Source organism: Ahaetulla prasina, chromosome 3 (assembly GCF_028640845.1).
Source record: "Ahaetulla prasina isolate Xishuangbanna chromosome 3, ASM2864084v1, whole genome shotgun sequence".
Taxonomy (NCBI): domain Eukaryota; kingdom Metazoa; phylum Chordata; class Lepidosauria; order Squamata; family Colubridae; genus Ahaetulla; species Ahaetulla prasina.
In genome coordinates, this window is record NC_080541.1 from 110,637,439 (window position 1) to 110,925,796 (window position 288,358).

Sequence of the window (288,358 nt, forward strand, 5' to 3'; positions counted from 1 at the left end):
CAAATTTTCTCCATCATTCTCATTTCTCTTTCCTTTTTTAGTTTATATGGCAACATCTTCCTGTTTCTATTTTGTTTCTATTTCTTGTACTGTTAACATGGATAGTTGTTGCCATAGCAGTTTAATTTGATGTAAAGTTTTAGCATCTGTAGGTGTCTTTTGCAGCTCAATTTCTCTCTGTCTGATTTCATTCAGTATTTCATCCCTCATCTAGAGCTTGGCATGCAGGGATTATAGAGACATGTCCATATGTAGTTTCCTTGACAACAATATAGAAGTATATTGCAACTTCTGGGATTTTTTTTTAACTACAGCCCTACAATTTCCTCATGATTTCCAACTGGAGTTCTAATCAGATCCACCCATGTTTAGCCTTTCTCAATCCATCCAAAATTGTCTACATCTTAATAAATTAGACTTTAACTGAGAAGAAAATAAACATACAGTTTTCTCTGCTTTATTAATGAAAACTTTTTTTCATGACAGCCAGTTTGGTGTAGTGGTTTTAAAGCATCATGCTAGAAACAGAGACACATTGAGTTCTAGTTCTTAGGCATGTAGCCTACTGTATAACCTTGGGTCTGTTATAGTATCTCAGCCCTAGAAGAAGCAATGACAAACCACTTCTGAAATTTTGTCAAGAAAATTACAGTTGCCATGAGTCAACACCAACTCAGAGGCATTTCCCCATAAAAGAGATATTTTGCACAACTACCTCATCCTCGCTATGTATTACTTCTCTTCTTTTGAAAGAAGTTACATATTTCAATTGTCATATTCCAATCATGAGAACAATCCAACTAATTATATTTGGTTTCCAAAAACTAAGTATCAAGATGATTTTACTGACTTTTATTTGAATGATATTTAAGCCACTTATTTGTATCACTTCACTTCACCTTGGATTTTACATAAATGGGAAAAATAAATTATATGATTCCAGATTCGCTTTGTAAGGGGAAATACAGAATACCAACTCTCAAAGGAAGGCTTATCTATTTGATAAATATAGCAATAACAATAGCACTTATTTATTTATTTATTTATTTATTTGTTTGTATTTGTATACCGCCCTATCTCCCGAAGGACTCAGGGCGGTTAGACTTATATACTGCTTTACAGTGCTTTACAGTCCTCTCTAAAAGGTTTAGAAGTCAGCATATTGTCCTCAACAATCTGGGTCCTCATTTTACTGACCTCGGAAGGAGGAAAGGCTGAGTCAACCTTGAGCCGGTGAGATTTGAACTGCCAAACTTCTGGCAGCTGGCAATCAACAGAAGTAGCCTGCAGTACTGCATTCTAACCATTGCGCCACCATGCAATATGCTATCCAGGCCTGTTCTCTGATACCATCAAGCCTCTATTTATTAAAAATAAAAACTGAATCCAAATACCTGCAATTCTGCGATTCCTTTAACATGTATTATGAAGAATAGTTGTGCAATATAAATTTCAATTACAGGTAGTCTCTGACTTACAGTTCATTTAGTGACTGTTCAAAGTTACAATGGCACTGAACAAAGTGACTTATGACCGTTTTTCACACTTAAGGCAGTTGCAGAATCCCCCGAGTCACATAATCAAAATTCAGACACTTGGCAACTGACTCATATTTATGACATAGCAGTGTCCAGGATCATGTGATCAACTTTTGCAACCTTCTAACAAGCAAAGCAAATGGGGAAGCTAGATTCACCTAACAACCTGTTACTAACTTAACAACTGCAGTGATTCACTTAACAACTGTGACAAGAAAGGTCATAAAATGGGGTAAAATTCACTTAACAATTGTCTCCCTTAGCAACAGAAATTTTGAGCTCAGTTGCTATCTGTACCACAAAACTGCTTAAATAAAACTAATGATATCTATAAAAGTAAAGTGAGTACCAACCCTAGCTGAGTACATCCATTCCTTCCTATCCAATTTGAAAAAAAATCTTGCTGCAACCCACATTTACTAAAAGATTTCCACCAGGGTGAAATGCTCCTGGTTTGGATCGGATCTCTCAATCTGGTAGCGATGGAGGTGGGTGGTTCGGAGAACTGGTAGCAAAAATCCCTGTCCCCCCCACCCGCCCAGCTGAGCCACGTGATCATCAGAAATTTTTTTTTTAACTTTTAAAAGCATTTTTTTCTACAACCTCTTTGGCCGAAGAGGTTGTAAAAAATGCTTTTAAAGGGTTCTGGTGATCAGGCAATACAGCTGGGATTGTCAGAACCCTTTAAAAGCATTTTTTCTACAACCTCTTCGGCCGAAGAGGTTATAGAAAAAATGCTTTCAAAAGGCTCCTCTCGCGATCCCAGCTGAGTTGCCTAATCATCAGAGGCATTTAAAAGCATTTTTTGGCTGAAGAGGTTGTAGAAAAAATGCTTTTAAAAATAAATTTTAAAAAAAGTTGGCCATGCCCACCCAGTCACATTATTCCCCCACCAAGCCACGCCCACAGAACCGGTAGTAACAAATTTTACATTTCACCCCTGATTTCCACCATCAATTTATGATGGATGAATTACTTGGAACCTGACAACTCTTTTCAATATGAAAGAAAGCTTCGGTTTTGTATTAGAATTTTCCAGTCATCCCTGTCCTCTAGTTTCCTCTCCCAGAGAGTGATTTCCAGTCAAGATAAACAATACTATCCCTTTTTTAATTATAGAGGATTTGTAAGTGAAGGATCATATTGTATCACAAATGCAGCACAAGGTGGTGCTATTGCATAACAGACAACAATATCCAAAAGCCATCTGCTCTTCTGGTGGCCTGCAAAAATAAGATATTATTATGCACACGGACCTCAGAGACAAAGGCAACAGATTTTATAAAAAGCAGACTTAAGAAATCTGGGGAAAAAACACGTGCAGTTCAAGATACAGAAATAGGACAAAATAAAGATTTCTTGGGAAGAATAACTATGGACAGTGATTCCTGTGTTTTCATTCTGCATTCAAGTGAACCTGAATCAATGGAAAGAAGTTGCATTAGAAGGCAAGTTCTGACTTTTTTTCTCTGTCTAAATGTTCTCTGTCTAGAAATGTGTGAGTCTTTGCGCTATTCAGTGCCTGAAGAAAAGAAAACTGGGTTTCTAGTAGCTAATGTGCTGAAAGATTTAAAAACAGATGTAAAGGAATTATCTGCTAGGAAAGCCAAGCTAGTTCCAAAGGGCTCTAAAGAGTATTTCCTGCTGGATCTTCATTCTGGGAACTTAATATTAAAGGATACAATCGACAGAGAGGTTCTGTGTGGTCAAAATGAGCCCTGTATTCTTTTTTCTGAAATTGTGCTAGAAAATCCATTACTGCTACATGGAATTGAAGTTGAAGTAGAAGATGTGAATGATAACGTTCCCAAATTCTCTAAAACTGAGTTCCTTTTTGAAATATCTGAGCACATTCCAACAAAGACCAGATTCCCTTTGGAAAGGGCTGAAGATTTAGACAAAGGAGAAAATGATGTTCAGAATTATACACTTATTCCTAATGAACACTTTAAACTAGAAGTGCAAACTTACACTGATGGTAGCAAATATGCAGAACTGGTTTTAGAGAAAGCATTAGACCGTGAGACGATTCCTTAGATTACCCTAATTCTACAAGCAGTGGATGAAGAGTTCCCAAGGAGAACTGGTATAGTGCAAATAATAATTGATATTTTAGATGCAAATGATAATGTTCCTCATTTTGAACAATCTGTGTACAAGGTGTAGATTGTGGAAAACAGCCCACCAGGTTTATTGGTCACTAAAGTTGCAGCCAATGATGGTGATCAAGATGTCTATGTTCACATTACTTACACTTTTAGCCAAGTACCAGGAAATGTGCTTAGATCATTCAATTTAAACAATCATACTGGAGAAATTACTCTTGTAGGGAAAATTGATTATGAAGAAAATAGCAAATATGAACTGAATATCAAAGCCACAGATGGAGGGGGACTGTCTGCTTACTGCAAAGTCCAGGTGGACATTGAGGATGAGAACGACAATGCCCCAGAAATAACCCTATCGTCTTTCACTAATCCCATACCAGAAGATTCTCCTCCAGGAATAGTGGTGGCCCTCTTTGGTGTCAGAGATCAAGATTCTGCGGACAACAGCAGAACTATTTGCAACATTGATCCAAACCTGCCCTTTATCCTAAAATCTACAAAGAACAATTATTACCAAATTGTGACTCAACAGCCATTGGACAGAGAACAAATGTCACAATATAATATTACCATCATAACCACTGACCAAGGCTTTCCCAATCTTACTTCAATGAGAATTATTACTATTTATATTTCAGATGTCAATGATAACCCTCCAGTATTTGAAAGATCTTTCTATGATTTCCACTTGAGAGAAAACATTCCAAGTTTGCTCATTGGATTAATCCATGCAATTGATTTGGATTCAGAACAGAATGCCAAAGTAACCTACTCTCTTTTGCTTGGAAAGATCAGGGAAGAGTCTGCATCATCTTTCATCTCCATCAACTCTGAAACTGGGAACTTGTATGCCATTCGATCTATAGATTATGAGGATATACAGGATTTCCAGGTGATGGTGAGGGCTGTAGACAAGGGCTCACCTCCCCTGAGCTCAGAAACAATGGTCCGAGTTCTTATCACGGATGAAAATGACAATGCCCCCTTCATCCTCTGCCCCCTTCAGAACAGCACTTCTCCATCAAATGATCTGGTTCCCAGGGGAGCAGAGACAGGCTACCTCGTCACCAAAGTAGTGGCAGTGGACAGAGATTCAGGGCAGAATTCTTGGCTTTCCTATCAGTTGCTGAAGGCCACAGATCCGAGTCTCTTCACTGTTGGGACTCATAATGGGGAGGTGAAAACCATGAGGCCAGTGAACATCCGAGACAGTTTCAAACACACTCTTATTGTGGTAGTGAGGGATAATGGGCATCCTCCTCAGTCTGCCTCAGCGACCCTAAGAATTCTTCTAGTGGACGGCTTCTCTGATCCTTACATGAAAATTATGGATAATCCTAAAGGTGAAGTCCCGCAGGAGGGAGATCATACTCTAACACTGTATTTGATTATCTGTTTGGTTGCCATCTCATCCATTTTTCTGCTTTCTGTTGCGGTGTTTATTGCAACCAAGTTTCAGAAGTGAAGGAAGTTCATAGGAAGTTCTCATTCTGCATTGAATTTCCCTGTGGAACAAAATGTGCAAGAAAACTGTGGAGATCGTATTTCTAACACATATTGTCAGGCCTACAATTATGAAGTATGTTTAGCTGGTGGGTTTTTAAATAGTGAGTTCAGATTTCTCAGGCCAATATTTCCTATTTTTTCAATGGATCCAAGGAATTCAACAGACTCTCAGGATACCAAAACTCATGTCAAGGAAAATGAATTGATGTCTCAGGTAAGCATATTTCCAACAGTTTTTTATCTTAAATTTCTAATATTTGATTATTTAAATATGCCATAGGGAGCAGCTCTTCTATCGTTAATTCTAAAAAGGTTGCGTCCATGGATAGACTGTATTATTCTGCATTTATTTCTGAGTGAATCCTTTTGTTTTGCTTTGCTTTTTTAAACTTTCCTTTGGGTTTTTTCTCACTGTTTTTTTGTATTCGTCTTTTGTAATGTTCATTTCTGCCCATCATTTGAAGAAGTCAAAATCATCTTTCCTATTTAAGGTAGAGAATTTTCATATGATTCTTTGAGTCTCAGAAAGACTGGAAAGAACTGCAGCTGAAAGGAAAGTTAAAGGCTTTGAATAAAAAAAAAACTTTCACTTTAGAAAGAATCTCTCCTATGTTCTCTTCCTTACTTATGCATTGATGGTCAGGATGTATATTCCATTTCACATTATTTTCTGGTTAAAATAGAAAAAAGACATCTAAATGTCAGTATGATGTGGGATACGAAATTGGGAACACAGGTGTTCCAATTAAACTGGATTTCCTGCAAATGCTATTATCATATTAACAATTTTTGTTATGTTGTTATAATATTTTATTTGAAAAAACAGAGGTATTTTTAGACAGGTGGGCAATATGGGTATACTGATCATGATTTGCGTGCTTTTAGATGCTGATCACATGAACACCATCGTGCAGATTGGACTCATTCAGCCATTTGTATAAGTCCAATCTGCACGTTGGCCCAAAAAACTCACAAAAATTTTTGCCTAGCAAAATGAAAGTCTAGTGAGTAAACTGGTGTCCCCCATCACTTAAGAGAAGGACTTTGAAGGAGCAGTTTGCAATAATATCCAGCTTTAAACAAAATCTTCCATTTGCTTTTAGAAAATACCACCACCACCAGGCCTGAAATTTTAGGTCTAGAAAGGCTTGAACTATGTCGTCTACGTTTCGACCTATGCTTAGTTCATAAGATTATTTACCAAAACGTTCTACCTGTAAATGAATTTCAGTTTCAACCATAATAATACAAGGGCCATCAATAGATTTAAACTCAATGTAATTTGCTCTAATCTTAATTGTAGGAAATATGACTTCTGCAATAGAGTAGAAAATGTCTGGAACACTCTACCTGTTCCTGTTGCTAGTCTCTCTAATCCCCATACCTTTTACCGTAAACTGTCTACTGTGGACCTTTCATGTTTCTTAAGAGGTCCCTAAGAGGGAGCACATAAGTGCACCAGCATGCCTACCGTCCCTGTCCTACTGTTCCTATATGTAATCATTCTATGTGTTTATGGCTATGTTTTGCCAATTTGTATCCTTTTTTTTTGTGCCAAAATTTTTTCATGTGTCCATGTCTGTGTCTACTCTGTTACTTCTTTTCTTGTATTTGTTGACAATAAAATAAATAAATAAATAAAACAAATTTACATAAACTCACTAATTCTTGTTAGTGCTATCATTCAAATGGTGTCATACAATTGAAGACTTCGCATATTCAGGGATACCAATGCATAGGTATAGAATAGTGATACCTGGCTCAATATATATATATATATATATATATATATATATATATATATATATATATATATATATATATATATATATATATATATATATATATATATATATATATATATAAAGCTTATTGTCATTGTACGTATATACACTGTATACCCATACAACGAAATTCACATAACACCCAGAGACCAGCCCAACATACATGATAATCCCCCCCAAACACCTTCCCAAAATTTCCCCCATCCCTAAACCACCCAAGCATCCACACAACAGACCAAGTAATGCTGTCCAATAGCTCACTGATGGTGGCCCTTTAGTTCATTGTTGAGTGCAATTCCAACAATCAATCAAGTACCCATCACCCTACCATCCATCCAACCAACCACCCAACCAGCCATTCAAACAGCCATTCAGCCAGCCATCCAATCAGCCATCCAAACAGCCATCCAAACAACCATCCATCCAGCCATCCAAACAGCCATCCAAACAGCCACCCAACAATTCACCCAAACAGCCATCCAACCAACCAGCCAAACTACCATCCAACCAACCACCCAACCAACCACTCAACCAAACATCTCAATAAACAATCAAGTACCCAACATCCAAACACTCACCTCCCAAAACATCCATCCACCCATCCAACCATCTATACAACCACCTGTTGTACACAACCCCCAACCTACCAACATCCAAAACTAGGTATGCACGCCCCTTACCTCTTCAACACCAACTACTACAGATCTCAAATGCAAATTGATAAATGCGAGAAGCATTGTTAACAAATTACCTGAATTTATCCTCTTGTTAAACAGTGGTACATTCGATATCATTTTTGTTTGTGAAATATGGCTGAACTCATCCCTTCCTGACTCTATTATCTCAAACAAAGAATATCAAATTCATCGATCAGATCGTGAAATCCGAAGAGGTGGTGGAGTGGCTATCTTTTACAAAAAGTCACTGAATCTAAAAAATATTCAAGTCTCACACAAACTTTCTCTCCCTGAAACTATTGTATGCGACCTATCCCTTAACACCACTCTTCGATTCTTACTATGCTACAGAGCCCCTGAATATGACATTACCCATGCAAATATGCTAACCTCACTGCTAACATGGGCTACCTCTTGCCCATACCCTCTCATCTTCCTGGGCGACCTAAATCTACCTCTCATTAACTGGATAACTAATGAATGTACAACTGATCCAATCCATACTACACTATACAACGCTGTTACAAACCTAGGTCTTGAACAACTTGTAACTAACAATACAAGACTCAACAACTGCCTTGATCTCATCTTCTGCAACAACCCAAACTCAATTTACGGACTACAAATTAAAGAACCCTTTTCCAACAGTGACCACTGCACGATTGATTTTCGTCTCAATATACGTCCATACTCAAATCATCATAACAATAGTATCCCCATCTACAACTTCAAAAAAGCCAACTACGACCTTATAAACAACGATCTTTCATTTCTGGACTGGCAAAATCTGTTTGCTAACTGCATAACTGCTGAAGACCACTATAGAGTTTTCCTACTTGAAATCAATAGAGTCATTAAACTATATGTACCACAAATGACTACTATGACCAAAAAAAACAAACTACCCATATCAATAAAAAAGCTTCAATCAAAAAAAAAATCCTTCTGGAAAAGAAACAAAAAAGGCTATGTTACAAATTTCAAAAACTGCTACAGAAACATATGCAACCAAATAAAAACTGAATGCACAAATTACCACACCAAGCAAGAAGAGAACCTTCTACGCACAAATTCCAATCGTGCCTTTTATAATTTTGTCAACAATAAACTTAAAGATTCAAGATCCATCCCATCACTAAAAGAGTCTAACAACAAAGAATGCAATGACGAAACAGTCAAAGCAAACCTCTTCAACATTTTCTTTGGCTCAGTTTTTGTTAACTCCGATAACACATATCCGATATTCCACAAACGAACCAGCAATGACTATGATGATTTAACTCATATAGATTTCACAGAAGACAACGTTGGAAAAGCTCTTCACAACTTAAAACCATCGCTTTCTATTGGACCCGATGGACTATGTGCATACTTCTTAAAAAAACTTTCCATTAATATAGCAGAACCCCTAAGTGTTATCTTTGATAAAGCTTTCACTACCAGTTCTCTTCCCAAACTTTGGTCACTAGCCACAGTCAACCCTATCTTCAAAAAAGGAGACCCCAGCTTAGTTGAAAACTACAGACCGATCTCCCTTTGCTGCGTCACCTGCAAAGTCATGGAATCTATCATCAACCAATCCATTACCTCACACTTAGAAACTAACAACCTACTCTCCAACAAACAATTTGGTTTCAGGAAAAAATTATCATGTAACTTATAACTTCTCCACTGCAAAAACATATGGACTTCAAATCTCGATCAAGGCAAATCAATAGATGCAATCTACATAGACTTCTGCAAAGCTTTTGACTCAGTAATACATGATAAACTTCTCCTAAAACTAACATCCTATGGCATCTCAGGACCCCTCCACAAATGGATATCTGCTTTTCTGTCTAACAGACAACAAGTGGTCAAAATTGGCAATGCTTTATCAAATCCTGTTCCTGTCAAGAGTGGTGTTCCTCAAGGCAGCGTCCTTGGACCAACACTCTTTATACTATACATTAATGATCTCTGTGACCACATCTCAAGTAATTGTGTTCTCTTTGCTGATGATGTCAAGCTATTTAGCACCACAGACAATACTTCTATCATTCAAAACGACCTTGATCATCTATCCACCTGGTCTAAACTTTGGCAGCTCCAAATTTCAACCAGCAAATGCTCAGTCTTACATATAGGAAAAAAGAACCCAAAAACTAAATACATACTAGATGGACATTACCTTACAGATGACCCCCATCCTGTTAAAGACCTTGGAGTTTTCATGTCAAATGATCTAAGTGCCAAAGCCCACTGCAACTACATAGCAAAAAAAGCTCTAAGAGTTGTTAACCTAATTTTGTGTAGCTTCTTTTCCAAAAACACCACACTACTAACCAGAGCATATAAAACATTTGCTAGACCAATTCTAGAATACAGTTCGCCTGTTTGGAACCCTCACCACATCTCTGACATCAATACAATTGAACGTGTCCAGAAATACTTTACAAGAAGAGTTCTCCATTCCTCTGAAAACAATAAAATACCTTATCCCACCAGACTTGAAATCCTCGGCTTAGAAAACTTGGAACTCCGTTGCCTTCAACAAGACCTAAGTTTAACTCACAGAATCATCTATTGTAATGTCCTTCCTGTCAAAGACTACTTCAGCTTTAATTGCAATAGTACTAGAGCAACTAATAGATTTAAACTTAATGTCAACCGCTTTAATCTAGATTGCAGAAAATATGACTTCTGTAACAGAATCATCAGTGCTTGGAATACTTTACCTGACTCTGTGGTCTCTTCTCATAATCCTAAAAGCTTTAACCAAAAACTTTCTACTATTGACCTCACCCCATTCCTAAGAGGACCATAAGTGGCGTGCATAAGCACACAAACGTGCCTACCGTTCCTGTCCTATTGTTTTTCTTTTCTTTTTCCTATATATATATATATGCTTATACCTTTGTATACTATATAACCTTTCTGTATGATAGTTACATATATTGTTGTGACAAAGTAAATAAATAAATAAATAAATAAATAAATAAATAAATAAAAATAAATTATAGCTCTGGGATAAAAACTATTTAGAAGATGTGTAATAGTAGTAGTAGTAATAATAGTAACTGCAAGAGGACTTTTGGACTCCTAGTGGACAATCACTTAAATATTAGCTAGGAGTGTGCTGCAGCCATCAAAAAAGCTAATGCAATTCTAAGGCTGCATTATTAGAGCAATAGGATAGGATAGGGTAGGATGGGATGGGATGGGATGGGATGGGATGGGATGGGATGGGATGGGATGGGATGGGATGGGATAGGATAGGATAGGATAAGCTGGAATCAAGATCAAGTGAAGTGTTAATACCACTTTATAATGCTTTGGTAAGAGCACACTTGAAATATTGCATTCAGTTTTGGTCGCCACAATATAAAAAAAGGGTTGAGACTCTAGAAGAAGTGCAAAGAAGAACAACAGAAGATGATTAGGATACTGGAGACTAAAACATACAAAGAATGGTTGTGGGAATTGAATATATCTAGTTTAATATATTAAACTATATTATAGGGAGTAGGGGTGTCGGGAATAAGAGTAGGGGTGATATGATAGAAGTGTTCCAATTTCTAATGGCTGCCACAAAGAAAAGAGAGTCAACCTATTCTCCAAAGCACCAGAAAGCAGGACAAGAAGCAATGAATGGAAACTTTTCTTTTATGTAACACTGAGAGCATATGCACCAAGACAAATTCCTTGTGTGTTCAATCACACTTGGCCAATGAAAATTCTATTCTATTCTATTCTATTCTAAACTAATCAAGAAGAGAAGCCAACCTAGAAACTAAGGAGAAATTTCTGACAGAAAAATTAATCAGTAGAACAACTTACCTCCAGAAATTGTGGGTGCTCTAACATTGAAGGTTTTTATGAAGAAATTGGACATCCATTTTTGTGAAATGATACTTCCTGCTTCAGCAGGGGATGGACTAGAGGACCTCCAAGGTCCCTTCCAACTGTGTTATTCTGTTATGTAGTTAAAGAAATGTCAGTACATCATAATATATACATTTCCTAAAAAATTGCATTATTATTAGAGTGACATCCGACTTTGGTTTTATCAACAGCCTTCCTCCACATTCTAGTGGATGGCAAAATCTTAGATCTTCTTTGCTTTTCAGTATAAATATTTCCATATACCAAGTTGAAACTATCAACCTCAGTTAACTCCTAATATATTTATGGTCATGTAAAGGAAAATAAATTATTTAGCCAGGTCCAATACTATTTTTAACATTAAAAATCTAATAATAAAATTTAATAAAATTAAATGTCTAATAATTTCAAAATAAGGATTCCTCACAGTTACATACACAGTGGACTTTATTCATTTTTTTCTGTGACTGAAATTAGTTAAATCTAATTGGAGATGATTAACATAGATCCTTTCTTTTTATTGTTCTGTTCTGATATAATTTAAACAATTTATTTCTGGGCACCCTCAGGGAAAATTATGTTGTAATGCTAGAGTTGTGGATGAGGTAACTGGAATCTCACCAACCTTAAGAGCCATCATTTCCTGTGCAATCTTCATATTTTGAATAGTAGAGACCCTTCAAAACTATGGTTTATTGCCTTGAACAGTAAAGGCCTTTACTGCCTTCAGAAGAGATTCATGAAAGCAGTCCTAGAGGCAGATTCCTCAGGCAGCCACATGGTGGCAGAATAGGCCAACATATTACTGGGAACTTGGAATTTTGGTGTGATCCGAAAAGAACAAAACGTTATGACTAGGGTTCTGCAAGAAGACAAGAAGATTTTAATTAATGAAAGATGAAAGCTGTGAGGTAAAGCAGCAGGAAATTAGTTCTTTGTGAGAGACAAAAACTGGATGAAAGTAAGGAGATGTATATTCTCTTAAAGAATTAAGGGAGAGTCCTGAATCATGGAACAATGCATTAGGAGGAAACAAGGTATGTATCTTTTTTTGTTACTTTGTCTTCCTGGAGCATTATGTATTTCAATCTACTATTCTATACCAGAAGAAACCAAAAGTGGTTCTAAAGTAGCTAATGTGTTGAAGGATTTGAAACTGGAAGAACGGGAATTCGTTGATCGCAGAGCCCATCTCATTTCTGAAAGCACAAAGCAGTATTTCTCCCTTGATATTCATACTGGGGATATATTGATAAATGATAAAGTAGACCGGGACATTCTGTGTAGCCAGACAGATACTTGCATACTTTTATCTCAAATTGTGCTTGACAACCCTTTGGAATCATACAATATTGAAATAATAATAGACGACATAAATGACAATGCTCCCAAATTCTCTAAAAATGAATTTGAGATAGAAATTCCTGAGAATGTTCCTACAAATATGGCACTTCCCTTAGAATCTGCAGAGGATGAGGACCTAGGAGAAAACAGCATCCAAAACTATACGCTCAGCACCAATGAATATTTTTGGCTTCATGTGCAAAGGAACAAAGGTGGAATTAACAACGTGGATCTTGTTCTAAAGAGATCACTAGATAGAGAAAAGGTGCCACATCTCAATATCACCCTAATGGCTGTTGATGGTGGGGTACCACAGAAAACAGGCACTGTTCAAATTAACATTGATATTCTGGACATAAATGATAACCCTCCTCAATTTTCCCAATCTGAATATAAGGTAAAAATAAAGGAAAACCTTCCTATAGGCACTGCAGTGGCTAAAGTGGAAGCTACAGATCTTGATTTGGGTTTAAATGCACAAGTCACCTACTCATTCCATAGAACGCCTGAAAGAATAAACAGTTTATTCTTTTTAAATGAAAGATCTGGAGAAATCACTCTTAGGGGACAGATTGATTATGAAAAAGAAAGGAGCTATAGCATAAATATCAGAGGAACAGATGGAGGAGGACTTTCAGGGCACTGCAAGATACTTATAGAGATTGAAGATGTCAATGATAATGCCCCAGAAGTGTCCATCATATCTCTGAGCAGCAGCTTAAAGGAGGATTCGGCTTTGGAGAAGGTGGTGGCCCTCTTCAGTCTTAGAGACCAAGACTCTGGAGACAACAGCAAAATGGTCTGCTCCATTGAGATGAATCTCCCTTTTGTGCTGAAAGCCACCACAAACAACCTTTATCAGCTTGTGCTCCAAAGTCCCCTAGACAGAGAGAGAGTCTCTGAGTACAACATCACCATCACTGCCATTGACTGGGGATCTCCTAGGCTCACTTCAACAAGACTGATTAATGTTCAGATCTCCGATGTCAATGATAACCCTCCCCTTTTTGAAAAGTCTTCATATGACATGAAGATCAGGGAGAATAATATTCCAGGCTTGCTCATCGGCTCAGTCCATGCTCTGGATCTAGACACAAAACTGAATGCTAAAGTGACTCTCTCACTTTTGTCTGGGAAGAGTGATGGCCTTGTGCCCTCTTACATCTCAATCAATTCTGAAACTGGAAACATGTATGCCCTCCGATCCCTGGACTATGAGCAGATAAGAGGCTTCAGTGTTACTGTGAGGGCATCTGATGGTGGTTCTCCTTCCCTGAGCTCAGAAGTGATTGTCCGAATCCACATCATAGATGAGAACGACAACGCTCCCTTCTTCCTGTATCCCCTCCAGAACAACACATCTCCATGCAATGAGCTGCTTCCCAAATCAGCCGAGGCTGGCTATCTGGTCACCAAGGTGGTTGCAGTGGATGCAGATTCTGGCCAAAACTCTTGGCTTTCCTATGAATTGCTGAAGGCCACGGACCCAGCCCTTTTCAGCATAGGAACACAGAATGGGGAAGTGAAAACCAGGAGAGCCCTGAATGAGCGAGACGCAAACAAGCAGAGGCTGGTGATACTGGTCAGAGACAATGGTCTTCCTCCACAGACCAGCACAGCATTGCTTAATGTTCTTCTTGTGGATGGCTTTTCGGATCCCTTCCTGAGAAGTGTGGATGTCAGTGTGCAAGAACCGGAAGAAGATAAAACCTTGACCAAGTATTTGGTGATCTGCTTGGCTGCAGTCTCCTTTGTGTTCTTGATCTGTATTGTTGTGTTTATTATGGTCAAAATGTTCAAGAAGGATCCCCAAAGCCAATATCCTGCTACTCATCCTCACTTCCCACCTGTCAATTCTGATATCCCAGAGAACTGTGCTGATCCACAGACTGGATCGCTTTCAAAGACTTACCATTATGATGTTTGTTTGACTGGTGGATCTTTAAGTAGCGAGTTCCATTTTTTCAGGCCTCTCTTTCCGGTCTTTTCGGTGGGAGATGTAAATATTCCCGAGTACCACAAGAATTCTGGTTGTGAAGATATCTCTGAGCAGGATGCAGATAACCAATTACATGAACAGGTGAGTTTCCTTTAAGTATTTATATTTTTTTTTTCATATTATTTCATGAAGATTCTTTTCTCTCTTTTTGAAAACTAATTTGGAGGCTGGGTTTTGACAAAGTGCTGAATCTTTTACTGATGTTACTTTTGCTTCAAAGTTCATATATGAAAAAGATATGGCTTGCCCAATAATAATCTGCAGTCTTAGTCCTATTATGAACATTACTTGCAAATCCCTGGCACTGACATTGTCTGCATGAAGCCCAACTCAATTTCTGTTGTCCATGATTAGACTAGTGTCAACTCGTGAAGCTTCACTAGCCTGCTCCCAAGTTGCCATAGGCAGTTGGATAGGGAATCGAGCCTCACAGCTACATCAAGAAATTTGCATCGCAGTCAAAAAAATGTGCATCCTAGCCGGCCAAAGTCAAGGCCATCTCCACAGAAACCAGTAACAGCCAGAGGGAGTGACTTCTACGACCCGTGAAATTGCTTCGTTGGGAAATGTGACTGATGACACACCTGGGGGGGGGGGAGAGAGGAAACAGGGTCAGAGGCAAGGTGTGAACTGAGTGGGGTCGGAGCTGGCTTCACTTGGTCCATGCTGACATGACAGTCCTGATAAACAACTGGATTTTTCTTGAAACTTTGCTTGAGGCTTCTGCTTTTATTAGGGCATCGGTTAGAACCCTGACAACTAGTTCAGATGAACTAATCCATTTCAAAGATCAACTGAACTATTTCAAAGCATTTCTTTCTGCAGATTTCCTGTCAGTACTGTAAAGTTTGGTTTGCACAACTTGCTAAATTAAGGTAACATGCAATAAAATAATTTGAATTCAACATAAAATAGGAATCAATCATCATTACTGTTTTGTATGAATCAGGTCATCGTATTAAGCCACCTTTGAGTATAGACATTTGGGTGAACACAGCACTTATTTGTAATTTAGTTGGTTAAGAATTTAGTATATTATATGAACTTAGCCATCATGTGTGTAGAAAAATATTCCTTATATACAAATTAAATATTTGCACTACCGCTACCATCTTTTTCAATGTTCCCATTATCTTTTTCACTAATTGTTTTTTCATTAGGGATGAAGTAAAGGAGTTGAGTTATTCAGGATACGTTTTTAAAAAGGAAGTGCATAGTAGAGCTAATCTGAAATAAGTATCCTTTTAATTTTTCAAGGTTCAATGATTAAGGGCATGAAGTGAAATGAAGATAGAGGAGATCAGCTGCAATACAATAATAATTGCATGTTGTTATACAGCAAAGTCTGGATGCTTTTTTTTCTAGTTAAAAATAAATTTTACTTAAAAGAAAATAAAAATAATGGAGGGAATGGAGGGAGGGAATAGACCATCTGCATTTAAATCAGGCTGGCAATGATACCAGGAGTATTATGTGTGGATGTGGTGGATGTATCAGGGATATCAGCCTGACTAGGTGGCTCAGTGGCTAAGACACTGAGCTTGTTGATCAGAAAGGTCGGCAGTTCGGCGGTTTGAATCCCTAGTACAGGTCTCCTGCATGAGCAGGGGGTTGACCTAGATTACCTCCAAGGTCCCTTCCAACTCTATTACTGTTACTATATATGTATATATTGAAGTCAAGCGATACCATACATACATACATAGCAATAGTGAATCTTGGCCCAGTAGCTATTTTGATGATTTCACCATTATCACCAAAGTAATTATATTTTAAACAATATGTATATTTTTATAATAGAATAAATATTTTTTGTCTTTTCCTATGGTGACTAAGTATACCTTAGTCATATTTTATAGACATATTTTATTTGTCTATAATTTTAAATAATAGACAAATAAAATATTAATCAGATTTTTATTTTAAAAAACTCCAAACATTTAATGACTTTAGAATACCATATTCTAAGCCTTCTTTTTTAATATCAGGTCCAGATAGCTAACACTTCTGGGTTCTTCTGGTCAAAGAAGGAGACAATTTTTAGCAAGACAAGAATTTTCTTCAAGGCCATAACTTACTTTTTTATTATATATATATTAATTCACCTCTACCATTCTTCAATAGGTGATGGCCCTAATTTCTTTGCACAATTTCTTTGTCCTTTGAAATGAATGTAAGGAAACAAGAAAAGTTGCTGAGATTATTTTCTTGTGTCCTCCAACATTGCAGTTGAAATCAAGACAGCCTTTATCTGCAAAGAACAATGCAAACAGCTCTCAGCCAGCTGCAGCAGTTCTGTCATCCTCCTCCAAAGGTCTTGGTGATCTATCACAATTGGAAAAGTGTACTGTGTAGACACAATGAAAACAGTAAAACAAACAAAAAGTTTTAGAACAGAGGTCCCCAACTCAGCCTGGTATCAATCCATGGCTTGTTAGAAACTAGGCCATGCAGCTAGGTGAGCAAAACTGTGAATGTGCGGGATCTAGGTTTCATGCTCCTTCCTCTTCTGGTCCATGGAAAAATTGTCTTCCATGAAACCAGAAATGTTGGGGATTGCTGTTTCAGAAAGATGAGTTGGGTGAAAAGACAATTACAAGGACATAAAGATGTCTCCTGTATTATACTCAAAACATGTTAAGCAGGCTTAAGATATTTATTACTTACCATTTCAAAATGCACTAGTTTTAGATGTGTCTTGAACTATTTTTGTTGACAGTTTATGCTAATAAAATGAGAAGTTAGCTATTCCATTGATGCATTTATTGGTAGTAGTGTTTAGAGGCAACCACCTGTTTGTGATGTGAAAGATCATAGAATCATAGGGCTGGAAGGGAGCTTGATATTTTATTAATTTATGAATGGAGATAATTTATTTCCATTCATGCCCAGAAAATTAAACAATTCCTTTACATTTTTTGTTCTTTGTATAGGTCCTGGGAAAACATTTATGCTTGTGTAACTAGGTGTTTCAGAAAGTTTATCTGTAGCATTTTTGATTCATAATGCACAATATATACACACTTATCATTTTAAATAATCTTGATGTTATCCCTCTGTTATTGCAGTCCAGAACTAAATTGGTTTTCTTGGCAGCTGCAGCACACTGCTGGGTCATACTTAAGTGGTTGTTCACTAGGATTCCTAGATCTTTCTCACAGAAAGATCTAGGTACCACCTAGAGCCAGGTACCACCTATCTGTGCATTTGGTTTTTCTTGCCTATTTATAGGACCTTATTTTTCTTATCACAAAATTGTAGGAAACAACTGAAGAGGAAATCCTCATCCTTCCTGGGTCTGTCTAAATACAAAAAAGGAAACCAAACAACAACAAAATTGGTGTCAGCAGCCCGACCAAGCTGAGGCAGGTGCTAGTAGGCCATTAGTTAACTCCAGGATTTTTTTTAAAAAAAATACTTTCCTAAAGGTGCCAAAAGAATATAAGATTCACCTGTAGCACATAGTTGTTTTTTTTAAAATCCCTAACACTATTCTAAATACAACCACTTCTGAATTTCCAGCCTTGTCTGAGGTAATTTCCTTACCCAGGACTCCAGCCAACTCTCTCCTCAAAAGCAAGATTGCCAGAGTAATTTCTTTAAAAAAAAAACCAAGGTAACAAGAAATATAATACATCAATTTTATACTAAATTATTTTTACCTACTTATTGACAGGTACAACATAAAGCTATAAGTAATCCCAACTTTCTACCAAAATTGGGACCAGAATTTTGTTAGCTAAGTGATACAGTCATAAAGCAAGACATCACATACACATAGAATGTAATGTAATATAATATATAAAAAAACATTAGATTTTAATAAATTTTGAAATAAAAGAAAGCTAGAAACGCAGACTGGGATTGAAAAAAAATCCAGATCTAGGTTTAAAACCATCTCATTGGCAACCCTGCTCAAAGGACACCAAAATTCTTCCCACCATAACTATTAGAATTCTCTTCTTTTCTTTTATTGGCTTTCAGGAATCAGGTGATTCCCTCTAGGCATGTCAGACTGACTTGTTCTTTAAAGGCCCAGCTCCTTCCTGCCTGTTTAATTACTTACGGTATATCCCACATTTTCTTTGTGGCCTTCCATAGGGGCTAGCTAAGATTACTCCTCAGGTTATCCGCACAACATGATCTTGAGTTAGATTTGGCAAAGGGACAGGCTCCATATTTGAATGGAAAATTGAACCTGGATGTCCCCAGGCCTGGTCCAATACTGCACCACATAAGCTGATTTTACAATCAAATTAATCTCATATATATAATAACCAAAGAAGACTTTATACACAACTCAATAACCCATTATGTTCTGGTTGATTGGCTGATGATTGGTGGAGACATGCCAAGATGGCCTTCCTGTAACAGACACCTTGTAATTTTTAGTCCCTGCAGAATGGCATAGGCCCAAATATATTTCTTATTTCTCTAGAAATAAAGCATTTTTTTTCTAGAAGAAAGAGAGGAACATCCCTGAAGATGCTTTTTCTCTCCTAAATCACTAAGCCCATGCTACAACTTGATGTGTTCTTTCTGGGAGACAGAGGATGCACTTTCTCACTTCTCACCTTCTCTGATTGATGCACCTTCAATTGATGCACCTTCAGTTCCCACTCTGCTGCAAAGTGCAAGTATAGTTTAAGTAAAACTTTACAAAGTTCCATTTCACCTCAACAAGGGAACCACAACAGAAGACAGTAAGGCCAGCCATGCACAAAACCAAGGATGCTAATGAAGGAGCATAATGATCAAACCAATGTTAGAATAGAATTCTTTATTGGTGAAGTGTGATTGGACACCAAGGAATTTGTCTTTGGTGCATATGCTCTCAGTGTACATAAAAGAAAAAAATACATTCATCAAGAATCATAAGATACAACACTTAGTAATAGTTATAGATTACTAATAAGCTTAGGTTACTAATATTTACTGTTTGCTTCTGATATGATATATTGCTAGAAATCATTTGTTATGAATTGAGTTTTGTTATTGGCTCCTACTTATATTATTGTATACTGTCAGAAATTAGTTATTAGGAACTAATTCTAGCTTAGTAAATTGTAACCTTGATACTGGTTGGCATTAGTGCAAAGCTTGTTATCTTGCTTCTGTGTCTCACTTCAGTTCTTTGCTTCAAAGCTAGGTACATTCTTGAAAATATAAAATAAATTGTTACCCAGAAATATCAGGCCCCATAGATAAAGGAACCAGGGTAGGGAGTTTCCTGCCTCATAGATAGTTCTACAGCAAGGAGTTACCTGAAAGCATTCTGCTGAATAAACAACTTGGCCAGGGAGGGGAACACACTTACCCCCAACCCCAACACAGGGCTATAGGGATGCACCATAAAAAAAGTAGGCAGAGACAGGGGCCTGAACAAAGAAACTTTTGAAGATAAAGACCCACTTTGGTAACAAACCTTTGTCTCTGATTGGGTAAACTTTGTCTCTAATGGAGTAAAATGTATATAATACTCTCAGCCATTCTCGCAGGGATGTGGCTATTCCTTACATGTTTTTGCCTACATTTTTCCAAAATTGAGAAGTGAATTGCACCCCCTGGTCTGAGATTATCCGTTCCGGAACTCCATGGAGTCTGTAGATGTGTTGCACAAACAGCTTTGCCAAAGTTTTTGAAGAAGGTATTTTGGAAGTGCACTTGTTGGGAGAACCGGTCTGTAACTACCCAGATCACTGTATTGCCTCCACTTTCGGGTAACTCCACTATGAAATCCATGGATATTTCTTTCCATGGGGCTTCTGGCCGGGCTACTGTTTGAAGCAACCCAGGAGGCTTCCCTGGTGGTCTTTTAGCTGCTGCACAAACAGGGCAACTCGCTATATAGGATTCAATGTCCTTTTTAAGCCCTGGCCACCAAAATTGTCTTTTCAGGAGGTGTAAGGTTTTCACGAACCCAAAATGTCCAGCCATTTTAGCATCATGGCAACGTAGAAGTATGACCTCCCTCAGAGATGCAGGGACATACAACTTTGCCCCCACCCAAGCTAGTCCATCGTGAAGAGTGCACTCGTGCGAATGGGCTAAGAACCAGTTGTCCTTGTTTAAGGCTTCCATGAGCAAGTTGGTGAGATCTTCTGGTAGCGCCGCATCGGTATGTATTTGGCTTTGTGTTTGGCTATGGGTAATTACTGGGGCAGATAGTTGTTGAACTGGGAGTATAGGGCGTGCTGCTTCCTTGCGAGTACTGTTGTACTGAGATAAACGGGAAAGGGCATCCGCCAGAAAGTTCTTTCCCCCAGGAATGTATCGCAAGGAAAAATTAAAACGGTTAAAGTATTGGGCCCATCGAGCTTGTTTTGATGATAGTTTTCTGGGAGTTTTTAGGTCTTCTAAGTTTTTATGATCAGTCCATACCTCGAAAGGGTGTTTGGCCCCCTCCAAGAATTGTCTCCATGTTCGGAGAGCCCAGTGCACTGCAAAAGCTTCTTTCTCCCAGATGGCCCATCTCTGCTCTGTTTCAGTGAGCTTACGAGATGTGTATGTGCATGGTTGAATCTCACCTTTAGCATTGTTTTGGAGTAAAACCGCTCCGACTGCTACATCGCTAGCATCTTCTTGAACTACAAATGGGGATTCCATGTCAGGGTGCTTGAGGACCGGTTCGGCGGCAAACAATCGCTTCAACTTTTCAAAAGTGGCCTGACACTCCATTGACCACTCCAGTGGTAAGAAAGGTTAGGGTTTAATATTCCCTTTTGTTTTGAGGAGATTGGTGATTGGCAGGGCAATGTTAACAAATGAGGGAATGAATTGGTGATAGAAGTTAGCAAAACCCAGGAAGCTTTGTAACTGTTTGTGGGTGCGAGGGGGTGCCCACTCTAGTACTGCCTTGACTTTGGCAGGGTCCATCTCCAAACCATCAGGGGAAATACGGTATCCCAGATAATCAATTTTCGTTTGATGAAATTCACATTTAGACAATTTTGCATAAAGCTCAGCAGCCAGTAATTTTTTGAGTACTGCCCTTACTAGCTTTACATGCTCCTCCATGGTCTCTGTGTAGATAAGTATGTCTTTAAGATAAACAAGAACCCGTTTAAACAAATGTTCATGGAGCACTTCATTTATTAGCTGCATGAAAACTGCTGAGGCCCCTTGCAACCCAAATGGTAGGACTCGGAATTGAAAGCAACCAAGGGGACAATTGAACACCATTTTCCATTCATCCCCTTCTTTTATGCGCACTCTTTAATACGCTTCATGTAAGTCCAGTTTGGTGAAGAACTTTCCTTTGGCAAAGTGGACGAGCATGTCTTTCATAAGAGGCATGGGGTATACATTTTCCACGCACACGCAGTTCAGGTTCCTATAATCCACTATTAAATGAAAAATGCTATCTGTCTTTTCCTGGAACATGACTGGGGCTACAACCCGGGGCCTAGCCGGTTGAATGAATCCTCGCTCCAAATTTTTATCTATAAAGTTTCGTAATTCTCCCAATTCCTTTTGGGTCATGGGTTAAGATTTTGGTTTCGGGAGTTTCACCCCTGGTAGGATGTCTATTGCACAGTCTGTGGGCCTATGGGGAGGTAGCACATCCAAGGTCTTTTCACTAAAAACCTCTCGTAGGTCCCAGTACTCTTTAGGAATTTTTTTCCTCCCCCTCCAGCCGTTCAAACATCGACCCCAGTATCTCAGGGGGATTGGGGTCAGGGGGTTTTAAAGTTATCTTCTCCTTCTTTTGCGCCTTTGTGTGGAGTTGCAACACCCCTGTTCTCCAGTTTATTTTTGGGTTCCATTTTTGGAGTCTCGAGAGACCCAGTACGAGTGGCTGGTCCATCCCTGGGGCCACAATGAAGTTTATGATTTCCCGGTGGTCTTCTATGGTCATCTCTAAGGGTTCTGTCACAAAATGGGCTGGGCCTCCCCCCGCCACCAACCTATCTAGCTAGCAAAAAGCTATGGTTTTTTCTTTCTGCAAGGCAACATTTTTCCAGCAGGGGTCCCCCGGCCTTTATCAAAAACTGCAGCCCCTGGAGAACGCAGTTCAGGCTCTCATTCCTCCAGAAATCCTCCGCTGTCTGCCGCTGCCTCGGTGGCACTTAATAATTTTCTTTCCTCTTCTTCCCTCTCCCTCCAGGGAATTTGGGTATGGGTCTCATACCTTTCATTATCTGCTTGTTGCTCCATCACTTCTCGATACAGTCTGACTGCCTGAGCGATCTGCAATTCATCCTCAATTTGCTGTTCGCGGTGCCATTCAGAGAACCTTTTCTTCCCCTGTTTATGTGTTGTAACGTGTTGGGTGTTTAGTGATGGCCACACCCCCAGTCCTGGGAGGCTTTCAGTCTGCTGGGCCAAATTTTCCTTCAGCCGCCTTAGATCTACTTCCAACTTCTTCTTCCACTCTGCAGAATTTTTCTCTTCTTGCTGAGGAGGCTGCGATTCGGCAGCCAAACCTCCTCCCCCATCCTCCAGTTCCCTTTCTGGGGTTGGCTTTTTTCCCTGAAAAGATTTTTTATCAACTCCTTTGGGAAATTCCTGGGATGAGATGTCTTCCAGCTGTGAGGTGATTGATGTCTCTGGTCGCTCCTCATTATCAGCTCTGCATTCATGCTCCAATATCGTTTATATAAAAAAAGTTTTTAGTCTCCTAGGTTGTGATCCTGGATGATTGATTTTTGTGAGTTCTGGCTTAATGTCAGCTTGCCTTAGATCAGTGTTTAAGAAAATGAAGACCCAACTCCATCATTTTGAAGAAATTGGTAATTTTTACTAAATATGTCAGAATGCAATCAAAGGTAAGCCAGAACTGAAAGTATACTAAAACCACAGATGTCATATCCTCTCCTGAGCCCTCCTCCTACTAGAGTTCAAACAGTTATAATCCAATGTTGTCGTCCTCCTAGGCCATATGTAGTTTCATTTCCGATATTCTCCCTCCGTCAATCTTCTGGTTGGAATGTGAAACAGACAACTCCCATTACATTTACGTGCCAAATTAGTTCAAAGGTCTGTTTGAAAAACTATCTTCCTCCCCCACACATGAAATGTCAGCGAACGCTAGCAACAGTACAGACCTCCCCATCCTCCAGTTCCCTTTCTGGGGTTGGCTTTTTTCCCTGAAAAGATTTTTTATCAACTCCTTTGGGAAATTCCTGGGATGAGATGTCTTCCAGCTGTGAGGTGATTGATGTCTCTGGTCGCTCCTCATTATCAGCTCTGCATTCATGCTCCAATATCGTTTATATAAAAAAAGTTTTTAGTCTCCTAGGTTGTGATCCTGGATGATTGATTTTTGTGAGTTCTGGCTTAATGTCAGCTTGCCTTAGATCAGTGTTTAAGAAAATGAAGACCCAACTCCATCATTTTGAAGAAATTGGTAATTTTTACTAAATATGTCAGAATGCAATCAAAGGTAAGCCAGAACTGAAAGTATACTAAAACCACAGATGTCATATCCTCTCCTGAGCCCTCCTCCTACTAGAGTTCAAACAGTTATAATCCAATGTTGTCGTCCTCCTAGGCCATATGTAGTTTCATTTCCGATATTCTCCCTCCGTCAATCTTCTGGTTGGAATGTGAAACAGACAACTCCCATTACATTTACGTGCCAAATTAGTTCAAAGGTCTGTTTGAAAAACTATCTTCCTCCCCCACACATGAAATGTCAGCCGAACGCTAGCAACAGTACAGACCTCCCCCATCCTCCAGTTCCCTTTCTGGGGTTGGCTTTTTTCCCTGAAAAGATTTTTTATCAACTCCTTTGGGAAATTCCTGGGATGAGATGTCTTCCAGCTGTGAGGTGATTGATGTCTCTGGTCGCTCCTCATTATCAGCTCTGCATTCATGCTCCAATATCGTTTATATAAAAAAAGTTTTTAGTCTCCTAGGTTGTGATCCTGGATGATTGATTTTTGTGAGTTCTGGCTTAATGTCAGCTTGCCTTAGATCAGTGTTTAAGAAAATGAAGACCCAACTCCATCATTTTGAAGAAATTGGTAATTTTTACTAAATATGTCAGAATGCAATCAAAGGTAAGCCAGAACTGAAAGTATACTAAAACCACAGATGTCATATCCTCTCCTGAGCCCTCCTCCTACTAGAGTTCAAACAGTTATAATCCAATGTTGTCGTCCTCCTAGGCCATATGTAGTTTCATTTCCGATATTCTCCCTCCGTCAATCTTCTGGTTGGAATGTGAAACAGACAACTCCCATTACATTTACGTGCCAAATTAGTTCAAAGGTCTGTTTGAAAAACTATCTTCCTCCCCCACACATGAAATGTCAGCCGAACGCTAGCAACAGTACAGACCTCCCCCATCCTCCATAAATCATGTAAGACATTCAGTAAGAAGCAAACCTTTAACGAAGTAATAAAACAGTAAAACAGTCTAGGAGAAATACACTTAATTAAAGCAGAGGCTGACAGCTTATGGATCAACATAAAAGGAAAAAGAATGACATTGCCGTATGTGTATACTGTAGGCCATGCAACCAAGCAGAAGAAATAGATGAACTTTTTTGCTAATCAATTAACAAATGTATGTAAGAAACAGCGTAGTAATGGGGGACTTTAACTACCCTGACATTAACAGAGACACAAACTTAGCAACAAGTGGGACATTGAACAGATTCCTGACTGGACTTCCGGTGGCGCCACTTTCCTCGCTGGGCACCTAATCAAGGCGCTCCATGCTAAAATCTCATAAAAGCTGGTGAAACAGCGAAAATCAGCTGTTCGCTGGCTTCAACTTCTCTCCTGGGAGAAAGGGAGAGGATAGAGCAGTGGGAGACTGGTAGATCTCCTCAGGGCTTGGCTTTGTTTTTTTTGTTTTTTATTGAAAAGTTTTACACAGTTTCCTCCCCTTTCCCCCTCCCCCCCCCGACTTCCCGGAACAAACACAAGGTATAGTTAAAAATAAAACAAACATATGCTAAAAAAATTTCCCTCCTAACTCAAATATACTCCTACAATTCTCATCAAATCCTAACCTCCCCCAAAACAATCAGAAATAATACACTAATCATTCAAAGGCAGTCTGATAACTCTTAGTCTGATATCTGGTTTGAATATAGTCAATTCATTTTTTCCATTCATTTAAATATCTTTCTTGTGTATTGTCTTTCAAAAAGACTGAGATTTTTGCCATCTCAGCCAAATTGGCAACTTTCAATATCCATTCTTCTGTTGTGGGTACTTCTTTTTTCTAGGGCTTGGCTTTGTTAAGCAGAGCCCAGAGGGTTGAATCTCACTGAAACACAGCAGGAGATTTGTGAGGAGGCTCCTGCAGAAGCCGGAAAAGAAGAAAGTGTCCATCTCTGCCCAATTGATTTTTGCTGTGGATTTCTACATGCAGACAGAATAAACGCGAGTGAACAATTATTGGATCGCAAGTATTTTTGACTTCCTGACTTCTACCCTTTAAAAAGTGAAAAATATTTTTTTTTTGCCTTAACTAACTGTTTAAAATGGTGTCTGAGAGGAAGTGAAAGTGAAGTGAAGTGGAAGTGGAACCTGGATAACTAAGAAACGTTATTTGTGGATTGCAACGAATTGAGCTCTCCTATACTTAAAGGGGAAAAGAAAAGTTTTAAAGTTAAATTTTGTGACATTTAAAAACTGAAATGTCTACTAAACCACCTAAGACTGCTGGCAGAAGGGGATCTGAAGTAGCTTTGGAAGATATGCTTAAAGAGCAAGGGAAAATGTTTGAAGAGAGGTTTAAGGAGTGGATGGAAAATAATGAGAAGATAAGAGAAGAAATAAAAGAGAATAAGAAAAAAATAAGAAAAGATATTTTGATGGCTTTTCAAGGTTTGGCAAAAAGACTGGAGGGGTTGGAGGAGGAGGTGCAAGAAATTGCCCAGTCAAACCAGCAATTAGAAAATAAAATGGGAGGAATGCAAATAAAATTGGACAAAAATGAAGATCAAGTGGTGGTGATGCAGTATAGGATGATGGAAGGAGCACTGAGAATTAAGGGTTTACAGAAGGAAAAAGGTGAAGATTAAAAAAAAAATTATCAGAAGCCTTGGCTGAATTTATTGAATTTGATCCACAAGATGTTGCTTATCAAATTGATAAAATATACAGAGTTAATTCCTGGATTGCTAGGCAGAAGAAACTCCCTAGAGACATTGTGGTTTACTTTGTGAAAAGAACAATGAAAAACCAGATCTTGCAAGTTGCATATCAGAAAAATTTGAAAATAGGAGATCAGGAGTTGAAGGTTTTGAAAGAGATTCCTCCCAAGATGCTAAGGGACAGGAAAGACTTTATATTTTTTACACAAGAACTTAAAAAGTACCAGATTCAATTTAGATGGGAAGTTCCAGTTGGTTTGACAGTGTATTATCAAGGAAGAAGATATCGTATTGATACAGTGCTTAAGGCCAAAGATTTTCTTTCTACTGTGTTGAAAATTGAAATAGAAGTAATAGAAAAAAGAATTCAAGAGAGTCAAATGAGTGTGGAAGTTGAGGTGACCCCAGTGATGTTATCATCTGAGGAACAACCACAAGAACAAACAGTGACCAGGGGAGCCCTTAAGCATAAAGAAAAGGAGCAACAAATTCAAAACAAAGGTCAGGATTCTGCTACAGAAGCAGTGGGAGGAGCAAGGCCGAAGATATGGGAGGATGATCTTCAGCTGATTGCTCAAAAGCTTCAGGAGGCCAGTAATGGCAAATAAAATTCTGACCTGGAATGTCAATGGTTTGAATTCAGCTCAGAAAAGAAGAAAAATATTTCATTATCTGAAACAATTTAAAAATGATGTGATTTGTTTACAAGAGACACATATTAAATTATCAGGTCAAAAATACTTAATAAATTCAAAATTAGGTAAACATTTTGTTGCTTCAGCTTTAGAAGAGAATTTCTTCTAAAAAGATACCTGCACATGCAAAGCTCCCTAAATCCTTTTTTGAGATGATAGAAGATTTTGAGTTGAGAGATGTATGGAGATTGCGGAACTTAGAGGAAAGAGACTATACTTTTTTCTCTGATAGGCATCAATCTTTTTCACGTATTGATTTTATATTAACCTCTAATGATTTGCTTTCTAGGGTAAAGAAAATTAAGATATTTTCAAGATGTTTATCTGATCATAGCCTAGTTTGGATGGAATTGCAGTATGAAAAAGAAGGCAGAAGAACATGGAGATTAAATGAAAATTTGTTTAGATATCAGGATAATGTAAATCAATGTAAAAAGCAGATGAAAGAATTTTTTGATTATAATTTGAATAAGGAAACATCGATCGAAATGGTTTGGGATGCCAGTAAAGCTTTTATGAGAGGTGTATTAATATATATTAACAATAGACAGAGAAATAAGCAACAGAGACAGAGTAGGTATCTAGAAGAGGAAATTTATAAGAACAACAATTATTAATACATAATCCGCATGATCAAAAACTTAAAGATGCAATAAAGTTATTACAGAGTCAATTTAATATGATAATGGCTGACCAGGCAACAAATATACAATATGCCAAACATAATACTTTTTGTAATGCAAATAGACTGGGTAGGTGGTTAGCATACATTTTAAGGGAAAAAAACAAACAACGTACTATAGAAAAAATAGAATATAAAGGTAAAGAGAGATATCAACAGGATAAAATTAAAAAAGCTTTCTTAGAATACTATACAAATTTATACACTAAAGATAATATATTGAATATGGATATCGATAATTATTTGAAAGATTATAAGGTTAAAAGCTTAACTTTAGAACAAAGGGAAGAATTAAATCGGCCTATAACTTCTGAAGAAATTATTTTGGTAATTAAACAATTAAAAATGGGGAAAACTCCTGGTATGGATGGGCTTACAGCAAGTTATTATAGGAATTTACAGGATGAAATGTTAGGTCCACTTAAGGAATTATTTAATCAGATACAATTAGGAGGGGGAATTCCCCCTTCATGGAGAACTTCTTTTATTTCATTGATACCAAAAGAGGAACAGGATTGTTCTAAACCTGGGAATTATAGGCCAATTTCACTTTTAAATAATGATTATAAGATTTTTGTTAAAATAATAGCAAATAGATTAACGTTAGTTTTACAACGAAGAATTCATATTGATCAATCTGGATTTATAAAAGGGAGACAGATGAGGAATAATGTTAGGCAGATTGTAAATTTATTGGAATATTTAGAAAAGAAAAATTTTATTCCAGCAGCATTTATTTTTTTGGATGCAGAGAAAGCTTTTGATCGATTGCATTGGGATTTTTTATTTAAATTAATAGATAAAATGCAATTTGGAGATGGTTTTGTAAGAATAATTAGAGCAATTTATGGAGAGCAAACAGCCCAGATAATAATTAATGGTAATTTAACAGAAGCTTTTAAGATTGTGAAAGGAACAAGACAGGGATGTCCTTTATCACCATTATTATTTATTTTAACTCTGGAGCCATTATTGGATAAAATACGAGAATCAAAGGAGGCAGAGGGAATTAAAGTTAGACAACATGAATATAAACTGAGAGCTTTTGCAGATGATTTGGTGATTACTTTAACAAATCCCATAAAACAAGTTTATCTCTTTTGGAAATAATTGATCGATATGGAAAGATTTCAGGGTTTAAGGTAAACCAGAATAAAACAAAAGTGATAATAAAAAATATGACAAGACAACAGAAAGAAAAAATAGAGGAAATAACAGGATTTGAAATTGTAAAAAAGGTTAAATATTTAGGGGTTTATATTACACCATCAAACGTGAAATTGTACAAGAATAATTATGAGGTGTTATGGCAAAAAGTTCAGAAAGAGTTGATTGTTTGGAAAAAATTGCAATTATCGTTGCTGGGGAGAATAGCTGCTATCAAAATGAATGTTTTACCTAGATTTTTATTCCTCTTTCAGATGATACCAATAATTAAGAAAGATAAAAATTTGGAGGAATGGCAGACTGGAATTAACAAATTTACATGGGAAGGTAAAAAAGTGAGGGTTAAAATGAAAATAATTCAAGATTCTCGGAAAGGGAGGTTTAAAATGCCCAATTTTAAATTATACTATGAAACAGCTGCTCTCTGCAATAAGTGATTGGTTTAATCTAACGGAGGAAAGAATCTTGAATATAGAAGGTTATGCTATATGGATGGCATGCATATAGAAGGTTATTGCTATATTGATGGCATGCATATTTAATTTATGACAAAAATGTGGATAAGGCTTTTAAAAATCATGTGTTAAGAATTGCTCTCTTGCGTGTTTGGAAAAAATACTCTTATAAACTAAATTATAAGGTTCCTATGTGGATGAGTCCCAGGCATACAATAGAGAATATAAATATAGAACAGAATCAGGAAATGATTACATATGAAGATCTTTTGTATACTGAAAGAGGTAATTTGCAATTAAAATCTCTGCACATATTCAAAGAAGAAGGGGGAAATTATACTTGGTTTCAATATGGGCAACTACATGCTAGATGGAAGGAAGATCAGAAAATTGGTATAATGCAGAACGAGGGAAATTTGGTAAAGCAAATTCGAAATCAGTCTCAGGAGCATATAAAGAGATTGTATAATGTGTTACTTAAAATAGATTCTGAAAGGGATTTGGTGAAGGACTGTATGATAAAGTGGGCACAAAATTTTCAGGAGCCAATATTATTGGAAACTTGAGAAAAAAATTGGGTTAGAAATGTTAAATTTACGCAGGCACAGAATTTAAGGGAAAAAATTATACTTGGTTTCAATATGGGCAACTATGTGCTAGATGGAAGGAAGATCAGAAAATTGGTATAGTGCAGAATGAGGAAAATTTGGTAAAGCAAATTAGAAATCAGTCTCAGGAGCATATAAAGAGATTGTATAATGTGTTACTTGAAATAGATTCTGAAAGGGATTTGGTAAAGGACTGTATGATAAAGTGGGCACAAAATTTTCAGGAGCCAATATTATTGGAAACTTGGGAAAAAATTTGGGTTAGAAATGTTAAATTTATGCAGGCACAGAATTTAAGGGAAAAATTTTATAAAATGTTTTATAGATGGCATTTAGATCCTAAGAAATTGTTGTGTATATATCCAGATATGCAAGCAAAATGTTGGAGATGTAACTGTGATGACGCTACATATTTTCATATTTGGTGGACTTGCAAGAATATTAAGGCTTTTTGGATAAGAATTTGGTGGATTTTACAAAATGTTTTGAAAAAGAAGAGAAAGTTCCTGCCACAAATTTTTTTACTGGGAATTATCACGGACTGTACAGTAATTGAGACTAAATTGATTTTAAATCTAATAACAGCAGCAAGATTACTGATAGGACAGTACTGGAAGAAAAAAGAATTACCTACAATAGAAGAGTGGATATTGAAAGTTGCCAATTTGGCTGAGATGGCAAAAATCTCAGCCTTTTTGAAAGACAATATGCAAGAAAGATACTTAAATGAATGGAAAAAATGGATTGACTATGTTCAAAACAGGTATCAGATGAAGAGATATCAGACTGCCTTTGAATGATTAGGATGTATTATTTCTGATTGCATTGGGGGAGGTTAGGATTTGATGAGAAATGCAGGAGTATAATTGAGTTAGGAGGGAAAATTTTTAGCATATGTTTGTTTTATTTTTAACTACACCTTGTGTTTGTTCTGGGAAGTTGAGGGGGGGAGGGGAGGTAAGGGGAGGGGAAAGGGGAAGTTTTTTTGTAAAAACTTTTTCAATTAAAAAAACAACACCAAAACAGGTTCCTGACTGACAACCTAGCTGACACAAAGAACAACCTAGCTCCACAAAGAACAATTATTACCAGCTTGTGATTCAACAGCTATTGGATAGAGAACAAATGTTCCACAGATTCCTCTCCAGATGCTAGTTCAAAGAAGGATGAGCTGATCTCAGGCACATCAGGAGGGGAGGCAGATGAGGGTTACAAGCCAAGATGGAGTGACCAAGCCCAGGGGAGTGACCAGACAAGCAGCTGCCTGAGCTAGATACAGCTGCAGTTGAGAAGCCCAGAAGCTTCAGGTGGAGATGGCACACAGCTGCAAGCCAAGATTGGTCTTGGGGCGTTGCCAATTCAGAAGAAGGCCCGGGGGAAACAGGCCTTGTCAGCCCCTCCTCCTCCTCATGGGTCAGTGCCAGGGAGGAAGAGGGCCCAGGGGAAGCAGGCCTTGCCAGCTCCTCCCCCTCACTCTCTGAATCATCCTTCTCCAGGAGTCTGAGTCTGGGGGCCTGGGTCACAACATTATCCCTCACCGCAGGGCCCTTCCCCCGGTGCTGATGGTCAGGATGCGGTTGGGCTGGGTTCTGCTCATGGAAGGCCTGCACCAGGTCAGGGGCATGAACATCGTAGGCATTTACCCAGGAGAAATCAGTCCTGTATCCCTTCCACATGATCAAATATTGGAAATGCCCCTTCAGCCAGCGGGAGTCTCGTATGCTGTGGACTTCGTATTCCTCCGACCCGTCCTCAGCGACAATGACGGGCACCGCTGGGCACCGAAGGGGACTCGGTGTGGCCTCAGAGACCAGAAGGGACCGGTGAAAGATAGGGTGGAGCCGCATGGATCATGGCAGGGTCAGCTGGTAGGCTACCGGGTTGATGACCACCTCGACGGGGAACGGGCCGATGAATCGGTGGTCCAACTTCTTTACCGGGCAGTCAGATGGGAGGTGTTTGGTGGAGAGCCACACCAGGTCTCCGACCGCCAATGGAGGCGTCGCCCGTCGGGAGCGGTCGGTGGACCATTTGTAGTCCTTCTTCGCCTGACCCACCTGCCGACGTACCAACTGTTGGACCGCATGCAATTCTGTCAGGAAGGTCTTCATTTCGGGAACAGGAGAGTCCGGTGGTGCCAGAGGGAAGAGCCACAGATGGTACCCCCTGTTGGCAAAGAATGGCATCCTGGGTGTGCTGGGAGTTGTTAAAGGCAACCTCTGCCAGGGACAGGTAATCGGCCCAGTTGTCCTGCTGCTGGTTGATGAAGCAATGAAGATACTGCTCCAGGATGCCAATGACCTTCTCTGTACCCCCGTTGGTCTCCGGATGGTGCGATGATGACAGACATACCTGCAGGATCATGGGTCTGAAGCCAGGCCAACCCAAGGACCAGGGGAAAAATGAAGGTCTGTCATGACATAAAACTGGATCGCCTCCTCATGGTCCCCAATGGCCAGGCGCAAAGGCTGGGTGGCGAATTTACTGGGGCTGGCCACCAGTTCTCACCCATCAATTGTCTCTACCCGCATCGGAGAGTCCACCGGAACCACGGGGACCGCAAATTGGGTCACAAAGGCCTGGTCCATAAAGTTTGTTATGGCCCCCGAGTCCACCAGCGCATGCACCTGGAGCCCGTCCAGCCGGTTCCCCAACCACACCCGTGTGTCCAGAATCAGATGTCGAGGGGGCCAGAGTCTACTTCCGCAACGTCCAGTGGGGGCTTGGTATGTGCCCGACCTGGGGTTTCCCCGAGGTTGGGCCTGCTCCGTTTCCCGATTGGTCATGCCGTGATTCGGGGACCGGCGTGCATGCCCCACTTTGCTTTCTTGGGCAAGAAGCAGCAAAGTGACCAGGCTCCCCGCAGTATAGGCACAATCCCCCTTGGTGCCTCCGGTTCCGCTCCTGGGCCATCAGGAGAGGTCTGGCTGCTCCCAACTCCATGGGCTCCTCCGTAGCAGTTACAAAACACGGGGCGACCCAGGGCACTGGTGGCGCAGGAAGCGGGGGTGCAGACATCGATGGCAGATCCCAGGGGGTGCAAAGGGATGGTCGCCATTGCAGACGGGCATCGAGGCAGAGACAAAGGGGCACCAAGTCGTTGAGGGTCCGCGGCATCTCCATCTGGGCCAGCTCGTCCTGCAGCTCCTCTGAGAAGCCCTCCTGGAATGCGTCCACCAGCGCTGCATCATTCCAGTCAGAGTCCTGGCGCAAAAGATGAAATTCGGTGATGTACTCCTGCAGGGGGCACTTCCCTTGATGGAGTTCTCTAAGGCGCCTGGTTGCCGTCAGAGTCCGAACGGGGTCCTCATAGATGATGCACAGGTGGTCGCTGCACCAAAAATGCTGGTGGTCTGCCAGCAGGGGGCTGTCCTGGAGCAAGAGGGGTGTGGCCCATTGGGCAGCCGAGCCGGAAAGAAGGTTAATCACAAAGGCCACCTTAGCCCGGTCGTCTGGGAAATCCTCCGGCCACATAGCTATGTAGAGCTGGCACTATCCCAAGAAGGTCGGGAACATCTCAGGCTGCCCAGAAAACTTATCCGGCATGATTATTGGGTATTTGCGACGAGGAGGAGGAGTGGGAGGACCGGGGGGCGGGGGGAGCTGCAGGCACATTCCCAGCAGCAAGTTGGCCTGCCAAGTGAGCCACTTGCTGCTGTAATTGTTGATTAGCCGCTTGTAGCTGCTGTAACTGCTGCTGTACCTGCTGCTGGTCCATCTTTGGTGGAAGATGGTTTAGTCGTGTTTTTGGACAAAATGTTCTGTTCCCCCCCCCCAACACTCCCAAGAAAAAGTCAGTCAAAGTCCTTCTGCCAACACTTTATTTACACTTGGCTGGATTCCTTTTGGCACAGAAATGTCTCTCCACGCGCCTGCCAAAATCTCTGAAACGGTCTGTTACCAAGGTAACTAGGGAATGGTCTGTTACCGAGGTAACTAGATAAAGCAAAAGACATTCACAAAGAGATTCTTTCATCCATGAAACAGATTTCCCGCGCAATTCACAGCTTTGTCCAACACAAAGAGCCAAGAAGCTCCTCCTCCTGCTTTTATTCCCTGTGGGTGTTGCTCTGTGACTCATCATTCCCTGGGCCTGCCCCACTGTTTCCTCTGCTGGGCGCGCCGGTCACATCTTTGCAGTCTCGCATCGAGCCAAGATTGGTCTTGGGGCGTTGCCAAATCAGAAGACGGCCCGGGGGAATCAGGCCTTGCCAGCCCCTCCTCCTCCTCATGGGTCGGTGCCAGGGAGGAAGAGGGCCCAGGGGAAGCAGGCCTTGCCAGCTCCTCCTCCTCACTCTCTGAATCATCCTCCTCCAGGAGTCGGAGTCCGGGGCCCTGGGTCACAACAGTCACCTTTATGACTGGGCTGTTGCAACTGACCTGTGTGGCATTGACTGCTCCTGTGCAGCAACTCTCTCTTGCTTTATATCTGAGTCATCATCTTCTCCTGACTCTTTTCCTTGTCCTTTTTCAGCTTCTCCTTCCTGAATGCTGACACCATCACTAAGTGAGTCACCATTACCAAGTGGATCATCCCTAAAATTGGCATCAATTCTGCCCTAGTTTTGCTCTGCAAAGCTAGCTGACCTGGAAATCACTATTCTTTTGCTCCCATCACTAAAGAGATAGCTCTTTGAGCCAAGCTCATAGCCCATAAACCTGAGCTATCTAGCTTTTGGTTGTCCTTTTCTTCTTATTGCCTTTGGAATATGCACCCACACAATGCTTCAAAACACCCTTAAATGTGCCAGAGATGGCTTTCTCCCAGCATTGGCATCCTTCAGTCTCAAAAGACTATGGTGTTGTGCTCTGGAAAGAGATCCTAAAACAGCATCTAGTGTGACTAAAAAGGCCAACTGGAGAGTGGCAATCCCTTCCACACTGAGGGCAGATACATTCTGTCCCCTGCCCAGCCCCCAGATTTTGCTGGTTCTGGTTTTACTGCCTCTTTGCCTCAGCCTGCCGAACAAATGTCTCTTCAAATTGGAGGAGCATGTATACAGTACTAAAACTGTGATGTCTATGCTGGCTTGGGCATGTCGTGAGAATGGCTGATGGTCGGATTCCAAAAGTTCTCCTGTTTGAGAATTAGTGCAAGGAAAGCGCCTCAGAGGGAGACCACAGCTGCGATATAAGGATATCTGCAAGAGGGATCTAAAGGCCCTGGGAATGGACATTAACAACTGGGAAACCTTGATCATTCAGCTTGGAAACTAAAGATGCAGCATGGTCTTCTCCAATTTGAAGAGACATTTGTTCGGCAGGCTGAGGCAAAGAGGCAGTAAAACCAGAACCAGCAAAATCTGGGGGCTGGGCAGGGGACAGAATGTATCTGCCCTCAGTGTGGAAGGGATTGCCACTCTCCAGTTGGCCTTTTTAGTCACACTAGATGCTGTTTTAGGATCTCTTTCCAGAGCACAACACCATAGTCTTTTGAGACTGAAGGATGCCAATGCTGGGAGATGTTATTGTTAATGTCCATTCCCAGGGCCTTTAGATCCCTCTTGCAGATATCCTTATATCGCAGCTGTGGTCTCCCTCTTAGTGCTTTCCTTGCACTAATTCTCAAACAGGAGAACTTTTGGAATCCGACCATCAGCCATTCTCACGACATGCCCAAGCCAGCATAGACATCACAGTTTTAGTACTGTATACATGCTAGAAATTCCAGCACGTTCCAAGACTGCACTATTTGGAACTTCGTCCTGCCAGGTGATACCAAAAATACATCGGAGACAGCGCATATGAAAGGTGTTCAACTTTCTCTCCTGCCATGCATAAAGGGTCAAAGACTCACTGCAGTACAAGAGTGTGCTGAGGATGCAGGCTCTATAGACCTGGATCTTTGTATGTTCCATCAGCTTCTTATTAAGCCATACTCTCTTTGTAAGTCTGGAAAATGTGGTGGGTGCTTTACCAATATGTTTATTCAGCTCAGTATCTAATGAGAGAGTGTCAGAGATAGTTGAGCCGAGGTACACAAAGTCATGGACGACCTCCTGTTCTTGTGCAGAGATTGTAATATAGGGAGGTGAATCCATGTCTGAACCAATGACTTGTGTTTTTTTCAGGCTGATTGTTAGTCCAAAGTCTTGGCAGGCCTTGCTAAAACTGTCCCTAAGTTGTTGAAGGTCTTCAGCAGAGTGAGCAGTGATGGCAGCATCGTCATCAAAGAGGAAATCCCGTAAGCATTTCAGCTGGACTTTAGACTTTGCTCTCAATCTAGAGAGATTAAAGAGCTTTCCGCCTGATCTGGTCCGGAGGTAAATACCTTCTATTGCAGTTCCAAAAGCATGTTTCAGCATGACAGCAAAAAAGATCCTGAATAAAGTTGGCATGAGGACACAGCCCTGCTTCACTCCACTTCAAATATCAAAGAATCTGATGTTAAGCTGTCAAAAACTACAGTGCCCTTCATTTCCTCATGAAAGGACCTGATGATGTTGAGGGGCTGAGGTGGACTTCCAATCTTGAGGAGAATTTTATAAAGGCCGTCCCTGCTAACCAAGTCAAAAGCCTTCGTAAGATCTATGAAGGCTACAAAAAGTGGGTGTCTTTGTTCCCTGCATTTCTCCTGCAACTGTCTAAGGGAAAATACCATGTCAGTAGTGGACCTATTGGCTCGAAATCCACACTGTGGTTCTGGGTAGACTCTCTCTGCAAGCACCTGGAGCCACTTCAGTACAACATGGGCAAGCAGCTTCCCTATAATACTAAGAAGAGAGCTGCCATGGTAGTTGTTACAGTCATCCCTGTCACCTTTGTTCTTGTACAGTGTGACAATATTTGCATCCTTCATGTCCTGTGGTACTCCACCTTCCCTCCAACAAAAACAAAAGATTTCATGCAGTTCAGTGGGTATGTTCTCTTTGCAGCACTTCAGAATTTCAGCAGGGATGTTATCTTTCCCAGGTGCCTTGCCAGAGGCAAGGGAATCCAGGGCCGCATTTAATTCTTCTAAAGTTGTTTCACTGTCAAGCTCCTCCAAGACAGGCAGGCACTCATTAGGCACACATTAATGTTATTTATTGCTTCTTCAGTTACCACATTTTCTCTGGAATATAACTCAGAGTAGTGCTGCACCCAGCGTGCCATCTGTTGTGCTCGGTCCTGAATAACCTCACCTGTAGCAGACTTCAGAGGGGCAGATTTCTTCGACCTAAGGCCTGCTTGATGTCATCATACATCCCCTTGATGTTGCCTGTGTCAGCTGCTATCTGGATCTGAGAGCAAAGCTGCAGCCAATAATCATTAGCACATCTCCTGGCGATCTGTTGGAGTTTGCTACAAGCAGCTTGCAGAACCTGTAGGTTGCGCTGACTGGAACAGGCTTTATATGCAATTAGAGCTCTCCTTTTTTCCTCGATGGCTGGCATCAACTCCTCCGAATGGGCTTCAAACCAATCTGCTGTCTTTCTGATCTCCTTACCAAATAGTGACAAGGTGGTGTTATAAACAGCATTCTTGAAATATTCCCATCGTTCAGATACATTTACTTCAGCTGGGCCTTGGAGAGTTTCCTTGAGTGCTTATGCAAATTTCTCCACTTTGCCCTGATTGACATCTTGACAAAATTGACATCTTGCTGATGTCAATTTGTGGTCTTCCTTCCTTCTCTGAGTGATGCAATTTCTTTGTTTGCAGTTTTATTCTGCTGCACACCAAGGACTGGTCTGTATTGCAATCATCACCCTGATAGCTGCGTGTGATTGTAATATTGGGGAGGTTGGAGCGCCTGGTATGAATCAAGTTGAGCTGGTACCAATGCTTCGATCTTGGACGTCTCCAAGAGACTCTGTGTTGAGGCTTTGTTTTAAAGTAGGTATTGTTAACGCAAGAACCATAGTAGCAGCAAAACTAAAGCTGGCATAGGCCATTTTTGTTCATCTTCCCGATGCTGAACTGACCTAAACAAGTGGGCCAAGAACTATAATCAGCTCCAACTCTGGCATTAAAATTGCCAAGGATAAACACTGGTTCTTCCTCAGGGATTTTCTTTATAGTAGCAGCCAGATTGTCATAGAATTTGTCTTTGGATTCTACTGAAGATGATAATGTCGGTGCATATGCGCTAATAAGAGTAACCAGCCCTGCTGATGAGTGGAGCTGCAAGGACAGAATTCTTTCACTTCCTGCAGTAGGTGGAGTAATGGATCCTAGTAGGGTATTTCTGACCGCAAAGCCAACCCCATATTCCCTAGACTGATCGTTTTCCCTGCCAGAAGAAAAAGAAGTTTCTCTCCTTAACAGATCCCAAGTCTAACAGTCTTGTCTCTTGAAGGGCAATGATGTCCATCTGCAGTCTGCTCAACTCCATGTCAGTGGCAGCTGTCTTATGTACGTCATCTATCTGTTGTAAATTGTCAGAAAGGCAAGGGGTCATTGTCCGAACATTCCAGGTGCCCAACTTTAGGGCTAAAGTTTTCTTGTGTTTGTTGCATTGTGCAAAGTTATCAAACTGCTTGTCGGCTTTGAATCTAAACCCCACCTGTGAGGTTAACAGACTGTGGCAGGGCAGCACTTTACTGGCTGGGGGCTGGTCAGCTTAAGGTGGGTGGTAGCTGCCCAATGAAGTACAATGACCTCTCCCACTGATGAAAGTGGCCCCTGGCATCACAGTCTACACCAATCAAGCAAAGACTTATAACCAGTAACTGCCACTTTACATGTTGTTTCTTTTTTCTTTTTAAAAAAAAGTTTTTATTTGTTTTATTACGACGACACAACACAAACATACATAACATAAACACATAGTCTGTGTTTTCGTTTTACATAATGATTTCATTCCTTCAGCTTTCTGCTTTATACATTCTCTTTTTCCCTTCTTTTTTACTATCTTTGACTTTATCATCCCTTTACATCTTGTTTCATTTATTTACAATATTTTACACATTTGTTATCTTCTCTTCCCCATCTTTTTTTTTCTATTCAGTTTTCCTATTCTCCAAGCACTCTACCATGTGGTCCATATTTGATAATATTCTGTCTCTTCCTTTTCTTTTATTTCTTTTGTTAATTTATCTATCTCCATACAGTCCAGAATTTTCTTGATTGTTTCTTCTTCTGTTGGTATCTTTTCATTTTTCCAGAGCTGTGCATAGGCAATCCTTGCCGCCGTAATTATGTGTAATATCAAATACTGAATATCTTTACTATAAGTTCTGGTTAGTATCCCAAGTAAAAACATCTGTGGTTTCAAGTCCACCTTATGTCCACTTATATCTTCTGTCCAGTTTCTGATTCTGGACCAAAAATTTTTCGCCTTAGGACATGTCCATCATAGGTATGTTCCAGGATAGTACAGCTCGACACATAGTTTCCCTTCTCCTAGAAGATGGTTCTGTCATTTTATCTGCCGTTTGGGCATAAAGCCCTCTTTCACCTTCAAAACATCTTCTCCTGTAACCCTTATGGAGTGCTGCCAGCCGGGCCAGCTGAACCAAGGTTTTTTAGAGAGGTATTACTCTCTAGCACTCCTCCTCACTCCAGAACTCCTGCTCCAGGTTTTGCCTCGAGGTTGACTCCTGAAGACTTTCCCATAGATGGGTATAGCCACAAGGCAGTGGAGGTTTGATACCGGAGTTTTCCTTCTCCTTGCCTTCCAAGGCTGACAGACACCATCTAACCAGTTTTTCCCCCACACACAGCTAACAAGACTTCCCACTTACACTCCCACTTACACTCAATCAAACATCCATTTTTCAGAAAAAAGCATGTTTGCAGGATCCTGCTCTGGATGGGCGCCTTGTTCCCCCAAGAGTCCCTGTTTAGTAACCGCCTTAGTAACTCAACAAGGCCTTAAAAAGATGAGGCCTGAACAGCCCTTTAAACATGGGCTGCTCCAGTAAAAAACCTTCCTCTTCAGACAATTCCTCTACATGGAGCTGCCCTTGAGGTGCACCCGGAGGCTGCAGTTAGTCCAGAATGCAGCTGCGCGAGTGGTAACGGGAGCCGCTCGTGGCTCCCATGTAACACCACTGCTCCATAGTCTGCACTGGCTTCCTGTAGTCTTTCGGGTGCGCTTCAAGATCCTGGTTACCACCTTTAAAGCGCTCCATGGCTTAGGACCCGGGTACTTACGAGACCGCCTGCTGCTACCTTATGCCTCCCATCGACCCGTACGCTCTCACAGAGAGGGCCTTCTCAGGGTGCCGTCCGCCAAACAATGTCGGCTGGCGGCCCCCAGGAGTAGGGCCTTCTCTGTGGGAGCACCAACACTCTGGAACAAACTCCCCCCTGGCTTACGTCAACTGCCGGATCTTCGGACCTTTCGTCGTGAGCTTAAAACATATTTATTCATTCAAGCAGGACTGGCATAAATAGTTAATTTTAAATTGGGGTTTTAATAATATTTTAAATTTTTAAATATTTTAATTATCGGCCGTATAGTAATAGTTCATTTTAAATTCTTTTAATTGTATATATTCTGTGTTTTTATTCTGGCTGTACACCGCCCTGAGTCCTTCGGGAGAAGGGCGGTATAGAAATTTAATAAAATAAAATAAATAAATAAAAAATAAAATTCCTGGTCCCATTGTTCATCTTCCATGGATCGGGAACTCTCCACCTCTGATAGCGAATCAGAGCTGTCAGAACGTGACCCCATGTGTCCGTCTGCTGGTTCTGCTTCTACCTGATCCCTATCCTATGACTGGGCTTCCGCCCAAGAACAGATTGCCTGTTATGGCTTTTGCCTGCCTCAAGTACCCGGTGAACCGCCTCCGCGATCCATTTCCGCACTAACTCAGGCATTTCTGTCACTGGGTCTATGGTCTGCCTATCCCCTTGTGTTGCTACCAAGTTGATAGGTATAGAACTGGCCCTCCCTGTATTGGAGCTGCTCCCTGATGGCTCAGGCAACAGGGCCCTGGCCAGAAAACTGGAAGAAGGTTCCGGTTCCACCACTGGATCTTTCTCCATAGGCTGCACCTGATCCCTAATAGATCTGGGATTAGCGGCCTTGTTGATGTTCCTCTGTACCTGTTTTTCCAGCGCCCTCTGGTGGCGTTTTTCTGCCTTCTCCTGCGTTTTAGAAGGCCTTTTAAGCGCTAAGGCTTTTGCTCTAAGTTTTGCAGCTGCTTCCAAACTGCCACTCCTTGTCTTATGATAACGGCTTTTCAAACCTTTAGTGGCAGCTCTCTGAGGTTGAGAAGCATCAGTGAGCTCCATCTGGTCGCTAAGTGAGGCATCCGACACCATATTTCTAGAACACATATAGAAATAAAATTACATATAAGTAAGCACCTTTTATAATTCCATGAAATTTCTTTCCCTTTTTTTGAATATTATTATTATTATTATTATTATTATTATTATTATTATTATTATTATTATTATTATTATTATTACGTCTTGGCGACGTTTCGACGAAGTCTCATTCGTCATCTTCAGGCTTCAGCTTCGTGCTTCTGGGAGCAAATATATATATATATATATATATATATATATATATATATATATATATATATATATATGTAGGTCTTTGGGTGTTCGGGTTTTCTCCCGTGTAAAATTGGAAATGTCTTGGCAACGTTTCGACGAACATCCACCCAGAAAGCAGACCCAAACCCACACTGATCAAGAAGCACGACCTAGGACCAGAAGCCAGACCGCAGCTGCAACATTAGCCATTTCAAACCCCTCCAATCCATACATGCAGCAGACTGACACCCACTATGAAGAGGTAGCACCACCACAAAGCCAAACAACAGCTATGCAGCTCACCAGCTCAAATCCCCCTGCAACACAGACTAAATTGAGCACAACCAAGCCCCCACCCAAACAGGACACACCCCCACGCAATCAGAGCACAAAAAAACCACCATCCAAACAGCGCCCAGCCAAGCTCCCACCCAATCAGTTCAAACCCCACTAGCAGTTAAAGGAAGAAACAGCTGCGATCACACATTGCTCCCAGAAGCACGAAGCTGAAGCCTGAAGATGACGAATGAGACTTCGTCGAAACGTTGCCAAGACATTTCCAATTTTACACGGGAGAAAACCCAAACAACCAAAGACCTACATACAAACACCCGTGAAAACCTCAGAAAACAAATATATATATATATATATATATATATATATATATATATATATATATATATATATATATATATATATATATATATATATATATATATATATATAGGTCTTTGGTTGTTCGGGTTTTCTCCCGTGTAAAATTGGAAATGTCTTGGCAACGTTTCGACGAACATCCACCCAGAAAGCAGACCCAAACCCACACTGATCAAGAAGCACGACCAAGGACCAGAAGCCAGACCGCAGCTGCAACATTAGCCATTTCAAACCCCTCCAATCCATACATGCAGCAGACTGACACCCACTATGAAGATGTAGCACCACCACAAAGCCAAACAACAGCTATGCAGCTCACCAGCTCAAATCCCCCTGCAACACAGACTAAATTGAGCACAACCAAGCCCCCACCCAAACAGGACACACCCCCAGCCAATCAGAGCACAAAAAAACCTCCATCCAATCAGAGCACAGCCAAGCTCCCACCCAATCAGTTCAAACCCCCACTAGCAGTTAAAAGGAAGAAACAGCTGCGATCACACATTGCTCCCAGAAGCACGAAGCTGAAGCCTGAAGATGACGAATGAGACTTCGTCGAAACGTTGCCAAGACATTTCCAATTTTACACGGGAGAAAACCCGAACAACCAAAGACCTACATACACACACCCGTGAAAACCTCAGAAAACAAATATATATATATATATATATATATATATATATATATATATATATATATATATATATATATATATATATATATATATATATATATATATATATGTAGGTCTTTGGTTGTTCGGGTTTTCTCCCGTGTAAAATTGGAAGTGTCTTGGCGACGTTTCAACGAAGTCTCATTCGTCATCTTCAGGCTTCAGCTTCGTGCTTCTGGGAGCAATGTGTGATTGCAGCTGTTTCTTCCTTTTAACTGCTAGTGGGGTTTTGAACTGATTGGGTGGGAGCTTGGCTGTGCTCTGATTGGATGGGGGTTTTTTTGTGCTCTGATTGGACGGGGGTGTGTCCTGTTTGGGTGGGAGCTTGGTTGTGCTCAGTTTAGTCTGTGTTGCAGGGGGATTTGAGCTGGTGAGCTGCATAGCTGTTGTTTGGCTTTGTGGTCGTGCTACATCTGGCCACACGGGAAAGAAAAACTTGACAACTTCCTCACACACCTCAATAGCCTACACCCCAAAATACAGTTCACCATGGAAACAGAAGTTAACAACCAACTTCCCTTCCTGGATGTCTTAGTCTACAGGAAACCCAATGGCTCCCTAGGACACACTATCTACCAGAAGAAAACACACACAAACCACTATCTGCACGCACTCTCACACCACCACCCAGCACAGATCAACTCCGTAGCCAAGACACTCATCTCCAGAACAAAATGCTTAGCTGACGAACAACACCTAAAAACCGAACTAGACACTCTCACTAACGTACTAACATCCAATGGATTCCAAAGAAATAAGATTACCAAGCTAATCCAAAAAGAACCCCCCACTAAAATCCAAGACAGAGAACAAGAAAACGGCACAGCCCTCCTCCCATATATAAAAGGCACCACAGACAGAATCAGCAGGATCCTCCACAAACACATCATCAAGACAGCATTCTGCACAAACCAAAAAATATCCACCATCCTAAGAAACCCCAAAGACAAAATTGCGTTAGAAAATCAAGGAGTATATGAAATCCCATGCACCGCCTGCCCCACCACATACATTGGATAAACCAACAGAAGAATAAGTGCACGCATTGAAGAACACAAGAACTCAGTCAAAAAAGAGGAACCAACTTCTTCCCTGGTCCAACACTTTAAAGTCACAGGACATGATATTGACTTTAAAAAGACCAGAACTATCGCCAAAACTGAACACTTTAACAACAGAATAATCAGAGAAGCCATTGAGATAGAAAAACGCCCACACAGCATGAACAAACGAGATGATACCTCCCACCTACCAGCCATTTGGAAACCCGCCCTTACTGATAAACAAGTCGCTAACACGAGGAATGACACCAGACCCACACTCACGAGGTCCACACAGGATGTCACCACCGCACATCCACCCAGAAAGCAGACCCAAACCCACACTGATCATGAAGCACGACCAAGGACCAGAAGCCAGACCGCAGCTGCAACATTAGCCATTTCAAACCCCTCCAATCCATTCATGCAGCAGACTGACACCCACTATGAAGATGTAGCACGACCACAAAGCCAAACAAAAGCTATGCAGCTCACCAGCTCAAATCCCCCTGCAACACAGACTAAACTGAGCACAACCAAGCCCCCACCCAAACAGGACACGCCCCCGTCCAATCAGAGCACAAAAAAACCCCATCCAATCAGAGCACAGCCAAGCTCCCACCCAATCAGTTCAAACCCCCACTAGCAGTTAAAAGGAAGAAACAGCTGCGATCACACATTGCTCCCAGAAGCACGAAGCTGAAGCCTGAAGATGACGAATGAGACTTCGTCGAAATGTCGCCAAGACACTTCCAATTTTACACGGGAGAAAACCCGAACAACCAAAGACCTACATACAAACACCCGTGAAAACCTCAGAATATATATATATATATATATATATATATATATATATATATATATATATATATATATATATATATATATATATATATATATATATATATATATATATATATATATATATATATATATAAAATTATATTTTTTTTATTTATTTACATTTATTTATTTATTTATTTATTTTCCATATATACATATATATATATTTCATTCATGTATTTATTTTCATCATCTTCCCTATACATACAAGGTCAGCCAGCTCTCAAAATGGCCATCGCCCTGGCTAGCCCCATGTGGCTTCCAACATGGTACTCAAGACCTTGTTCCTTCCTCTGTGCCTTCCCCACATATGGTGGGTATTCCGGCAAAAGCACCTAAAATCCGAACGGAAGCCTAAAAGAGTAGCACAAATAAATTGAGGCAATTGTGCTCTCAAACTTCCCCCGCTGCTCTGATTCTCCCCACAAAGGAGTAACCACGTGGAATCAGCAGCTTGATTTAAATCTCCCGGCACTCACCACCATGTGCTCCAGATACAAACAAGTTAAAATGGAGACAAACAAAGGAAACTTTCCTTCCAGCTCCAAATAATTGCAGTGTTACTGTTTGTAGTTTCCCCAACTGTTCTCCACATACACACACACCTTAATGATCCTCAGCCTTGTAATTAAAGTCATCAAACACTTAAACAAGGCTAGGTCAATCCACTCAGCTTCTACATTTTCATAGAGGATCCAAGAAAAACCATATGATCCCATATAAGTAAAAAACCTCAAACGCCTAAACAAAGATAGCTCATTTACTTACTCAGTTGATGCCATTTCAAAGAGAACAGCACAAATTTCCAAACTCCAACTCCTGCTAAATCCAAACACACAGGAGTAAACCCAGAAACGTCCTCACGAGCTCAGGACAGAGTTGAAAGAAGACAGAGTGAATGACACGAGTGAATGACTATAAGGGGCGTGCATAAGAGCACAAAAGTGCCTACCGTTCCTGTCTATTGTTCCCTTCATTATATCAAACTAACATAGTTGTTGCATACTTTTGCTTATATATATATATTTCTTTTATGATGTGTTGTTGTTTTATGTCGATGTTTATGTATACTGTTGTGACAAAATGAAATTTTAAAAAAAACAGCCACTCTCCCCTCCCCCCTAGAAGCAAGCAGATTCATTCATGAGATGAACTGAAGTACCTTCCTCCCTGCAGTCACATGATTCACTCACTCAAACAAACACTCCCCTTCCCTCTAAAAACAAGCAGGTTTACCCATGAGGAGAAATGGAGCACCTTCCTTCCTGTAGTCACATGATTCACTCCCATATAGCACAGCCTATGGAGTATTATTAATTGAGGAACTCCACAGCCTATTAACTAAATAATTAGCAGTCAAAATGGCTTCACCCCAATATGACCTGCTCAGATCAGAATTCTCCAGCAGTGTTTGTAACACACCATTCTGTCTCACAGCCATGCCATTCCCAGCTGCTGTATACAGAGTTGTGTGTCTGTGTTTTATTCCTAACTGTCCCAATCACTGCTGAAAACTTGCTGAATTCTGAACCTCTATCAATTTGCAGCTGACATACCTGTTTTTTTATACCTTCTTTCTAAGAAGCTTACCCACTGCTTACATTTCTATAGCACCTCTATCTTTAGTAAATAGCAGAACCCAAATCTGCTGTAGTCATCTCCAATGACCAATGCATACTTTGCTCCTCCCAAACTGGTTTGCATTGGGCCAACCAAATCTGCATGTACCAGTTCTAGAGCTCTTGTTGTCTGCCTTGTGCTACTCTTGCCTACAGGAAATACCTTGGACTTTGATGATTTACATACTGCACAGTCCAAATATGCCTTATACCCATTTAAGTTTAACCCTTCTCCAAACTATTGCACCTTTTGCAAAACTCTGAAGCTGGCACGGTCAAGCTTTCTATGCAAGAGATGAACACATGAATCATGTTGTGCCACATTTCCAAATGTTTGGGCACATTGAACTTTTTTTTCCTGTAACACATAAAGATTATCCGGTTTTATGTCCTGTGCAAATACATTCCCATTTCTCTTTATGAGACACTTCCCATTTACAAATGTGGTCTCAAAACCTTGTTTGTCTAGACTAGAGACACTCGGTAAATTATGCTCCATTTCAGGCACACACAATATACTAATTTTTTCCTGCAGACATGGAATCAGCACATTGCCTTTTCCAATGACTTTAGCCTTCTGGCCATTTGCCAAGGCTACTGCATCTCCTCCAGCTGAATCCATTCCGAAAAACAATTTAGAATTATAACAATTGTTTGACTGGCCCCACTGTCTATTAACCATTTGTCTCTGCTATTACAATAGGTAATTTTTGCAACAGCAGCTTGTCCATTTGTTGTCTTTCTTCCTTGCAAACAGTCTTTTTTTAAATGAGTCTTATCACCACGGATAAAACACCTCTGGCCTTGCCTTTTAGAAAAACTTTGTTGGGCTGTAATCCAATCTCTGCAGACATCCTGTCTGTTGCTGTTCTCTCTCTGCTCCTTGAGGCCCCATCTCAGGAATTTCTCCTCATGGCTTTTTCTAAAATGGTGTTTGTTTTCTTCAGAAAGCAAACAGGCTTTAAGGGTTTCCATTTGGAAGTCCTGTTCCGATTTGCACTCAAAAACAACTGAAACAATGTCCCACATTTCATCAAGACTATTTAACACCAACAGTACCTTCTGAGATTCAGGAATATGCATTCCATGCTGTTCTAGTTCAATAAATGAAGTTTGCATATGCAGCAAATGCCTTTCCACACACTCTTGTGGTTGCAACCAGGCTCTGTATAATTCTTTTCTTGTTTTCCTCCCCAAAAACTAATGTGCATCTTATACTCCGGAACATCTTATATTGTGAAAAATACGGTAAATGATGGTGGATATGATATTGTTGCCATTACAGAAATTTAGTTGGCTAAAACCCACAAATGGAACATACAGCTAGAGGGATTTAAATTATTTAAAAGAAACAGACCAAACAAAAGAGAAGGTGGAGTTGTGCTATATATAAGAAATGACTACATCTCTACAGAAATAGAGTGCAATAATGATGAAAACTGCCTTGAACGCATTTGGGTCAATATAAAAGTAGGAGAATGATATTGTCATAAGTGTATACTATAGGCCACCCAACCAAACAGAGAAAATAGATTAACTTTTTGCTAGTCAGTTAACTAAAATATGCAGGAAGCACTTCACAATAGTAATGGGGGACTTTAATGACCCTGACAACAACAGGGAGACAAACTCCACAACAAGTGGAAGATCAAACAGATTCCTGACAAACCTAGCAGATAACTTTGTCTCCTAAAAAGAGAGAAGGGAACTAGGGGATCAGCCATATTGGACTTAATTCTCACTAACAGAGATGAAATGATAGGTGTTGAAGCTACAGGAACCTTGGGAGGCAGTGATCATGCAATATTGGAATTCAACATTATGCAAGCACAAGCAACAGAACAAAGTCAAACTAGAGTCTTGGACTTTAAGAGAGCTAATTTCAATAAACTTAGAGAGAGCTTGGGAAGGATTCCATGGATGAGAATCCTCAAGGGAAAAACAACTCAAGAAACTTGGGAAATTTTGAAAACTGAAATTATAAAAGCCCAATTTAGCACAAAATCAGTGAAGAAGAAAAATAACATATCTCAAAAGAAACTAGCATGGATGCATAAAGAACTCTCTGATAAATTGAAAGACAAAAAGGAAAAGTATAAAAAGTGGAAAGAGGGGCACATAATTAGGCAGAATATCAACAAATAGCCCAAGCCTGCAAAGATGAAGCGAGGAAAGCTCAAAATGAATTAAGACTTGCGACAAAAGTAAAAACAAAAACAAAAAAGAGCTTCTTTCAACATGTAAAAAAACTAAAAAAAAAGTCAAGGAAATGATTGGTCCACTAGTGGGAGAAAGTGGCAAGAAGGTGACAAGCAACAGAGAAAGCAGAACTTTTAAACCCTTTTCTTGCATCCAGTTTTACACAAAGGGAAAAAACAGTCCAAGCTATCAAAACAGTACCATAAAAAACAAAACAAACAAGTTAAAATAGATAAGAAAATGGTAAGTGAGCACCTGTCCACCCTAGATGAGTTTAAATCACCGGAACCAGATGGATTACACCCCAAGGTTCTGAAGGAACTGGCAGATGTGACCTCAGAACCACTGAACTATATCTTCCAAAGATCTTGGAGCACCAGAGAACTACCAAAGGACTGGAAAAGAGCTGATGTACTTCCCATCTTCAAAAAAGGCAAAAAACAAAAGGTGGGGGGACATCGTGGTGATATGATGCATCTCCATGGGGCTCTTGGGATTGTGCCAAAATTTGAACTGCATGAAGGTTCTGATGGACTAAACCACCTCGGAGGGGTGATGAAATAAGAGAGCACACTCCACCAATCTCAGGGAGCCTGCAATCTTCCTGATTGATCCGGAGAAGGCTCTCAATCTGGCAAAAAGAAAAGGATGGCCATTGTGTGCCTGACTGAATCTGTGACAGTCACTGATGAAGAAAGCATGGAAGACTGAGGAACAGTGAATGATCTGGGTGAGAGATTTCTAATTTCCAACTTCTATTGAGAAACAAGCCCCTGGAAATTAGCCTGGGTGGAACTGGGACCCTAAAGGAGGAGGTGGAAATGTTTTCCTTCCACCTCTCAAGAAAAGTGGCGAGCAAGCCTGAGAACCATTTTTAATGGCTTTCTTTCTTTGGAAGAAAGAAAGTTAAGTGAACTTTTTAAAAGAGTGAAAGAACTTGGAAACTAGGAAACCAGATTGGTGACCTCAAATATAATATTGACTAACCTGGAAGATTTTGGGGACTATAAAATTTGGATTTAGAGAACCTTTTTTTGGAAAATTTGGATAGGAAAATATAATATAAAATAAAAGGAAGAAAAGGTAGAAAAGGGAGAGAAGTAGAGCAACAGTGACACCTACAGGCAGAAGGAAATAAGGACTATGACCTTGAAAGGCTGAAGAAGATAAAGACTGGCTGTTAAAGCAAAGAATATTTGTAACAACAAGCTGTTTAGAGAGTGAAACACTGAGACTTTTTAAAATAGTGTAGTTCTTGGAACTCAAGTGGAAACTAAACAGATAAAGTGAACAGAAGCTGAGAACAGCAAAGTATTTTCCTTCTCTTTTATTTTCAGCTCTGTGAACTCTCCTTCAGAAGATATAAAACAATTGGTAGTTGAATTTTGAATTTTGGGATATGGTGTGCCTATCTGGATTATAAATTTAACAAGAGAAGAAGAGAATACCTTTTGAAGAAGTCAACAGTTTAACAGTTGAGAGTTTAACAACTTTTGGATTACAATTTATATTTTTGCTCTCTTCTTGGATTACAATTAATAGTTTTACTTTCCCTTTTTTGTTGTTGATTACAATTACACTTAAATTTGTTAACATATTTCAAAATGAAGAAAATTACATCTGCACTATCTTCATCATCAGCATTAGCATCTAGCCCAGCAGATCAAAGGTCATTGGATGCTATGTTGTAGCAAGAGAAAATGAACATGATCTAAGCCATGATTCAGACCATGCATGAAGATATTAAGGAAAGAATAGGAAAAGTAAAGGATAAAATAGAGAATTTTCAATAAGCAATGGCTAAAAATGAACAATGCATTTAGAAAGTAGAAGAGAAAGATGAACAGACAGAGAAAAGACTGAAAGAGGTTGATTACAGACTTACCTTAGCAGATAAAATATCATTTGAGATGGATAAGACTGATTATTACCTGTGATTTCAGAATATTGAGGAAGAAAATTTGGCAGAGATAATGGCAGATCAGCTTAAGATGAGTGGTAGCTGCCCAATGAAATACATTTAGCATTTAGCTTTAGAGGTGACCAAAGAAAAGGTGCTTGCTGAGATGAATGAAATATTTAGAGTTCCCACTAGATATACAACAAAAAATAGACACCCTAGAGAGGTACACATGGGATTTACTAAAAAAGCAATAAAAGCAGATATACTACAAAGAGTGAGAGATGATCCCTTAAAATAGAAAGGGAAAGAAATAGTAGTTTTAAAACAAATCCCCAGAAGAGTGAGAGAAATAAGAAAGGAACATCAATTTTTAACAAGACAACTCATTAAGAATGGAGTACATTTCAGATGGCTGATACCAGAGAGAATATTGGTGACCTGGATGAAACAAAGACATAGGTTGGATTCCATAGAAAAAGCAGAACAATTTTATGAGCACTATTTTGCAAGTGGAAAGGAGAATAAAAGAGGAAAAAGAGGATAGACAACAAGAGGAAGCTATAGGTGAGAGAAATGCAACAAAAAGAAGTTGAAAGAGAGTTGGAGGAAATAACAAAGAGAGAAATAGCAAAGCCAAAAGATCAGAGAGAGGCAAGAACAACCAGAACAACAACAACAAAACCCATTTATAAGTAAAACCATGGAAAAAGAAACAAAATTACTGACAATAATTAATATAAATGAAATAAATTTGGCTATAAAGAGGAAAAGGACTTTTAGTAAATCAGAAAAATTAAAGTTGGACATAATTTGCCTACAAAAGATTCATATTAAAAAACAAAAAACTGTTGGAATATTCTAAAATTGGGAAATTATATACCTCTGTATCACAACATAAGAAGAGAGGAGTAGCTCTTTACTTAAAAGAAACAATAAATGTTAAGCAAATTCTCACAGATGAAGAAGGAAGGATTTTGATGGTAGAGGTAACAATGAATTACAAACAGATACTTTTGGTAACAATTTATGCACCAAATAGCAATCAAGAGGACTTTTATGGTAAACTTCATAAGAAAATAATAGCATTGGAGTATGAAAATATATGTGTAGTAGGAGATTTATGCAATTGTGGATGCAGAATTCGACTATAAAACTAGGAAAGTAAATAAAAAAGCTAGGAAGACACCACCAAAAGCTTTTTTTTTAAAATGGTGGAAGAATTAGGTATTCAAGGTGTATGGCACAAGGTACATCCCAAGGAAATGCAATATTCATTTTATTCAAATCAGCATGTGTCTTGGTCAAGAATAGATACGATGTGGATGACAGCTGGATTAAGATCTAATGTACAAGAAATAGACATAGAAACAAGTAATTGGGCACACCATAATAAAAGTTAAATGGAAAGGACAAAAAAGGAAATCAAGATAGATGCTGAATCAATCAATATTAAAAGACAAGGAATGTATTCAATTCATGGAAAAAGAATTAGATTTTTTCTTTAAAGAGAACAGAAAAGAGACCTCATTACAAAATGTATGGGACACAGCAAAGGCATATATTAGAGGTTTAGTTATAACTTACATGAGAAAAAAATAATAATAAGAGAAAACAAAACCAAAAGATATTCAAAGAAGACTATAAGAGGTTAGAGATTAAATTATAAAAAGAACCACAAAAAAAGAGTCTAAAAAATCAAATGGAATTAAAACATAATTTGAACTTAATAGATAAAGAAGAATTAGCACAAAAAATTAAAAGTGTTAAACAATTTTTTTGAAAATGCAAATAAACCAGGAAGATGGCTGGCATATAAATTGAAAAAGGAGAAGGAAAAAACCTGATATACCAATTAATTGACGAGGAAGGAAACCTTCATCAAAATGACAATAAAAAGAAAGTGATCCAAAACTATTATAAAAAAATTATATGATCAAGAGACAGTTTCAGAATATAAAATAAAACAATATTTAGAAAAAGCAGAATTACCTAAAATACCTGAAACAGTGAAAGCTATGTTAGATGAATGTATAACAATAATGGAATTAATAGAAGCAATTAAGAGACAAAAGAATTGTAAAACACCCAGCCCAGATGATCTATCAGCAGAACTGTATAAAGACTTACAAAATATTGTAAGTATACCAATGTTGGAAGTGTTCAATGCAGTACTGCTAAAAGCAATAGTACCAAATTCATGGATGGAAGCATATATTACTCTCATACCGAAAGAAGATTCAGACTGACAATGGATAAAAAATTACAGACAGATATCCTTACTGAATGCTGACTATAAAATATATGCTTCAATAATTGCAGAAAGACTAAAAAGATTCTTAAACCAATTTATACATTCAGATCAAAATAGATTTTTACCTAAGAAACAAATTAAAGACAATATGAGAATAATTTTAAATACACTGGATTACTATGAAGCACATCCAGGGAAGCAAATGGTGTTGATTTTTCTAGATGCAGAGAAAGCATTTGATAATGTGAACTGGCAGTTTATGCTAGCACAATTAAAAGATACAGTTTGGGGGAAGAGATTTATTAATACGATTAAAGCGATATATTGTAAACAAACAGCAAAGATTATGGTAAATGGAGATATGACCAGACTGAATATTACATGACATGGGACTTATTTTATCAATGGTTAGACAATAAAAACATAAGTTAGAAACAGGAAACAAAAGACCATTTTAACCAAGATTAGTGAAATAAAGAAAATACGTTAAGAGAAAGAAACCAATATTATGATTATTATGTTTAATATTATCATTTTAATATTATAGAATTAATATTAAAGTAATGTATTGCTGTGAATTTTGATTTTTAATTTATAAAGATATCTGTACCCAGACAACACACTATTTAATTGAAGATGGAATTATTATATTGAAAAATAAAAAAAATGTATTTAAAAAAAAAAGAAAAAGGAAAAAAATAGATCCAGAAAACTACAGACCTATTAACCTGACCTCAATATCTGGGAAGATTCTGGAAAAAATTATCAAGCAATGAATCAGTGAACACCTAGAGGCAAACAAAGTCATAAAAAAAAGCCAACATTGGTTTGTCAAAAACAGATCATGCCAGACAGATCTTATTGCATTCTTTGACAAGGTGACAAAATTAGTGGACCAGAGGAATGCTGTGGATATAACTTACTTGGATTTCAGCAAGGCATTTGACAATCTATAACTTGATAAGATAGAAAAATATGGGTTAGACAATAGCACCACAAGATGGATTTGTAACTGGCTGACCAACCGCACTTAATGAGTAGTCCTCAATGGAACTGCATCCACGTGGAGGGAAGTATGCAGTGGGGTACCCCAAGGCTCTGTTTTAGGCCCAGTATTCTTTAACATCTTCATCAATGATTAGGAAGAGGGGATAGATGGGGAACTCATTAAATTTGCAGATGACACCAAACTGTCAGGAATAGCCAACAGTCCAAAAGATAGGTTTAAGATTCAGAAGGATCTTGACAGACTTGAACATTGGGCGCTATCTAACAAAATGAAATTCAATGGTGAAAAAATGTAGGCAAGAAAAATCAAATGCACAGGTACAGTATAGGTGGTACCTCGCTCATTAGTAGTAACTGTGAGAGAGATCTTGTAGTCTTAGTGGACAATCACTTAAATATGAGCCAACGTTATGCTACAACTGCCAAAAAAGTCAACACAGTTCTAGATTACATTAACAAAGGGTAGAATCAAGATCACAAGTATGTTCTGACCCAGCTCTCCGACAAACCCTCTGAAGTTAACTCAAAAATTCCTTTATTAGGAGCGCCAGCAGCCCCAGCAAAAAGTTCATCTCTCAACTCAGGCTAACAAGTCTGGCCAGCTGGAAAATGAATAGTTGTCTGCCACATCTATTCATCTCCACACCCTGCATTTTATCCTCAAAGCTAGAGTAGGGCCTCGTTAGTAGTGGTGGCTCTTCTTTCCCCAGGATCGGCCAACGGCTTTCCACTGCTCTCCTCTTCTCTGCCTTCTGCGCAACCGTGCATCAGACACTGGACCAAGCTGTTTCTCCTCTTCTTCATCAACTAACTCCAGACCTGGGGGTTGTTGACTCTTCATCTGAGGAGTGACAAACGGCCCAGGCTCTGCCTCTGTCTCTCTCTCTCTCTGCCAGCTCCATTCCCTCTTCCCCCTCTCAGTTTGCCTTGATGCTGACCCTGACTCGCATGCCTCCTCATCCTCTGATTCAGCTGCTGGAGGGGCCAGTGGCTGACAGGCCACAACAAAGTATTAATAGCACTTTATAATGCCTTGGTAAGGTGACACTCGGAATACTGCATCCAGTTTTGATCACCATGATGTAAAGAAGATGTTGAGACTCTAGAAAGAGTGCAGAGTAGAGCAATAAAGATGATTAGGGGACTGGCGGCTAAAACATGTAAAGAATGATTGCTGGAATTGGGTATGTCTAATTTAATGAAAACAAGGACTAGGGGTAACATGAGGGCAGTGGTCTGATATCTCAGGGGCTGCCACAAAGAATAGGTAGACAAGCTATTTCTAAAGCACCTGAGGGCAGGAAAAAAAGCAATGAATGGATGAATGAATCAAGGATAAAAACAACCTACAACTAAGGAGAAATTTCCTGACAGTTAACAATTAACCTGCGGAACAACTGGCATCCAGAAGCTGTGAATTCTCCAACACTGGAAGTTTTTAAGATGAGATTGGACAACCATTTGTCTGAAATGGTATAGGGTTTCCTGCCTGAGCAAGGGGTTGGACTAGGTCCCTTCCAACTCTTTTCTTCTGTCTCAACCCTCTCCTACCCTCTCCTACCCTCTCTACCCCACCCCACCCCACCCCACCCCACCCTCTCCTCCCCTATTCTATTCTATTCCATTCCATTCCATTCCATTCCATTCCATTCCATTCCATTCCCTGGATATATATTTGGCCGAATTCAGTCCAGAGTTCAAGGAACCAGAGTATCTGGGTTGTAAATATAGACTGAGGAGGCCATAGCAGTTACATATCAGAGTTCATTTGCCCTATGGTTAGCTGAGATAGGCATTTATGAAAGGTTTGTAGATCAATTTTGGATTTGTTTATTTTCTGCTCATAACTATAATAGTGGCTGGATTGGTGATGCAGGAATGGGAGAATGACAAAGTGAAAAAATGCATTAGCCATATATTATTCTATAAGATCTCTATGCAGTGATTGAAAAAGTTTTATATATTTAATATCTGCTTCACTATTTGATATCTGCTAGAATATTCACTATCCCTGGACAAACTGAAGAACCTTGAATGAGAAGTGAAATGTTTTCAAAGAAAAAAATCAAGAAAGTCCACTTGCCTTTGGGGGGGGCGGGTGGAAAAACACCTTTGGGACATCTATGACCTGGATGACTGAGAATCTCCATAGACATTCCAGGACAAAGTTGATCTGAAAGATGAAAGCAGATTTAATTATGCAAATCCCGACATATTGGTCCTGGCAGAAAGGTGGGAGCGATGTAATAACTGATGAGGTTTCTTGGCTGAGAAGCAAAATGTCTTCTCCTTCTTCCTCATGGAAAAAACAGCCCAGATGCCTTTTGAAAAAGCATCTTTGAAACAACCATGACCGGGATGACGCAGAGTCTCCACAGATGTTTCTATATATACTTTTACAGCACAATCATAATAAAAGTTGTAGCTCATACCAGGGAGAGTCCTTTTTCTCTAGATTGAAAGGTATTAATATATTATTTTGATATGACAAAAGAAACCAAGATTGTATAACATTTTGTTCTTTTGAAAACATGCACACATTATTCTATACTCTAGAATAAATGCCATATTCAAAGTTTCAAAAATTCAGTGCTACATTTTACTTTACACACAAGGTGGTGCTATTGCACCAAACAGTAAAAAGAGAGATTCATTTACTTCAGAATTAGACAAAGGAATCTCAGAACAAAAGACAACAGCTTTCAGTTAAATCTTGAGAAATTTCCGAAGAAAATACTCCAGTATTAATACCAAAAATTAACTCCCATTGGATTCTGATCACAACTATAAAGGAAATTAGAGGAGTTGCTTTACAAAGACTCTTATTGAATGTATAACCTTCCCTGAAAAAGGCTGGGAAAATGGAAGTCTCTCGTCCTAGCAGGCAAGTGGTCTTGTTCTTTATTTCTCTATGTAGCTCTGGTATGTTGTGTGAACCATTCCGTTATTCAGTGCCTGAGGAGAAGAAAGCTGGATCAATAGTAGCAAATGTGCTAAAAGATTTGAAAGTGGATGTGAAAGAGCTCTCTGCTCGCAGAGCACAGTTGATTTCTAAGAGTTCCAGGCAGGATTTCCAGCTGGATCCTCATTCTGGGAATATAATATTGAGGGATAAAATTGACCGAGAAGCTTTGTGTAGTCTGAGTGATCCTTGCACGCTTTTCTCTGAAATTTTGCTGGAAAATCCTCTTCAATTCTTCAAAATTGAAGTTCAGGTAGAAGATGTCAATGATAATTCCCCTATATTCTCTCAGAACCAATTCCTTTTTGAAATACCTGAGCAGACTCCCATAAATGCACGTTTCCCCTTGGAGACAGCCCACGATTTAGACAAAGGAAAAAACGCTGTCCAGAACTACATACTTAGCCCAAATGAATATTTTAAGCTGGAAGTACAAAGTCAAAACAATGGCAGGAAATATTCAGAACTGCTTTTGGCAAAACCATTAGACCGCGAGGTGATCCCTCAGTTTATCCTCACTCTGGAAGCTGTGGATGGAGGGATCCCTAGGAGAACTGGCACAGCACAGATAATTATTGATATTCTGGATAACAATGATAACGTGCCCCAATTTGAACAAACAGTGTATAAAGTGCAGTTAATGGAAAATAGTCATCCAGGTTCATTGGTTGCTAAAGTTGAAGCCACTGACAAAGACATTGGATCCAACGCTCACATCAGTTACACTTTTAGCCAAGCACCAGCAGATGTACTCCGATCATTCAGGTTAAACAATCATACTGGGGAAATTACGCTTGTAGGGAAAATTGATTATGAAGAAAATCATAATTATGAACTCAGCATCAAAGCCACAGATGGAGGGGGATTGTCCGCCTACTGTAAAGTTCTTGTTGACATTGAAGATGAGAATGACAATGCTCCAGAAATAATTGTATCATCCATCAGTAATCCTTTACCAGAAAATTCTCCCCCGGAAACACTGGTGGCACTTTTTGGCATCAGAGATCAAGACTCCGGAGACAATGGCAGAACTACCTGCAACACTGAGAAAAACCTGCCTTTTATACTAAAACTGACTGAGAACAATTATTACCAGCTTGTGACTCAACAGCCATTGGACAGAGAACAAATGTCACATTATAACATCACCATCATAGCCACCGACCAAGGTTCTCCCAGTCTCACTTCAAAGACAGTTATTAGCATTCAACTTTCAGACGTCAATGATAACCCTCCAATTTTTGAAAGAGGTTTCTACGATTTGCACTTACGAGAAAACAACATTCCAGGACTGCTCATTGGATCAGTCCATGCTGCGGATGTGGACACAGAACAGAACGCAAAAGTAACCTACTCTCTTTTGTTTGGAAAGATCAGGGAAGAGTCTGCATCATCTTTCATCTCCATCAACTCTGAAACTGGGAACTTGTATGCCATTCGATCTATAGATTATGAGGATATACAGGATTTCCAGGTGATGGTGAGGGCTGTAGACAAGGGCTCACCTCCCCTGAGCTCAGAAACAATGGTCCGAGTTCTTATCACGGATGAAAATGACAATGCCCCCTTCATCCTCTGCCCCCTTCAGAACAGCACTTCTCCATCAAATGATCTGGTTCCCAGGGGAGCAGAGACAGGCTACCTCGTCACCAAAGTGGTGGCAGTGGACAGAGATTCAGGGCAGAATTCTTGGCTTTCCTATCAGTTGCTGAAGGCCACAGATCCGAGTCTCTTCACTGTTGGGACTCAGAATGGGGAGGTGAAAACCATGAGGCCAGTGAACATCCGAGACAGTTTCAAACACACTCTTATTGTGGCAGTGAGGGATAATGGGCATCCTCCTCAGTCTGCCTCAGCGACCCTAAGAATTCTTCTAGTGGACGGCTTCTCTGATCCTTACATGAAAATTATGGATAATCCTAAAGGTGAAGTCCCGCAGGAGGGAGATCATACTCTAACACTGTATTTGATTATCTGTTTGGTTGCCATCTCATCCATTTTTCTGCTTTCTGTTATGGTGTTTATTGCAGCCAAGTTTCAGAAGCGAAGAAAGTTCTTAACAAGTTCTCATTCTGCATCAAATTTCCCTGTGAGACCAAATTTGCAAGACAAGTGTGTGGATCCTAATACTGGGACATCTTCCCAGGCCTATAGCTATGAAGTGTGTTTAGCTGATGGGTCTCTGAGCAGTGAGTTCAAGTTCCTTAAGCCTTTCTTTCCTCTTTTTACTACGGAGCATCCAAAAAGTATGCTGAATCCACAGATCAGAAGTGATTGCCATGATCTTCCAAATCAGTTGGAGGAAAGAGAGCATATATCCCAGGTGAGTATAATCTGTGAACGAAAAAGTTTATGTTTAGAACATTGAATAATAGAATTGAAAGGGACCTTGGAGGTCGTCTAGTCCAACTCCCTGGTTGAGCAGGAGATGCTATACCATGTCAAACAAATGTCTCTTTTTGAAAGCCACCATGGAACATCCACAACAAGGGCCTCTGGTGGCTCAGACTGCTAAGACAGTCTGTTATTAACACAGCTGCTTGCAATTACTGCAGGTTCAAGTCCCACCAGGCCCAAGGTTGACTCAGCCTTCCATCCTTTATAAGGTAGGTAAAATGAGGACCCAGATTGTTGGGGGCAATAAGTTGACTTTGTATATAATATACAAATGGATGACGACTATTGCTTAACATAGTGTAAGCCGCCTTGAGTCTTCAGAGAAGGGCGGGATATAAATGCAAATAATAAAAAAAAACTTCTGAAGGCAAGTATTTGATTGGATGTTTGCTCTCACCGGTAATGGTTAATTTCCATCCATTGTTTCTTGTCTTGCCTTTTTTTTATTTTAGAAAATCATCTTTGTAGTAGCCCCTCTAACATTGGAATGCTGCTACCATGTCTGTCACTTCTTTTCATTAGACTAGACATACCCAATTCCTGTAACCGTTCTTCATAAGTTTTAGCCTCCAGCCACCCATTTTTGTTGCTCTTCTCTGCACTCTTTCCAGAGTCTGGACATCTTATTTTTTATTGCGCTGACCAGAACTGGATGCTTTTCCCCAAGAGTTTTCCTACTAAGTTTTTGTAAAACGATGCTAGTGCTGCCTATCCCACATTTTACTGGCTTGGCAAGAACTAGTGGTCTACTTTATTAAATGCTTTACTGAAATCTAAGTATATTATGTCCATAGCATTTTACTGATCTGCCTATTTGGTTACTTTGTCAAAGAATGAAATAAGAGTTGTTTGGCATGATCCGGTTTTGATGAAAAAATGTTGGCTTCTGGTTGTAACCTTGTTTGCATCTAGGTGTTCACAGATTTGTTGCTTGATTATTTTCTGAATTTTCCAAAATTTTCTCAGGTATTGATGTCAGGCTGATTGGTCTGTAATTTCCTGGATCTGTCCCCCACCCCCACCCTTTTTTTTTTTTTTTTGGAAGATGGAGACTACATCAGCTCTTTTCCAATCCTCGGTAGTTCCCCAGTGCTCCAAGAACTTTGAAAAATATGGTTCAATAGTTCTGAGATTACATCTGCCAGTTCCCTCTGGGATTTTGTCCATCAGCACCCAGTGACCTGGATCTGCCTAGAGCTGACAGGAATGTGGACTGAATGAAAAAAGGTTTTCTGACCAAATAATGAATTATTTTCCTTCCTTTCCCAAATTGACCAAGTATCTTCTACCATCCACAGGTAAAGGGCAGCAGCAGGGAGATCAACTCCAATATTTGATTATCTGCTTGGTTGCCATCTCATCCACTTTTTCATCCATTGCACCCAACATTTTATAGCCCTTGCATCTGGGAGGGATTCAAAGGAAGCATCTTTCAATTTTCTTAAATAGAAAAGAAAATGTTTTGCTAGAATCTAGATATTTGGAATTTTGCAGGGGGTTGAATGGGTGTTTGAGAGAAGGAATGTGGACTGAGTGAAAAACTATTTTAATGAGATTTGAGTACATTGATCAGAAACAGAAGATTTTATAATGCAACTCATGATCAAGGCTCAAATCTGACTGTTGGATAGTGGTACAAGTGATTAAATGCTTAAACAGGTCAGGATTTGGGGAACTATGTGGAGAAGATTTCCAAAAACATGAAAAATTGACAGAAAACAACACCCCCTAAAATAGCTACAGAAGGATATGAAATAGCTGAAGGTTTGAATAATGCAGAGTGGTCAATGAAAAATTGAACTTTCTACAACATGGAAAGATGTGGGGACAGGATACCAACATACTGAGATATTTACTGGATATTATCAGTTTTCAAGGATGACCAGTACATTTGGTATAAGCAGCTCATTTCAAAGAAATGGCCGTAAATTTGACTTCCAGGGTCATTTTCCTAGTATAGAAGACCACTTGGTCTTTCTCCTACTGTGAGTAATTTTGACCATTTTGGCTAGAATATTTTATGTCAGTGTATAAAGAATTATGAACCGGAATAGCCATGGCAAATGTTTTTTGACTGAGCCACAGGATTTGCTGTGAGAGCCATGTGAGCTGGCTTTAGACTGGGTGTGGTTTAGCTATTCTGTGTTCAGAGTTCATTCTTCTCTCTACCATGTTGTAAGAGATGCATGGGTATTGTTTGTATCATGTTTTTGTATTTTGTAGATAAAGAAGTTTTTTCTATATTATGAATCCTGCTCAATTCTTTGAATATATGCTGGGTGATTCTCAAATAAACTAACAGGTTATGGGCCCACATCCCAGCCAACCAGCCCATGCACACAGTCAAATTGAATAAAAAGGATTGAGGTGCAACATGGAACTGTATTCAAGCTGAGAAACTGTCTGTGTTATAAACACAAGGAATCAAGACAGAGAAGGCTTACAGGATGGCTGTTGATTTCAAGGAGAGATTGAGGCAGAAGAATTATCTTATTTGGGCTGCAAAAATGGAATTCTTCCTGAAGGCTAAGGAGCTCTGGGATATCATCATTAATCAACCCCAAGGGCCATTAGCAGCTGCAGATCAATGGCGGCATGATAAGGCACTGGCTTATATAATTTTAAGTTTGAAAGATAAACAATTCTTAAATGTAGCTGATTTAAAAACTGCAAAGAAGTTTTATTTTTATTTTTATTTTGGCTGAAATTGAAAAGTGTGCATGTGAGTTTGTGCAATTACTGAGACAATTGTACAGAGCCTGACTACTGCCACAAGAGAGCATAGAAAAGCATCTGCTGCAGACACTGTTTGTTGAATTAGAACAGTGTGGAATTCAAATTCCTGAATCTCAGAAAGTGCTGTTGGTATTAAATAGTCATGATGAAACGTGGGACATTGTTTCAGCCATTTTTGAATGTAACCCAGAACAGGAATTATGTATGGAAGCCCTTAAAGCCTGTTTGATTTCTGAAGAACAAAAATGCCATTTTAGAAGAAACCATGAGGAGAAATGTCTGAGGTGGAGGTGCAAGGAGCAGAGAGAGCAAAGGAACAGACTCGATGTCTGCAGAGATCAGAGCAACAGAAGAGATTGGATTACATCCCAGCAAATAATTCCCAAGAAGAAAGAAGAGGGAAAACAGAGATGTTTTATCTGTGGGGATAACGTTCATTTAAAGAAAGATTGTTTACAAGGAAGAAAACAAACAAATGGACAAGCAGCTGTTGCAAAATTTAGCTATTATAATAGCAGAGACAAATGATTTATAGATAGTGAGGCTAGTCAAACAATTGTTAATAATTCTAAGTTGTTTTTCAGATTGGATCCAGCTGGAGGAGATGCTGTAGCCTTAGTAAATGGCCAGAAGGTTAAAGTCACAGAAAAAGGCAGTGTACTGATTCCATGTCTGGAGAAAAAGTTTAATAACATATTATGTGTCCCTGAAATGGAGCATAATTTACTGAGTGTCTCCAATCTAGACAAACAAGGGTTTGAGATCACATTTGTAGATGGGAGATGTCTCATAAAAAGAAATGGGAGTGTATGTGCACAGGGTATAGAACAACATAATTTTTATGTGTTGCAGGGACAAAAGGTTCGATGTGCCCAAACATGATTCATGCATTCATCTCTTGCATAGAAAGCTTGGCCATGCCAGCTTCAGAGTGTTGTGTAAGATGCAACAGTTTGGAGAAGGGTTAACCTTAAGACATCCTTAGACTGTCCAGTATGTAAATCATAGAAGTCTAAGGCATTCCCAGTAAGCAAGAATAGCACAAAGCAGACAACAAGAGAACTAGAGCTGGTACATGCAGATTTGGTTGGGCCAATGCAAGCCAGTTTGGGAGGAACAAGGTATGCACTGGTCACTGCAGATGACTACAGCAGGTTTGGGTTCTGCTATTTGCTAAAGAGTAAAATAGAGGTGCTACAAAAATGTAAGCAATGGGTAAGCTTCGTAGAAAGAAGATATAGACAACAGGCATTCCAGTTGCAAACTAAAAGAGGTTCAGAATTCATGTTAGCAAGTTTTCAACAGTGGTTGGGCCAGTTAGGAATAAGACATAGATGCACTAATCCATACACAGCAGCTGAGAATGGCGTAGTTGAAAGACAGAATGGAGTCTTACAAACAATGAAAGATTCATTGCTAAAGGTTTCTGGTCTGAGCAGGTCATATTGGCCTGAAGCCATGTTGACTGCTAATTATTTGATCAACAGGCTGTGGAGTTCCTCTATTAATGATACTCCATATGCTGTGCTATATGGGAGAAAGCCATCTCTGGTACATATAAGGGTGTTTAGAAGCAATGCATGGGTGCATATTCCAAAGGCAATAAGGAGAAAAGAATAACCAAAAGCAAGAAAGCTCAGGTTTATGGGCTATGAGCCTGGCTCAAAAAGCTAGTGCTTTAGCGATGGGAGCAGAAGGATAGTAATTTCCAGATCTGCTACCTTTGAAGAGCAAAATTGGGGCAGAATTGATGCCAATTTTAGGGATGATCCACTTAGTAATGGTGATTCACTTAGTGATGGTGTCAGCGTTCAGGGAGGAGAAGCTGAAAAAGGACAAGAAAAAGAATCAGGAGAAGATGATGACTCTGATATGAAACAAGAAAGGTTTGACACACAAAAGCAGTCAATGCCACGCAGGTCAGAGCAATGGAGCAAAACGATTCCACCTGACAGGTATTCTGCTAGTAAAGTAAAGGTGTATGAGCCAAGAAACTATCAGGAAGTATCGGCACTACCCAAAGTCAAGCAAGTGAAGTGGAAAGAAGCCATGGACAAAGAGATGAAATCCATGAATGAATATGGATTCATGAAAGTATTCGCATCTATGACATTGCCACAAGGTTATAAAGCTGTAGGATGTAAATGGGTATACAAAAAGGAAGTATTATCCACAATATAAGATAAGATTAGTGGCACAAGTTTTTTTTGCAAAAGAAAAACATGCACTAGGATGAGGTGTTTGCACCAACGGTAAACTATAAGGTTTATTTATTTATTTGTCAAACAAGAACAAGTAATAGTATAGACATAGACATGGACACATGAAAAAAATTGGCACACAAAAAAGGATATAAATAGGCAAAACATAGCCATAAACACATTGAATGATTACATATATTTGGGAACAATAGGACAAGGGATGGTAGGCACACTGGTGCATTTATCATGCCCCCTTAGGAACTTCTTAAGAAACATGAAAGGTCCACGGTAAACAGTTTAAAGTAAAAGGTGTGGGAATTAGAGAGACTAACAACAGGATCAGGTAGAGTGTTCCAGACATTTACTACTGTATTGCAGAAGTCATATTTCCTACTATTAAGATTAGAGTGAATTAAATTGAGTTTAGCCCTTGTGTTATTATGGTTGAAATTAAAGTACTCATTTACAGGTAGAACATTTTGGTAAATAATCTTATGAACTAAGCATAGATTGGAATGTAGATGACGTAGTTTGAGGCTATCTAGACCTAAAATTTCAAGCCTGGTAGTATAGAAAATTTTATTCTGAGCAGAAGATTTGAGTACTTTTCTAGTAAAATATGTAGGTTGGCACTAGAGTTGGCAGCAGCATGTGGCCATAAAATCTGGCACTTTGATATAACCACAGCATTCCTTAATATAGAATCAGAGGAAGAAATTTACATGGATCAAGCACCAGGATATGAAAGTAAAAAGGCTAACACTGTGTATAAACTGAACAAGGCCATTTATGGGTTGAAGCAGTCAGCCAGAAACTGGAACATCTGTTTAGATATGGCATTAAAGGGTCTTGGGTTCAAGAGTTGCAAGGCTGATGGTTGCATATATACTGCAAGGTTACATGGTGTGGATTGTCAATTATTAGCATTTGTGGATGGTCTTTGCTTCATTGCAAAAGATCTGATACAGGTGAAGGAATTTCCTAATCAGTTGGAGAAAAAGTTTGAATTGAAAAATTTAGGTGAAATAGAAAACTATTTTGGTGTAGTGATACAAAAAACTGAGAAAGGTGGTTATGTTCTCAGTCAAAGAAGGAAAATTGAACAGCTGTTGGAGAGATACAACATGAGGATTGTAATTCTGTTCCAACACCTATGAGCACAGATTTTCACAACAATTTGGGTGTGATCAAGAGATATATCAGGTCTCTGAAGATTTAAAATTAAATGTTATGTTGACAGTGATTATGCCAATGATGTGCAAACCAGAAAATCCTATTCTGGGATTGTGGCATTATTTGAAGTGGCTTTAATTGCATGGAAGTCCAGAAAACAAACTTCTGTAGCCATTTCTACTCGGGAGGCAGAATTTATTGCTCTAAATGAACTTTGTTCAGAAGTAATTTGGTGCGTAAAAGGAGTTAAACATAGAGGTTAATGAAGCACTAACAGTGTTTGAACATAATGCTACTTGCATTAAAATGACAACAGGTGACAGAGTGAAAAATAGAAGCAAGCATATGGAGATTAAGTATTTTAATGTCAGAGAAGCTATCAAAAGTAAACTAATTCGCTTGCTTCACTGTTCTTCAGAAGACAATCTAGCAGATGTAATGACCAAGCCATTGGTTGGAGTGCACCATGGGAAGAATATTAAATTATTTGGTTTTATGTCTATTCCAGTCATAAAGGGAGGAGTGTCAGTGTATAAAAAAATTATGAACTGGGATAGCCATGGCAAAGATCCAGACAATGGGAACTGTTTTTTGATTGAAACACAGGTTCACATGATCAAGGCTCAACTCTGATTGATGGAGAGTGATACAAGTGATTAAATGCTTAAGTCGGTCAAGATTTGGGAAACTATATGATGAAACATGAAAAATAAATTGATGCAAAGAGGAAAACAATAGTACCCACTAAAATAACCCACCCACTAAATTGCAAAAGAAGGGGTATATAACAGCTGAAGGTTTGAATAATGCAGAGGTTGTCAGTAAAAAATTGCACTTTCTGCGACATGGAAAGATGTGGGGATAGGATGCCAAAGTACAGGGATATTTATTGCCTATTATAGGTATAAAAAATGGAGAGACAAGAAACTAAGACAGAATACCAGCATATATCTTGAATCTACAAAGCTGAGGTCAGGAAAGCTAACTCTGACAGTGACTTGAAACAAATGTCAAATATAATTTAAAAAAAGTTTCTTTCAACATGTGAAAAACAAGAAAAATGTCAAGGAAACAATCTGTCCACTAATGGAAGAAGATGGCAAGGAAGCGATGGGCTGCAGAGAAAAAGTAGAGCTGCTTAATTCTTTTTCTGCATCTGTCTTCACGCAAAAGGAAAAAATAGCCCAGCCTACCTGTCGTGTCCCACTCCTCCTCTGATGGCCGGGTTGGGGAAGTCCGTATCAAGCGTGCCTCTGCAGCTCTGCCAAAGTCCTATCAGAGTCCTCAGGGCAGGCAGAAATCCAAGGTGTGACTTCAGCAATCCAGATTAGACTTTGCCTGACTCAGAGAATGCCAGAAAGCAGATCCTTTATATAGGCCATGGGGTGTGGCTCCATGACTCAGCACTTATCCAGGCTGCCCCTCCCTTCCTTTTGCTGACGTCGCCTCTCCATTCTCCGGAAGCGTGGATCTCTCCAGCCTCCAGCTGTTGGTAATTCCAGCCCAGCTGTTGGTAATTCCAGCTCGTGACTGGCTTCATATTCCTCAGGCTCACATGCTGTGAGGGAGGGGTTTAGTTGCTCCGTGTGTCCGGGCATGGTGCCAGGACTGGGGGCTGGAGGCATGTCAGGCCATTCGTCTCGCTCCGTGTGTCCGGGCATGGTGCCAGGACTGGGGGCTGGAGGCATTTCAGGCCATTCGTCTTGCTCAGTCTGTCCGGACATGGTGCCAGGACTGGGGGCTGGAGGCATGCCAGGACATTCTTCCGCACTATCAGCATCCGGCAGGAGACGAGAGGGGCCCGGCTGGGGGGGAGGGGGCGAGCGAGGCACAACACTACCAAAAATAGAACCATAAAGGACAGACAAGTAATACAAATTAAAATAGGCAAGAAGATGGTAAGAGAACATCTGATCATGCTAGAAAATTCAATTCACCAGGACAAGATGGATTACATTATCAGTGTTAGTATTACTTTATAATTCCTTGGTAAGGTCACAGTTGGAATTCTGCATCCAGTTTTTGTTGCCACAATATAAAAAAGATGTTGAGATTCTAGAAAGAGTGCAGAGAATATCAGCAAAGATGATTAAGGGCCTGGAGTCCAAACCATATGAAGAATGGTTGCAGCAATTGGGTATGTCTAGTCCAGTGAAAAAAAGGACTAGGGGGGACACGATAGCAGTATTCCAGTATTTCAGTGTTGCCAAAAAGAAGAGGGGGGTAAACCCATTTTCCAAAGTACTAGAAGGCAAGACAAGAAACAATGAATGGAAACTAATCAAGAAGAGAAGCAACCTAAAACTTAGGAGAAACTTCCTAACTCTGAGAACAATTAATCATTGGAACAGGTTGCCTTCAGAAGCTGTGGGTGCTCCATCACTGGAGGTTTTTAGGAAGAGATTAGACAACCATCTGTCTGAAATGTTATAGGGCCACCTGCTTGAGTGGTGGGTTGGGCTAGAAGACCTCCAAGGTCCCTTCCAACTCTGCTTTTCAGTTAATTTTCAAGTATGACCACTATATTTAGTATCAGCAATTAATTTCAAAGAGATGGTCATAAACATGACTACCAGGCACATTTTCCTAGTGTAGTTTGAAAGTAATTGTCAGAATTGGCCCAGCTTCATCCCTTGAGAAAGAAACACTTTCGATTCAATTGATAGCAAAAAGGTTACTTTTATTAAAAGCCAAGTGGTTATAGTAAGCAAAGCCAGAAGTAAGAGTTTGCATGTGAAGATTCCCTAGTTAACTTTCCCTTCTCTGGTCCACCCCCCTCTTACCTCCCCATTGTCCAGTCATATTCAGAGAAGATGCTTTGGTAACTGCCCTTACAATGGTTGGGTAGATAGCTAGGTGTTTCATTCCATTCCCTAGTCTGCAGCCTTGTGATGTCTCAGGATGGCATGAAGACTGCTTTCAGTTTCCCCCATCTCCCCACAGCTCCATCTCTCCATGGCTAGTGACAGATTGACATCTAGCGAAGCATAGGTGTCAGCGAAGGATGGCAGCTCTGACAGTAATCTTCCTCCTACTGCGGAATCTTGACCATTGTGGCCACAGTATTTTACTTCCTTACAGGCTAACCTCAGTAGTCAAGGGGCTACTTCTGAACCCTGCTTCCTAGAGAAATGAAGAAAGAGTAGAACCTCTCCCCCCCCTACTCTTTCGCCGTCCAGCCTCCCACATTTCCATAGGTACAAACCTGTATCATACAAGCCAAATTTCTAAGGCATATTAACCATGATGGAAAAGGAACATGTATAAGTTTTTATACTGCAAAAGGACTAGCAAAAATGGATTTTTTGTTTTAAATCTTATTTATTTATTTATTTATTATTTAAATTTTTATACCGCCCTTCTCCCGAAGGACTCAGGGCGGTTCACAGCCAGGTAAAAATACACAATGATACAGTATAAATACAATTAAAATACAATTAAAAAACTTATTAAATTGGCCAAGATTAAAAAATTTAGGATAAAAACCCATTAAAAACCCATAAATTTAAAACTAACCCAGTCCAGCGCAGATGAATAAGTGAGTTTTAAGCTCGCGACGAAAGGTTCGGAGGTCCGGAAGTTGACGGAGTCCTGGGGGGAGTTCGTTCCAGAGGGCGGGAGCCCCCACAGAGAAGGCCCTTCCCCTGGGCGTCGCCAGACGACACTGTCGCGCCGACGGCACCCTGAGGAGTCCCTCTCTGTGAGAGCGCACGGGTCGGTGAGAGGTATTCGGTAACAGCAGGCGGTCCCGTAAATAGCCCGGCCCAATGCCATGGAGCGCTTTGAAGACGTTCACCAACACCTTGAAGCGCACCCGGAAGGCCACAGGTAGCCAGTGCAGCCTGCGCAGGATAGGTGTCACACGGGAGCCACGAGGGGCTCCCTCTATCACCCGCGCAGCTGCATTCTGGACTAACTGTAGCCTCCGGATGCCCCTCAAGGGGAGCCCCATGTAGAGAGCATTGCAGTAATCCAGACGAGACAAATCTGTTTGCAAGAAACATTTTTTCCTCTGAGACAGTAACATGGAAAGGTGATCTTGGGCCAATCTCTCTCTCTCTCTCTGATGCCTAGGAAGGAGGCAAAGGCAAACCTATTCCAAAAAAGTTTTCAAGAAAACTGTAAGGACTAGTCTGGGCAGTTGACAGGAGCAAAAGAACTGATTCAAAGCCCACCTCCCTCCAAATGGGACAAGATGCAGCAGCAAAAAAAATTGTGGAAGGATGTTGTTGTCTGTTATCCAAACTGAATGCCTTGAAAGATGTTGCCAAAGTGCCTCAAAGCAGAAATGATTTCCTTACACAGGTTTAAACTTGATATCCATGGGCACACAACAGAAGCTGGATATGCCCACAGTCATTCAGAACTCAACTGTGAAAGGACTGGATTACAGCCTGTATCAATAGCTTTGAAATTTTTTGTGCAGATTGTCTTCTTCTGTTTCTTTTTCTATATAATTAAACAGTTAATGAGATAATCTGCTTAGTAGGTTAGCTAGTGGATAGATAAAAATGGATTCAATGTGATTACTGAATCTAAACCATGCAAATAGAATTTTTGCCACATGGTGGCGATATTAACAAAGAATTTAGTTCTGTTCTGTTTGCTCAGAATCAGGGCAGACAGTAATACAAAATTGAACAAAAGGAATTTGACTCTTTGGAAGAGAAACGTTTGCAGATTGTAAGATGGCGAAAGATTGAACAATTAAATATGATTTGAGCAATTAAATCATAAAGGAGAGAAAGAAAGATTGGATTTTGGGGCAGAATTTGAGCTTACAAGGAAGAGACTGGAATCATGGAGAATTGCTTTTGGAAAAGGCAAGGTCTGTATGTCCTTCTCTCTTTCTCTTTCCTTAGAGTAATGTGTGCTTCAATTCGCTTTTCTGTCCCTGAAGAAAAGAAAAAGGGGTTTCTGGTGGCTAATGTGCTCAAGGAATTGAAACTGAAAACAGGGGAGCTCTCCACACGCAAAGCGCATTTAGTTGCTGAGGACACTCAGGAATACTTCCACCTTGATATTCATACTGGGAATCTGTTGATTAATGATAAAATAGATAGAGAAGCTTTATGTGGCCAGAATGATCCTTGTCTACTTCTTTCTCAGCTTGTCTTGGAAAACCCCTTAGATATCTTTAATATTGAAATCAAGATAGAAGACGTGAATGACAATGCACCCAAATTTTGGAAAAATGAAGTTAGGGTAGACATTCCTGAAAATATTCCTATAAATATGATATTTCCCTTAGAATTAGCTCAGGATGATGACTTGGGAAATAATAGCATCCAAAATTACATTCTCAGTTCCAATGAGCATTTTCAGCTTGAAGTACAAAAGAATGAAGACGGAAATGACAATATGTACCTTGTTTTGAAGAAAACATTAGATAGGGAGAGGATGCCACACCTTGAATTGATTCTAATGGCTATTGATGGAGGAGTTCCAAAGAAAACCGGCACAGTTCAAATTAATATTAATGTTCTGGATAATAATGATAATTTTCCTCTGTTTAATAAGTCTGAATATAAGGCAAGAATAAAAGAGAATCTGCCTAAGGGCACTCTTGTGATTAAGGTGGAAGCTACAGATCTGGATTTGGGTTCAAATGCACAGATACTCTACTCATTCCATCAAGTGCCTGAAAGAATAAACCATATGTTTTATTTAAATGAAATTACTGGTGAAATAACTGTTTGGGGACAGATTGATTATGAAAAAGAAAAGACTTATAGCATGAGCATCAGAGCAACAGATGGAGGGGGTCTTCCAGGTCAGTGCAAGATATTGATAGAGGTTGAAGATGAGAATGACAACCCCCCAGAAGTGTCCATCATATCTCTGATCAGCACTTTAAAGGAAGACTCTCCCCCAGACACAATGGTGGCCCTCTTCAGTGTGAGAGACCAAGACTCTGGAGACAACAGCAAAACGGTCTGCTCCGTGCAGATGAATCTCCCTTTTGTGCTGAAAGCCACCACAAACAACTTTTATCAGCTTATGCTCCAAAGTCCCCTAGACAGAGAGACGGTCACTGAATACAACATCACCATCACTGCCATTGACTGCGGATCTCCTAGGCTCACTTCAACAAGACTGATTAATGTTCAGATCTCCGATGTCAATGATAACCCTCCCCTTTTTGAAAAGTCTTCATATGACATGCAGATCAGGGAGAATAATATTCCAGGCTTGCTCATCGGCTCAGTCCATGCTCTGGATCTAGACACAATGCTGAATGCTAAAGTTAATTACTTAATTCTGCCTGGGAAGAGTGATGGCCTGGTGACCTCTTACATCTCAATCAACTCTGAAACTGGAAACATGTATGCCCTCCGATCCCTGGACTATGAGCAGATAAGAGGCTTCAGAGTTACTGTGAGGGCATCTGATGGAGGTTCTCCCTCCTTGAACTCAGAAGTGATTGTCCAAATCCACATCATAGATGAGAATGACAACGCTCCCTTCTTCCTGTATCCCCTCCAGAACAACACATCCCCATGCAATGAGCTGCTTCCCAAATCAGCCGAGGCTGGCTATCTGGTCACCAAGGTGGTTGCAGTGGATGCAGATTCTGGCCAAAACTCTTGGCTTTCCTATGAATTGCTGAAGGCCACGGACCCATCCCTTTTCAGCATAGGAGCACAGAATGGGGAAGTGAAAACCAGGAGAGCCCTGAATGAGCGAGACACAAACAAGCAGAGGCTGGTGATACTGGTCAGAGACAATGGTCTTCCTCCACAGACCAGCACGGCATTGCTTAATGTTCTTCTTGTGGATGGCTTTTCAGATCCCTTCCTAAGGAGGGTGGATGTCAGTGTGCAAGAACCGGAAGAAGATAAAACCTTGACCAAGTATTTGGTGATCTGCTTGGCTGCAGTCTCCTTTGTGTTCCTGGTCTGTATTGTTGTGTTTATTGTGGTCAAAGTGTTCAAGAAGGATTCCCAAAGCCAATTTCCTGCTACTCATCCTCACTTCCCACCTGTCAGTGCTGATACTCCAGAGAACTGTTCTGATTCACAGAATGGGTCGCTTTCCAGGACTTACCGTTATGATGTTTGTTTGACTGGTGGATCCTTAAGTAGCGAGTTCCGATTTCTCAGGCCCCTCTTTCCGGTCTTTTCAGTGGGAGATGTTAATGTCCCAGGGAACAATAGTATTTCTGCTGGCATCCAAGATACTTCTGAGCAGGTTGCAGTTAATGGCGCAAAGAAAGAGGTGAGGAAAACATGCAATTAATTTAGCCTCTTCCTATTCATTCTCCCTCTATTATTTTTGCTCTATCAGTTATTCTTGAACTACATGCTGGTTATTTATTAAAGAAACATGTAATTTTACTTTAATTTTAGTTGTGAACATAGATCACAATTCTTTTATAGGTAATCCTTGGCTAACAGCTACTGCTTTAGCAAACATTTGATATTATAATGTGCTGAGTGGTAGTTACAACCAATCCTAGAAGTTCCACCTGTCCCAGGACCTCCATGGTCACTTGATTGTGATCTGGGCACTTGGCAGCCAGCTCACACATAGGATGGCCCTGTGTCCCATGATCATGTGGCCACAATTTGCAACCTTCAGTACGGTTTCCCACAAGCAGTTTCAATGGGGAACCTGGCAGGCAGGGTTGCAAACTGATCAGGTATATCTTACCCAGTCGCATGCATTCCTCCAGCCTCTCTGTAGTCACGTTGCACATCGCCAATCATTCACACACTCTTGCACCCTCTCCCCTTGCCTCACTCTGCTCACGCTCTGCATCCTGGCCATTTGTACTCTTGTGCATCCTGCTCTACCCAGCAACATCCACTCCAAGCCCTGTTGTGCTCACACTGGGCCTTCCTTGCCAATTATATAGCCCCTTTGAACCTCGCTGCAATCGTACCAAGTTTCTCCAGCTAGAGGTGCACCCTCCCTCACATAGCAGTAGGAACCTTAAGCCCTGGCATGCCTTTCTAGCCACCTGTGCACTTCTTCACTCCCTCTCCCACCCAGCAGTAGCTGTTTACCTGCCTGCTGGCCAGCTTCTTAACGGCTGAGACATCTCTCAGTCTCCCCACTGATTTTGGTTGTTGGAAGCTGGCAGGAAGTTGCAAGAGGTGACCTGTGATTTTCACTTGCTATTGCTAAGCAATATAATCACATGGTTTATGAATGCAGTGTTGAGGGAATTATTTTTTTAGCAGAGTGATGGCCTTCGGGAAAAACCTGTTCTTATGTCTAGTTGTTCTGGTGTGCAGTGCTCTATAGCGCTGTTTTGAGGTAGGAGTTGAAACAGTTTATGTCCAGGATGTGAGGGGTCTGTAAATATTTTCACAGCCCTCTTTTTGACTCGTGCGGTATACAGGTCCTCAATGGAAGACAGGTTGGTAGCAATTATTTTTTCTGCAGTTCTAATTATCCTGTGAAGTCTGTCTTGTTGGGTTGCAGAACCAAACCAAACATAAACATACAAAATAGCTTACGATACTTTTTAACAGATTTTGCTTTATTCCCTTTTGCTGTCCCTTGGCCCATTCTTTTGGTTTCAAAAGGAGTCCTTAAGAGTCCACTCCTCAGTCTCCGGGTCCTTCTTGGGTCACAGGGGTGGCACCTTTGGTGTTGTCATAGGTTCTGAGTTATGGTCCAGTACTGCCAGCTTTACATGAGTCCCGTGTATCCAGGAGCTCTTTTCTGCTACTTTTGATTGCTGTCTGCATGGTCAGGAGAATCTGTAAAAGCCCCTTCCTCGCCAGTTACAGGCTTGCTCAGCAGAATGGCAATAAATTTTGGCTTTTGGTCATGAGGGAGTGGGGTCAGTGCTGACTTGTGGTTTTCCTAGAACTGGCTCTTTTGATCTGAAGAGTTCAACCCAGCAACACTAATAGGGTATCTGGGTCAGCTTTTATTTGGATTTAAGTGCTTTTAGTGTTTGATATTCAAAAGTACTGCTTTTGGCCAAATTTGTCTTTTGGAGTTGTCCTTAAGCAAAGCCCATTTCTTACATATCTCCCTTGCTTGTTTTCTCTTCATAAGATGGGCATTCACCTCTCATCTCACGCCATGAGCAAGTCTCCTAGAGGGGACCTGGGCATGATCCTCGAACTATAGCTTCCCATGTTCCCCTTCAGATGTAGGGTTCAATTGGCTTAGCGGGGCCTTCCCCTGCACCTTACCTGCCACCCACCTGTCATTTTTCAGACCAAAAAGGGGTCTGGGAGAACTCTGGTTTCCTGGCAGAATAAAGACACCTCCTTTCCTGGCAATTTCTGCTATGGTTTTCAGACCCCGCAAAAAAAAAAAAGGATTTGTGAGGACCTGCTGCTCCCCTTGCAGTGAGTACATGCACCTCCTTCCCTGGCCTTTCCTGTCCCATGTTTTTTAGACCCAGGAGAGTCTGGGAGGACCTGCAGCTCTTCTTAGCAGTGATTTTGGACATCTCCTAGGATTGGGCTTTACCAGGACTTCCTTTTTGTTCCAACATCTTCTCAACTGTTACCCACTTGGCTTTCTCATTCTCCATGTAGAAGGTCCTACGCTCTGGAAAAACCTCTTTGCTTTCTTGATTCTGCTTATCGTGGCTCGGCAGAGCGAGCAGCAGGTCGGGGGTGGCTAGAAATCACACAGAGAGAGTGGTATCCAGCTGCAGCCAAAGGATGAGGCCCCTTGCACTGTCTCACATACACATCCTTCCACTCTCCAAAATTCCAAGAATCAAAATTTAGAGGTATTTAGCCTCTTTCCAGGCAGCTTTTGAGCACAAAACTCCCTTTACTACCCTATGCCACCCAGGCAGTTTCTTACCTACAGACAAAAGAGGTCTGTTACTGACACAGTATTGGCCCTGTAACTCCTATGGGTTGGCTGGGAGTCCCTTTGTGGTCGCCAAATTGTTGGAAGAAAATCTTCCCAAGATTCATCCCTCCAACTGAGATGAAGCTGTCAGCGCTCAAGAGCAAATAGACATGGAAGCAAGCTGCTGGAAAGAAGTTTATTTTAGGAAGCCAGTGACATAAGCAGTGGGTTCTAAACTAGCCAGCTGACCAGTGTAGAAATTATTGGAGTTTTTATACTCTTTCTAGCTTTTGAGATTCATTGGCAGCCAGCTCATACATAGAATGGCCCTGTGTCCCATGATCATGTGGCCACAATTTGCAACCTTTGGTACAGGTTTCCCACAAGCAGTTTCAATCGGGAACCTGGCAGGCAGGGTTGCAAACTGGTCAGATAAATCTTACCCAGTTGCATCCATTCCTCCAGCCTCTCTGTAGTCACATTGCACCTCGCCAATCACTCACAAACTCTTGCACCCTCTCCCCAGGCCTCACTGTGCTCATGGTCTTTCTAGCTTTTGAGTTTCAGATATTTCAATGGGGTCTGATAGTGTGACTTTTCATGGGATAATTTCTTTGGGCATGGTCATTCAGGGAGGAAGAGATTAATCCTAGCCACTGGAAGGGAATGGAAACATAAAGCCAGTGAGTTCAGATTTGGCTATTGTCTTAATCCTATCAATACTGATTGCTTAGATGAAAGCAAAGAGGCTGTCTCTGGCTGCAGTCCTGTGGTTTTCCTTATCGCAATAATGTATCCTCTTGCTAAGTGGTTCTTGGCAGTCTGCCTGGGACTTTCTGTAGGCTGAGAGGTGAGAAGAAGTTTTTCTTGGTGAGCTTTTATTCTGCGGCTTCTGCCTTTACTCACTGCTTAGTTTAAAGGAAAAATGGCTGTATTTTCTACTAGTCTTTTGGTTAATTCTAGCAGCCCAGAGCAAATGTTGATAGTACTATCATTTTGTCAAGACAAGGTTGCCCTCTACATTCCTTTAAATTTCCCTGAGTTGCAATCCAGTTTGAGAAACTATGAAGCCCTAGGGTGAAACCCGTTATAGGTGAACCTTAGTCCTTTGGAACAGTGCATGCCATCTTGGAAGGTACAACTTTTCATCACTCTTGTGTGTCTACACTCTACTCCCAAGGACATTTAATCCAGCTTCCACACTGCCAGCCTGGATTTGGGGAAAATAGCAGGCAGTTTGTAAGTGTACATGGTTTGCATCAATGTTGAGAAGGACCAGAGCAGTTCAGTGTCAGAGAGGATTTATTTGTTTTTTTTAAATAAATAAGGGACCCAGATTCAATTCCTGCCCATAATTGAGGATAAATTTTCGATTTGTTTAATATTTGCTGACACAAACAGAATAGTAGCTGTATTTGGAAGTAGGGATGGGCAAACAATGAATTGCAAAGTTGCATTAGCCATACATTTTTCAGAAACATCTCTATCTTTTGGGGGGGAAGGTTCCATTTATTTAGTACCTGCTTGATATCACAGCTCTAGGTTTATCTGAAAGTCCAAGGCAGAATTGCCTATGTAAAACTATAATGGTGTAATAGACTGAATAAAGTTTTTATAGTTCCTAGATACCAGAAACATCAGTAAAACTGGAACCACCTGATAATATTGCCTAAAATTGAAGGATCATATAAATATTGATTGGTTGCACAATCAGCCAGATATTTAGATTGAGTTTGGCATTTATATCCACCTATCAAATCCTTCCGAAAGATCTGGTAGATGATGAAGTTTAATGATGTTAAAAATATCATCGCGGGATGTAAAGCTGCCTTTTGCAATTGACTGATGGTGATTTTTTTCAATGCCCATGGTTTTCAAGTGATGCTTCAACTATTTTGGGATTGCAACCAAAGCGCATTGGTACTACCTTTGCTTTCTTTTGCCACAGTTCTATTTCTATTTGCAGGCCTTTGTATTTTGTTATTTTCTTCAGTTCTTTCTTTTGTATTCTGCTGTCTTCGGGTATTGCCACATCCGCTGTCCAGGTGTTGTTGTTGTTTTTGGTCTTTCTTAACAACAATTATTAAGTCTCGGATGTTATGTGGCAGGTACTGTTTGAATTCTAAAGCCTCTGGGCATTTTAGCTTCTTCATTTTCTATTATTTTCTCCATTTTATGATCCCACCAATTCTTGCTTGCAGGCAAACGGTATTCCTGCAGCTCTTCCAATGCACTGTTGTTGCTACTTTGTCATGCCGTTATTTGTAATCAATCTGTGTGATATTCTTGCAGCAGCTAACTAGGTGGTCCACTGTTTCTTCAGCTTCTTTGCAGAAATGGTATTGGCTGTCTGTTGCTGTCTTCTTAATTCTGGCTTAATTCATTGTCATTATTTTTCTGGTCTTCCTAGCCAAGGTTAGGAAGTTCTGCTTGAGTCAAATCCACTATTCCAAGTGTTGTGAATCTAATGATTGGAATTGGCCAGGTGTTAATTGCCTTGATGGTATTTCCTCCACTGAATTTGGACTTTAAAATCTTCTTCACTTTCTTGATGTATTCATTTCTGATCTTCTTAACTTCGGTGTGCTTGAAAGATGCTCAGCTTGAAGGATGCCCGGGTATTTGTACTGATCGTCTTCCTCCAGACCCTTGATTCAGTTTCCATAGGGCATCTTATTTCCCTATGGAATTAAATGGTTTTCACCATTTTTCCTCTGTTGGTCCTGAGGGTGGAACATTGGCTGAGCCCAAATTCCATTGCAATGTCTTGACAAAATTGAACACTGATTCTATTTCAAATAGTGCTCTTCCATACAGCTTCATATCATCCATTTAAAGGAGATGGGATAGTCTGGCAGATATTTTGGATGTTTGATAACTATGGCCTGACTTTTTCACTATAGTTGACAGGAGAATCAGTGCAATAACAAACATGGTAGTGCATCTCCTTGAAAGATTTCTTTCTTGATACTATTATCATGATTGGTTGCACAATCAGCTAGACGATCAGACTGGATTTGGCATTTTTATTCACCTATTGTGTCCCTCCCAAGGAGCTGGGATTGGCACATGTTGTTCAATGGTGTTAACAATTTCATTGCACAATGTAAGCTATTCCAAGGAAAATTGCCCCTTGCATTTGTTATTATTATGGTTCATCACACAGTCAGTTTATTATTATATTAAAAAAACTGACCTCCATGCAGCTGATTAAGTCAGCTCTAAGCCATGAAAGGTATACAACATTACATATTAAGGTGGTAGCCCTTAAACCTTTGCTAGACAATTTATTAAAGCTATACCTCTGGAAATGTGATACAGGTTGTTGTCTGTCTATACCTTAGCTTCAAAGATACTTTGAAAATTTCTGAATTTTTAGATATGAAATATAAGAATACAGTCTCGATCCCTCTTACAAGATGGTCTAACATGACAGTCAATTGTTCATTCCTGTTCTTCTCTTCCATTTACATCATATTTGTTACAAAAATATTTTAAAAATCCAAAACAAAACATCAGACAGACAAGAGAGGTAAAAACTTCTAGAAAGTAATAAGAAGAAAGAAAGAAAGAAATGCAGTGGCAACCTCTGCAAATGGAGAGGTTTTAATTTAGATTCCTGGCTGCCTAATTTCCTTCTGAAAGGAAATATGGGAAGCGAAAATCATGATGGTTTCCAAGTATATCTTACATGGTCATTATAATGTATGACATGAAAAGGTGCAAGTAAAAATAAAACACACGTGATATTCCTCTGGATGTTTGTACTTACGATACTTTATACACATTCTTATACACACATTCATATCACAACCATACCAAAATTTATAGCTATTACATTTTGGGAGGAATCCTTTTTCTCTGGATTGAAAGCTATTAATATATTATTTTGATATGACAAAAAACACCAAGATTGTATAACATTTTGTTCTTTTGAAAAGATACACACACTTTAAATAAATGGCCTTTTCAGAGGAGTTTCATAAATTCAATGCTACATTTTACTTTACGCACAAGGTGGTGCTATTGCACCAAACAGTAAAAAGAGAGATTCATTTACTTCAGAAAGATCTAGTCATTAGACAAAGAAATCTCAGAACAAAAGGCAACAGCTTTCAATTAAATCTTGAGAAATTTCCGAAGAAAATACTCCAGTATTAACACCAAAAAATAACTCCCATTGGATTCTGATCACAACTATAAAGGAAATTATAGGAGTTGCTTTACAAAGATTCTTATTGAATGTATGACCTTCCCTGAAAAAGGCTGGGAAAATGGAAGTCTCTCGTCCTAGCAGGCAAGTGGTCTTGTTCTTTATTTCTCTATGTAGCTCTGGTATGTTGTGTGAACCATTCCTCTATTCAGTGCCTGAGGAGAAGAAAGCTGGATCAATAGTAGCAAATGTGCTAAAAGATTTGAAAGTGGGTGTTACGGAGCTCTCTGCTCGCAGAGCACAGTTGATTTCTAAGAGTTCCAGGCAGGATTTCCAGCTGGATCCTCATTCTGGGAATATAATATTGAGGGATAAAATTGACCGAGAAGCTTTGTGTGGTTTGAGTGATCCTTGCACTCTATTCTCTGAAATTTTATTGGAAAATCCTCTTCAATTCTTCAAAATTGAAGTTCAGGTAGAAGATATCAATGATAATTCCCCTATGTTCTCTCAGAACCAATTCCTTTTTGAAATACCTGAGCAGACTCCCATAAATGCACGTTTCCCCTTGGAGACAGCCCATGATTTAGACAAAGGAAAAAACGCTATCCAGAACTACATACTTAGCCCAAATGAATATTTTAAGCTGGAAGTACAAAGTCAAAACAATGGCAGGAAATATTCAGAACTGCTTTTGGCAAAACCATTAGACCGCGAGGTGATCCCTCAGTTTATCCTCACTCTGGAAGCTGTGGATGGAGGGATCCCAAGGAGAACTGGCACAGCACAGATAATTATTGATATTCTGGATATCAATGATAACGTGCCCCAATTTGAACAAACAGTGTATGAAGTGAAGCTAATGGAAAATAGTCATCCAGGTTCATTGGTTGCTAAAGTTGAAGCCACTGACAAAGATATTGGATCCAACGCTCACATCAGTTACACTTTTAGCCAAGCACCAGCAGATGTACTCCGATCATTCAGGTTAAACAATCATACTGGGGAAATTACGCTTGTAGGGAAAATTGATTATGAAGAAAATCATAATTATGAACTCAGCATCAAAGCCACAGATGGAGGGGGATTGTCCGCTTACTGTAAAGTTCTTGTTGACATTGAAGATGAGAATGACAATGCTCCAGAAATAATTGTATCATCCATCACTAATCCTTTACCAGAAAATTCTTCCCCGGAAACACTGGTGGCACTTTTTGGCATCAGAGATCAAGACTCCGGAGACAATGGCAGAACTACTTGCAACACTGAGAAAAACCTGCCTTTTATACTAAAACTGACTGAGAACAATTATTACCAGCTTGTGACTCAACAGCCATTGGACAGAGAACAAATGTCACATTATAACATCACCATCATAGCCACCGACCAAGGTTCTCCCAGTCTCACTTCAAAGACAGTTATTAGCATTCAACTTTCAGACGTCAATGATAACCCTCCAATGTTTGAAAGAGGTTTCTACGATTTGCACTTACGAGAAAACAACATTCCAGGACTGCTCATTGGATCAGTCCATGCTGCGGATGTGGACACAGAACAGAACGCAAAAGTAACCTACTCTCTTTTGTTTGGAAAGATCAGGGAAGAGTCTGCATCATCTTTCATCTCCATCAATTCTGAAACTGGGAACTTGTATGCCATTCGATCTATAGATTATGAGGATATACAGGATTTCCAGGTGATGGTGAGGGCTGTAGACAAGGGCTCACCTCCCCTGAGCTCAGAAACAATGGTCCGAGTTTTTATCATGGATGAAAATGACAATGCCCCTTTCATCCTCTGCCCCCTTCAGAACAGCACTTCTCCATCAAATGATCTGGTTCCCAGGGGAGCAGAGACAGGCTACCTCGTCACCAAAGTGGTGGCAGTGGACAGAGATTCAGGGCAGAATTCTTGGCTTTCCTATCAGTTGCTGAAGGCCACAGATCCGAGTCTCTTCACTGTTGGAACTCAGAATGGGGAGGTGAAAACCATGAGGCCAGTGAACATCCGAGACAGTTTCAAACACACTCTTATTGTGGCAGTGAGGGATAATGGGCATCCTCCTCAGTCTGCCTCAGCGACCCTAAGAATTCTTCTAGTGGACGGCTTCTCTGATCCTTACATGAAAATTATGGATAATCCTAAAGGTGAAGTCCCGCAGGAGGGAGATCATACTCTAACACTGTATTTGATTATCTGTTTGGCTGCCATCTCATCCATTTTTCTGCTTTCTGTTATGGTGTTTATTGCAACCAAGTTTCAGAAGCGAAGGAAGTTCTTAGGAAGTTCTCATTCTGCATCGAATTTCCCTGTGGGACCCAATTTGCAAGACAAGTGTGTGGATCCTAATACTGGGACATCTTCCCAGGCCTACAGCTATGAAGTGTGCTTAGCTGATGGGTCTCTGAGCAGTGAGTTTAAATTCCTTAGGCCTTTCTTTCCTGTTTTTACTATGGAGCATCAAAAAACTCTGCTGAATCCACAGATTCGTAATGATTGCCATGATCTTCCTAATCAATTGGAAGAAAGAGAGCATATATCCCAGGTAAGAATAATTATTGTAATTACGTTATAGATCTACATGGTTTGAGTAACCCAGAAATTATTAATTTCTAAAAATAAAACATTGTCTATTAATGTACGTTGCTGTGAATTTGTAGAAAACTAGTTCATTTAGGGTAATGTACTGAGAAATTTGTATTAGTTTTACATGTATTTTAGTTTCCATATGGGTATTTATCCTGTGTTGTAATTGTACCAAATGTAATTTGGTAGGTGAGAAGCTATAAAATTCACACTGCCTTAAAGGAAAATCATAGAATTCTCCCAGAAGGAAACAATTTACAAGGTTTTTAAAATTTGGAAGTTGCAGCTGGTGCAGCGAGCGGTGGTATGGGCAATTCTTGGGGCCTGACGGATGGCCCATGTCATACCACTGCTCTGCAATCTGCATTGGCTGCCTGTCTGCTTCCAGGTTCAATTCTAGGTATTGGTAATCACCTTTAAAGCCCTTCATGGCATGGGTCCAGGCTATTTGAGGGACCGTCTCACCCAACTGGGATTGGTCCATCCCACCCGTGCCAGTAGAGGTGGCCCTGTCATGCTGCAGGCCCTGTCGGCCCGATTGTTCTAGCTAGTGGGGTCCAGGAGAAGGGCCTTTTCTGCTCCTCCATCTGTCCTCCGGAACATCTTGCCCCCTGGTGTGAACTCACTCCAACCCTCCTATCCTTTCTCAAGGGCCTGAAGAACTGACTCTGCCAGTTAGCTTGGGGGCCCAATGGGGGAGTATCACAGTGGAGGTGGTTGATCGATTAACAATAGATTCCATCTCCCCCACATCTTGCCCCCACCCTCCCCATCTGTAATTAGATCATAGTGGGTTTGTGGGTATTAATTTATTTATTTTTTTAATATTTTTACTTTAATTATTTTATTTTAATATTTTCTATTTTTTATTTTCTCTGATTGTAACCCACAAGTATTACCTTGTGGTAAAACGGGTGGCTAATAATGTTTTTCTTTCTTTTAATCCTTGATTCCGGGTGGAGTTGGGGGTGGAGTTGGGGTGACTGAATGAGTGTTTGCTGGCTAGATGCCCTTCTTGATGCCTGCATGGAGTTTGCAGCAGATATTTTCTCTTTGCGACCTGATAAAGAAACATTTGTCACTGACTAGGACTGAAATTTCAACCTTCCCAATTGGAGGCAAACATCTTCACCTCTAGGCCACCACACTGCTCCAATAAATTTTATAAATAATAAATAAAATTTTGCAGGGGGTTGAATGGGCATTTGAGAGAAAGAATGTGAACTGAGTGAAAACCTATTTAAATGAAATTTGCATATACTGATTAGAAACTGAAGGGTTTAAACCCAGATACCTTACTATACTGGTCAATTGTCTCCATCAAATATACAGCTGAATGTATTGGTTGAGATAAAGAAACAACCAAATCATCTGCAAACGCTCTTAATTTATAATCTTGATTTTTAATTCTAATTCCTTTTATTCGATCAAAACCACGTATCTTACTCAATAATATTTCCAAAGTTAGAATGAATAATAATGGTGACAAGGGACATCCTTGTCTAGTCCCTTTCTCAATCTTGAAAGATTCTGTTCATCCACCATTTACTATTATTTGAGCTGTTTGCTTTTGATATATAGCCTTAATTGCTTGAATAAAATAATCCCCAAATTGCATTTTTTCTATTACTTTAAACAAAAACTGCCAATCCAATCTATCAAAAGCTTTTTCGGCATCCAAAAAGAGGAATGCTGCTGAAACCTGGCTGTTTCTTTCCAAATATTCAAATAAATTTACAATTTGTCTCATATTATATCTCATCTGTCTCCCCTTAATAAATCCTGATTGGTCATTATGAGTTAATCAGTGGCATCAATCTATTCGCTAGTATCTTAGCAAATATCTTATAATCAGTATTTAAAAGCGATATTGGCCTATAATTCTCTGGTTTAACACCATCTCGATCTTCTTTAGGTATTAATGAGATAAAAGCTGTCCTCCATGAAGGAGGAGCTTCTCCTCCCCTTTGTATTCTGTTAAATAACTCCTTAAGTGGTACAATCATCTCATTTTGTAAATTTTTATAATAAGTAGTTGTCAAGCCATCTGTACCTGGTGCTTTATTCGCTTTAAGCTGCTTAATTGCAAACACTATTTCCTCTGAAGAAATTAATTGATTCAACTCTTCCCTTTGATCTACTGTAATTTCTAAGATACCGTGGTCCTGTAAATATCTATCTATATCTTTATCATTAATCACATCTCTAGAATATAACTTAGTATAATAATCTAAAAAAGCTTTTTTAATCAAATTTTGCTGATATACTTCCTTACCTCTATATTCTATTTTATCAATTATATGTCGTTTCTGTTTCTTTCTTAATAAATATGCTAACCACCTTCCAGGTTTATTAGAATTATTAAACAAATTATGTTTTGCATATTGTAAATTAGTTGCCACCTGATCTGCCATTAACATATTAAATTGACCTCTTAATATATTTATTGACTCTTTTATTTTACTATCTCCTGGATTACATACCAATAACTGCTCCTTCCTTTTAATTTCCTCTTCTAGTTCTTTTCGCCTTTTGTGCAGTCTATTTCTATATTTATTATTCATCTCTAATAAAATTCCCCTCATATAAGCTTTGCTGGTGTCCCAAACTATCTCTATAGGTGTCCCTTTATCCATGTTCAAAGAAAAAAATTCCTTCATTAGAGTTTTACATTCATTTACATTTTGTTCATATTTAAACAAGTTCTCATTCATCCTCCACGACCTCCTGGCCTGTTTTTCCCGATCTAACTCAATCCATACCGGGCTATGATCAGACAAAGTTCTAGAACAAATTTTTGTCTTCTTCACTCTGAAAAACAAATCATTAGTAATTAAAATGAAATCGATTCTAGAAAAAGATTGATGTCTGTCAGAAAAAAATGTAAAATCTCTCTCTTTTTCATTGCGTTCTCGCCATACATCTCTCAATTCTAAATCTTCCATCAAATCAAAGAATGCCTTTGGCAGTTTTACACGATTGGAAATATTTCTAAGACTTCTTTTATCTTTCTGGGTATCCATCACTCCATTCCAATCACCCATTAATATATAAGTTTTATAATCCCAAGATATTATTCTTTTATGTAAAAACTTATAAAATTTTTCTTGTTGTTGATTTGGTGCATAAACTCCTATTAAAAGTATTTTTCTCCCCTCCAGTAAAAGTTCAAAAGTTCAATAGACTATAAATTGATTGGTTGCCATTGTACAGGAATAATGGTAGAATTAAACAAGTTGGAATGGTGTAATGTCGGGACTGCTTGGCAAACACTCCCGAAGGGAAAGGGTAAGGAAAGAGGAGTAAAGAAGGAAGAAAGTAGGTAGGCAGGTGGGTAGGGAGGAAAGAAGGGAGGGAGAAGAAAGGATAGGAGGAGGAGAAGAAGGAGAAGATAGAGGGTTAGAAAGGATGGTAGTGAGAAGTGGGAAAGAGGAGGGGAAGTAGGAAAGCGAGGAGAAGGTGGTGGGGAAAGTTTAAGAAGGATGAGAAGGGAAGAAAGGATTAAAGGGGGGAGTGGCAGTCGAGCAGCCCTGATTGAGTATAATTTGAGTATAGGACTGATTGTTGGATAAGTGATTGTATTGTACACTGGTCAAATTGTGGGAATTATTATGGAAAATAAAAAAATTTTGCTCTAAAAAAAAAAAGAAAGAAACTGAAGGGTTTATAATGCAGCTCAAGATCAAGGCTTGATCTGATTGGTGGAGAGTGATACAAGGGCCGCAGTATGGCTCAGGCTGTAAGACACAGCTGCTTGCAATTACTGCAGGCTCGAGTCCCACCAGGCCCAAGGTTGACTCAGCCTTCCATCCTTTATAAGGTAGGTAAAATGAGGACCCAGATTGTTGGGGGGGCAATAAGTTGACTTTGTATATAAATATACAAATAGGATGAGACTATTGCCTTACACAATGTAAGCCGCCCTGAGTCTTCGGAGAAGGGCGGGATATAAATGTAAATTTAAAAAAAAGTGATTAATTGCTTAAGCGTGTCAGGATTTGGGGAACTATATATTAAAGACTTTCAGAAACATGAGAAACGAATTGAAGGAAAGAAGGAAACAAATATCTGAAAGGAACACCACTAAAATTGCTAAAGAAGGGGTATGAAATAGCTACAGGTTTGCATAATGCAGAGGTGGTCAGCGAAAATCAACCAATTTATCTAAAAAGTTAAATCATGGCAACTGGACCAAAGTTTATTAAAACTGAGACATTTTGTTTCTCATCCAAGTAACTTCTTCAGTCAAAATGAAAATTTTGGGTAGGCAGAGAGTCAGAACTGAACAAACTCTTGACATACAGACTGCAGGAGGTTTCTCCCCAAAATGAATCAATCAGAATAGAGCTGGAAGGTACCTTGGAAGTCTTCCAGTCCAACCCTCTCCTCAAGCAGGAGACCATACACCATTTCAGACAAGTGACTATCCAGTTTCTTCTTAAAAACTTCCAGTGATGATGCACTCACAATTTCTTTATTTCTTTATGTTTTTAATATTTTTACTTTAATTATTTTATTTTAATATTTTTCTATTTTTATTTTCTCTGATTGTAACCCATCAAGTATTACCTTGTGGTAAAACAGGTGGCTAATAATGTTGTTACAATGATGTTCTTGTAATCCCTTGATTCCGGGTGGAGTTGCGGGTGGAGTTGGGGGAGTGAATGAGTGTTTGCTGGCTAGATGCCCTTCTTGATGTCTACACGGAGTTTGCAGCAGATATTTTCTCTTTGCGCCCTGACAGAAACATCTGTCACTGACTAGGACTGAAGTGCAGTAGGAAAAATAGTCTTTCTCCTCCTCCTTCTACCCATAGACTACTTGGAAAGATGGAAAGGAATAGAAGATGTGGTCATACACCCGGAAAGGAATGTAGCAAACCATTGCTTTTCTGAGACAATAAGGTAGAAAGGTGATCTTGGGCCAGTCTCTCTCTCTCTCTCTGATACCTAGGAAGGAGGCAATGGCAAGTTACTTATGAAAACAGTCATAAGAAAAGTGCAGAGATTTGCCTAGGCAGTTGACAGAAGCCAAAAACTGATCCAAGTCTCTTTCTCTCCTTCCCTCCCTCCCCCCTCTCTCGCTCTCTCTTTCTCCCTTACACACACATGCAGACCCAAAGTAGGAAGGTATAATAGCAAACAAAAGAACAGAACAGAACAGAACAGAACAGAACTAGAATTCTTTATTGGCCAAATGTGAATTAGTCTCCAGGACATAAGCTCCCAAGAGTACATGCAAACAACAAAATGATCACTCATAGATCATCAATCATAAGATACAATCATAAATAATAAGACATGAACAACAATTGATAAATCATAATATACCAATAGCATCTGAAACATCCATACAAAAATATATCTGATCAATGATAATAACAGAATAACTGAGTTGGAAGGGACCTTGTAGGTGGGTCATTTAGCCCAACCCCCTGCCCAAGCAGAGAGATCCAACCTGGAACTAGAGAAATTTCATGACAGTGAAAACAATCAAATGGAGCAGCTTGCCTCCCAAAGTTGTAAGTGCCCTATCACTGCAGGTTTCAAGAAAAAAATTAGACATCTTTTGTAACAGAATAACAGAGATGCAAGGGACCTTGTCCAGAGGTGTCAAACTGGTGGTCCATGGGCTGAATGCATCACAGGCAGGCCACGCCCAACCCAGCTCCGTGAAGGGGAAAAACATTACAAAATGTCACACGATGGCAATGTGACCCTGCGAGTTTGATGCCCGTGTTCTAGTCTAACCCTCTGCACAAGCAGGAGACTGTATATTATTTCAGACAAAATTCCAACCAATCTCTTTTTAAAAGCCTCCATGATGAGGCACCCACAATTTTCTGAAGCTCCACTGGTTTATTCTCACTGTCAGGAAATTTCTACTTAGTTCTGCTAGTAGGCTTCTCTCCTTGATTAGTTTCCAACCATTTCTTCTTGTCTTGCCTTCTGATGCTTTGGAAAATGGGTTGACCCCCTCTTCTTTGTGGCAGCCCCTTAAATATTGGGACACTGCTACCTTGTCTCCCCTTGTCCTTTTCACTAGATTAGATATACTCAATTCGGGCAACCGTTCTTTACCTGTTTTAGCCTCCAGCCGCCAAATCATCTTTGTTGCTCTTTTCTACACTTTGTCCAGAGTCTCAATATATATATTTATATTGTGGTGGTGACCAAAATTAGATGCAGTATTCCAAGTGTGGTCAGAACAGAACAGAATAACAGAGTTGGAAGGCACCTTGTAGTTCATCTAGTCCAACCCACTGCCCAAGCAACAGACCCCAACCCATTTCTGACAGATGGTAGTCCAGTCTTCTTGAAAGTTTCCAGTGATGAAGCTCCCACAACTTCTGAAGGCAAGGTTTTCCATTGGTTGATTGTTCTCACTGTCAGAAAATTTCTCCTTATTTCTAGGTTGAATCTCTCCTTGATCAGTTTCCATCCATTATTCCTTGTCTGGCCTTCAGGTGCTTTGGAAAACAGGTTGACTCCCTCCTCTCTGTCCCTCCCTTCCCAAACTTTGGTCACTAGCCACAGTCATCCCTGTCTTCAAAAAAGGAGACCCCAGCCTAGCTGAAAATTACAGACCAATCTCTTTATGCTGTATCACCTGCAAAGTAATGGAATCAATCATCAACCAATCCATTACCCACCACCTAGAAACAAACAACCTACTCTCTAATAAACCATTTGGTTTAAGAAAAAAATTATCCTGTAATTTACAACTTCTGCACTGCAAAAACTTATATAACTGCTTATATATCGTATAGTTATTTCATGCTTATGCTTGTATATACTGTCGTGACAAATAAATAAATAAATAAATAAAAAATAAATAACAGCCCTCAAATATTGGAACACTGCTATCATGTCTCTCCTTATCCTTCTCTTCACTAGGCTAGCCATGCCCAGTTCTTGTAACTGTTTTTCATATGTTTTAGTCTTCAGTCCTCTAACGCTCTGCACTCTTTCTAGAGTCTCAACATCTTTTTATAGTGTAGTGACCAATATTGGATGCAATATTCTAGGTGTGCTCTTACTAAGACTTTATAGAGTGGTATTAGTACCTCATGTGATCTTGATTGAATCTCTCTGTTAATGCAGCCTAGGATTGCATTGGCTTTTTTGGCTGCCGCCACACACTTTTGGTTCATATTTCATTGGTTGTCCACTAAGACTCCAAGATCCCTCTCACAGTTACTGCTATTAAGCCTGGTTTCACCCAATCTATATATGTACATTTTGTTTTTCTTGTCTAAGTGTTATACTTTATTTTTCTCTACACTGAATTTCATTTTGTTAGATAAGAGGCATAATAAAGCAGTACTAAACTTCACATGATCTTAGTTCTATCCCTCTCTTAATGTAGCCTAGGATTGCATTAGCTGTTTTGGTGGCTGCACCATATTGCTAGCTCATATTTAAATCATTGTCCATGAGGATTCCAAGATCTTTCTTACAGTTACTGCTATTGAGCCAGATTTCACCTATTATGTACCTGTACATTTGTTTTTTCTATCTCACATTGTTCTAGCTTCCCCAAAAATAGGTTGTGGTCTATTTTATTAAATGTTTTACTAAAATCCAAATATACTGTGTCTACATTCACCAGTCCACTAATTTAATGAGTTTGTCAAAGAATGAAATAAGATTTCTTTGGCATGATCAGTTTTTGATGAATCCATGTTGGCTTCTGATTATAATTTTGCTTTCTAATATGTGTTTGCAGATCTATTGCTTGATTATCTTTTCCAGGATCTTCTCAGGTATTGATATCAAACTGATTGGTTTGTAGTTTGCTAAATGTCCCCCCCACTTTTTTTTTTTTTTTTTTTTTTGAAGACGGGAACCGTGTTGGCTCTTTTCCAGTGGACTGGTGTTCTCTTACCATATTCTTGCTTATTTTGCTTTGAATTCCTAGTCTGTCTTTTATGGTTCTGTTTTTGGTAGGTTTGGTTCCACGAACCAAATTCACAAAACAAGTGTGTGGATCCTAATACTGGAACTGTCAAGTCCCCATAGATCCCTATGGGGACACTGCCATTCTGGTGGAAGGAGAGGACACTGGTATTTTTATGACCTGTCACCTCCTTAGGTCTTTCTTCACTGGTGTATCTTCCTGGCCTAGGGAGGAAGGAGGGATGGGCTTGGGGAGACATCTGTTTTGTCTCAGTTCCAAAGAAGGGAAGAGTGCAGCACCGGAGAACAACTTATCACCTTCCCAGTCTAAAGTGCTCACAGCAACTCAACACCTGGTGATTGGCTTGCATGAAACTGAGCAGTGGGGAGGCATTTGAATGAGTAACTTTTAACCTAATGTTTTAGCATGGAAACTTCAGATCCTGCCTATTACTGTATCTTTGCTATCACTTTCTCCCAATAAAAGTTCCTTTTGAAATGCTGCCTATTTCAAGAGTTCTGCTTTCTTCAGGTGACTGCTGAGGCAAGACCTTACATTAGACATGATCTGCAAAGTGGTCAACCCAGAGAGGCACCTGCCCTACCATGGGGACCATGCACAAGATATCAAACCAGGGCAGTGAGCATGAAGAAGTTGAGTGCTGGGGAGAGACCTCCACCAAAGCTCAATCTGACACAGCCTCCAGCGAATGGACAGAAGAAGCAGCTATCCTGGAGGACCCCATGAAGCCAAGAGGGTCTGTCAGAATGGGAAAGAAGGAGGACTAGGGAGGAAGGACCAAAGGACCCTCACTGAGTCAGTCAGCAGCATGGTTGGAGATGGAAATCCTGTATGGTGATGATGACCTGGAGGAAGAATCAAACTGCGCTGATCAGCTCATGAAGCAAATCATGATGGAAACTTTCCAGAATCTGAAAACCCAAGAGGCCATGGCCCGAATGGACAGAGGTGAAGGAGAGCAAGGAGAAACTGCAGATGGGAGGGGGAGTCCCCTGCAATGGGGACCTCTGCTGACACTGCCAGAACAACAGACGGGGTAGCCACCACACCCTCTAATCCCCCTCAGAGAGACCCTGGCAGAGCAAACATCCAGAGAGCAGAAGGCTATTGCTACTAGAAGGGCATGATTTACAATTAGATTGGCATGCTTTCCCCTGGTATGGCAGAAGCATGGCACATAAATATTTCCAGAGGCATTATGTGAAGAACGCGTTGCTCAATACATGGGAAAAAATCAATTTACAACATTATAGGGAAATACCAGTCTGGCTCTCCATAATGGAGGCATTAATATATTCAAACCTTATTAATTTGGAAAATTCATATTCTACAAAGATATCTTAAATGAAACAGGTGAATTTAAATTCAGACAACAATTACAGAGTCAAGGGGTGGATTTATCTTGGTGGCTGTATTTTGAGATTAAGTCAAGATTCGAGAAAGCCATTTTGGGATTTTCAGGTCTTTTCCCGTGTAAGGTTGAGAGTATCTTGGCGATGTTTCAACAAGGTCTCACTCATCAGGCTGGTGTCTTCGGCTTCATGCTTCTCGAGCAAAGAGTGGTCGGAGCTGCCGTCTCTCTATAAATACTGGTGGGGAGGTGGGGAGTGTTGCTGTGAGCGGGTTGCTTGGCTGTGTGGTTGCATCTTGATTGGTAGATGGAGTGGGTGTTTGCAGATTGGTCAGCTATTTCGTAGCATCCTGTGTGAGTGTGGTCCTGGTCTTTTGTTCCTGAGTTTTAGTGTTGTGGCCTCTGAAGTTCTGTGATGTGATGTCTTGAGCAGATGGATGTGATACAGCATCCCGGGCCCTGGTTTGGCTCCGAGTCCGAGGTCCTGTCATGTGTTCCTGGTGTGTGTCAGCCTGCTTTGTGTGGGGACTGCAGCTGCAACATTAGCCATTTCAAACCCCTCCAATCCATACATGCAGCAGACTGACACCCACTACGAAGATGTAGCATGACCACGACCACGAAGCCAAACAGCAGCAGTGCAGCTCACCAGCTCAAATCCCCCTGCAACTCAGACTAATCTGAACACAACCAAACAGGACACACCCCCAGCCAATCAGAGCACAAAAAAACCCCATCCAATCAGAGCACAGCCAAGCTCCCACCCAATCAGTTCAAACCCCCACTAGCAGTTAAAAAGGAAGAAACAGCTGCAATCACACATTGCTCCCAGAAGCACGAAGCTGAAGCCTGAAGATGACGAATGAGACTTCGTCGAAACGTCGCCAAGACACTTCCAATTTTACGTGGGAGAAAACTCGAATAACCAAAGACCTACACACACACACACACACACACACACACACACACACACACACACACATATATATATATATATATATTTGTTTTCTGAGGTTTTCGCGGGTGTTTGTATGTAGGTCTTTGGTTATTCAGGTTTTCTCCCAGAAATTGAAGTGTCTGGCGACGTTCAAGTCTCATTCGTCATCTTCAGGCTTCAGCTCAGGTTTGGGAGCAATGTGTGATTGCAGCTGTTTCTTCCTTTTTAACTGCTAGTGGGGGTTCTCACACATTGCTCCCAGAAGCACAAAGCTGAAGCCTGAAGATGACGAATGAGACTTCGTCGAAACGTCGCCAAGACACTTCCAATTTTACGCAGGAGAAAACCTGAATAACCAAAGACCTACATACAAACACACGTGAAAACCTCAGAAAACATATATATATATATTTATTTTTTATTTTATTTAAAATTTTATACCGCCCTTCTCCCGAAAGACTCAGGGCGGTGTACAGCCATAAATAAAAACAGTAAAATATACAAAGTTAAAATATCAATTTAAAATACATATTCAATAATGGCCGAATTAAAACTGTCAACTGACCCAACCTAAAAATACCCCATATAAAATTACAAAATTAAAATTTAAAAAATTAAAAAATTTAAGAATTTAAAAATCAGGCCAGTCCCGCTTGGATAAATAAGTAAGTTTTTAATTCCCGGCGAAAGGTCCGAAGGTCAGATATTTGGCGCAAACCGGGGGGAAGTTCGTTCCAGAGAGTAGGTGCTCCAACAGAGAAGGCCCTTCCCCTGGGGGCCGCCAGCCGACATTGCTTGGCGGACGGCACCCTGAGAAGACCCTCTCTGTGAGAGTGTACGGGTCGATGGGAGGCATAAGGTAACAGCAGGCGGTCCCGTAAGTACCCGGGCCCTAAGCCATGGAGCCCTTTGAAAGTGGTAACCAAAACCTTGAAGCGCACCCGAAAGACCACAGGTAGCCAGTGCAGACTGCGCAGGAGCGGTGTTACCCGGGAGCACCGTGGAGCTCCCTCAATCACCCGCACAGCCGCATTCTGGACTAACTGGAGTCTCCGAGTGCATTTCAGGGGTAGCCCCATGTAGAGAGCATTGCAATAATCGAGACGAGAAGTGACGAGAGCATGAGTGACTGTGCATAAGGCATCCCGGTCCAGAAAGGGACGCAACTGGTGAACCAGGCGAACCTGGTAAAAGGCTCTCCTGGAGACGGCCGCCAAATGATCTTCAAACGACAGCCGTCCATCCAGGAGAACACCCAAGTTGCGTACCCTCTCTGTTGGGGCCAGTGACTCGCCCCCAACAGACAGCCACGGCTGCAGCTGACTGTACTGGGGTGCCGGCATCCACAGCCACTCCGTCTTGGATGGATTGAGTCTGAGTCTGTTTCTCCCCATCCAGACCCGTATGGCCTCCAGGCAACAGGATAGCACTTCGACAGCTTCGTTGGGGTGGCCCAGGGTGGAAAAGTACAGCTGAGTGTCATCAGCGTACAGCTGATAACCCACCCCGAAGCCACTGATGACCTTGCATAACGGCTTCATGTAGATGTTGAACAGGAGAGGTGAGAGAATCAACCCCTGAGGCACCCCACAAGTGAGGCGCCTCGCGGTCGATCTCTGCCCCCCTGTCAACACGGTCTGCGACCGGTCAGAGAGATAGGAGGAGAACCACCGATAAACGGTGCCTCCCACTCCCAATCCCTCCAACCGGCGCAGCAGGATACCATGGTCGATGGTATCGAAAGCTGCTGAAAGATCTAACAGGACCAGGGCAGAGGAACAACCCCTATCCCTGGCCCTCCAAAGGTCATCCACCAACGCGACCAAAGCTGTCTCCATGCTATACCCGGACCGGAAGCCGGACTGGAACGGGTCTAGATAGACAGCTTCATCCAGGTACTGGGGAAGCTGCCATGCCACCACACTCTCTACAACCTTCGCCACAAAGCGAAGGTTGGAGACCGGACGATAATTACCCAAAATAGCTGGGTCCAGGGAAGGCTTCTTAAGGAGGGGTCTCACCACCGCCTCTTTCAAGGCGGCGGGAAAGACCCCCTCCAACAAAGAAGCATTTATAATTCCCCGGAGGCAGCCTCGCGTCACCTCCCGAGTGGCCAGCACCAGCCAGGAGGGACACGGGTCCAGTAAACATGTAGTGGCATGTAACCTCCCCAGCAACCTGTCCATGTCCTCGGGAGCCACAGAATCAAACTCATCCCAAACAACATCAACAAGACGTGTCTCAGTCATCTCATCCGGATCATCACAATCTTGGTCCAAACTATCCCGAAGCTGAGTGATTTTATCGTATAGATAACCACTAAACTCCTCAGCACGTCCCTGCAAGGGGTCATCCCGTCCCCCTTGGTGTAGAAGGGAACGGGTCACCCGAAACAGGGCAGCCGGGCGGTTATCTGCCGACGCAATGAGGGTGGAAACATAGGAATGTTTCGCAACCCTCAGTGCCACTAGGTAGGCTTTCGAAAAATACCTAACTAGTGTCCGATCAGTCTCGGAACGGCTGGACCTCCAGGTACTCTCTAGGCGTCTTCTCCGGCGTTTCATCTTCTTCTCCAGCGTTTCATATATATGACTATAAAATGGAGGAAGAAGAGGTTAAAGAAACTATGATTGTTTGGGCAAAGAATTTTGGATACAATATAGAATTAGAGAAATGGTTAAAACTTTGGGACAGAAATTACAAATTGACTATGGCTTCAGCATAAAAAGAAAACCTCTATAAAATGTTCTACAGGTGGCATCTACTACCTGCAAGATTGGCAAAAATGTTTAGCAATTTGTCTGCTAAATGCTGGAAATGCAACCAGACTCCAGGCATCTATTATCACATGAGGTGGATGTGCAGTAAAGCAAGAAAAAACTGGGAGAAAATATATAACTGGTTGGAAATGATAACTGAGCAAAATATTGAATTTAAACCAGAAACATGTTTTTTTAGATATACTATCGGAAAGTTATGATAAAACAACTATATATTTAATAATACATATACTGGCGGCAGCAAGAATTATATATGCTAAATATTGGAAAAACATGAACACCCCATCTGATGAGGATATAATTTGGGATTGTGCTGAAATGGATAGACTAATTTTAAAAATTAAAGATAAAGAAGACTCAGAATATTATCGGACATGGAATAAATTTTATAAATGGATAGAGACAAGAAATAGAAATGAGACAAAGTAAGAATATGAATGTTAATAATTGTTAGTATAGGAAATAAAGATATATAAAACTATAACTATAGTAAGAGATAAAAATGTAAATAAGCTAATGTAGGAAGAAATTTAGTTCAAGTTTTTTGGTTATACTATTATAATTACTGGTATTATATTATTATTATCATTATTAGATTGTGTGTTTTGCCCTTTTTGTAAATGTTATCCTGTTTTTTTCTTTGGTTTGCCCTATTTGTAAATGTTATCCTGACAAGGCACTGTTTTTCAAAAATGCTTATGAATAAAAATTATATATATATATATATATATATATATATATATATATATATATATATATATATATATATATATATATATATATATATATATATATATATATATATATATATATTAAAAGAAAAGCACCCCCTCTAGGCATCAAGTTTGATGGACAGCCCCAGCAACTGGGATTTTTCCTCACCCATGTCCTCACCTACATAGAGCAATATGGATGAGGCTTTCTCACTGAAGGAGCTAGAGTCAGAGTTGTCACCGTGGTTCTGGAAGGAGCTGCTACCCGGTAGATGGTGACCCTCCATAATGCCAATGCCCCAGAGCTCTGCAACTTCAATTGTTTCACAATGGTGCTGAGATGGAGATTAAAGGACCCCCTGGCTGGTTGCAAGGCTAGGGACTGGATCAAAACCATAAGGCAGGACCGCTGTCCGCTAGCCGAGTACACCAAAGAACTCTGGGGCCTAGCCTGCCACCTAGACTGGCTGGAAGACATCCGCAGGTGGACTGGAAAGAGGGGCTTCTGAAATTCCCAAATGGACAGTGAGCCCCATACAGCAGCAGCCCAAGGCAAGAGGCAAGCCCCGCAGAGAATTGGTGGCCACATCAAAAAGAGAGCAACTGCAGGGCATATGCCAAGAATACCAGGATTTAACTGAGATGTTCACCAAATAAAGCTCTGATGAGCTCCCACCCCACTGACCCAAAAACTGTGCCATCAAGATCATCCCTGGGGCTGGCTACCAAAACCAAAGCTGTATTCCATGACTCCAAGGGAGCTGGGCAAGCTATGAAATTTTATAAATAAAAATCTGGTGCAGGGCTTCATTCAAACTGCTAGACGCAAGGTGGCTACCCCAGTACTGTTTTGGGAGAAGAATCTCTTCATTTCTGCATGGAATATAGGGGTCTGAATGCAGTTTGCATGGAAAACTATATCCCCTTCCCCTCATGAAAGACATGCTGGCCCGCCTCTCCAAGAGTAGGAGATTCTAAAAGCTGGATTTACAGGAGGCCTACTACCGGGTCAGATTTAAAGAAGGGGATGAATGGGAGACTGCTTTTAACTTCTCCCTAGGATGTTTCCAGTTTAAAGGGCTTCCGTTTGGACTACAGGAAGCCCCCGCTGTGTTTATACAGCTGATAAATGAGGTTCTCCATGAACACCTATCTAAGGGTTTTTTTGTATATCTTAATATTAATTTACACTGAGACAAAAGCAGAGCACGTGAAGTTGGTCAGAGCAGACTTGAACAAAGTCCAAGTAGCCAAACTGTACGCTAAATTGTCCAAATGCGAGTTCCACAAGGACAAGATAGATTACTTAGGGTACCAAATCTCCCATGAGGGAGTGGAGATGGACCCAGATAAAGTGAGGTGGTACTAGATTGGGCACCTCCCGACGCGAGGAAATAATTGCAGAGTTTCCTTGCTGAAAACAAAGACAAGCCGAAACCCAGCCAACCCCTAAAATGGACAATTGAGTGTCAAGCAGCATTTGAAAAGTTAAAAAGACTTTTTTCTGCTGAACCGGTGCTAAGGCAACTGGATCCAGAAAAGCCTTTTGTCAATCAGGTTGATGCCAGCAATGTGGCCATTGGGGCTGTCCTACTGCAGGAGAACGCACAGGTCCAACCATGGCCATGCACTTACACCTCCCAAAAATCAACTGAAACTGAACAACATTGGGCAGTGTGAGAGAAGGAGGCCTATGCTGTTCGATGGGGTCTTCTCATTTGCTGCCACTTTCTGGAGGAGAACAAGATTCCATTCCAGGTGTGGACCGATCACAAAAATCTGGAGGCTCTAAAGACCCCAAGAAAACTGTCCCTAAACAGGCAGGGTGGCCCAACACTTTCAAAGTTTCAACTTCACCCTTCACTACTTACTGGGGGAAGAATTTCCTGGTGGATGTCCTATCAAGGCTCCCACAGTGCAACAGTGTGAAGCCAGAAATAGTCAAGCATCATAATTAGTCACTTGAGTAACCACTAGAGCACAAAGGAAGGGGGGGCATTTTCCAGATAACGCCACTACCTTGGCCTTTAAGCAGGCCTTAACTGAAGATGAGTGATTCCTCAGCCACAAAGACTCCTGCTCCATACAGACTTGCCCTGGGTGGGAGGGAAACTGTATGTTCCAGCCAGCCAGAGACTTAAAATCATGCAAACCTGCCACGAGTCAAGGCTAGTGGGGCACTTTGGGTTTGTAAAAACCTTACACCTTCTGAAAAGACAATTTTGGTGACCGTCCCTCAAAAAAGACATTGAGAGCTATGTAGCCAGCTGTCCCATCTGTGCAGCTGTCAAATGAAGGCAAGGGAAAATGCCAGGCCTTCTACAGCAAGTAGTGGAATCTTCAGCACCCTGCAGAGAGATTTCTATGGACTTTATAGTAGAATTGCCAGAAAGTGTGGGAACCCCATCATCTGGGTGGTCACCAACCTGTTCTCAAAACAGGCCCACTTCATCCCATGACAAAAGATTCCCATTGCCAAAACACTGGCAAAACTGTTCCTCCACCACATCTACCACCCATGTTATATAATCTCTGACGGGGGGTCCAGTTCACCTCCAAATTTTGGAGGATGATCAGGGTCTAAGTTCGAGTCATCACCCCCAAACAAATGATGGATGGAACGTAAGAATTCAGTTCTGAAACTGTATCTTAGATGCTCTCCCTTCCAGGTAGCCACCGCCCAGGAATTCAACCCAATGCGAGAGCTGCCAGCCAGTGAACCCACAATACAATCCTTAAAGAAGTGGATAAATCAACTATAAAATGCCTGGCCGATGGTTCAAAAAGTGCTAGATGAACAACTTCCTGAGAACAACTTCTTATCACCTTCCCAGTCTAAAGTTCTCACACCAACTCAACACCTGGTGATAGGCTTGTGTCGGACTGAGCAGTAGGGAGACATTTGAATGAGTAATTTTTAATCTAATGTTTTAGCACGGAAACTTCAGATCCTGCCTATTTTCTTTGCTATCACTGTCTCCCAATAAAAGTTCCTTTTGAAATGCTGCCTGTTTCAAGAGTTCTGCTGCCTTGAGGGGGACTGCTGAGGCAAGACCTTACAGGGACACCTTTCCAGACCGACAGCAATGAAGTGTACTTAGGTGATGGATATAAGCAATGAGTTTAAGTTACTAAGGCCTTTGTTTCCTGTTTTAACTATGGAGCATCCAAAAACTCTCCTAAATCTATAGGTTTGAAATGATTGCCATGATCTTCCTAATCAGTTGGAGCAAAGAGGGCATATATCCCAAGTCAGAATAGTTATTAACATAATTATAGACCTATACAGCTTGAATGAGTCAGAAATATTTTTGTAAAAGTAACCTGGAACTAAGGAGAAACTTCCTAACTCTGAGATCAATTAATCTTTAGAACAGGTTGCCTTCAGAAGCTGTAGGTGCTCAATTTCTTGAGGTTTTTAAGAAGAGATTAGACAACCATCTGTCTGAAATGTTATAGGGCCACCTGCTTGAGTGGTGGGTTGGGCTAGAAGACCTCCAAGGTCCCTTCCAACTCTGCTTTTCAGTTAATTTTCAAGTATGACCACTATATTTAGTATAAGCAATTAATTTCAAAGAGATGGTCATAAACATGACTACCAGGCACATTTTCCTACTGTAGTTTGAAAGTAATTGTCAGACTTGGCCCAGCTTCATCCCTTGGGAAAGATACACTTTCGATTCAATTGATACCAAAAAGGTTACTTTTACTAAAAGCCAAGTGGTTATAGTAAGCAAAGCCAGAAGTAAGAGTTTGCATGTGAAGATTCCCTAGTTAACTTTCCCTTCTCTGGTCGACCCCCCTCTTACCTCCCCATTGTCCAGTCATATTCAGAGAAGATGCTTTGGTAACTGTCCTTGCAACAGTTGGGTAGATAGCTGGGTGTTTCATTCCATTCCCTAGTCCGCAGCCTTGTGATGTCTCAGGATGGCATGAAGACTGCTTTCAGTTTCCCTCATCTCCCTACAGCTCCATCTCTCCATGGCTAGTGACAGATTGGCATCTAGCGAAGCATAGGTGTCAGCGAAGGATGGCAGCTCTGACAGTAATCTTCCTCCTACTGCGGAATCTTGACCATTGTGGCCACAGTATTTTACTTCCTTACAGGCTAACCTCAGTAGTCAAGGGGCTACTTCTGAACCCTGCTTCCTAGAGAAATGATGAAAGAGTAGAACCTCTCCCCCCCCTACTCTTTCGCCGTCCAGCCTCCCACATTTCCATAGGTACAAACCTGTATCATACAAGCCAAATTTCTAAGGCATATTAACCATGATGGAAAAGGAACATGTATAAGTTTTTATACTGCAAAAGGACTAGCAAAAATGGATTTTTGTTTTAAATCTGTTTGCAAGAAACATTTTTTCCTCTGAGACAGTAACATGGAAAGGTGATCTTGGGCCAATCTCTCTCTCTCTCTCTGATGCCTAGGAAGGAGGCAAAGGCAAACCTATTCCAAAAAAGTTTTCAAGAAAACTGTAAGGACTAGTCTGGGCAGTTGACAGGAGCAAAAAACTGATTCAAAGCCCACCTCCCTCCAAATGGGACAAGATGCAGCAGCCAAAAAAATTGTGGAAGGATGTTGTCGTCTGTAATCCAAACTGAATGCCTTGAAAGATGTTGCCAAAGTGCCTCAAAGCAGAAATGATTTCCTTACACAGGTTTAAACTTGATATCCATGGGCACACAACAGAAGCCACCTAATGGGTCACTGGATATGCCCACAGTCATTCAGAACTCAACTGTGAAAGGACTGGATTACAGCCTGTATCAATAGCTTTGAATTTTTTTGTGCAGATTGTCACTCTGTTTCTTTTTCTATATAATTAAACAGTTAATGAGATAAACTGCTTGATAGGCTAGCTAGTGGATAGATAAAAATGGATTCAATTGATTACTGAATCTAAACCATGCAAATAGAATTTTTGCCACATGGTGGCGATATTAACAAAGAAATTTAGTTCTGTTCTGTTTGCTCAGAATCAGGGCAGACAGTAATACAAAATTGAACAAAAGGAATTTGACTCTTTGGAAGAGAAACGTTTGCAGATTGTAAGATGGCGAAAGATTGAACAATTAAATATGATTTGAGCAATTAAATCATAAAGGAAAGAAAGAAAGACTGGATTTTGGGGCAGAAATTGAGCTTACAAGGAAGAGACTGGAATCATGGAGAATTGCTTTTGGAAAAGGCAAGGTCTGTATGTCCTTCTCTCTTTCTCTTTCCTTAGAGTAATGTGTGCTTCAATTCGCTTTTCTGTCCCTGAAGAAAAGAAAAAGGGGTTTCTGGTGGCTAATGTGCTCAAGGAATTGAAACTGAAAACAGGGGAGCTCTCCACACGCAAAGCACATTTAGTTGCTGACGACACTCAGGAATACTTCCACCTTGATATTCATACTGGGGATCTGTTGATTAATGATAAAATAGACAGAGAAGCTTTATGTGGCCAGAATGATCCTTGTCTACTTCTTTCTCAGCTTGTCTTGGAAAACCCCTTAGATATCTTTAATATTGAAATCAAGATAGAAGACGTGAATGACAATGCACCCAAATTTTGGAAAAATGAAGTTAAGATGGACATTCCTGAAAATATTCCTATAAATATGATATTTCCCTTGGAACCTGCCCAAGATGATGACTTGGGAGAAAATGGCATTCAAAATTATACTCTTAGTCCCAATGAGCATTTTCAGCTTGAAGTACAAAAGAATGAAGACGGAAAAGACAATATATACCTTGTTTTGAAGAAAACATTAGATAGGGAGAGGATGCCACACCTTGAATTGATTCTAATGGCTATTGATGGAGGAGTTCCAAAGAAAACCGGCACAGTTCAAATTAATATTAATGTTCTGGATAATAATGATAATTTTCCTCTGTTTAATAAGTCTGAATATAAGGCAAGAATAAAAGAGAATCTGCCTAAGGGCACTCTTGTGATTAAGGTGGAAGCTACAGATCTGGATTTGGGTTCAAATGCACAGATACTCTACTCATTCCATCAAGTGCCTGAAAGAATAAACCATATGTTTTATTTAAATGAAATTACTGGTGAAATAACTGTTTGGGGACAGATTGATTATGAAAAAGAAAAGACTTATAGCATGAGCATCAGAGCAACAGATGGAGGGGGTCTTCCAGGTCATTGCAAGATATTGATAGAGGTTGAAGATGAGAATGACAACCCCCCAGAAGTGTCCATCATATCTCTGACCAACGCTTTAAAGGAAGACTCTCCCCCAGACACAATGGTGGCCCTCTTCAGTGTGAGAGACCAAGACTCTGGAGACAACAGCAAAACGGTCTGCTCCGTGCAGATGAATCTCCCTTTTGTGCTGAAAGCCACCACAAACAACTTTTATCAGCTTCTGCTCCAAAGTCCGCTAGACAGAGAGACGGTCACTGAATACAACATCACCATCACTGCCATTGACTGGGGATCTCCTAGGCTCACTTCAACAAGACTGATTAATGTTCAGATCTCCGATGTCAATGATAACCCTCCCCTTTTTGAAAAGTCTTCATATGACATGCAAATCAGGGAGAATAATATTCCAGGCTTGCTCATCGGCTCAGTCCATGCTCTGGATCTAGACACAATGCTGAATGCTAAAGTTAATTACTTAGTTCTGCCTGGGAAGGGTGATGGCCTGGTGACCTCTTACATCTCAATCAACTCTGAAACTGGAAACATGTATGCCCTCCGATCCCTGGACTATGAGCAGATAAGAGGCTTCAGAGTTGCTGTGAGGGCATCTGATGGAGGTTCTCCCTCCTTGAGCTCAGAAGTGATTGTCCGAATCCACATCATAGATGAGAACGACAACGCTCCCTTCTTCCTGTATCCCCTCCAGAACAACACATCCCCATGCAATGAGCTGCTTCCCAAATCAGCCGAGGCTGGCTATCTGGTCACCAAGGTGGTTGCAGTGGATGCAGATTCTGGCCAAAACTCCTGGCTTTCCTATGAATTGCTGAAGGCCACGGACCCAGCCCTTTTCAGCATAGGAGCACAGAATGGGGAAGTGAAAACCAGGAGAGCCCTGAATGAGCGAGACACAAACAAGCAGAGGCTGGTGATACTGGTCAGAGACAATGGTCTTCCTCCACAGACCAGCACGGCATTGCTTCATGTTCTTCTTGTGGATGGCTTTTCGGATCCCTTCCTGAGGAGGGTGGATGTCAGTGTGCAAGAACCGGAAGAAGATAAAACCTTGACCAAGTATTTGGTGATCTGCTTGGCTGCAGTCTCCTTTGTGTTCCTGGTCTGTATTGTTGTGTTTATTGTGGTCAAAGTGTTCAAGAAGGATCCCCAAAGCCAATTTCCTGCTACTCATCCTCACTTCCCACCTGCCAGTGCTGATACTCCAGAGAACTGTTCTGATTCACAGAATGGGTCGCTTTCCAGGACTTACCGTTATGATGTTTGTTTGACTGGTGGATCCTTAAGTAGCGAGTTCCGATTTCTCAGGCCCCTCTTTCCGGTCTTTTCAGTGGGAGATGTTAACGTCCCAGGGAACAATAGTATTTCTGCTGGCATCCAAGATACTTCTGAGCAGGTTGCAGTTAATGGCGCAAAGAAAGAGGTGAGGAAAACATGCAATTAATTTAGCCTCTTCCTATTCCTTCTCCCTCTATGGGGTCTTATGGTGTGTACTTTTCATGGGATAATTTCTTTGGGCATGGTCATTCAGGGAGGAAGAGATTAATCCTAGCCACTGGAAGGGAATGGAAACATAAAGCCAGTGAGTTCAGATGTGGCTATTGTCTTAATCCTATCAATACTGATTGCTTAGATGAAAGCAAAGAGGCTGTCTCCCGCTGCAGTCCTGTGGTTTTCCTTATCGCAACAATGTATCCTCTTGCTAAGTGGTTCTTGGCAGTCTGCCTGGGACTTTCTGTAGGCTGAGAGGTGAGAAGAAGTTTTTCTTGGTGAGCTTTTATTCTGCGGCTTCTGCTGTTACTCACTGCTTAGTTTAAAGGAAAAATGGCTGTATTTTCTACCAGTCTTTTGGTTAATTCTAACAGCCCAGAGCAAATGTTGATAGTACTATCATTTTGTCAAGACAAGGTTCCCCCCAAACATTCCTTTAAATTTCTCTGAGTTGCAATCCAGTTTGGAAATTATGAAGCCCTAGGGTGAAACCCGTTATAGGTGAACCTTAGTCCTTTCCCTGGATTTGGGGAAAATAGCAGGCAGTTTGTAAGTGTACATGGTTAGTATCAATTTTGAGAAGGACCAGAGCAGTTCAGTGTCAGAGAGCATTTATTTGTTTTTTAAAAATAAATAAGGGACCCAGATTCAATTCCTGCCCATAATTGAGGATAAATTTTCGATTTGTTTAATATTTGCTGACACAAACACAATAGTAGCTGTATTTGGAAGTAGGGATGGGCAAACAATGAATTGCAAAGTTGCATTAGCCATACATTTTTCAGAAACATCTCTATCTTTTGGGAGGGAAGGTTCCATTTATTTAGTACCTGCTTGATATCACAGCTCTAGGTTTATCTGAAAGTCCAAGGCAGAATTGCCTATGTAAAACTATAATGGTGTAATAGACTGAATAAAGTTTTTATAGTTCCTAGATATCAGAAGCATCAGTAAAAACTGGAACCACCTGATAATACTGCCTAAAATTGAAGGATCATATAAATATTGATTGGTTGCACAATCAGCCAGATATTTAGATTGAGTTTGGCATTTATATCCACCTATCAAATCCTTTCAAAAGATCTGGTAGATGTTGATGTTTAATGATGTTAAAAGTATCATCACGGGACATAAAGCTGCCTTTTGCAATTGACTGATGGTGATTTTTTCAATGCCCATGGTTTTCAACTGATGCTTCAACTATTTTGGGATTGCAACCAAGGCGCATTAGTACTACCTTTGCTTTCTTTTGCCACAGTTCTATTTCTATTTGCAGGCCTTTGTATTTTGTTATCTTCTTCAGTTCTTTCTTTTGTATTCTGTCTTCGGGTATTGCCACATCCACTATCAAAGTGTTGTTGTTGTTTTTGGTCTTTCTTAACAACAATTATTAAGTCTCGGATGTTATGTGGCAGGTACTGTTTGAATTCTAAAGCCTCTGGGCATTTTAGCTTCTTCATTTTCTATTATTTTCTCCATTTTATGATCCCACCAATTCTTGCTTGCAGGCAAACGGTATTCCTGCAGCTCTTCCAATGCACCGTTGTTGCTACTTTGTCATGCCGTTATTTGTAATCAATCTGTGTGATATTCTTGCAGCAGCTAACTAGGTGGTCCACTGTTTCTTCAGCTTCTTTGCAGAAATGGTATTGGCTGTCTGTTGCTGTCTTCTTAATTCTGGCTTAATTCATTGTCATTATTTTTCTGGTCTTCCTAGCCAAGGTTAGGAAGTTCTGCTTGAGTCAAATCCACTATTCCAAGTGTTGTGAATCTAATGATTGGAATTGGCCAGGTGTTAATTGCCTTGATGGTATTTCCTCCACTGAATTTGGACTTTAAAATCTTCTTCACTTTCTTGATGTATTCATTTCTGATCTTCTTAACTTCGGTGTGCTTGAAAGATGCTCAGCTTGAAGGATGCCCGGGTATTTGTACTGATCGTCTTCCTCCAGACCCTTGATTCAGTTTCCATAGGGCATCTTATTTCCCTATGGAATTAAATGGTTTTCACCATTTTTCCTCTGTTGGTCCTGAGGGTGGAACATTGGCTGAGCCCAAATTCCATTGCAATGTCTTGACAAAATTGAACACTGATTCTATTTCAAATAGAAATAGAATAGAAATTTTCCATACAGCTTCATATCATCCATTTAAAGGAGATGGGATAGTCTGGCAGATATTTTGGATGTTTGATAACTATGGCCTGACTTTTTCACTATAGTTGACAGGAGAATCAGTGCAATAACAAACATGGTAGTGCATCTCCTTGAAAGATTTCTTTCTTGATACTATTATCATGATTGGTTGCACAATCAGCTAGACGATCAGACTGGATTTGGCATTTTTATTCACCTATTGTGTCCCTCCCAAGGAGCTGGGATTGGCACATGTTGTTCAATGGTGTTAACAATTTCATTGCACAATGTAAGCTGTTCCAAGGAAAATTGCCCCTTGCAATTGTTATTATTATGGTTCATCACACAGTCAGCTTATTATTATATTAAAAAAAAAAAAACCGACCTCCATAGAGCTGATTAAGTCAGCTCTAAGCCATGAAAGGTATACAACATTACATATTAAGGTGGTAGCCCTTAAACCTTTGCTAGACAATTTATTAAAGCTATACCTCTGGAAATGTGAATGTGATACAGGTTGTTGTCTGTCTACACCTTAGCTTCAAAGATACTTTGAAAATTTCTGAATTTTTAGATATGAAATATAAGAATACAGTCTCGATCCCTCTTCCAAGATGGTCTAACATGACAGTCAATTGTTCATTCCTGTTCTTCTCTTCCATTTACATCATATTTGTTACAAAAATATTTTAAAAATCCAAAACAAAACATCAGACAGACAAGAGAGGTAAAAACTTCTAGAAAGTAATAAGAAGAAAGAAAGAAAGAAATGCAGTGGCAACCTCTGCAAATGGAGAGGTTTTAATTTAGATTCCTGGCTGCTTAATTTCCTTCTGAAAGGAAATATGAAATGTCTACATACGAGTGGAAGCGAAAAATATGATTGTTTCCAAATATATCTTACATGGTCATTATAATGTATGACATGAAAAGGTGCAAGTAAAAATAAAACACACAAGTGATATTCCTCTGGATCTTTGTACTTACGGTACTTTATACACATTCTTATACACACATTCATATCACAAAAATACCAAAAATTATAGCTCTTACATTTTGGGAGGAATCCTTTTTCTCTGGATTGAAAGTTATTAATATATTATTTTGATATGACAAAAAACACCAAGATTGTATAACATTTTGTTCTTTTGAAAAGATGCACACACTTTAAATAAATGGCCTTTTCAGAGGAGTTTCATAAATTCAATGCTACATTTTACTTTACGCACAAGGTGGTGCTATTGCACCAAACAGTAAAAAGAGAGATTCATTTACTTCAGAAAGATCTAGTCATTAGACAAAGGAATCTCAGAACAAAAGGCAACAGCTTTCAATTAAATCTTGAGAAATTTCCGAAGAAAATACTCCAGTATTAATATTAAAAAATAACTCCCATTGGATTCTGATCACAACTATAAAGGAAATTATAGGAGTTGCTTTACAAAGATTCTTATTGAATGTATGACCTTCCCTGAAAAAGGCTGGAAAAATGGAAGTCTCTCGTCCTAGCAGGCAAGTGGTCTTGTTCTTTATTTCTCTATGTAGCTCTGGTATGTTGTGTGAACCATTCCTCTATTCAATGCCTGAGGAGAAGAAAGCTGGATCAATAGTAGCAAATGTGCTAAAAGATTTGAAAGTGGGTGTTAAGGAGCTCTCTGCTCGCAGAGCACAGTTGATTTCTAAGAGTTCCAGGCAGGATTTCCAGCTGGATCCTCATTCTGGGAATATAATATTGAGGGATAAAATTGACCGAGAAGCTTTGTGTGATTTGAGTGATCCTTGCACTCTTTTCTCTGAAATTTTGCTGGAAAATCCTCTTCAATTCTTCAAAATTGAAGTTCAGGTAGAAGATGTCAATGATAATTCCCCTATATTCTCTCAGAATCAATTCCTTTTTGAAATACCTGAGCAGACTCCCATAAATGCACGTTTCCCCTTGGAGGCAGCCCACGATTTAGACAAAGGAAAAAACGCTATTTGGAACTACATACTTAGCACAAGTGAATATTTTAAGCTGGACGTACAAAGTCAAAATGATGGCAGCAAATATGCAGAACTGCTTTTGGCAAAACCATTAGACCGCGAGGTGATCCCTCAGTTTATCCTCACTCTGGAAGCTGTGGATGGAGGGATCCCAAGGAGAACTGGCACAGCACAGATAATTATTGATATTCTGGATAACAATGATAACGTGCCCCAATTTGAACAAACAGTGTATAAAGTGCAGCTAATGGAAAATAGTCATCCAGGTTCATTGGTTGCTAAAGTTGAAGCCACTGACAAAGACATTGGATCCAACGCTCACATCAGTTACACTTTTAGCCAAGCACCAGCAGATGTACTCCGATCATTCAGGTTAAACAATCATACTGGGGAAATTACGCTTGTAGGGAAAATTGATTATGAAATAAACAGTAAATATCAACTCAGCATCAAAGCCACAGATGGAGGGGGATTGTCCGCTTACTGTAAAGTTCTTGTTGACATTGAAGATGAGAATGACAATGCTCCAGAAATAATTGTATCATCCATCACTAATCCTTTACCAGAAAATTCTTCCCCGGAAACACTGGTGGCACTTTTTGGCATCAGAGATCAAGACTCCGGAGACAATGGCAGAACTACCTGCAACACTGAGAAAAACCTGCCTTTTATACTAAAACTGACTGAGAACAATTATTACCAGCTTGTGACTCAACAGCCATTGGACAGAGAACAAATGTCACATTATAACATCACCATCATAGCCACCGACCAAGGTTCTCCCAGTCTCACTTCAAAGACAGTTATTAGCATTCAACTTTCAGACGTCAATGATAACCCTCCAATTTTTGAAAGAGGTTTCTACGATTTGCACTTACGAGAAAACAACATTCCAGGACTGCTCATTGGATCAGTCCATGCTGCGGATGTGGACACAGAACAGAACGCAAAAGTAACCTACTCTCTTTTGTTTGGAAAGATCAGGGAAGAGTCTGCATCATCTTACATCTCCATCAACTCTGAAACTGGGAACTTGTATGCCATTCGATCTATAGATTATGAGGATATACAGGATTTCCAGGTGATGGTGAGGGCTGTAGACAAGGGCTCACCTCCCCAGAGCTCAGAAACAATGGTCCGAGTTCTTATCACGGATGAAAATGACAATGCCCCCTTCATCCTCTGCCCCCTTCAGAACAGCACTTCTCCATCAAATGATCTGGTTCCCAGGGGAGCAGAGACAGGCTATCTCGTCACCAAAGTGGTGGCAGTGGACAGAGATTCAGGGCAGAATTCTTGGCTTTCCTATCAGTTGCTGAAGGCCACAGATCCGAGTCTCTTCACTGTTGGGACTCAGAATGGGGAGGTGAAAACCATGAGGCTAGTGAACATCCGAGACAGTTTCAAACACACTCTTATTGTGGCAGTGAGGGATAATGGGCATCCTCCTCAGTCTGCCTCAGCGACCCTAAGAATTCTTCTAGTGGATGGCTTCTCTGATCCTTACATGAAAATTATGGATAATCCTAAAGGTGAAGTCCCGCAGGAGGGAGATCATACTCTAACACTGTATTTGATTATCTGTTTGGCTGCCATCTCATCCATTTTTCTGCTTTCTGTTATGGTGTTTATTGCAACCAAGTTTCAGAAGCGAAGGAAGTTCTTAGGAAGTTCTCATTCTGCATCGAATTTCCCTGTGGGACCCAATTTGCAAGACAAGTGTGTGGATCCTAATACTGGGACATCTTCCCAGGCCTACAGCTATGAAGTGTGCTTAGCTGATGGGTCTCTGAGCAGTGAGTTTAAATTCCTTAGGCCTTTCTTTCCTGTTTTTACTATGGAGCATCAAAAAACTCTGCTGAATCCACAGATTCGTAATGATTGCCATGATCTTCCTAATCAATTGGAGGAAAGAGAGCATATATCCCAGGTAAGAATAATCATTGTAATTACGTTATAGATCTACATGGTTTGAGTAACCAGAAATTATTAATTTCTAAAAATAAAATATTGTCTATTAATGTACGTTGCTGTGAATTTGTAGAAAACTAGTTCATTTAGGGTAATGTACTGAGAAATTTGTATTAGTTTTACATGTATTTTAGTTTCCATATGGGTATTTATCCTGTGTTGTAATTGTACCAAATGTAATTTGGTAGGTGAGAAGCTATAAAATTCACACTGCCTTAAAGGAAAATCATAGAATTCTCCCAGAAGGAAACAATTTACAAGGTTTTTAAAATTTGGAAGTTGCAGCTGGTGCAGCGAGCGGTAGCATGGGCAATTCTTGGGGCCTGACGGATGGCCCACGTCATACCACTGCTCTGCAATCTGCATTGGCTGCCTGTCTGCTTCCAGGTTCAATTCTAGGTATTGGTAATCACCTTTAAAGCCCTTCATGGCATGGGTCCAGGCTATTTGAGGGACCGTCTCACCCAACTGGGATTGGTTCATCCCACCCGTGCCAGTAGAGGTGGCCCTGTCATGCTGCAGGCCCTGTCGGCCCGATTGTTCTAGCTAGTGGGGTCCAGGAGAAGGGCCTTTTCTGCTCCTCCATCTGTCCTCCGGAACATCTTGCCCCCTGGTGTGAACTCACCCCAACCCTCCTATCCTTTCTCAAGGGCCTGAAGAACTGACTCTGCCAGTTAGCTTGGGGGCCCAATGGGGGAGTATCACAGTGGAGGTGGTTGATCGATTAACAATAGATTCCATCTCCCCCACATCTTGCCCCCACCCTCCCCATCTGTAATTAGATCATGGTGGGTTGTGGGTATTAATTTATTTATGTTTTTAATATTTTTACTTTAATTATTTTATTTTAATATTTTCTGTTTTTTATTTTCTCTGATTGTAACCCACAAGTATTACCTTGTGGTAAAACGGGTGGCTAATAATGTTTTTCTTTCTTGTAATCCTTTGATTCCGGGTGGAGTTGGGGGTGGAGTTGGGGTGACTGAATGAGTGTTTGCTGGCTAGATGCCCTTCTTGATGCCTGCATGGAGTTTGCAGCAGATATTTTCTCTTTGTGACCTGATAAAGAAGCATTTGTCACTGACTAGAACTGAAATCTCAACCTTCCCAATTGGAGGCAAACATCTTCACCTCTAGGCCACCACACTGCTCCAATAAATTTTATAAATAATAAATAAAATTTTGCAGGGGGTTGAATGGGCATTTGAGAGAAAGAATGTGGACTGAGTGAAACCTATTTAAATGAAATTTGCATATACTGATTAGAAACTGAAGGGTTTATAATGCAGTTCAAGATCAAGGCTTGATCTGATTGGTGGAGAGTGATACAAGGGCCGCAGTATGGCTCAGGCTGTAAGACAGCCTGTTATTAAACACAGCTGCTTGCAATTACTGCAGGCTCGAGTCCCACCAGGCCCAAGGTTGACTCAGCCTTCCATCCTTATAGGTAGGTAAAATGAGGACCCAGATTGTTGGGGGGGCAATAAGTTGACTTTGTATATAAATATACAAATAGGATGAGACTATTGCCTTACACAATGTAAGCCGCCCTGAGTCTTCGGAGAAGGGCGGGATATAAATGTAAATTTAAAAAAAGTGATTAATTGCTTAAGCGTGTCAGGATTTGGGGAACTATATATTAAAGACTTCCAGAAACATGAGAAACGAATTGAAGGAAAGAAGGAAATAAATATCTGAAAGGAACACCACTAAAATTGCTAAAGAAGGGGTATGAAATAGCTACAGGTTTGCATAATGCAGAGGTGGTCAGCGAAAATCAACCAATTTATCTAAAAAGTTAAATCATGGCAACTGGACCAAAGTTTATTAAAACTGAGACATTTTGTTTCTCATCCAAGTAACTTCTTCAGTCAAAATGAAAATTTTGGGTAGGCAGAGAGTCAGAACTGAACAAACTCTTGACATACAGACTGCAGGAGGTTTCTCCCCAAAATGAATCAATCAGAATAGAGCTGGAAGGTACCTTGGAAGTCTTCCAGTCCAACCCTCTCCTCAAGCAGGAGACCATACACCATTTAGACAAGTGACTATCCAGTTTCTTCTTAAAAACTTTCAGTGATGATGCACCACAATTTCTTTATTTCTTTATGTTTTTAATATTTTTACTTTAATTATTTTATTTTAATATTTTTCTATTTTTATTTTCTCTGATTGTAACCCATCAAGTATTACCTTGTGGTAAAACAGGTGGCTAATAATGTTGTTACAATGATGTTCTTGTAATCCCTTGATTCCGGGTGGAGTTGCGGGTGGAGTTGGGGGAGTGAATGAGTGTTTGCTGGCTAGATGCCCTTCTTGATGTCTACACGGAGTTTGCAGCAGATATTTTCTCTTTGCGCCCTGACAGAAACATCTGTCACTGACTAGGACTGAAGTGCAGTAGGAAAAATAGTCTTTCTCCTCCTCCTTCTACCCATAGACTACTTGGAAAGATGGAAAGGAATAGAAGATGTGGTCATACACCCGGAAAGGAATGTAGCAAACCATTGCTTTTCTGAGACAATAAGGTAGAAAGGTGATCTTGGGCCAGTCTCTCTCTCTCTCTCTGATACCTAGGAAGGAGGCAATGGCAAGTTACTTATGAAAACAGTCATAAGAAAAGTGCAGAGATTTGCCTAGGCAGTTGACAGAAGCCAAAAACTGATCCAAGTCTCTTTCTCTCCTTCCCTCCCTCCCCCCTCTCTCGCTCTCTCTTTCTCCCTTACACACACATGCAGACCCAAAGTAGGAAGGTATAATAGCAAACAAAAGAACAGAACAGAACAGAACAGAACAGAACTAGAATTCTTTATTGGCCAAATGTGAATTTGTCTCCAGGACATAAGCTCCCAAGAGTACATGCAAACAACAAAGTGATCACTCATAGATCATCAATCATAAAATACAATCATAAATAATAAGACATGAACAACAATTGATAAATCATAATATACCAATAGCATCTGAAACATCCATACAAAAATATATCTGATCAATGATAGTAACAGAATAACTGAGTTGGAAGGGACCTTGTAGGTGGGTCATCTAGCCCAACCCCCTGCCCAAACAGAGAGATCCAGCCTGGAACTAGAGAAATTTCATGACAGTGAAAACAATCAAATGGAGCAGCTTGCCTCCCAAAGTTGTAAGTGCCCCATCACTGCAGGTTTCAAGAAAAAAATTAGACATCTTTTGTAACAGAATAACAGAGATGCAAGGGACCTTGTCCAGAGGTGTCAAACTGGTGGTCCATGGGCTGAATGCATCACAGGCAGGCCACGCCCAACCCAGCTCCGTGAAGGGGAAAAACATTACAAAATGTCACATGATGGCAATGTGACCCTGCGAGTTTGATGCCCGTGTTCTAGTCTAACCCTCTGCACAAGCAGGAGACTGTATATTATTTCAGACGAAATTCCAACCAATCTCTTTTTAAAAGCCTCCATGATGAGGCACCCACAATTTTCTGAAGCTCCACTGGTTTATTCTCACTGCAGGAAATTTCTCCTTAGTTCTGCTAGTAGGCTTCTCTCCTTGATTAGTTTCCAACCATTTCTTCTTGTCTTGCCTTCTGATGCTTTGGAAAATGGGTTGACCCCCTCTTCTTTGTGGCAGCCCCTTAAATATTGGGACACTGCTACCTTGTCTCCCCTTGTCCTTTTCACTAGATTAGATATACTCAATTCGGGCAACCGTTCTTCACCTGTTTTAGCCTCCAGCCGCCAAATCATCTTTGTTGCTCTTTTCTACACTTTGTCCAGAGTCTCAATATATATATTTATATTGTGGTGGTGACCAAAATTAGATGCAGTATTCCAAGTGTGGTCAGAACAGAACAGAATAACAGAGTTGGAAGGCACCTTGTAGTTCATCTAGTCCAACCCACTGCCCAAGCAACAGACCCCAACCCATTTCTGACAGATGGTAGTCCAGTCTTCTTGAAAGTTTCCAGTGATGAAGCTCCCACAACTTCTGAAGGCAAGGTTTTCCATTGGTTGATTGTTCTCACTGTCAGAAAATTTCTCCTTATTTCTAGGTTGAATCTCTCCTTGATCAGTTTCCATCCATTATTCCTTGTCTGGCCTTCAGGTGCTTTGGAAAACAGGTTGACTCCCTCCTCTCTGTCCCTCCCTTCCCAAACTTTGGTCACTAGCCACAGTCATCCCTGTCTTCAAAAAAGGAGACCCCAGCCTAGTTGAAAATTACAGACCAATCTCTTTATGCTGCATCACCTGCAAAGTAATGGAATCAATCATCAACCAATCCATTACCCACCACCTAGAAACAAACAACCTACTCTCTAATAAACCATTTGGTTTAAGAAAAAAATTATCCTGTAATTTACAACTTCTGCACTGCAAAAACTTATATAACTGCTTATATATCGTATAGTTATTTCATGCTTATGCTTGTATATACTGTCGTGACAAATAAATAAATAAATAAATAAAAAATAAATAACAGCCCTCAAATATTGGAACACTGCTATCATGTCTCTCCTTATCCTTCTCTTCACTAGGCTAGCCATGCCCAGTTCTTGTAACTGTTTTTCATATGTTTTAGTCTCCAGTCCTCTAACGCTCTGCACTCTTTCTAGAGTCTCAACATCTTTTTATAGTGTAGTGACCAATATTGGATGCAATATTCTAGGTGTGCTCTTACTAAGACTTTATAGAGTGGTATTAGTACCTCATGTGATCTTGATTGAATCCCTCTGTTAATGCAGCCTAGGATTGCATTGGCTTTTTTGGCTGCCGCCACACACTTTTGGTTCATATTTCATTGGTTGTCCACTAAGACTCCAAGATCCCTCTCACAGTTACTGCTGGTTTCACCCAATCTATATATGTACATTTTGTTTTTCTTGTTAAGTGTTATACTTTATTTTTCTCTACACTGAATTTCATTTTGTTAGATAAGAGGCATAATAAAGCAGTACTAAACTTCACATGATCTTAGTTCTATCCCTCTCTTAATGTAGCCTAGGATTGCATTAGCTGTTTTGGTGGCTGCACCATATTGCTAGCTCATATTTAAATCATTGTCCATGAGGATTCCAAGATCTTTCTTACAGTTACTGCTATTGAGCCAGATTTCACCTATTATGTACCTGTACATTTGTTTTTTCTATCTCACATTGTTCTAGCTTCCCCAAAAATAGGTTGTGGTCTATTTTATTAAATGTTTTACTAAAATCCAAATATACTGTGTCTACATTCACCAGTCCACTAATTTAATGAGTTTGTCAAAGAATGAAATAAGATTTCTTTGGCATGATCAGTTTTTGATGAATCCATGTTGGCTTCTGATTATAATTTTGCTTTCTAATATGTGTTTGCAGATCTATTGCTTGATTATCTTTTCCAGGATCTTCTCAGGTATTGATATCAAACTGATTGGTTTGTAGTTTGCTAAATGTCCCCCCCACACTTTTTTTTTTTTTTTTTTTTCTGAAGACGGGAACCGTGTTGGCTCTTTTCCAGTGGACTGGTGTTCTCTTACCATATTCTTGCTTATTTTGCTTTGAATTCCTAGTCTGTCTTTTATGGTTCTGTTTTTGGTAGGTTTGGTTCCACGAACCAAATTCACAAAACAAGTGTGTGGATCCTAATACTGGAACTGTCAAGTCCCCATAGATCCCTATGGGGACACTGCCATTCTGGTGGAAGGAGAGGACACTGGTATTTTTATGACCTGTCACCTCCTTAGGTCTTTCTTCACTGGTGTATCTTCCTGGCCTAGGGAGGAAGGAGGGATGGGCTTGGGGAGACATCTGTTTTGTCTCAGTTCCAAAGAAGGGAAGAGTGCAGCACCGGAGAACAACTTATCACCTTCCCAGTCTAAAGTGCTCACAGCAACTCAACACCTGGTGATTGGCTTGCATGAAACTGAGCAGTGGGGAGGCATTTGAATGAGTAACTTTTAACCTAATGTTTTAGCATGGAAACTTCAGATCCTGCCTATTACTGTATCTTTGCTATCACTTTCTCCCAATAAAAGTTCCTTTTGAAATGCTGCCTATTTCAAGAGTTCTGCTTTCTTCAGGTGACTGCTGAGGCAAGACCTTACATTAGACAGGATCTGCAAAGTGGTCAACCCAGAGAGGCACCTGCCCTACCATGGGGACCATGCACAAGATATCAAACCAGGGCAGTGAGCATGAAGAAGTTGAGTGCTGGGGAGAGACCTCCACCAAAGCTCAATCTGACACAGCCTCCAGCGAATGGACAGAAGAAGCAGCTATCCTGGAGGACCCCATGAAGCTGAGAGGGTCTGTCAGAATGGGAAAGAAGGAGGACTAGGGAGGAAGGACCAAAGGACCCTCACTGAGTCAGTCAGCAGCATGGTTGGAGATGGAAATCCTGTATGGTGATGATGACCTGGAGGAAGAATCAAACTGCGCTGATCAGCTCATGAAGCAAATCATGATGGAAACTTTCCAGAATCTGAAAACCCAAGACGCCATGGCCCGAATGGACAGAGGTGAAGGAGAGCAAGGAGAAACTGCAGATGGGAGGGGGAGTCCCCTGCAATGGGGACCTCTGCTGACACTGCCAGAACAACGGACGGGGTAGCCACCACACCCTCTAATCCCCCTCAGAGAGACCCTGGCAGAGCAAACATCCAGAGAGCAGAAGGCTATTGCTACTAGAAGGGCATGATTTACAATTAGATTGGCATGCTTTCCCCTGGTATGGCAGAAGCATGGCACATAAATATTTCCAGAGGCATTATGTGAAGAACGCGTTGCTCAATACATGGGAAAAAATCAATTTACAACATTATAGGGAAATACCAGTCTGGCTCTCCACAATGGAGGCATTAATATATCCAAACCTTATTAATTTGGAAAATTCATATTCTACAAAGATATCTTAAATGAAACAGGTGAATTTAAATCCAGACAACAATTACAGAGTCAAGGGGTGGACTTATCTTGGTGGCTGTATTTTCAGATTAAGTCAAGATTCGAGAAAGCCGTTTTGGCATTTTCGGGTCTTTTCCCGTGTAAGGTTGCGACGTTTCGACAAGGTCTCACTCATCATCTTCAGGCTGGTGTCTTTGGCTTCATGCTTCTCAAGCAAAGAGTGGTCAGAGCTGCCGTCTCTCTATAAATACTGGTGGGGAGGTGAGGAGTGTTGCTGTGAGCGGGTTGGTTGGCTGTGTGGTTGCATCTTGATTGGTAGATGGAGTGGGTGTTTGCAGATTGGTCAGCTATTTCGTAGCATCCTGTGTGGTGTGGTCCTGGTCTTTTGTTCCTGAGTTTTAGTGTTGTGGCCTCTGAAGTTCTGTGATGTGATGTCTTGAGCAGATGGATGTGATGCAGCATCCCGGGCCCTGGTTTGGCTCAAAGTCCGAGGTCCTGTCATGTGTTCCTGGTGTGTGTCAGCCTGCTTTGTGTGGGGATCGGAGGGGGGCACAGCAACTTAAACGCACAGTCACATCACTACTCTGCACAGATCAACTCCATAGCCAAGACTCTCATCTCCATTAGCCGACAAAGACTAAGGAGCTGCTGATCCAATTCTACAGAGGAATTATTGAGTCTGTCATTTGCACCTCTATAACTGTCTGGTTCGGTTCTGCAACCCAACAAGAAAAACACAGACTTCAGAGGATAATTAAAACTGCAGAAAAAATAATTGCTACCAACTTGCCTTCCATTGAGGACCTGTATACTGCACGAATCAAGAAGAGGGCCGTGAAAATATTTGCAGATCCCTCGCATCCTGGACATAAACTGTTTCAACTCCTACCCTCAAAACGACGCTATAGAGCACTGCACACCAGAACAACTAGACACAAGAACAGTTTTTTCCCAAAGGCCATCACTCTGCTAAACAAATAATTCCCTCAACACTGTCAGACTATTTACTGAATCTGCACTACTATTAATCGTTTCATAGTTCCCATCACCAATCTCTTTCCACTTATGACTGTATGACTATAACTTGTTGCTGGCAATCCTTATGATTTATATTGATATATTGATCATCAATTGTGTTGTAAATGTTGTACCTTGATGAACGTATCTTTTCTTTTATGTACACTGAGAGCATATGCACCAATACAAATTCCTTGTGTGTCCAATCACACTTGGTCAATAAAATTCTATTCTATTCTATTCTATTCTAAAGACCACCTGAAAACTGAATTACACACTCTCACAAACGTATTAATCTCCAACGGATTCCAAAGAAACACAATTACCAACCTAATCCAAAGGGAGACACCGCCCAAAAACCAAGACACAGAACAAGACAACAGCATCGCCCTCCTCCCGTACATCAAAGGCACCACAGATAAAATCAGCAAAATTCTTCACAAACATAACATCAAGACAGTCTTCTGCACAGATCAAAAAATAGCCAACATCTTAAGAAACCCCAAAGACAAGATCCATCTAGAAAACCAAGGAGTCTATGAAATATCATGCAAAATCTGCCTAGCCACATACATTGGACAAACTAATAGGAGAATAAATACACACATCGCAGAACACAAAAACGCAGTCAGAAAAGAAGAAAAAACCTCCTTTCTTTTCCAGCACCTTAAAACCACAGGACACAAAATTGATTTTGAAGGAACCAAATTAATCTCCAAAACGGAACACTATAACAAGAGGATAATTATGGAAGCCATTGAAAAAGAGAAACACCCCCACAATATGAACAAATGGGATGACACCTCCCGCCTACCAGACATCTGGAAACCAGCCTTGGTCAACAAAAAAGTCCCAGCCATGAAAATTGACCCCGGACCCAGGACAACACACAACACCACCCTCAATCATCCTCACCAGATTCAAACCCAAACCCATCCCACAGATGAAACACAACCACCATCCAGAAGCCAGACCATGCTGACATGACTGGCTGCTGTGCCCCCCTCCAATCCCCACACAAAGCAGGCTGACACACACCAGGAACACATGACAGGACCTCGGACTTGGAGCCAAACTAGGGCCCGGGATGCTGCATCACATCCATCTGCTCAAGACATCACATCACAGAATTTCAGAGGCCGCAACACCAAAGCTCAGGAACAAAAGACCAGGGCCACACCCACACAGGATGCTACGTAACAGACGAACAATCTGCAAATATATATATATAAATATATATATATATATATATATATATATATATATATATATATATATATATATATATATATATATATATTTTCTGAGGTTTTCGCGGGTGTTTGTATGTAGGTCTTTGGTCATTCGGGTTTTCTCCCACGTAAAATTGGAAGTGTCTTGGCGACGTTTCGACGAAGTCTCATTCGTCATCTTCAGGCTTCAGCTTCGTGCTTCTGGGAGCAATGTGTGATTGCAGCTGTTTCTTCCTTTTTAACTGCTAGTGGGGGTTTGAACTGATTGGGTGGTAGCTTGGCAGTGCTCTGATTGGATGGGGTTTTTTTTGTGCTCTGATTGGACGGGTGTGTGTCCTGTTTGGGTGGGGACTTGGTTGTGCTCAGTTTAGTCTGTGTTGCAGGGGGATTTGAGCTGGTGAGCTGCATAGCTTTTGTTTGGCTTTGTGGTCGTGCTACATCTTCATAGTGGGTGTCAGTCTGCTGCATGTATGGATTGGAGGGGTTTGAAATGGCTAATGTTGCAGCTGCAGTCTGGCTTCTGGTCATTGGTTGTGCTTCATGATCAGACTCCTGCTCCATACAGGCTTGCCCTGGGTGGGAGGGAAACTGTATGTTCCAGCCAGCCGGAGACTTAAAATCATGCAAACCTGGCATGAGTCAAGGCTAGCGGGGCACTTTGGGTTACGAATCCATTCTTCTGAAAGAACCTTCATAACAAAGTTCTTGCTGAAAATCCCCTTATGAAATACTTAAACAACGTAATATGATCCAACAAACCAGAATCCAACACAATAAGATGATGTCTCCATTCAGTTTCGATTTCACAGCAAGCTATTTGCAGTTAGTCTAAAACGCCATTTTAAGAGAAGGAAAAAAAAGAATAATTTTTCTCTCTTTAAAAAGAGGAGGAAGTCAGGAAATCAACAATACTTGCAAACCAATAATTATTCACTTATGCTTCTTCTGCCTGCTTATAAATCCACAAAAAGAAATCAATTGTTAGCAGAACTTGGACACCTTCCTCTTTTCCTGCTGTTGCAAGAGACGCGGTGGATAATGGAGATAGGAGGGATTCGAAGGGACTCACCTTCCAGGACTTTGCATAACAAAAACAAAGCCCCTAAGGGAATCTACCTCTCTCCCCCCTGCTCGTTCCCCTGCTCTCTCAACCAGAGAGGGAAAATTAAGTTGGGAACAGCTGTTCGAAAGCTATTTACACCGGCTTTTACAATATCCAGCGCGGAGTGCCATAAATTAGCACCCAGCGAGAAAGGTGGAGCCAAGCGGAAGTCATGGAGTTTAAATATTGTATCCAGCCAATGGGAACAGGCTCACATGATCAAGGCTCAACTCTGATTGATGGAGGGTGGTACAAGTGATTAAATGCTTAAGTCGGTCAAGATTTGGGGAACTATGTGATGAAACAAGAAAAATAAATTGATGCAAAGAGGAAAACAAGAGTAGCCACTAAAATAAAACCCAGTAAATTGCTAAAGAAGGCATATGTAACAGCTGAAGGTTTGAATAATGCAGAGGTTGTCAGTGAAAAATTGCACTTTCTGCAAAATGGAAAGATGTAGGGATAGGTTGCCAATGTACAGGGATATTTATTGCCTATTATCAGTATAAAACTGGAAAGAGAGACAAGAAACTAAGACAGAAGAGCAGCATATACCTCGAATCTACAAAGCTGAAGTCTGAGAATGAAGTAAGACTTGGAACAAATGTCAAATATAATTTAAAAAAGTTTCTTTCAACATGTGAAAAGCAAGAAAAATGTCAAGGAAACAATCTGTCCACTAATGGAAGAAGATGGCAAGGAAATGATGGGCTGCAGAGAAAAAGTAGAGCTGCTTAATTCTTTCTCTGCATCTGTCTTCACGCAAAAGGAAAAAATAGCCCAGCCTACCAAAAACAGAACCATAAAGGACAGACAAGTAATACAAATTAAAGTAGGCAAGAAAATGGTAAGAGAACATGTGATCGTGCTAGAAAGTTCAATTCACCAGGACCTGATGGATTATATCATCAATGTTAGTATCAATTTATAACAGGGGTCTTCAACCTTGGCAACTTTAAGACTTTTGGACTTCAACTCCCAGAATTCCTCAGCCAGCAAAGAATTCTGGAAGTTGAAGTCCACAAGTTTTAAAGCTGCCAAGGTTGGAGACCCCTGCTTTATAATGCCTTGGTAAGGCCACAGTTTTGCATCCAGTTTTTGTTGCCACAATATAAAAAAGATTTTGAGATGCTAGAAAGAGTGCAGAGAATATCAACTAAGATGATTAAGGGCCTGGAGTCTAAACCATATGAAGAATGGTTGCAGGAGTGGGTATGTCTAGTCTAGTGAGAAAAAGGACTAGTGGGGACACGATAGCAGTATTCCAGTATTTCAGTGTTGCCAAAAAGAAGAGGGGGGTCAACCCATTTTCCAAAGCACTAGAAGGCAAGACAAGAAACAATGAATGGAAACTAATCGAGAAGAGAAGCAACCTAGAACTTAGGAGAAACTTTCTAACTCTGAGAACAATTAATCATTGGAACAGGTTTCCTTCAGAAGCTGTGGGTGCTCCATCACAGGAGGATTTTAGGAAGAGGTTAGACAACCATCTGTCTGAAATGTTATAGGGCCACCTGCTTGAGTGGTATGTTGGACTAGAAGACCTCCAAGGTCCCTTCCAACTCTGCTTTCAGTTAGTTTTCAAGTATGACCGGTATATTCAGTATCAGCAATTAATTTCAAAGAGATAATCATAAACATGACTACCAGACACATTTTCCTAGTGTAGTTTGAAAGTAATTGTCAGACTTGGCCCAGCTTCATCCCTTGGGAAAGAAACACTCTTGACTCAATTGATAGCGAAAAGGTTACTTTTACTAAAAGCCAAGTGGTTATAGTAAGCAAAGCCAGAACTAAGAGTTTGCACATCAAGATTCCCTAGTTAACTTTCCCTTCTCTGGTCCACCCCCCTCTTACTTCCCCATTGTCCAGTCATATTCAGAGAAGATGCTTTACAACTGCCCTTACAATGGTTGGGTAGATAGCTAGGTGTTGCTTTCCATTCCCTAGTCCGCAGCCTTGTGATGTCTCAGGATGGCATGAAGACTGCTTTCAGTTTCCCCCATCTCCCTACAGCTCCATCCCTCCATGGCTAATGACAGATTAGCATCTGGTGAAGCATAGGTGTCAGCGAAGGATGGCAGTAATCTGATAGTAATCTTCCTCCTACTGCGGAATCTTGACCATTGTGGCCACAGTATTTTACTTCCTTATAGGCTAACCTCAGTAGCAGGGGTGAAATGCTCCTGGTTCGCACAGGCTCGCCCGATTAGGTAGCGATGGCAGCTGCTGGTTTGGAGGACCGGTAGCAAAAATCCCTGGCCCCACCCCCCCTGCCTCTGCTGAGCCGCACCATCAGCAGAGGGTTATTTTTTTTACTTTTAAAAGTTTTTCTTCAGCCGAAACATGCCTTTAAAAGTAAAAAAAACACCCCTCTGATGATCGCGGGGCTGAGCAAAAATCAAAACCCTTTAAAAGTCTTTTTTTTCCATCATTAATCATTAATTTTTATTTATTACTGATTCAGGCGTGCCCGACTGCCACTTCTCTTCTTCACAACCTCCCTCTACCCTCTACTACTTTCCCATCCTTCATCTCCTTCACTTTACTACTTCCTCTCCTCCTTCTCCACTCCTCCCTTCTTCCACCCTATCTAACCTTCTTATTCCCCTCCTCCTTCTCAACTCTTTCCTACCTACTTTCTTCCTCCTTCTCCTCTCTCCTTTCTTTCTGAAATGGCAGTCGGGCAGCCCCAATATCATTTTAAATTTTAATTTCATATCTTCAAACATTACTGTACATTAATAACCAATCCATGTATCATTTCCCCCCCCCTTCCCCCCCTTCCCCCCCTGCCCCTCCCCCCCGGACTTCCCAGAGCAAATGCCGGGTATTATGACCTACAATCACAAGCTAAAGTATACAAAATATACATAAATTCCCACCCTCAAAACTTTAAAACTTTAAATCCCCTCACAATAAAAATAAAGAGATAAGAAAGAATAAGAAAAAAGAAAAAAGAAAAAAGAAAAAAGAAAAGAAACAGTACCAACTTCACATATTACTTCTTCTTCCAATCCATTTTTAAAATTAATCCTCAAATTCAATTTTTTTCCCCCACTTGTATATTTCTTCAAATTTCGTAAGTCCATTTCTTAAATTACAATCCAGCTTCTCGAACTCAAATTCTCATCACTTATATATTTCTTCAATTGTCATAACATTTAATGTTCGATCTTCCAATACTACTCCATCAATCAAATATCATTACGAATAAAGTCTCTCAAATACAATATTTCCAACTTAACTTCATAACTTTTACTGTCTATAAACGTGTCAATTAAAACAAATAATCATTTAAGTTACATCCACAATATAACAGTAAACAGTTAAAATCATTACATCCACAACATTATCTAAATTCATAAATTTTACTTTCCATCCTTCACAATTAAATAATATAATCCCATAGGTTTATACCATACAAATAGCAAATAACAAAATCCTATAATTTATATCGTAAACAAATCAATTCCAGAAATTAACCATAATCATCATATTCACATCTTAAACATTCCTCCCCTCTCCTATTCTATTTTCCATCATTTCCAAACCAGTTAACTTAGCATCTAACAACAAAGGATTCCCACTCTTTAAAACATTAATATAGAAGTGTCTTGCTTTCATAACTGAACTAAGAAAATACTTTCTGCCTCTAAAATTCACTGACAAACCTATTGGAACTTCCCATCTAAAATATATATGATGTTTCCTAAACTCATCCATTAAAAAAGCAAATTCTCTTCTCTTTCTTAACATTTTAGGAGGAATTTTTTTAAAAAACCCTCTTCAGCCGAAGGGAAAAAAAAACAAGAAAAAAACCCCAGGATTTAAAAGCCTCCTCTGGCGATCCCAGAGGAGTTTCTGATCCTCACAGGCTTTTAAACTCACTTTTTAACAGCCCCCACCTACAAGAGCCCCCACCCATGCCCAGCCAATTCCCCCTCCTCACTTATCTATAATTACTGCTCCTTTCTGGCTGCAACTGCATACTTTCTTCAGCTACTGAAGAAAAAAAAAAGCTTGCTTTGACTTCCTGCTTTGCTGGCTGAGGAACTCTGGGATTTGAAGTCCACAATAAAATAAAATAATATAAAATAAAATAAAATAAAATAATAAAATTAAATATTTATGCAGCTTTCTGAGATTTGGTGTGTAGTGTTTCACTCTAACTACACAAACACACAAAATCTCAGAAAGCTGTATGTTGCATTTTGTGTGTGTGTGTGTGTGTGTGTGTGTGTGTGTGTGTGTAAAGTGTGAAAGTTGGTTTTTGAGCTTTTTGTGGCTGTGTGAAGTGTGAAGTACAGCTGCTTTTACATTGTGTGTGAGTCAGTTGTGTTGTGTGTGTGTAAAGTGTGAACGTTGGTTTTTGATACCTCTTATTGTTTTTGATACTTTGTTTATTATTTTTATTATTTATTGTTATTGGCCATGCCCACCCAGTCATCTGACCACCAAGCCACACCCACCAATTAAGCCATGCCCACAGAACCGGTAGGGAAAATTTTTAGATTTCACCCCTGCTCAGTAGTCAAGGGGCTATTTCTGAACCCTGCTTCCTAGAGAAATGAAGAAAGAGTAGAACCTCTCCCCCCCCTCCTCTTTCGCCATCCAGCCTCCCACATTTCCATAGGTACAAACCTGTATCATACGAGGCAAATTTCTAAGGCATATTAACCATGATGGTAAAGTAAAATGTATAAGTTTTTATACTGCAAAAGGACTAGCAAAAATGGATTTTTTGTTTTAAATCTGTTTGCAAGAAACATTTTTCCTCTGAGACAGTAACATGGAAAGGTGATCTTGGGCCAATCTCTCTCTCTCTCTCTGATGCCTAGGAAGGAGGCAAAGGCAAACCTATTCCAAAAAAGTTTTCAAGAAAACTGTAAGGACTAGTCTGGGCAGTTGACAGGAGCAAAAAACTGATTCAAAGCCCACCTCCCTCCAAATGGGACAAGATGCAGCAGCAAAAAAATTGTGGAAGGATGTTGTTGTCTGTTATCCAAACTGAATGCCTTGAAAGATGTTGCCAAAGTGCCTCAAAGCAGAAATGATTTCCTTACACAGGTTTAAACTTGATATCCATGGGCACACAACAGAAGCCACCTAATGGGTCACTGGATATGCCCACAGTCATTCAGAACTCAACTGTGAAAGGACTGGATTACAGCCTGTATCAATAGCTTTGAAATTTTTTGTGCAGATTGTCACTCTGTTTCTTTTTCTATATAATTAAACAGTTAATGAGATAATCTGCTTGGTAGGCTAGCTAGTGGATAGATAAAAATGGATTCAATGTGATTACTGAATCTAAACCATGCAAATAGAATTTTTGCCACATGGTGGCGATATTAACAAAGAATTTAGTTCTGTTCTGTTTGCTCAGAATCAGGGCAGACAGTAATACAAAATTGAACAAAAGGAATTTGACTCTTTGGAAGAGAAACGTTTGCAGATTGTAAGATGGCGAAAGATTGAACAATTAAATATGATTTGAGCAATTAAATCATAAAGGAAAGAAAGAAAGACTGGATTTTGGGGCAGAATTTGAGCTTACAAGGAAGAGACTGGAATCATGGAGAATTGCTTTTGGAAAAGGCAAGGTCTGTATGTCCTTCTCTCTTTCTCTTTCCTTAGAGTAATATGTGCTTCAATTCGCTTTTCTGTCCCTGAAGAAAAGAAAAAGGGGTTTCTGGTGGCTAATGTGCTCAAGGAATTGAAACTGAAAACAGGGGAGCTCTCCACACGCAAAGCACATTTAGTTGCTGAGGACACTCAGGAATACTTCCTCCTTGATATTCATACTGGGGATCTGTTGATTAATGATAAAATAGATAGAGAAGCTTTATGTGGCCAGAATGATCCTTGTCTACTTCTTTCTCAGCTTGTCTTGGAAAACCCCTTAGATATCTTTAATATTGAAATCAAGATAGAAGACGTGAATGACAATGCACCCAAATTTTGGAAAAATGAAGTTAAGGTGGACATTACTGAAAATATTCCTATAAATATGATATTTCCCTTAGAATTAGCTCAGGATGATGACTTGGGAGAAAATGGCGTTCAAAATTATACTCTTAGTCCCAATGAGCATTTTCAACTTGAAGTACAAAAGAATGAAGATAGAAAAGACAATATATACCTTGTTTTGAAGAAAACATTAGATAGGGAGAGGATGCCACACCTTGAATTGTTTCTAATGGCTATTGATGGAGGAGTTCCCAAGAAAACTGGCACAGTTCAAATTAATATTAATGTTCTGGATAGTAATGATAATTTTCCTCTGTTTAGTAAGTCTGAATATAAGGCAAGAATAAAAGAGAATCTTCCTAAGGGCACTCTTGTGATTAAGGTGGAAGCTACAGATCTGGATTTGGGTTCAAATGCACAGATACTCTACTCATTCCATCAAGTGCCTGAAAGAATAAACCGTATGTTTTATTTAAATGAAATTACTGGTGTAATAACTGTTTGGGGACAGATTGATTATGAAAAAGAGAAAAGCTATAGCATGAGCATCAGAGCAACAGATGGAGGGGGTCTTTCAGGGCACTGCAGCGTACTGATAGAGGTTGAAGATGAGAATGACAACCCCCCAGAAGTGTCCATCATATCTCTGACCAACGCTTTAAAGGAAGACTCTCCCCCAGACACAATGGTGGCCCTCTTCAGTGTGAGAGACCAAGACTCTGGAGACAACAGCAAAACGGTCTGCTCCATGCAGATGAATCTCCCTTTTGTGTTGAAAGCCACCACAAACAACTTTTATCAGCTTCTGCTCCAAAGTCCCCTAGACAGAGAGACGGTCACTGAATACAACATCACCATCACTGCCATTGACTGCGGATCTCCTAGGCTCACTTCAACAAGACTGATTAATGTTCAGATCTCCGATGTCAATGATAACCCTCCCCTTTTTGAAAAGTCTTCATATGACATGCAGATCAGGGAGAATAATATTCCAGGCTTGCTCATCGGCTCAGTCCATGCTCTGGATCTAGACACAATGCTGAATGCTAAAGTGAATTACTTAGTTCTGCCTGGGAAGGGTGATGGCCTGGTGACCTCTTACATCTCAATCAACTCTGAAACTGGAAATATGTATGCCCTCCGATCCCTGGACTATGAGCAGATAAGAGGCTTCAGAGTTACTGTGAGGGCATCTGATGGAGGTTCTCCCTCCTTGAGCTCAGAAGTGATTGTCCGAATCCACATCATAGATGAGAACGACAACGCTCCCTTCTTCCTGTATCCCCTCCAGAACAACACATCCCCATGCAATGAGCTGCTTCCCAAGTCAGCCGAGGCTGGCTATCTGGTCACCAAGGTGGTTGCAGTGGATGCAGATTCTGGCCAAAACTCCTGGCTTTCCTATGAATTGCTGAAGGCCACGGACCCAGCCCTTTTCAGCATAGGAGCACAGAATGGGGAAGTGAAAACCAGGAGAGCCCTGAATGAGCGAGACACAAACAAGCAGAGGCTGGTGATACTGGTCAGAGACAATGGTCTTCCTCCACAGACCAGCACGGCATTGCTTAATGTTCTTCTTGTGGATGGCTTTTCGGATCCCTTCCTGAGGAGGGTGGATGTCAGTGTGCAAGAACCGGAAGAAGATAAAACCTTGACCAAGTATTTGGTGATCTGCTTGGCTGCAGTCTCCTTTGTGTTCCTGGTCTGTATTGTTGTGTTTATTGTGGTCAAAGTGTTCAAGAAGGATCCCCAAAGCCAATTTCCTGCTACTCATCCTCACTTCCCACCTGCCAGTGCTGATACTCCAGAGAACTGTTCTGATTCACAGAATGGGTCGCTTTCCAGGACTTACCGTTATGATGTTTGTTTGACTGGTGGATCCTTAAGTAGCGAGTTCCGATTTCTCAGGCCCCTCTTTCCGGTCTTTTCAGTGGGAGATGTTAACGTCCCAGGGAACAATAGTATTTCTGCTGGCATCCAAGATACTTCTGAGCAGGTTGCAGTTAATGGCGCAAAGAAAGAGGTGAGGAAAACATGCAGTTAATTTAGCCTCTTCCTATTCATTCTCCCTCTATTACTTTTGCTCTATCTATTATTCTTGAACTACATGCTGGTTATTTATTAAAGAAACATGTAATTTTACTTTAATTTTAGTTGTGAACATAGATCACAATTCTTTTATAGGTAATCCTTGGCTAACAGCTACTGCTTTAGCAAACATTTGATATTATAATGTGCTGAGTGGTAGTTACAACCAATCCTAGAAGTTCCACCTGTCCCAGGACCTCCATGGTCACTTGATTGTGATCTGGGCACTTGGCAGCCAGCTCACACATAGGATGGCCCTGCATCCCATGATCATGTGGCCACAATTTGCAACCTTCAGTACGGTTTCCCACAAGTAGTTTCAATGGGGAACCTGGCAGGAAGGGTTGCAAACTGATCAGATATATCTTACCCAGTCGCATGCATTCCTCCAGCCTCTCTGTAGTCACGTTGCACCTTGCCAATCATTCACACACTCTTGCACCCTCTCCCCTTGCCTCACTGTGCTCACGCATCCTGGCCATTTGTACTCTTGTGCATCCTGCTCTACCCAGCAACATCCACTCCAAGCCCTGTTGTGCTCACACTGGGCCTTCCTTGCCAATTATATAGCCCCTTTGAACCTCGCTGCAATTGTACCGAGTTTCTCCAGCTAGAGGTGCACCCTCCCTCACATAGCAGTAGGAACCCCAAGCCCTGGCATGCCTTTCTAGCCACCTGTGCACTTCTTCACTCCGTCTCCCACCCAGCAGTAGCTGTTTACCTGCCTGCTGGCCAGCTTCTTAACGGCTGAGACATCTCTCAGTCTCCCCACTGATTTTGGTTGTTGGAAGCTGGCAGGAAGTTGCAAGAGGTGACCTGTCATTTTCACTTGCTATTGCTAAGTGATATAATCACATGATTTATGAATGCATTGTTTAGTGGCAGAAATTCCAGTCCCAACTGCCGTCATATCTTGAGGATTCTCTATACATTGATTTATACTTTATGCATTAGCCAGACATAATTGTACCTAAGTTAATTTCTGATTCATGTATTTCAGGAAACAAATCATTGTCCTAGTATGGCCTAGTAAAGCAGACCATCACCTAATCCATAATAGTTGTTTCCAAATGGTAAATTATGTGAATCTTAAAGATTTGTACCAAGCCTGACTGGCAGTCAGACAAAATATTTCAGCTTCTTATGCCAATCTAGGGGTATTTTACTTGCAAAGTAACCAATATAAATTTAATCTGAGTCACAGGAATGTTATAAATTATAGCATAGAGCAAAGTGTTCCAAAAATCCTCCTAAAAGGGGCAACATTGAAAATCTGGAGTTAAGGTTTCTATTACAGTTCCCTACAAGAGCATTTTTCTCCTACTATAATAATTTTTTATTCCTGATTACTATTATTTTGTCAAGACAAGGTTGCCCTCTACATTCCTTTAAATTTCCCTGAGTTGCAATCCAGTTTGAGAAACTATGAAGCCCTAGGGTGAAACCCGTTATAGGTGAACCTAGTCCTTTGGAACAGTGCATGCCATCTTGGAAGGTACAACTTTTCATCACTCTTATGTGTCTACACTCTACTCCCAAGGACATTTAATCCAGCTTCCACACTGCCAGCCTGGATTTGGGGAAAATAGCAGGCAGTTTGTAAGTGTACATGGTTAGTATCAATTTTGAGAAGGACCAGAGCAGTTCAGTGTCAGAGAGCAGTTCAGTGTCAGAGAGCATTTATCTGTTTTTTAAAAATAAATAAAGGACCCAGATTCAATTCCTGCCCATAATTGAGGATAAATTTTCGATTTGTTTAATATTTGCTGACACAAACAGAATAGTAGCTGTATTTGGAAGTAGGGATGGGCAAACAATGAATTGCAAAGTTGCATTAGCCATACATTTTTCAGAAACATCTCTATCTTTTGGGGGGGAAGGTTCCATTTATTTAGTACCTGCTTGATATCACAGCTCTAGGTTTATCTGAAAGTCCAAGGCAGAATTGCCTATGTAAAACTATAATGGTGTAATAGACTGAATAAAGTTTTTATAGTTCCTAGATACCATAGATCCTAGATATTTTGGGATTGCAACCAAGGCGCATTGGTACTACCTTTGCTTTCTTTTGCCACAGTTCTATTTCTATTTGCAGGCTTTTGTATTTTGTTATCTTCTTCAGTTCTTTCTTTTGTATTCTACTGTCTTCGGGTATTGCCACATACACTATCAAGGTGTTTTTATTGTTTTTGGTCTTTCTTAACAACAATTATTAAGTCTCGGATGTTATGTGGCAGGCACAGTTTGAATTCTAAAGTCTCTGGGCATTTTCGCTTCTTCATTTTCTATTATTTTCTCCATTTTATGATCCCACCAGTTCTTGCTTGCAGGCAAACGGTATTCCTGCAGCTCTTCCAATGCACCGTTGTTGCTACTTTGTCATGCCGTTATGTGTAATCAATCTGTGTGACATTCTTACAGCAGCTAACTAGGTGGTCCACTGTTTCTTCAGCTTCTTTGCAGAAATGGTATTGGCTGTCTGTTGCTGTCTTCTTAATTCTGGCTTAATTCATTGTCATTATTTTTCTGGTCTTCCTAGCCAAGGTTAGGAAGTTCTGCTTGAGTCAAATCCACTATTCCAAGTGTTGTGAATCTAATTATTGGAATTGGCCAGGTGTTAATTGCCTTGATGGTATTTCCTCCACTGAATTTGGACTTTAAAATCTTTTTCACTTTCTTGATGTATTCATTTCTGATCTTCTTAACTTTGGTGTGCTTGAAAGATGCTCAGCTTGAAGGATGCCCGGGTATTTGTACTGATCGTCTTCCTCCAGACTTTTGATTCAGTTTCCATAGGGCATCTTATTTCCCTATGGAATTAAATGGTTTTCACCATTTTTCCTCTGTTGGTCCTGAGGGTGGAACATTGGCTGAGCCCAAATTCCATTGCAACGTCTTGACAAAATTGAACACTGATTCTATTTCAAATAGTGCTTTTCCATACAGCTTCATATCATCCATTTAAAGGAGATGGGATAGTCTGGCAGATATTTTGGATGTTTGATAACTATGGCCTGACTTTTTCATTATAGTTGACAGGAGAATCAGTGCAATAACAAACATGGTAGTGCATCTCCTTGAAAGATTTCTTTCTTGATACTATTATCATGATTGGTTGCACAATCAGCTAGACGATCAGACTGGATTTGGCATTTTTATTCACCTATTGTGTCCCTCCCAAGGAGCTGGGATTGGCACATGTTGTTCAATGGTGTTAACAATTTCATTGCACAATGTAAGCTGTTCCAAGGAAAATTGCCCCTTGCAATTGTTATTATTATGGTTCATCACACAGTCAGCTTATTATTATATTAAAAAAACCGACCTCCATACAGCTGATTAAGTCAGCTCTAAGCCATGAAAGGTATACAACATTACATATTAAGGTGATAGCCCGTAAACCTTTGCTAGATTTATTAAATTAAACCTCTGCTTTAATTTATTAAAGCTATACCTCTGGATATTTGAATGTGATATAGGTTGTTGTCTTAGCTTCAAAGATACTTTGAAAATTTCTGAATTTTTAGATATGAAATATAAGAATACAGTCTCCATCCCTCTTCCAAGATGGTCTAACATAACAGTCAATTGTTCATTCCTGTTCTTCTTTTCCATTTACATCATATTTGTTACAAAAATATTTTAAAAATCCAAAACAAAACATCAGACAGACAAGAGAGGTAAAAACCTCTAGAAAGTAATAAAAAGAAAGAAAGAAAGAAAGAAAGAAAGAAAGAAAGAAAGAAAGAAAGAAAGAAAGAAAGAAAGAAAGAAATGCAGTGGCAACCTCTGCAAATGGAGACGTTTTAATTTAGATTCCTGGCTGCTTAATTTCCTTCTGAAACAAAATATGAAATGTCTAGATATGAGTGGAAGCGAAAAACATAATTGTTTCCAAATATATCTTACATGGTCATTATAATGTATGACATGAAAAGGTGCAAGTAAAAATAAAACACACAAGTGATATTCCTCTGGAACTTTGTACTTACGGTACTTTATACACATTCTTATACACACATTCATATCACAACTATACCGAAAATTATAGCTCTTACATTTTGGGAGGAATCCTTTTTCTCTGGATTGAAAGCTATTAATATATTATTTTGATATGACAATAAACGCCAAGATTGTATAACATTTTGTTCTTTTGAAAAGATGCACACACTTTAAATAAATGGCCTTTTCAGAGGAGTTTCATAAATTCAATGCTACATTTTACTTTACACACAAGGTGGTGCTATTGCACCAAACAGTAAAAAGAGAGATTCATTTACTTCAGAAAGATCTAGTCATTAGACAAAGGAATCTCAGAACAAAAAGCAACAGCTTTCAGTTAAATCTTGAGAAATTTCCGAAGAAAATACTCCAGTATTAATACCAAAAAATAAGTCCCATTAGATTCTGATCACAACTATAAAGGAAATTATAGGAGTTGCTTTACAAAGATTCTTATTGACCTTCCCTGAAAAAGGCTGGAAAAATGGAAGTCTCTCGTCCTAGCAGGCAAGTGGTCTTGTTCTTTATTTCTCTATGTAGCTCTGGTATGTTGTGTGAACCATTCCTCTATTCAATGCCTGAGGAGAAGAAAGCTGGATCAATAGTAGTAAATGTGCTAAAAGATTTGAAAGTGGATGTGAAGGAGCTCTCTGCTCGCAGAGCACAGTTGATTTCTAAGAGTTCCAGGCAGGATTTCCAGCTGGATCCTCATTCTGGGAATATAATATTGAGGGATAAAATTGACCGAGAAGCTTTGTGTGATTTGAGTGATCCTTGCACTCTTTTCTCTGAAATTTTGCTGGAAAATCCTCTTCAATTCTTCAAAATTGAAGTTCAGGTAGAAGATGTCAATGATAATTCCCCTATATTTTCTCAGAATCAATTCCTTTTTGAAATACCTGAGCAGACTCCCATAAATGCACGTTTCCCCTTGGAGACAGCCCATGATTTAGACAAAGGAAAAAATGCTATTTGGAACTACATACTTAGCACAAGTGAATATTTTAAGCTGGACGTACAAAGTCAAAATGATGGCAGCAAATATGCAGAACTGCTTTTGGCAAAACCATTAGACCGCGAGGTGATCCCTCAGTTTATCCTCACTCTGGAAGCTGTGGATGGAGGGATCCCAAGGAGAACTGGCACAGCACAGATAATTATTGATATTCTGGATACCAATGATAACGTGCCCCAATTTGAACAAACAGTGTATAAAGTGAAGCTAATGGAAAATAGTCATCCAGGTTCATTGGTTGCTAAAGTTGAAGCCACTGACAAAGACATTGGATCCAACGCTCACATCAGTTACACTTTTAGCCAAGCACCAGCAGATGTACTCCGATCATTCAGGTTAAACAATCATACTGGGGAAATTACGCTTGTAGGGAAAATTGATTATGAAATAAACAGTAAATATCAACTCAGCATCAAAGCCACAGATGGAGGGGGATTGTCCGCTTACTGTAAAGTTCTTGTTGACATTGAAGATGAGAATGACAATGCTCCAGAAATAATTGTATCATCCATCACTAATCCTTTACCAGAAAATTCTTCCCCGGAAACACTGGTGGCACTTTTTGGCATCAGAGATCAAGACTCCGGAGACAATGGCAGAACTACCTGCAACACTGAGAAAAACCTGCCTTTTATACTAAAACTGACTGAGAACAATTATTACCAGCTTGTGACTCAACAGCCATTGGACAGAGAACAAATGTCACATTATAACATCACCATCACAGCCACCGACCAAGGTTCTCCCAATCTCATTTCAAAGACAGTTATTAGCATTCAACTTTCAGACGTCAATGATAACCCTCCAATGTTTGAAAGAGGTTTCTACGATTTGCACTTACGAGAAAACAACATTCCAGGACTGCTCATTGGATCAGTCCATGCTGCGGATGTGGACACAGAACAGAACGCAAAAGTAACCTACTCTCTTTTGTTTGGAAAGATCAGGGAAGAGTCTGCATCATCTTTCATCTCCATCAACTCTGAAACTGGGAACTTGTATGCCATTCGATCTATAGATTATGAGGATATACAGGATTTCCAGGTGATGGTGAGGGCTGTAGACAAGGGCTCACCTCCCCAGAGCTCAGAAACAATGGTCCGAGTTCTTATCACGGATGAAAATGACAATGCCCCCTTCATCCTCTGCCCCCTTCAGAACAGCACTTCTCCATCAAATGATCTGGTTCCCAGGGGAGCAGAGACAGGCTACCTCGTCACCAAAGTGGTGGCAGTGGACAGAGATTCAGGGCAGAATTCTTGGCTTTCCTATCAGTTGCTGAAGGCCACAGATCCGAGTCTCTTCACTGTTGGGACTCAGAATGGGGAGGTGAAAACCATGAGGCCAGTGAACATCCGAGACAGTTTCAAACACACTCTTATTGTGGCAGTGAGGGATAATGGGCATCCTCCTCAGTCTGCCTCAGCGACCCTAAGAATTCTTCTAGTGGATGGCTTCTCTGATCCTTACATGAAAATTATGGATAATCCTAAAGGTGAAGTCCCGCAGGAGGGAGATCATACTCTAACACTGTATTTGATTATCTGTTTGGTTGCCATCTCATCCATTTTTTTGCTTTCTGTTATGGTGTTTATTGCAACCAAGTTTCAGAAGCGAAGGAAGTTCTTAGGAAGTTCTCATTCTGCACCGAATTTCCCTGTGGGACCCAATTTGCAAGACAAGTGTGTGGATCCTAATACTGGGACATCTTCCCAGGCCTACAGCTATGAAGTGTGCTTAGCTGATGGGTCTCTGAGCAGTGAGTTTAAATTCCTTAGGCCTTTCTTTCCTGTTTTTACTATGGAGCATCAAAAAACTCTGCTGAATCCACAGATTCGTAATGATTGCCATGATCTTCCTAATCAATTGGAGGAAAGAGAGCATATATCCCAGGTAAGAATAATCATTGTAATTACGTTATAGATCTACATGATTTGAGTAACCCAGAAATTATTAATTTCTAAAAAATAAAATATTGTCTATTAATGTACGTTGCTGTGAATTTGTAGAAAACTAGTTCATTTAGGGTAATGTACTGAGAAATTTGTATTAGTTTTACATGTATTTTAGTTTCTATATGGGTATTTATCCTGTGTGGTAATTGTACCAAATGTAATTGTACAAATGTACCCGGAGACTGCAGTTAGTCCAGAATGCAGCTGCGCGGGTGATTGAGGGAGCACCGCGTTGCTCCCGGGTAACACCACTCCTGCACAGTCTGCACTGGCTACCTGTGGTCTTCCGGGTGCGCTTCAAGGTTTTGGTTACCACCTTCAAAGCGCTCCATGGCTTAGGGCCCTGGTACTTACGGGACCGCCTGCTGTTTCCACATGCCTCCCACCGACCCGTACGCTCTCACAGAGAGGGTCTTCTCAGGGTGCCGTCCGCCAAGCAGTGTCGGCTGGCGGCCCCCAGGGGAAGGTCCTTCTCTGTGGGAGCACCTACTCTCTGGAACGAACTTCCCCCCGGTTTACCCCAATTGCCTGACCTTCGGACCTTCCGCCGGGAACTGAAAACTTATTTATTTATACAAGCGGGACTGGCCTGACTTTTTAAATTCTAAATTTAAATTTTAAACTTTTAATGGTAATTTTATTGGGTATTTTTATGGTCAATCGACGGTTTTAATTTGGCCTTTTATTGAATAAGCTTTTTAATGGTTATTTTAATATGTATATTAATTGTTTTAAATGAAGGCTGTACACCGCCCTGAGTCCTTCGGGAGAAGGGCGGTATAGAAGTTTGATAAATAAATAAATAAATAAATAAATAAATAAATAAATAAATAAATAAATAAATAAATAAATAAATAAATAAATAAATAAATAAATAAATAATTTGGTAGGTGAGAAGCTATAAAATTCACACTGCCTTAAATGAAAATCATAGAATTCTCCCAGAAGGAAACAATTTACAAGGTTTTTAAAATTTGGAAGTTGCAGCTGGTGCAGCGAGCGGTAGCATGGGCAATTCTTGGGGCCTGACGGATGGCCCATGTCATACCACTGCTCTGCAATCTGCATTGGCTGCCTGTCTGCTTCCAGGTTCAATTCTAGGTATTGGTAATCACCTTTAAAGCCCTTCATGGCATGGGTCCAGGCTATTTGAGGGACCGTCTCACCCAACTGGGATTGGTTCATCCCACCCGTGCCAGTAGAGGTGGCCCTGTCATGCTGCAGGCCCTGTCGGCCCGATTGTTCTAGCTAGTGGGGTCCAGGAGAAGGGCCTTTTCTGCTCCTCCATCTGTCCTCCGGAACATCTTGCCCCCTGGTGTGAACTCACCCCAACCCTCCTATCCTTTCTCAAGGGCCTGAAGAACTGACTCTGCCAGTTAGCTTGGGGGCCCAATGGGGGAGTATCACAGTGGAGGTGGTTGATCGATTAACAATAGATTCCATCTCCCCCACATCTTGCCCCCACCCTCCCCATCTGTAATTAGATCATGGTGGGTTGTGGGTATTAATTTATTTATGTTTTTAATATTTTTACTTTAATATTTTATTTTAATATTTTCTGTTTTTTATTTTCTCTGATTGTAACCCATCAAGTATTACCTTGTGGTAAAACAGGTGGCTAATAATGTTTTTCTTTCTTGTAATTCTTTGATTCCGGGTGGAGTTGGGGGTGGAGTTGGGGTGACTGAATGAGTGTTTGCTGGCTAGATGCCCTTCTTGATGCCTGCATGGAGTTTGCAGCAGATATTTTCTCTTTGCGACCTGATAAAGAAACATTTGTCAATGACTAGGACTGAAATCTCAACCTTCCCAATTGGAGGCAAACATCTTCACCTCTAGGCCACCACACTGCTCCAATAAATTTTATAAATAAAAAATAAAATTTTGCAGGGGTTTGAATGGGCCTTTGAGGGAAAGAATGTGGACTGAGTGAAAACCTATTTAAATGAAATTTGCATATACTGATTAGAAACTGAAGGGTTTATAATGCAGCTCAAGATCAAGGCTTGATCTGATTGATGGAGAGTGATACAAGTGATTAAATGCTTAAGCGGGTCAGGATTTGGGGAACTATACATTAAAGACTTCCAGAAACATGAGAAACGAATTGAAGGAAAGAAGGAAACAAATATCTGAAAGGAACACCACTAAAGTTGCTAAAGAAGGGGTATGAAATAGCTACAGGTTTGCATAATGCAGAGGTGGTCAGCGAAAATCAACCAATTTATCTAAAAAGTTAAATCATGGCAACTGGACCAAAGTTTATTAAAACTGAGACATTTTGTTTCTCATCCAAGTAACTTCTTCAGTCAAAATGAAAATTTTGGGTAGGCAGAGAGTCAGAACTGAACAAACTCTTGACATACAGACTGCAGGAGGTTTCTCCCCAAAATGAATCAATCAGAATAGAGCTGGAAGGTACCTTGAAAGTCCTCCAGTCCAACCTTCTGCTCAAGCAGGAGACCATACACCATTTCAGACAAGTGACTATCCAGTTTCTTCTTAAAAACTTCCAGTGATGATGCACCCACAATTTCTGATGGCAATCTCACATTTTCTAGTTTACCAAGAAGTTGTGATCTACTTTGCCAAATACCTAACTAAAATCTAAGTATACTATGTCCAGAGCATTTTGCTGGTCTACTAACTTAGTCACTTTGTCCAAGAATGAAATATGATTGGTTTGACATGGTCTGTTTTTAACAAACCCATGCTGGCTTCTAGTTTAACTATTTATTTTTAGATGTTCACAGATCTGTTTTTTTATTATCTTTTCCAGTATCACTTTTTGCAACATGGAAAGATGTGGGGACAGGATGCCAACATACTGGGATATTTACTGGATATTATCAGTTTCCAAGGATGACCAGTATACTTAGTATAAGCAACTCACTCCAAAGGGATGATTGTAGTGGCTTGATTTACACTGCCTAGTTGCCTTGTGACCTGAAAGGGGTTTCAACCACTTATAGAGAGCAGAAACAGAAAATGTCAGCCTTTATTTATCTCCCTCCAACTGCAAATATGACTTCCAGGCACATTTTCCTAGTGCAGTAGGAAAAAATAGTCTTTCTCCTCCTCTTCCTCCTTCTACCCATCCCAATTGTCAATTGTCCAATTAGCGAACCCAAAACAAGGAAACACTCTCGGGAAAATTGAATTGAAAATTAAAGCTTTATTGGATACACCATGTTGATACTGAAGAAATGAAACCAGGTCTAGTTTCCCCTGCAAATGCTTGTCCTGTCAAACAATACTTTCTCCTTCTCCCCACCCTTGATTGAACACATTGTCCAATTATGAGATGGTCTTTTGTTATAAGAATGGTCCATCTCTTTCTCAAGCACCTGCAGTGAAATTTCATGACAGTGAAAATAATCAAATGGAGCAGCTTGCCCCCCAAAGTTGTAAATGCCCCATCACTGCAGGTTTCAAGAAAAAAATTAGACATCTATTTGTAACAGAATAACAGAAATGCAAGGGACCTTGTCCAGAGGTGTCAAACTGGTGGCCCATGGGCCGAATGCGTCACACGCAGGCCACGCCCAACCCAGCTCTGTGAAGGGAAAAACATTGCAAAATGTCACATGATGGCAACGTGATGCTGCAAGTTTGATGCCCGTGTTCTAGTTTAACCCTCTGCACAAGTATACAGAGACTGTATACTATTTCAGACAAAATCTCTTTTTAAAAGCCTCCATGATAAGGCACCCACAATTTTCTGAAGTTCCACTGGTTTATTGTTCTCACTGTCAGGAAATTTCTACTTAGTTCTAGTAGAACTAAGTAAGCTTTTCTCCTTGATTAGTTTCCAATCATTTCTTCTTGTCTTGCCTTCTGATGCTTTGGAAATTGGGTTGACCCCTTCTTCTTTGTGGCAGACCCTTAAATATTGGGACACTGCTATCTTGTCTCCCCTTGTCCTTTTCACTAGATTAGATATACTCAATTCCTGCAACCATTCGTCACATATTTTAGCCTCCAGCCGCCAAATCATCTTTGTTGCTCTTTTCTGCACTTTGTCCAGAGTCCCAATATACATTTTTATATTGTTGTGGTGACCAAAATTAGATGTAGTATTCCAAGTGTGGTCAGAACAGAACAGGATTAACAGAGTTGGAAGGGACAGACCCCAAGCAACAGACCCCAATATATATATATATTCTGACAGATATAGTCCAGTCTTTTCTTGAAAGCTTCCATTGATGAAGCTCCCACAAGCTTTTCCATTGGTTGATTGTTCTCTATCAGAAAATTTCTCCTTATTTCTAGGTTGAATCTTTCCTTGATCAGTTTCCCTCCATTATTTCTTGTCTGGCCTTCAGGTGCTTTGGAAAAGAAGCTCTAGTTTCCTCCACAAATGCTTGCCCTGTTAAACAATACTTTTTCCTTCTCCCCACCCCGGTTGATCACATTGTCCAATTGAGACAGTCTTGCTGGTTCCATGCTCTCACAATCTCTGCATACATTCTCCACATTGCATTTCCCTCCCCTCAATTCACTGGCAAACTGAAAAGCATTAGTTTTGCTTTTCAAAAGTGGAAGCAAAGTGGTTCAATCTTGACACTGAGACCCCTTGAAGGAAAATGGCACCTGAAAATATTAAACACAGATTAATTATTGTTGCTTAGGTGCTCTTAGCTTTCACTAATCTCTTTGGTCACTTGAGGTATTTTACATGGAACTGTTCTACTAACTTATCTGCACTAACCTTTTGGGCAGTTACCCACTCTGCATCAACTGGGCGATATCCTTTCCACTGCACTAAACATTGTAATTTCCCCTTAAAGCGTTGAGTCCAGTAATTTCTTTATCTCATAGTGTTCCCCTCCCCCCCTTTACAGGAGTCCTCGACTAGCCTTAACTTGGAGCCTTGGAAGGGCTTCAATAAACTACCGTGGAACTCTTCCTTGGGGTTCTTAAGGCTTCCAGGTTCTTATGGTCAGTACACACTTTAAACGGAAGCTTACCGCCTTCTAGGAATTGCCTCCAAGTCAGCAGCACCAATCAATCAGCATACACTTCCTTCTCCCACACCACCCAACGCCTTTCCTAGAAGTGTAGGCACAGGATTGAAGCATCCCCTTTGCATTTTTTGGAGCAAAACAGCCTCCACTGCCACATCCCTGGCATCAGACTGTATTATCTATATCTATATCTATATCTATCTATATCTATATTTATATCTACATCTACCTATACCTATTCCTATCCCTATATCCATATCTACATCATCTACATCTACATCTACATCTACACCTATACTTATACCTGTCATCTATATCTATATCTAGATAGATATAATTAGATAGATAGATAGATAGATAGATAGATAGATAGATAGATAGATAGATAGATAGATAGATAGATAATACAAGCTGATGCCAGGGATATGGCAGTGAGGGTCATTTTGCTCCAAAAAATACAAAGGGGATGCTGTGCCGGAGGGACTGCATTGCAGTGGAGCTGCTCAGAAGGCAGCTAGACTGTGGTGTCCCTTTAAGGTACTTTGATGCAGGGAGGAGGGGGGACCATAAAGGGGCAGGCCGCAAGAGCTGCCTTTTCTGCCGGTTCTGTGGGTGTGGCTTGGTGGGTGACATCGAGTGGGCCATTCCCACTTGACCTTGGCATGAGTGATGTCGAGTTGGCCACACCCACTCAGTCACATGACCCCACCAAGCCATGCCCACCAAGCCATGCCCACAAAACCAGTAGTAAAAAAAACTGAATCCCACCACTGACATATGTATGTATGTATGTATGTATCTTGTACATTTGCTCTTAATTCCAGCAACATCAATATCATATCTGTTCTTGACCATGATTGCTGTCTATTTGAATAAAAATGTATATTTATTTTTCTTTGGGTTTGTTTCTCTCCATATATCTTGGATACATACTTCTGCAAGTCCTTGGGAGAGTTTTTATTGCCTTTTTGCTTGCTTTACTACTTCTATAATCAAGTTTTGTGTCTACAATTGCATTAAAATCTCCTACCACACAAATATTTTCATAATCCATTTCAATAATTTTCTTATGGAGTTTTTCATAAAATTCTTCTTGTTCATTCTTTGGTGCATATATTGCTATTAAGAATATCTGTTTTTTGAGACTTCTGGTTGATGTAGTGGCACCTTCAGACCCGGTGAACAGGACTCCGTGTTCACTCTGCTGACTTCTCCCTGTTTTTGGACTTGGAGAGGAGCCAAAGCCACCCTGTAGGGATGGTGAAGCAAAGAGGAGCACCCTGTGATGTCGAGGAGAGTCGCAGCTCTCCTGTCTGACCCGGGTTTCTTTTCCCACTCAGCCACAGCAAGAAGAAGAGGCAGCTAAAAATGGCTGCTACAAAGCTGGGACAACCGATGAACATCTAAGACTGGTGCTGGAGCAAAGTAGGTGAACAGTGACTGGAACTGGGGAAGAGGATTTTGTTTTGCTTTAAATTCAACCCCAAGGAATAATTTAGGACTTTTTGCTCAGAATTATCTGTTACACTGGCATCTGAACATTCTGAGAAACTACCAGACTGGAAGTGAGGGGAATAGGAGAGATAATAACAAAGTTTGAAATGTACAGAAAATTGGACTTTAAAATTGGGAAGACGTGGTACTGGGAAGGCATTTTAAAATGCTGGAATCATTTACTAACAAAACTTATTCTGCTTTTCTAATTGTTCTATAACTAAAAGAACACTTGATTAATGGCAATACTGAAATTTAAGCTGAGAGTGCCACCTGCTGACAAAAGAAAAAAGTACAAGCCTGGGAATATCTACATGAAGGACTGTTAAAATACCTATTGGATTACTTTTAACTACCCTATGACTACTGGAGACCCAAATATGAAAATAAGAAAGTTTTCTTAACTAAAGTGATCCCTGAATGTTATGCTGGAAGACTGAACTTGTAAAGGGGATGTAAAGATGTAAACTTTTGGGATTACCTAAATGGAACTGACTGTTTATCTAAGGGATATAAAGAACTGGGACTAGTGCACTCCCTGAAGGGCAACTTAAGGACTGAATTAATAGTTCTTGGATTGTTAGACAAAAGTTGATTTTTAAAAATAAAATAAAAGAAGATGCTTTATGAGGCAGAAATGGGTGGAATTTCAAAGGAGATGGCGTTACTCTTCCAAAACACAAAAGACACCACGGAGAAAGGATTTATGGCAATTATGGAAAAAATGGAAAATATCATACGAGGGATGATGAGTAAAGAACAAGATGCCCAGGAAAGGGAGGAGTCAGCAGAAGAAATGAAGGAAGAAGACAAAGAGGAGACAACAATGGAAATGACAGTGATTGATGAATTAAACCAGGGGGAAAATGTATTAAGAGAGTTGGAAGAGATGTTAGAAAGGGAGATGGGACCTGGGCAGAAATTTGGGGAACTAGGCAGCGGAAGTGGGTAGAATAGAATAGAATAGAATTTTTTATTGGCCAAGTGTGATTGGACACACAAGGAATTTGTCTTGGTGCACATGCTCTCAGCGTACATAAAAGAAAAGATACGTTCATCAAGGTACAACATTTACCACACAATTGATGATCAATATATCAATATATTGTCCTTTTTTAATGATGTTTTTGATGTTAGCTGTCCATTTGAGATCTTGCGATATGATAGAACCTAGAAATTTGAAGGTTTCTACTGTTGATACTGTGTTGTCTAGTATTGTGAGAGGTGGAAGTATGGAAAGGTTTCTCCTAAAGTCTACCACCATTTCTAGAATAGAATAGAATAGAATAGAATTTTTTATTGGCCAAGTGTGATTGGACACACAAGGAATTTGTCTTGGTGCATATGCTCTCAGTATACATAAAAGAAAAGATACGTTCATCAAGGTACAACATTTACAACACAATTGATGATCAATATATCAATGTAAATCATAAGGATTGCCAGCAACAAGTTATAGTCATACAGTCATAAGTGGAAAGAGATTGGTGATGGGAACTATGAAACGATTAATAGTAGTGCAGATTCAGTAAATAGTCTGACAGTGTTGAGGGAATTATTTGTTTAGCAGAGTGATGGCCTTTGGGAAAAAACTGTTCTTGTGTCTAGTTGTTCTGGTGTGCAGTGCTCTATAGCGTCGTTTTGAGGGTAGGAGTTGAAACAGTTTATGTCCAGGATGCGAGGGATCTGCAAATATTTTCACGGCCCTCTTCTTGATTCATGCAGTATACAGGTCCTCAATGGAAGGCAAGTTGGTAGCAATTATTTTTTCTGCAGTTCTAATTATCCTCTGAAGTCTGTGTTTTTCTTGTTGGGTTGCAGAACCGAACCAGACAGTTATAGAGGTGCAAATGACAGACTCAATAATTCCTCTGTAGAATTGGATCAGCAGCTCCTTGGGCAGTTTGAGCTTACTGAGTTGGCGCAGAAAGAACATTCTTTGTTGTCCTTTTTTAATGATGTTTTGATGTTAGCTGTCCATTTGAGATCTTGCGATATGATAGAACCCAGAAATTTGAAGGTTTCTACTGTTGATACTGTGTTGTCAAGTATTGTGAGAGGTGGAAGTATGGAAGGGTTTTTCCTAAAGACTACCACCATTTCTACGGTTTTGAGTGTGTTCAGTTCCAGATTGTTTTGGTTGCACCACAAGGCTAATCGTTCGACCTCTCGTCTGTATGCGGATTCGTCATTGTCTCGAATGAGACCAATCACTGTTGTGTCATCTGCGAACTTCAGTAGCGTAACAGATGGATCATTGGAGATGCAGTCATTGGTATACAGAGAGAAGAGAAGTGGGGAGAGCACACAGCCTTGGGGGGGCCCTGTGCTAATTGTACAGGTATTTGATGTGATCTTGCTTGGCTTCACCTGCTGCTTCCTGTTTGTTAGGAAGCTTGTGATCCACTTACAAGTCTGTTCCGGTACCTGTAGCTGGTTTAGCTTAGTTAGAAGAATGTCTGGAATGATGGTATTGAATGCTGAACTAAAGTCTACAAAAAGGACCCTTGCATAGGTCTTTGGAGACTCAAGATGCTGTAGGATGTAGTGCAGAGCCATATTAACAGCATCATCTGTTGATCTATTTGCTCGGTATGCAAATTGCAAGGGGTCTAACAGCGGATCCGTGATGGTTTTCAAGTAGGAAAGCACTAGCCTTTCAAAGGTTTTCATGACTACAGATGTTAGAGCAACTGGTCTGTAGTCATTCAGTTCCTTGATGGTGGGCTTCTTCGGCATTGGGATGATGGTAGAGCGTTTGAAGCAACAAGGAACATAACACATCTCTAGTGATTTATTGAAAATATGGGTGAAGATGGGGGCCAATTGGTCAGCACAGACTTTTAAGCAAGAAGGAGTTATCTTGTCTGGGCCTGGAGCTTTTCCTGGCTTTTGTCTGTGAAATAGGTCCTGCACTTCTTTTTCTGTGATCACTAGGGGTTGTGAACCCAATGAAATGGGGTCAGTTGTAGGAGGCTTGGCTGTTGTTGGTGTGTCTGAGATGGGGGTTGTGGAGATAGGTGGCTGTAGTTTCCTTTCAAACCTGCAGTAAAACTCATTCAGGTCATCTGCCAGTTGTTGATTACCTTCAGCCTGGGAAGGAGGTTTTCCATAGCCGGTGATATTTTTAAGAGTTTTCCACATGTTTGCTGGTTCATTTGCTGAAAACTGATTCTTTAGCTTTTCAGAGTAGCTTCTTTTTGCTGCTCTGATCTCCCTTGTTAGTACATTTCTGGCCTGATTGTACAGCATTTTATCATCTTTTCTGTAGGCCTCCTCTTTGGAATGTCGTAGCTGCTTAAGTTTAGGTGTGAACCAAGGTTTGTTGTTACTGTATATTCGCAAGTTCCTTGTAGGTACACATAGGTCTTCACAGAAGCTGACATATGATGTTACAGTATCTGTGAGTTCATCCAGGTCTGCAGAGGTATCTTTAAAAATATTCCAATAGAGGTGGGAGAAATATCTGGATTGAACAGCCAAGAAGCAGATTCTGACAGAGAGAGAGATCCAGGAGAGGAACTTGGGAGGAAAGTTAAAAAAAAAAAAAAGCATAGCAATTAAAATATTGAAACAGGCAAAAGACGATGGATAGATGATTTTTCTTCTCTTCTTTTGATTTGCTTTCCCTTTTCTTTCTTCATTTTCCTTTTTTTTTTTAGGTAGGTGACATGATTAGAAGTTAGGTAGGATAGATAGAAAATGTTTTTGTTTTTAGTAAAAGGTGATATGATTAAAAGTTAGAATATGATAGAAATAAGAGAAAGGGGAATGTTAATGTATACTCTTTTATATAATAAAACAAAAGTAACAATAAGAAAACATGGAATAATTGAACAATGACAGATTGCAACTTATTATAATTGTGTATCATTATTAGAAATATATAAGTTGATTGAATCTAATAATTATGATTAATTTTACTAGTTTTATTTGTATTAGAATGTTGGACACCCAGGTGCCACACTGTTCACGCATTGATTTGATAAGTTTGTAAAAAATAAAAAAAAATAAAAATTTTAAAGAAGAATATCTGTTTTTGATTTATTGTTACCTCCACTGTTACCTCAGTATTCTCCCTTCTTCATCTATATAAATTTGTCTGGCATTTATTGTTTCCTTAATATATAGAACCACTCCTCTTTTCTTTTGTTGTGCTAATGAATAATATAATTACCCAATTTTGGGGTATTCCAGTAATTTACTATGTTGTTTTTTAATGTGAGCTTCTTGTAGACAGATTAAATTTAATTTTAATTGTAGTTTTGTAAAAGTTTTTTCCTTTTCATGGGTGAATTCAGTCCATTTATGAAAATTGACAGTAACTTTAGTGCTTCATCCATCATTTCATTTATAAATGGGTCTTGTTGTCCTAGCTGATCTTATTTCTCTCTTGCTCCTTTGCTCTTGCTCCTTCTCATTCTGCTTGTTCTATTATTTTGAGTTCACTTTCTTCTTGTTGTGTATTTTTCCCTCTTGTTAATTCCTTTTGTCTTTTACCTTCTACTTCCTCACTTCTTTCTTGTTCCTCATTTGTACTGAACTGGTGGTCATAGAATTCATATGCTTTGACTAGGGAGTCCAAACCAGGGGTGAAATGTAAAATTTGTTACTACCGGTTCTGTGGGCTTGGTGGCAGGGTGGGTGAGTAATGTGACTGGGTGGGTGTGGCCAACTTTTTTTTTTACTTTTAAAAGCATTTTTTTTACAACTTCTTTGGCCAAAGAGGTTGTCAAAAAATGCTTTTAAAAGCCTCTGGTGATCAGGCAACTCAGCTGGGATCGCCAGAGGAGACTTTTAAAAGCATTTTTACAGCTTCTTCGGCCAAAGAGGTTGTAGAAAAAATGCTTTGAAAAGGTTCTGACAATCCCAGCTGAGCTGCACAATCATCAGAGGCTTTTTTTTTTACTTTTTTTACTCAGCTGAAGAAAAAATGCTTTTAAAATATTCCAATAGAGGTGGGAGAAATATCTGGATTGAACAGCCAAGAAGCAGATTCTGACAGAGAGAGAGATCCAGGAGAGGAACTTGGGAGGAAAGTTAAAAAAAAAAAAAAGCATAGCAATTAAAATATTGAAACAGGCAAAAGACGATGGATAGATGATTTTTCTTCTCTTCTTTTGATTTGCTTTCCCTTTTCTTTCTTCATTTTCCTTTTTTTTTTTTAGGTAGGTGACATGATTAGAAGTTAGGTAGGATAGATAGAAAATGTTTTTGTTTTTAGTAAAAGGTGATATGATTAAAAGTTAGAATATGATAGAAATAAGAGAAAGGGGAATGTTAATGTATACTCTTTTATATAATAAAACAAAAGTAACAATAAGAAAACATGGAATAATTGAACAATGACAGATTGCAACTTATTATAATTGTGTATCATTATTAGAAATATATAAGTTGATTGAATCTAATAATTATGATTAATTTTACTAGTTTTATTTGTATTAGAATGTTGGACACCCAGGTGCCACACTGTTCACGCATTGATTTGATAAGTTTGTAAAAAATAAAAAAAAATAAAAATTTTAAAGAAGAATATCTGTTTTTGATTTATTGTTACCTCCACTGTTACCTCAGTATTCTCCCTTCTTCATCTATATAAATTTGTCTGGCATTTATTGTTTCCTTAATATATAGAACCACTCCTCTTTTCTTTTGTTGTGCTAATGAATAATATAATTACCCAATTTTGGGGTATTCCAGTAATTTACTATGTTGTTTTTTAATGTGAGCTTCTTGTAGACAGATTAAATTTAATTTTAATTGTAGTTTTGTAAAAGTTTTTTCCTTTTCATGGGTGAATTCAGTCCATTTATGAAAATTGACAGTAACTTTAGTGCTTCATCCATCATTTCATTTATAAATGGGTCTTGTTGTCCTAGCTGATCTTATTTCTCTCTTGCTCCTTTGCTCTTGCTCCTTCTCATTCTGCTTGTTCTATTATTTTGAGTTCACTTTCTTCTTGTTGTGTATTTTTCCCTCTTGTTAATTCCTTTTGTCTTTTACCTTCTACTTCCTCACTTCTTTTCTTGTTCCTCATTTGTACTGAACTGGTGGTCATAGAATTCATATGCTTTGACTAGGGAGTCCAAACCAGGGGTGAAATGTAAAATTTGTTACTACCGGTTCTGTGGGCTTGGTGGCAGGGTGGGTGAGTAATGTGACTGGGTGGGTGTGGCCAACTTTTTTTTTTACTTTTAAAAGCATTTTTTTTACAACTTCTTTGGCCAAAGAGGTTGTCAAAAAATGCTTTTAAAAGCCTCTGGTGATCAGGCAACTCAGCTGGGATCGCCAGAGGAGACTTTTAAAAGCATTTTTACAGCTTCTTCGGCCAAAGAGGTTGTAGAAAAAATGCTTTGAAAAGGTTCTGACAATCCCAGCTGAGCTGCACAATCATCAGAGGCTTTTTTTTTTACTTTTTTTACTCAGCTGAAGAAAAAATGCTTTTAAAAATAAAAAAAAACCTCTGATGATCATGTGGCTCAGCTGGGCATGCGGGGGGGGGGAGGGGAGGGAGGGATTTTTGCTACTTGTTCTCCAAACCACCCATCACCATCGCTACCAGATTGGGCAATCCAGTCTGAACTGGGAGCATTTCACCCCTGGTCTAATCTATATCTTTTATCATTTCAAGTGACTAATATTCCCTCAGATGTCAACCATCTGAAGTTTACATTGTATTTAATCAACTGTCCTGTCAAGATTTGATATTGTTTCTGTAGGTCTCTTACTCTTCTCGACACCTGTTTCAGGACCACAATTTCTTTCCCCTTGTGTTTCAATGGTTCATCTCTTGCTTGTATAAGTATTTCAGCTCTTATTGTCTTTTTAACAAACCTCACATGTATTTCTCTTGGGAGTTTATACCTTCTCGCGTAGCTCATATGTATTCTGAATACTTCATCCATCTCTGCCTGCATCTCCTGCTTGTTTATCTGTAAAGCATCTGCCAAACACTTCTATCATGTCGGGAAGGTCTTCTTCTTTTTCTTCTTCAATGTCCTGGAATCTCAGGAAGTAATTCTAAATTTAAATTTTAAACTTTTAACGGTAATTTTATTGGGTATTTTTATGGTCAATCGACGGTTTTAATTTGGCCTTTTATTGAATAAGTTTTTTAATGGTTATTTTAATATGTATATTAATTGTTTTAAATGAAGGCTGTACACCGCCCTGAGTCCTTCGGGAGAAGGGCGGTATAGAAGTTTGATAAATAAATAAATAAATAAATAAATAAATAAATAAATAAATAAATAAATAATCAGCCTTCTCCATGTCCAACATTATCATGGTTCCCTCTAAATTGTTTGCCTGTGTCAATCTTTGGTTCATCTCATCCACTTTTTTCTCTGCTTGTTCTGATTTCTCTTCTATTGTCTTTGTTAGTTTTTGACTATCATTTCCTGAAAGTTCCCTATTTTTTTTTAATTGAAAAAGTTTTAAAAAACAAAAATATTTCCCCCCCTTTTTCCCCCATCCCTCCCAGAAAACCCCCTTCCCCTCCTTCCCCCGGCTTCCCAGGTCAATCACAAGGTATTGTTATACATAAACCAAACATAGAGTAAAATTTTCCCTTCTAATCCAATTAACCTCATCCAAATCTTTTCATCTCCCAACCCCCTCCCCATTACATAAAATAATACTTCCTAATTATTCAAAGGCAATCTGATATTTCTTAATCTGATATCTGTTTTGTAGATAATCAATCCATTTTTTCCATTCAATTAAATATCTTTCCTGCGTATTGTCTTTTAAAAAAGCTGAGATTTTAGCCATCTCAGCCAAATTAATGACTTTCAATATCCATTCTTCTATTGTAGGTACCTCTTCTTTCTTCCAGTATTGTCCAATCAACAGTCTTGCTGCTGTTATTAAATTCAGAATCAATTTAGTCTCAATCCCTGTACAATCCGTTATAATTCCCAAAAGGAAAAATTGTGGCAGGAACTTTATCTTCTTCTTCAGTACATTTTGAATAATCCACCAAATTCTTATCCAAAAGGCCTTAATTTTCTTGCAAGTCCACCAAATATGAAAATATGTAGCGTCATCACAACCACACCTCCAACATTTTGCTTGGATATCAGGATACATACATGATAATTTTTTGGGATCTAAGTGCCATCTATAAAACATCTTATAAAAATTTTCCCTTAAATTCTGTGCTTGTGTAAACTTAACATTTCTAACCCAGATTTTCTCCCATGTTTCCAACATTATTGGTTCCTGAATATTCTGTGCCCATTTTATCATACAGTCCTTTACCAAATCCTTTTCCGAATCTATTTCAAGCAACACATTATACAATCTCTTTATATGCTCCTGGGTCTGATTTCTAATTTGCTTTATTAAATTTTCCTCCCTTTGCATTATACCAATTTTTGATCTTCTTTCCATCTAGCACTTATTTGCCCATATTGAAACCAAGTATAATTCCTCCTTCTTCATTTTAATACCTGTAATGATTTTAATTGCAATCTACCTCCTTCAGCATACAAAAGTTCTTTATAAGTAATCATTTCCTGTTTCTGTTCTATATTTATATTCTCTATTGCATGTCTGGGGCTCGCCCATATAGGAATCTTGTAATCTAATTTATAAGAATATTTTTCCAGACCATAAAGAGCACTTCTCAACACATGATTCTTAAAAGCCCTATCCACTTTTTTCATAAAATAAATACGCATGCCATCCATATAACAAGTCATAACCTTCTATGTTCAAAATTCTTTCCTCCGTTAAATTAAACCAGTCACTTATTACTGAAAGGGCTACTGCTTCATAATATAGTTTAAAATTAGGCATTTTTAAGCCACCTCTTTCCCGTGAGTCCTGTATTATTTTCATTTTAACCCTCGCCTTTTTACCCTGCCATATAAATTTATTAATCCCAGTCTGCCAATCCTCCAAATTTTTATCTTTCTTAATTATTGGTATCATCTGGAACAGAAACAAAAATCTAGGTAACACATTCATTTTAATAGCCGCAATCCTCCCCAATAGCGACAACCGCAATTTTTTCCAGACACTCATATCATTCTGAACTTTTTGCCATAGCAAGTCATAATTATTCTTATAAAGTTTCTTGTTCGATGAGCTAATATAAACCCCTAAGTATTTAACCTTTTTTACCACCTCAAATCCTGTCATTTCCTCTAGTTTTTGTTTCTGTTGTATAGACATATTTTTGATTATCACTTTTGTTTTATTCTGATTTATTTTAAATCCTGATACTTTTCCATATTTATCAATTGCTTCCAACAAAAATCTACTTGAATTTATAGGATTTGTTAAAGTAACCACTACATCGTCATTGTACTCATATTGTCTAATTTTAATTTCCTCTATTTTTGTTAATTCTCGTATTTTATCTAATAATGGTTCCAGAGTCAAAACAAACAATAGTGGTGATAAGGGACATCCCTGTCTCGTTCCTTTCGCAATCTTAATAACTTCTGTCAAACTACCATTTATTATAATCTGAGCTGTTTGCTCTCTATAAATCGCTTTAATTATTCTAACAAAACAATCTCCAAATTGCATTTTCTCTATTAATTTAAATAAAAAATCCCAATGCAATCGATCAAAGGTCTTCTCCGCATCCAAAAAAATAAGTGCTGCTGAAGTATTCTTCTTTTCCAAATATTCCAATATATTAATAATCTTCTAACATTATTCCTCATCTGCCTCCCTTTTATAAAACCAGATTGATCAGTATGAATTCTTTGTTGTAAAACTAACATTAATCTGTTTGCTATTATTTTAACAAAAATCTTATAATCATTATTTAAAAGTGAAATCGGCCTGTAGTTACCGGGTTTAGAGCAATCTTGCTCCTCTTTTGGTATCAGTGAAATAAAAGATGTTTTCCATGACGGGGGTATTCCCACTCCTAGTTGTATCTGATTAAATAATTCTTTAAGTGGGCCTAATATTTCATCCTGTAATTTTTTTTAATAACTTGCTGTAAGACCATCTGTACCAGGGGTTTTCCCCATTTTTAATTGTTTAATTGCCTCCACTATTTCTCCAGTAGCTATCGGCCTATTCAGCTCCTCCCTCTGTTCTAATGTTAGAGTATTAACCTTATAATCTTTCAAATAATCATAAATATCCCTATTCGATATTTTGTCTTTTGCATATAGAGCAGTGTAAAATTCTGAGAAGGCCTTTTTAATTTTATCCTGTCTCTTTACCTTTATATTCTATTTTTTGTATGACACATGCTTTCTGTTTTTTCCTTAAATTATATGCCAGCCATCTCCCAGGTTTATTTGCATTACAGAAGGTATTATGTTTAGCATATTGTATATTCGTTGCCACCTGGTCTGCCATTAACATATTAAATTGACTCTGTAATATTCTTATAGCCTCTTTAAGTTTCCTATTTTTTCATCCGTATTTTCATCTCTCCCATCTCATTTTTCTTCCCATTATGGTTTTTTGCCATAGCCTCTTGTATCGATTGAAACATTGTCTGCATTTCTTTTTGAAATGTATTCATTTTTTCTTCCTGCAACAAACTTTCTATTGATCTTTGGCTTGATTGACTAGATGTTGATGCTGATGCTGTGGATGAAGGTTTTCCCCCCTATTTTAGTTAGATTTGAAATACTTGTCATTTTAAGCTGATTAATTTTAAAAAGATAAACAACAATAATCTGAAATCCCCAGCTAACTCCTGTCCCTGCTTTTTAAAAAATTTTACCAACATAAATTTAACCAAAAAAATCCCCCCTTTTTTTCAATCACCAGCCAACTTCACAGTCCTTTAGTATTGTAATCCACAAGGTCAGTCCATAAGTTAGTCCATTAGTAACATAGAAAGTTTCTTTGAAAACAGCTGTTGTTTCTTCTTCCTTTATCAAAAAATATTTGTAATCCCACCAAATCCCCAATATTTTGTAAACCACAATGCCTGGCAGATCAAAAAACCATCCACTGATCTCAAAAGAAATCCACTCTGTTTCCTAGTTTTACACTGCCAAGCATATTTATAATCCACCAAGGTTCAGAGAGTTTCAGTGTTTTCACTGTCTGTTTCCAAATGTCAAGTATAAACAGTTTGCAGGTGTTACTTTGTATCAGACACAGGCTTATCTATAGCAGTCGAAACATCAAATTCCTTTCACTTTCATGATCTCATTCCCCACCAATAGATGTCGCCCTTGCTCTATTTCTCCATTTTTGCTTCACAATATCTGAAATGTCCAAGTTTCTCTCTTAAAAATTCCACAAATCAAAGTATCATTTAAAATATATTCTAATATTTTTAGATCAATTGAAATAACTGAAAATAACCAATCCCATCTTTCCTGTAGCTTTGAAATTTACTTCTCTCTAAGAGTTCTTTCCTCTCTTTTTTGGATTTGTCAGTACCTCAAAGTTTTAATCACTGCTATTCTTTGAGGAATGGGGAAAAACCCTACCTCCTCCTCTTTTGAGTTCCACTTTCAACAAAATGTTATTTCTGAGGAAAGTTCCTCAACAGAAGTTGGAAAAATCTCACCCAGATCAGCCACACTGTTATCAAATCATTTCTTCATTCCTCCTATGATCTGGCTGTCACAGCCTCGGTCTGGCCATAATGGCCATCTTTTTCTTTCATCAGTTTGAGGGGTTTCCCTGGATCAAGCAAAAAGATTTCTATCTCCTTGCAATCCACAGAGTGTCCCCTTTGTCTTCATCACCCCTCTGGGGTGACTTTGGCTCTGGAGGACTTCCTGGAAAACAGAATTCAGCAGAATTTCATGGAGCCCCATGAATCCACATTTTCTCGCTGTGACATCAACCGGAAATTCTGCTGTCAGCTTGTATTATCAACAGCTTCTCCAGTTGGAGGTGCTTAGTTGGCTCACCCCAAAAAGGCTTTTAAGCTTTGGGCAGGAGGTTGGACTAGATGACTTACAAGGTCCCTTCAAACACTGTTAATCTGTAATCTTTTTGAAAGCCACTTGGCATTCCATAATCAAAGAGAGTGGCTGGCTTGGTTTAGGATATTGTTCGTGTACACCAACTGTTCTGCCCCCCCCCCCCCTCACCTAAGAAAACACACGTGCCGAAGGATGTCTGCCAGCAATTTATTTACAAGTTGGCCTGGTTTCCTTTGGCAGAGGAAAGTTCTGGCAGCTGCTCTCCAAGTGCCAGCCAAGTTTCTTATCAAGAGTCAGCATGTTTACAGTCCGTTGCCAGAGCAATCAGGAGTCTAAAGAATGGTCAAGAGTTACTCACAAAAATCCAAGCCTTAAATCCAAAAACTGAAGCTCACACGATGCAGTTCACACTTAGTAGCTTTTGTCTGTCACAAGGGCCCGATGGCAACCCCACCCACTTTTATCCCCTGTGGGGTGTGGCTCAGTGACTCAGCACTCTCTGGTCCTGCCACACCTCTTCCTCTGCTGCGCACGCCTCTCTTTCTGATGCTGTCTAGGGTCAATCCAGGATTGATCCTCCTCATCCTCTATCTGTGGGGGCTCTGACACGCCTTCTTCCTGGCCTTCCATCGGCACTTGAGGCATTGCCAGGAAGGAGGGATCTGGAGAGGGAGGCCTTGTCAGCTCCTCTCCCTCACTATCCGAGTCATCCTCCTCCATGAGGACAGGCTCGGGGGCCGGAGTCACAACACCAATACTCCCTTGTACAGATGCTCATGCAGTACTTTGTTGATTAGCTCATGAACATCATGGGTCACTCAGAATTGGAAACACCCTAAGGGACAATTGAAAGCAGTTTTTCACTCATTGCCTTCTTTAATTCTTACTCAGTAATACGCTTCTCTCAAGTCCATTTTGGTGAATACCTTCCCCTTGGCCAGGTATCCCAGCATGTCCTTCATAAGGGGGAGGGGGTACATGTTTTCCACACAAACACCATTGATCTCCCCAAAAATCCATGCATAATCTCAATGATCCATTTTACCTCTCTTTGAAGAGCACTGGGACTGCCATCCTAGTTTTTGCCTGTTGGATGAAGCCAGGGGTAAAATCTAAAAATTTTCCCTACCGGTTCTGTGGGCATGGCTTAATTGGTGGATGTGGCTTGGTGGTCAGATGACTAGGTGGGTGTGGCCAATAACAATAAATAATAAAAATAATTAACAAAGTATAAAAAACAATAAGAGGTACCAAAAACCACACTTTACACACACAACACAACACAACACAACTGACTCACACACAATGTAAAAGCAGCTGCACTTCACACTTCACACAGCCACAAAAAGCTCAAAAACCAACTTTCACACTTTACACACACACACACACACACACACACACACACACAATGCCACATACAGCTTTCTGAGATTTTGTGTGTTTGTGTAGTTAGAGTGAAACACTACAGAAACACACCAAATCTCAGAAAGCTGCACAAATATTTTATTATTATATTATATTATATTATATTATATTATTTTATTTTATTTTATTTTATTATTTATTTTATTTTATTTTATTTTATTTATTTTATTTTATTTTATTTTATTTTATTATTTTATTTTATTTTATTTTATTTATTTATTTATTTTATTTTATTTTATTTTATTTTATTTTATTTTATTTTTATTTTATTTTATTTTATTTTATTTTATTTTATTTTATTTTATTTTATTTTATTTTATTTTATTTTATTTATTTTATTTTATTATTTTATTTTATTTTGAACTTCAAATCCCAGAGTTCCTCAGCCAGCAAAGCCAGCCAGTTGATCACCGAGAAAATAGATTAACTAAGCGATTGATTCTGTCTGGCTGAAAGTGAAACTGCTTTCGGGCTGGAAAAAGAGCCATGCGTTCATCAGTAATCAGGTAAGTGCCTTAGAATCTCTACTCTTACCTGTAGAAAACATGTTTTCTACAAGTAAGAATACAAGTAAGGTTCTGCTGATGAGGAACTCAGGTGAGATCGCCAGAGGAGACTTTTTTTTTTAAGTTTAAAGTCTCTGCCGATCTCAGCTGAGGGGCGGGATCCTCAAAGACTTTTTTTTACTTTTAAAGGCATGTTTCGGGTGAAGCAAAACCAGCTTTTAAAAGTTAAAAAAAAAAACAACCTCTGCAGATGGTGTGGCTCAGCAGAGGCAGGCGGGGCGGGGCCAGGGATTTTTGCTACCAGTCCTCTGAACCAGCAGCCACCATCGCTACTGGATCGCGCGAGCCAGTCCGATCCGGGAGCATTTCACCCCTGAATGAAGCCCCTGGCTAGGTTTTTATCCATGAAATTCCTGAGCTCCTCCATCTCTCTGGGGATCATTGAGTACATCTTTGGCTTAAGTAATTTTGCCCCCCATAGTATCTCAATGGCATAGTCAGTGGGGTGATGTTGACGGACAATGCCTAATTCCCGCTCGCTGAATGCTTCTGCTAGGTCTTGGTATTCCTTAGGGATGGTTCCCCCACCACCACTTGGCCGCTCTCAGTTAATGAGTTTATGGGCTCTATCTTTCCCCACCCCACCAGTGAGCTTTCACTGCCTCTGTATATTACCCCTTCATGTTGCAGTCCACCTGCTCTATTCCTCCAGCACCAGTTGTCTTTCCAGTCAACCTCTGGGTTCCATTTTTTTAATCATGCCAACCCCAATATCATTGTATCTGCCATTTTTGGGGCTACTATGAAACATATAGTTTCATTGTGGCTTCCTGATCTCAGGATTACTGGTTCAGTTAGGCATGTGGCTGGTAATCCCCCAGTAAGGGAACCACCAACTTATTCAAACTTCATAGGTTGTCTCAACTTTTTAAGTCTTAGTCCCATTTTTTCCACAGTTCTCAGGCTGACCAAGCAGTGGTGCAACCTGAGTCTACCAGACCCATAAAGACCCCTCTTGCCCCTGAGTGAGGCACTAGCACCTCCACCCAGGCAATCAAAGGGGTGACCATCGGATTGTCCTCCCCCTCACTGTCACTTTCGTAGAAGACCAGGTTGGGGTTTCTGGGGTTGGAGTTTCCTCCCCCTCGCTAGAGAGGAAAGAGGCCTCCATGACCCACTACGCCACCCACTTTCCCTTCCTTGGTTTCTTCTTGGTCTTCGGCTGGCCAGACCTCTTGCTGCCAACATAGGTTGCAGAGCTAGGCAGTTGGTTGCTTAATGGCTCTCTTTTCTACATTGGAAACAGGCTTCAGGCAGACACCATGGGTTCTCCCTAGGGGTGGCAGGGAGGGCTGTTGATCCCTTGCACATTGGTGGATGTATCTCCTGGCCTTGTCAGGGGTTACCTCATGTGTTCACTAGCTGGGACCATGTCCCGAGGTTACCTGGAATTCCTCAGGGCAGGCAGTTTTGGTATAGCTCCTTATTTAATCCGTCTTGGAAATGGTAGATAAGTAAGCAATCCGGCCACACTCTTAGCTTCTCAGCCAGGCTGTGGAACTCCCAAATGTATTTGGCAACTGGCCGTCTCCCCTGCTTTATGGCATGGATCCCAGATTCTGCTTGGCGGACCTGGGCAGAGTCTCCAAACCTGGCTTGAAGTTCATCCAGGAGGACATCGACATTCCCCAGCTCAGGTGCTCCTTCATTGTGGAGGTACATCACCCACTCTGCTGACTCATTTTCTAGGTTCTAAGTGATGGTGTTCATGCGGGCAGCTTTGTCTGGGTACATTGCCTCATACTGCTCCAGATGATTCCACACCTGGTTCAGGAAGTAGGCTAGTTTCTCTGGCTGCCCATCAAACATGGCTTTTGGAGGTGGGGGCTCCTGATCATCCCAAACTAGCATGTAGCCTGGTGGCAGCCCTCCTCCTTATGGGGCTGCTTCAGCCTGAGTTCCTGCCACTGCAGGGATTCCCTGGGCTTGTCCCGCAACTGCAGAGGGAATGCTGGGGGGCTCCCAGGTCCTTGAACAATACTCCCCAGTCTCACTCTTTGGGGTGGAGAAGAGGAGGGGGTTGCCAAGCCCTACTCCCAGGACTGACAGATTCACTGGTGCTGCTCCTTGCATCTCCATTCTGACAAATCTCTTTTGTAGTTGCTCCACAGATGGATCAGGCATGCTGTCAAGAATTTCTACTCCCCTGGTTCCCCTCCAGACTTTCCATTTGCTCCCTCGAGTCACAGCAACTCCAGACAGAACCAAGGGTTAGTCATCTGCTTGGATGACTGCTGGTGCCTCCCAAAGAGGGAGGAATCCAGGCTTCACTGTTGCATTAGCGTTTTGCTCTGTTCTAGACATTCTTAGATCACAGTTTTCTTGGGGTTATCCAATCAGACTGAGTTGAGTTAAAAGAGCTGATTTAATGTCAACTGTCAAATTAGCGAACCCAAAAAAAGGAATGCAACCTAGGATAGCATTGGCTTTTTTGTTAGCTGCAGCATATTGCTGACTCCTATTTAAATAATGGTCCATGAGGATTCCAAGATCCTTCTTGCAGTTACTGCTACTGAGCCAGTTTTCACCTGTTGCGTATCTGTAAATTTGTTTTTTCTTGCTTCAGTGTAAACCTTACTTTTCTCCCCATTGAATTTCATTTTGTTACATAGGGCCCAGTGTTCACATCTTTTGAGCGCCTTCTGGATCTTGATCATATCTTTTGGGGTATTGGCTATTCCCGTTCTCTTGGTGTCATCTGCAAACTTGATGAGTTCCCCTACTATTCCGTCATCAAAATTGTTCATGAAGATATTAAAGAATATTCGGCTAAAACAGAACTTGGGGTACCCCATTGCTTACTTCCCTCCATGTATATGTAGTTCCATTAAGTACTACTAATTGAGTATGGTTTGTCAGCCAGTTAAAAATCCAGCTACTGGTGATGCTGTCTATCCCATATTTTTCTAGCTTCCCCAAAAGTAGGTTGTGGTCTACTTTATTAAATGTCTAACTAAAATCCAAATATACTGTGTCCAGAGCATTTCACTTGATTTAGTCAGTTTGTCAAAGAATGAAATAAGATTTATTTGGCATGATCGGTTTTTGATGGATCCATGTTGGCTTCTGATTATAATTTTGCTTTTTTCCATGTGTTTGCAGATCTGTTGCTTGATTATCTTTTCCAGAATCTTCTCAGTATTGATGTCAGGCTGATAGGTTTGTAGTTTCCTGGATCTGCATTCTCCCCCCACCCCCTGTTTTTTTAAGATGTGAACCACATTGGCTCTTTTCCAGAGGACAGGTGTTCTCTTATCATATTCTTGCCTATTTTAATTTGAATTCCTAATCTGTCTTTTATGGTTCTGTTTTTGGTAAGTTTGATTCACTGTGAAACCAAAATCACACAACAAGTGTGGATCCTAATACTGGGACACCTTTACAGCTATGAAGTGTGCTTAGCTGTTGGATCTATAAGCAGTAAATTCTAGTTTCTTAGGCCTTTCTTTCCTGTTTTAACTATGGAGCATCCAAAAAATCTGCTAAATCTATAGATTAGAAATGATTGCCATGATCTTCTTTATCAGTTGGAGGAAAGAGAGCATATATCCCAGATGAGAATAATTATTAACATAATTAAATTATAAATTTATACAGTTTGAATGACTCAGAATGTCTGTTAAGGTAAATTTCTATGAATTTCCATAGAACATGTTTATTTAGAGTAATGTATTGAGAAATTTGTATTGGTTTTCTATGTATTTTAGTTTCTACATGGGCATTTATCCTGGAAAGAGGAAATAAATAGCACAAAGGAACACTTGCTAAATTGCTAAAGAAGGGATATATAACAGCTGAAGGTTTGAATAATGCAGAGGTTGTCAGTGAAAAATTGCACTTTCTGCAACATGGAATGATGTGGGGATAGGATGCCAAAATACAGGGATATTTATTGCCTATTATCGGTATAAAAAATGGAAAGAGAGACAAGAAACTAAGGCAGAATACCAGCATATACCTCAAATCTACAAAACTGAGGTCAGGAAAGCTAGAGCTGAGAATGAAGTAAGACTTGGAACAAATGTAAAATATATTTTTTTAAAAAAGTTTCTTTCAACATGTGAAAAAGCCATGGACAAAGAGATGAAATCCATGAATGAATATGGATTCATGAAAGTATTCACATCTATGACTTTGCCACAAGGTTAAAAGCTGTAGGATGTAAATGGGTATACAAAAAGGAAGTATTACCCAACAATGAAGTCCAATATAAGGCAAGATTAGTGGCACAAGGTTTTTTGCAAAAGAAAAACATGCACTATGATGAGGTGTTTGCACTAATGGTAAAAAGTGAAACTATAATGTTGGCACTAGAGGTGACAGCAGCACGTGGCCATAAATTCTGGCACTTTGATATAACCACAGTAGTCCTCAGTGCTGAATTAGAGAAAGAAATTTACATGGTTCAAGCACCAGGGTATAAAAGCAAAAAGGCTGACACTGTATATAAACTGAACAAGGCCATTTATGGGCTAAAGCAGTCAGCCAGAAACTGGAACATCTGTTTAGATATGGCATTGAATGGTCTTGGGTTCAAGATTTAACAGATTAACAGAGTTGGAAGGGACCTTATAGGTAATCTAGTCAATCCTCCACTCAAGCAGGAAACCCTACACCATTTCTGACAAACAGCAGTCCAATCTTTTCTTGGAACTCTCAAGTGATGTAGCTCTCACAACTTCCAAAGGCAAGCTGTTCCATTGGTTGATTGGTTGATTACTTTCAGAATGTTCCTCCTCATTTCTAGGTTGAATCTCTCCTTGTTCAGTTTCTATCCATTATTCCTTGTTTGGCCTTAGGAAAACAGCTTGACCCCCTCCTCTCCGTGGCAGCCCCTCAAATATTGGAAGACAGCTGTCATGTCTCCCGTGGTCCTTCTCTTCACTAGACTAGCCATGCCCAGTTCATGTAACCATTCTTCATATGTTTTAGTCTCCAGTCCCCTAATCATGGTTGCTCTCTTCTGCACTTTTTTTAGTCTCAACATCTTTTTTATAGCATGGTGATCAAAACTGGACGCAGTACTCTAGGTGTGGTCTTACTATGGCTTTATAGAGTGGTATTAGTACCTCACTTGATCTTGATTGTTGTTGTTAGTTGCGAAGTTGTGTCCGACCCATCGCAACCCCATGGACAATGTTCTTCCAGGCCTTCCTGTCCTCTACCATCCTCTGGAATCCATTTAAGCTCACGGCGACTGCTTCAGTGACTCCATCCAGCAACCTCATTCTCTGTCGTCCCATTCTTCTTTTGCCCTTAATCTTTCCCAGCATTAGGCTCTTCTCCAGTGAGGCCTTCCTTCTCATTAGGTGGCCAAAGTATTTCAGTTTCATCTTCAGGATCTGGCCTTCTAAAGAGCAGTCAGGGTTGATCTCCTCTAGGACTGACTTGTTTATTCTCCTTGCAGTCCAAGGAGTCTTCTCCAGCACCAGAGTTCAAAGGCCTCAATTCTTAGGACTGACTTGTTTATTTGCCTTGCAGTCCAAGGGACTCGCAGAAGTCTTCTCCAACACCAGAGTTCAAAGGCCTGAATTCTTTGGCACTCAGCCTTTCTTATGGTCCAACTTTCACAGCCATAAATTGCAACTGGGAAAACCATAGCCTTGACTATATGCACTTTTGTTGGCATCTTGATTGTATCTCTCATTAATACAATTTAGGATTGCATTGGCTTTTTTAGCTGCTGCTGCACACTGCTAGCTCATATTTAACTGATTGTCCACTAAGACTCCAAGATCCCGCTCACAGTCACTGCTTTGTTGTTAGTTTCAAAGTCATGTCCGACCCATTGCTATTAAGCCTGGTTTTCCCCAGTTTATATGTGTGCTTTTGGTTTTTCTTACCTAAGTGTAAGACATTACTTTTCTCTACATTGAATTTCATTTTGTTAGATAGGACCCAGTGTTCAAGTCTGTCAAGATCCATCTGGATCTTGAGCCTATCTTCTAGAGTGTTAGCTATTTCTGCCAGCCTAGTATCATCTGCAAATTTGGTGAGTTTCCCTTCTATTCCCTCATCTAAGTTGTTTATGAAGATATTGAAGAGTACTGGGCCTAAGACAGAACCTTGTGGCACCTCACTGCTTACTTCTCTCCATGTAGACTTAGACCCATTAAAACTACTCGTTGGGTATGGTTTGTCAGCCAGTTGCGAATCCATCTGGTGGTGAACCTATCTATCCCACTTTTTTCTAGCTTACGAAGAAGTAGGTTATGATCTACTTTGTCAAATGCCTTGCTGAAGTCCAAGTATATTATGTCCACAGCATTTCACTGGTCTACTAATTTAGTTACTAGATGAAGAATGAAATGAGATTGGTTTGGCATGATCTGTTTTTAACAAACCTGTGCTGACTGCTTGTTATTACTTTACTAGTTTCTAGGTGTTGGCAGATCTGTTTTTTTATTATCTTTTCCAGTATCTTCCTGGGTATTGATGTTAGGTTGATTGGTCTGTAGTTTCATGGCTCTGTTTTTCCCCCCCTCTTTTGAAGACGGGAACCACATCAGCTCTTTTCCAGTCCTCTGGTAGTTCCCTGGTGTTCCAGGATTTTTGAAAGATGTGGTGCAATGGTTCTGAGATGACATCTTCCAGCTCCTTTAGAACTCCATATAATCCACCAGGTCCTGGTGATTTGTATTCATCAAAATCAAACAGGTGTTCTCTTAATATTTTGTTTTTGTCTTATTTTAACTTTTATTTCCAGTTTATTTTTTATAGTTATGTGTCTGGTAGGTTGGGCTATAGTTTCTTTTTGCGTGAAGATCGATACAAAGAATGAGTTAAGTAGTTCTACTTTCTCTCTGTTGCCTGTTACTTTCTTGTCGTCTTTAGTGGACTGACCGTTTCCTTGATTTTTTTTCTTGTTATTTATATGTTGGAAGAAACTTTTTTTGTTATCTTAGACTTTTGTTGCACATCTTTGTTCATTCTGAGCCTTTGCTTTACTGACTTCGTCTTTGCAGATTCTGGGTGATTTGCAAGACTTTTATTGCAAGGCTGATGGTTGCATATATACTGCAAGGTTACACGGTGTGGATTGTCAATTATTTGCTTCATTGCAAAAGATCTGATACAGGTGAAGGAATTTGCTAATCAGCTGGAGAAAAAGTTTGAATTGAAAAATTTGGGTGAAATACAAAACTATCTTGGTGTGGAGATACAAAAAACTTAGAAAGGTGGTTATGTTCTCAGTCAAAGAAGGAAAATTGAACAGCTGTTGGAGAGAGAAATAACATGAGGGATTGTAATTCTGCTCCAACACCTAAGAGCACAGATTTTCACAACAATTTGGGTGAGGACATAAGTGAAACCTGTGATCAAGAGATATATCAGTCAGCAATAAGGAACTTCTTATATCTGTCCAGACCAGACATAGCTTGTGCAGTAAGCATCTTAAGTCACTTTACTGCTGCACCAATAAAGTTGCATTGGATGGGTGTAAAAAGAATTATCAGATATTTGAAGGGAACTGTGAATTTAGGTCTTCAAATACAGGTCTCTGAAGTTTTAAAGTTAAAATGTTATGTTGACAGTGATCATGCCAATGATGTGCAAACCAGAAAATCCTATTATGGGACTGTGGTATTATTTGGAGTGGCTTTAATTGTATGGAAGTCCAGAAAACAAGCTTCTGTAGCCATTTCTACTGCAGAGGCAGAATTTATTGCACTATCTGAACTTTGTTCAAAGTAATTTGGTGCATAAAGCTGTTAAAGGAGTTAAATATAGAGGTTAATGAAGCACTAACAGAGTTTGAAGATAATGCTACTTGCATTAAAATGGCAACAGGTGACAGAATGAAAAATGGAAGTAAACATATGGAGATTAAGTATTGTAATGTCAGAGAAGCTATCAAAAGTAAACTAATTTGCTGGCTTCACTGTTCTTCAGAAGACAATCTAGCAGATGTAATGATCAAGCCATTGGTTGGAGTGCACCATGGGAAGAATATTAAATTATTAAATTATTTGGTTTTATGTCTATTCCAGTCAGTGTATAAAAAAATTATGAACTGGAATAGCTATGGCAAAGATCCAGCCAATGGAAACTGTTTTTTGATTGAGACACAGGCTCACATGGTGAAGGCTCAACTTTGATTGATGGAGGGTGGTACAAGTGATTAAATGCTTAAGTCGGTCAAGATTTGGGAAACTATATGATGAAACATGAAAAATAAATTGATGCAAAGAGGAAAACAATAGTACCCACTAAAATAACACCCACTAAATTGCAAAAGAAGGGGTATGTAACAGCTGAAGGTTTGAATAATGCAGAGGTTGTCAGTGAAAAACTGCACTTTCTGCGACATGGAAAGATGTGGGGATAGGATGCCAAAGTACAGGGATATTTATTGCCTATTATCGGTATAAAAAATGGAGAGACAAGAAACTAAGACAGAATACCAGCATATATCTCAACTCTACAAAGCTGAGGTCAGGAAAGCTAACTCTGAGAGTGACTTGAAATAAATGTCAAATATAATTTTTAAAAAGTTTCTTTCAACATGTGAAAAACAAGAAAAATGTGAAGGAAACAATCTGTCCACTAATGGAAGAAGATGGCAAGGAAGTGATGGGCAGCAGGGAAAAAGTAGAGCTGCTTAATTCTTTCTCTGCATCTATCTTCACGCAAAAGGAAAAAATAGCCCAGCCTACCAAAAACAGAACTATAAAGGACAGACAAGTAATACAAATTAAAATAGGCAAGAAAATGGTAAGAGAACATGTGATCGTGCTAGAAAGTTCAATTCACCAGGACCAGATGGATTACATCATGGACATTACAAATGGACAGCTAACATCAAAAACATCATCAAAAAAGGGACAACAAAGACTGTTCTTTCTGCGCCAACTCAGTAAGCTCAAACTGCCCAAGGAGCTTCTGATCCAGTTCTACAGAGGAATTATTGAGTCTGTCATTTGCATCTCTATAACTGTCTCGTTCGGTTCTGCAACCCAACAAGAAAGACACAGACTTCAGAGGATAATTAGAACAGCAGAAAAAATAATTGCTATGAACTTGCCTTCCATTGAGGACCTGTATACTGCGCGAATCAAGAAGAGGACCATGAAAATATTTACAGATCCCTCACATCCTGGACATAAACTGTTTCAACTCATACCCTCAAAACGACGCTATAGAGCATTGCACACCAGAACAACTAGACACAAGAACAGTTTTTTCCCCGAAGGCCATCACTCTGCTAAACAAATAATTCCCTCAACACTGTCAAACTATTTACTAAATCTGCACTACTATTAATCTTCTCATCATTTTCCTCACCAATCTCTTTCCACTTATGACTGTATGACTGTAACTTTTTGTTGCTATCATTAAGGGTTAAATTGCAACCTATGGCCATCATTTGTGTTGTAAATGTTGTACCTTTGATGTATTTTTTTCTTTTTCTTTTATGTACACTGAGAGCATATGCACCAAAACAAATTCCTTGTGTGTCCAATCACACTTGGCCAATAAAATTCTATTCTATTCTAAAAAAAAATAACTATTCTAAATGGGACAAGATACAGCAGCAAAAAAAATTGTGGAAGGATGTTGTCACCTGTAATCCAAACTGAATGCCTTGAAAGATGTTGCCAAAGTGCCTCAAAGCAGAAATGATTTCCTCACACAGGTTTAAACTTGATATCCATGGGCACACAACAGAAGCCACCTAATGGGTCACTGGATATGCCCACAGTCATTCAGAACTCAACTGTGAAAGGACTGGATTACAGCATGTATCAATAGCTTTGAAATTTTTTGTGCAGATTGTCTTCTTCTGTTTCTTTTTCTATATAATTAAACAGTTAATGAGATAATCTGCTTAGTAGGTTAGCTAGTGGATAGATAAAAATGGATTCAATGTGATTACTGAATCTAAACCATGCAAATAGAATTTTTGCCACATGGTGGCGATATTAACAAAGAAATTTAGTTCTGTTTGCTCAGAATCAGGGCAGACAGTAATATAAAATTGAACAAAAGGAATTTGACTCTTTGGAAGAGAAACGTTTGCAGATTGTAAGATGGCAAAAGACTGAACAATTAAATCTGATTTCAGCAATTAAATCATAAAGGAAGGAAAGAAAGACTGGATTTTGGGGCAGAATTTGAGCTTACAAAGAAGAGACTGGAATCATGGAGAATTGCTTTTGGAAAAGGCAAGGTCTGTATGTCCTTCTCTCTTTCTCTTTCCTTAGAGTAATGTGTGCTTCAATTCGCTTTTCTGTCCCTGAAGAAAAGAAAAAGGGGTTTCTGGTGGCTAATGTGCTCAAGGAATTGAAACTGAAAACAGGGGAGCTCTCCACACGCAAAGCGCATTTAGTTGCTGAGGACACTCAGGAATACTTCCACCTTGATATTCATACTGGGGATCTGTTGATTAATGATAAAATAGACAGAGAAGCTTTATGTGGCCAGAATGATCCTTGTCTACTTCTTTCTCAGTTTGTCTTGGAAAACCCCTTAGATATCTTTAATATTGAAATCAAGATAGAAGATGTAAATGACAATGCACCCAAATTTTGGAAAAACAATTTGGAGGTAGACATTCTTGAGACTGTTCCTAAAAGTACGAAATTCCCCTTGGAACCTGCCCAAGATTATGACTTGGGAGAAAATGGCGTTCAAAATTATACTCTTAGTCCCAATGAGCATTTTCAGCTTGAAGTACAAAAGAATGAAGATAGAAAAGACAATATATACCTTGTTTTGAAGAAAACATTAGATAGGGAGAGGATGCCACACCTTGAATTGTTTCTAATGGCTATTGATGGAGGAGTTCCCAAGAAAACTGGCACAGTTCAAATTAATATTAATGTTCTGGATAGTAATGATAATTTTCCTCTGTTTAGTAAGTCTGAATATAAGGCAAGAATAAAGGAGAATCTGCCTAAGGGCACTCTTGTGATTAAGGTGGAAGCTACAGATCTGGATTTGGGTTCAAATGCACAAATACTCTACTCATTCCATCAAGTGCCTGAAAGAATAAACCATATGTTTTATTTAAATGAAATTACTGGTGTAATAACTGTTTGGGGACAGATTGATTATGAAAAAGAGAAAAGCTATAGCATGAGCATCAGAGCAACAGATGGAGGGGGTCTTTCAGGGCACTGCAGCGTACTGATAGAGGTTGAAGATGAGAATGACAACCCCCCAGAAGTGTCCATCATATCTCTGACCAACACTTTAAAGGAAGACTCTCCCCCAGACACAATGGTGGCCCTCTTCAGTGTGAGAGACCAAGACTCTGGAGACAACAGCAAAACGGTGTGCTCTGTGCAGATGAATCTCCCTTTTGCGCTGAAAGCCACCACAAACAACTTTTATCAGCTTGTGCTCGAAAGTCCCCTAGACAGAGAGACGGTCACTGAATACAACATCACCATCACTGCCATTGACTGGGGATCTCCTAGGCTCACTTCAACAAGACTGATTAATGTTCAGATCTCCGATGTCAATGATAACCCTCCCCTTTTTGAAAAGTCTTCATATGACATGCAGATCAGGGAGAATAATATTCCAGGCTTGCTCATCGGCTCAGTCCATGCTCTGGATCTAGACACAATGCTGAATGCTAAAGTGAATTACTTAGTTCTGCCTGGGAAGGGTGATGGCCTGGTGACCTCTTACATCTCAATCAACTCTGAAACTGGAAACATGTATGCCCTCCGATCCCTGGACTATGAGCAGATAAGAGGCTTCAGAGTTACTGTGAGGGCATCTGATGGAGGTTCTCCCTCCTTGAGCTCAGAAGTGATTGTCCGAATCCACATCATAGATGAGAACGACAACGCTCCCTTCTTCCTGTATCCCCTCCAGAACAACACATCCCCATGCAATGAGCTGCTTCCCAAGTCAGCCGAGGCTGGCTATCTGGTCACCAAGGTGGTTGCAGTGGATGCAGATTCTGGCCAAAACTCCTGGCTTTCCTATGAATTGCTGAAGGCCACGGACCCAGCCCTTTTCAGCATAGGAGCACAGAATGGGGAAGTGAAAACCAGGAGAGCCCTGAATGAGCGAGACACAAACAAGCAGAGGCTGGTGATACTGGTCAGAGACAATGGTCTTCCTCCACAGACCAGCACGGCATTGCTTAATGTTCTTCTTGTGGATGGCTTTTCGGATCCCTTCCTGAGGAGGGTGGATGTCAGTGTGCAAGAACCGGAAGAAGATAAAACCTTGACCAAGTATTTGGTGATCTGCTTGGCTGCAGTCTCCTTTGTGTTCCTGGTCTGTATTGTTGTGTTTATTGTGGTCAAAGTGTTCAAGAAGGATCCCCAAAGCCAATTTCCTACTACTCATCCTCATTTTCCACCTGTCAGTGCTGATACTCCAGAGAACTGTGCTGATTCACAGAATGGGTCGCTTTCCAGGACTTACCGTTATGATGTTTGTTTGACTGGTGGATCCTTAAGTAGCGAGTTCCGATTTCTCAGGCCCTTCTTTCCAGTCTTTTCGGTGGGAGATGTTAACGTCTCAGGGAACAATAGTATTTCTGCAGGCATCCAAGATACTTCTGAGCAGGTTGCAGTTAATAGCACAAAGAAAGAGGTGAGAAAAATATGCAATTAATCTAGCTTCTTTCTATTTATTCTCACTTTTTGTGTTTTTGCTCTTTTGGTTATTCCTGAGAAACTTTGTTGTTATTTGTTGAAGAACCACAGATGGGCTTTAAGATTTAGTTTAGAGTAGAGATCACCATTCCTTCTATAATTTTTGCATTGTTTTAAAAATCTGTTTCTGTTTTTTGATTATATTTTCCAGTATCACTTTTTGCAACATGGAAAGATGTGGGGACAGAATGCCAACATACTGGGATATTTACTGAATGGTTGCAAACATGACTTCCAGGCACATTTTCCTGGTGCAGTAGGAAAAGTAGTCTTTCTCCTCCTCCTCCTCCTTCCACCCATCCCAATTTCTTTAGGTATAAACTTTTAGGTATAAACTTGTATCATGCAAGGTAAATCTCTAAGGTATTTTAGCCATGATAATAAAGGAAGGTTTATAGGTTGCTGACAACGGACAATGGATTTTTGTTTTAAATCTGTTTGCAAGTGCTGAATATAGATGCTTTTTCATGCTTTAACAAACTAATGCACAGTTTTCACTCAAGGCACAGATTACCAGGCTTAAATTATCTTTCCTTGGACAGATAATGCATAGACTACTTGGAAAGAAAGAAAAGATGAGGTTGTACACCTGAAAAGGAATGTAACAAACAATTGGTTTTCTGAGACAGTAAGGTAGAAAGGTGATCTTGTGGCTGTGTGTGTGTGTGTGTGTGTGTGTGTGTGTGTGTGTGTGTGTGTGTTACCTAGGAAGGAGGCAATGGCAAGTAACTTATGAAAAAGTTCATAAGAAAAGTGCAGGGACTTGCATAGGCAATTGACAGAAGCCAAAAACTGATCAAAGACTCTCTCTCTCCCTCCCTCCCTCTCCCTCCCCCCTCTCCTATTTCAAGTTGTATGTGATTCGATATATTTTTGAAAAGAAGACAATGTCCTAACACAGCTTGTTTGTATAAAGCAAGCTATCACTTTACAGAAGTGCAAGCAAAAGTTATATAAACTCTAGAGCATGATGTCAAGCCTGACTGCCAGCCAGGGATAATAATGCAGTTGGTCCAAAAGCTGCTTTTTCAAGAGGCAACTGGACTTTTTGTGTTTTTTCCTCTTGAAGACATCTCACTTCTCATCCAAAAAACATCTTCAGTTCTGGATGAGAAGTGAAACATCTCCAAGAGAGAAAACACAGAACATCCAGTTTCATTTCATTTCATTTCATTTAGTCATATGGTATTCTAACGACAGCTGAGCATCCAGGAGAACGCCCAAGTTGTGTACCCCCTCCATAGGGGTCAATGACTCGGCTCCAACAGTCAGCGATGGGACCAGCTGACTGTACCGGGACGCCGGCATCCACAGCCACTCGGTCTTGGAGGGATTGAGTCGGAGCCCGTTTCTCCCATCCAAACTCGCACGGCCTCCAAACACCGGGACATCACATCAACAGCCTCATTGGGGTGATCCGCAGTGGAAATGTACAGCTGAGTATCATCAGCGTACTGATGGTATTGCACCCCAAAACCACGGATGATCTCACCCAGTGGCTTCATATAGATGTTTGTTGTGACCCAGGTTCCTGGACCCGGACTCCTGGACTCGGATGATTCAGAAAGTGAGGGAGAAGACCTGGCAAGGCCTGCTTCCCCTGGGCCCTCTCCCTCCCTGGCACCCAGCCAAAGGGAAGAGGAGGGGCCGGCAAGGCCTGATTCTCCCGGGCCTTCTTCTGATTTGGCAACGCCCCAAGAACAGTTTTGGAGTGATGCAAGACTGCGCAGACGTGACTGGCGCGCGCAGCAGAGGAAGTGTTGGGACAAAGCCAAAGAATGATGGTCATGCAGTGACATCTGCAGAGACTATAAAAAGAAGGCGGAACTTCCTGGTTTTTTGTCTTGGACAAAGCAGTGAATTTGCGCATGCAAACTGTATCAATGGAGGGAAGAATATATTTGTGAGTAATTCTGGCCTTATCTATAATTTCCTCGTTATCTCCAGAGACTTGGCAGGCCCATGGGTAGACGTGGCCAGAACATTTATCTATGTAAATAAATTAGAAAAGAAGGCCTTTGACTGACTCTTTGTTGGGAGTATTGGGGGAGGGAAACAGAGCAATGTTGAACAGGAGAGGCGAGAGAATCGACCCCTGAGGCACCCCACACATGAGTCGCCTCGTTGTCGATCTCTGCCCCCCTGCCAACACCGTCTGCGATCGGTCAGAGAGATAGGAGGAGAACCACCAGAAAACAGTGCCCCCCACTCCCAATCCCACCAGCCGTCGCAGCAGGATACCATGGTCGATGGTATCAAAAGCTGCTGAGAGGTCTAATAGGACCAGGAAAGAGGAACAACCCCTATTCTTAGCCCTCCAGAGATCATCTACCAACGCGACCAAAGCCGTTTCCGTGCTGTACCCAGGTCGGAAACCAGACTGGAACGGGTTTAGATAGACAGTTTCATCCCGGTACCAGGGAAGCTGTCGTGCCACCACACTCTCAACAACCTTCGCCACAAAGCAAAGATTGGAGACTGGACGATAATTCGATAAAATAGCTGGATCCAGGGAAGGCTTCTTAAGAAGGGGCCTCACCACCGCCTCTTTCAAGGCGGACGGGAAGACACCTTCCCTCAAAGAAGCGTTAACAATTCCCTGTAGCCAGCTCGTGTAACCTCCTGTGTGGCCAGTACCAGCCAGGAGGGACACGGGTCCAATAAACATGTGGTCGCCTTCAGCCTCCCTAGTATCCTGTCCATGTCCTCGGAGCTACAGACTCAAACTCATCCCAGATAACCTCATCACAACTAGCCTCCGTCATCCCACCTGAATCTACCCCATCAGAGTCCAGCCCATCCCGAATCTGAGCAATTTTATCGTGCAGATATTGACCAAAGTCCTCAGCACGTCCCTGCAAGGTGTCTTCCCACGCTCCCTGATGTAGTAGGGAGCGGGTCACTAAAAGCGGCTGGGCGGTTATCTACTGATGCAATAAGAGTGGAAAAATACTCACATTTTGCCACTCTTATCACCACTAGATAGGTCTGAATATGAGACCTAACTAGTGTCTGATCAGATTCAGAACGACTGGCCCTCCAATCACTCTCTAGGCATCTTTTCCGGCGCTTCATCTCTCTCAGCTCCTCGGAGTACCAAGGAGCTGGTCGAGATCGGCGCCAGGTCAGAGGCCGCAAAGGCACGATTTGGTCCAGAGCCCCCGCCACCGACCTTTCCCAGGCGGTGACAAGTTCTTCCACCGAGCCGTGAGCTAGGTCCTCAGGAAGTGGCCCAAGCTCCATCAGAAACCTCTCCGAGTCCATCAGGCACCTGGGACAGAACCAACGAGTCGGTTCTGTCTCCCTGCGGTGTGGGTTGGCGGTTCTGAAGTCGAGTCGAAGGAGGAAATGATCCGACCATGACAAGGGATTAATAACTAGGTCCCCTAATTCTAGATCATTCTGCCACTGTCCCGAGACAAAAATCAGATTCAGGATGTTTCCCCCGTTGTGAGTGGGACCATTAACTAACTGGGTCAGGTCCAAGGCCATCATGGAAGCCATGAACTCCCAAGCTGCCGCAGATGACTTGCCAACCGACGGCAGATTGAAATCCCCCATTACCATAATTCTGGGGGTATCAACTGCCGTCCCGGCTATCACCTCCAGCAGCTCGGGCAGGGCTGCTGCCATGCAGCAGGGAGCCAGGTATGTGACCAGCAAGCCCACCTGCATCCCCTGACCCCACTTCACAAGGAGAGACTCACATCCAGCTATCTGAGGGACAGTGACCTCCCTCGGTTCCAAACCTTCTTTGATAATAACCGCCACACACCCCCCTGCCTTAGTTGCCTTTTGAAAAAGCAGCTTTGGGACAACTATGGCCTGGATGAACTGGGAATCTCCATAGACAATACTGTAGCTTCTTATATCAGCCTAGGAAAAGCAATAATGGAAATAATAGAATAGAATAGAATAGAATTTTTTATTGGCCAAGTGTGATTGGACACACAAGGAATTTGTCTTGGTGCATATGCTCTCAGTGTACATAAAAGAAAAGATACGTTCATCAAGGTACAACATTTACCACACAATTGATGATCAATATATCAATATAAATCATAAGGATTGCCAGCAACAAGTTATAGTCATACAGTCATAAGTGGAAAGAGATTGGCGATGGGAACTATGAAACGATTAATAGTAGTGCAGATTCAGTAAATAGTCTGACAGTGTTGAGGGAATTATTTGTTTAGCAGAGTGATGGCCTTCGGGAAAAAACTGTTCTTGTGTCTAGTTGTTCTGGTGTGCAGTGCTCTATAGTGTTGTTTTGAGGGTAGGAGTTGAAACAGTTTATGTCCTGGATGTGAGGGATCTGTAAATATTTTCACGGCCCTCTTCTTGATTCGTGCAGTATACAGGTCCTCAATGGAAGGCAGGTTGGTAGCAATTATTTTTTCTGCAGTTCTAATTATCCTCTGAAGTCTGTGTTTTTCTTGTTGGGTTGCAGAACTGAACCAGACAGTTATAGAGGTGCAAATGACAGACTCAATCATTCCTCTGTAGAACTGAATCAGCAGCTCCTTGGGCAGTTTGAGCTTACTGAGTTGGTGCAGAAAGAACATTCTTTGTTGTTCTTTTTTGATGATATTTTTGATGTTAGCTGTCCAGTTTAGATCTTGCGATATGATAGAACCTAGAAATTTAAAGGTTTCTACTGTTGATACTGTGTTGTCTAGTATTGTGAGAGGTGGAAGTATGGAAGGGTTCTCCTAAAGTCTACCACCATTTCTACGGTTTTGAGTGTATTCAGTTCCAGATTGTTTTGGTTGCACCACAAGGCTAGTCGTTCGACCTCTCGTCTATATGCAGATTCGTCATTGTCTTGAATGAGACCGATCACTGTTGTGTCATCTGCGAACTTAAATGATAAACTTCTCCTAAAACTAAAATCCTATGGCATTTCAGGACCCCTTCACAAATGGATATCTGCTTTTCTGTCTAACAGACGACAAGTGGTCAAAATTGGCAATGCTCTATCAAATCCTGTTCCTGTCAAGAGTGGCGTTCCTCAAGGCAGCGTCCTTGGACCAACACTCTTCATACTATACATTAATGATCTTTGTGACCCTATCGCAAGTAATTGTGTTCTCTTTGCTGATGATGTCAAACTATTTAACACCACCAACAATACAGCTATTCTCCAAAAAGACCTTGACTTTTTATTTGAATGGTCTAAAACTTGGCAACTCCAAATCTCAACCAACAAATGCTCAGTCTTACATATAGGAAAAAAGAACCCAAACACTAAGAACATACTTGATGGACATTACCTTACAGATGACCTCCCATCCCGTTAAAGACCTTGGAGTTTTCATGTCAAATGACCTAAGTGCCAAAGCCCACTGCAACTACATAGCAAAAAAAGCTCTAAGAGTTGTAAACCTAATATTACGTAGCTTCTTTTCCAAAAACACTACACTACTAACCGGAGCATATAAAACATTTCCTAGACCAATTCTAGAATACAGCTCGCCTGTTTGGAACCCTCACCATATCTCTGACATCAATACAATTGAACGTGTCCAGAAATATTTTACAAGAAGAGTTCTCCATTCCTCTGAAAACAACGAAATACCTTATCCCACCAGACTTGAAATCCTAGGCTTAGAAAACTTGGAACTCCGTCGCCTTCGACAAGACCTAAGTTTAACTCATAGAATCATCTATTGTAATGTCCTTCCTGTTAAAGACTACTTCAGCTTTAATTGTAATAATACAAGAGCAACCAATAGATATAAACTTAATGTCAACCGCTTTAATCTAGATTGCAAAAAATATGACTTCTGTAACAGAATCATCAGTGCTTGGAATACTTTACCTGACTTTGTGGTCTCTTCCTATAATCCTAAAAGCTTTATCCAAAAACTTTCTACTATTGACCTCACCCCATTCCTAAGAGGACCATAAGGGGCATGTATAAGTGCACAAACGTGCCTACCGTTCCTGTCCTATTGTTTTTTTTTCCTTTTCTTCTTCATATATATATATATATATATGTAGGTCTTTGGTTGTTCGGGTTTTCTCCCGTGTAAAATTGGAAATGTCTTGGCAACGTTTCGATGAAGTCTCATTCGTCATCTTCAGGCTTCAGCTTCGTGCTTCTGGGAGCAATGTGTGATCGCAGCTGTTTCTTCCTTTTAACTGCTAGTGGGGGTTTGAACTGATTGGGTGGGAGCTTGGCTGTGCTCTGATTGGATGGAGGTTTTTTGTGCTCTGATTGGCTGGGGGTGTGTCCTGTTTGGGTAGGGCTTGGTTGTGCTCAATTTAGTCTGTGTTGCAGGGGGATTTGAGCTGGTGAGCTGCATAGCTGTTGTTTGGCTTTGTGGTGGTGCTACATCTTCATAGTGGGTGTCAGTCTGCTGCATGTATGGATTGGAGGGGTTTGAAATGGCTAATGTTGCAGCTGCGGTCTGGCTTCTGGTCCTTGGTCGTGCTTCATGATCAGTGTGGGTTTGGGTCTGCTTTCTGGGTGGATGTGTGGTGGTGACATCCTGTGTGGACCTCGTGAGTGTGGGTCTGGTGTCATTCCTCGTGTTAGGGACTCGTTTGTCAATAAGAGCGGGTTTCCAAATGGCTGGTAGGCGGAGGTATCATCTCGTTTGTTCATGCTGTGTGGGCGTTTTCTATCTCAATGGCTTCTCTGATTATTCTGTTGTTAAAGTGTTCAGTTTTGGCGATAGTTCTGGTCTTTTAAAGTCAATATCATGTCCTGTGACTTTAAAGTGTTGGACCAGAGAAGAAGTTGGTTCCTCTTTTGACTGAGTTCTTGTGTTCTTCAATGCGTGGACTTATTCTTCTGTTGGTTTCTCCGATCTATGTCATGAAGCAAGTGGTGCAAGGGATTTCATTTACTCCTTCATTTTCTAACTCAATTATGTCTATGGGGTTTCTTAGGATGGTGGATATTTTTGGTTTGTGCAGAATGCTGTCTTGATGTTGTGTTTGTGGAGGATCTTGCTGATTCTGTCTGTGGTGCCTTTTATATATGGGAGGAGGGCTGTGCCGTTTTCTTGTTCTCTGTCTTGGATTTTAGTGGGGGGTTCTTTTTGGATTAGCTTGATAATCTTATTTCTTTGGAATCCATTGGATGTTAGTACGTTAGTGAGAGTGTCTAGTTCGGTTTTTAGGTGTTGTTCGTCAGCTAAGCATTTTGTTCTGGAGATGAGTGTCTTGGCTACGGAGTTGATCTGTGCTGGGTGGTGGTGTGAGAGTGCGTGCAGATAGCGGTTTGTGTGTGTTTTCTTCTGGTAGATGGTGTGTCCTAGGGAGCCATTGGGTTTCCTGTAGACTAAGACATCCAGGAAGGGAAGTTGGTTGTTAACTTCTGTTTCCATGGTGAACTGTATTTTGGGGTATAGGCTATTGAGGTGTGTGAGGAAGTTGTCAAGTTTTTCTTTCCCGTGTGGCCAGATTATGAGGTGTCGTCTACATATCTGAGCCAGAGTTTGGGTTTGTGATCAGATTTTTCTAGAGCTTGGGTTTCAAGGTGTTCCATGTAGAGATTGGCAATGACAGGTGAGAGGGGTGATCCCATGGGTGCTCCTTCTACTTGTTTGTATTTTTGTCCATTATAGATGAAGTATGTGTTGGATAGGCAGTGGTTGGTCAGATCTAGGATGTGCTTGGGGGTTATATTTGTTTTGGATAGCTATCAAGGCTTCTTTGATTGGCACTTGGGTGAAGAGGGATATGACATCAAAGCTCACGAGTAGGTCTCTGGGCTGTAAGTTTTGTTTCTTTATGATCTCTATGAACTGGAATGAGTTTTTTACGTGTGAGGTGATGGATTCTGCATAGGGCTGTAGTTGTTTGGCGAGAAATTTGGCTAGGTTTTGTAGAGGTGAACCTATGGAGCTGACTATGGGTCTAAGTGGGGTTCCTTCTTTGTGTATCTTTGGGAGACCATAGAGCTTAGGGCATCTGGATGATTTCTCTCTGGGAATGATTCTTTGTTGGATTTCTTCGCTGATGGGGGAGGCTTTTATTTTGGATCTAGTGGTTTTTTCTAGGTAGGTGGTGGGGTCTGTGTTTAGGGGCTTGTATGCAGGGTCTTGGAGTAGGTTGGTTAATTTGGTTTGGTAGTCAGATGTGTTCATAACCACCGTGGCGTTCCCCTTGTCTGCTGGTAGGATTATTATGCTGGTGTCTTTTTTCAGGTTAAGTAGTGCTGTCTGTTCCTCTTTGGGTAAGTTGCTTTTGGGTGGCTTGCTGGTGCAGAGGATGTTGGAGATCTCGAGTCTGATTTTGTTAGCGTCATCGGGGTTGATTTTGGTCAGGCTGGTTTCAATGCAGCTCACCAGCTCAAATCCCCCTGCAACACAGACTAAATTGAGCACAACCAAGCCCCCACCCAAACAGGACACACCCCCAGCCAATCAGAGCACAAAAAACCTCCATCCAATCAGAGCACAGCCAAGCTCCCACCCAATCAGTTCAAACCCCCACTAGCAGTTAAAAGGAAGAAACAGCTGCGATCACACATTGCTCCCAGACGCATGAAGCTGAAGCCTGAAGATGACGAATGAGACTTCGTCGAAACGTCGCCAAGACACTTCCAATTTTACACACACACACACACACACACACACACACACACACATATATATATATATATATATATATATATATATATATATATATATATATATATATATATATATGCTTATACCTCCTAATATTTACTCATATATATATTTATATACTATATAATCTTTTTGTATGATGTTGTGACAAATAAATAAATAAATAAACTTCAGTAGCTTAACAAATGGATCGTTGCAGATGCAGTCATGGTGTTGTGTCTTGCCCGCTCTCACCACAGCCGGGGTCTGCTTATCTGCTTCCGAACGCTGAAGAATGTCCTCCCGGCCCCAGCCCTGGCTCCATGCCCAGACAGGCAGAGGAGGGAGCACCCCCCGGCCCCAGCCCTGGCTCCATGTCCAGGCAAACGGAGCAGCTAGACCCCTCCCCCTCCTCCACAGCATGTGAGCCTGAGGAAAGTTTATTTCCAACAGCTGCTGATTGGAGTGACCCTCGCATCAGAAGACTGGATAGGCAGAGGCAACAGAAGGAAGGGAGGGGCAGGCCTTAATGAGTGCTGAGTCATGGAGCCACACCCCATGGCCTATATAAAGGATCTGCTTTCTGGCAGTCTCTGAGTCAGGCAAAGTCGAACTTATCTTGCTGAAGTCACTTTCTGGTCTCCTGCCTGCTCTGAGGACTTTGCTAGGACTTTGGGCAGAGCTGCAGAGGCAAGCCTGATTCGGATTTCCCTGACCCGGCTGTCAGCGGAGGAGTGGGACACGACACATGGTATACAGAGAGAAGAGAAGTGGGGAGAGCACACATCCTTGGGGGGCCCCTGTGCTAATTGTACAGGTATTTGATGTGATCTTGCTTAGCTTCACCTGCTGCTTCCTGTTTGTTAGGAAGCTTGTGATCCATTTACAAGTCTGTTCCAGTACCTGTAGCTGGTTTAGCTTAGTTAGGAGAATGTCTGGAATGATGGTATTGAATGCTGAACTAAAGTCTACAAAAAGGACCCTTGCGTAGGTCTTTGGAGACTCAAGATGTTGTAGGATGTAGTGCAGAGCCATATTAACAACATCATCTGTTGATCTATTTGCTCGGTATGCAAATTGCAAGGGGTCTAACAATGGATCCGTGATGGTTTTCAAGTAGGAAAGCACTAGCCTTTCAAAGGTTTTCATGACTATAGATGTTAAAGCAACTGGTCTGTAGTCATTCAGTTCCGTGATGGTGGGCTTCTTCGGCACTGGGATGATGGTAGAGCGTTTGAAGCAAGAAGAAATATAGCACATCTCTAGTGATTTATTGAAAATATGGGTGAAGATGGGGGCCAATTGGTCAGCACAGACTTTTAAGCAAGAAGGAGTTATCTTGTCTGGGCCTGGAGCTTTTCCTGGCTTTTGTCTGTGAAATAGGTCCTGCACTTCTTTTTCTGTGATCACTAGGGGTTGTGAACCCAATGAAATGGGGTCAGTTGTAGGAGGCTTGGCTGTTGTTGGTGTGTCTGAGATGGGGGTTGTGGAGATAGGTGGCTGTAGTTTCCTTTCAAACCTGCAGTAAAACTCATTCAGGTCATCTGCCACTTGTTGATTACCTTCAACCTGGGAAGGAGGTTTGCCATAGCCGGTGATATTTTTAAGAGTTTTCCACATGTTTGCTGGTTCATTTGTTGAAAACTGATTCTTTAGCTTTTCAGAGTAGCTTCTTTTTGCTGCTCTGATCTCCCTTGTTAGTGCATTTCTGGCCTGATTGTACAGCATTTTATCACCTTTTCTGTAGGCTTCCTCTTTGGAATGTCGTAGCTGCTTAAGTTTAGGTGTGAACCAAGGTTTGTTGTTACTGTATATTCGCAAGTTCCTTGTAGGTACACATAGGTCTTCACAGAAGCTGACATATGATGTCACAGTATCTGTGAGTTCATCCAGGTCTGCAGAGGTATCTTCAAAGATATTCCAATCAGTGCAGTCAAAGCATGCCTGCAGTTTAATTTTGCCTCCTCCGTCCAGGTCTTCACTGATTTAATTGTTGGTTTTGTGGTTTTAAGTCTTTGCCTGTAAGCAGGTACAAGATGAATCATGCAATGATCAACCATGATGTGGTTTCCAACCATGTGGGAAAGAGGGACACCGGGCTGCCGATTGTTTCTCCAAACTTGGCTCCAAGTTGACCCCTGCTGGCAAGCCTCCAGCCAAGAATTGTGAGACAGCCCTGAAGGGGGTGGAAGTCATTGAGTTCGCTTTCCCAGGCCTTGGGGAGTTGGGAACTTCAACCACCACAGAAGACAGCAAAACCAAAACCGACACCGACAATGACCCTGTCAGCTTGCCTCTGATCAGTGTTTAAGAAAATAAAGACCCAACTCCATCAGTTTGAAGAGTTTGGTAATTTTTACTAAACATGTCAGATTGCAATGAAAGCTAAGCCAGAACTGAAAGTAATTACAACCGTACAAAAGTATTTCCTCTCTTGAACCCTCCTCCCACCAGGGTTCAAACAGTCATAGTCCAATGTCCTCTTCCTCCTTGGCCACGTGTTGTTTCACTTCCAATGTTCTCCCTCTGTCAATCTTCTGGATGGAATGCGAAGCATGCAACTCCCGTTACATTCACGTGCCAAATCAGTTCAAATGTCTGGTTAGAAGACTATCTCCTTCTTCACCTGAAATGACAGCCGAATGCTGGCAACAGTACAAACCTCCCCCCTTCCCCATAAATCAAGTAAGACATTCAGTAAGAAGAAAACCTTTAACGAAGTAATAAAACAGTAAAACACTCTTGGAGTGTTAAATAAGTGTAGATAAATATACACTTCAAATAAAGCAGAGGCTGACATTCGGCCCTCCTTCGAAAAAAGGACATTAGTCCTGGAAAAGGAAAAGAGAAATGTTAGGGTTTATCAGGATATTTGTTATAAAATTGTTCTAGCTTTTTGTGGGCACGAACATCTTCTTTGTTAACCCATTCGGCTTGTGATAGAGGAAAGTGTTTCCAAGCTACCAAATATTGAATTTTATTTCTATATTTTCTAGAGTCTAGAATTTCCTTAATTTCAAAATGTTGTTCCCCTTCTATGAGGATCAGTACTGGGGGCTTAGGAGGGTTAGCCCTAAGGGGGATGTGTGTTCAGATTTCTCCAAGCTAACGTGGAAAACCGGGTGAATTCTTCTCAAAGTTTTTGGTAGTTCTAGTTGGACAGTCACTGGATTAATGATTTTCACAATGGGGAATGGTCCCACATATTGGGTCCAAGCTTTTTTGATTTCTGTGTAGTTTGCAAATATTTAGTGGATAAGAAAACTTTATCTCCTACTTGGAATTTTTTCTCTGGCGCTCTCTTTTTATTGCTTGTTTCTTGTGTGCACGATGTGCATCATCTATTGCTTTCCGTGTAATTTTCCATGTACTTTGCAATTGGTCTATCCATTCAGCCAGTGATGGAATGGATGGTTTTTCTTCAGGAAGTTCAGGAATGGGGACAAAATCCTGACCTGAAGCCACTTTGAATGGAGTGAACCCAGTACTTCTATGGATAAAATTATTGTAGGTACTTCTAGCAAAAGGTAGTAAGTCTGCCCAATTATCTTGTTGATAATTAATGTAACATCTTAGATATTGTTCCAGTACTGAGTTCGAGCGTTCACAACCCCCATTAGTTTGAGGATGGTGGGCGGAGCTTAGTCCTTGGGTGGAGCCTATCAGCCTCAAAAACTCTTTCCAAAATTGGGAAGTGAATTGCACCCCTCGGTCTGAGATTATCCGTTCTGGAACTCCATGTAGTCTGTAGATGTGTTGCACAAACAGCTTTGCCAAAGTTTTTGAAAAAGGTATTTTAGAACAAGGGATGAAGTGCACTTGTTTGGAGAACAGGTCCGTAACTACCCAGATCACTGTATTGCCTCCACTTTCGGGAACTCCACTAAGAAATCCATGGATATTTCTTTCCATGGGGCTTCTGGCCGGGCTACTGTTTGAAACAACCCAGGAGGCTTCCCTGGTGGTCTCTTTGCTGCTGCACAAACAGTGCAACTTTTTACATAAGATTCAATGTCCTTTTTAAGCCCTGGCCACCAGAATTGTCTTTTCAAGAGGTGTAATGTTTTCACGAACCCAGAATGTCCCGCCATTTTAGCATCATGGCAACATTGAAGTATGGTGTCTCTCTGAGATGAGGGGACATATAATTTTGCCCCCACCCAAGCCAGTCTGTTCTGTTTCCCTCCCCCCAATACTCCCAGCAAAGAGTCAGTCAAAGGCCGTCTTTTCTAATTTATTTACATAGATAAATGTCCTGGCCACGTCTACCCACGGGCCTGCCAAGTTTCTGGAGATAACGAGGAAATTATAGATAAGGCCAGAATTACTCACCAATATATTCTTCCCTCCATTGATACAGTTTGCCCGTGCAAATTCATTGCTTTGTCCAAGACAAAAAACCAGGAAGTTCCGCCTCCTATTTATAGTCTCTGCAAATGTCACTGCATGACAATCATTCCTTGGCTTTATCCCAATGCTGCTTCTGCTGCACGCGCCGGTCACATCTGCACAGTCTTGCATCACTCCAAAACTGTTCTTGGGGCGTTGCCAAATCAGAAGAAGGCTCAAGAGAATCAGGCCTTGCCGGCCCCTCCTCCTCCCTTTGAGTGGGTGCCAGGGAGGGAGAGGGCCCAAGAGAAGCAGGGCTTGCCAGGTCTTCTCCCTCACTTTCTGAATCATCCGAGTCCAGGAGTCCAGGTCCAAGAACCTGGGTCACAACATTATCCCTCACCGCAGGGGCCTTCCCCCGGAGCTGACGATCGGGATGCGGTCAGGCTGGGTTCTGCTCATGGAAGGCCTGCACCAGGTCAGGGGCATGAACGTCGGAGGCAACTACCCAGGAGAAATCAGTCCCGTATCCCTTCCATGCGATCAAATATTGGAAACGACCCTTCAGCCAGCGGGAGTATCGTACGCTGTGGACTTTGTATTCCTCTGACCCATCCTCGGCGACAGTGACGGGTGCTGTTGGGCACTGAAGGGGACTCGGTGTGGCCTCAGGAACCAGAAGGGACCGGTGATAGACGGGGTGGATCCGCATGGATCGTGGCAGGGTCAGTCGGTAGGCTACCAGGTTGATGACTGCCTCGACAGGGAACGGGCCAATGAATTGGTGGTCCAAATTCTTTACCGGTCGGTCGGACGGAGGTGTTTGGTGGAGAGCCACACCCGGTCTCCAACCGCTAGCGGGGGCATTGCCCGTTGGGAGCGGTCGGCGGACTGTTTTTAGTCCTCCTTTGCCTGATCCAGCTGCTGACGTACCAACTGTTGGACCGCATGCAATTCCATCAGGAAGGTCTGCATTTCGGGAACAGGAGAGTCCGGTGGTGCCAGAGGGAAGAGCCGCAGATGGTACCCCACATTGGCAAAGAACGGGGTCATCTGAGTAGAGGTGTGCTGAGAGTTGTTAAAAGCAAACTCCGCCAGGGACAGGTAATCAGCCCAGTTGTCCTGTTGCTGGTGGATAAAGCAACGGAGATACTGTTCCAGGATACCGATGACCTTCTCTGTACCCCCGTCGGTCTCCGGATGGTGCGATGACGACAGACACACCTGCACCTCCAACGCGGCCATCAGGCTCTTCCAGAAGCGAGCTGTGAACTGAACTCCGCGGTCCGAAACCACCCTGTCCGGTAGACCATGGAGGTGGAAGATGTGCTGCAGGAAGAGACGGGCCGTTTTTGCGACTGTGGGCAGTCCGCGGCATGGGATGAAGTGTGCCATCTTGGTGAGCATGTCCACCACCACCAGCACTGTGGTGAACCCAGAGGATGGTGGCAGGTCCGTCAGGAAGTCCATGGAGATCGCCCCCCAAGGTCTGTCGGGTGTCGTCAAGGGCTGGAGGAGCCCGGGAGGGGCCCCCGTGGTGGCCTTGGCTTGCCGGCACGGTACGCAGGATGTCACGTACGCATGTACATCATGTCGCACTCGGGGCAACCAAAAGTTCCGTGTCACCAGGTGGAGGGTCTTGAAGAACCCAAAATGTCCTGCTGCAGGGTTGTCGTGGCACTGGGTCATGACGAGGGCTCGGAGTGGTCCTGTGGGCACATATAATCGCCCCCGAAACTTGAGTAAGTCCTCCTCCAAGGTCCAAGGAGACGCGGGGCCCACCTCCACTCTCCTTTGCTGCGACCAGGCGTCTTGGCGCTGCACCTCTCACACCTGGGCCTGCAAGTCCACTGGTTCCCGTGCTGCGGCCAAGGCTTCTGCCGGCAGCACTGTCCGTGGAGGAAGGGGGTCCTTGGCGCAGAGGTACTCTGGCTTGCGGGACAGGGCGTCCGCCCTCCAGTTGTGACCGCTGGGAATGTAGGTCACACGGAAGTTGAACCGGGCAAAAAACAACGACCACCGGATCTGCCGCTGGTTCAACTTCCGAGCTGTGGTGAGGTGCTCGAGATTCCGATGGTCCGTTTGGACCTCAACCTGATGTCGGGCCCCCTCCAGATGGTATCGCCAAGCCTCGAATGCAGCCTGGATAGCCAGCAACTTTTTTTCCCAGATGGTGTAGTTGCGCTCGGAAGGATTGAGTTTCCGGGAGTAGTAAGCGCAGGGAAAAAGTGTCCCGCCATTCATCGGAGCCTGTAGCAGCACCGCTCCCAGAGCCACATTGGACGCGTCCGTTTCTACCACAAAAGGCCGGAGCGGGTCAGGATGCCTCAGGACGGGTTCCGTGACAAAGGCTTTCTTGAGGGCTGTGAATGCTTCTTGCTGCGGGGGACCCCACCGGAACGCAAACTTCTTCCTGAGGAGTTGGGTAAGTGGAGCTGTCAGTGTGGCGAAGCCCGGGATGAAGGTATGGTAGTAGTTGGCGAAGCCCAGCAGGCACTGAACATCCTTCACCCGATGAGGGGCTTCCCAACTACACAAAGCTTCTACTTTGCATGGGTCCATGGCTATGCCCTCGGGCGAGATGATATGTCCGAGGAATTCTATGGAAGTCGGGAAGAAGACACATTTCTCCAGCTTCGCATTGAGTTGTTGCTCCCGCAAGCATTGCAGAACCAGACCGACGTGTCGAAGGTGGCTTTCCCTGGACCGGGAGTAAATCAGGATGTTGTTCAGGTAGATCCCCACAAACCGATCCAACATGTCTCGGAACATGTCGTTCATGAAGTGCTGGAAAACGGCGGGAGCGTTGGTCAACCCAAATGGCATGACAGTGTATTTGTAGTGTCCATATCGGGTGCCAAATGCCGTCTTCCATTCGTCTCCTTCTCGCATCTGCACCAGGTTGTAGGCCCCCCCGGAGATCGAGCTTGGTGAAGATCGTGGCCTTCAGAAACCTCTCCAGCAGCTCCGGGATGAGCGTCAGGGGGTAGCGATTCCACACCGTAATGGCGTTTAGCCGGCGGTAATAGAATAGAATAGAATAGAATAGAATAGAATAGAATAGAATAGAATAGAATAGAATAGAATAGAATAGAATAGAATAGAATAGAATAGAATAGAATTTTATTGGCCAAGTGTGATTGGACACACAAGGAATTTGTCTTGGTGCATATGCTCTCAGTGTACATAAAAGAAAAGATACGTTCATCAAGGTACAACATTTACCACACAATTGATGATCAATACATCAATATAAATCATAAGGATTGCCAGCAACAAGTTATAGTCATACAATCATAAGTGGAAAGAGATTGGTGATGGGAACTATGAAACGATTAATAGTAGTGCAGATTCAGCGCAAGTCCCCTGTCTTCTTCTTCACGAAGAGGACCGGGGCCGAGAGAGGGGACTTTGAAGGCTGGATGAACCCTCGGGCCAGATTTTTGTCCAGGAAGTCCCTGAGGGCGGCCAACTCGGGCTCCGACATGGAATACAGGCGTCCCACAGGCAGTGGTGCGTTCGGCAGAAGGTCCACGGGACAATCGTAGGGCCGATTCAGGAGTAGTCGGTCTGCCTCCTTCTCGCTGAACACGTTGGCGAAGTCCGTCAGCTCAGGAGGCAAGGAGATGGCAGCGGTGGGGACGTTCTGGCCGGCACAGGTGTGGCGGATGTGGTCGACACACTGCAGACTCGGGAAAGAGATGGCGTTCCGTGACCAGGCCACCTGAGGATAGTGGGTCCGAAGCCAGGCCAACCCAAGGACCAAGGGAAAATGAAGTGACATAAAACTGGATCGCCTCCTCATGGTCCCCAATAGCCAGGCGCAAAGGCTAGGTGGCGAATTTAATGGGGCTGGACACCAGTTCTCGTCTATCAATTGTCTCTACCCGCATCGGAGGGTCCATCGGAACCACGGGGACCGCAAACTGGGTCACAAAGGCCTGGTCCATAAAGTTTGTTGTGGCCCCTGAGTCCACCAGTGCATGCGCCTGGAGCCCGTCCGACTGGTTCCCCAACCATATCCGTGTGTCCAGAATCAGATGCCAAGGGGGCCCAGAGTCTACTTCCGCAACGTCCCGTGGGGGCTTAGTACGTGCCCGACCTAGGGTTTCCCCGAGGTCGGGCCTGCTCCGTTTCCCGATTGGTCACGCTGTGATTTGGGGACCGGCATGCGTGCCCCACTTCGCTTTCTGGGGCAAGAAGCGGCGAAGTGGCCGGGCTCCCCACAGTACAGGCACAATCCCCCTTGGCGCCTCCGGTTCCACTCCTGGGCTGTCAGGCGAGGTCTGGCTGCTCCCAACTCCATGGGCTCTTCCGCAGCGGTTACAAAACGTGGGGCGACCCGGGGTGCTGGTGGTGCAGGAAGTGGGGGTGCAGATGTCGACGGCGGTTCCCGGGGGGTGCGACGGGACGGTCGCCGTTGCAGACGGGCATCGAGGCAGAGACAAAGGGGCACCAAGTTGTCGAGGGTCAGCAGCACCTCCACCCGGGCCAGCTCGTCTTGCAATTCCTCTGAGAGTCCCTCCTGGAACGTGTCCACCAGCGCTGCATCATTCCAGTCAGAGTCCTGGCACAAAAGACAATGTACTCCTGCAGGGGGCGTTTCCCTTGACGGAGTTCCTTAAGGCGCCTGGTTGCCGTCAGCATTCGAACGGGGTCCTCGTACATGGTGCGCAGGTGCTGCCAAAAATGCTGTTGGTCCGCCAGCAGGGTCCTGGAGCAAGAGGGGCGTGGCCCATCGAGCAGCCGAGCCGGAAAGAAGGTTAATCACGAAGGCCTCCTTAGCCCAGTCGTCTGGGAAATCCTCTGGCTGCATAGCCATGTAGAGCTGGCACTGTCCCAAGAAGGTCGGGAACATCTCAGGCTGCCCAGAAAACTTATCCGGCACGGTTATCGGGCACTTGCGACGAGGAGGAGGAGTGGGAGGATGGGGGGGGGCCTGCAGGCACATTCCCGGCAGCAAGTTGGCCTGCCAAGTGAGCCACTTGCTGCTGGAGCTGTTGATTAGCCGCTTGTAGCTGCTGTAACTGCTGCAGTACCTGCTGCTGGTCCATCTTTGGTGGAAATGTTTTAGTCGGGGTCTTGGACAAAATGTTCTGTTTCCCTCCCCCCAATACTCCCAGCAAAGAATCAGTCAAAGGCCTTCTTTTCTAATTTATTTACATAGATAAATGTCCTGGCCACGTCTACCCACGGGCCTGCCAAGTTTCTGGAGATAACGAGGAAATTATAGATAAGGCCAGAATTACTCACCAATATATTCTTCCCTCCATTGATACAGTTTGCCCGCGCAAATTCATTGCTTTGTCCAAGACAAAAAACCAGGAAGTTCCGCCTCCTATTTATAGTCTCTGCAGATGTCACTGCATGACAATCATTCCTTGGCTTTATCCCAATGCTGCTTCTGCTGCGCGCGCCGATCACGTCTGCGCAGTCTTGCATCACTCCAAAACTGTTCTTGGGGCGTTGCCAAATCAGAAGAAGGCTCAAGAGAATCAGGCCTTGCCGGCCCCTCCTCCTCCCTTTGAGTGGGTGCCAGGGAGGGAGAGGGCCCAAGAGAAGCAGGGCTTGCCAGGTCTTCTCCCTCACTTTCTGAATCATCTGAGTCCAGGAGTCCAGGTCCAAGAACCTGGGTCACAACATTATCCCTCACCGCAGGGGCCTTCCCCCGGAGCTGACGATCGGGATGCGGTCGGGCTGGGTTCTGCTCATGGAAGGCCTGCACCAGGTCAGGGGCATGAACGTCGGAGGCATCTACCCAGGAGAAATCAGTCCCGTATCCCTTCCATGCGATCAAATATTGGAAACGACCCTTCAGCCAGCGGGAGTATCGTACGTTGTGGACTTTGTATTCCTCTGACCCATCCTCGGCGACAGTGACGGGTGCTGTTGGGCACCGAAGGGGACTCGGTGTGGCCTCAGGAACCAGAAGGGACCGGTGATAGACGGGGTGGATCCGCATGGATCGTGGCAGGGTCAGTCGGTAGGCTACCAGGTTGATGACTGCCTCGACAGGATCCAGGGTCCAGGAACCTGGGTCACAACACAGTCCATCGTGAAGAGTGCACTCGTGTGAATGGGTTAAGAACCAGTCGTCCTTGTTTAAGGCTTCCTTGAGCAACTTGATGAGGTCATCTGGTAATGATGCATCGGTTTGTGCTTGGCTACAGGTAATTTCTGGGGCAGCTAGTTATTGAACTGGGAGTATAGGGTGTACTACTTCCTTGCGAGCACTATTGTACTGAGGTAAATGGGAAATGGCATCCGCCAGGAAGTTCTTTCCCCCAGGAATGTATCGCAAGGAAAAATTAAAACGGTTAAAGTATTGGGCCCATCGAGCTTGCTTTGGCGATAGTTTTCTGGGAGTTTTCAGGGCCTCTAAGTTTTTATGATCAGTCCACACCTCGAAAGGGTGTTTGGCCCCCTCCAAGAATTGTCTCCATGTTCGGAGAGCCCAATGCACTGCAAAAGCTTCTTTCTCCCAGATGGCCCATCTCTGCTCTGTTTCAGTGAGCTTATGAGATGTGTACGCGCACGGTTGAAGCTCACCTTTAGCATTGTTTTGGAGTAAGACTGCTCTGACAGCTACATCACTAGCATCTGCTTGAACCACGAATGGGGAATCTATGTCAGGATGCTTGAAACCGGCTCGGTAGCAAACAATCGCTTCAGCTTTTCAAAAGCGGCCTGACACTCCATTGACCACTTCAGTAGTAAGGAAGGGTTGGGTTTAGTATTCCCTTTTGTTTTGAGGAGATTGGTGATTGGGAGGGCAATGTCAGCAAACGAGGGAATGAACTGGCGATAGAAGTTAGCAAAACCCAGGAAACTTTGTAACTGTTTGCGGGTGCGAGGGGGTGCCCATTCTAGTACTGCCTGGACTTTTGCTGGGTCCATCTCCAACCTGTCAGAGGAAATACGATATCCCAGGTAATCAATTTTCGTTTGATGAAATTCACATTTAGACAATTTTGCATAAAGTTCTGCGGCCAGTAATTTTTTGAGTACTGCTCTTACTAGCTTCACATGCTCCTCCATGGTCTCTGTGTAGATAAGTATGTCTTTAAGATAAACAAGAACCCCTTTAAACAAATGTTCATGGAGCATTTCATTTATTAGTTGCATGAAAATTGCAAGAACTTGGAACTGGAATCAACCAAATGGACAATTGAATGCCGTTTTCCATTCATCCCCTTTTTTTATGTGCACTGTGTAATACACTTCACGTAAGTCCAGCTTGGTGAAGAACTTCCCTTTGGCCAAGTGGGCGAGCATATCCTTCATGAGAGGCATGGGGTACACATTCTCCACTCACACACAATTTAAATTTCTATAGTCGACTATTAAGGGAAAAGTGTCATCTTTCTTTTCCTGGAACATGACTGGCGCTGCAACCCCAGGCCTGGCCAGTTGAATGACTCCCTGCTCCAAATTCTTATTTATAAAGTTTCACAATTCTCCCAATTCTTTCTGGGTCATGGGGTATGATTTCGGTTTTGGGAGTTTCAGCCTGGAAGGATGTCTATAGCACAGTCTGTAGGCTTATGGGGAGGTAGCACGTCAGAGGCCTTTTCCCTAAACACCTCTCATAGGTCCCAGTACTCTTTAGGAATTTTTTCCTCTCCCTCCAGCCGTTCAAACATCGACCCCAGTATCTCAGCGGGATCGGGGTCAGGGGGTTTTAAAGTTATCTTCTCCTTCTTTTGTGCCCTTGTGCGGAGTCGTAACACCCCTGTTCTCCAGTTTATTTTCGGGTTCCATTTCCAGAACCACGAGAGATGCAATACGAGTGGCTGGTCCATCCCTGGGGCCACAATAAATTTTATGATTTCTCGGTGGTCTCCTATGGTCATCTATATGGGTTCTGTCACAAAGTGGGCTGGGCCTCCCCCCGCCACCAACCCATCTAGCTGGCAAAAAGCTATGGGCCTGCTCAATGTTTTTAGCTTTAGTTCCATTTTCTCCACCACCTCGGGGCTGATGATACATCGGGTACACCCAGAGTCTAAGAGGGCTAGAATTTCCCCCTGCATTCCCGAGGATGGAACGCACAGTTTCACTGGAACGATAAGGGGGGGCCCTTTCCAACTCACCAGGAGATCCTCATCTGATTCCGAAGATGGCTCACTGTCATCTGACCCGGAAGGAGTCCCAAGTTCCTCCTCGATGGGAGGAGCATTCTTGGCGACATCAGCTCCCCTCTTTGCGACCTCTCGCGTTTTAGGTTTCGCCTGCACCATTGCTTTTCTGCCACTAGGGGTTGTCTTTGGCACCAGCTTTGCACGACAATCAGCCACTCGGTGGCCTTCCTTTCCACATCTGAAACAGCCCATGGTTTTCTTCTTCCCACCTTCCGCTGCAGCAAAATCTTTGGGCGGTCCTCTCTGGAACTGAGTTGGGGTCTGCTTCCAAGCGTGATCACTTCGCAGGCGGTCCTTGGCTAGGTCAATCTCCATTTCTGCTGCCAGGGTGTACCAGCCATGCAGGGTAGTTGGGGACGCTCGGTTTGCACAACTTATATAAATCCCCGTTTAAGCTGTCTTTATTTATGTCCAAAAGAGCCACTTCCGACCACCCTCTCATGAGAGGCACCAGATTGCTGAACTCTTGGTTGTAGTCAGCCACTGGTCTCCTCCCTTGTCTGATGGACCTCATGCGGATCTTGGCCTTCTGCTCTGCCAAGGGGTTCTCAAATCTCATTCTCAGGGCTGCCATAAAGTGGTGGTAGTTCCTCAGGAGAGGGGAATTCTCATGGTAGAAGGAAACGTACCAGGAAGCCGCCCTTCCACTCAAGACTTGGGTCACGCTTCTCACTTTAGAGGCTTCTGACAGATAATCTTCACCCCACTCCTGCATGTGATTGTCCACCATAGCCTGGAATAATCCTAGTTCCTTAGGGTCCCCATCCAACTTCCCGGGAATTGAGGGAATTTTAGGTTTTTTCCTTCTGCGAGGCAACATTTGTTCAGCAGGGTTTTCCCGGCCTCTATCAAAATCTGCAGCCCCTGGAGAATGCAGCTCAGGCTCTCGTTCCTCCAGAATTTCTCCGCTGTATGCCGCTCCCCCGGTGGCTGTCAAAAATTCTGTTTCCACTTCTTCACACTCCTTTCAGGGATTCTGGGTGGGGACCTCATACCTTTCATGGTCTGCCTGTCGCTCTATCACCTCATGATACAGTCTGACGGCTTCTGCGATTTGTAACTCATCCTTAATTAACTGTTCACGTTGCCAGTCTGAGAGTTTCTTTTTCTGCTTACATCTTGTAACTCCGGATTGTAGCTCCCCTGAGTCTGGAAGTTTTCCAAAATCCAGTTTGGCTTTCTCCCATCTCTCCTCTATTTATAGTTTCTCCAGCCACTCTGCAGAAAATCCTGAATACTTGGGAGGGCACGATGTGGCTGCCAAGCCTGCTCCCATCTCCTCTGGCTCATCTTCTGGGGTTGGCTTTCTCCCTAGAAAAGATTTCTTATCAGCTCCTTTGGAATATTCCTGGGATGAGATGTCTGCCAGCTGTGAGGCGATTGATGTCTCTGGCAGCTCCTCATTATCAGCCCCGCATTCATGCTCCGACATTGTTAAGAAAAAATTTTTAGTCCCCTAGCTTTTGATCCTGGATGACTGATTTTTGTCAGTTCCGGCTTAATGTCAGCTTGCCTCCGATCAATGTTTAAGAAAATAAAGACCCAACTCCATCATTTTGAAGAAATTGGTAATTTTTACTAAACACGTCAGATAGCAAAGGAAGCTAAGCCAGAACTGAAAGTATACTATAACACAGACATCTTTGAATATAGAAGGTTATGGTTTGTTATATGGATGGCATGCATATGTAATATATGACAAGAAAATTGATAAGACATTTAAGAATAATATGGTCAGAAGTGCTTTGTTGAGGGTTTGGAAAAAATATCAATATAAGTTAGATGGAAAGATACCAATAGGGACCATCCCCAGACATATGATAGAGAATATAAATATATTACAAAAAATGGAGGTTATCACTTACAAAGAGCTTTTGACTATGGAAAAAGGGGAATTACAGTTAAAATCTAGGGAGAAATTGAGGGATGAAGGAAGAAATTATACATGGTTCCAGTATGGACAATTGCAATCTAGATGGAAAATAGATCAGAAAATTGGTATAAGGCAAAGTGATGATAATTTGGTAAAACAAATAAAAGATCAAGGTCAACAGCATATAAAGAGATTATATAATGTATTGGTTGAAATTGATTCAGAAATGGAGTTGGTTAAAGATTGTATGGTAAAATGGGCACAAAATTTTCAACAACCTATAATGTTAGAAACATGGGAAAAAATTTGGATGAGGAATGTTAAATTCACGCAAGCACAAAATTTAAGAGAAAATTTTTATAAAATGTTTTATAGATGGCATTTAGATCCTAAAAAACTTTCATGTATGTATCCAAATGTGAAAGCAAAATGTTGGAGATGTGATTGTGAGGATGCTACCTATTATCATATATGGTGGACTTGCAAAAAAGTTAAAGCCTTTTGGATTAAAATATGGTGGATTATGCAGAACATTTTGAAAAAGAAGATCAAGTTTGTTCCACAGTTCTTTTTATTAGGAATAATTCCAGAGTGCACTGTTATAGAGACAAAACTGATTTTGAACTTAATAACTGCTGCAAGACTATTGATTGCACAATATTGGAAGAAAGAAGACTTACCTACAATTGGAGAATGGATTAGTAAAGTATCAAATTTAGCAGAAATGGCAAAATTTCTGCCTACTTGAAAGACTGTACACAAGAAAATATATTTTGGAATGGAGGAAGTGGATTGATTATATTCAAAATAAGTATCAGATTAAAAAATATCAATTAGTTTTTGAGTGAAGTTAGGAATTGCTATGTATTAGTTTAAGAAAGAAGGGAATTGATAGTGTGATGGTGTGAAATGGAATATGTTTTATGTTTTATTTTAGATTATGTTTGTTAGTTACAATACCCTGTATTCTGTTCTGGGAAGTCTCGGGGGGGGGGGAATGGGGGGGAAGGGGAAGACTATAAATTGATTGGTTGCCATTGTACAGGAATAATGGTAGAATTAAACAAGTTGGAATGGTGTAAAGTCGGGACTGCTCGGTAACCACTCCCGAAGGGAAAGGGTAAGGAAAGAGGAGTAAAGAAGGAAGAAAGTAGGTAGGCAGGTGGGTAGGTAGGAAAGAAGGGAGGGAGAAGAAAGGATAGGAGGAGGAGGAGAAGGAGAAGATAAAGGGTTAGAAAGGATGGTAGTGAGAAGTGGGAAAGAGGTGGGGAAGTAGGAAAGCGAGGAGAAGGATGGGAGGGAAAGTTGAAGAAGGATGAGAAGGGAAGAAAGGATTAAGGGAGGGAGTCGAGCAGCCCTGATTGAGTATAATTTGAGTATAGGATTGATTGTTGGATAAGTGATTGTATTGTACACTGGTCAAATTGTGGGAATTATTATGGAAAATAAAAAATTTTGCCCCCCAAAAACAAACAAACAAAAAAACAACAACACAGACATCATATCCTCTCCTGAACCCTCCTCCCACCAGAGTTCAAACAGTCATAATCCAATGTCATCCTTCTCCTTGGCCACATGTAGTTTCACTTCCGATATTCTCCCTCTGTCAATCTTCTGGATGGAATGCGAAGCAGGCAACTCCCGTTACATTCACGCGCCAAATCAGTTCAAACGTCTGTTTGAAAGACTATCTCCCCCACACACACATGGAATGTCAGCCAAACGCTGGCAACAGTACAAACCTCCCCCCTCCTCCATAAATCATGTAAGACATTCAGTAGGAAGAAAACCTTTAATGAAGTAATAAAACAGTAAAACAGTCTAGTAAGTGAAATACACTTAAAATAAAGCAGAGGCTGACACGTAGCTTCTTCTCCAAAAACACTACACTACTAACCAGAGCATATAAAACATTTGCTAGACCAATTCTTGAATACAGCTCGACTGTCTGGAACCCATACCACATTTTTGACATTAATACAATTGAACGTGTCCAGAAATATTTTACAAGAAGAGTTCTCCACTCCTCTGAATACAGCAAAATACCTTATGCCACCAGACTTGAAATCCTGGGTTTAGAAAATTTAGAACTATGCCGCCTTCGACATGACCTGAGTTTAACTCATAAAATCATCTATTACAATGTCCTTCCTGTCGAAGACTACTTCAGCTTCAATTGCAACAATACACGAGCACACAATAGATTTAAGCTTAATGTTAACTACTCCAATCTTGATTGCAGAAAATATGACTTCAGTAACAGAGTTGTTAATGCTTGGAATACACTACCTGACTCTGTGATCTCTTCCCAAAATCCCCAAAGCTTCAACCAAAAACTATCTACCATTGACTTCACCCCATTCCTAAGAGGTCTGTAAGGGGCGTGCATAAGAGCACAAACACGCCTACCGTTCCTGTCCTATTGTTTCCTCTCGTTATATCCAATTAATATAGTTATCACATACTCATACTCATATATATGCTTATATATTGTATAATTATTTCATGCTTATGCTTATATATACTGTGTAACAAAATAAATAAATAAATAAATAAAATAAATAAGTTGTGAACTGGGTTTGAACGGGGTAGTTACCCCATCCAGAAATGAAGATGTCAAAGATCCTTCCTTCCTTCCTTCCTTCCTTCCTTCCTTCCTTCCTTCCTTCCTTCCTTCCTTCCTTCCTTCCTTCCTTCCTTCCTCAGAACTTTAGCCTAAACAGGGGTTAAAAGGAATTCACTAACATCATCCACATATTGCCTCTTCAGCTTAAATCTTAAATCAAAATCTCATGAAATTTTGATTTCACAGGGAGACGACTTCCGGTGTCCAGCGGCAACGGACGTCTGGAAGGCTTCTCCTGCCTCCAGCGCCCGAATCCGGCCGCCGCCGAGGCCCTCAGGGGCCAGGTGTTCCGAAAAGGACACCTGCCGCACGGACGGCTCGCCAGGGGTCTCCCAGCCGACATACAGGACTGTGGGGACCGATGCTGGCGCGTCCTAGGCTTGGCGGGGTTTGGAGGCCACAGGCCGCGGCCATTGTTTTGGTCGTCGCCTGGGCCGCTGTGCCCGGTGACACCGGGGCATTGGATTTATAACTGCAGCAGCCTGGTGGTGAACAGGGAACGGAGAAGAATTGAGGAGGAGAAGGGAAGGGAATATCGGTAAACGTGAGTGGAGTGCTCCGGAGTGCGGGGGGGTTTTTTCTCCCCTGCGGTTGGAAGGAGCACGAGTTATTCTGGAGAGAGGAGAACTTAAAATAAGAAGATTACCGGTTTTGTGGAGCTCTGGAGAGAAGAGGTGATGGAGAAATTTAGGAGGGAAGGTTTGAGGCCCCCCCTCCTTCTGGGGAACAGTGGTGGCGCCCAGCTTCCGCCTTCACTATGAGAATTTTGATGACATCACTTCCCTTCGGCTTCCTGGTTGACTAACTGTACTCTGGACTCGTTGCTCCTGTGAGCGCCCCCTGGTGGATCCGGAGGAAATTACAAGGATACTGTGCCTGCCTGAGGATTTTGAATTTTTTTTTTCCTTAATGGCAAAAGGTCAGAGACCAACTGCTGGAGAGATGGAGAGAATTTTGGAAAAGTTATCTAATATGGACAAGAAATTGGATGAAATAAGAGCAGAAATTGTGACTATCCAAAAGGATTTAAAGGATACTCAACAAGTTTCAGCAGAAAACAAGCAGAAAGTGGAAGGTTTGGAGGGTGAGATGCGGGCAGTGCAGAAAAGAGAGGAGACGACAGGCAATGCTGTGCTTGGACTACAGATGGATAAAATGTCTTATTTCCTTAGGTTTCAAAATTTGGAAGAAGTGGACCAAGAAGACTTGAGAGATGTTGTGACTAAATTGTTGGGAGAATTTCTTGGGAGAGGTGTTGATTTCATGAATTGGGATGTGGATCGAGTTTATAGAGTTAATTCGCAATATGCACGCACGCATGCAGTTCCCAGAGAGGTTCATGTCAAATTTGTGAGAAGAGAGACGAGAGATGAAATTCTTAGAAAACATAGGAGTGGGGCACTGATTTACAGGGGCAGGAGATAGCCATTCTGAGGCAGATTCCCAGACAGGTACGTGAAAAAGAAAGAAATATTATTTTTGTCAAGCAAATTGTACCAGAAGGAGTGGGCTTCAGATGGCTGATGCCAGAGGGATTGATGATTTTCCGGGAGGGCATTACGAAAAAATCAGTACAATTGCGGAGGCTACGGCCTATGTGGAGGAACACAAAGCCTCCTGGAATCAGATGACCCAGGAATTGAAGAAGGAGGTTATAGATCATGGGGCGGAGCGGCTGCCGCTGTTGCGGCCCTGGAGTTGGGTCAGGCTGAACCCAGAGTTCTGAGATCCAAAACTAGGAAGTGATAAAGATATTTGGGATTGTGTTGGTTTTCCTTATTCTCTTTTGTACGATATTCTGTTTATTCTTGACTCTTCTTTATTACGTATTTAAAATTTGTAAACTTAGCTACTTCGTGTCACCTGTTTGCCATATGGCTGTTGTATGTGTTAAAAAATTTGAGTAAAATTCTTATTTTAGATAAGAAAAATGAAAATTTACCATACCTGATATGTATTTGTATAAACCTTTTTTGACTAATAAAAACTTTTTGAATAAAAAAAAAAAAAAAGAAATTTTGATTTCACATGTGATGTTAGCCATTTTTTTAAAAAACTGAAATGATTATTTAATATTGGGTGTTCTCTCTCTCTCTCTCTCTCATGCACACATACACACACACACACACACACTTTCTGTGTTTGTGTGTGTGTAAGTACATGGCTTTGCTATGCTATAGTATAGCATAGCATAGGAATGTAACGTAACGTAACGTAACGTAACATAACATAGAGTGTGTGTGTGTGTCTGTGTGTGTGTGTCTGTGTGTGTGTAAAATTTTTGTTAAAGAATTTTTAATAGGATAAAGCCATATAAATATTGGGAGAAAATAAAGAAAAAATACTGGATAGTGAAAAAGCGGGGAGGAAAATAAGAAAGAAGTGGCTTCTGATATTCTTGACAGCAATTATGCATATATTTATATTTTACTCTCAGCTTCAAATGTTACATCACAATTTCCTTCTTTCCCCAAGCTACCCCTTCTAATGAAGAAACTCATAAACCATAAGTTCATTTTTCTCTCTTTTCAGCAAAAAGTCCATAAGAGGTTTCCAATCACTAATAAATCAAACAAGCTAATTTTGCCATCTCTACTAGTTCTGTCATGTTCACCAACCATTTCTCCACTGTGGGTATTTCAGATCCTTTCCATTTTTGCACATATAATAGTTGCACAAGAGTGATCATTTAAAGTAAATAACTAGAAGTCAGCATGGGTTTGTTAAAAACAGATCATGCAAACCAATCTTATTTCATTTTTCAACATAGTGGCTAAATTAGATCAGCAAAATACTGTGGACATAATATACTTAGACTTCAGCAAGGTATTCAACAAAGTATACCACAACCTACTTCTTCATAAGCTAGAAAAAAAGTGGTGTAGATAGCATCACCATCAGATAGATTTGTAACTGGCTGACAAACTGTACTCAACAAGTAGTCCTTTAAATATAAAGCCTTAATAAGACCACACCTAGAATACTGCATCCAGTTTTGGTCGCCACACTATAAAAAATATGTTGAGACTGTAGAAAAAGTGCAGAGAAGAACAACCAAGATGCTTAGGGGACTGAAGGCTAAAACATATGATGAACAGTTGCAGGAACTGGGCATGGCAACTCTAGTGAAGAGAAGGACCAGGAGAGACATGATAGTATAGCCAGTTGGACAAACAGGTTTAAAAAGAGCTTTTATCCATGAGCTGTCACACTCCTAAATGCAACTAGAATCACTCCTTGCATACATGGAAACATATGACTGGTTTCTCCCTAAATACCCTGTTTCCCCTAAAATAAGACATCCCCTTATAATAAGCTCAATCGGGCTTTTGGGTGCATGTGCTAAAATAAGCCTCCCCCTGAAAATAAGCCCTCCCCGAAAATATTTAAATACATAGCTGGAAATCAGGTAAGACAGCAAGAGGAGTCCATCTTCCTCCATGGGCCCCAAAGTAATAAGACCTCCCTGAAAATAAGGCCAAGCGCTTATTTCAGGGTTCAAAAAATATAAGACAGGGTCTTATTTTTGGGAAAACAGGGTACTTGTATAAGGACCATTTTCTATATTATTCATGTTGTCTTGCATTTTTGTTATGGATTGCACCAGTAGAGGCTAAATCAATTTTGTTGTATATATGTACAATGACAATAAAGGTGGTGGTTGTGATTGTTGTTGTTGTTATTATAGCAGTGTTCTAATATTTATGTGGCTGCTATGGAGAAGAAGGGATCAACCTGTTTTCTGAAGCACCTGAAGGCCAGACAAGGAATGGAAACTGAATGGAAACTGAATGGAAACAGATGGAAACTGAACAAGGAGAGATTCAACCTAGAAATAAGGAAAAGTTTTCTGATAGTGAGAGCAATCAACCAATGAAACAGCTTGCCTTCAGAAGTTGTGGGAGCTTCTTCACCAGAAGTTTTCAAGAAGAGACTGGACTGGCATCTGTCAGAAATGGTGTAGGGTGGGAGGTTGGACTAGATCAGTGTTGGCAAACCTTTTCAGCATCGAAAAAGAGAAGAGCAACTCAAAGAGCAGATGATCTTCCAGTTTCTGGCACATGCATGCACACCAGCCACCTGGTTTTCTGGTTTCTGGCATGCAGGTGCACGTGAAGACCAGGTGGCCAGTGCGCATATGTGCACTGGGAAGATGACATTCTGGTTTCTGGTGCATGCATTGCACTGGGCACCTGGTCTTCTGGTTTCTGGTGCACAGGGACACATGATGACCAGGTGGCCGGTGTGCATGCACAGGCCAGAAACTGAAGATCATCTCCCCAGCATGCACACCAGGTGGCTGCTCTTCCAGTTACGGGTGCCCCCGCACATGTGAAGACCAGCTGGTTGGCGCACCGGAACCCAGAAGAGCAACAGGCGACTGTTTGCATGCCTGGAGTGATGGCTCTGCATCCCACTTCCGGCACGCGTGCCATGGCTACAAGGACCATTCCAACTCTGTTAATCTGTTAATGTATACAACTAATCTTCCATGGTTCTTTTCTAACTGTCTATTAACCTCAGCAAGAAAAGTTCTGGTTTCCAACATAAATACATTCTACCTATTTTTTTCTGGAGTCATATACTTACCTCTTTTAAGTTGTAACATAATGTAAACTTTAGTCCTTTCAATGATATTTTCTCATTCTTCCATCAATATATTTCATCCAAAGTTCTTAGCCCATGTTATCATAAGCTTTCACTTATTTTTTTCTATTTCAAATTTCAATAAAAGTTTGTACATTTTAATAATTACATGCTCATCATTTATACATAATTAAACTTCAGCTTCAATTTCTGTCTTCTGCTGTTCAATTCCAAATAATCCCTCTGCAGCCAGTTGCTCTCTTGATTTCATCTTATATTCTCATAAGGTTGGAAGGGACCTTGGAGGTCTTCTAGTCCATAAGCCTCATAAACTTCAAGACAACCAATCAGATAATATGATAAAGAGTAGTAAGAAAGAAGGGGAACTCAAATATAAAACAGGAAACATAGGAAGCATATGCAGTCAGTCAACAAGGACTCAGGTGCCTATATACTAATGTGCAAAGTATGAGGAACAAACAGGGTGAACTTGAAGTCCTAGTACATGAGGGAAAGTATGACATTGTTGCCATTACTGAAATTTGATGGGATGAAACCCTTGACTGGAACATAAAAAGAATTAAATAAACAGACGTAACAAAAGAGGAGGTAGAGTTGCATTATACGTAATAAATAATTACATCAGTACATAAATACACAAAACCAAGAATGAAAATCTTGAATGCATTTGGGATAAGATAAAAAGAAAAAGGAATGACATTGCCATAGGTGTACGCTACAGACCACCTGACCAAGCAAAGGAAATAGTTGAACTTTTTGCTAATCTTTTAGCTAAAGTGTGCAGGAAATATACCAGACTGTTAATAGGAGACTTTAACTGCCCTGATATCAACCAGGAGACAAACTTTCCACCAAGTGGAAGAGTAAACAGATTCCTGACGAACCTAACAGACAACTTTATCATCCAAAAGGTGAAGTAAGGAACTAGTGGGTCAGCTATATTGGATTTAATTCTCAGTAATAGGGATGAAATCATAGAAGGGGTTGAAGTTGTGGGAACTTTGGTGGAGAGTGACCATGTCATACTGGAATTCAGCATAATATGGGTAAAAGTAATCAAATAAAGTCAAACTGCTGTTTCAGACTTCAAGAGAACTGACTTCAACAAATTTATAGCTTAGGTAGCTTATTCCATGGATAGAAATCTTAGAAGGAAAAGCAACCCAAGATGCTTGGGAAATTCTGAAAAATGAGATTATAAAAGCCCAGTCTAATCATGATGCTACAGAGGAAAATAACAAGAGACCCCAGTTGAAACTAGTATGATTGCATAAAGAACATTTTGATAAACTGAGAAACAAGTATAAAAAATGGAAAGATAGCACATAACTAAAACAGAATACCAGCAAATAGCCTGAATCTGCAAGTGAGGAAAGCTGAGGTTCAGAATGAACTAAGTCTTGCAACAAATGCCAAAAATATTTTTTAAAAGTGTATTTTAATATGCAAGAAACCAAAAAAAGTCAAGTAAACAATTCAAAGCCTTCAGACCTCTTATTATCCTTGTTGCTCTTTCCAGGGCTTCAACATCTTTTTTGTATTGTGCTGTAGGAAGTTAGCACCCACCCCTCTCCTAGAAGAGTGAAATATTTTAGGAAATATTTAAAAAGGCAGAATATATTTCCCTGGATGAGAAATGGAGAAACATGTTTTAAGGATAAAGCAGCTCCCTGCAGCTTCCTGCCTCCCCCCCACCTTTGTCAATGGGTCAGAGACAAAAACTCATTCTCCCCACCTTTATCAATGGGCCATCATCTGCAACACAATAGGACCCATCTAGCAAGAGAAACTCACCACATGGCACCTGGGAAGATTACATCAGACAGCAAGGCTAGCTAAGACCCCCACCCCCTGGGAGTCTGACAACCAATCAGGATACTCTTCCTGTACTCCAGGAAGTTCAAAGCTCAGAGAAAGCATAAACCCAGGGCGCACTCAGCACCTCGCCCTTTTTCTGTTCAGGAACTCAAGCCATGTGAACCTGTCCACTATTAAACCATCTTTCCAAGCAGTCTCCATGTTTCCAGTGTCTTTATCCCCACTTGGAACTGAACCCAGATGGACATTTCTTCCAACAGTGCTGAGCAGAACTGGATGCAGTCCAAATGTGGCCTCACCAGTGTGGTATAGAATGGTGGTATCATTTCTTATGATCGTGATGCTATCCCCCTGTTGATGCAGTCCAAGATTGCCTTGATTTTATGGTGGCTGCAGCATACTGCTGACTCATAGTTTAGCTTCATAAATTCAGTGTTACATCTTACTCTAAACACAAGGTGGTGCTACTGCACCAAACAGTAAAAAGAGAAATGTTAACAGAAATGATCTAGTCATTAGAAAAAGGTCCATCAGGAGACCTAGATTCCTCTCACAATTACTTCTGTTGGGCCACATACTGCCTATTTTGTACCTATGCACCTGACTTTTCCTGCTGAGGTTCAGGACCCTACTTTTCTTATCACTAAACTGCATCTTGTTGGAGAGGGCCCAATGTCAACATCCTTTTCAATCTTGAGTCTACCTTCTGAAGTGTCACCAAATCCCTCCAGTTTTCGATCATACGCAAATTTGGAATATAGAATAACAGAGTTGGGAGGTACCTCTGAGATCTTCTAGTCCAACCCTCTGCTCTAGTAGAAGACCCTATGCTATTTCAGACAGATGGCTGTCCATTGTCCTCACTGCATGTTTACCTCCACTTAGATGTAGTTCCATTGAGGACCATACATTGAGTGTGGTTGGTCAGCTAACTGCAAATCCATGTGAAATGCTACTGTCCAAATGCCATTGTTCTATCTTACAATGAAGTAAGCTATGGTCTAGTTTACCAAAGTAAATGTCACTTGCTGAAATTTAAGTATACTCTCTCCACATTTCCTTGATCTACTAATTTAGTGACTTTATTTATTTGACATGATCTGATCTTAATAAGCCCATGATGGTTTCTAATCATCATCTTATTCATATTTATGTGGTCACAAACATGCTGTTCGATTACTTTTTTCCAGAATTTTCGCAGATATTGGAACATAGAACAGGGTGATTGGTCTGTAGTTTCCGTGGGTCCATCGTTTTCACTTTTTTAAATATTGGAACCACATAAACTCTCTGACAGTTCCCCTATGTTCCAGAATCTCTGAAAGATTTCGTTTGGTGGTTCTGAGATCATGGTGGTTCTGTAGCACCCTGGAGTGTAAAACATCTAGTCCCGAAGACTTGAACTCTTTCAGAACAGCTAGGTGTTCTCTAACCAATTCCTTACGTACAGTTTTTTTTAACCTGTATTCCTCATCTGAAAAGTGCTGCCTTTTTATATATTTCTGGGTGTGGAGAAAAAAAAGAGGGAGACTTGCCTATTATTTTCATCTCTGTAATTGATTCACTTTTGCTTTTGGATTACAAATAAAAGAATGGAGACCACCAGAAAAGTGGTCTGCTGTTTCTTTTCAATAAAATGCTACCTGTGCTAGGATTCCTAAAGAAATTTGGGGGGCATGGTTTGGGTTCATGTCTATTCCACATATATAATATGATCCTTCTTATATAATGATTCTTAAAATCTACATTATTGTTCAGTTTATCAGATTGGATACAGAATTTTGTTCTATAATTTAAATAAATGCCCTATTTAAAAGAGCTTCATAAATTCAGTGTTACATCTTACTCTAAACACAAGGTGGTGCTAGTGCACCAAACAGTAAAAAGAGAAATTCCTTTACTTAACAGAAATGATCTAGTCATTAGAGAAAGGAATCTCAGAACAAAAGGCAACAGCTTTCAATTAAATCTTGAACAATTTCTGAAGAAAATATTTGAGCATGAATACCAAAAAATATTGATCAAAAATATAAAAGAAATTGTAGGGGCTGCTTTACAAAGAACCATATTCGCAAAAAGAGGCTGAGAAAATGGAAATATCTCATCCTAGCAGGCAAGTGGTCTTGTTCTTTATTTCTCTATATAGCTCTGGTATGTTTTGTGAACCATTCCGCTATTCAGTGCCTGAGGAGAAGAAAGCTGGATCAATAGTAGCAAATGTGCTAAAAGATTTGAAAGTGGGTGTGAAGGAGCTCTCTGCTCGCAGAGCACAGTTGATTTCTAAGAGTTCCAGGCAGGATTTCCAGCTGGATCCTCACTCTGGGAATATAATATTGAGGGATAAAATTGACCGAGAAGCTTTGTGTGGTCTGAATGATCCTTGCATTCTGTTCTTTGAAATTGTATTGGAAAATCCTTTGCAAGTGTTCAGAATTGAAGTTCAGGTAGAAGATGTCAATGATAATTCCCCTACGTTCTCTAAGAATCAATTCATTTTTGAAATACCTGAACAGACTCCCATAAATGCACGTTTCCTCTTGGAGACAGCCCACGATTTAGACAAAGGGGAAAATGCTATTCAGAACTACATACTTAGCACAAGCGAATATTTTAAGCTGGACATACAAAGTCTAAACGATGGCAGCAAATATGCAGAACTGCTTTTGGCAAAACCATTAGACCGCGAGGTGATCCCTCAGTTTATCCTCACTCTGGAAGCTGTGGATGGAGGGATCCCAAGGAGAACTGGCACAGCACAGATAATTATTGATATTCTGGATACCAATGATAACGTGCCCCAATTTAAACAAACAGTGTATAAAGTGAAGCTAATGGAAAATAGTCATCCAGGTTCATTGGTTGCTAAAGTTGAAGCCACTGACAAAGACATTGGATCCAATGCTCACATCAGTTACACTTTTAGCCAAGCACCAGCAGATGTACTCCGATCATTCAGGTTAAACAATCATACTGGGGAAATTACGCTTGTGGGGAAAATTGATTATGAAAAAAAACAAAATTATGAATTCAGCATCAAAGCTACAGATGGAGGGGGACTGTCTGCATATTGCAAAGTCCTTATTGATGTGGAGGATGAGAATGACAATTACCCTGAGGTAATTATATCATCCATCGCCAATCCCTTACCAGAAAACTCTCCACCTGAAACATTGCTGGCTGTATTCAGTGTCAAGGATGAAGATTCTGGAGATAATGCCAGAACTACCTGCAACATTGATGCAAATCTACCTTTTCAACTGAAACACACAAAGAACAATTATTACCAGCTTGTGACTCAACAGCCATTGGACAGAGAGCAAATGTCACATTATAACATCACCATCATAGCCACCGACCAAGGTTCTCCCAGACTCACTTCAATGACAGTTATTAGCATTCAGCTTTCAGACATCAATGATAACCCTCCAATGTTTGAAAGAGGTTTCTACAATTTGCACTTACGAGAAAACAACATTCCAGGACTGCTCATTGGATCAGTCCATGCTGCGGATGTGGACACAGAACAGAACGCAAAAGTAACCTACTCTCTTTTGTTTGGAAAGATCAGGGAAGAGTCTGCATCATCTTACATCTCCATCAACTCTGAAACTGGGAATTTGTATGCCATTCGATCTGTAGATTATGAGGATATACAGGATTTCCAGGTGATGGTGAGAGCTGTAGACAAGGGCTCACCTCCCCTGAGCTCAGAAACAATGGTCCGAGTTTTTATCATGGATGAAAATGACAATGCCCCCTTCATCCTCTGCCCCCTTCAGAACAGCACTTCTCCATCAAATGATCTGGTTCCCAGGGGAGCAGAGACAGGCTACCTCGTCACCAAAGTGGTGGCAGTGGACAGAGATTCAGGGCAGAATTCTTGGCTTTCCTATCAGTTGCTGAAGGCCACAGATCCGAGTCTCTTCACTGTTGGGACTCAGAATGGGGAGGTGAAAACCATGAGGCCAGTGAACATCCGAGACAGTTTCAAACACACTCTTATTGTGGTAGTGAGGGATAATGGGCATCCTCCTCAGTCTGCCTCTGCGACCCTAAGAATTCTTCTAGTGGATGGCTTCTCTGATCCTTACATGAAAATTATGGATAATCCTAAAGGTGAAGTCCCGCAGGAGGGAGATCATATTCTAACACTGTATTTGATTATCTGTTTGGCTGCCATCTCATCCATTTTTCTGCTTTCTGTTATGGTGTTTATTGCAACCAAGTTTCAGAAGCGAAGGAAGTTCTTAGGAAGTTCTCATTCTGCACCGAATTTCCCTGTGGGACCCAATTTGCAAGACAAGTGTGTGGATCCTAATACTGGGACTTCTTCCCAGGCCTACAGCTATGAAGTTTGCTTAGCTGATGGGTCTCTGAGCAGTGAGTTTAAATTCCTTAGGCCTTTCTTTCCTGTTTTTACTATGGAGCATCAAAAAACTCTGCTGAATCCACAGATTCGTAATGATTGCCATGATCTTCCTAATCAATTGGAGGAAAGAGAGGATATATCCCAGGTGAGAATAATTATTAATATAATTACGTTATAAATCTATATAGTTTGAATGACTCTGAAAAAATATTTTTTTCAAAATGAAGGATTGTCTATTAGCAATGCTTCACAGTGCTTTACATCTTTCTCTAAGAGGTTTACAGAGTCAGAATATTGCCCCCAACAAATTGGATCATCATTTTACTGACTTCGGAAATATGGAAGGCTGAGTCAACCTTGTGATTGGCAGAGTTAGCCTGCAATTTCTAACCACTGTGCCACCACAGCTGTGTACTAAGGTACATTACTGTGAATTTCCAGGGAACTAGTTTATTTAGGGTGATATAGTGACAAATTTGTATTGGTTTTACCCTCCGTGAAATATGAGGGGGAGGGGGCTGAGAAGTTTCTGAAATAGATGCTGCCTTAAAATAAAACTCTACAATTTTCCTGAAAGAAAGCAATTTGAAGGTGTCTAAAATGTTACAGATTGTTGAATGGGTATTTGGGAGAAGGAATGTAAAGTGAATTAAAAACTGTTTAAATGAGATTTGAATACATTGATTAGAAAAACAAGATTTTGTCAGATTATTAAAGAAGGGCTGAGACAGAATGAAGCCAGGGCATGTCTTAATCTGCAGCTTCTGAGTCTGTGCAGAGAATTAAAACTGAAACTAAGAAGTCTGTGCATGCTGTCTGCTCTGCTGAAATGAAACTAACTGTTCTCTCCTGTCTTGTGTCCTGCCTGTAACTTCTGCTTAATCTGGTCAGGGTTTGGGAAACTATGAGGTGAAGACTTCCAGAAACATGAAAAACAAATGGTCAAAAAGAGGAAAACAATATCACAAAGTAACACCTACTAAAATAGCTAAAGAAGGGGTATGAAATAGCTGAAAGTTTGAATAATGCAGAGGTGATCAATGAAAAATCACTTTTTTGCAATATGGAAAGACATGGGGACAGGATGCCAACATATTGGGATATTTACTGTATATTATCTGTTTCCAAGGATGGCCAATACATTTTGTATACACAACTCATTCCAAAGGGATGGTCATAGAGGATTGATTTACACCACCTAATTGCCACTGGAAAGGGGGTTTCAACTACTCTTGGGAAAAAAATTTCTCTCCCATTGCAAAGTTGACTTTCAGGCACATTTTCTTAGTGCAGTTTGAAAGTAGTCTTCCTTCTTGACCATTTAGAGCAGGGATGTCAAACTTGATCTGGCCCTGCCGTCAGCCTTACCTTCATGGGCAGCCATGCACTGGCCCTGTTGGGATCTGAAGGGCAGGGCATTCAGGCCAGTGGAGGCAAGTGGAAGCTCTGGAGGGTAAGGCTGATGGCGGGGGAGGGAGACCCACTGTGCTTGCCCGAAGAGCCGCCTCAGGGGGACAAGGTGAGGCTCACTGACTTTTTGGGCCTGATGTTTCCACAGGGCCTTCGGATGACTGGTCCTGCATCCAGCCTGTAATGGGACGCGCTGCTTCTGGGCCAGGTGGCCTGAGGGCCGAGTGCTGCTCTGGGGTTGAAGCTGCTGCTCCATGGTGAGGTGTGCATATGCAGCCCTGGGACAGTCCCACCCACCTGCCAGGAGCACTGCTGCCATGCGCTGACCCCATTGGAATCTGAAGGGCAGGGCGTTCAGGTCGGTGGAAGCATGTGGAAGCTCTGGAGCCCCTCAAGGCCTTTGAGACGGATCAAGTCATCCAAGGCTTTGCTCTCCGGAAAGGGTTCTGTCATGGAGGGCTGTGTACCCGGACCAGGTACCTTCTCTTGGGCCTCGTGGGAGCCTAGAGCTGGGCCTGAAGGCAGCCAAGCCTTGCCCCCACCACATAGAGTGCATCCAGGTGGCAGATGCAGGCCAGCCTCACTTTTGTGAAGGGATGGTGGCAACTCTGGGGCCACCTGAAGGGGAGGAGGAAGGGCACTGGGCTGGACCCACAGAGGGAGGGATGGAAGGCCACCACCACCTGCCAGACCTACCTACAGGCCACCACCCACAAAGAGGCTTCAGTGTCCTTCAGGCACTTAGCTTGGCTGCCTGTTTAGTAGCCGAAGCCCCTCTGTCCAAGTGACTTGTCAGAGATGCCTTGGGATTTTGTCTGTGCAGATGTCACTTGCTTGGAGGGGGGCCAGTTAGAGGAGCGCCAAGATGCCAAAATGGCTTCAGAAGAGGCCAACCAAGGCAAGAAGTGTCTGGGAGGGGAGGGTCAAGGGGCGGAGCCAACCACTGGTGAGATCATCTGGTTCGCTAAACTGCACACAAAGTTAACAACTGGTTTGGCCAAACTGGACTGAACTGGCTGAATCCCACCTCTGGAACTGCCATAGGAAGAGCGGGTATTGTCCAAAGTACCTGAATGAAGGACAAGAAGAAATTTTCCTAGAAATAAAGAGAAATGCCTTGAAAGATGTTGCCAAAGTGCCTCAAAGCAGAAATGATTTCCTTACACAAGTTTAAACTTGATATCCATGGGCACACAACAGAAGCCACCTAAAGGGTCACTGGATATGCCCACAATCATTCAGAACTCAACTGTGAAAGGACTGGATTACAGGCTGTATCAATAGCTTTGAAATTTTTTGTGCAGATTGCCTTCTTCTGTTTCTTTTTCTATATAATTAAACAGTTAATGAGATAATCTGCTTGGTAGGCTAGCTAGTGGATAGATAAAAATGGATTCAATGTGATTACTGAATCTAAACCATGCAAATAGAATTTTTGCCACATGGTGGCGATATTAACAAAGAATTTAGTTCTGTTCTGTTTGCTCAGAATCAGGGCAGACAGTAATATAAAATTGAACAAAAGGAATTTGACTCTTTGGCGGCGAAATGTTTGCAGATTGTAAGATGGCAAAAGACTGAACAATTAAAAATTATTTGAACAATTAAATCATAAAGGAAAGAAAGAAAGACTGGATTTTGGGGCAGAATTTGAGCTTACAAGGAAGAGACTGGAATCATGGAGAATTGCTTTTGGAAAAGGCAAGGTCTGTATGTCCTTCTCTCTTTCTCTTTCCTTAGAGTAATGTGTGCTTCAATTCGCTTTTCTGTCCCTGAAGAAAGGAAAAAGGGGTTTCTGGTGGCTAATGTGCTCAAGGAATTGAAACTGAAAACAGGGGAGCTCTCCACACGCAAAGCGCATTTAGTTGCTGAGGACACTCAGGAATACTTCCTCCTTGATATTCATACTGGGGATCTGTTGATTAATGATAAAATAGACAGAGAAGCTTTATGTGGCCAGAATGATCCTTGTCTACTTCTTTCTCAGCTTGTCTTGGAAAACCCCTTAGATATCTTTAATATTGAAATCAAGATAGAAGATGTAAATGACAATGCACCCAAATTTTGGAAAAACGAAGTGCTGTTGGACATTCCTGAGAATGTTCCTGAAACTACAACATTCCCCTTGGAATCAGCACAGGATGAGGACTTGGGAGAAAATAGCATCCACAACTATATTCTGAGTCCCAATGACCATTTTCGGCTTGAAGTGCAAAGGAATAAAGATGGAAACCATTATGTAGATCTTGTTCTGGAGACGTCACTAGACAGGGAGAGGATGCCACACCTTGAATTGTTTCTAATGGCTATTGATGGAGGAGTTCCCAAGAAAACTGGCACAGTTCAAATTAATATTAATGTTCTGGATAGTAATGATAACTTTCCTCTGTTTAGTAAGTCTGAATTTAAGGCAAGGATAAAGGAGAATCTTCCTAAGGACACTCTTGTGATTAAGGTGGAAGCTACAGATCTGGATTTGGGTTCAAATGCACAAATACTCTACTCATTCCATCGAGTCTTAGAAAGAATAAACAATTTGTTTTATTTAAATGAAATTACTGGTGAAATAACTGTTTGGGGACAGATTGATTATGAAAAAGAGAAAAGCTATAACATGAACATCAGAGCAACAGATGGAGGGGGTCTTTCAGGGCACTGCAGTTTACTGATAGAGGTTGAAGATGAGAATGACAACCCCCCAGAAGTGTCCATCATATCTCTGACCAACGCTTTAAAGGAAGACTCTCCCCCAGACACAATGGTGGCCCTCTTCAGTGTGAGAGACCAAGACTCTGGAGACAACAGCAAAACGGTCTGCTCCGTGCAGATGAATCTCCCTTTTGTGCTGAAAGCCACCACAAACAACTTTTATCAGCTTGTGCTCCAAAGTCCCCTAGACAGAGAGACGGTCACTGAATACAACATCACCATCACTGCCATTGACTGGGGATCTCCTAGGCTCACTTCAACAAGACTGATTAATGTTCAGATCTCCGATGTCAATGATAACCCTCCCCTTTTTGAAAAGTCTTCATATGACATGCAGATCAGGGAGAATAATATTCCAGGCTTGCTCATCGGCTCAGTCCATGCTCTGGATCTGGACACAAAGCTGAATGCTAAAGTGACTTTCTCACTTTTGTCTGGGAAGAGTGATGGCCTTGTGCCCTCTTACATCTCAATCAATTCTGAAACTGGAAACATGTATGCCCTCCGATCCCTGGACTATGAGCAGATAAGAGGCTTCAGTGTTACTGTGAGGGCATCTGATGGTGGTTCTCCTTCCCTGAGCTCAGAAGTGATGGTCCGAATCCACATCATAGATGAGAACGACAACGCTCCCTTCTTCCTGTATCCCCTCCAGAACAACACATCCCCATGCAATGAGCTGCTTCCCAAATCAGCCGAGGCCGGCTATCTGGTCACCAAGGTGGTTGCAGTGGATGCAGATTCTGGCCAAAACTCTTGGCTTTCCTATGAATTGCTGAAGGCCACGGACCCAGCCCTTTTCAGCATAGGAGCACAAAATGGGGAAGTGAAAACCAGGAGAGCCCTGAATGAGCGAGACGCAAACAAGCAGAGGCTGGTGATACTGGTCAGAGACAATGGTCTTCCTCCACAGACCAGCACGGCATTGCTTAATGTTCTTCTTGTGGATGGCTTTTCAGATCCCTTCCTAAGGAGGGTGGATGTCAGTGTGCAAGAACCGGAAGAAGATAAAACCTTGACCAAGTATTTGGTGATCTGCTTGGCTGCAGTATCCTTTGTGTTCTTGGTCTGTATTGTTATGTTTATTGTGGTCAAAATCCTCAAGAAAGATCCCCAAAACCATTTTAGTGCAGCTGTTCCTCACTTCCCACCTGCCAGTGCTGATACTCCAGAGAACTGTTCTGATTCACAGAATGGGTCGCTTTCCAGGACTTACCGTTATGATGTTTGTTTGACTGGTGGATCCTTAAGTAGTGAGTTCCGATTTCTCAGGCCCCTCTTTCCGGTCTTTTCGGCGGGAGATGTCAATGTCCCAGGGAACTCTAGGATTTTTTCAGGCATCAAGGATACTTCTGAGCAGGTTGTAAATATTGCTGAAAAGAAACAGGTGAGAAAACTGTTTTGTTAATGCTGACTTGCATTCCTTATTTTTGCTAAATTGTAAAATACCTATTTTTAAAATATTTTAGCTGATGCTCCTTTTTCTTTCACATATTTTTGTTCCATTTATCTTTTCTCCACTATGATTTCATCTTCTCTTTCATTTTTTCTCATGTTAATCTACCTATATTCATTAATTTATTAATTAATTCATTAATTTAAAATTAATTAATTAATTAATTAGGGCCGGTGAATAGCGCAGGCTGGTAAAGCCTGTTATTAAGAACACAAAGCCTGCAATTACTGCAGGTTCAAGCCCGGCCCAAGGTTGACTCAGCCTTCCATCCTTTATAAGGTAGGTAAAATGAGGACCCAGATTGTTGGGGGGGCAATAAGTTGACTTTGTAAAAATATACAAATAGAATGAGACTATTGCCTTATACACTGTAAGCCGCCCTGAGTCTTCGGAGAAGGGCGGGGTATAAATGTAAACAAACAAACAAAAAAATACAAGTATTACTAAAATACAGACTGATAGAGGTAGTGAGCTGGGCAGAAAGAAAATCCATCTGGTTCAGTTCCAAGCAGGGAGAAAGACGCTGGAAATAAAATGGAGGCTGGAAGCTGATTGGAAAGAGGATTCATTTATTGATGAAGCAGAACCACCAGGGTTCTGAGGCAGCTGACAAAATGGAGTTTAAAGTGGGTGGGTTTTTATACCTTCTGAATTCCTATGGGGTTATGTAGAGGTCATAACTGGCTCTATAGGCAAAAGAGGAAATGCAAATCCTAGATGTTTGTCTGAGCTAATTTTGTTTGTTGTTAGTCTGAGTTTCTGTCTTGACCCAGTATTTCTGAATTGAATTGAATTTTATTGGCCAAGTGTGATTGGACACACAAGGAATTTGTCTTGGTGCATACGTTCTCAGTGTACATAAAAGAAAAGATACCTTCATCAAGAATCATAAGGAGAACACTTAATGATAGTCATAGGATACAAATAAGCAATCAGGAAACAATCAATATCAATCTAAATCGTAAGGATACAAGCAACAAAGTTACAGTCATACAGTCATAAGTGGAAGGAGATAGGTGATGGGAATGATGAGAAGATTAATAGTAGTGCAGATTTAGTAAATAATTTGACAGTATTGAGGGAATTATTTGTTTAGCAGAGTGATGGCATTCAGGAAAAAACTCTTCTTGTGTCTAGTTGTTCTGGTGTGCAGTGCTCTATAGCATCATTTTGAGGGTAGGAGTTGAAACAGTTTATGTCCAGGATGTGAGGAGTCTGTAAATATTTTCACGGCCCTCTTTTTGACTCATGCAGTCTACAGGTCCTCAATGGAAGGCAGGTTAGTAGCAATTGTTTTTTCTGCAGTTCTAGTTATCTTCTGAAGTCTGTGTTTGTCTTGTTGGGTTGCTGAACCAAACGAGACAGCTATAGAGGTGCAGATGACAGATTCAATAATTTATCTGTAGAACTGGATCAGCAGCTCCTTGAGCAGTTTGAACTTTCTGAGTTGGTGCAGAAAGAACATCCTTTGTTGTGCTTTTTTTTTGGTAAAGTTTTTTTTTTTACACACAAACAACAACACACAATACACCTTTTTTGAACAAAATATCGGCCAGGTACATGATCACATCCAGTTAGGTCTTTTCCAACACTTACATGTTGGAATATATTTTTTCTCATTTTTATTTCCCTATTTGCATTTCTCTTAAAAGTCTAGTCTTACCCTCCACCCCCAATTTTAATCTTTTATCAAATTATCCTTTTCACACCTTTTTTCTGCTCCCATTTATGTTAAACCCTTATATTCCCATTTACTAATTATATTCTTTTCTATATTCTACTTAACATCAACAGCAATCATATCTTTATATTTCAATGACAATTTATAAAGGGTTAACCATAATCCAAAAAAGAAAATAAAAAACAAGAACTCAATTTTTCTTCATATTAACATCTACATTTTCATTAATACATCCATAATAATCTTCAAATATTTTTTCTTATTTTAAAGAATCTCAATATTTATATACTTCAAATCTCCTTAATATTTCAACCCATGATTTATTTCAGTTCTTTTTATTTTCCCCTTTTTTCTCTTTCTCCTCTTCTTTTCTTTTTTCCTCTTAAAATTCTTTACTCTCTTTGCTTGTCTTGTATTTCTATCCAGTCTCCTTTTCTTCCCTTCCGCCATTTTTAGTTTTTCTCTACTGATCTCTAGATGATCCTTTGACTTTATATTTTTTTCTTTCCCTTCTTTCTTTCCTTGTCTCTTCTTCCCGTCATTTTTTTTACCCTTCTTGTTTTCAATGTTTTCCCATTTGGTCTCCTCCTCCCCCTTTTAAAAATTTCTTTTTTATTGCTGCCACTCCCAATATAATCTAACTTCTTTGTGTTATTTCCCTTTTTATTTTGTCCTTTTTTATGTATCCCTTCACCTCTCCCCTTAAACTCATTTAAAGTTTCACAATCATTTAATAATTCATCAGCAATATTTTTTCCTTTGTCTTCCAACACCCTCTCTTGCTTCATGGTTTCTTTGTATGCTATAAGTTAATTATAGCATACAATTAAGAGTGCAGCTCTTAATTCTTCTGGTTCCTGCTTTCCATAAGGTCTTGTAATTATTTCTTTTATTTCTTGCTTTAAAGTCATATGCATCTTTTTCATCATTTCAATTATTCCCTGCACCATTCTTTATTTTCGGGGTTGTATTTCTTGTTTTATTATCAAAGGCAAATAGCTTGCTGGCAAAATCCTCCCTTTTGGTTCTCACCAGCCTTATCTCTCCAGGGCCGCGGTGTGGCTCAGGCTGTAAGAAGCCTGTTATTAAAACACAGCTGCCTGCAATTACTGCAGGTTCTAGTCCCACCAGGCCCAAGGTTGACTCAGCCTTCCATCCTTTATAAGGTAGGTAAAATGAGGACCCAGATTGTTGGGGGGGCAATAAGTTGACTTTGTAAATATACAAATAGAATGAGACTATTGCCTTACACACTGTAAGCCGCCCTGAGTTTCGGAGAAGGGCGGGATATAAATTTATTTATTTATTTATTTATTTATTTAATCATATTTATATACCGCCCTATCTCCCGAAGGACTCGGGGCGGTTAACAGGCACTTAAAAAACATATAAATACATAAATACAACATAAAAACAATTAAAAAACTTATTCTAAAAGCCCGATAGTTAAAATTATGATTAAAAATATAAAACTAAAACCCAATTTAAAACCCATAAATTTAAAATCTAACTCAGTCCCGCACAAATAAATAAGTGTGTTTTAAGCTCGCGGCGGAAGGTCCGAAGGTCCGGAAGCTGACGAATTTAAATGTAAATTAAAAAAAAAAAGCAGAGGAATTTTCCCAAATAAATGTTAGTCAATGTAGTTTTCTCTTCCACCTGAGGGTGTCTCTTTCCAATCCACACTTCTAATCAACAATTAACGAAGGTATCCATTTTGTTTCTTTTGCTTAAGTTTACACAAGCTTTGTTTTGCTTTAACTTTTTTTTTTATTGAAAAAGTTTTAAAAAAACAAAAACATTTCCCCTTTTTCCCCTCCTCCCAGAAAACCCCTTCCGCCTCCTTCCCCGGCTTCCCGGGTCAATCACAAGGTATTGTTATACATAAACCAAACATAGAATAAAATTTTCCTTCCAATCCAATTAACCTCATCCAAAGCTTTTCATCTCCCAACCCCTCCCCATTACATAAAATAACTTCCTAATTATTCAAAGGCAATCTGATATTTCTTAATCTGATATCTGTTTTGTAGATAATCAATCCATTTTTTCCATTCAATTAAATATCTTTCCTGCATATTGTCTTTTAAAAAAGCTGAGATTTTAGCCATCTCAGCCAAATTAATGACTTTCAGTATCCATTCTTCTATTGTAGGTACCTCTTCTTTCTTCCAGTATTGTCCAATCAACAGTCTTGCTGCTGTTATTGAATTCAGAATCAGTTTAGTCTCAATCCCTGTACAATCCGTTATAATTCCCAAAAGGAAAAATTGTGGCAGGAACTTTATCTTCTTCTTCAGTACATTTTGAATAATCCACCAAATTCTTATCCAAAAGGCCTTAATTTTCTTGCAAGTCCACCAAATATGCAAATATGTAGCGTCATCACAATCACACCTCCAACATTTTGCTTGGATATTAGGATACATACATGATAATTTTTTGGGATCTAAGTGCCATCTATAAAACATCTTATAAAAATTTTCCCTTAAGTTCTGTGCTTGTGTAAACTTAACATTTCTAACCCAGATTTTCTCCCATGTTTCCAACATTATTGGTTCCTGAATAGTCTGTGCCCATTTTATCATACAGTCCTTTACCAAATCCTTTTCCGAATCTATTTCAAGCAACACATTATACAATCTCTTTATATGCTCCTGGGTCTGATTTCTAATTTGCTTTATTAAATTTTCCTCCCTTTGCATTATACCAATTTTTTGATCTTCCTTCCATCTAGCACTTATTTGCCCATATTGAAACCAAGTATAATTCCTCCCTTCTTCATTTAATACCTGTAATGGTTTTAATTGCAATCTACCTCCTTCAGAATACAAAAGTTCTTTATAAGTAATCATCTCCTGTTTCTGTTCTATATTTATATTCTCTATTGCATGTCTGGGGCTCGCCCATATAGGAATCTTGTAATCTAATTTATAAGAATATTTTTTCCAGACCCGCAAAAGAGCACTTCTCTTAAAAGCCCTATCCACCTTTTTTTCATAAAATAAACGCATGCCATCCATATAGCAAGTCATAACCTTCTATATTCAAAATTCTTTCCTCCGTTAAATTAAACCAGTCACTTATTACTGAAAGGGCTACTGCTTCATAATATAGTTTAAAATTAGGCATTTTTAAGCCACCTCTTTCCCGTGAGTCCTGTATTATTTTCATTTTAACCCTCGCCTTTTTACCCTGCCATATAAATTTATTAATCCCAATCTGCCAATCCTCCAAATTTTTATCTTTTTTAATTATTGGTATCATCTGGAACAGAAACAAAAATCTAGGTAACACATTCATTTTAATAGCTGCAATCCTTCCCAATAGCGACAACTGCAATTTTTTCCAGACACTCATATCATTCTGAACTTTTTGCCATAGCAAGTCATAATTATTCTTATAAAGTTTCTTGTTCGATGAGCTAATATAAACCCCTAAGTATTTAACCTTTTTTACCACCTCAAATCCTGTCATTTCCTCTAGTTTTTGTTTCTGTTGTATAGACATATTTTTGATTATCACTTTTGTTTTATTCTGATTTATTTTAAATCCTGATACCTTTCCATATTTATCAATTACTTCCAACAAAAATCTACTTGAATTTATAGGATTTGTTAAAGTAACCACTACATCATCTGCAAAAGCTCTAACTTTGTACTCATATTGTCTAATCTTAATTCCCTCTATTTTCGTTAATTCTCGTATTTTATCTAATAATGGTTCCAGAGTCAAAACAAACAATAGTGGTGATAAGGGACATCCCTGTCTCGTTCCTTTCGCAATCTTAATAACTTCTGTCAAACTACCATTTTGTTGTGTCTTGTCTGCTCTCACCGCAGCCGGGGTCTGCTTATCTGCTCCCGAACACGGAGGAATGTATGCCTCCCAGCCCCAGTCCTGGCTCCATGCCCAGACAAGCTGCAGAGGAGGGGGCACCTCCCGGTCCCAGCCCTGGCTCCATGCCCAAGCAGGCTGCAGAGGAGGGAGCACCCCCCGGCCCCAGCCCTGGCTCCATGCCCAGGCAAACGGAGCAGCTAGACCCCTCCCCCTCCACAGCATGTGAGCCTGAGGAAAGTTTACTTCCAACAGCTGATTGGAGTGACCCTCGCATCAGAAGATTGGATAGGCGGAGGCAACAGAAGGAAGGGAGGGGCAGGCCTTAATGAGTGCTGAGTCATGGAGCCACACCCCATGGCCTATATAAAGGATCTGCTTTCTGGCAGTCTCTGAGTCAGGCAAAGTCGAACTTATCTTGCTGAAGTCACTTACTGGTCTCCTGCCTGCTCTGAGGACTTTGCTAGGACTTTGGGCAGAGCTGCAGAGGCAAGCCTGATTTGGATTTCCCTGACCCGGCCGTCAGCGGAGGAGTGGGACACGACACATTTATTATAATCTGAGCTGTTTGCTCTCCATAAATCGCTTTAATTATTCTAACAAAACAATCTCCAAATTGCATTTTCTCTATTAATTTAAATAAAAAATCCCAATGCAATCGATCAAAGGCTTTCTCTGCATCTAAAAAAATAAGTGCTGCTGAAGTATTCTTCTTTTCCAAATATTCCAATATATTAATAATCTGTCTAACATTATTCCTCATCTGCCTCCCTTTTATAAAACCAGATTGATCAGTATGAATTCTTTGTTGTAAAACTAACATTAATCTATTTGCTATTATTTTTACAAAAATCTTATAATCATTATTTAAAAGTGAAATCGGCCTGTAGTTACCGGGTTTAGAGCAATCTTGCTCCTCTTTTGGTATCAGTGAAATAAAAGATGTTTTCCATGACGGGGGTATTCCCACTCCTAGTTGTATCTGATTAAATAATTCTTTAAGTGGGCCTAATATTTCATCCTGTAATTTTTTATAATAAGTTGCTGTAAGACCATCTGTACCAGGGGTTTTCCCCATTTTTAATTGTTTAATTGCCTCCACTATTTCTCCAGTAGCTATCCGCCTATTCAGCTCCTCCCTCTGTTCTAATGTTAAAGTATTAACCTTATAATCTTTCAAATAATCATAAATGTCCCTATTCAATATTTTGTCTTTTGCATATAGAGCAGTGTAAAATTCTGACAATGCCTTTTTAATTTTATCCTGTTGATATATCTCTTTGCCTTTATATTCTATTTTTTGTATGACACGTGCTTTCTGTTTTTTCCTTAAGTTATATGCCAACCATCTCCCAGGTTTATTTGCATTACAAAAGGTATTATGTTTAGCATATTGTATATTCGTTGCCACCTGGTCTGCCATTAACGTATTGAATTGACTCTGTAATATTTTTATAGCCTCTTTAAGTTTGTGATCTTGTGGGTTTTGAATTAATAACTGTTGCTTCCTTTGAATTTCTTCTTCCAAGTACCTACGCTGCCTTTGTTTATTATTCCTCTGCCTATTGTCCAAGTATATCAATATACCTCTAATAAAAGCTTTACTCGCCTCCCACACAATTCCTATAGGTGTCCCTTTGTGCATATTAAAATCAAAAAATTCTTTCAACTGTTTCTTACAATGATTTACATTATCCTCATATCTAAACAGATTTTCATTCAACCTCCATGTTCTACCACCTTTTTTCCCTTGTAATAATTCCATCCATACTGGGCTATGGTCAGTTAAACACCTCGGAAATATCTTCATTTTCTTCACCCTAGAAAGCAAGTCATTAGAAATTAAAATAAAATCAATACGTGAGAAAGATTGGTGCCTATCGGAAAAAAAAGTAAAATCTCTCTCATCTGGGTTCCGTAACCTCCATATATCTCTAAACTCAAAGTCTTCCATCATTTCAAAAAAGGATTTTGGTAGTTTTGCATGTATAGGTATCTTCTTGGAGTTTTGCTTTAACTTTTAACTTGTCCCAATTAGTTCCATTCAAAATCTATGTCCCAGTTTAATTAGTTCCAATTCATAGAGGAAGAAAAAAATCAGAGAAGTTTCACCACGTTGTAATTTCAAATCCTCCATTTTTTCCCCCTTTTTATATTCTAGCAACAGGCTTTAAAAGTCTCCAAATTTTCCAACTTTATTTAAGGGTTTCCTTATTTTTCTTTCTTTTTGAGGGGTCTCCACTTCAATTTTAAAAGACAAAATTCTTTCGGGTCTTTGATTATATGCTTCCGTTTCTTTTATTTTACTGTGTTTATGATCCTTCTTAGTTTATCTGCTATCCCACTGCCAATTTTTTTTTCAAATGTCAAATTAAAGTATTTTCTTGTGAGTTGGTAATCACTCACCCAGCTTCAATATTCCATCCAAATCACCGCTCCTGCTCAAAAACTTGGTCCGGTTGCCCCAGCTTAATGATGGCTGCCATAGCCCCTGCCCCTGCCGCTGAGTTGAAGACCTTTCCTTAAACCTTCGAGGAACTTGCCGGTTCCCCTCAGTCTTCCAAGGTGCCACTCCTTCTTCACCATGCCTGCAGCACAGTTCTGGTCCAAAGACCTTTCATCCCAAAAATTTGCAGAGCTTGGCGTGTCCGTCTCGCCGCAACACTTCTGGTTGAATCCCTTTGTTGTGCTTTTTTGATGACGTTTTTGATGTTAGCTGTCCATTTTAGATCTTGCAATATGGTAGAACCTAGAAATTTGAGGGTTTCTACTGTTGATACTGTGTTGTCTAGTATTGTGAGAGATGGAAGAATGGAAGGGTTTCTCCTAAAGTCTACCACCATTTCTACGGTTTTGAGTGTGTTCAATTCCAGATTGTTCTAGTTGCACCACGAGGCTAGTCATTCAACCTCCCATCTGTTTGTGGATTCTTCATTGTCTCGAATGAGACCAATCACTGTTGTGTCATCTGTGAACTTCAGTAGTTTAACAGATGGATCTTTAGAGATGCAGTCATTGGTATACAGAGAGAAGAGAACTGGGGAGAGCACACAGCATTGGGGGGCCCTGTGCTAATTGTACAGGTATCTAATGTGATTCTGCTTAGCTTCACTTGCTGCTTCCTGTTTGTTAAGAAGCTTGTGATCCACTTACAAGTCTGTTCAGGTACCTGTAGCTGGTTAGTTATAAGAGTGTCTGGAATGATGATAGTTGCCGCCTGGGAAAGGGCGGCAGCGGGGGCTTTGGACCGCGTCGTGCCTTTGCGGGCTCTGACCTGGCGCCAATCTCGAATAGCACCTTGGTACTTTGAGGAGCTGAGAGAGATGAAGCACTGAAAAAGACACCTAGAGAGTGGTTGGAGGGCCAGCCGTTCTGAATCTGATCGAACACTGGTAAGGTCTCATATTCAGACCTACCTAGTGACGATAAGAGTGGCAAAATGTGAGTATTTTTCCACTCTTATTGCATCAGCAGATAACCGTCCAGCCGCCCTGTTTAGGATGACCCGCTCCCTCCTTCATCAGGGAGCTCGGGAGGATCCCTTGCAAGGGCGTGCTGAGGATTTCGGACAATATCTGCATGATAAAGTTGCTCAGATCCGGGATGGGCTGGACTCAGATTGCATAGATTCGGGTGGGGTGACGGAGGTAGATCTTGAGGATGTCATCTGTGAAGAGTTCGATACTGTGGCTCCCGAGGACATGGACAGGATACTGAGGAGGCTGAATGCGACCACATGTTTATTGGACCCATGTCCCTCCTGGTTGATACTGGCCACACAGGAGGGTACATGAGGCTGGCTTCAGGGAATTGTCAACGCTTCTTTGACAGAGGGTGTCTTCCCTACCACCTTGAAAGAGGCGGTGGTGAGGCCCCTCCTCAAGAAGCCCTCCCTCGATCCAGCTGTTTTATCGAATTATCGTCCAGTCTCCAATCTTCGCTTTGTGGCGAAGGTTGTTGAGAGTGTGGTGGCGCATCAGCTCCCCCAGTACCTGGATGAAACTGTCTATCTTGACCCATTCCAGTCCAGTTTCCGGCCTGGGTACAGCACAGAGACGGCATTGGTCGCATTGGTTGATGATCTCTGGAGGGCTTGGGACAGGGGTTGTTCCTCTGCCCTGGTCCTATTAGATCTCTCAGCGGCTTTCGATACCATCAACCATGGTATCTTGCTGCGTCGGCTGCAGGGTTTAGGAGTGGGGGGCACCGTTTATCGGTGGTTCTCCTCCTATCTTTCTGACCGGTCGCAGACGGTGTTGGAAGGAGGGCAGAGATCGGCCGCGAGGCACCTCATGTGCGGGGTGCCACAGGGGTTGGTTGTCTCGCCTCTTCTGTTCAACATCTACATGAAGCCGCTGGGTGAGATCATCCGTGGTTTCGGGGTGCAATGTCATCTGTACCCTGATGATACTCAGCTGTACATTTCCACCCTGACCCACCCCAACGAGGCCGTTGAAGTGATGTCCTGGTGTCTGGAGGCCGTGCGGGTCTGGATGGGGAAGAATAGGCTTTGACTCAACCCTTCCAAGACTGAGTGGCTGTGGATGCCGGCATCCCGGTACAGCCAGCTGATACCATCGCTGACTGTTGGGGGTGAGTCATTGGCCCCTATGGAAAGGGTTCGCAACTTAGGTGTTCTCCTGGATGTACGGCTATCTTTAGAAGATCATATAACGGTTGTCGCCAGGGGAGCTTTTCATCAGGTTCGCCTGATATGCCTTCCTAGACTGGGATTCCCTATGCATGGTCACTCATACCCTCGTCACTTCCCGCCTGGACTACTGTAACAGTCTCTACATGAGGCTCCCCTTGAAGAGCACCCGGAGGCTCCAACTGGTCCAGAATGCGGCTGCGCGAGTAATAGAGGGAGTGACTCGAAGCTCCCATGTAACACCTCTCCTGTGCAAGCTGCACTGTCTTCCGGTGGTCTTCCAGGTGCAATTCAAAGTGTTGGTTACCATCTTTAAAGCACTCCATGGCTTAGGACCGGGTTATTTACGGGACCGCCTGCTGCCACCAATAGCCTCCCAGTGACCTGTGTGCTCCCATAGGGAGGGCCTCCTCAGGGTACCGTCAATCAAACAATGTCGATTGGTGACACCCAGGGGGAGGGCCTTCTCCGTGGAGGCACCTGCCCTCTGGAATGAGCTGCCTCCGGGGATGCATCAACTCCCTGACCTCCGGACCTTCCGAAGTGAGCTTAAGACCTTCTTGTTTTATTGCGCAGGACTGGCCTAACGTATTTTAAATGTGGGTTTTTATTTTGGTTTTATCACTGTTTTATTCATTTCGGCCTAATTTGAATTTAGATTTTTAAAATGTTTTTAATTTTTGTAACTCTGTTTTATTTGGGCTGTGAACCACCCTGAGTCCTTTGGGAGAAGAGCGGTATATAAACTTCCGGACCTCCAAACCTTTCGCCGCGAGCTTAAAACTCATCTATTCATCTGCGCAGGACTGGACTAGATTTTAGATTTTAAATTTAAACTGGTTTTAATGGGTTTTATTATGTATATTGTTATTTTTAATTATTCGGCTATTTGGAATAAGTTTTTTAATTGATGTTTTATTTTGTATTTATATGTATTTTTTATCTGCCTGTAAACCGCCCTGAGTCCCTAGGGAGATAGGGCGGTATAAAAACACGAAAAATAAATAAATAATAAATTAATTAATTAATAAAATAAATAAATAAATGGTATTGAATGCTGAACTAAAGTCTACAAAGAGGACCCTTGCATAGGTCTTTGGAGATTCAAGATGTTGTAGGATGTAGTGCAGAACCATATTAACAGCACCATCTGTTGATCTATTTGCTCAGTATGCAAATTGCAAGGGGTCTAACAGCAGATCTGTGATGGTCTTCAAGTCAGACAGCACTAGCCTATAAAAGGTTTTCATGAGTACAGATGTTAGAGCAACTGGTCTGTAGTCATTCAATATTCTGTCCCCCCCCCCAGTCCGGGAGACACGTGAACTGACTCAATTAGCCAGCAATTTAGTCCACGGCAGCTATCAGCTCTGGCAGCAGACCAGCGAACGTCTGCCAAGGTTTTCTTTATCTTCCCTGATGCCGGCATCACAGAAGCTCGTTACCAGAGCAACCAGGAAGTCAGGAACAAACAGCAATCCAGGCCAAATGCTCAGTCAAATAGTTCAGCTCAAGTTTTCTCCAGTCTGTTTGTTTTGTCCGTCACGAAGTAGTAGAGCAGCCCCTCCTGCTTTTATACCCTGTGGGGTGTGGCTCCATGACTCAGCACTCTCTAGGCCTGCCCCACCCCTTCTTTTGTTGTTCCCGCCTCTCTTGTCTACGAAACCTGGGATCTAACCAGGACTGATTGTCCACAGCTGGGTCTGAAAGCGTTGCCTGGGCGGGGGGAAATACGGGAGACAGAGGCCTTGTCACCTCCTCCACCTGGCCTGCCTCTAGCTCCTTGGAGCTGAGCCAGAGAGGCTGGCCCTGCAGAAGGGAGCCTCGACGGCCCTTCCTCCTCACTCTCTGAGTCACTTTCTGGCAGGGGGCCAGGCCCGGGAGGGGGGGCTGGAGCCACAACATTCAATTCCTTGATGGTGGGCTTCTTCAGCACTGAGATGATAGTAGAGCATTTGAAGCAAGAAGATGGGGGCCAATTGGTCAGCACAGACTTTTAAGCAGAAGGAGTTATCTTGTCTGGGCCTGGAGCTTTTCCTGGCTTTTGTCTGTGAAATAGGTCTTGCACTTCTTTTTCTATGATCACTAGGAGTTGTGAACTCAATGGGATAGGGTCAGTTGTAGGAGGCTTGGCTGTTGTTGGTGTGTCTGAGATGGGGGTTGTGGAGATAGGTGGCTGTAGTTTTCTTTCAAACCTGCAATAAAACATGTTCAGGTCATCTGCCAGTTGTTGATTTCCTTCAGCCTTCAGGAGGTTTGCCATAGCTGGTGATATATTTAAGAGTTTTCCACGTTTGCTGGTTCATTTGTTAAGAACTGATTCTTTAGCTTTTCAGAGTAGCTTGGTTTTGCTGCTCTGATCTCCTTTGTTAATACATTTCTGGCCTGATTGTACAGAATTTTATCACCTTTTCTGTAGGTTTCCTCTTTGGAACAACGTAGCTGCTTAAGTTTAGCTGTGAACCAAGGTTTGTTGTTACTGTATATTGTGTATCTTTGTCGGTACACATAAATCTTCACAGAAGCTGAAATACAGTATCTGTGAATTCGTCCAGGTCTGCAGAGGTATCTTTAAAAAATATTCCAATCAGTGCAGTAAAAGCAAGCCTATAGTTTTAACATTGCCTCCTCAGTCCAGGTCTTCATTGATTTAATTGTTGGTTTTGTGGTTTTAAGTCTTTGCCTGTAAGCAGGTACAAGGTGAATCATGCAATGATCAGAGTGTCCTACAGTTCCTCGTAGTAAAGATTGATAAGCATATTTTACTGTTGTGTAGCAATGGTCTAAAGTATTCTTGCCTCTAGTGGGACAATTGATATGCTGAGAGTATTTTGGTAGCTCTTTCCTTAAGTTTGCTTTGTTTAGATCTCTCGTAATAATGGCCAGTGAATCAGCCTCCATAATCTGGTCAGCTAGAGTTCATAATGCCTTGTTTACACAGTCATGTGGTGGGACATAAGCAGCAATTAGAAGAAATGAGGAAAATTTAGAAGGCGAATAGTATGGTTTGCAATTGATAATTAATGTCTCTAGGTTTTCGTCACAGAATTTGTATATTATAGTTATATCCTGAGACCAGCTGTTGGTGATATATAAGCATAAGCCTCCTCCCTTCTTTTACCAGATGTTTCTGCAATTCTGTCTGATTGTTGAATCTAAAACCCTGGGATATGCAGTCTGCTATCTTCAATTGATTCATTTAACCAGGTTTCAGAGAAGCATAGGACTGCTGAATTGTAAAAAATCAGAATTGTATCTGTTTAAAAGGAGTATTTCATCTATCTTATTAGCAAGTGAATGTACGTTGGTTCGGAAAATTGAAGCCAGAGGAGTTTTATTTCTCCTATTTCTTAGCTTGATTAGAATTCCCACCCGTTTACCTCTCTTTCTCCACTTCTGCCATTTGGTTTTTTTGGTAATCCATGGCTACATTGCTTCTTCCTGTGTTAGAATCTCCTCCGCATTTGTAAAGATGGGGGGTGGGGTGGGGTGAGATCACAGAAAACTGCTCCTTAAAGAAATATTGCTTAATTTATAGCAGATAGTCTTGTGAGTAAGAAATCCGTAGTGAGTCGCAGAGAATAATTAAAAATAAAGAAACATTTCACCGAGGCAGCCTTCGCTTTCGCCGGTGCCATCTTGGATCCATCTAAGATTACTAATGGATTACAAAATCTGCATTTTGAAATGCTGGCCACCTCAGTTTCTCCTTGGGTCAGGGAAACGGTTTAGTTTCTGCCTCCCTTATGAATTTTTCATTTCTCTTTTAGGCGAAATATTTTATCCTGCCTTTTTAAATATTTCCCAAAATATTTTATTCTTGGTGCAGGGGGAGACTTCCCACAGTGCCATCTATGCTTTGCCACCTGCTTCCTGTAGAATAGGCTGCAGGTATTTTCCTTCCACTTCCTTGCTATTTCACTTGTAATTTTCATACATTAGTGTAACTTGCAATTAATTTTACAGCTTTTTTTATATACAAATCTTTTAAACATAAATCATTCAAAACATGGAGTGTTTTTTTTACTGTCTACTGATCCAAATACTAAATCAGAATAGAATGGAGTGATCCATCGTAGTGCTCCCCAGTTGCTTCTGAGTGCTCAGACATTTTCCTTAGTCACTTCCTAGAATATGGGTTTGCTTAGTCTTGTACCATCAGTTATAACTCTCTTTCTTTCTTCTTCTCATTGGGCTCAAGTTAAACGTGACAATAGGTTAATATGAGATGGAGGGATGGAAATATAATATTATATATATATATATATATATATATATATATATATATATATATATATATATATATATATATATATATATATATATATATATATATATATATATATATATATATATATATATATATAGATGTTTGGATATTGGGGTTTTCTCCCGCGTAAAATTGGATGTGTCTTGGCGGCGTTTCGTGAAGTCTCATTAAATCATCTTCAGGCTTCAGCTTTGTGCTTCTGGGAGCAATGTGTGACTGCAGCTGTTTCTTCCTTTTTAACTGCTAGTGGGGGTTTGAACTGATTGGGTGGGAGCTTGGCTGTGCTCTGATTGGATGTGGTTTTTTTGGTGCTTTGATTGGCTGGGGGTGTGTCCTCTTTGGGTGGGGGCTTGGTTGTGCTCAGATTAGTCTGAGCTGCAGGGGGATTTGAGCTGGTGAGCTGCATAGCTGTTGTTTGGCTTCGTGTTCGTGGTCGTGCTACATCTTCATAGTGGGTGTCAGTCTGCTGCATGTATGGATTGGAAGGGTTTGAAATGGTTAATGTTGCAGCTGCGGTCTGGCTTCTGGTCCTTGGTCGTGCTTCATGATCAGTGTGGGTTTGGGTCTGCTTTCTGGGTGGATGTGTGGTGGTGACATCCTGTGTGGACCTCGTGAGTGTGGGTCTGGTGTCATTCCTCTTGTTAGGGACACGTTTGTCAATAAGGGCAGGTTTCCAAATGGCTGGTAGGCGGGAGGTATCATCTCGTTTGTTCATGCTGTGTGGGTGTTTTTCTATCTCGATGGCTTCTCTGATTATTCTGTTGTTAAAGTGTTCAGTTTTGGCGATAGTTCTGGTCTTTTTAAAGTCAATATCGTGTCCTGTGACTTTAAAGTGTTGGACCAGGGAAGAAGTTGGTTCCTATTTTTTGACTGAGTCAGTCAAAAAAGAGGAACCAACTTCTTCCCTGGTCCAACACCTTAAAGCCACAGGACACGATATTGACTTTAAAAAGACCAGAACTATCGCCAAAACTGAACACTTTAACAACAGAATAATCAGAGAAGCCATCGAGATAGAAAAACGCCCACACAGCATGAACAAACGAGATGATACCTCCCGCCTACCAGCCATTTGGAAACCTGCCCTTATTGACAAACGTGTCCCTAACAAGAGGAATGACACCAGACCCACACTCACGAGGTCCACACAGGATGTCACCACCACACATCCACCCAGAAAGCAGACCAAACCCACACTGATCATGAAGCATGACCAGGACCAGAAGCCAGACCGCAGCTGCAACATTAACCATTTCAAACCCTCCAATCCATACATGCAGCAGACTGACACCCACTATGAAGATGTAGCACCACCACGAACACGAAGCCAAACAACAGCTATGCAGCTCACCAGCTCAAATCCTGCAGCTCAGACTAATCTGAGCACAACCAAGCCCCCACCCAAAGAGGACACACCCCAGCCAATCAGAGCACCAAAACCACATCCAATCAGAGCACAGCCAAGCTCCCACCCAATCAGTTCAAACCCCACTAGCAGTTAAAAGGAAGAAACAGCTGCAGTCACATTGCTCCCAGAAGCACGAAGCTGAAGCCTGAAGATGACGAATGAGACTTCGTCGGCCGCCAAGACACTTCCAATTTTACATGGCAGAAAACCCGAATAACCAAAGATCTACATACAAACACCCGCGGATACCTCAGAAAACATATATATATATATATATATATATATATATATATATATATATATATATATATATATATATATATATATATATATATATATATATATATATATATATATAATATTTCATAATATGATAAAGAATACCAGTATTTTGAAGCAGTACAAGTAGATTGTTAATGTTCTGAACAATTTATTATCATTTAGAAAATTGAAAATAATCGACAATATTTTAAACCTCTCTTTGTTTCTTCTTCTGGTTGGACTCAAGTTAAATGTGCCAATAGGTTAGAGAGGGAGGGAGGGAGGAGGAGAGAGAGAGAGAGAGAGAGAATATCCACATAAAGAGTTTAAACCTGGTGTTTTTGGACTCATATGCTAGGCAAGGCATCTTATAAGTATGCTTCATACTGCAATATAATACACTGAAAGTAGCTATTCAAATATAGTTCAGTATTGAAAAATTACAATGCTTCCTTTTACAATTTGCAGGGCAAAGTTCCTCTGTCTGAAGATCCTGCTGCTAAATCTGGAGGCCCAAGTTGTACTGCAAATCAAGCAATAGGTGCAAATATGAACTCTGGTCAAAGCGACTGGCTTTCCTATCACTAGATGTCAGAAGATACAGGCAAGAATCCTCTAGCCTGAAAAGAATGGGTCCTTTGTATAAAAGAACATCAGAGACTAACTTTGAAAACTCTTTTAAACAAGCCAGATTGAAAATAACAAGAATGCCCTTATGCTGTTCCATTCACTTTGACTGTATTTGTGTGGAATAATATACAAATGGATTATATGCATACATTTTACCTAATATATAACTGATTTGTTATTTCTGCGTGGTAGAATTTTACAATAGGCTACTGCTTTTTTTGACCTAGGAGACCCAGCTACATGTTTATCATTATGATTCTTCTTTGATTTATGATTTATGAGATTATGCTGCTCTCCATAAAATATTTTAAATAGTTATATTAATTCTTTGGACATTTATTAATTTAAATCATAAAATGTATCTATTTACATTTCTGATAACACAAGTGATTAGGTATGCTTTGTTAGGAAAAAAGAGAACGATTTTCCTAATAATGGTGCACATTATATCCTCAGTGTATCTAAGTTCTCAGTTACATCGTTATCTGAGGTTAGGCTTGAAATAGTGATTTTCACAATACCCAAACACTACACGTGCATGTCTACATGCAAAATGGAATTTCAGTAATCAACAATTATTCTTTATTTCTATCAAGTGTACAGTATTACATATTGTACATTCATACACACATACATGCATGCATACATACATAATATACTGCAAGGTAACTAATTCTCCTTTGGAAAAAGTGGAATGAACTATGCACAATTTGAAAAGAGCGCTGTGCCCTCAGTGACATTATAGTCAAGAGGACCACATAAGCTCCCTTACTCCTTGCTGCCCTTTAAGTTATATTCACTTATGGTGATCAAAAATATTCCAAGAGTAAGTAAATGAGTTTTAACACTAATATTGATAGTACATCCTATAGCAAAAAAAAGAGAGTAATTCAGTAGTAAATCCATAAGAAAGGGCTTCTATTAAGGACTACTTTTTTAAAAATCCTATGTTTTAATATAATTTTCTAGTTTTGTGCTTACATAGCTGAATGAGATGTCTGTACATTTTGTGTTTTGCTAGTAGTATTGTGTTCAAACAATCACAAAAATCACAATTGTAAAGAGATTTGTATCTGTGGATGAAAAAGCAAGTAGTATATTAATGTAGCAGATTAGACAGTGAAGGATGCAATGCGGAAACAACTGGAATCAGCAAAAAATATATATAAATGCTTTAAAGGATGTAGAATATAGTACACCCATTTTGATTTATGCACTGTATCACTATGTAAAGTCGAAATAAAAATACTATATACATATTGTAAGCCAGATTTTAATATTGTATTTGTATGCTCAAAATTAATAAAATTGGTTTGTAAATTCTTTAAATGGAATTAATATGTGAATTCAAATCTTGACATTGAAGCTATCATCACCATCATGGTGTCAGTAGTACATATTCACAGGACAGAAAGGAACAACATAGCTTTGTTCCACTGTTGCCTTCCACCAACCAGCATTCAGATCATGCTACCTGTGATTCAATGATTTTGGGATTCAAAGTGTATTCTCAAGCAGGAACACCGAGGTATCAGAGGTTGCAGATTGCTATCCATTCATCTTTGTTTAGGGTTTTTTGATGTTCCATTAGTAGAAGAATTGTATTTCTTCCGTCTCAGACTCTTAGATTACCAAAAGACATATATCTCTTCGAAGACAGAATTTTTTAATGATTTTTTAAGACTTTTTAAAATCATTTTTTTCAAATTTTGAAATTATTTTAGCCTAAAACAGATTTTTTTTTTGCAAGTCAAAAATCAAAAATTAAAAAATAGTATCAATATAATGTGAAAACAAAACCAATGTTTTCTTTTCATATTGTCATCATAGTGTTGGAAGAAATATCCACCTGGGTTCAGTTCCAAGTAGGGAGAGAGACACTGGAAACATGGAGGCTGATAGGAAATTGGTTTATTGATGTACAGGACCACATGAGTTTGAAGTCCTGGTGCAGCTGAACACATGGAGTAAAGAGAGAGGGTTATTTATACCCTCTCTTGGACCATGCCCTTGAGCTTTCTGTTCCTGTGGAAGAAATGTATTTTATTGGCTGCTGTCAGACTCCCATGGGGCTATGCAGGGATCATAGCATATGACAGCTCAAGACAGCCCACTTTGTAGGCTGTCTTGAGTCCCAGGCTTGGTTGAAGCTTGCTGATGCAATGAAGGGGCTTGTTGTGCAATAGCTATTGTGGCGGAATGGCTTTGCCTTGAAGGATAATCCCATCATCTTGGAACTGAACATCTTTTGTTTTGTTGATAGGCTGTCTGTCTTGCTGGGGCTATTAAGAAAGATGGGGGCTGCTTTCCAAGAGCATGTTTCTCCCTTAGGGAAATATAATATTCTGCATTTTATAATATATCTCAAAATATTTCATTCTTCTAGGAGAGGGGTGAGTGCTAAAGTTCTACAGTAGCTTATTTGGTTTTAATTTAAGTCCTGAATATTGATAAATTCAGGAATGAGGGGTAGACAATTAAGGAAATTTTCTTCTGCATCTTCTGCAAGATAGAAATAGAAATAGCTTTTAGGCTTATATACCTCCTGATAGCACTTTACAGCACACGCTGTGTGGTTTCAAATGTAAGCATTATTTGCATATTGCCCTCAACAATCTGAGTCCTCATTTCACAGACCTTTGAATCAGTGGTGGTTTCAAAAATTTTTACTACCGGTTCTGTGAGTGTGGCATGGTGGGTGTGGCATGGCTTGGTGGGCGTGGCTTGGTGGGTGTGGCAGGGGAAGGATACTGTAAAAACTCCATTCCCACCCCACTCCAGAGGAAGGTTACTGCAAAATCCCTATTTCCTCCCAATCAGCTGGGTATTGGGAGGCAGAGAATAGATGGGGTGGGGCCAGCCAGAATTTTTACTACCAGTTCTCTGTACTACTCAAAATTTTACTACTGGTTCTTCAGAACTGGTCAGAACCTGCTGAAACCCACCTCTGGTCTGAATGATGGACAACTGAGTCAACCTTGAGCCCTTCAGACAGTATTGCCTTCAAACTGCTGGAGAGAGCAGACATGCAGAAGTGGGACTCTCATGAATAATCTGATTAAAACCTTTAAAAAAAACATTCACAGAATTGCAACCACAGGGCCATGGGGAAAGTGAATGGAGGAAAAGACCGGACTTGGAGAGAAGAGAAATCTTGAAAATCAGACATTTATTTGGATGCAAAATTCCAAATTCTGGTGAGTTCTACTTGTAATCAGAATACAGTTCCTTTGTTCTCCTGATGACATTGAGAAAATACCAGCATTGACAAAGTTTTTCAGCATTGACAAAAAAAAATTTATATAGAAGGAAGGCCCAGATGAGGGAAGAAGACACAATAAAAAATAGCCATTTTTTTAACAGTCTAAAAAAACAGAATTGAAGCCTCAGAAACAAAAAAGCAAAGGAAATAGCCCGGGGTGGGGGGCTGTAGCTAAAACAATTAAGATTGACAGGATTAAAACAAAACACACAGAAACCAACTTTACAGGAGCAAATATTAACCTTTTCACTCCTGAGCAAGGCTGTATAGAAAAATTATCCCACCAATAGACACAGGATTAAACATCACAATTTTTGAACTAAAAGGTATAAAAACTCACGTCTGGAAACCTGTCTTTCTAGCTAGCCCGGGGGGGGGGGCAGGGGGGAACCTTGCTGAATGTCACTCATCTTCGTCCTTTGTCATTAAAAGTCTTCTTTCCGGCAGCTTGTTTCCTTGTTAATTTGTTCTTCAAGTGCCATTTACGGTATCCCAGCTGGAAAAACCCAACTGCTGACCATTTCCTCCCAACAGACTGAATTATTTTTCTTCAATATTGACTGCATACAGTAGTTTTTACCATTAACAGAGTATACTTACTTAGACATAATTGCAAAATGAATTACATACAGAGATGATTGCATGGGTGTTCTTTTTTCCTCTTTCTTTCTCTAATGAAAGAAGTACAGATCTGTTACAAGGATGCTTTATTTTATTTTATTTTTCTCTCTGCATATTTATAAGGATTTAAAAGATTCCAGTCTTTACTAACTAAATAATCATGAATGGATGGAATACAATTTTGTTTAAATATATTGAATGATCCTGAGAAACTGAGTGAACATTTTAAAAAGTTACAACTATTGTTAAGTTTTACAGCCGGATCATAAATTTTTATTAACTAGATCGTAAATATCACATTATTATCCTGAACAGCAATTATCATTCTACTTTCTTTTGTGGATTACAAATAGTCAGAGATTGCAATGTTTTTTTACAATATTTTAAAATTTCTAATACTTTTAAATATTTTGTGGATTTTCCTGAGCTACCTTGTATTAACTTTTTATATCATATGTGTGTGTGTGTGTGTGTGTGTGTTCTTTTTTTATATACTAACAAGCTGACTTTTTTGTGTGTTCTCAGCTGAGATACTATTTTTTTTCCTTTTAAGCTGAGATTTTGTTTTACTTTGCAAATTTTATTCATCTGTCATTTTCAATACGTGTGTAGATTACAAACTATATCAACAGGGCAACATCAAGATTAGCTACAGGAGGGATTAAAAAGAGAACTTGAACTCTTTAACAAAGAGGTGAGAGGTGGCCCAGCTGAGGGGTGACCCAGCTGAGAGGCGGCCAAGTGTCCCAACTGACAGGTGGCACAGTGATCCATCTGAGAGAAGGTGAGACAGCCAAACTGAGAGGCAGAGAGGCAACCCAGTGAACCAAACTCTCAGCAGCAGTGAAATGGAGCTAGGTGGCAGTAGACTAAATGGGAGCCACGTGGCTGAGGACCCAGGAGCAGCAGCAGCACAGCAGATGGGAGAGCTGGCAGCAAGAGGCAGCACAAAGAAGCAGATCCTGAGTGGAGCGTGGAAAGCAATGGGAGAGCATCGGTGCAACTGGAGGCTGTCGGTGTTAATGAAGCATTTCAGCACAGTGGATCAGTGAACTGGTGACTGAGAACAGCAACAGAGCAGCATGGGAGACCAACAGGCAAGACATGGGGGGAGGAATGCCATGAACCGAGAAAAGCAGGGAAAGCTGAAGTGGCAGAAGAAAAACAGGTAGGAAGAGAGGATAAAAAGAGAGGAAAAGATTTTCTTGCAAAAGAAAATCAAAGGCAAATAGACAATAGCAAGTACAGAACATATAAAGGCAGTGAAGTAAGAGATAAATCAAGCCCACAAGAAAACAGGGAGGGAAAGTGTGCATGTTCCCATTGGTGGTTAGCCAGAGACGGATAATGAAGACAAACGGCCTGGCATGCCTCCAGCCCCCAGTCCTGGCACCATGCCCAGACAGACCAAGCAAGACGAATGGCCTGGCATGCCTTCAGCCCCCAGTCCTGGCACCATGCCCGGACAAACTGAGCAAATAAACCCCTCCCCCACAGCATGTGAACATGAAGAGCCTGAAGCCAGTCACGAGCTGGAATTGCCGGCAGTTGGAGGGTGGATGGATCCACGCTTCCAGAGAATGGAGAGGCGACGTCAGCAAAAGGAAGGGAGGGGCAGGCCTGGATAAGTGCTGAGTCATGGAGCCACACCCCATGGCCTATATAAAGGATCTGCTTTCTGGCATTCTTTGAGTCAGGCAAAGTCTAATTTGGATTGCTGAAGTCACATCTTGGACTCCTGCCAGTCCTGAAAACTCTGACAGAACTTTGGCAAAGCTGCAGAGGCTTGGTGGCCATGCTTGATACAGACTTCCCTGACCCGGCCATCAGAGGAGGAGTGGGATATGACAGCCCTAGCCGCAGTAGCAGGAGTGAAGAAATTTCATGAATACCTTTTTGGGAGACATTTTGAACTTATTACCAACCATCGGTAGCCTGGGTGATAACGCAATGGGCGTGGGTTGGTCCCCAGCCAACCGAGATGGGAATTGTTTTTGGCAGCCTAAAACTATACGTTGGTCCACTGCCCCGGCAAGGACGTAACTCATGCCGATGCTCTGAGCAGATGCCTGCTTCCAAAGCTGGTAGATGATCCAACCCCGGGAAGATCGGCGCTGCTCATTGACTCTATGATAACAGGACCTTTAACTTCAAAGGTTTTAGCAAAGGCTTCATGGCGTGACATTGTTATAAAAACTGTCATGGGTTGGTTCCAAAGGGTGTGGCACAAAGGCAAACTGACAGATGAATTCAAGGACTTTAGTAACAAACATAATGAACTAGCCACACCGGGGGGGGGGTGGTTGTTGTGGGGAGACAGGGTGGTTGTGCCAGCGGCACTAAGAATAAGGGTCTTAGAAATGTTGCATGAAAGCCATCCTGGGATATTCCACATGAAGGGTCTCGCAAGAAGTTACGTTTGGTGGCCCCAAATAGATAAGGACATCGCACAATGGGTTGCCAAGTGTGCCCCATGCCAAGAATCCAGACCTGCCCCCCCCAGCCCCCATAAGAGAATGGGAGCGGCCCCGAAACTTTTGGTCCCATATGCACATTGATTTTGCTGGGCCATTTCATGGCCAACACTTCCTGATAGTTGTAGACGCTTTTTCAAAATGGTTAGAGGTGTTCATAATGAAATCAACGACAGCTGTGGTCCGGGTGCTCCACAAGCTTTTTGCCACCCGTGGGCTTCCAGACACTCTGGTCTCTGACAATGGTCCCCAATTTACTGTCTTACAATTCGAGAGATACTTGGCAGACTTGGGGATCCGACATGCCCACTCAGCTCCATACAAACCGAGCATGAATGGTTTGGCCGAGAGATTTGTGCGAGCCACCAAGGAGGCTTTGGCACAGTTGGGCCCAGGGGACTGGCAGGAATGGATCGATACCTTCCTAACAGCCCAATACAGCACTCTATGCCCAGCCATGGGTCTAAGCCCAGCTGAACTTCTCATGGGACGCAAGCTGCGATGCACCCTTGACCGCCTCAACCCAAATTACTCCCCTGATGGGTACTGGGGGGAGGGGAGGGCATAAGGGAATTCCAAATAGGTGACCTAGTTTTCGCAAGAAATTACACAGAAGGCCCAGCATGGATAGCTGGACAGATAACAGAAAAAAAGTCCCTAAATCATATAGGGTAAATGTGGGGAACGGAAGAATCAAACGGAGACACATTGACCAAATCCGTAAGCAAACAGTCCAAAAATCAGGCTTTAACTACAACCAAATTATTCCAACAGCTAACTCAAGCCCGAGAGATCCAGATGACTTATCTGAAGACTTCAATGTCCAGCGCTGTTCTGAGCCACCGATAGACTCCATCACCAACCCATCAGCAAGTGTTTGAAGAATTAGCAGCCAATAATCCACAAGCCAGGCCCCTCCCAATGGAAGAGCTGGGAGGAACAGAAAACACCTCTGACCAGCATGCTTCCCCCACCAAAACTGAGCCGCGCAGGTCATTTAGACACCAGGAACGCCCTAACTTTTTGCACGATTATGTATGCTAATCTATGCAAGATAGAGGTGAAGTCATTCGGGGGGGGGGAAGAGTGTTGTGTATGCTCCCATTGGTGGGAATTCCAGCGGGAAAACATTCAAATCCTATTGGTTGTTACCTGGCCCCAGGTGTGTATAAAAGAAGAGCATCCTGCCTGTATCTTTGTTGAAGTCTCACTCTAAATAAAAGAGCTGTGGTCACTGGTCTGGTCTCGAGTCTCCTCCATTGCCCAATCTAACAGAAAGGATCACAAGAAAGAAGGGACAATCAAAGAACATTCCAGTACAGGCTAAGAACGAACCTCCCACTTAAGCCCATTCAACACTAAAAAAATTAAATTGAATGTTAGAACTTTAACTTTAGCTAGACTTGAGTCCCCCAAATTTTATATGTTCTGTTAGAACATCTGTATTCCAAACTGGATATTTTTCACTTTTAAAAATCTGTGGTTAAACCCTCTACACTTTCATTCTCAATTGTTTTGTAAATCCACTCATGGAAGAAGAAACTGATACTATTGTGATCTGCAGAACATGTTCTATGTATATACTTATCTCCATAGAATACCCAAATTACATATGTACCAAATGTAAATTAATCAAGTTACTAGAAGAAAAAGTAAAGGTTCTAGAGGAAACGCTAACCATTCTGAAACTTGACCTATGAAATGAGAAACCCCACACCTTGCAAAAAGAATATGCCCAAACTGAACATAATAATGACCAACTTCTAAAAGAGGAAGAAAACAGATGGAAACATGTCACTCCTAGAAAAAACACAAATCTAATACAAAACCCCTGTCCAAACCAACCCACTCTGATGCAGCCCCACTGGTGCTACATGATATCGATATCATGGACTCTCACTAGAAGAAAACATGCAGACACATAGAAAAGATGCATCATCAAATGTCCCTAAAAAAGTAGCACCATCAAATGCTACTGTGATAGATCGAAAAACACCTGAAACCAGTGATGAAATCCAAATTTTTTTACTACTGGTTCTGTGGGCATGGCTTGGTAGGCATGGTGTGGCTTGGTGGGTGTGGCTTGGTGGATGTGGCTTGGTGAGTGTGGCAGGGGAAGGATACTGCAAAATCTCCAGTTCCACCCCACTCTGGGGCCAGCCAGAGGTGGCATTTGCCAGTTCTCTGAACTACTCAAAATTTCCAATACTGGTTCTCCAGAACCTGTCATAACCTGCTGGATTTCACCCCTGCCCCAAACCTTCCTAGGAAAAAAAAGGCAAATCTTGGTGATAGGAGATTCAATTTTCAAGGGAATAGAACCTGCTGTCGGTAGTAATAGTCAACCCAGAGAGGTATGTTGTCTCCCTGCAGCTAAAATCAAAGATGTGGCTGAGAACCTAACCAAAATAATAAAACCAACAGACTACTAGCCCTTTCTACTACTACGTGTAGAGATAAATGACACAAAAAAGGACTTGAAAACAATATTGAATGATTATGAGCAGCTAGGCAAGAAAGTCAAGGACTTAGGTGCACAAGTAATTTTTTCATCTGTAATGCCAATGAAAGGACAACATCTGGCAAGAGGGTTGGTGTTGCCAAAAAACTTTGGATTCCCGGACTATGGTCTGTACTACCTCCAAGATGGGCTTTTGGCAAGGGATGGGTTGTATCTCACAAAGATTGGGAAGAATGTTTTCAGAAAACAACTGGCTCAATTTATTAGGAAGGCTTTAAACTAAAATTGAGTGGGGAGGGTGACCAGTCTATAGGATCTCCAGGACCTAATTCCAAGCAAAACCTTCTAGGAAGCAAGGTAAATAATGAAGTAAGGAGGGATGGGAAGGAAGACAAACTCAAATAACAAACAGGAGACATAGGAAGCATACCCAGAGTCAGGCATAAAGATCTCAAGAGCCTATATACAAATGCACAAAGTTTGGGGAACACACAGGGTGAACTTGAACTATTAATACATGAAGGTAGATATGACATAGTATGATTAGCAGAAACTTAGTGGGATGAAACCCATGACTGGAACATACTGATAGAAGGATATAAACTCTTCAAAAAAACCAGACCCCATAAAAGAGGAGGTGGAGTTCCACTGTATGTAAAGGACCACTCTATTGCTACAGAATTGCATGAAACCAAAGATGAAAACCTCCTAGAATGCATATGGGTCAATATAAAAGACAAAAAGAGTGACATGGCCATAGGTGTATACCTATGATTGGCCACCCAATCAACCAGAAAAAATAAATATCCTTTTCTCCAAGCAACTAACAAACACACTACAATAATAATGGGGGACTTCAATTACCCTGATATCAATTGGAAAACTAATTCTGCACCAAATGAAAAATCAAATCGGTTCCTAACAAATCTAGCTGACAACTTTGTTGTCCAAAAGGTAGAGGAGGGAATTGAGGACAGCCATACTGGACTGAATACTTACAAACAAAGAAGAAGTGATAGAGGGAGTTGAAACTGCAGGAACCTTGGGTGAGAGTGACCATGTCATAATAGAATTCAACATAACACAAACACAAACAGTAGAACATAATGATACCAGAGTCTTAGATTTTAAAAGAGCTGATTTTAATATACTCAGAGAGAACTTGGGAAAGAGTCCTTGGACGAAAATCCTAAAGGGGAAAACAACTCAAGAATCTTGGGAAACTTGACCAGTGCAATACCACTAAGAAAGAAAAATAAGAAATCCAAGAGGAAACCAGCATGGCTGCACAAAGATCTCTCTGACAAATTGAAAGACAAAAAAGACAAGTACAAAAAATGGAAAGAGGGACACATAACTAAGGCAGGCTATCAGCAGATAGCCAGAATCTGCAAAGACGAAGTCAGGAAAAGACTCAGAATGAACAAAGACTTGCAACAAAAGTCAAAAATAACAAAGAAATTTCTTCCAACGTATAAGCAACAAGAAAAAAAATCAAGGAAACAGTCGGTCCACTAAAGAGAGAAGATGGCAAGCAAGTAACAGGCAACAGAGAGAAAGCAGAGCTGCTTAATTCATTCTTTGCATCGATCTTCACGCAAAAAGAAACTATAGCCCAACCTACCAGAAACATAACTGTAAAAAACAGATTGGAAATAAAAGTTAAAATAAGCAAAAAAGTAGTAAGAGAACACCTGTCTGATCTTGATGAATACAAATCAGCAGGACCTGATAGATTGCATCCCAGAGTTCTAAAGGAGCTGGCAGATGTCATCTCAGAACCACTCATCACATCTTTCAAAAATCCTGGAACACTGGGGAACTACCAGAGGACTGGAAAAGAGCTGATGTGGTTCCCATCTTCAAAAAAGGGGGGAAAAACAGATTCAGGAAACTACAGACCAATCAGCCTAACATCAATACCCGGGAAGATACTGGACAACATAATATAAAAACAGATCTGCCAACACCTGGAAATGAGTAAAGTAATAACTAGCAGCCAGCATGGGTTTGTTAAAAACAGATCATGCCAAACCAATCTCATTTCATTCTTCACCTAGTGACTAAATTAGTAGACCAGCAAAATACTGTGGACATAATATCCTTAGACTTCAGAAAAGCATTTGACAAAGTAGACCACAACCTATTTCTTCATAAGCTAGAAAAAAGTGGGATAGATAGCTTCACCACCAGATAGATTCGCAACTGGCTGACAAACCATATGACAGCCTCTGCTCGCTACTTTATTACTCTGGGTTGTCTGTCTTCTTCTTTTTTTTAATTCAAAAAGTTTTACAAAATTTTTTTCCCCTTTCCCCCTCCTCTCCCTCCTTCACAACCCCTCCCCGACTTCCCGGAACGAGCACAAGGTATAGTTAAAAATAAAACAAACATATGCTAAAAAATTTTCGTCCCAACTTAATTATACCCCCACAATCATCAATTCCTAACTTCCCCCGAAAACAATCAAAAATAATACATCATAATCATTCAAAAACAGTCTGATAACTCTTAGTCTGATATCTACTTTGAATATAGTCAATCCATTTTTCCCATTCCTTTAGGTATCTTTCTTGCATATTGTCTTTCAAAAAGGCTGATATCTTCGCCATCTCAGCCAAATTGACAACTTTCAATATCCATTCTTCTATTGTAGGTACTTCTTTTTTCTTCCAGTATTGTCCTATTAGTAATCTTGTTGCTGTTATTAGATTTAAAATCAATTTAGTCTCAATTACTGTACAGTCCGTAATAATTCCCAACAAAAAAAATTGCGGCAGGAACTTTATCTTCTTTTTCAAAATTTTTGTAAAATCCACCAAATTTTTATCCAAAAGGCCTTTATATCCTTACAAGTCCACCAAATATGAAAATATGTAGCATCATCACAATTACATCTCCAACATTTTGCTTGCATATCTGGGTACATACACGATAATTTCTTAGGATCTAAGTGCCATCTATAAAACATTTTATAAAAATTTTCCCTCAAATTCTGTGCCTGCGTGAATTTAACATTTCTAACCCAAATTTTTTCCCAAGTTTCCAATAATATTGGCTCCTGAAAATTTTGTGCCCACTTTATCATACAGTCCTTTACCAAGTCCCTTTCCGAATCTATTTCAAGTAACACATTATACAATCTCTTTATATGCTCCTGAGACTGATTTCTAATTTGCTTTACCAAATTTCCCTCGTTCTGCTCTATACCAATTTTCTGATCTTCCTTCCATCTAGCACGTAGTTGCTCATATTGAAACCAAGTATAATTTGAGGCTCCAGTGACGTCACCCTCCTGCTGGGTGCTCAAACAGAGCACTCCGTGTTAGAAGATTGTAAAAGTCAGTGAAACAGAAAATAAATCACTGTTCACTGAGCTTAGCATAATCTCTGGGTGAAAGAGATTATCAGAATTGTGGAAGAGTGGCAGGTCTGACAGGGGGTTTGCTCTTAAGAGCGAATTTTCCTGGATTTATGACCCCACCGAATTCCACTCCTTCCAACTTCAGCACGCCCCTGTTTTTATCAGGGAAAAGGAGAGGAATGTTGCTTCTGCTCTAGAGAACTTATTAAATTGATTGATATTCCAAGCAGACGGGAATTTCACAAGCGTTCGAACTTTGATGTAGAATCAGCACGGCAAGTACCGACTCCCTTTTTGAAATTTGAAACCTTTCTTTGTCTTTGATTAATTGACTTTTAAAATGGCGTCTAAAAGTGAAAGTAAAATTTTTAGTACGATGAAGCAGCGTTACTTGTGGATTGTTACAAACGGAGTTTTTTATACTGAAAGGAGGGAAGGAGAGTTATTAAGTTTGAATTCCTGATTCTTTTGAAGACAGAATGGCAGCTAAACCTTTAAAGCCTTCTGGAAGAAGGGATCTGAACCAAGTCTTGAGGAAATATTGAAAGAACAATTAAAACTTTCTGAAGATAGGCAAAAGAGATGATGGAGAATTTTAATGCAAAAATAAGAGAAGATATTCTTATGGCAGTTCAAGGACTGAGTAAAAAATTGAAGGATTGGAAGTGGAAATGCAACAGATCTCTCAGTCAAATAAGTATTTAGAAGATGAAATGAAAGGTGTTCAGAAAAAAGTGGATCAAAATGAAGATCAGGTTGTGATATTACAATATAAACTTATGGAAGGAGCTCTTAGAATTCGTGGTATGGGAGAAGAGCGTGGAAGACTTAAGAAAAATTATATCAGAAGCATTGGCTGAATTTATTGAAGCGGACCCCAAGAGGTAGCTTACCAAATTGATAAAATATATAGAGTTAATTCTTGGATTGCAAGACAGAGAAAGCTTCCTCGGGACATTGTGGTTTATTTTGTGAAAAGGACTATGAGAAATCAAATTCTGCAAGTTTCATATCAGACAACTTTAAAAATTGGAGAACAGGAGTTGAAGGTGTTGAAAGAGATTCCTTCAAAGATGTTAAGAGACAGGAAGCAATTTGCTTTTTTTACACAAGAACTTAAAAAACATCAGATTCAATTCAGATGGGAGGTGCCAGTTGGACTGACACTATTCTATCAAGGAAGGAGATATAGAATTGACACGGTTTTAAAGGCAAAGGATTTTCTTTCTACAGTTTTGAAAGTCGAAATAGAAGTGATAGAAAAACTTCAAGAGACTCAAGAAGGCGTGGTGACCCAAGAGCCTTTATTGCTGCCAGTATTAGAGGAACCACAAGAGCAAAGGGTGACAAGAGGGGCCCTTAAGCGTAAGAAGAGCAACAGTCTCAAAGTAAAAGTCAGGATCCCATTATGGAAGCTGTGGGAGGAGCTAGACGGAAGATACCGGAGGAGGAGCTTCCGTTGTCTGCTTCAAAGCTTCAGGAGGCCAGTAATGGCAAATAGAATCTTGTCATGGAATGTTAATGGCTTGAATTCAGCTCAGAAAAGAAGGAAAATATTTCACTACTTGAAACAATTTAAAAATGATGTGATTTGTTTGCAAGAGACACATATAAAATTATCAGACCAAAAATATTTAATTAATTCAAAATTGGGTAACCATTTTGTTGCATCAGCTTTGGAAAAGAAGCATGGAATTGTTGTATATATCAGGAAGGATATACCAGCTAAGTTAATTGAGGCAGATATTCAAGGAAGATTTATTGCTATTGAACTGGTGATAGATGCAAAAAAGACTTTGTTGATAGGTATTTACGCACCTAATCAGCAACAAGAAAAGTTTTACAAAATGTTACATGAGAGGTTGACCCTCTGGGATTATAGTTCGTTTATTTTATTAGGAGACTGGAATGGAGTAATTGATACAAGAAGGGATAAGAGAACTTCCTCCAAGAAGATACCTATACATGCAAAATTACCAAAATCTTTTTTTGAAATGATGGAAGACTTTGAGTTTAGAGATATATGGAGTTACGGAATCCAGATGAGAGAGATTTTACTTTTTTCTGATAGGCATCAATCTTTTTCACGCATTGATTTTATTTTAATTTCTAATGACTTGCTTTCTAGGGTGAAGAAAACGAAGATATTTTCGAGGTGTTTAACTGACCATAGCCCAGTATGGATGGAATTATTACAAGGGAAAAAAGGTGGTAGAACATGGAGGTTGAATGAAAATCTGTTTAGATATGAGGATAATGTAACTTATTGTAAGAAACAGTTAAAAGAATTTTTTGATTTTAATATGTACAAAGGGACACCTATAGGAACTGTGTGGGAAGCGAGCAAAGCGTTTATTAGAGGATATTGATTTTATTTGGACAACAGGCAAAGGAATAATAAACAAAAGCAGCGTAGATATTTGGAAGAAGAAATTCAAGGAAGCAACAGTTATTAATTCAAAACCCACAAGATCATAAACTTAAAGAGGCTATAAAAATATTACAGAGTCAATTTAATATGTTAATGGCAGACCAGGTGGCAACGAATATACAATATACTAAACATAATACTTTTGTAATGCAAATAAACCTGGGAGATGGTTGGCATATAATTTAAGGAAGAAACAGAAAGCACGTGTCATACAAAAATAGAATATAAAGGTAAAGAGACATATCAACAGGATAAAATTAAAAGGCATTCTCAGAATTTTATACTGCACTATATGCAAAAGACAAAATATTGGATAGGGATATTTATGATTATTTGAAAGATTATAAGGTGAATATTCTAACATTAGAACAGAGGAGGAGCTGAACCGGCCGATAGCTACTGGAGAAATAGTGGAGCAATTAAACAATTAAAATGGGAAAACCCTGGTACAGATGGTCTTACAGCAACTTATTATAAAAACACAGGATGAAATATTAGGCCCACTTAAAGAATTATTTAATCAGATACAATTAGGAGTGGGAATACCCCGTCATGGAAAACATCTTTTATTTCACTGATACCGAAGAGGAGCAAGACTGCTCTAAACCTGGTAACTATAGGCCGATTTCACTTTTAAATAATGATTATAAGATTTTGTAAAAATAATAGCAAATAGATTAATGTTAGTTTTACAACAAAGAATTCATACTGATCAATCTGGTTTTATAAAAGGGAGGCAGATGAGGAATAATGTTAGACAGATTATTAATATATTGGAATATTTGGAAAGAAGAATACTTCAGCAGCACTTATTTTTTGGATGCAGAGAAAGCCTTTGATCGATTGCATTGGGATTTTTATTTAAATTAATAGAGAAAATGCAATTTGGAGACTGTTTTATTAGAATAATTAAAGCGATTTATGGAGAGCAAACAGCACAGATTATAGTAAATGGTAGTTTGACAGAAGTTATTAAGATTGCGAAGGAACAAGACAGGGATGTCCCTTATCACCATTATTGTTTGTTTTGACTCTGGAACCATTATTAGATAAAATACGAGAATTAATGAAAATAGAGGAATTAAGATTAGACAATATGAGTACAAAGTTAGAGCTTTTGCAGATGATGTAGTGGTTACGTTAATGAATCCTATAAATTCAAGTAGATTTTTGTTGGAAGTAATTGATAAATATGGAAAGGTATCAGGATTTAAAATAAATCAGAAAAAAACAAAAGTGATAATTAAAAATATGTCTATACAACAGAAACAAAAACTAGAGGAAATGACAGGATTTGAGGTAGTAAAAAAGGTTAAATATTTAGGGGTCTATATTAGCTCATCGAACAAGAAACTTTATAAGAATAATTATGACTTGCTATGGCAAAAAGTTCAGAATGATATGAATGGCTGGAAGAAATTGCAGTTATCCCTATTGGGAAGGATTGCGGCTATTAAAATGAATGTGTTACCTAGATTTTTGTTTCTGTTCCAGATGATACCTATAATTAAAAGGATAAAAATTTGGAAGATTGGCAGAGTGGGATTAATAAATTTATATGGCAGGGTAAAAGGCGAGGTTAAAATGAAAATAATACAGGATTCACGGGAAAGAGGTGGTTTAAGAATGCCTAATTTTAAACTATATTATGAAGCAGTAACCCTCTCAGTAATAAGTGACTGGTTTAACTTAACAGAGGAAAGAATTTTGAATATAGAAGGTTATGACTTGTTATATGGATGGCATGCGTACTTATTTTATGGAAAAAAGTGGATAGGGCTTTTAAGAATCATGTGTTGAGAAGTGCTCTTTTGCGGGTCTGGAATAAATATTCCTATAAATTAGATTATAAGATTCCTATATGGGCGAGCCCTAGACATGCAATAGAGAATATAAATATAGAACAGAAACAGGAAATGATTACATATAAAGAACTTTTGTATGCTGAAGGAGGTAGATTGCAATTAAAATCATTACAGGTATTAAAATGAAGAAGGAGGAATTATACTTGGTTTCAATATGGGCAAATAAGTGCTAGATGGAAAGAAGATCAAAAATTGGTATAATGCAAAGGAGGAAAATTTAATAAAGCAAATTAGAAATCAGACCCAGGAGCATATAAAGAGATTGTATAATGTGTTGCTTGAAATAGATTCGGAAAAGGATTTGGTAAAGGATTGTATGATAAAATGGGCACAGAATATTCAGGAACCAATAATGTTGGAAACATGGGAGAAAATTTGGGTTAGAAATGTTAAGTTTACACAAGCACAGAATTTAAGGAAAATTTTTATAAGATGTTTTATAGATGGCATTTAGATCCCAAAAAATTATCATGTATGTATCCTAATATCCAAGCGAAATGTTGGAGGTGTGATTGTGATGATGCTACATATTTTCATATTTGGTGGACTTGCAAGAAAATTAAGGTCTTTTGGATAAGAATTTGGTGGATTATTCAAAATGTACTGAAGAAGAAGATAAAGTTCCTGCCACAATTTTTCCTTTTGGGAATTATAATGGATTGTACAGGGATTGAGACTAAACTGATTTTGAACTTAATAACAGCAGCAAGACTGTTGATTGGACAATACTGGAAGAAAGAAGAGATACCTACAATAGAAGAATGGATATTGAAAGTTATTAACTTGGCTGAGATGGCTAAAATCTCAGCGTTTTTAAAAGACAATACGCAGGAAAGATATTTAATTGAATGGAAAAAATGGATTGATTATCTACAAAACAGATATCAGATTAAGAAATATCAGATTGCCTTTGAATAATTAGAAAGTTATTTTATGTAATGGGGAGGGGGTTGGGAGACGAAAAGCTTTGGATGTGGTTATTTGGATTGGACTTTACCTTGTGATTGACCCGGGAAGCCGGGGGTGGGGGAGGGAGGGGGATGTTTTGTTTTTTTTTTTTTTTTTTGGGAGGGAGGGGGAAAAAAGGGGGAAAATGTTTTTGTTTTTTTTAAAACTCTTTCAATAAAAAAAAAAAAAAAAATGAAACCAAGTATAATTTTTCCCTTCTTCTTTTAGTACGTGCAGAGATTTTAATTGCAAATTACCTCTTTCAGTATACAAAAGATCTTTATATGTAATCATTTCCTGATTCTGTTCTATATTTATATTCTCTATTGTATGTCTAGGACTTGCCCATATAGGAACCTTATAATTTAGTTTGTAAGAGTATTTTTTCCAAACACGCAGAAGAGCAGTTCTTAACACATGATTTTTAAAGGTCTTATCCACTTTTTTGTCATAAATTAAATATGCATGCCATCCACATAGCAAGTCATAACCTTCTATATTCAAAATTCTTTCCTCCGTTAAATTAAACCAATCACTTATTACAGAGAGAGCAGCTGCTTCATAGTATAATTTAAAATTGGGCATTTTTAAACCTCCCCTTTCCCGGGAATCTTGAATTATTTTCATTTTAACCCTAGCTTTTTTACCTTCCCATATAAATTTATTAATTCCCTTCTGCCATTCCTCAAGATTCTTATCTTTCTTAATTATTGGTATCATCTGAAAGAGGAATAAAAATCTAGGTAAAACATTCATTTTAATAGCAGCTATTCTCCCCAGCAAGGATAATTGCAATTTTTTCCAAACAATCAACTCCTTCTGAACTTTTTGCCATAAAACCTCATAGTTATTCTTATACAATTTCACATTTGACGATGTAATATAGACCCCTAAGTATTTAACCTTCTTTACAATTTCAAATCCTGTTATTTCCTCTAATTTTTCTTTCTGTTGTCTGGCCATATTTTTTATTATCACTTTTGTCTTTTTCTGATTTACCTTAAACCCTGAAACCTTCCCATATTGATCAATTATTTCCAACAAAGATTTACTAGAATTTATAGGGTTTGTTAAAGTAATCACCAGGTCATCTGCAAAAGCTCTCAGCTTATATTCGTGTTGTCTAACTTTAATTCCCTCTATCTCCTTTACTTCTTGTATTTTATCCAATAATGGTTCTAGAGTTAGAATAAACAATAATGGTGATAAAGGACATCCCTGTCTTGTTCCTTTCGCAATCTTAAAAGGTTCTGTTAAGCTACCATTAATTATAATCTGTGCTGTTTGCTCTCCATAAATTGCCCTAATTATTCTTGTAAAACCATCTCCAAATTGCATCTTGTCTATTAATTTAAATAAAAAATCCCAATGCAGTCAATCAAAAGCTTTCTCTGCATCAAGAAAAATAAATGCTGCTGGAATAAAATTTTTCTTTTCTAAATACTCCAGTAAATTAACAATCTGCCTAACATTATTCCTCATCTGTCTCCCTTTTATAAATCCAGATTGATCATTATGAATTCTTCGCTGCAAAATCAACATTAATCTATTAGCTGTTATTTTAACAAAAATCTTATAATCATTATTTAAAAGCGAGATTGGCCTATAGTTCCCAGGTTTAGAACAATCCTGTTCCTCTTTTGGTATCAATGAAATAAAAGAGGTTCTCCATGAGGGGGGAATTCCCCCTCCTATTTGTATCTGATTAAATAATTCCTTAAGTGGACCTAACATCTCATTCTGTAAATTCCTATAATAACTAACTGTAAGCCCATCCGTACCAGGAGTTTTCCCCATTTTTAATTGTTTAATTACCAAAATAATTTCTTCAGAAGTTATAGGCCGATTCAATTCATCCGTTTGTTCTAAAGTTAAATTTTTAACCTTATATTCCTTCAAATAATTATCAATATCCCTGTTCAATATATTATCTAAGATATAAATTTGTATAATATTCTAAAAAAGCTTTTTTAATTTTATCCTGTTGGTATCTCTCTTTACCTTTATATTCTATTTTTTCTATAGTACGTTGTTTTTGTCTTTTCCTTAAGGTATATGCTAACCATCTACCAGGTCTATTTGCATTACAAAAAGTATTATGTTTGGCATATTGTATATTTGTTGCCACCTGATCAGCTATTATCATATTAAATTGATTCTGTAATAACTTTATTGCATCTTTAAGTTTTTGATCATGCGAGTTATGTATTAATAATTGTTGTTTCTTATAAATTTCCTCTTCTAAATACCTACGCTGTCTTTGTTGCTTATTTCTCTGTCTATTATTAATATATATTAATACACCTTTAAACCGCTTTAATCTAGATTGCAGAAAATATGACTTCTGTAACAGAATCATCAGTGCTTGGAACACTTTACCTGACTCTGTGGTCTCTTCCCATAATCCTAAAAGCTTTATCCAAAAACTTTCTACTATTGACCTCACCCCATTCCTAAGAGGACCATAAAGTGCATAAGCGCACAAACGTGCCTACCGTTCCTGTCCTATTGTTTTTCTTTTCTTCTTTCTATATATATGCTTATACCTCCTTATATTTACCCATATATGTTTATATACTATATAATCTTTTGTATGATTCCTACATATATTGTTGTGACAAAATAAATAAATAAATAAAATAAAATAAATACACCTCTCATAAAAGCTTTACTGGCGTCCCAAACCATTTCTATTGATGTTTCGTTATTCAAATTATAATCAAAAAATTCTTTCATCTGCTTTTTACATTGATTTACATTATCCTGATATCTAAACAAATTTTCATTTAATCTCCAAGTTCTTCTACCTTCTTTTCCATATTGCAATTCCATCCAAACAGGACTATGATCAGACAAACATCTTGGAAATATCTTAGTTTTCTTCACCTTAAAAAGCAAGTCATTAGAAATTAAAATAAAATCAATACGTGAGAAGGATTGATGCCTATCAGAGAAAAAAGTATAGTCTCTTTCCTCCAAATTCCGCAGTCTCCATACATCTCTCAACTCAAAATCTTCTATCATGTCAAAAATGGATTTAGGCAGCTTTGCATGTGCAGGTATCTTCTTAGAAAAAGTTCTCTTGTCCTTTCGTGTATCTATTACTCCATTCCAATCTCCCAATATAATACACGATTTATAATCCCATAGAATCAACTTATCATACAACATTCTATAAAATTTTTCTTGTTGCTGATTGGGTGCATATATACCAAACAAAAGGGTCTTTTTTGTTTCTATTGTAAGTTCAATAGCAATATATCTTCTGTGAGTATCTGCCTCTATTAACTTGGCTGGTATATCTTTTCTCAAATAAACCACTATGCCATGTTTTTTGTCCAAAGCAGAAGCAACAAAATGTTTACCTAACTTTGAGTTTATTAAGTACTTTTGATCTGATAGTTTAATACGCGTTTCTTGTAAGCAAATTACATCATTTCTAAATTGTTTCAAATAATGAAATATTTTTCTTCTCTTCTGAGCTGAATTCAAACCATTGACATTCCAGGTCAAGATTTTATTTGCCATTACTGGCCTGCTGAAGCTTTTGAGCAATCAGCTGAAAATTGTCCTCCCGTATCTTCGGCCATGCTCCTCCCACCGCTTCTGTAGCAGAATCCTGAACTTTACTAAGTAAAGTTCAGGGTTGTCTGACTTCTGATTTATGCATTTACTGCTCTGCTTGCTACGGCTGTCATGGTAATGGTGGGGGAAGTGCTGGAAGAGATACTATGTAAATGAGTGAATTAGAGGATTTTCTTCAAACTTGCTTGGCAATTGGAAGGCGAGCTGATAACAGTCAAGGTGTTGTGGCTCCAGCCCCCCCCCACCCCGGGCCTGGCCCCCTGCCAGAAAGTGACTCAGAGAGTGAGGAGGAAGGGCCATCGGGGCTCCCCTCTGCAGGGCCGGCCTCTCTGGCTCAGCTCCAAGATCCAGAGGCAGGCCAGGTGGAGGAGGTGACGAGGCCTCTGTCTCCTGTATCTCCCCCCACCCAGGCAACGCTTCCAGACCCAGCTGTGGACAATCAGTCCTGGTTAGATCCCAGGTTTCATAGACAAGAGAGGCAATAAAAGAAGGGGTGGGGCAGGCCTAGAGAGTGCTGAGTCACGGAGCCACACCCCACAGGGTATAAAAGCAGGAGGGGCTGCTCTACTACTTCGTGACAGACAAAACAACTGAGTGGAGAAAACTTGAGCTGAACTATTTGACTGAGCATTTGGCCTGGATTGCTGTTTGTTCCTGACTTCCTTGTTGCTCCGGTAACAAGCTTCTGTGACGCCGGCATCAGGGAAAATAAAGAAAACCTTGGCAGACGTTCACTGGTCTGCTGCCAGAGCTGATAGCTGCCGTGGACTAAATTGCTGGCTAATTGAGTCAGTTCACGTGTCTCCCGGACTGAGGAGGGGGGACAGAACACAAGGTTAATGGCCCAAACACTAGAGAGATGGGACCATCTGAAGATGCACATCACGTGCCCCTCTAAGGGAACAGGGATTGGACAAGGCTGACCAGACCAAAGGGAGGAGGGCTTTGGAAATATTTCTTATATGTAATTTCCATGCCAAATACCTCAGAGCTTGCTTTCATTTTGTTTGCTTTCAGTTCATACTCAGTAAAAGTACCTATCTCTACAAACAATGGAGTTGGGGTTTTTCTTTCTTGAGTATTGAAAGGAGGCACACCTGACATTAAGCAAGCTTTGATAAACTACAGCCATCCCAGAAACACACCGTGGGGGCTGAGAAAAGGATGTCTGACCAAGGCAGCGACCAGGAAGATATGGGAGCAGCTGGATCTACTCTCCCTCAGACACAACCCAGCTGGGGCACTTCAGAATGGTTGGCTAAATTACAGCTTGAAGAAAAGACGGAGAAACCCAGATGGTCGCTTGGAGTGGGGAGGCTACCGGAACCAGGGGAGACCCCCCCCCTGGAGTGTCAACTATCAGACACCGAGGGGCAGTGCTCCCCTGGCAGGAAGAACAGAAGGAAGACTTTGTGATCGCCCAAGCAGTACAACTACTGAGAGAGACTTGTGAGAGTTAAAGAGCTCATGAAAGGTCTGAATTGCCTGCCCAGGATTGTCTGTCAGGGAAGGAGATGAACGTGCCCAGGGGGGAGCTGAAGCTTCTACTTGCTTAGAAGAAACAGCTGAAGCCTGGGAAGATGCAGCCCAGACCCCAGAGACCCTAGCATCTGCTGCAGTCCAGGCCCCTCCTGCTGGGCAGGCATTGCCACGAAGGCAGAAAAAGCCCCAAATCCCCTTGCTACCTGGAAAATATGGAGGGGATCCAAAAGGACTGGGATTTTTCCTAACTCAAATATGGAACCACATGCAAGACTGGGGAGAGGATTTTCCTTCAGATGCAGCATGTATGAGATGCGTTACCAGAGCTCTAGAGAGGGTGGCGGCTGAGTGGATGGTGGGACTCCACAACGAAAATTCCCCATTGCTGAGAAATTATGACCAGTTTATGGCAGCCCTCAGAGCATGTTTCGAGGATGGCCTCAATGAGGATGTCTACAGAATTGCTGCTCACATGGGGCTCTGCGGGATCTGCAGAGCTGGTATATACTGGCTGCTGACTTGGAGATTGATTTGGCCAGAGATCGCTACTGCGGTGGTCACATCTGGAGCAAGACCCCCTCCTCATCCTACAAGGGAGTTCCGAAAGGCACTGGAGGACTCGCCAGTTCAAAGCCGAAGCCCACCGTGTGTTTCAGATGTGGAAAGAAGGGGCACTGAGCAACTGAATGCTTTGCTTGGACCCAAGATGACTCCTGGTGGAGGGAAGAGAGCTGACAAACCACCCACCAAAGGCCGCGAGGTTGCTCTAAAAGGAGTGGAAGTCATTGAGTTTGCTCCCCTGAACTAGGGTGAGCTGGGAATTCCGACTGGTTCCGATGACAGCAAATCCAAAACTGATTCTAACAAGGATCTCCTGGTAAGTCTGAGTGGGGGGGACCCTTGACCATACCCGTGGAACTACAAGTCCCTTCTCCTGGGGCCCATGGGAAGATACTAGCCCTTCTAGATTTGGGGTGCACGAGGTGTGTCATCAGCCTGGTGATCATGAAAAAGGCGGGCCTAAGACTAAGATCATTGAACAGACCTATCACATTCTGCCAGTTAGACGGGTCAGTAGCAGGGGGGGGGGTCCCACCTATTTTGTAACCGAACAAATAGAGATGAGCATGGGAGATCACCGAGAGACCCTGAGCTTTATCATGGCCCTGGGCATGGAATGACCCCCTCCTGCTTGGACCGCCATGGCTCCAAAAATGGAAACCACAAATAAATTGGGGGATGGGCGTGCTGTGCATTAGCTCTAACCAGCATAGGATAGAGAGGGAGAGCCCCTATTGTGTGGCCAAAGTGGCGAACAAAGTGGCTGCAGCTGCAACGGAGCACCTGGAAGGGGAGGAAAGAATCCCAAAAGAATACTGGGACTTTTGGGAGGTGTTTAGTGAGAAGGCGTCAGACGTGCTGCCTCCCCATAGGCCTACAGACTGTAACATAGTAATCCTTCCAGGGGTGAAGCTTCCTAAGCCAAAGATCTACCCTATGACCCCCTGGGAGCTGGAGGAACTACGGAACTTTATTGATAAAACCTAAAACGTGGCTTCATCCAACTGGCTAGGCCACGAGTAGCCGCCCCGGTGATGTTCTGGGAAAAGAAGGATGGGTCTTTTTGTCTAGTGATGGACTATAAAAATTTAAATGCCGTATCCATGGAAAATGTTTACCCACTACCCCCCATGAAAGACATGCTAGCCCATCTGTCCAAAGGGAAGAGTTTTACTAAGTTGGATTTGTGGGAGGCTTATTATAGGGTGCAGATTAAGGAAGGGGATGAATGGAAAACTGCCTTCAACTGCCCCCTGGGTTGTTTCCAGTTCTGAGTGCTCCCTTTCGGACTACAAGGGCCCCCCGCAGTATTCATGCAGCTAATCAACAAAGTACTGCATGAGCACCTGTACAAAGGGGTCCATGTCTATCTTAATGACATTCTTATTTACACAGATACCATGGATGAACACGTGAAACTATTGAGAGTGGTCCTGAAAAAACTTAGGGCCGCTGAACTGTGTGCTAAGTTGTCCAAATGTCCAAATTTCCACCAGACCAAAATCGATTATTTGGGGTACCGCAAAGCTCCGGAGGGACTAGAAATGAATCCAGAGAAAGTCCGGGCCATACTGGAATGGGCACCTCCACATACCCGCAAATGATTAGAAAGTTTCTTGGATTTTGCTAACTTCTATCGGCAATTCATCCCCTCGTTCGCAAAGATTGCCTTACTGATTACAAACCTTCTGAAAAAAAAAAGGAGAGGTGAAGCCAAAATCATCCTGGCCTCTTGAATGGACTATGGAATGTCAGGCAGCTTTTGAAAAGCTGAAACGTGTGTTTGGTGCTGAACCGGTCCTTAAACACCCAGACATGGAGGCCCCATTTGTTGTTCAGGCGGACGCCAGTGATGTGGCCATCGGAGAGGTTTTACTTCAAGCCAATGCAGAAGGGAAGGTGCAACCCAGAAATTGTCTGACACTGAAAGACGATGGGCCATCTGGAAGAAGGAGGCTTTTGCTGTTCTCTGGGCACTGTTAATGTGGAGGCAGTTTCTGGAAGGGGCCAAGCACCCTTTTGAAGTGTGGACTGATCACAAAAATTTAGAGGCCCTAAAAATTCCCCGAAAGCTGTCACCTAAGCAAGTCCGCTGGGCCCAACACTTTAACCGTTTAATTTCTCTTTACGCTACTTACCTGGAGGAAAGAATTTTCTGGCAGAAGCTCTCTCGAGAATATCTCAATACAATAGTGCTCGGACAGAAGTGATTTGTCCCATTGTTCCTGAGAATCAGCTGGCAGCCCCAGCAGTCACCCAAAGCCAAGCAAAAATTAACCCACCCATACCCATATGACTGAGCAACTAAAAGAAGCATTAAAAACTGATGATTGGTTTTTAGCCCACTCAAATGAATGCACCGTTCGGGAGGGTCTTGCCTGGGTGGGTGTGAAACTGAATGTTCCTGCCAGCCTGAGAGGAGTGATTTTGCAACATAGTCATGATGCTAAAGTTGCTGGACATTTCAGATTTGTAAAAACATTACACCTAGTGAAATGACAATTCTGGTGGCCGGCTTTGAAGAAAGACATAGAAGTCTACATGGTGAGCTGTCCTGTGTGTGCAGCAGCAAAGAAACCTCTGGGAAAGCTCCCTGGGTTACTTCAGAGTGTGGCCACACCAGGAGCTCCATGGAGGGAAATATCCATGGATTTTATTGTTGAGTTGCCCGAGAGTGGAGGAAATACAGTTATTTGGGTGGTTACTGATTTGTTATCCAAACAAGTGCATTTTATACCATGTCCCAAAATCCCCTTGGCAAAAACCCTGGCTAAAGTGTTTGTCCAATACGTGTATAGGTTACACGGGTTTCTGCAGCAAATAATCTCAGACAGCGGGGTTCAGTTCACCTCCCATTTCTGGAAGAAATTCCTAAAGTTGTTAGGCTCCACCCAGGGGTTAAGCTCCACCCACCATCCTCAGACCAGTTAGTTCTTAGTGAAAGAACTAATTCGGTATTGGAACAATACCTCAGATGCTACATAAATTATCAGCAAGACAACTGGGTGGACTTGCTGCCTTTTGCAGAGGTCACTTATAACAATTCTATTCATAGCAGTACTGGCTTCACCCCATTCAAGGTAGCCTCAGGGCAGGACTTTGTACCCATCCCAGAACTATCTGGGGACAAGCCACAAATATCTTCATTAGCTGATTGGATCGAACAACTACGTAGTACTTGGGAGGTGACACGTAAGGCCCTAGATGAAGCACACTGCTCTCATAAGAAAAAAAACAATAAGAAAAGAACCCAGGCTAGGGACTACCAAGTAGGAGATAAAGTATTCCTATCTACCAAGTACTTACAAACTACCCAAAAATCAAAGAAACTTGGACCTTGGTATGTAGGCCCTTTCCCCATTGTACACTTAGTGAAACCTGTCACAGTACAATTAGAATTACCAAAAAACCTTGAGGAGGATTCACCGTGTATTTCATGTGAGCTTACTGAAGCCCAAACATATTTCCTCCCTCTGTCCAGACCCCACATCTCCCCCAGTTCCTATACTCATAGAAGGAGAACAACATTTTGAAGTTAAGGAAATATTAGATTCTAGGAAACATAGGGGTAAAGTGCAATATTTAGTGGCCTGGAAACACTTCCCTTTAGCTCAAACTGAATGGGTGAATAAACAGGATGTAAGAGCTCTGAAGCAACTGAAATTGTTTTATTCTAAATAGCCTGATAAACCTTAGCTTAACTTGTGATTTTTTTTTTCTAGGATTAAAGTCTCTTCTGCAGGAGGGCCGAATATCAGCCTCCGCTCGATACAACTTTATTACTTTATTACTCTGGGTTGTCTGTCTTCTGATTTATGCATTTACTGCTCTGCTGTAAATGCATAAAGCTACGGCTGTCATGGTAATGGGTGGGGGAAGAGTGCTGGAAGAGATACTGTGTAAAGGAGTGAATTAGAGGGCTTTCTTCAAACTTACTTGGCAGTTGGAAGGCGGGCTGATAACAGTCAAGGTTAACGGCCCGAAAATACCAGAGAGATGGGACCATTTGAAGATGCACACCATGTGCCCCTCTAAGGGAATGGGGATTGGACAAGGCTGACCGGACCAAAGGAAGGAGGACTTTGAGGATATTTCTTATATGTAATTTTCACGCCGAATACCTCAGAGCTTGCTTTCATTTTGTTTACTTTCAGTTCATACTCAGTAAAAGTACCTATCTCTACAAACAATGGAGTTGGGGTTTTTCTTTCTTGAATATTGAAAGGAGGCACACCTGACACCATACTCAACAAGTAGTTCTTTTTTTTTTTTAATCATTTTTACTGATCTTTTTTCCCCCGCGCACACCCCCACATATTTTATGAACAGAGTATTGGCCATATCATATCTTATACAATGTAACATATCCAAATACATTTTACTTAGTTACAATTTCTGCCAAAATGTTCTTTTTCCATGTTTTTAATCATATCTTAATATTTCTATGCTTGTTTATATGAACCATATCTTCTTTCAACCTCAAGTTCTGATTTCTCCATTTTTACTGATATATATTCTCTTTTATTATTTTTTGGATAATTCAGTTTTTATCCTGATATATTCAAATATGTTCAGGGTTGCCTTTCTTCCATTTCATCTTTTTTGTTTTACAACAATCTTTCTTCTCTTTCTCTTTCCTCGCCCTTCCTTCTTTTATCTTTCCTACTTTCTTCTCTTTCTCTTTCCTCGCCCTTCCTTCTTTTATCTTTCCTACTTTCTTCTCTCCTCTCCTACTCCTTCTCTACTTCCCCTTCCTTTCTCCCCCTCCTCCTTTCTTCCTCCCTATCTAGCCTTCTCTCTACTCTTATTTCCCCTCTCTTTCTTCCTCTGCTCTTTCCTTTCTTCTTTCCCTCTCTCTCCTTCTCCCTTTCTTCCATCTCTCTATTCCTTCTTATTCCTCTCTATTGCTGTATTCATTTTCAATTCAATATTTTTCACTATGGTGTCCAGACTACCCCGTTTTTTCCTCTATTTATTGAGTATATTTCTCAAAATTCCCCTCATATGTTTTTAATTATTAACAATGTCTTTCAAATTGTTGCATTTTTACCACAACCTTTTAGTTAGTTCAACCTTCCACCTCTTATTTTCTTTAAATTCTTATTCCCAGTTCAATAATTATTTTTTTCTTTCATTAGCATATATCATTTACTAACATTTCATTCACCTATAAACCATTCTTTCACAATTCATCTGCTGGTCTATTTTTCTTAAACAGTATACTTCTTCCTTTTTTACTTCTTGCATATATTTCTTTTCATCCTTACTTATATCATTTACTAACTTTTCAGTTTCATATCTTAATTTCAATTAATTTCTTTGTTCTTTTCAATATTTGAAATGTATTTCTTTACCACTATAATTCTCTCCAATCCTTGCATCCTCAAACCACAAAACATGTAACCCATTTTATCTTTCACATTTCATCTACTTCTCCATTTTACATTAAACAGTATATTTCCTCTTTTTTGCTTCCTACATACACTTCATTTCATCCTTTCTTACTTCCCTTTTACAATAATCTATATATTTCTTCTAATTTACTTCTTACATACAGTTTCTACTATTAATATCCTTACCTTAAATCAACCTATTAATGTTTTAATTTCCTTTTTGCTATCAATTTTTCTTCTCTTTTAATCATTTTCTTTTGGTTTCTCCAAAATTCCATTTCTTAATGTTTTCCTCCTTTCTCCTCCTCCTTTCTTCCTCCCTATCTAGCTTTCTCTCTACTCTTATTTCCCCTCTCTTTCTTCCTCTCCTTTTCCCTTTCTTCTTTCCCTCTCTCTCCTTCTCCCTTTCTTCCATCTCTCTATTCCTTCTTATTCCTCTCTATTGCTGTATTCATTTTCAATTCAATATTTTTCACTATGGTGTCCAGACTACCCCGTTTTTTCCTCTATTTATTGAGTATATTTCTCAAAATTCCCCTCATATGTTTTTAATTATTAACAATGTCTTTCAAATTGTTGCATTTTTACCACAACCTTTTAGTTAGTTCAACCTTCCACCTCTTATTTTCTTTAAATTCTTATTCCCAGTTCAATAATTATTTTTTTCTTTCATTAGCATATATCATTTACTAACATTTCATTCACCTATAAACCATTCTTTCACAATTCATCTGCTGGTCTATTTTTCTTAAACAGTATACTTCTTCCTTTTTTACTTCTTGCATATATTTCTTTTCATCCTTACTTATATCATTTACTAACTTTTCAGTTTCATATCTTAATTTCAATTAATTTCTTTGTTCTTTTCAATATTTGAAATGTATTTCTTTACCACTATAATTCTCTCCAATCCTTGCATCCTCAAACCACAAAACATGTAACCCATTTTATCTTTCACATTTCATCTACTTCTCCATTTTACATTAAACAGTATATTTCCTCTTTTTTGCTTCCTACATACACTTCATTTCATCCTTTCTTACTTCCCTTTTACAATAATCTATATATTTCTTCTAATTTACTTCTTACATACAGTTTCTACTATTAATATCCTTACCTTAAATCAACCTATTAATGTTTTAATTTCCTTTTTGCTATCAATTTTTCTTCTCTTTTAATCATTTTCTTTTGGTTTCTCCAAAATTCCATTTCTTAATGTTTTCCTCCCTTTCTCCCTTTCTCTTATCCCCTTCTTTTTCTTTTTCTTGTATCTTCCTCTCTGCCTCCTTTCTCTAATTCTAACCCTTTTAATATTCCCCCTCAATCTTTTCCCATTTCCTCCTCTTCTCTTCTTTTTTGAGAGATATTTCCCCCTATCCATTTTTATTCTGCCATTGTCAATCCCAGTGTAATCATCTATATTTTTATCTTCAATTATTTCCTTTTCAACATTGTATTCTTGTTCCTCTTGCTTCTCCCTCATATTTTCTTCCTGTTTCTTTTTACATTTTAACCACTCCTCCGCTTCTTTATTTCCCTTAAACGATTCTTGCACCATTTGAAGCATCTCCCTTAGTTCCTCATATTCATACTCCCAACTCTCCATGTTATCAATTTAAAGATAAAGGACTTTTGAATGTATTATTTTAGCTTATATATAATTTGGATTCCAGTCCATATAATGTCTCTTTTTTTCTTTTTTCTTTCCAAATAATGTCCAATTCAAATGTTCATTTAAGCCGTTCCAATTTGAGTCTTTATTCTTTCCACTCCTTTTTGAAATCGTGCTCCAGCTATTTAAACAAAAACTCCTCCAGTCATTTTCCAGGGTGGTCTAAGTAATGCAATGCTTTCTTTTCACCAGCAGATGTTTCTCTCCAATTCACAAATCTCCCAGCAACAAAATGTCAATTGTTAATCCACAAAGATAGTTACTTCCTCTTCTTCAATTAAATCCTTTTGTTATTAAAAATGTTTTTCCTCAGTTTTTTTTTAAATTATTATTATTTTTAATTTCTTCCAAGTCCAATTTTAAATCCAGATGGAAAATTTTCCTTTTAGGGCTTTGATCTTATTTTTTTTTATTTATTTATTAATCATATTTATATATATTTATATATATCATTTATATGATTAAATAAATTAATCATATTTATATATTTATAAATATATTTATAATATATTTATTTATAAATATAAATATATTTATATTTATCTTAAAGTTCCTCTTCATTTTTTGTTTTCCTTTGCTTTGAATTCCCGTGTGCCAATTAGCTGCTAATTTCAGGTTGGGACTTCTTTCAAAACTTTAAAAATGTTTCCTTCTTACCTGTGAGTTGGCCAATCACTCACCCGGTAACAATACTCCGTTCATTCACCGCTGCTGCTCAAATCTTCTGTGTGGCCATCCTGGCTTTTGACAGCTCCTAATGGCTGTCTTTCCATGCCGCTGGGTCAGAGGCTAATGCCGGCACTCCAGGGAACTTGCAAGTTCCCTGTTGGCACCAGCCTGCGCCTCCCTTCTTCACTGTCTCTATGGGACAGCTATGATCCACTAGGGATCCCCTATTTGGCTGGGATATCGGCGTTTTCCTGGAGCCCCAGAATCCACGCCATACCATCGTGATGCTGGCCATGCCTCTCTCAACGAGTAGTCCTTAATGGGTCTAAGTCTACATGGAAAGAAGTAAGCAGTAGAGTGCCACAAGGTGTCGTCTTAGACCCAGTACTGTTCAATATTTTCATAAATGACTTAGATCAGGGAATGGAAGGGGAACTTACCAAATTTGCAGATGATACTAAGCTGGCAGGAATAGCTAACACCGTAGAAGCAGTGGTGGGATTCTACCGATTCACACCGGTTCAGTAGAACTGGTTGTTAAGTATTTAAGCTGTTTGGAGAACCTTGTTAAGTAGTTAAGAAGTTCAGAGAACTGGTTGTTAGAAGAAATCTCCTTTTGTTTTTTTCCACTTTACAGGGTTAATCCTGTGAGGAATACAATATTCTGGTGTTGTTTCCTAGCCTAATCTTTATTGCCCTGCTTACAGAAACTGCCTCTCTATTAACCCTTATTACATTCTTGGCAGACTTCCAGAGCTTCTCAGAGGTTTTTTTTTTTTTTGGCTTGACTTTCTTAAAGGGGAAGGGTTGTTTTAAGCTTTTTACACTGCTGTTGGAAGGAAATACATCCTGTTGGAGTTTTTCCAGCCAGGATGCAATGATCAGCACTTTGAAGAAATAATTGAATAATGAAGCAGAAGCTTTTAATGACAAGGAACCAAGATGAGTGACATTCAGCAAAGCTTATTGGCTTGCTAGAAAGATTGACATTCAAACGTGAGTTTACATACCCTTTCTGACTTTTGGCCTAAAACTGGTTTTTGGTGAAGTTTAATTCTGTGCTTGGTGATGTTTAATCCTGTGTTTAGTGATGAGATAATTTTCCCTATTCAGCTTTGTTTGGAAGGAAAAATATTAATCTCTGCTCCTGAAAAAAAGCAGCTTCCGAAATCTGACTAGTTCCTGTGTCTATTTGTTCTGGTAATTGGTTTAACAAGCAACAGATACTCTGTTTGCTCCTTTGCTTCATTCTGGAGAGCTTAAATGACCTCTCTGCTAAAGGGTTTCACTTTATGAGCAAGAGTTGGCTGCTGATAGTTATCATTGCATTTTAACTATTTTAATTCCTCAAGGTGCTCTGGCACCCTGCCTGATTTGTAACTCCAGTTTGCAGGTATTTCTAATCTAATGATTGGTATTTAGGGCAGCTTTTTCCAAGCAGAGAAGCATTTTTTGATCATCTAACCGCTTGGTCTAAAACTTGGCAACTCCAAATCTCAACCAGCAAATGCTCAGTCTTACATATTGGAAAAAAGAACCCAAACACTAAGTACATACTATTTTATTAAAGTACATTTTATTTTTATTTTGTCACAACATTATATACAGGAACATATATTGAAAGGAAACAATAGGACAGGAACGGTAGGCACTTTTGTGCACTTATGCACGCCCCTTATAGTCCTTTTAGGAATGGGGTGAGGTCAATGGTAGACAGTTTTTGGTTAAAGCTTTTAGGAGTTGGAGAGGAGACCACTGAGTCAGGTAGTATATTCCAAACATTAACAACTCTGTTACTGAAGTCATATTTTCTGCAATCAAGATTGAAGCAGTTGACATTAAGTTTGAATCTGTGTAATGGACATTACCTTACAGATGACCCCCACCCTGTTAAAGACCTTGGAGTTTCCATATCAAATGATCTAAGTGCCAAAGCCCATTGCAACTACATAGCAACTACATAGCAACTACATAGCAAAAAAGGCTCTAAGAGTTGTTAACCTAATCTTGCATAGCTTCTTTTCCAAAAACACTACACTACTAACCAGAGCATATAAAATATTTGCTAGGCCAATTCTAAAATTACAGCTCGCCCGTCTGGAACCCTCACCACATTTCTGACATCAATACAATTGAACGTGTCCAGAAATATTTTACAAGAAGAGTTCTTCACTCCTCTGAAAACAACAAAATACCTTATCCCACCAGACTTGAAATCCTAGGTTTAGAAAACTTAGAACTCCATCGCCTTCGACAAGATCTAAGTTTAACTCATAGAATCATCTATTGTAATGTCCTTCCTGTTAAAGACTACTTCAGCTTTAATTGCAATAATACAAGAGCAACCAATAGATTTAAACTTAATGTTAACCGCTTTAATCTAGATTGCAGAAAATATGACTTCTGTAACAGAATCATCAGTGCTTGGAATACTTTACCTTACTCTGTGGTCTCTTCCCATAATCCCAAAAGCTTTAACCAAAAACTTTCTACTATTGACCTCACCCCATTCCTAAGAGGACCATAAGTGGCGTGCATAAGAGCACAAACGTACCTACTGTTCCTGTCCTATTGTTTTTCTTTTTCTTCTTATATATATATATATATATATATATATGCTTATACCTCCTAATATTTACTCATATATATGTTTATATACTATATAATCTTTTTGTGTGATGCTTATATATATTGTTGTGACAAATAAAATAAATAAAATAAATAAATTTTGTATTTTTGTACAGGTAATTCTTGATTTACAACACTTACAATGGCACTGAAAAAAGTGATTTATGACCGTTTTTCACACTTACAACCATTGCAGCAAACTGTCATTAGGGCAAAGAAGCAATGTCACATAACCATCTGGCCATGCCCACCCAGTCACATAAAGCATTGCAGTTGTCAAATGAGTGACACGGTTGTTAAGAATGCTGCAACGGGCATAAATGATAACTGGTCATAAGTATGAGGACATGTCAGTATGTGCATAGGGACTACTCAGAGGGTTGAAAAAGTTATTTTTGACCGGTCCTTGCTCTTTTGACCGGTCCTCACACTTAGGACTGTCCTCACATTTTATGTTTTGCACCCTATCTTGTCACCATGGTGAAGAGTAGCAGTGGTGAAATGAGTGACATGGTTTTTAAGAATGCTGAAGTGAGCATAAATGTGAGGACAGTCATAACTGCGAGGACCAGTCAAAAGTGCGAGGACATGTCAGAAATAACTTTTTTCAGCCCTCTGAGTAGTCCCTATGCACATAGTCATGGCCACCTGATCACATGACCACCAAGCCATACCTCAAATAAGCCACACCCACATAACTGGTTGTTAAAAAATTTGAATCCCACCACCGCCTAGAAGATAGGCTCAAGCTGGATACAGACTTGAATACTGGGCTTTATCTAACAAAATGAAATTCAATGTAGAGAAAAGTAAAGTCTTACACTTAGGTAAGAAAAACCAAAAACACACATATAAACTGGGGGAAACCAGGCTTAATAGCAGTGACTGTGAGAGGGATCTTGGAGTCTTAGTGGACAACCAGCTAAATATGAGCCAGCAGTGTGCAGCAGCAGCCAAAAAAGCCAATGCAATCCTAAACCGCATTATCAGAGGGATACAATCAAGATCAAGTGAGGTACTAATACTACTCTATAAAGCCCTAGTAAGTCCACACCTAGAGTACTGCATCCAGTTTTGGTCACCACACTATAAAAAGATGTTGAGACTCTAGAAAAAAGTGCAGAGGAAAGCAATCAGGATGATTAGGGGACTGGAGACTAAAACATATGAAGAACGGTTACAGGAACTGGGCATGGCTAGTCTAGTGAAGAGAAGGACCAGGGATACATGATAGCAGTGTTCCAATATTTGAAGGGCTGCCACAGGGAGGAGAGGGTCAAGCAATTTTCCAAAGCAGCTGAAGGCCAGATAAGGAATAATGGATGGAAACTGACCAAGGAGAGATTCAACCTAGAAATGAGGAGGAACTTTCTGACAGTGAGAATAATCAATCAATGGAACAGTTTGCCTTCGGAAGTTGTGGAGCTTCATCACTTGAGACTTTCAAGAAAAGATTGGACTGTCATTTGTCAGAAATGGTTTGGGGTCTCCAGCTTGAGCAAAGGGTTGGACTAGATGACCTATAAGGTCCCTTCCAACTTTGTTAATCTGTTAGACCAGCTGCTGCATGGCAGACCTTGAGCAGCAGTGGTGCAGAGCTACATAGCAAAGGCGTGAAGTGCCCCGAGCAGCAACTAAGAGCAGCAACTAAGGGCTAGCAGTGTCTGAGAGCAGTGCAGAGGACCAACTGAGCAGTGACACCCACAGCAGTGTCTCAGAGCAACATGACAGACCAACAGCAGCTGAAAGCACTACGATGGACCAGCTAAGTAGAGTGCCCACATCAGCACCTAAAAACCCCAGCAGTGGCCAGGCAAACAAAGGGCAAGAAAGCAGGGGAAAAACAATAAGTACAGAACACTTGTGGAAAGGGATAAACTTTCAGGTCAGGGAATAGATGGTTAAGAGCAAAGCATCTCCTAGAAAATAGCCTGAGACTTCCAACAAAAAACTGCATATTGCTAAATAAAGGATCAAAAACTCTTGTAAATTCTTAATTTTTAAAAAATATCTGAATTACCTTTCTTAAGAAAAAATCCTTTTCAAATTTTTGAATTTCTTTTTTCAATTTTTAAATTCCTTATTCAAATTTTAATCTTTTTTCAACTTTTAAATATTTTTACTTTTAATTTTTTTCAATTTTTAAATCTTTTTCTATTTTTTATAAAATTCTTTTTTCAATTTTTTTGAATTTTTAAAACTTTTTTAATTTTAATATTATTTTCATTTCTTTTATAAAATTCTTTTTTCAAATTTTTTTCAATTTCTTTTCTCAACTAAACATCTGGAAAAAAGTTTACTTATTTTAATTCTTTAGAAGTTTTTAAATTCTTAATTATCTAAGAGGGGAAAAATTTAAAAACCACAGAAAAAGAGACAGTCACTTAATACAGGGAAGATAGTGATGATTTTTTTCAAGACAGAGAACAAAGGGTCAAGAACTCTTGCTATTGTTGTTGGCTGCAAAGTCGTGTCCGACCCATTGTGACCCCATGGACAATGTTCCTCCAGGCCTTCCTGTCCTCTACCATCCTGTGGAATCTATTTAAGCTTACGCCTATACTGCTTCAGTGACTCCATCCAGCTACCTCATTCTCTGCCGTCCCCTTTTTCTTTTGCCCTCAATTGTTCCCAGCATTAGGCTCTTCTCCTGTGAGTCCTTCCTTCTCATTAAGTGGCCAAAGTATTTCAGTTTCATCTTCAGGATCTGACCTTCTAAGGAGCAGTCAGGGTTGATCTCCTCTAGGACTGACTTGTTTGTTCGCCTTGCAGTCCATGGGACTCTCAGGAATCTTCTCCAGCACCATAGTTCAAAGGCCTCAATTCTTTGGTGCTCAGCCTTTCTTATGGTCCAACTTTCACAGCCATAAATTGCAACTGGAAAAGCCATAGCCTTGACTATATGCACTTTTGTTTTCAGGGTGATATCTCTGCTTTTTAGTATGCTGTCTAGATTTGCCTTAGTTTTTCTCCTCAGGAGCAAGCGTCTTTTAATTTCTTGGCTGCAGTCCCCATCTGCGGTGATCTTGGAGCCCAGGAAAATAAAATCTGTCACTACCTCCATTTCTTCCCCATCTATCTACTTTGAGAGGACCGGATGCCATGATCTTAGTTTTCTTAATGTTGAGTTTCAAGCCAACTTTTGCACTCTCCTTCTTCACCTGCATCAAGAGGCTCTTTAGTTCCTCTTCGCTTTCTGCCATTAGAGTGGTATCATCTGCATATCTGAGGTTGTTGATATTTCTCCAGGCAATCTTAATTCCAATTTTTGATTCATCTAGCCCCGCCTTTCTTATGATGTGCTCTGCATATAAGTTAAATAGGCAGGGTGATAGTGTACAACCTTGCCAGACTCCTTTCCCAATTTTGAACCAATCAGTGGTTCCCTGTCCAGTTTTCACTGTTGCTTCTTGACTCGCATACAGGTTTCTCAAGACAAATAAGATGGTCTGGTACCCCCATCTCTTTAAGAACTTACCACAATTTGTTGTGATCCACACAAACAAAGGCTTTAGCATAGTCAATGAAGCAGAAGTAGATGTTTTTCTGGAACTCCCTAGCTTTCTCCATGATCCAACGTCTGTTGGCAATTTTATCTCTGCCTCTTTGAAATCCTGCCTGTACTTCTGGTAGTTCTTGATCCACATACTGCTGGAGCCAAGCTTGTAGGATTTTAAACATAACCTTATTAGCATGTGAAATGAGTGCAATGGTGTGATAGTTTGAACATTCTTTGGCATTGCCTCTCTTTGGAATTAGAATGTAAACTGACCTTTTCCAATCCTGTGGCCACTGTTGAGTTTTCCAAATTTGCTGACAAATTGACTGTAGCATTTTTATTGCATCATTTTTTAAGATTTTGAATAGCTCAGCTGGAATACTGTCTCCTCCACTAGCTTTGTTGTTGCTCAGATTTCCTAAGGCCCATTTGACTTCACATTCTAGGATGTCTGGTTCAAGGTCAGTGACCACCCCATCGTGGTTATCAGGGATGTTAAGCTCGTTCTTGTATAGTTCTTCTGTGTAATTTTGCCACCTCTTCTTAATCTCTTCTGCCTCTGTTAGGTCCCTGCCATTTTGGTCCTTTATCATGCCCATCTTTGCATGAAACGTTCCCTTCATATCTCCAATTTTCTTGGTGAGATCTCTGGTCCTTCCTATTCTATTTTTTTCTTCTATTTCTTTGCATTGTTGATTTAAGAAGGCATTTTTATCTCTTCTAGCTATTCTCTGGAATTCTGCATTCAACTGGGTGTATCTTTCTCTTTCTCCCTTGCCTTTCACTTCCCTTCTTTCCTCAGATATTTGCAAAGCTTCCTCAGACAACCATTTTACTTTCTTGCCTTACTTTTCTTTGGGATGGTTTTAATTGCTACCTCCATCCATAGTTCTTCAGGCATTCTGTCTATCAGATCTAATTCCTTAAATCTGTTTGTCACCTCTATTGAATATTCATCAGGGATATTATTTAGTTCATACCTGAGTGGCTATCCATTCTGACCAAAATGGCTTCCTGCCCAGATGATAGTTTAAAAAATTAGATATCTAGGAATTCAGTTGACCTCAAGATGTCTGATGCTTAAAGAAGAGAATTATGATAGATTAATTGAACAAATTAAAAATGATTTAGAAAAATGGGAGATTACAACTCTCCTTGATGGGGAGGATAACTACAATCAAGATGAATGTTTTACCCAAAATGTTATTTTTATTTCAGTGTGTACCAATTCAGTTTAAAAAAGACTTCTTTATAAATTTGAACAGAATTATATCAAAATTTATAAGTCAAGGGAAAAAACCAAGAATTAAACTAAAATTATTACAGGATGCAAAAGAAAGAAGGGGATTTGGCCTTCCAGATTGGGAAAAATACTGGCAAGCAGCAACTTTGGTTTGGGTAAGCAATTGGCTACACCTCAAAAATAGAAGATTGTTGACATTAGAAGGACACGATCTCCAAATAGGGTGGGACACTATCCTCTGGGAGGAAAAGCATAAAATTCACCAGTACTTCCAAAGGCATTACATCAGGAGGGCACTTTTAGATACATGAATCAAGAATAAAAGAAGTAACTATATGGAAGTCTCCAATTGGATATCAATAGTAGAAATGCTCACATACCCAAATCTTATTAAAGTAGGAGGGGCTGTTACATATAAAGAACTATTAAATGTGAAAGGAGAATTGAAATCAAGGAATAACAACAAATCTTAACAGTTCAATTGCACTATATCTTCTTGATTATCTGTCCCAATTAACTTCACTATTAAGTCCTTCTTGCCCTGCGAGATTCCCCTCTCTCACGGGTTTGGCCCTCCACATTATCGAGGGCCCATCTTGAGGACGGGTTTTGGAACCCCGAGAGGTGGCATGCTAAAAATAGGAGACTTAGGGGATTTTTAATTAATTGTTTTAACCGATTTTTTAAGGGGAGTTTTAATGGGAATTTTAAGGGGAGGGTGGAGATTGACGGGTTGGGGTTGGGGGGGAGGGGAAGAATGGGGGGGGAACCCGTCGGGGAGGGAGCCAAGTCCAATGTGTGCTCGCGGCATTAGGTCAGGTCCGAGGGTGGTGGGGGAGGGTTTCGTTCCAGCTTATCAGGGTTGTGCTATTGACACGGTAAGTGGGAGAGGCAGATATGGCGGAAGGGGGGGGCGCATCAGGTTTTGGGAGTACGCCCTCGCTATTTGAGAGTGATCGTGTGCTCTAGCCCCCCTGCTTTTTCCCGTTCCCCGGATGGCCGGAGTACTCAGGACTTGGGCCTCTGGCTGATGTTATGTAATGCAAGGTCCGTGGTTAACAAAGCCCCCCGATCTCAGATCTAATTCAGGAGGGGACCACGGACGTTATGGGCATTACGGAGACCTGGTTGGGCACAGAAGGGGGGAGTTCCCCTAGTGGAGATGTGCCCACCAGGTTTCCGAGCATTCCATCAGCCGAGGGCCCAGGGTAGGGGTGGCGGTTATTATTAAAGAAAGCCTGGAACCGAGGGAGACCACTGTGCCTCAGATAGCTGGTTGTGAATCCCTCTATGTGAAGTGGGGTCGTAGGACTCAGGTGGGCTTGTTGATCACATACCTGGCTCCTTGCTGCGTGACAACAGCCCTGCCCGAGCTGTTGGAGTTGCTGGCCGGGTTGGCAGTTGAAACCCCTAGACTGTTGGTCATGGGGGATTTCAACTTGCCATCAACTGGCGTGGCATCCTCGACGGCCTGGGAGTTCATGGCTTCCATGATGGCCATGGACCTGACTCAATTAGTGGACGTCCCTACTCACATCGGGAGAGGCACTCTAGATCTGATTTTTGTCTCTGGCCAGTGGGCGAATGATCTGATTTTAAACGATTTAGTTATCGAGCCTTTGTCATGGTCGGATCATTCTCTCCTTCGTCTGGACTTTCGGACTGCTATTCACCACCGCAGGGAGACGGAACCAATGCGTTGGTTCCGTCCCAGGCACCTGATGGACCCAGAGAGGTTCCTGATGGAGCTTGGGCCATTACCTGAGAATCTGGCCCGCGGCACGACTGAAGAACTAGTCGCAGCCTGGAAACAGGCCGCGGCTGGAGCTTTGGACCGTGTCGTGCCTTTGTGGCCTCTGACCCGGCGCAGGTCTCAACCGGCTCCTTGGTTCTCCAAGGAGCTGAGGGAGATGAAATGCCAGAGAAGATGCCTAGAGAGTGCCTGGAGATCCAGCCGTTCTGAGGCTGACCGGACACTAGTTAGGTCCTATAGTAGACCTACCTAGTGGCATTGAGGGATGCGAAAAGGTTTTTACGTTTCCTCCCTCATTGCGTCGGCAGATAACCGCCCGGCCGCCCTGTTTCGGGTGACCTGCTCTCTCCTTCAACAGGAGGGGCGGGAGGACCCATTACAAGGGCGTGCCGAGGAGTTTAACGGTTATCTATACAATAAAATCTTTCAGCTTCGGGATGGATTGGATCAAAATTGGGTAGATTCAGGCGAGAGACGGGTCGTCTTGTTGAGACTGTTTGGGATAGTTTTGACCCTGTGACTCCCGAGGACATGGACAGGTTGCTGGGAAGGTTGAATGCCACCACATGTTTACTGGACCCATGCCCCTCCTGGTTAGTGCTGGCCACGCAGGAGGTGACACGAGGCTGGCTCCGGGGAATTACAAATGCTTCTTTGCGGGAGGGGGTCTTTCCCACTGCCTTGAAAGAGGCGGTGGTGAGACCTCTTCTCAAGAAGCCTTCCCTGGACCCAGCTGTTTTAGGAAATTACCATCCAGTCTCCAACCTTCATTTTACGGCGAAGGTTGTAGAGAGTGCGGTGGCACGTCAATTACCCCAGTACCTGGATGAAACTGTCTATCTAGACCCGTTCCAGTCTGGCTTTCAGCCTGGATACAGTACTGAGACTGCTTTGGTCACGTTGGTGGATGATCTCTGGAGGGCCAGGGATAAGGGTTACTTCTCTGCCCTGGTCCTATTAGACCTCTCAGCGGCTTTCGATACCATCGACCATGGTATCCTGCTGCGCCGGTTGGAGGGTTTGGGAGTGGGGGGCACCGTTTATCGGTGGTTCTCCTCCTACCTCTCTGACTGGACGCAGACGGTGTTGACGGGGGGGCAGAGATCGACCCCGAGATGCCTCATGTGTGGGGTGCCGCAGGGATCGATTCTCTCGCCCCTCCTATTCAACATCTATATGAAGCCGCTGGGTGAGATCATCAGTGGTTTTGGGGTGAGGTACCAACTGTATGCTGATGACACGCAGCTGTACTTTTCCACCCCAGGCCACCCCAACGAAGCTATCAAAGTACTGTCCCGGTGTTTGGAAGCCGTACGGGTCTGGATGGGGAGAAACAGGCTCAAGCTTAATCACTCCAAGACGGAGTGGCTGTGGATGCCGGCACCCCGGTACAGTCAGCTGCAGATGCGGCTGACTGTTGGGGGCGAGTCATTGGCCCCGATGGAAAGGGTGCGCAACTTGGGCGTGCTCCTGGATGGACGGTTGTCCTTTGAAGACCATTTGACGACCGTCTCCAGGAGAGCTTTTTATCAGGTTCGCCTGATCCGCCAGTTGCGCCCCTTCCTGGACCGGGATGCCCTATGCACGGTCACTCATGCTCTCGTTACTTCTCGCTTGGACTATTGCAATGCTCTCTACATGGGGTTCCCCTTGAAGAGTACCCGGAGACTCCAGTTAGTCCAGAATGCGGCTGCACGGGTTATTGAGGGAGCAGTTCGAAGCTCCCATGTAACACCTATCCTGCGCAGACTGCACTGGTTACCTGTTGTCTTCCGGGTGCGCTTCAAGGTATTGGTTACTACCTTTAAAGTGCTCCATGGCTTAGGACCGGGATACTTACGGGACCGTCTACTGCCGTCCTCTATCTCTCAACGACCGGTGCGTTCTCACAGTGAGGGACTCCTCAGGGTGCCGTCAGTCAAACAATGTCGACTGGCGGCCCCCAGGGGGAGGGCCTTCTCTGTGGGGGCTCCTACCCTGTGGAACGAACTTCCCCTGGACTTCGACAACTATCTGACCTTAGGACCTTTCGCTACGAACTTAAAACCTATTTATTCCACCTTGCTGGACTGGCTTGATTTTTAAAATTTTTAATTTGATTTTATGGGTTTGAAATTTCTGTCAATTTTATAGGGCGTTATTACATTTTAAATTTGGCCATTTGAATAAGTTTTTTAAGGTTTGTTTTTTAGTATTGTATGTATTGTTTCTTTTGTATTTTATTTTGGCTGTTCACCGCCCTGAGTCCTTCGGGAGAAGGGCGGTATACAAATTAAATTATTATTATTATTATTATTATTATTATTATTATTATTATTATTATTATTATTATTATTATTATTATTATTATTATTATTATTATTATTATTATTATTATTATTATTATTATTATTATTGTTATTATTATTATTATTATTATTATTATTATACAACTATACCATTCTTTTTTTCTGAAGCCGAAGCAACAAAATGTGTACCCAACCTTGAATTAACCAAATATTTTTGGTCCAAAGATCTAATATGTGTTTCTTGTAAACAAACTATATCATTTTTAAATTGTTTCAAACAATGAAATATCTTTCTTCTTTTCTGTGGTGAATTTAAACCATTAACATTCCAGGATAAAAAACTAGTTGCCATTTTTGGCAGTGGGAAGCTGGAACACCCAATGTAGCTCCGCTTTTTCTTTGGGTCTTGCTCTTCCCACAGCTTCTGTTTTAGTAGCCTCTGCCACTTGTATTTGTTGGAGCTTAACTTCCTGTTCCTTGCATTTAGTAGCTGCTCTTGTCGTCCTTTGTTCTTTTACTCCTTCTTTTGGTACTTCTCCCCCTTTAGATATGTCCAGCACTTGTAAAGAATCTTCCTCCATAACTATAACTGCAGCTTGGTCTTGTGCCTGCTTCATTGCTTCCCTTTTTCTTATTTTTTTTTGACATCCCTTATTCTACATTCTGGTGACGATGGGCTTCTACATTCTGGTGATGATACATTAACATAAAAGTCTCTTGCTTTCCAAATTATATTAAGATGATGTGGTTTTCCTGCATAATACACAATTATCCCCACTGGATACCTTTTTTTAAGCTTCTCCACCAGAAATGCATATTCTCAGCATTTTAGGGGGAATTTCTTTCAAAATTAATATTTCTTGTCCAGCTGCCTGAATTTCCCCCCTTTATATGATGCTTGCAGAATTGCATTTCTCATTCTTCGAGATCTAAAATAAATAACCACATCTCTTGGCAACTGCTTTTGTCTGGCAATTCAAGAATTCACATGGTAAATGTTGTCAATATGATATGCCACTTCATCTGGTTGCACTCCTATTATCTCTGCAAATACTTCAGAAAAAATCTCTTTCAAATCTTCCTTCTTATTTTCCTGGAGTCCTCTTATTCTTAAAGCAAATTCCATAGCCCTATATTGGACCAATACAATTTCATCATCTGTTTTTTGCACTTTTTTTTTTTATATTCAAAAAGTTTTTATTGGTCAAAAAGGGTTTATACAAATACATATCAGGTATGGTAAATTTTCATTTTTCTTATCCAAAATAAGAATTTTACTCAAATTTTTTAACACATACAACAGCCATATGGCAAGCAGGTGACACGAAGTAGCTAAGTTTACAAATCTTAAATACGTAATAAAGAAGGGTCAAGGATAAACAGAATATCGTACAAAAGAGAATAAGGAAAACCAACACAATCCCAAATATCTTTATCACTTCCTAGTTTTGGATCTCAGAACTCTGGGTTCAGCCTGACCCAACTCCAGGGCCGCAACAGCGGCAGCCGCCTCCGCCCCATGGTCTATAACCTCCCCTTCTTCAATTCCTGGGTCATCTGATTCCAGGAGGGCTTTGTGTTCCTCCACGTAGGCCGTAGCCTGCGCAATTGTACTAATTTTTTTCGTAATGCCCTCCGGAAAATCATCAATCCTCTGGCATCAGCCATCTGAAGCCCACTCCCTTCTGGTACAATTTACTTGACAAAAAGTAATATTTCTTTCTCATTTCACGTACCTGTCTGGGAATCTGCCTCAGAATGGCTATCTCCCTGCCCCTGTAAATCAGTGCCCCACTCCTATGTTTTCTAAGAATTTCATCTCTCGTCTCCCTTCTCACAAATTTGACATGAACCTCTCTGGGAACTGCATGCGTGCATATTGTGAGTTAACTCTATAAACTCGATCCACATCCCAATTCATGAAATCAACACCTCTCCCAAGAAATTCTCCCAACAATTTAGTCACAACATCTCTCAAATCTTCTTGGTCCACTTCTTCCAAATTTTGAAACCTAAGGAAATAAGACATTTTGTCCATCTGTAGTCCAAGCACAGCATTGCCTGTCGTCTCCTCTCTTTTCTGCACTGCCCGCATCTTACCCTCCAAACCTTCCACTTTCTGCTTGTTTTCTGCTGAGACTTGTTGAGTATCCTTTAAATCCTTTTGGATAGTCACAATTTCTACTCTTATTTCCATTTGGCCTCTTTGCAAATCATCCAATTTCTTGTCCATATTAGATAACTTTTCCAAAATTCTCCATCTCTCCAGCAGTTGGTCTCTGACCTTTGCCATTGGAAAAAAAAAAAATACAAAATCCTCAGGCAGGCACAGTATCCTTGTAATTTCCTCCGGATCCACCAGGGGCACTCACAGGAGCAACGAGTCCAGAGTACAGTTAGTCAACCAGGAAGTCAAGGGAAGTGATGTCATCAAAATTCTCATAGTGAAGGCGGAAGCTGGACGCCACCACTGTTCCCCAGAAGGAGGGGGGGCCTCAAACCCTCCCTCCTAAATTTCTCCATCACCTCTTCTCTCCAGAGCTCCACAAAACCGGTAATCTTCTTATTTTAAGTTCTCCTCTCTCCAGAATAACTCGTGCTCCTTCCAACCGCAGGGGAGAAAAACCCCCCCGCACTCCAGAGCACTCCACTCGCGTTTACCGATATCTCCTTCCCTTCTCCATTCCTCAATTCTTCTCCGTTCCCTGTTCACCACCAGGCTGCTGCAGTTATAAATCCAAAGCCCCGGTGTCACCGGGCACAGCGGCCCAGGCAACGACCAAAATAATGGCCGCGGCCTGTGGCCTCCAAACCCCGCCGAGCCTAGGACGCGCCAGCATCGGTCCCCACAGTCCTGTATGTCGGCTGGGAGACCCCTGGCGAGCCGTCCGTGCGGCAGGTGTCCTTTTCGGAACACCTGGCCCCTGAGGGCCTCGGCGGCGGCCGGATTCGGGCGCTGGAGGCAGGAGAAGCCTTCCAGACGTCCGTTGCCGCTGGACACCGGAAGTCGTCTCCCCTGTTTTTTGCACTTTATCCTGAACCTCTTCCATCTTATTTTCCAACTTTAAGTTAGATTGCTTTATTTCTTCCACATTTTCTTCCAACAATTCAAATTGGTTGCCAAACCTTGAACTGCTAACACAAGACTGTCCCTAGTCTCTTTGTTTCATTCTTGAATTTCTAACATCTATTCTGTCATCTGTTTCAGTTTCTCTTCAATAAGAGAAGTGTGCAAATTTATGGAATCCTTTACAAAATCTTTCAGGTTTTCCTGTAGTGCTTCTAGTTTTAATGCTTTTGTATCAACAGTATGAGCTGGAGAAACTCCTGCGCTCCTAGAGATTGGTAATTTTGTTTGTTTGGCTGCCATCTTTTAAACTTTCGTTTCACTTTAATCCAAATTAACAAAAGATCTTTTTGTATTTTCTGGGGATACAGTCTTAAAATCTCTTCCTTTTTTATTTAATGACTTCTAACAGCCTCTGGCAGAACTATACCCAGAACAATAGCAATTTCCTTTTCGCTTTCCACTTGTAAAGTCATTAGGTTAATGGCGCCTTTATCAGTCTTGCCTTCAAGTTGCAACAAAACCACAGGGAGTTAAGAAAATTGTTACTTGCAATTACAGTCCTCCTGCTTCTGTTCTGTCCGGTATTGTCAGCCTCCACTCCAATCCTCACTTCTATTTGTACAATCTATATTCAGTAGTTAGATTGCAATGTCATTATGTTTAATGTAAAATAGCTCATGGACTTAAGATATATTAGTATCCTATCCAGGTTAAGAGAAGAGGGCCCTTTAAGAGTGTCGTCTGACATAAAAGAAGAAGGGAGAGGGGAGGAAAGGTTTGAAATCAGCATGAACGCCAGACGCGCGGGCTCTCCAACGAACCCTGCATTCCTGAGATGACAAACTGCTGGAGACCTTCGGAAGAAGATTACCATGGGGGGGCAAGAAGGAGCTGGCATTGGACCAGCCCTGCCTGACCTTTTGTGGGGAGGAGGGACTAACGAGGGGATATGGGATGTTAGCCATATTTTGTCTCAGATTCAACTTTACACGGCTGTAGTCCAGATGTATTTAGTAAAAGTACTTTTCTTTATTTTCAAATGAAGTCAAGGTGTTTTCTTTCCTAAATATAATCAGAGACAGTCTGACATTAAGTTGAATCTCACACCATGTCAACCAACCAGGATTTACAATTAAATACCGAGGGGGTCGAAAAGAAAACTTCAATGGGAAGCCAGCCAGCTTCTGAACTTGAGGAGCCACCAGAACGCATTTCTACTACTAGTTTTAACGCTGAACTGGAGGAATGCAGAGCTCAGTGGATGGAACAATTGGAGCTGGAAGGAAAAATGAGGCTGCCAGACTCTGAAGAGCCTTCTTCTGGAGTGACTACAAGGAGAAAGAAAAAGGGCAGGCTTTCAGATTAGAAACAGGAGCAGGAAATCAGAGACAGACTCCAGTTGGACGAGGCATTGCCTCTTTACTGTGAGGTGAAAGTAAAGCAAGCAGCTCGCCAAAGGTATGAATCCCCTATTTGGTCTTCCAGGGGGGAGGGAGAAGAGGATGAAGGAACTGCCAGGGGAGCAGCTGGGGGAGTGTCCCAATGCGCAGAGGTTTTGGAAGAACCAGAGCCAGAAATCCCCTTCCCAGAGGCATCTGAGTCGGATGGAGGGCGTACGCCACCTGTTGACCGAGTGAGGCTGCGCAGAGGAAGAAAAAAGCCAAAAATTCCCCCCCATCTGGGAAATTCGATGGAGATGCCAAGGAGCTAGGGCTGTTCCTGGCGTTAGTGAATAACCATATGATGGACTGGGGGGAAGAATATTGGTCGCAGGCAGCGCAGGTTAGAGCTGTGACCCAAAACCTAACTGGAAGAGCAGCTGCTTGGTTTGTGTCGTTATACAACGGGCACTCCCCCTTACTGCAAAACTATGAGCATTTCATGACTGCACTGAGGAGGAGGTTCGAGGACCCCCTGGCAGAGCAGAAGGCCAAAGGCCAGATGAAAACCATCAGACAAGGGAGGAGACCAGTGGCTGACTACAACCAGGAGTTTAGTGATCTGGTTCCCATGATGAGAGTATGGTCGGAGGTGACCCTTGTGGACATTTACAAAGATGGCCTGAATGGAGATCTGTATGCGCTGTGCCGGGCATGGGCCTCACCAATCACACTATACGGCTGGTATACCCTGGCAGCGGAGATGGAAATCGAGCTGGCGAAGGATCATAGTCAAGCAGAGCGCGCTGGAAGGCAAAACCCCGCCCATTTCCCTAGAGGCCCTCCAAAGGACTCCCTTACTTCAGAGAGTGGGAGGCAACGTTCCACCACTTGTTACAGATGTGGAAAAGAAGGTCACCGAACGGCTGACTGCTTGGTGAAGTTGGTGCCAAAGACGACCCCTAGTGGTGGAAAGGTACCAGTAAAACCAACTACTAAGGTGCGAGAGCCAGCAAAGGTGGGAGTAGGCGTTGCCAAGAAGGCCACTCCCATCGAGGAGGAGCATGGGATGCCGACCGAGTGCGATGACAAAGAAACCGCTTCCGATTCCGATGAAGACCTTCTGGTGAATTGGAAATGGGGGCCTTTGACAATCCCGGTCAAGCTGCATGTCCCTTCCTTGGGAAATAAAGGGGAAATGCTAGCGCTCCTAGACTCCGGGTGTACCAGGTGTATCATCAGCCCCGAGGTAGTAGAGAAAATGGAACTAAAACTGAGAACCTTGAGTAGGCCTATAGCCTTTTGCCAGTTGGATGGCTCTGTGGCAGGGGGAGACCCCACCCATTTTGTAATGGAACCCATAGAAATGACAATGGGAGACCATCGAGAGATCCTAAACTTTATAGTAGCCCCAGAGATGGACCAGCCTCTGCTGCTAGGCCTGTCATGGCTGCGGAAGTGGAATCCCCATATTAACTGGAAGACGGGGGTCTTACGCTTTCACTCTAGGGCACCAAAAGTGGAAGAAAGAGACACCAGGGAGGAGTCTGCCGTGGCCGTGCCCCACGACATGATGGGGGCAATGACGGAACGGATAGAAGGGGAGGAAAGGATTCCCAAAGAATACTGGGAAATACGAGAAGTCTTTAGTGAGAAAGCATCAGATGTTCTACCCCACCCCCCATAGGCCTACTGATTGTGCAATAGACATACTTCCAGGGGTAAAGCTCCCAAAACCAAAAGCTTACCCCATGACCCAAAAAGAATTGGGGGAGCTACATAAATTTATAGACAAAAATTTAGAGCAGGGATTCTTTCAACTGGCTAGGCCTCGAGTGGCTGCACCAGTGATGTTCTGGGAAAAGAAAGATGGCTGCTTCCATCTCATAGTGGACTATAGGAATTTAAATGCTATATGCGCTGAAAACGTATACCCCATGCTGCTCATGAAAGACATGTTAGCCCATCTAGCGAAAGGGAAGTTTTTTACCAAATTTGACCTATGAGAGGCTTACTACAGAGTTTGTATAAAGGAAGCGGATGAGTGGAAAACAGCTTTCAACTGCCCCCTGGGATGCTTTCAGTTTCGAGTACTCCCGTTTGGACTGCAGGGGGCTCCCGCAGTTTTCATGCAACTGATAAATGAAATATTCCATCAACACTTGTTTAAAGGGGTCCTCGTTTACCTCAATGATATACTTATTTACACAGAAACAATGGACAAACACATAAAGCTGGTAAGAGCGGTACTCAAGAAATTGTTAGCCGCAGAACTCTATGCCAAACTATCCAAATGTGATTTTCATCAAACAAAAATAGACTACTTAGGATACAGCATCTCGGTGGACGGATTGGAAATGGACCCAGGAAAGGTGAAAGCTGTCTTGGAATGGGCTCCCCCACTGTCGTATCCCCCTCCCCCTCCGACGACCGGGTCTGGGAAGTCTGTATCAAGCGTGGCCACAAAGCTTCTGCAGCTTTGCCAAATTCCTTTAGATTTCTCAGGGCAGGCAGGAATCCAAGGTGTGACTTCAGCAAACCAGATGAGACTTTGCTTGACTCAAATTGCTTGACTCAAGCTGGTCTTTTATATAGGCCATGGGGTGTGGCTCTATGACTCAGCACTTATCCAGACCTGCCCCTCCCTTCCTTCTGCTGACGTCGCCTCTCAGATCTCCGGAAGCAAGGATCCTCCCACTTTAGATTGTCTTCTGCTGTTTGAGAAAGGGAGGGGTCAGAAGGAGCAGGCCCGGGCAATTCCAATCCGTGGCTGACTCCCTCTGATGGCTGTGTGTGAGTGAGGTTTGTTTGTTCATTCCTGACATCCCCTCCAGGCATGGGGTCAGGGTTGGGGCCTGGAGGCATGCCAGGCCATTCCTCTTCATTATCAGACTCTGAATCTGATAGCAGGCCCGGCAGGAGATGGGAGGGGCCCGGCTGAGGAGAGGAGGGAGGACAAGGCAGGCCCGGCAGGAGATGGGAGGGGCCCGGCTGAGGAGAGGAGGGAAGACGAGGCACAACACCCACGCACACGCAAACAGCTGCAAAGTTTCTTGGGATTTGCGAATTTTTATCGTCAATTCATCCCCTCTTTTGCTCAAATTGCTCTGCCTATCACCAACCTCCTAAAAACTAAAGGAAATACAAAACCCAAACCTTCATTACCCCCTGAATGGTCAATGGAATGTCAAGTGGCATTTGAAAAGTTGAAACGGCTGTTTGCTGCTGAACCTATCTTAAAACATCCCGACATGGATGTTCCTTTTGTGGTACAAGCAGACGCTAGTGATGTAGCAGTCGGAGCCGTTTTGCTCCAAAACAATACTGATGGTAAACTACAACCTTGTGCTTTAACTTCCCAAAAATTGACTGAAACTGAAAGAAGGTGGGCTATTTGGGAAAAAGAAGCTTTTGCAGTTCACTGGCTCTTCGAACGTGGAGACAATTCTTGGAGGGGTCTAACCATCCTTTTGAAGTTTGGACTGATCACAAAAATTTGGAAGCTCTAAAAACTCCTAGAAGACTTTCACCTAAACAAGCCCGCTGGGCTCAATATTTTAACTGTTTTAACTTTACTTTACATTACATTCCCAGAGGAAAGAACTTTCTGGCAGATGCTCTTTCACGGCTGCCCAAATACAATGGTACCCGTTCCGAGGTGATACGCCCAATACTCCCCATTCAACAATTAGCAGCTCCTGCTATAACCTGAAGCCATACCAAAACCGAGACATCACTACCAGATGAATTAACAAAGTTGTTCAAAGAAGCTTTGAACACAGATGACTGGTTCTTGACTCATTCACACAAATGCACGCTCCGTGATGGACTAGCTTGGATTGGAGCAAAGCTATATGTTCCTGTATCACCCAGAGAAACCATACTACAACGATGCCATGATGCTAAAATGGCAGGACATTTTGGTTTTGTGAAAACCTTGCACGTCCTTAAAAGACAATTTTGGTGGCCAGGACTTAAAAAGGACATTCAATCTTATATAGCAAGTTGCCCTTTTTGCACATCATCTAAAAGACCACCAGGAAAGCCTCCTGGATTGCTTCAAACAGTAGCCCGGCCAGGAGCCCCATAGAAAGACATATCTATGGATTTCATAGTGGAGTTACCCAAAAGTGCGGGCAATACAGTAATCTGGGTAGTTACAGACCTGTTCTCCAAACAAGTCCCCTTCATTCCATGTTCCAAAATACCTTCTTCGAAAACTTTGGCAAAATTGTTTGTGCAACACATTTACAGACTCCATGGAGTTCCCGAGCGCATAATCTCAGATCGAGGAGTTCAAGTCACTTCTCAGTTTTGGAAAGAGTTTTTACGGCTGATAGGCTCCACCCAAGGATTAAGCTCCTCCCATCATCCCCAGACTAATGGAAGTTGCAAACGCTTGAACTTGGTACTACAACAATATCTACGTTGTTACATTAATCATCAACAAGACAATTGGGTGGACCTACTACCTTTTGCGGAAGTAGCCTACAATAACTCAATTCATAGTAGCACAGGATTCACTCCTTTTAAAGTAGCCTCTGGTCAAGACTTTGTTCCCATCTCAGAACTTCCAAAGGAAAAAAACCATGATTTCATCGTTGTCAGAATGGATAGATCAAATACAAAGCACATGGAAAATTACTCGCAAAGCTATTGATGACGCCCACCGTGCACACAAAAAACAAGCTGATAAAAAAAGGTCTCCTGAGAACAAGTACAAAGTTGGAGATAAGGTTTATCTCTCCACCAAATATTTACAAACCACTCAAAAATCTAAAAAACTGGGACCTAAATATGTGGGACCTTTCCCCATAGTAAAAATCATCAACCCAGTGACTGTACAACTAGAATTACCGAAAACACTAAGAAGAATTCAGCCCGTTTTCCATGTTAGCCTATTGAAACCAGAACACACGTCTCCATTCTGTGCTAACCATACACCCCCTCCTATACCAATTCTCATAGAAGGCGAACAATATTTTGAAGTAAAAGAAATCTTAGATTCCAGAAAACATAGAAATAAGATCCAATATCTTATTGCTTGGAAGCATTTCCCTTTGTCCCAGGCTGAATGGGTGAACAACGAAGATGTTCGGGCTACAGACAAGATAGCACAATTCTATATGAAATATCCTGACAAACCCTAACTTTTCTCTTTTCTTTTCCAGGACTAACATCCTTGTTGCAGGAGGGCCGAATGTCAGCCTCCACTCCAATCCTATTTGTACAATCTATATTCAGTAGTTAGATTGCAATGTCATTATGTTTAATGTAAAATAGCTCATGGACTTAAGATGTATTAGTATCCTATCCAGGTTAAGAGAAGAGGGCCCTTTAAGAGTGTCGTCTGACATAAAAGAAGAAGGGAGAGGGGAGGAAAGGTTTGAAATCAGCATGAACGCCAGACGCGCGGGCTCTCCAACGAACCCTGCATTCCTGAGATGACAAACTGCTGGAGACCTTCGGAAGAAGATTACCATGGGGGGGCAAGAAGGAGCTGGCATTGGACCAGCCCTGCCTGACCTTTTGTGGGGAGGAGGGACTAACGAGGGGATATGGGATGTTAGCCATATTTTGTCTCAGATTCAACTTTACACGGCTGTAGTCCAGATGTATTTAGTAAAAGTACTTTTCTTTATTTTCAAATGAAGTCAAGGTATATTCTTCAGAGACAGTCTGACAGGTATAAAATAAGTTTGTAATCCAATATAGGTCCCAGAGCTTGTGGTGATTATTTCTGCCAGAGCAGAGGAGCCTTGGATACAGAGCTTTGCTTCAGGCTAAAAGGGAGCTTAACCATTCAAATCCCCAAAATCATTTCAGGGGTTTTAGGAAAGCTCTACCTTTGCCCATCTGCTCACCTCTCCCTCTTCTCCCGAGGGGAAATTTTCTGAATCGCTAGACTGCTGATTTACGCTGCCTTAGCGATTCTACGTGATCCAAAGGCTGGGGGTCTAAAAGACCGTCGCCATCACCAACGGCACCAAGCAGAAGTCTCCTTTTATGAGGTAATTCTTGAAAACTGTTCATAAACTGCAGTTGGCTCATAATGCAGCAGTACAGGTAGACACTGGAACTTCTCACACATTCCATTTCACTTCTGCAATGAGAAACAGCTGTATTGGTTACCACTGGATTTCCAAATTCAATTCAAGACACTCAGTTGAAGTACACAGATTTATTGGTATATGGCTTAGGTCTGTTAATTGCAGGACCATTTATTCCTATATATGTCACAGTTTCAGTTCCTTAATGAAGCATGTTTTGCATATCCCTTAATTAATTCCTATTCAAAGTTACTTTGATATACATAAGGAATGCAAACATAGCACTTGTTTCAGCAACTATACATAGATACTGTATGCCAAGATTACATTATAGATATGGAGGACAGTCATGGAATCTAAGGAAAGGTGCTTTACACTACAGCAGACAGATGCTATAGCAGTAGCAATAGCATTTAAATTTATATACTGCTTCACAGTACTTTCAGCCCTCTCTATACAGAGTCAGCATATTACCCCCAACAATCTGGGTTCTCATTTTACCAATCTCGGAAAGATGGAAGGCTGAGCCAACCTTGAGCTGGTGAGAATTGAACTGGTGAACTGCTGACAGCTGGCAGTCAGCAGAAGTAGCCTGTAGTACTGTATTCTAAGCCCTGTGCCACCATGGCTATGTTATGATTATGCTCCCACATAAAGGATGTTGATAGTGTTTATTCACATGAGATCAGTGTTTGTTTTCTGCTCTAAGAATTTCATCTCCAGATAATGAAAATTAGCAAAGCAATATGACTACATGAAGATAAACAATGATAGGTGGTGATCCTGAACATTATATTTGATAACTTTTCAACTGCTATATGCAACTGAGCCTCTTTTCTTCATTCTCAGGCATGTTTCTTTTATGCAAACTGTAATCTTATAGCAATGAGACATCAAAAAGAGCAGCTTAATCAAGAGGACAAAAGAGTAAAGGCAGTACTGCTAATACATCCAATAGGAGTAGAAAAAAATGTAACCAAAGGGCAAGCTGAGATTCAGCAGTCCAAATGACCAAACTGAGTCAATGAACAAATAAGAAAAAGTCCGTACATGCTATATTTTCTGGGATCAGTTACCATGAGCCAATTACCATTACCAATTACCATGAGTGACAGGAGAGCGGGGGGGGGGGCAACAGAGAATGAAAAAACATCATCATACAAAAATCACAACTAACACACTTTCACCAGATACCAGGAAACAAGTATGTAATCATGGCAATTATGTGGTGACATCATCATGTGCCTATCATTTTGTCAGTATCATACCTTGCTAATGATGTTGTTCCCATGATAAATACTGTTTTGCTTTGAGAGGCTAGAGCATTATTTTAGGACCAGGAATTGGTGATTCAGCTTCTGCAGATATAGAAAAAAAATAATTTTTTGCAGCTTCCAGAACTCGATCTGGGTGAGGAAAAAACATTTCAAAATGTGTCATTACAGATTTAGTTTGAATTGTTCCATAAAGGCATTAAAATCATAAAGCAAATTATAATGCATGACCTATACCATTTCAATCATTTGATGCATTAAACTGTTATTAAATAAACCTAATTAGCTTTTCCTGAGGAATATTTTGGAAAAAAATGTGGAAGGTAGATCTATATGATGTTGCAATTTTTGGTTAAAACTCTGAGTGTCACTGTTTTTTCACAGTACTGTGAACTATATATTCTATTCCTTCTCTGCTCAAACAACAGTGAATACACAAAGCTCAGACACATGTTCACCACGTCTGATTATACATCTATAATAATTTAAGTAGTTTGTGGCACTCATCTCCAAATAATGCAATAGATTTGGCAGTGCAAGACTTTGATAGAGTCTATGGAAAAGAGCTGGAATGAGAAGACACTAAAAAAAAATCTGATTTGTTTTGTGCTGATTGGTATCTGGAAGACGCTTTCTACACAAATTCAGTATTTAATTTCTGAAGAACTGGATAAAGGCTCTTTTGTTGAAGATATTGCAAAGGATTTTGGACAGGAAATAAACAGACCATCAGGTGGCGAAATCAGGGTAATTTCCAGAGGTATGAAGCTATATTTTGAATTTGATTTGACTTGGTTATTTGTTTGTAAATAAGAAAGTGACAGAGAATAGATATGCTATCAAATTATTAAACGTATATTATATCAGTAAATTTGAGATTTTTTTTTCAAAAATAAGATTATTTTAAATAATTAAGATAGCAGATACTAAAGATAACTCTTAGTTTCTCTATTGAAAAACTGGAATTGAAAATTGCTAAAAATGTAGATCTCAGGGCACAGTTTTTCTTAGAAGAAACTCAAGATCCAGATTTGGGACTAATTCTCTCCTGAGTATCCTGTTGACTGAAAGTGAACAGTTTTCTTTGAGTGTTCATACTGAAGTCCAATATGCAAAAAAAAAAAATGCCCTTGAAAAGTTATTAGACTGAGAAGAACAGAAAATACATTTTATGATTCTGATTGCTGTTTATAAAGGAAAATCAATCTGGTTTGGTATTTTGCACACCCACATTGTTTCAGCTGTAAATGACAATGTTCCTAACTTTAGCAAGTTTTAATATCAAGATGATACTTTAAAAACATCCTAAGTTAATTTAAATTGCTAATACTGAATGCAATTGTAAAATAAAATTCACAGGCAATCTATTCATTAAGAGACGTTTCAGACAAGACTTCCTAAAAATTCTACTTAAAATTTATCTTCTGCAGGACAAATAACAGAGATTGACAACACAGACTTGAATCTAAATAATAGGAAATGGAAATGCAAACACAAGATGGGGCCAGATTGCCTAATGGTGTCAAAGGTATAATAAGAATCATGGATGCAAATGACTGGTGCACTGGAGATCATAATAACAACATTTTTCAACAAGATGGCAGAAGACTTTCCACTGGGAAGCACAGCAGATATTATCAACATTCGTAACAATGACAGTGGGAATGGAGACATCACATCCTTCCTATCAACATGCCTTCCATTTTTATTGAAAAAAATCATTTGATAGTTATTACAGCTTGGAAATTGTAAGCTTACTTGATAGGAAATAGTTATCAGTATACAGCATCACAAAACCTGGAATACTGCAACCAATTTTGGTCACCATATTACAAAAAAGATGTTGAGACCTTGGAAAAAGTTCAGAGAAGAACAACTAAGGTGATCAAAGGCCTGGAAATTAAACCATATGAAGAGCGGCTGCAGGTTTTGGGTCTGACTAGTCTAAAGAAAAGAAGAATTAGGGGTGACATGATAGCAGTATTTCAGTATTTAAGGGGCAGCCACAAAGAAGAGGAGGTCAAATTATTCTCCAAAGCACCAGAGCGCAGGACAAGAAACAATGTTGGAAACTGATCAAAGAGAGAAGCAACCTGGAATTAAGCAGAAACTTCCTAACAGTAAGAACAATTAACCCATGGAACAGCATGCTTTCAGAAATTGTGGATGCTCCATCACTGGATGTTTTGAAGAAGAGATTGGACAGTCACTTGTCTGAGATTGTATAGGTCACCCTGCTTGTGCAGGGGGCTGGACTAGAAGGCCTCCAAGGTCCCTTCCAGCTCTATTCTATTCTATTCTATTCTATTCTATTCTATTCTATTCTATTCTATTCTATTCTATTCTATTCTAGTGACAAAGGGATTCCTTTCTTCAGCAACTACATACTTCCCATTAGAAATATTAGATAAAATAACAATCCACCCATTTTTAAAACTGACGTTTTCAGGGCTTGCATTGAAATAATAATAATAATAATGCTAGTTATTTCATGATGAATTGAAGGCCTCTGTTCCTAAATGTAGGGAAAGTGACACAATAACTAATTTTATAACTAAAAGAGAGGCTAAAGGACCCAATTCTATGAAAGCTTGTTCAAAAATAAATTGAATCCTATTGAAATTAATGGAACTTATTCCAAGATAACTATGCCAAAGACTGACAACAGAAAATTGTTTTCCTCCTCTGAACCAGGTTATCTGGTTTCTAAAGTAGTGGCAGTAGAATTCCTTCCATGGGCATTTTTCATAGTAGAAGTGTTACCAATTCCAAAGCTAAAATAAATTCAAAATCACCAGCAAGAGAAATTCTACAGAAATTCTCAAGCATCCAAAGAGTAAGGTAGAAAAGGAGAAGCCTCTTTTTCAGGGAAGGAAAATCTTTGAAAAACTGAAAGGCAAATTTCAGCACAGCATTCACATAAAAATATATATTTATGCTGGCAAAAATGGAAGCTCTCAGGGTTCCAAGTAACACCCCCAACGAAATCAAACTCTGAGGCCTGACAGAAGTAATATTATGGCAGACATCAGCTACAATTTTCTACAGAGCCTCTGGATGTCGCTGTTTGCATATCCGGTAGTAAAATAATTTCAAAATTCCAAACAGCTCATTTGCAATTCTTTGAAACATCCAGACAAAATATATAAGAGATAACATTTCACAGAATGTTCTGAAAGCAACTTTTATATGGAATTGGTCAGATTGTAAAGACAATGGGAGAAATCAGAGGCTGCAGAGCTATAAAAATAAGATCTTCTAATGCCTTATCACAATATTTGTTTGGAAAGAAATTTCTGGGAACATTCATTATGTTATTAGGGAAGAAACACCAAAAGGTTTTTTTGTGGGGAACATTGCAATTGATCTAGGAATAGATGGCAATACTCTTTCAGAATGTGGACTATGGATTGCAGCAAGGACAGGTGTGGTTCAATATTTTGCTTTGAATTCTAATAATGGATATTTACATCCCTCTGAAAGAATAGACAGAGGGAAAAAAACCTCTGGATGGGCAGAGAACTGTGTTTTAAGTTTTGATATTATTATTAAGAACAAAATAGAGACTTATAGGATTGAAGTGAAAATTACAGACATAAATGATAATGTGGCTCATTATAATAATGGGGAAACATGAAAGCAAAACCAGTAAATTATCTACTCCTGGATCCCAGTTTCCTTTACCTGAAGCTGAAGATCCAGATTTGGGTATAAACTCTATACAGAGATAGAAACTTACAGGTAATAGTCATTTTTCTCTGGATATGCAAATAAAAGCAAATGGTGCCAGACAGGATGAGGTTGTGCTAAAAAAACATTTGGGTCGGGAATAGCATTCAATGTAGGATTTAATCCTCACAGCTAGTGATGGAAGTGAACCAGTGAAATCTGGAAGTGCTAGAATCCAAGTAATTGTTCTGGATGCAAATGATAAAGTGCTAATTTTTAGCCAACTTATCTATGAAGTTTGCATTGAGGAGAACATTCCTAAAGGCTTCACAATTCTTAAAGTAAGAGCTACTGATCTGGATGAAAGATTCTAAGGAGAGATAAATTTTAAAAAATCACAAAAGAAGATTTCAAAATATTTACTTTAAATTCAACATCTGGTATAATAACTATTATGGGCAATCTTGATTATGAAGAATCGTCCTTATATAAATTTGAAGCGAAAGCTGAGGATGTGATTGGTCAAAATTTTGGTCATTGTAATGGATCTTAATGATAATACACCCCAAATAACAATAACCTTTTTCATCAATACTATATCAGAGAATTCACCAAATGGAGCAGTTATTGCCCTCCTTAATTAACGGAGAAGCCACATCCTCAGTTCCCAATAACTTACCATTCCAATCTTTAAAAATCTCTCAATAATTTCTATAGGTTGGTGACATACAATGTTCTTGATAGAAAACTTATATCAGATTATAAAATAAGCATTATAGCTACTGATCATGGAACTGCACCACTCACTACAGTCACTGAAATCTTTGTCCAGATTCTAGATACAAATGACAACACTCCAGTTTCTAGAATCAAAATATACCTCCTACCTTCTAGAAAATAATCCAAAAGATGCCTCAACCTTTTCCCTTAAACAAGTGATCCAGACTGGGAAGAAAATGGCAGAATAACTTACTTCATCATTGATAGCCAAATGCAGGACTCACCTCTCTCTTCCTACCTCTCCATTAATTCTGAGTCAGGGACTGTCTATGCCCTAAGCTCCTTGGACTATGAGGAGATTCAAGAGATTCAGTTCCAGGTCAAGGCACAGGATGGCAGATCCCCATCGCTCAGTTCTAATGTCTCAGTGACTCTCTTCATCTTGGACCAGAATGACAATGTGTCAGAGATCCTGTACCCCACCCCTCCCCTCCCGCTGATGGCTCCACTGGAATAGGAATCCCGCTTGCTCTTCTGAGCCAGGTTACCTAGTCACTAAAGTGGTGGCAGTAGATGCAGATTCTGGCCAGAATTCCTGGCTCCCCTATCAGCTGATCAAAGCGACAGAACCAGAGCTCTTCACTGTGGGACTCCACACAGGCGAGATCATGACTGCTCAGCTTTTTCTGAAGAAAGATGTCCTGAAGCAAATCCTGGTGGTTTTAGTGAAGGACAATGTGCACCCTGTTCTTTCTGCCTGAACCACTCTCATGGTGGTACTGGCTGATCATATCTCTAACATATTGACCGAACTAAGCAACATTTCATTTTCTGGAGATTCATAGTCAGATCTTACATTTTACTTAGTAATTGCAGTGGATTTAGATTCCTGTTTGTTCTTTACCTTTCTCTTCATCCTCTTCAGTTAGACTTTTCAAATGAAAAACTTTCTTAGTTAGGTGATAGTGGAAGTACTGTTGTTCCTCTTACACAGTTTCTGGGGATTGATGAAGTCCAAGCTTTTTCAGACTTATTGTCATGATATTTCGCTGACTTCAGAATCTCAGAAAAATTAACTTCTTTTTCCAATTGGAAACTGCACAAATATACTTAAACTAGAACAGTCTTCCACTGAGCCTAATTCTTTGTTAATACAAGGTGATTCTACTCTTACTAAAGAGGAGACCACAAACTATCAGGTGAGTATGTATATTTCAATATTCCTATTTTATTCAATTCCTTTCTTCTATTTAAAGTACAGAAAAAATTTACTGTCTCAAAAAGTATAAACTTCAGAATATAACTAGCCATACCCTTGGCAGAAAGAGAAAATGAGCCTTGAGGATATAAAAGGAAAGGAATAAAATACAATAAATTAAACATACTAATCTTTTAAAAAAATATTTTAGAAAAATCCTACAGAAGGCACTGGATTTTATGTGTGATCCTAAACTGTGGCTGCTGTAAACAGATTCCAAGTATTATACCAATTTTACTCACATGATATCTTTCTTTGAATTTTCAGAAAAACCTAATTTCATACTGCTAAAGTAAATATGTTTTTACTCTGTCCAATCAACCAATTTTATAAAAATCAATCAATAGAAAATTCTATTGTTGATTAATTGAATTTCAACAAAAAATGAATATTTAAATATATTTCTAGAATGAATTATATTTTATTGTAGAATACCTCCAATGTTCCTTTCAACCTTATTATTCTATGTTTTATGCTTAACAGTCTAAAATGCTTTTATATTCCCAAGAGGCTTTTTGGAATGTATTTTTCTCTTTATGCTAAAATTTAGGCAGCAGCTCAGCAACTACCTAAACCTGATGTGGAGTAAGATGATTTGAGATGGTATTCATCAAGGTGAGGTGTGGGCTGGTTTCTTTTTATTCTTCTCTTTGATATGCAGTTTGGGAGTTCAGAACACTATACCTGCTTTTGTTTGGGGGTTTGGTAGTTTTTATTACTAGGGGAAACAGGATTAAGTAACATATAGGTTGAAGGGAATGTCTTCTCCATAGATCAGGGGTTCCATTCTGCTCTTGCTAATTAATAATAAAGCAATAAAACAATCCATGATTATGGTGATTGAAACCTGAATAACTGGAGTCTATCCTCTGTAGCCAAAAGACAAGATTTTATGCATCAAAAGCTTGGCTGCAAAACTGATGCAAGAAATCAGGCATTTGGGAAAAAAAGTTTCAAGTTATTTATAATCATACTGAACAGGACTTTTGTACTTGAGAAACCATCCCAAGAAACATATCCAAAATTTGAACCTAATGTTTTTACAGGATTTTTTTTCAAATTACATTTTTAGTGAAAGAAAGAAAATTATTTCTGATATATTTAATTAATTCAAAATCAATTGCACTTACTTGGCATAATTTATTGGTGGGGAAAAGTGGCAAGAAGGTGACAAGCAACAGGGAAAAAGCAGAACTACTTAACTAATTTTTTGCATCTGTCATTGCACAAAGGGGGGGGGAGTCTAACCTATCAAAAACAGCACACAAAAAACAGATTAGGAATACAAATTAAAATAGAGAATAAAATATTAAGTGAGCACCTGTCCACTCTAAACCAGTTCAAATCACCAGGACCAGATGGATTACCAAAGTTCTAAAGGAACTGGCAGATGTGATCTCAGAACCACTGCACTATATCTTTCAAAGTTTCTGGAGCAGTGGGAAACTACCAGAGGACTGGAAAAGAGCTGATGTAGTTCCCATCTTCAAAAAAAAGGGGGGGGGAATAGATCCAGGAAACCACAGACCTATCAGCCTGATCTCAATATGAGTGAAGATTCTGGAAAAGATAATCAAGCAGCAAAATAGCAAACACCTAGAAGCAAACAAAGTAATAACGAAAAGCCAACATGGGTTTGTCAAAAACAAAGCATGCCAGACAAATCTTATTGCATTTTTTGACAAAGTGATAAAATTAGTGGGCCAGAGGAATGCTGTCAATATAATTTACTTGGACTTCAGTAAGGCATTTGATAAAGTAGACCATAACCTACTACTTGATTTAAAAAATGTGGTTAGACAGCATCATCACCAGATGAATTTGTAACTGGATGACCAACCACACTCAATGTGTAGTCCTTATTGGAATTACATCTACATCGAGGGAAGTATGCAGTGGGATACCCCAAGGCTCTGTTTTAGATCCAGTACTCTTCAACATCTTCATCAATGATTTGGACAAAGGGATACATGAGGAACCCATCAAATTTGCAGATGACACCAACTAGCATGAATAGCCAATACTCTTAAGTTAGGCTTAAGATACAGAAAGATCTTGTCAGACTTGAACATTGGGTGCTATCTAACAAAATGAAATTCAATGGTGAAAAAAGTAAGGTTCTACATTTAGGCAAGAAAAACAAAATGCACAGCTACAGTATATATGGTACCTCGCTCAATAGCAGTAACTGTGAGAGGGATCTTGGAGTTCGAGTGGACAATTCATTTAAATATGAGCCAGCAGTGTGCTGTAGCTGCCAAAAAAAAGTTCTAGGCTGCATAAACAGAGGGATAGAATCAGCATCACATGTTAATACCATGTGTATTAAAGTGTTAATAGCACTTTATAATGCCTTGGTAAGGCCACACTTGGAATAGTG

At 40.7% G+C, this 288,358-nt stretch overlaps 4 protein-coding genes and 2 pseudogenes across 4 annotated transcripts; all 6 read left to right on the forward strand.

Annotated features, from left to right (window-relative positions):
* The first annotated feature begins 2,963 nt into the window (after positions 1–2,963).
* Positions 2,964–6,052, forward strand: LOC131194991 (protocadherin beta-16-like; annotated as a pseudogene).
* A 6,274-nt stretch (positions 6,053–12,326) lies between these two features.
* LOC131194096 (protocadherin beta-16-like) lies at positions 12,327–62,835 on the forward strand. Its single transcript, XM_058174716.1, has 2 exons — positions 12,327–14,901; positions 62,774–62,835. Exons 1-2 carry the CDS (start codon positions 12,487–12,489, stop codon positions 62,825–62,827), a joined length of 2,469 nt encoding a protein of 822 aa, XP_058030699.1. The 5' UTR covers positions 12,327–12,486; the 3' UTR covers positions 62,828–62,835.
* A 37,976-nt stretch (positions 62,836–100,811) lies between these two features.
* Positions 100,812–103,515, forward strand: LOC131194097 (protocadherin beta-16-like). Its single transcript, XM_058174717.1, has one exon. The coding sequence runs from the start codon at positions 100,944–100,946 to the stop codon at positions 103,380–103,382; it is 2,439 nt and encodes an 812-aa protein (XP_058030700.1). The 5' UTR covers positions 100,812–100,943; the 3' UTR covers positions 103,383–103,515.
* A 3,331-nt stretch (positions 103,516–106,846) lies between these two features.
* On the forward strand, positions 106,847–227,682 carry LOC131194992 (protocadherin-16-like). Its single transcript, XM_058176619.1, has 4 exons — positions 106,847–109,477; positions 125,301–127,733; positions 132,276–134,708; positions 226,198–227,682. Exons 1-4 carry the CDS (start codon positions 107,054–107,056, stop codon positions 226,315–226,317), a joined length of 7,410 nt encoding a protein of 2,469 aa, XP_058032602.1. The 5' UTR covers positions 106,847–107,053; the 3' UTR covers positions 226,318–227,682.
* LOC131194095 (putative protocadherin beta-18) lies at positions 165,063–168,408 on the forward strand. Its single transcript, XM_058174715.1, has 2 exons — positions 165,063–167,656; positions 167,870–168,408. The coding sequence occupies exons 1-2, from the start codon at positions 165,239–165,241 to the stop codon at positions 168,044–168,046; spliced, it is 2,595 nt and encodes an 864-aa protein (XP_058030698.1). The 5' UTR covers positions 165,063–165,238; the 3' UTR covers positions 168,047–168,408.
* A 55,914-nt stretch (positions 227,683–283,596) lies between the features above and the next one.
* Positions 283,597–286,551, forward strand: LOC131194993 (protocadherin gamma-A6-like; annotated as a pseudogene).
* The last annotated feature ends 1,807 nt before the right edge of the window (positions 286,552–288,358 follow it).

Bases quoted from the DNA above. Each gene is read 5' to 3' on its own strand.
- LOC131194096 (XM_058174716.1), top strand. From the start codon at position 12,487: ATGGAACAATGCATTAGGAGGAAACAAGGTATGTATCTTTTTTTGTTA. The intron at 14,902-62,773 runs GTGAGTTTCCTT...GTTGTTTTTCAG, and splicing joins ATAACCAATTACATGAACAG to ATTGGATCCAGCTGGAGGAG.
- LOC131194097 (XM_058174717.1), top strand. From the start codon at position 100,944: ATGGAGAATTGCTTTTGGAAAAGGCAAGGTCTGTATGTCCTTCTCTCT.
- LOC131194992 (XM_058176619.1), top strand. From the start codon at position 107,054: ATGGAAGTCTCTCGTCCTAGCAGGCAAGTGGTCTTGTTCTTTATTTCT. The intron at 109,478-125,300 runs GTAAGAATAATC...TGAGCTTACAAG, and splicing joins AAAGAGAGCATATATCCCAG to GAAGAGACTGGAATCATGGA. The intron at 127,734-132,275 runs GTGAGGAAAACA...TCCCTGAAAAAG, and splicing joins TTAATGGCGCAAAGAAAGAG to GCTGGAAAAATGGAAGTCTC.
- LOC131194095 (XM_058174715.1), top strand. From the start codon at position 165,239: ATGGAGAATTGCTTTTGGAAAAGGCAAGGTCTGTATGTCCTTCTCTCT. The intron at 167,657-167,869 runs GTGAGAAAAATA...TATATTTTCCAG, and splicing joins TTAATAGCACAAAGAAAGAG to TATCACTTTTTGCAACATGG.